Below are 245,510 nucleotides of genomic sequence, written 5' to 3'. Positions count from 1 at the left end.
TCACGCCGAGAGTGAAACGTCAGTTCGGCCGTGTGTCGGGAAGCACAATCTCGGCAATGTTGCGAATCAGAACGAGATGGGGCGAACACATTCCCTCTCTTTCTCTCTTTCGCTTGGCTCGTCAAAACAAGTCGAGCGTAGGATAGGGACCTCAGACGGATAGACGGGAGCAGTTTCTCTGTGTGTGTGTGCCGACTACATTCTTACATAGAAAGGTACGGCAATTGAAAATGTTTAAACATATACCCTGAGATTCTATCTGTAGCGTATGACACGTGTGTGTGTGTGTGTGTGTGTGTGAGTGCGTTTATGCACACGTACGTCACGCATACTTTCAATGCAACACGGATACAACTGCGCTAAAAAACGCCTGCCGGAGTATAAATAAATACTAACGTAACGCTGAAATATTTTGGAAAAATAATTTTGGGTACACACAAAATATTATCTTATTATCATATATTTATATATCGATTTAAATCGTATATAATCTTCATGATATTAATCATATGCAATCTCAATTCTTATTTTTTTTGTGCATGTTAACATGTTAATTCATGTTACAAATGCATAACAATGCGCGAGACCGTGCTTGTCAAGTACGCTATTATAGTTGTAGCACGGACATAAACCGCCTGAAAGTGGATGTAGCACGGACAGCCACCAGATGCAGGTTTTACCGTCGAGACCTTAAAGTGGATGTAGCATCGTAGTTCCGCTCTCAAAATGGATGCAGATAGCTCATTCCCAGTGCGAAAAATCGCCGAAAACGCCGTGTTGGCCGCTCTCAGCTTCCTGTCTGCTACAATCTCACCAGAGAGAAGATTGAGAGCGGCCACCGGCCGTATTTCGGGGGTACGGCTAGGCGCATTTTAGATACGCCATCTGACCAAAATGCGCCTAAACTACGTCCGCTAGGCGCACTTTCGCGGTGATAAAAGTAAAATGCGCCTAGGTTCGTGTCCGTACTACTTCCATTCAATGGATAGTAGGTTAGAAAAAGACAGACGACAGACAATCGTTCCGTCTTTGTCTCACTACTGAGCGGCGCGCGGCAGTAAGCACGAGGCGAAGTAGCGGCGATCTTATCGCTAAGCGAACATCTCTCCGCTTTTCTTTCATCTTTCACGCTCCAGAGACGTCAAAAGACGCGGTAGCGTCTCGTGTCAAGGGAACGTGCGAAGCGAGGAATTATTTTTCACGCACGCGAGGTAGCATATGGGAGACTAGACGAGCGTCGACATATTATCTGTTTCTTTCTCGCTCGTCTAGCTTATTGACTGCGTGAGCCGCGAGATTTTTCTCGCTATTCCTATACCTCGCTCTTTTTCTCTCTCGCTCGTTCTTTCTCTCTCTCGCGCACTTGCTCGCTCTTCCTCTCTTCTCGTGTTCTTATGGCTTGATTAAATATATTAATTACATGACAATATATATATAAATAAATGACACATATATAGTGTATATGTATATAAAGAATATTTAGTATTAATGCCCAAATAAAGAAGAGAGAATTATAATGAGAGACGAAAAGTTAATAGAAATCCACTCTTAGCCAATATATACATCTTTTAAAAATGATTTGTTATTAAAGTATATGACAGAATAATTTATTTATGCTAATAAATTTAAATTAAAAATTAAATGAAATGTTATTTGTTTTGTAAAAGATATTCCATTGTTACATTTTTCTTTTCGTAGCAAAAATAAATTTAGTCTAGTAAAAGAAGAAATTAGTTTTATCATATTTCAATTACGACTTTATTATTTAATTTTACGAATAGATAACGTGCATATTGTTGCTCAACGGAAACCGCGAGAAAATGGTGATCTCCGTCAAATATAAATACAAACTTTTTAATAATATAATAATCTTTTTACGTAAGTGTTTGTTTTTATAGTATAACCTGTTGAATTTTATTAATTATTAATTCAGCATGTTATAGTATAAAAAATATATTTTAATATAAAAATTAATGTAATATTCATTGTTTGCATTTGCAAGAAATATGGATAGAACAGGATAGGTTGCAATGATATATAGGAAGAAAAAAGATAGATGGATAAATAGATAGATAGATAGATATAGAGATAGATATAGATGGATAAATAGATAGACAGATAGATAGATAGATAGATGGATAGATAGATATAGAGAAATAGATAGATAGATAGTTAGATAGTATAGAAAAAAAGATAAATAGAAATATAATTATCATTATTATTATTATTAATGTTTTCAGTTTCAAGAGAACATTCGCTTAAACGTAAGTCTTACTTAGGTCCAGTTTCACGACTTATATTATATTAACCGGAATATATTATACGACTTATATTATATTAATCGGAATATATTATACTATTTATATTATTTTAACCGGAATATAATTCGTTAATATTGGAAGTACCGAGCGGTTATTTCTGATCGTTTCTATTTTTTAGATTAATATCCTGTTTCTTTAAGATTACAGGATTTTTGTTTTGAGGGTTTGTTTAATGTGATGTTTGTAAAGAATGTATATAAATTTCTACATATAAGATTAAAAATATGAAAAATATTGCAGTGAAAGCAAGGAGGTTCCACGGTGCGCACGATATCTCAATAACTATTTGACCAATCGACTTGCAACTTGGCAGCATTATAAAATAGACTTCTCTTTACCATTTTAATTACAATTAACCAAATTCATTAATAATTATTATTTTTTATTAAACTTTACCGAGAGGCCAGAAATAGACGATTTTTGTTCTAAATGCTACCATTTTATTATTTGTGTTCCGATTGTAGTTCAGACGATAGCTATACTTATAGAAAATAAAAAGCTACTTAAAATAATTGTGAAAAATTAAATCACACACATTTAGAAATTCCTTGGAATCGTCTATTTGCAACCTCTTTGCTTTTACTGCAATATTTTATATATTTTTAACCTTACATACTTGTAGAAAAATGTATATATATTCTTTAAACATCATTAAGCAAACTGTCAAAACCCGTAATCTTTTAATCATGTGATCTTTTTCGCTTCCGCAAAAAAAATTAACGAAATATACGTATTTTTTGTCGGGTTGAATAAGACAACTCTTTAAAAGCCTATCTAAACGAAATTACATAATCGCATCATTGATATGCGCAAGAAAATCAACCTATCATAATCCATACAAGCGTGCCTTTTATATTAGACTTATTTTACATTTAATTAATCTGTTTCCTTCTCTAGAACAAGTAATCATCAAAGGTCAAGATAACGTCAAAATTATTTTGACTTAATTTTGACATCATCTTCACTTTTATATAATTATTAGTTCTACTTCAGTTATGCATATGAATACGACTATGCAAGTTTGTCTCAATAAGTCTTAAACTCCGGTTAAAATTAATTATGAAACTAAATCTTAGTGTTTTTGAATCATCGGCATCTTTCACGATGTTATGATTATAAATATTATCTATATAACCAATTGTAACCTACACAATGGAACGCTCTTCGATTGAACCGATTGAAATTGCTCATATCAATTATCAATGATATATGGCCTTTCATTACATTCTCTAAGTTTCAATTGTTAATTGAACAATTCCTTTCACAAGTCAAAGATTAACATGCTGATTTGAAACATAATGCAAAAAGCTCGAAAATAAATGCGAAGCAGAGAAGAGATTAACAATGAATGATTATTATTTAATATGCAACTTACATTAACATGGAATGTCTAATTGACTTAATGTCTCGAAGCTACTGAATATGAATTTCTGCTCAAATCTCTTCCTTTCTGTAGGAGGTTTTTGGCTGTTTCGGTTACTTTTCTTTATATTTATATTGATGAGTTGAAGCACTTGTTTCTACGAGATGTTTAAAATTCGGTTGACTTCACGAGTGTTCAATCGTGATTATCTGCTGGCTTTGAAACAACAGAAGCGCGACGCTCAACGTTCTCTCCCCTCGGAGAGGTATTTTGACACGAGCGGCGTGGCAATCTATCGGCGACAGTCATCAGTACTCGCGGCGAGCTTTACGACTGCACTTCGTAATCCATATTCTAACGATTCTCGTTCTTGTGCGAATTTTCAGTGTTTCTTATCTTAGCGAGTCAACGAGATTTCACAACACTTATTTTTTTCATATTTCTTTTCCTTAACGCGATTATATATAAACATCACGTGTGCTTACGCGTGTGTTGAATCGCGTCTATTCTTCTTCTTTTTTTTCTTTTTCTTGTCACGTGTTGTGATTTCTTTTTTTTCATATTTTTTTTTCATACAGTGTATAACACTGTATATATTCTAAATTAATATACAATGTCAAATCAGTTCCGTGCAGTTCGCTGTTCAAATACCTGTGTGTACAAAAATTGCAGTAATGGGAAATGTAATGGAAAGCGCCTATTCAGGTTTCCCATGCAAAACGACGCAAGATATCATTAATGGATATACAATACAGGTATATCTTTATCTCAACGAAGAATGACTTGTCGAATTGACGTCCATTTAACTGTAAGTTGCATATTAAATAATAATCATTCATTGTTAATCTCTTCTCTGCTTCGCATTTATTTTCGAGCTTTTCGCATTATGTTTCAAATCAGCATGTTAATATTTGACTTGTGAAAGGAATCGTTAAATTAACAATTGAAACTTAGAGAATGTAATGAAAGGCCATATATCATTGATAATTGATAATTGAGCAACCATCTAACTGACGTCGTTCCTAGACAGCACGCGATCACAAGAACGTCCGAAAGACGTCTAGAGGATGTTTTACGTCCTAAGAACGTCCGAAAGAAATCTGAAGATTTCCAAACGTCTTCCAAACTTCGTAAAGTCTCTAGCATATTCCTTGATCTTATGTTATGTGGCTTTCGATGTCGATCGACGAATCATTCCTCGCAGGGATCTTACTGTTTCATATATTAACGTCCTTTTTTTTAAAGAAAGGCAGATTCGTATATGTATTCTTTTAAATCAGTAAAAATGTTTTTTATTGTATCAGTAAAAGGAATATTTCACCGTTTTTTGCTATTTCAATTTTGAAATGGTAAAAAAATTTGATACCTTGTAATTGCAACTGTTCGGCTTATTATCATTCTAATATTACATATTATTTTAACAACGTTGCATTCTAAATCTCAGTACCACAAAATTCTCACAATCCGCGCGATACTCTTTAAAATATAATCAGTGCATTTTTTATTGAAACATTATAGTTGTAATAGAAGCTTTTGCTCTAAATATAGCACTGCAAAACATTTCGCTAAAAGAATCAGTGAATAACAGCGATTGTTCATGTTATTGATGCAGTTTGCAAATACTGACTGTGTCACTGCACACAAATCTCTTTCTTTTGTTCCATTTATATTTTATTATTTCTCATCAGTGGAAGCAAGATTTCACTGAAATTTTATTTCAGATAAAACTTATTTTAGATTTTTTGACAATGGATTGAATGTTGAGGTTTTATATCTTGGCCTTGAGGTTTTATATCACAATTACTCGATCTAACATCTATGGATTTCTTTGTGTGGGGGGCTAAGCTAAGAAATCGAATCGTGGCTGCTGTGCATCAAATATCATAAGATTAGTGTTTGGCTGCAATACAAGCTGTCAATAATAGATGCAATGTTTGCATTGCTGCAAAAGGTCAACATTTTGAACAATCTATTTACTAAGTAAAGCAATAAATAAGTGTAAACAAATTAAAAAAAGAATAAGTGTAAATATTAAATAAACACTTTTTTGTTTTTTTGTGATTTTCTTCACAAGGAAGTTAAAACGAGCAAATCTGTAAAGGACTTTTTTCTTACTTTATCGATCCTCTACACGCTTTTGAAGTTTTGACATTTAATTTCGGGACACCCTGTACAGTACTTATAATTTTTCAGTAAAAAATTAAGTTGGTTTTTAAAAATAATGTAATAAAACGTTAATAAATACAAAGATTATTGAAATATTTATATAACATTCACCTATAACTCTTTTTCTTATTTTATTAAAGTTATTTCATAATTTCCCAATTGCAATTTTTTTGTCTGAAAATGCTCTAAATATTGAAAAATGTGATTGTTGCTTTGTAGTATGAAAAACTGACACTTATGATTTCATTATTAATATAAATATAATATAAATATTAAATGCTTTATTATTAATTATTAAATATAAAAATAATTGATATAATGATGTCCAAAGAAAAACTAAAAATCCTAAATTAGAAATGTGTAATATTTAGAACAAATATTATTTTCAAATTATATTTAGACGAAACCATGACTTGATGCCAAATATCTTAGTGCAAACATCACAAAATTCTTCATTTCATGATGCTTACTGTATAATACACAATTATTCTATTGGAATACATATACAAATCTCTTGCTACGGAAGTCAGAAATAAACGCGTAATCGCTTGTTTTTTTATTTTTTGTTACAGGAAATACTAAGTTGGAGACATGGTCTCCGAATACCCTTCGAGCTGCGGGATTGTGCGAAGATCATTTTGTTGTGACGTCCTTTAAAAACCCACAAAAAATAAAATTGCGTAGAGATGCCGTACCAATTCCGTACGACAAAGATGCCTCTTCTGCATATAAAGATAATATAGAAATAAGAGAGGTACAAAGGGACGTTGCAGAATTATCTTTACCCAATCACCAAAATATTATATTAGAAAAAGAAGAACTTCAACAGTCTGCAGTACGAACATATGGATCTGGAACTGTACTTTTCGACATTACTGCAGAAGAGGAAGATGTCATGGAATGGATGCATTTGGAACCAGAACCACACACACGTGAGAATGTGAAACGTAAGGAAAAATGCATGCAAAGTGAAGAAAATCCAGATAACAATCCAGATTTAATTATCAAGGCTTTAAGAATAGAAAATCTTAATTTACGAAAAAAAATTAAACGTTTAAATTATCAGTTGCGATATATGAGCATACAAGCGCGTGAGAAATGTAAAAATCAAAAGTCGGAAAAACAAATATTAAAGAATTTGATAAATAAACAAAAACTTAATCCTGTTGCAAAAAGTATGATACATTTGCAACTGCATATTCCGCGCACACAATATACAGAGGAAGAAAAAATGCTTTCTAAGCAATTATATTATTATTCAGCGTCAGCATTTTGTCGCTTAAAGAAAGCAGGTTGCAATTTTCTCGGACAGCGAACAGTTAGAAGATGGTTAGAAGAGTATGATATAAAACCGGGATTTTGCGATTTTTTATTTAAAAAATTAAAAGAAAAAATATCGCAAATACCTGAGGAAGAACGAGTGTGTGCCTTAAAATGGGATGAAATGTATATAAAAATTCTTTTCGATCCGACATTTTATGCAGGATTGTTTTATTAAACAACCAGAATAAGGTGAGACATACTGTTATATATGTTTATGTAAGGTGTTTTCATGTTTATAATGAGTTTTATTCGACTGTTAATTGAACGTTTATCCGATAAGAACAGGTATATTGTATCCACGTGGAATCTATATGGTTGACGTAAATGTATTGTCGTTTAATGCTCTGCAAAAAATGTTGGATTGAGAAGAATTAACAAGTATTGATATTTTTTAATACTTCTAATTTCTGCTTTCTGATCCGAACAGAAATATTGAAAAGTATTGATTCGCATTAAACTTCATCACGCTGAATGCGAGATGGTAGTGATAAATGCTTTGCATAAAATGTTTATAAATTTTTACTTTCTTATCATAAAGAACCATTTGTTCTTTGTAATTATAAATTAGACTAAAAAACATTTGTCTACAAAATGGTATTGTCAAACAGTAAAGTATATTTTATTTCGCCCTTATGCATTGAAAAGTATTCGAATTTTCTTTCAGAGTGGTAAAATTAAAACAAATACGAACTTTCGTTTAAAAAAAAATTCACTTAGCTTAAGACATTCCTTGCATTCAATCACAGTAGATAGAATTCAAGTTAATGCGAACTCTCGCATTGAAAAAGATTCACTTCTTCTGCTAATTGTTTTCGGATTCAAAGGCAAGATTTTCACGTTCTATTCCCTGTATTATAATGAATACATATACTGAAAAGTATTGGTCCGCGATTCAACCCGAGATTGTTGTAAAGCAGAATTCACTACAAAATCGTGTCTAAAAAGTTGCAAAATAGTTGTTAACATATATTTTACATATTATTATATTAAGTATAAATTCAAACCTATATTTTATATATAATTACGAGTAAAGGCATTTTAAACGCCATTGTCGTTGTCTGTACCGTGCTGCAGTACAATCTGTTTTATAGAACGCGCGCCCGTACGCGCGATCGTAAAAAATCGGCAACTATGCGCCTAGCGTACGCGCACGTTTTCTAATTAGTCGGTGTCTGGCACTGCAACGAGAGATGTCGGCGAATGATTCTGTGAGTATATATTTAATCGTTAAATATTAATTATATATATATATATATATATTATATGCAACAAATATGTTTTATGAATTTTTCCAAAACGAGCTGAACGCGGTGATGACGACGTCCACGACGGCGGCGTCTGCGGGGGCTGCAACAGCCACGACGGCCACGACGGCCACGACGGTCACGACGGCCACGACGGCTACGTCGGCTACAACGGCTACGACGGCCACGACGGCGACCGAGCCAATTATATTAACTGTAAGTATGAAAATCTGTATATGTCTATGCTGATCTATATATTATATTAAATTATAATATATTATATTAAATTGTAAGTTGTTATTTAACGCTTTGTCTCATATTTTAAAATTAACTTATTGTTATAGCCTAAAACACTGCAAAATATTATTCAAGCAGCTGTCGTGACTGCAGTAGGAAGAGGAAGAGGGAGAGGGAGAGAAAGAGGCAGAAGCAGCGGCGAAGACAGAGGAAGAGGCAGAGATGGTAGAAGGGGAAGAGGCAGAGGTGAATGGAGAGGAAGAGGCAGAGGTGAAAGAAGGGGAAGAGGCAGATACGATACATTTGGTATCAACATTTTTCTATATTAACACACACACACATATGTATAAATATTAAAAAATATATATATATTGTAAAAAAGAAAATTCCACAAATTTTATATTTATTCATTGTCAATTTCCGAAGTTTCCAAATCATTTCCTTTCTTAATTACGCGAAACGCAGTATGTGAAAGATGAAAGATAAGATCGCCGCTACCTCGCCTCGTGTTTACTGCCGCGCGCCGCTCACTAGTGAGACAAAGACGGAACGATTATTTGTCGTCTGTCTTTTTCTAACCTACTATCCATTGCATGGAAGTAGTACGGACACGAACCTAGGCGCATTTTACTTTTATCACCGCGAAAGTGCGCCTAGCGGACGTAGTTTAGGCGTATTTTGGTCAGATGGCGTATCTAAAATGCGCCTAGCCGTACCCCCGAAATACGGCCGGTGGCCGCTCTCATTCTTCTCTCTGGTGCCAGCAAACAGCGCACATAACTTCACATCCCATGACATTCGTGATGTAATTTGTCTCCCCCCAGAGACACGTGAGGGCGCAGTGGGGTTATGGGCGGCGCACCACACCACCCGGAGCGGCCAATTGCGCGGTCAAGCTGCCATGACGTCACCGGCACGCAATGTCTCGTAGACGTAGTTTATACGCCGGTGCTTTGTAAGAGATGACTGTGTGTGTATCTTTCTTGACGTGCCACCTTCTCCTTCCTCCTCCTTCCGTGCCCGCGGAGCGACCCTGGGATCTAATCGGTGAGAACAGCTGTTGCTCGCAGCAGTTCCTTCGATCAGTCAGATCACGACTGGCCGTCGTAGTACGTGCATCGCGTATACAGTGAGTACACTAGATAGTTCGCACACGCATTCGCGTACGCACATCGTTTGACAGCGTTGTGCACCGATCGCACTAACGAACGTTTAACATACTTAACGTTTGCTTCATCTCGCGCGGGCCATCTTCCGCAACTGCCGGCAGACAATCAAAAGTCGCGAATTGCTCCGGTGACGCCTGACATCTTCTAACGCACTCGGCACTTCAATTTTCGTTCTGTGTTTACATCGCGTGACGCGTCGTGTCGCAACGTCCGCGGTATATCGCTCGATATTTGCAGGAATATCAGTTGGAATTCCAAGACGAAAAACGCGGCTGAAGGAGGAAGTGATAAAAGGTAGATAGATAGAGAGAGAGAGAGAGAGAGAGAGAGAGAGAGAGAGAGAGAGAGAGAGAGAGAGAGAGAGAGAGGAAGAAAAAGAAGTCACCAAGGACTTCACACCTACGTAGCACACTACGTGTTAACAAACGACGAACTTCAAACAACAAAGAAGACACGAGAGATTCAGCGTAACGCAACAGCGATATGAATCTATCGTTCGCTGGTTGTGGCTTCCTCGGCATCTACCACGTCGGCGTGGCGGTATGCTTGAAGAAGTACGCACCGCAGTTGCTGCTAAACAAAATCAGTGGAGCGTCCGCTGGCGCTATCGCCGCATGTTGCTTACTCTGCGATCTGCCTCTTGGTAAGTGATTGAATAAATGTTGCTTGCTGCATTCATCTCGAGCCATTGACCACAGATCACATTGGCCACGTTAAAATGATGATATTGCAATCTCAAAAGTAAGACAGGCAATGGCCAATCGTGACGTAGGCGAATGCAATTCCGCCGGTAAATATCTGTTTTCCATCCTTTGCTGTTCTATCCTTTATTCTTTCAAAAAAAGCCTGTGGCGGTATCTTTCTGTAACAACGGTCCTGTAACAGGAAGATATCCCGTTTCCTCTCCTTTCGTTGGAAGAATCGTGCTTAAATTCGGAAATTTGAGAGGGTACTATTGGTCGCTTGCCATTTATGGAAATATATAGGATCGTTGAAAATAAAAAAAAGGCAAAAGGTTCACAGGCAAATTCACGAATGCGATTCTTGAAACAAAAGACAGATCTGAAGGAACAAAGCAAAAAGAATGTGAACTGAACAATGAAATCAAAAGTAGCTATAAATTTGAAAGTGGTTTAACACAGTCTTCATAAATTTAAGTTTCATAAATTTAAGTTTCATTGCTCAAGTTTGCACGTATGTCGTCGGACCTTGGTCTCGTAAGCAAGTAGATTATATCATACTTAATTAAGTCCGAACGTATATTCAGTTACGCAAATGTATTAAAAAAGAGAGCATAATATTCTTAATTGCAATGCAGAGAGAGAGAGAGAGAGAGAGAGAGAGAGAAATTATGGCAAAATGCACGAGGAATTTTTTATTCCACCAATAATTCATACCGCGTCAGTAGTGCGATAACGAGAGCAACCGCAGACTAATTAGCATGTAAGCTTATAACGTGCTTGTCCTTTCCCGTATCTGTCGTTCCTTCATTACGCACGCGATACGCGCATGTGTCAATTCTATGTTAAATATATAATGCGAGAGTGAGGAATTTGTACGACATTCTCAAGATGTTGTTGACCTGTTTGTTGGGATAACGATGTAATTACTGTTAGGTTCATAAATATAGAAAGTAAATCGTATCAGCGCGGGGAGAAAGAAAATAAGATATCATAAGAATATTGTTTCCAAATATTGCGTCTTTTCCGAGTTTGAATTCTTTCTGCGTAGGATAACCAGATTCGATATAGCTCCGAATTTAATAATTCGCTACGTGGTCGTATATTTTATAACGAAAACGCTGCAAATAATTTTTCGAAGGAGCTTCCTCCCAGCTCCGAGTCCACTTTATTTATCGAAACGTAGGATTGTCATTCAAGGCTGTATATGGAGAGCCATTACATTTTTTCTTGGCGAGAATATAAATGTTACGAGGAATAACGAAAGAGTTGGTAAGATTTTTAATGTATAAAGTGAGACGCTTTTTCTCACTTTCTTTCCAGCAAAATTTAAAGAAATTCATAAGTCTAGGAGTTCCTTGAGCAAACGAAAGTCTCAATCATGGTCATGATTGCGCGAAATAAAACGAACGGTGCTAAACGCGATCTGACGCTAATAACACTCAATAATTGAACGTATTTCGGTTTGAACGGATGTCGGAGCTTTGAACGCGCGCAAAACATACTATGTTATCTCGGCTAAAGTCGCAATATATTACGATAGATGGCAATTATAATGTCACGACGATAGTCGCGCTGTACGCAAACTACTCCCATTTAGAGGTTCAACCGCGTGCGAGGCTTATCTCTGACACAGGAAGGTTGGTTCCTAAAATAATTGTATAAAGTATGCGTCAACTTCATCATTCTACGGCAAGTCGAATTAAATAGGTCGCGCCTAGTTCAGGCAACGGCATCCGAGGCTCAGCTGTTTGTTGCTGCTTCAAAACAAACGTGAAGATTTATCGGATGTTTTGTTTCCTCCCACGAAGTTAAACGGCTTGTCTCTTCGTGCTGTTATCATGAGAAGCGGAACAAACACATGCGCGCGTGCAGTGATCTCATACTTCATACCGTCGCTCTGCATTATGTTGTCGACGGATGTAACGTGAGCGACCGCTGTTGACATCACGCGTACAATCATTTAGGAAAGTATCCGGGCAAGCCGCGAGAACGCGAAAACGCACGCTTCACTGTGACATCGGTGTCTTTTTCGTATTTGCACCTTAACATGAGATATGACAAATCGCGATGCCATTTACGCAAGTTATCGCAAAACCGAATTGAAATTACACCAAAAAGTTATTCGTGCTCTTCACGATTCGCCCGGATACTTTTGTGAACGATTGTAACTCGATGATTCGAGGTCTCGTGACTTTTTAAGATAGAGTTAAAGTTTAAAATACACGGGGTTACGTGTGTATGTTACCTGTGAAAGGGAAATCCAAGAACAACATTGTAATATCAACAGGTACGAATTTGAGAAGATATCGAGACGAATTTCTCTCGACTTTTGACTTTGTCCTGGCGGCGATTCATCGATTAATACAAATCGATACCATCGATTCAACGGGATTGGTCGATTGATCGCGCTTAATTGAAATCATCCGGGGGCAAAGTGCCGTGTTATATTTTTGGCGCGCGCGCAATTTAGCGATCTTATGAATCATCATTGTTGATGCGCAATTAATCTAACGAAGAAGAGAGAAGAGGTTAAGCATCGTTGCACTTCGTCGTCTTGCGTAAGTCCTAATTGCAGACATGAGTTCCGTATAGAAGAAAGGCGTAATAGATTGAGCGCAATTTTACTCACTGGTCGACGATGACGTGTACGCATCTACTTAACATCTAATAGTAGACTTTATACGCGTGAAAAAACACGAAGTTGCTTCGCTCCTTTGTTTTTTCAATAGTCTCGATTTCCACGAGTCGAACTTGACCTTTGCTACACGTAAAAGTATGGAAAACTTTTTTAGATGGGTCAAACTCTAAGCACGATTGCACAGTTATATCTTATATTTATATATTCTCCCCACTTTTCTTCTTTGTTTTTACAAGATTATTATGGATTATTAGAATATCGTGACTCAAACATATAAATTTACTTTCGAAGAAGATTATAAATTATGATTACATTTATGCATTAAATGAACTCTTAGAGTTTTCTTACTCAACGCGATCTTCAAAACCCAGCTTAATTATAAACACGAGTTAATTACAAAAAAATAATAACTTAAATAAAACGCTTTTTGGGGGAAAATATTTATAATGGATACTTGTGTGCGTATATATAAAACACGCAAATATACAAATTAAATTTTTTGTAGAAATCGTGTAGAAATACTTAAAAATAACCTGAATTATTAAAAGACCTAACATTTCGCGCGAAGAATGTGAATTCTGAGATTGTGTAGAATCGACGGAAAGGTTTTTCGGGTCAACGGGCAATTTAGCAATTAAACGGTTAAATTACTTCAATTCATAACAACAACTTTCTTATCTACGTATATGCTCGTATTCCCACGTATAATTTAGTCACGCGTTTCCGATTGCGACGCGTATAAACAAGGTCATAAGCAGTCTACGAGTCTAAGATCTTAGCACGACCACGGCGAACTGTGCTTCGTATATCACTGAAAGAAATGCAAATGTCGTCGTTCCCCGCGACAAAACATGTTTTCCGTCCTTAGACGCAGTTCAAAATCATGGTCAGGCCGGACAGACGGAGAATAGTCACTGGGAAAAAGGACCTGACGCTATCTCCCGCCGACTCTGTCGCCTAGATATACATATGTGCATCGGTGTCAGTGGAACTAGGTTACAACTGCACGTTTATTGAGAGAAATAATAGGAATGTGCGCCGGCCGATAATAGCCCTCCGACTTTTCTTCATGCTGCGTATCTGCGAATGTTGCTAATGCACTGAAAGTAGCGCGCGCAAGTCGATTCTTTGGTCGAGTAAAATATCCCTCCCCTCGATCTCGCAGATTTGATCCGCTCCAAACGCAGATTGAGATAAAGCTAAAAATATAATCAGCCTCGACAAACATTCTCCTTCCGGCGATTAACATAATTCAATGGACTATGAGAGGTCGTGACGCGTCTCCGTTCATTCGCGTGTCGCCTCACGCTGCACAACATAATAATCAAAATAAAATGTCACGGACGTAACGCACCAGGCTGAGAATTTGACGAAGCGATGTTTTATCCGGAAGCAAAGAGACCGGAGAAAAATGTGTATTGCACGCGTATCTGACATTATTAATGCGAAAGAGTCCTTTGAACGTATCTTATCAGACGAACCTCTCTCTCGGTAACTTATTCACTCTAAATCATTGCGCGTTAAGATAAACGACGGAAGATAAATGCGGAAAATACAGCGCAAGATACATCGAGATTGACGTTGTTTCATCGGTACACATTGTTCCGGAAATGTATAATATGTACACCCGAGACTCGTTCGCAAATATCGCGCATCGATAATCATTGGCGAATTGTCCAGATGCTCGATTTTTAAATTTGCCGCTCGAATTATATCATTACACCAGAATATTTGCTCGCTATTAATTACAATTCGTCGAGAAGAGTGAAAAAGAAAAAGAGAGAGGCATTCTGCCTGAGATTGCTCATTTAATGAAGCGAAGATGATTCAATGAAATAAAAATGACATGAGGACGTACGTTAACAAGTTTCAACTCGTCGTCGTGCAAAACAAGAAACACGCTCGACATATGTCAAATCGAAGAAAACACGAGTTTCTTACGCGTATAATCTCATTGACGTACTATCAAATGGTGGAATGGACGTGGAATCGAAGTTGGCTAATGCCAACGGTGCAAAAACGATAGAAATGTCTTCTCAGCGCGTTTCTGGTTTAATTAGCGCGGGATTACAGTAATATGAAGAAGAAAAAGAGACTATATTTCGAATTACGCTCATCAATCGCTATTTACTATTTTATTTGTTTTGTTGTATTTTATACACATCAATGTAGCGTTTCTTCCGGATAGAATGTCAGATCACGAGTCCATGCGAAGATACATGGACTAATAAAGAAAGAAAAATTATACTTTTTATTTCAAAATAATGATGATGGCTACCTCGATATTGACATCATTGCGTTAATGGTTTGAAAAAAAAGTAGTCAAAAATGCATGAGAGATTGGATGTGAAGCGACCTATAATTATGCGATTATCGTGAACCATGTTTTTCCATAATTTGAAATATTAGTATGTATCACAACAAACGCAAAGTGTGCAAGCTCGTGATTCGCAATGTCCACATAGACTCGTCTATATTTTTATTCAAATTGTTTTCGTGCAAAAACCAAAGTACACGCAATTTCTGATAATTCTAACGTCGGAGTTTCGTCCTCTCGATTCTTTATCTGGACGGTAAAACGTAAAAGGACCTTGAGAATCAGAGCGACTTTGCCTTTTTCTTATTTTTATGTCTCCGTTGAAGAGTTTAACAATGCAGCTACTGGGCTTATTAAAGCGACTTATTAAAGAAATTAATTTACGATTCTCCCTGAAATTTTTCCCTTATGTTCCACATTTTTTTTTCTACGACGTACTCTACGTCTAGAGTCTATATTGTTTCACTCTGCGTTTAGACCGTGAGAGATAACTATCGAGCGATTGAAAACTTTTTAATTATGCGACAATGTCGACACAAATTGTTGGCAATTCGTCTTTTCTCCTCACATATTGATCGCGTACATATTGTCATTGTTCATCTGCCTGATAAATTTTATCATTTTCTTTGTGCGATGTTTATCAGAAAGACTAATGTTTAAAGTCCAAAAGCTATTATCTTCATAATTCGTGCAAATAGATCGCGTGCGCACGCGCACTCTAACGTGGTATGCAATTATCGCGTTCAGGTGTGATGACGAAGTTCACGCATGCATTCAATATCTCACACGATTTTGATTGCAATCTCCGATCGACGAGAACACGGACTGTGGACGTATTTAATTTTAAATCTGTCCTCAGATACTTAATATCAGATTTATATCTATCGGTATCCTTCGATCGGTTGAACAATGTTGCGCAAATATGCATTTCTTCGTTGATTTGGAAAAATAATTCCGATCTTACTTAAGATCGGACAGATGTACGCAATAGCTATTTCGAGAATTTTCAAATTATATTTTAAATTATATTTTCAAATTATATTTAAATTATATTTATTTAAATTATATTTTCAAATTATATTTTAGTTTCGACTATCAAACCGTTACAGATTATTTCACAAAGACATTATCGGGTAAAAATAATAAATATGTATCTTTATAGTTCAAAGTTCAAACATATCGATTAGATTAGACGAAGCGATTAGATTACACGATCGATGCTGGAGGTTTCAACTATGATGATAAAGTAAGCTAACACTCATATGTAAGAAAGAAACTCTTTCTTTATCTTATTGAGAATTCGATACTTCATTGAAGAAAGCCCGAAATTCGAATTCCATGTCAAAGTGTCGGGCTCAGGATTTCAATGATGAGTTGCGATCTTATGATTTCTCTCTCTCTCTCTCTCTCTCTCTCTCTCTCTCTCTCTCTCTCTCTCTCTCTCTCTCTCTGGTAACATAAGCGTAGATATATTAAACTAGCAAGGAAATGACTATTCACTATAAAATAACGGTCTCTTGGTGGGTCGACACTGAATAAGTATCATAGGTCGAGTGCGGTGACTTCCGTTGCACAATTAAATTCCCACAATCTTTTGTCGAGTTTCGGAACAACTGACTGACAACATTCACTCGATCAAAATACGAAACTCCAAGAATGTTACATAGGACGATCTGCACACTCGATGTTATCATCCTGTGCGCATGCTAGAGAAGGGAAGAAAAATCCGACGTGATTAACACGTTTCAGCGGGAATGATTGATTGAACTGCGCGTGATATCGCGGTGCGCGAAACTTTCAACGATCTTCCGTGTATGAAAGGCGTAATTCCATCACGAATAATAAGAAATTACTAACACGACGAGTGATGTGAATAATCATACCTTGTGATAAATCACAGAGTGATAAATCACAAATACAATTTTATCACGAACTCTCTCGCTATTATTATTATTTTTTCCGGATATACGCATCAGAGAAATGCACGTGGTTATAAATAAACTTGGGAAAGAACTGGCATTTCTTTTTTTATAACGATATTACGAATTATTCTTTCGAAGATGTTGCCCCTTTTCGTTTACTCTCTCCCCTTTCTCTCTCTCTCTCTCTCTCTCTCTCTCTCTCTCTCTCTCTCTCTCTCTCAGGAAGAGATTACCGAATGAAAGGCATTATTCCTCCTTGATCTTTTCGTGCTCGGCGCAAAATGCCAACGCAAGCAGATCTCATTCCGACACGTGATGTCAGCATTCGTCTCAGTATCTCTCGTACAGCCAGTCGGCCGTACAAAAGATACGGCGAACAAAGCGATGCTGTTTCTATCAGCCCACAACGATAGCTGACGTACATACTCGTCTCTCCCGATCTACGCAGTTTTCGTCGTCATTCGCACATCATCTGATAACCCCGTATAACTATTTCGCCCCGCTTGCTCTCTTCTCTCGCTTGTTATTTCTTCCTCATATCTCGCAGCGATGCTGATCGGAAATTGAGAAGTTCGAACCAGTTTTGCTCGATTTCGTCCCTGGTCGAGCGAGTGTTCTTTTTTATCATTTTTCTCATTTCGGCACATAGGTCCAGCGCACTTGCGGCGCTTCGCGAGCAGAAGTATAAATATTGCACAATCGCGAGCGCGTGCATTATCGCGTAGCAAGATTTGCGGCGTACGTACCTCGTATACAACACGTACGGATAGCCTGAATCGGAGAAAAGACGCAAAGTTCGAACTCGCGAAAGTTCGAACTCGGAAAGCGCGACATGCGACTTCAATCGTTAATCATTCCCTTCATCGGTGACGCTCCTCTCATCGACAGAAGAAACAGAAAACGTGCGTAGTTTAAGCAGTTTTAAACTTTCTCGTAATAACTAATTAATTATAATTTACACACTTTTGTTGTCCAATAATGTTATGTGTAATTCGAATTAATTGATGCAGACTGTTTATTCCAACTGCTCATTCCAACATTGCGCGCGTTACTCCTTTCTATAGATATGTATGTATGTTGTAATAATTTTGTTTTTCCCGAGAGAAGTGATCAAAGAACCGCAAAGTTCTAGTTTTCGCGGGCATCACTGAGAGGTGAGACCTAACGTGATATTTCATCACTTTTACCGCGTAAATTTCTTTGGTAGGCTCACAGAGATTGCATAACGTTGTTGAACGCAGAATGTCATGTCGTACGATCATAAGATCTGCGCACGATACCGATATCGTTTGTTTCTTCCCTTTTTTTTCTTCTTTGCGATTGACGTCGAACGGCTTCTAAGTATACATATCCAGATCAAATGTCAAACAGATAGAAAAAGAGATAGCGTTATCGTAAGGTTGTACGAATTTAATTTGAATGTTCTCTTATTTATCAATTTATCGGGATGAGTATCTCGCGATATCGCGGTGCTGTTTTGTTAATCTGAGATACGTATTACTTCCATATCTCGCGTAAATACGATGCTCCGAAAAATCATGCACTTCAAAATATTTTGGAAAAGCAGCATTTGTCAGAATTGTGTGTTAGATGTACGCACATTCGTCGATTGACGAGTGATATCGTCGCAGATAGATTAATGTCTTATGAATCTTAATTAGCACTGCGTTATGATCAGATAGTTTGTTTTTTTTATTTATTACTTTATTTATTACGTTATAATATTGACTAACTCGTTACTTTATTGCGTTCGCCGATGAATTTATCGTCTGGCGAACAGACCTGACAGTTTGGCACTTTGCGAATTTCTTATTATATCAATTAGTTCCGCTTGGATAATTAATCGTTTTCTTTTTCTTTCGTTTTAGGAGAAATCACGAGTCATGTATTGCGTGTAGCACGTGAAGCGCGACAGCGCACGCTCGGACCGTTCAGTCCATCTTTCAATGTGCATCAAATTATGCTGGAGAATCTACAAAAGGTGAGCAGAACGATTGTGGACTTGAAAAATGATCGTGATGTATCGCATCGCATTACCTCGAAAATTGAGTTTCTCCTCTGTCCATTGTTTATATATCCACTGTTTATATATCCACTGTTTCTGTTTCCAGTTTCTGTTATTTACTTTCCTTCTGTTACCTTACTTTTTGAAGAAGCAAAATTTTAATTTTTCTTTTTGTATTCAGGAATAAAGTTCTCAGAATGCAATATGCTATTCGATCAGTTTGATCGTCCGATCTAATTCATACTATGCCATTGTGACAGCACAAAGTAAAACAGATACTTATTGTACTTTTCATTTCAGTTTTTACCGGACGATGCTCATATCCGTGTAAGCGGCAAATTACATATCTCTCTGACCAGAGTATACGATGGGAAGAACGTGATTGTCTCACAATTCAGTTCGAGAGAAGATCTACTGCAAGTAAGTAAAATCAGCTATGTTTCCGTCATTCGTCTTGTAATATGCAATATTGTATTCCAAACGTAAGAAGCACGTTATCTTTGTTGAAAAACGTTGAAATAGAATACTTCCAAACTGGTCATTAGAGAGTCCGATAATAATTTCTATTAATTAAAATAGAATATGGCCTTGTGTATAAAGACTGAACAAAATATGTCACAAGATGTTATTTAACGGAACGACTACAACATCGATATACATTGTGGTGCTCTATATTTCTCATGCAAGATAAAGTATGCACGCGATTTTGAGGTTTTTCTATCTAAAATTGGAAACGATCGGATTATTAATTCGACGCAAAGATTCATACGCAAGTCTTTATACACAAAAAAAATATATCGAGGCCAATATTGGCCTCAATATGTTTCTTTTTATTGTTGTATGTATGTTTATTTTATGTTTAAGGAAATTCAGTTTTTTGATAAATAGTCAAATTAATAATTTTTATTAAAATGGAATTCATCGTAAAAAATGATGAATCTTTGCGTCGAATTAATAATCCGATCGTTTTCAATTTTAGATAGAAAAACCTCAAAATCGCGTGCATACTTTATCTTGCATGAGAAATATAGAGCACCACAATGTATATCGATGTTGTAGTCGCTCCGTTAAATAACATCTTGTGACATATTTTGTTCAGTGTTTATACACAATATGGCAAACGTGCGTAACGTTGTGACGTAACGATTAAGAACGCACGATGTAGATAAGTTGTATTGACGTTGCATTTAACAACACAGTCACTAAACATTACATTTACTTGATTGATTATACTTACATGATTTTACACATCAATCTTACGATATACAGAATAAAACTAAGTTACAAAAATAAATGCATATATGTCGTTTAATATAGGAAATTTGAAGTGACTCATGCATGTCTTATTATTATGTATACATTAACTCATGTTTATAACACAATAAATTTTACTAAACTGATGTTGATTACGATATTTTGAATCCATAATAGCGTAATAAAAAAGGCTATGTAAAAATTTCTATCTGTTTTTTGCAAATGATCTTTATTTAAAAGCTCTTTCTATTCAAATCTCTATTGTACTAATGCAGAATGTCTTTCTTCGGGCAGGCTCTGATGGCTACTTCGTTCGTACCGCTATTCAGCGGTCTGTTACCGCCGCGATATCACGGGGTTAGATGTATGGACGGTGCCTTTAGCGATAATTTACCTACGCTCGACGAGAACACCATTACCGTTAGTCCGTTTTGTGGAGAGAGCGATATTTGCCCGAGGGACATTTCGTCTCAACTTTTTCATGTATGTAAATATATACACTCGTCGCTCCGATGTATACTAACTTAATTACTTATTTGATAAATTATTTGGCGACGTAGTTAAAATAATAATAGTAGTTAAAACGAATAAACGTAGTTAAAACGAATAATTAACGAATTTATAACGGTTGTCTTGACAATTGAGATTATTGCATCTGATTACCATTATATATTGCAGGTCAATCTTGCTAATACAAGCATAGAACTTTCCAAACAAAACATATATAGATTTACAAGGATACTCTTTCCGCCTAAGATCGAGGTATGAAATATGAATACAATATCGTGCAGTATAAGATAATATTTGATTTTGTAATTTACACAAATTTGTAATTTACTGCAAATATTTTGAGTTTATATAAGTTTAATTTTGAAAATGATTCTTTCTATACAGACGAACATTATTTAAGATTACACAAATTCTCCAGATGTAATAGATATAATTTTAACATGCTTTTTTTGTTAAAGGTTCTTTCGAATATGTGTAAGCAAGGATTTGATGATACATTAAGATTTTTACATCGTAATAATATGTTAACTTGCACGCGGTGTCTTGCGGTACAGTCAACATTTGTCGTGTCGGAAACTCTTGATGAAAGTATGGAATATGATCCAGAATGTTTGGAATGCAAGCTGCATAGGCAGGTGAGAAACTTTCGATATAAGAACATAAATATCTTTAATATATGTATATGTATAATATTTTTAATATATGTACAATTTTATATCATACGGTTTAAACTTTAATTTAAACTTGATTTAAAGTTTATAAATTTCTCTTATGATTAAATCTCTATTCATTTAATAACTCTTACCTTACGAAAATGTCTACTTTTAATTGCAATCTGTATTTCTTAGCAGTTTAATATTATTAATATTAATTTATTAATTATTGACCTTTGAATTGTTCACAATTTTTTGATATATTCAATATGTTGTGTTCGTAGGAAGCATTGGTGTCAAAATTGCCAGAGACTGTTTTGACCATATTCCAAGATGCTATAGATTCTGCTAATAAGGGATTCATTAATTGGCTATTTAAACACCGTAGTATGAAATTGTTGTCGTTGTTGAGTTTACCTTGCACGATACCAGCAGATATAATGTATGCAACCATCACAAAGTAAGTAATTATTGAAATTATATATGAATACACGCTACGTACACATGTGCATACATCCGCATATATATACATATGCACCTTTTACTGCATTCTTACTGCATGAGCAATTGCATGTTGTTGGTCACAAATTCAGCCGACAGAGTGCAACTTCACCATCATGATTATTCATTATATCATCGGATATAGAGCTGGCACAACGATCGAGTGGCAATTTATCAGAAAATCGATTTGATTTCACAACTTTAAAATTTTATCTAATATAAGAAGCAATTGTTATTCGATAACGTTGCGAACGTTGTGCTTGCATACATTCATTTAACCACATTCGTTATTATGTTTAACGTCATGCATGTCGTTGATAGTCTGATTGGTAACAAGATAGAAACACGCTCTTTGGAATACAAAGTAGTCGGGAATGTTCTGCGTATGCCACAACAGACGTTTTCTTGCTCTAAGCACCTAACACCTCCTGGGTAAGCATCCCAAGGCTTTCTCGATTTCATGATGCACAAGCGTGTGTCTACGAAATTATCAGTTAGCTTATTACCTAATATAATATAATCATTAATTGTAAATGTGCCTTAACGCATTGTTGCTATTAACACTGACACTCTACTTTCTCAAAAATGTCAGCTTTTCTTAAATTATTTATAATTTTATGCTATTTTACAAATACACCTATCACATAGTGGCGCGAAGGATCGTAGATATAAATATTTTTATATATAGAGGAAAACTTTGAAAAGGTGTGATGCAATTGTTTACAAGATATTTATTTTTCACAAAAAAAATATATATTTATTATAAAAATATAAATTTTATATATAAATATAAATTTTTATATATTTTTATAATGGCAAACACACACACGCACATACTCGTACATATTATCCTATGTACATATATATATACATATATATATATGTATATATATTTTTTTATTTCAGAATCATTACTTTCAGTGTTCCAAAGTTACGACATAACTTAGACGAATTAAGGAAATTCATCTTCGAAGTATTGACTGTACTCTTCCCGAAAATCCACGTCTATTTGCAGCCATTGCCTCCACTTATTAACTGTCAATTTAATATCACGGAATATGGCATGAGTGAGTACACTTGTTTATTGATTTTTATAGTATAAATTCTCAATTGTAGACAGAAAATTGTCTATCCGATTTTGCATTAAACAATCCGCAGAAAGTATCCTGGATGGAACAAATTTCTAACATTTATCTAGAAATAATTAGTTTTCATAAAATATATTGACAATAATTCTCGTATTCTTCTAAAGACTTCCAGGAAGATATTCAAACTGGAGATGACGCAGATACTGTGTATAAGAAACAAAAAAATCTGAATTTAACTCTCCAATATAATGACCAGTGAGTAATCAATCGAGATAGTTAACGTTGTATACAGTTATTTACATCGATAAAATTTTGATTTGACGTTATCACCGTTAATATGTTATCAATTCACAGCCAAACATGGAATGAATCCAGAAAATCAAGTTGTGTAATTAATATGGGCGACCTCACAACAGTGGATGACACTTTCGAAAGTATCCTTCAAGTAAGTAATCGAACTCTAATGAAATATTCAAAATTGAATATAAAATACAAAAGAGCGAAATTGACTGATATTTACTCCTTATTCTATTCATTAGGCAACTTCCGATCAAGAAGCTGTAATAGCTTATTATTATATGGATGACAATAACAAAGTGCAAATGACGGAAATCTTTGACGTAACCGATTCGGAATCGCATGCCATGCTCTCCATGGACGAAGTAGATACTAATGGTAAACTTGAATTTGATGATTGGGATGAGCATACGTATTTATCTCAGCGTACAATTAATGATGGTACGTGGCATATTGTCGATTGAAAAAATTCTTTTGATTTCTTCCTTAATTCTGATGATAGATTCATAATCAGTATATCAACATGATTTATAAAATCATTTTAATCACTTTAATAGGATTTCTTATTTGAAATCGTTCATAAATTTTATATGACATATATTTATTATTGCACAGTGAATACAGAGTCTCTTTACACCGATGGAAATCTACAGTCGAGCAATGCATCAGTTGCATCCTTAGATGACATATTAGATAGTCCAAACATGTTCTCCGATCCGGAAAGTGAATGGGAAGCGGAAGAAGGTCAGCAGAAAGTGCAAACTTCTAAATCTCCGGATAGTTGGCCAGAGGTAGATCAACCGTCTACGAAAAGTTTACAGAAACAATAGTTTAGTTAGTTTATTCATTTAGGTTCTCAATTCTGGAAAACAAAAAGTTTTATAAGAATAAGTTTTATAAAGAATAGCAGAATTGAGAATTCGAATCATCATATTATTCTTGAATTTAGCTAATAAATCAGGAAAAAATCACAAAAGTGAATACTATTTTAATTTGAATTAATATTTCTAGTACTGCCCTTATCACTCTCTTGTATTTTTATTCACGATACATAAATTATACGCAAAATGTTCCTGAAGCTATCTTTTGGAGAAATATCTTTTGCCACTGTTTGTAGCTAATCGTATCTAAATGGAAAATCAAATCAATGAATATTTAATAATAATAATGTATAGTTGTGTCACAAATTTAAACATTTAGACATATTTCTGCCGATTATCTATATTTTCGAATTTTATTCAATAAGATCTCCGTATTGTATGTAAAAACAATCGTACCAATATGTTTTTATGAAATATAATTAAGATGAATCGTTGATGCGCATATACAAATGCAACACGCAACACATTTACGTGAAGATAAATATGTGCCAGTAATGCTATATATATAAGTGTATATTTAAGTGTTTGTAACGAGACATATATACAGTATTGTATGGTAATTCAATTTTGCTAATGAAAATTTAACTTTAGCGATAATTTATGTGAGCTTATAGATCTCACACAAAGAGACTGACATATTGGTAATCGAAAGGCATATGACCAGATAGTTTCAAAACTGCCGGATATACATTTTGCTGTAGATTCTTTGGTTCGATCGAAGTCTATTTTTATTCAACGAGAATATCGCGTCACTTATAGTGTCTAACAGAAATTAGCTTTATTGGAAAATAGAATTTTCTGGAATATTATACTTTAGATGCCAGAACAAGAAAGTAATATCTTTTTTGAATTTGGACAGAAATATAATTGCAGAAATATATAATATTGAAGATTGAGAATATATCAAGCGATAATTTCTTTCGACAATAGATGACGATTATTCCCGATTGAAAAAAAATCATCTACGAATTGATACTAAAGGGTGGGAAGTTAAAAATTAAAAGTACATTCGACGGTACACCATATACACAGAGTATGCGAAAAAAAATTTCTATCAAACTTTGATAGCACAGAGAGAGAGAGAGAGAGAGAGAGAGAGAGAGAGAGAGAGAGAGAGAGAGAGAGAGAAAGTGAGAGATTTTTTGCGTATTCTGTGCGATTTATAATGCAATAAAATTTCTTTGTTACCGTAATTTTACTGTTGTCCACAAAGTTATAAAAATATGCCAAATCTGGGTTGTGAAGGTATAATTAAAAAAGAATATATATACATATATCGTTTAAAAATGTTTAAAGAACTTAATGTATAAATAAGATAAGAAGTTTTAGAGTAATTTCTGTACTTTTACCCAATTATTGTGATGTTCCTTCGATTAACTAATGTCAAAACTAATTGTGGTAAACCAATTTTATTGTTTTACTTGAAGTATATTAAACTTAAGAAATTTATAAAAACAATATATTGAAATTCAAAATTGTAAATTGATAGAAAAATTTATTATTATTATTATTTATAATAGATGATAGAATACTTATAATAGATGATACAATAGATGATAAAATACGTTTTGTGATTGCATACAGCTGGGTCTGAGTGCTAAAGATCAAACAAGATAATTTATATTATATTATTTGTTATGTAGATTAACTTATTAATTATTGATCATGACTAGAGAGAATTTAGATTAGCAATGGTTTTGTATCAATAAGCTTTTATGCATATGTTAAAGATACTTAAGTCGCTAGAGTACTATATTTATGTAGCTTTATTTACGTTCCACTTTATACAAGTATATCGGAAATGTACATTGACAAATGAAGTGTATGCGCATCTTGCTTTTTATGAGGTAATTTTAGATAAAAAGAAAATATTACTACAAACAGAGAGTGATATTATTTTTTCTTTTACATATGTGCTAGAGTATTAAACACATATACATTGCACTTTGTCTCAATAAATTAAATATGTGATGTGCGCAAATACTTCTATTTTATTTTTTATGAATTTATAAAACGCAGAGTATATAAATAACAGATTAATTTGTTAGAATCCTGTTTGTGGACTAGGTTTTACTTAATTATAGTCTTCCTGATTTCACGATTTATGAGTGATTCTTGTCTTTAGATTAGATATATGAAAAATTTATTTAAAAATCAAGATTCTTTTTTTTAAAGAATAACTGTAAATTTTTTTTATATTTTTCATAAACGATAAGTACAATGATGATTATAAATGGTTATGCTTATATTGATGTATATTTTATCCGAGTAAAATATCATATTGACAAACTTGAATCAAATCGACAATCGAAATAATCTTACTGTTTTATAACCGAAATATAAAAATTATCGGCCATTAATATTATTTAGCATTAGTTAGCTAACTAAATATCATTAGTTAAATTTATTTAGATAACTAAATACTATTAGTTACATTTAGTTAGCTAACTAAGCACCATTAGTTAGCGTAGATATGTAGAAAATATTTTGTTAAGTATAAATTCCCCGGACAAAAAAAACATGAGAAACATTTACTTTAATAAACATAAATTAAGATACTAACATTATGTGATAAGTATTAACGAAATATTTATTTTTCTGATATTTTTCAGATATTGTTATCTACATTTTTATACTTCGCGAGATGTCAGATATTTATACATATGTAGATAATCTATTTTGTTATACATGATTAAAAACGCTAACACATTACGTGCCACATTAATGCGTGATATTCAATAAATAAAGGAACTTTTGTTACATATCATTTTTGTAATTTTGTTCTTCGGAAAACGCATGCATCGTAATTACATAAAGTTTGGAAAACTTCGCAGTATTCATTTATACGATGTATGATATATATATATATATATAAGTAGAATTGATCACACATAATATACCAAATAATTAAAAAGAGATCCTCAAAGTAACTTGGCACTTAATGCGTTAATTTCTAAAAGGGTAAGTATATGTACTTTTTTTTAACAAACTTTTTAGTTTCACGCAGAGACGTTTCTTTAGTCTGCATTTATACAAAGTTAAAGTACAAAAAATTTGTACTATCTATTATACATTTAATATATACTTTTTTTTATATGACATGTTGCAAATAAAACTGTGCACACATGTACATATGAAAATATCCAAATATAGGTTAATATCAATTAATACCGATCTATTATATTAATAATAAATTGGAGCGAACAATAGAAAACAAAGCAAGATCATATTTATATATGCAAATTCTGTTGTGATGCAAATACAAATTGGAGAATAAATTTATACCGTGATATATGAGAATTTCATAATTAGAATATGAACATTATATAAATTGCATTGTAAAGACGTAAAAGAGAATATAAATGTAACTAAATATACTATAAATGTAACTAAAAACCAAAAAATAAAATATTGAAATATCGATATTGTTTTCAAGAACAGATTCAAAATATAGATTTTATATTATAGAATATCATATAGAATATGAAATTCTAATTGCACGGTATGAAAAAGGGGTAAAGATCAATAAAAATTGGAATATTTATTATACTTTTAATATAAAACAAATCGTATTGTATGTGTATAAGTTATATATACAATAATTGAAACCTCCCCTAAAGTAACATTTTAAGGCGGAAATTTATGTAGCAAAAATGACTTTATTGCACATGATCATGATAAATATTATATACCATACTGTTTCTTCTTTAAAATATGTTCCTCCTATTAATATATGGAGAACAGAGTTCCGTAAGAATTGAAATATCCTTGTAATTTAGTGTAGTGCAGAGACGATCTATATTTAAAATTTCCGCATGCAAAAACATAAAGTTTTGAATCCAATCTTAACACAATGTACAAATGCCTCATTATATTGCTTTTAGGCGGGCTCCAATTATTTTGCCATAGCATGATCGTTAACATTATCATCGTTTTGAACATATTCAGGCGGGATCCTCTCCGGGAGCAGACGTGGAATTTCTCTGAGCTTCAATGTGAGTCCTACTTTGAGAACTTCCTGTCGCAACGGCGACCTTATGCTGCGCAGCCAGACATTGTTGTAACTGTTGGAGCTGTGTAAAATTGAAATAAAAATTAGGAAAAGGAAATTAATTCAAGAATTAAGTATAATAAAATCAATAATAATAATAATTTGTAGACAAAGGCAATATTTCTTATATAAGTAGAAAAATACGTTTCAGCAAGAATATGATAAGCAAAGCAATTTGGCAATATATTTTGGATTTTATCTTTTTTTCAAGTCATTCAGTAAGAGAAATATTATTCAATAAAAAAATCTATTCACAGATCTCTCAATTGAATCTTAATAAAATAATGTATACGTACTTGTTGTTGCGACAGAGTAGTTACTCCGAGACTTTGCGTCTGCTGATTACATTGGCCAGTAGAAGTCCTAGCGTGCAAGGATTTCGTCAATAGAGTTTGTTTATTAACAGGTACTACTTGGGAAGAAGGCGTCGTTTGTGACGCCATAAGCACAGGCTTCGTCGCGGCTACAAGACATACATACAAGTTTACTCGTATAATGTTAAATCTTCTTTCTTCGGAATATATTTTCATTATAAATTTGACTAGATATGAGATAAAAACTTACCCATTATGGGAGCTAATACTTGTTTGTTACCAGACAATATCAGCTGACTTGCAGTTACTGTCTTAGCAACCGTCACCAACTGATTCGATAAAACAGCTGACTTAACTTGATTCGATTGTACTTGACGAGGCATATTATTAAGTCGCGGCCTTTGAGATCCAATAAGTTGGATTGCTTGTCCTCCCTGAAAAAATGTAACATTATTGTTATGGTTGCATCTTGCAAATTTACATTTGAAAATAATGAATAATATAAGACAATTTTATGTACAATTTTACATATATTCTATGAACACTATATGTGATGCAATATCTCACGTAATGTAATAATAGATAAAAAAATTTATAACATTCAAAGAATTAGAAAGAAATACCTGCGCAAGAGTCACTGCATTATTATTCCTTATATTCTGTTGTGATAGTCCTTTTACGCCAGATGCTATTATTTGGGCGTGGGCTGAAACATACACAATATATTTTATGAAATATTTAAATATACTTTACCTATAACAACAAACTAAACAGAAAGATATTACAACATATATTACACATTGAAGAATTAAAAAGAAAATCCAATTCTTAGTGAAGAATATAAAAGTGCATCATTAGAAAAAGATTAAATTTCTTATATGAGAAAAAGTATTATAAAATGTTTACTAGAACTTTAAAAGAAACAAATTTATTATTTGATATCAAGTTATTTCCTTTGATAACACTTTGTATTTCTTGGTACCATTTGTTTTCTTTCTCTCAGTTAAAATTATTTTATTACAAAACTAAAATTAGTTATTATGCAAAAGTATTAAACGTTTCCGTACCTATTTCGGATATCTTACCAATCGGTAAAGATAAATGAGCATTGGCAGGATTGGCGATTACTACTGTTGGCGTGCTTCCAGCGATGGCCGTTGTCACGACAGTAGCAGGAACCATCTGAAATAGAATGAAGTTTCAACGATATCTCATAAGATAAAATACAATAGAGTAACTAGCTCCTGAAAGTTAAAATATCAAGGTATTATTATTCAATAAAGTTTACTATAATTATATAAAATATCAAATTAATCAAACCTAAATTAATCTGATTGAATTTGTCATTTAAGAGTTATTTATATATGTCGATAGTGTGTAATACCAACACTTGAAACTGTCGTGCAGGTATTCGTAGCGGACGATATAGGCAGGGAGACGATAACTCCGGTGGGCGTAACGCTGCCACCGGTCGTCGCCGATACGTTTAACGACATCGTGATGGGCTGTGACAAGCCAGGGAACGACACCTGTCATACAAGATGCATCATATTATGTCTCAGTCTTTTTTGCAGAGTCGTCTAACTAGATGAAAGCGAGCGATTATTTCGATTAGATTGCTTTTTTATATCATTTATATCATCTTATGAGCACATATATGTTTATAACGTTAATACAAAAATTAGACAACTCTGCTCTATTGCTCTATTGCTCTATTGCTCTAATTATTCAAATATAAATGTCTATGGACCTGAACGTTTTGCAGACCGTTGATAGAGTTCGGCAGACTAGTGAGGTTTACGCCCTGCAGATTCACGTTACCCGTTGGTGACGGACTAGTCATCGGACTCGCTGGTTGACTGCTCTGACTTGAAGAAGCGGTGAGTCGTTCGAGCAACGACGAAGCGGGATTCATCCCGGGTATCGGATTGTCCGCCGATGGTGTACCTTACATTTTAAGGAATCACACATGTGAGATTCGAGTTATGGTACATATAATATGGATTCTTTTTCTCTTAATTATTTTTTTTAACTATACCAGCAAGCAAAGCCGAGAGTCCCGGCATTGATAAGCCAAGCGTCGACGTGGGTACATCCTGGACTCGTGCGAGTCTCACTGCAGTCGCTTTCACATGTTGCTGCTTGGAACTTAGCTGACCTGACAAAGCGGAACTTAGGCTCACTCGTACCTACAACGACAATCGAGCAAACGATTAATTTAGACAAATTTTACCAGACAGATTTTAATCCTATCTAAAAGGATCTTAAATAAGTTAACCAAGTAGAATTTATCAATGTATTAACTCTTAACTTGATAATACTAATATAAAGTTTTGTCGAATAAAATTTTTATTTCTTTTATCTATTTTATAGGATACATATTTAAATCAAGGTATTGAATGTATTTTGTTCACTGTACGTACTTGGCCAGTAGTGTTGGGCACATTAATCACATTGCCATGACTAATAACTCGAGGTGGGATGGAAGTATTGAGAGAGATCCTTCGGGGTTGAAGCTTCTGCGGAGTTATGTTCGCAGGAGTGCTATTTAATAGACTAAGAATCGCAGCATTATTAGACTTGTTCGAAGTTTGCGCATTATTGTTATTCATAGCTGCAGCTGCGGCGTTAGCTGTAAAATAGAGTAATATATAAAATATTAATTATGAAGTTATGAACGTGCATTTAAAATTGCAAATAAAAACAAGATAAGAATTTGCGTTTGCTTAAACTGCATAGTACGAAAATAATTCTAATTTGAAAAGGTAAAAATACCTTAACTGGTTGCATATAAATATGAGTATAATATTTATTTCGACATCAATTATACGATTATAGTTTGTAAAAATAAAAAATGCATGTATATTTCATGTTTGTGTGTGAAACCAAATGAAATATTTCTACCCTCTTATCATACAAATTTTACATTGTAAAATGGTTCGCAAACCTGCAGCTTGTTGCTGGAACTGTTGCGCGGAATTCATAAGGGAAGTAACGAGAGCGCTTATCGCCGGATTATTTGTATGCTTCTTGAATGGCGGCTCATTTTGGTTCTGGTTGGCGGTTTCATTTATACAATTTTGTGTTCCCGCTTGCAATTGTGCCTGCTGCAAATTTTTAAAGGATTAATATACTTTTAAGTGAACAGTTAGTGTCTAAAATTAGTCAGCATCTATCGTGAAATACAAAGAAAACTTACTAAGACTGGAACACTATTGGGTGTTGCATTATTAATAGTATTGGATGACTTTTGAAAGACCAAGAAACCAGGGCCGTTGCAGGTGTTATCTGCTACCGCCAATGAAGAATTATCAATTTGCACGGAGGTCGACGCGTTTGGCCCACCATTGGTGAGGGATTGTCCCGAGCTCAAAGTGGTAACGTCGTTCTGAGAAGTGATTTGCGGCATATTCGTAGTGTCCACGTATGGCAAGTTGTTTTGTACAGAAGTGGTAGCTTCTGTCATAGCTTTCGATGCTACTTGGCCTGCTAAAGTGTTTAATTGCCCTTGAGCCCGCGACAGAATCTGAAAAAATGTGTGAAAAAACTTACTAGTCGTTCATACGAGCCATTCGTAATCGATTCACATTGTTCTCAGTTTATACTCTCAAATTCAACAAAGATATTTGAGTGTTTTGTTTTAAATCGAAACTCGTTCTGTACAATTTGCAAAAGCAACAAACTGATAAGTCAACTAACCTGCTGTGCTACATGTTGGGATTGAGTTTGCTGTAACTGTTGAGCCACCAATTGCGCCGCTTTTGCCTGTTGCACCTAAGAAAATACAGCCAAATAAAATGGAATAAGATAAATAATAAGATAAAGAGGTATAGAGAAAAATGGACCACACACCTGTTGATGTACCCGTTGCATAACCGGAGTACATGTACGTGGTACTTGCCCAGGTACAAGATGCTTTATTACCACATTTTTTCTACCTTCTTCCGTAAATATTTCTTTAAACTGTTGATAATAATGATTGGCCACAGCTCTGGTACCTAAGGTAAACCTAGATAGAAAAACGAGATTACTGTTAAAACAATCATTCCACTAAAGATATAAATATAAATATTACTAATTATATTATTCAGTCATAACAACATTAATAATATTCTAATTAATAACTGAATGCTCACCGACAAGAAGAACCATTCTTCTCTCCTTCCCGATGATTCTTATCCATATAAAGCTCTCCCAGGTACTCAGAAGTAGAAGGTCTCTGCAGAATTGAGAGCTTTATATGATCCAGTTCACCTTGACTCCCTGGAGCCTCTAATATATATTCTTCTATAACTTGTGGCGAACAGTCTTTTGTTTCTCGTGGCCGCTCGTATGCTTTCGCCAATCTAATTGATCCATTATTGATTAGTAACGTAACTAAATCTTAGTAACATAATTATTATAGAAATTAAAGAGATAGTTTACAAGATACAAAATATGTTCTGGTAAAAACCTTAAAACATCGACTGGTGTATTCGGTGGAAGCAGAGGAGGGTTTGTAATAGAAGGCGCTACACAGGCAGTGCTTGTCATTCCTCTTTTCGCACGTATTTTCTGCATGAAGTCCTGTATCGTCGGTCCTTCTGATTGTATCATCTGCTCCAATTTTCTTTTTCGATTCACCGTAACCTGATATCAAACAGCAAAGAGTTCCTTATGATATTTATTATCGTTGTTGCGCAAATTAGACGTGACGCATAGCAAGCAGTGCAACAATGTATACATATTGACGAAATGAAATTTCTGAAATTGCTGCGACCGAAAGCCTAGCAACAAACAAAGATATATACCTTTTTTCAAGAAAAAACAGTAGTTATTTTGAGAGAAAATTATATATATATATAGAATATTTATATTATTTAAAATATTGCTTGCAGCTAGACTTTTCATTTTATTGCGATCGTTTCTGAAATACTATAGACAGCATTAATGAAATATATAAATAATTAAGTCTAATTTTAATGAAGTAAGTGTCTTGAATTAAAAGTTTTACCTGAGAAAACTTTTTGGCTTGTCGTATAAGTTGAGGATCTGTAAACAATGATTTAGACTGTTTAACTCTTGTACTAGCTAAGGTAGGAATAGGATTTGGATCCAAACATAGAGGTCCTTGGGTAGCTGCCAGCAGATGTGACTCCAGTATTAATCGTTCCTCATGGCTCCAATCTCCATCACTTGTAAGTGTTGACACGTCCGAAAGTATACTCTGCATAATTGATAATTTTCAATATTTAACTTAAATCACTCATATTAAATAATGTATATGTAAACAAAGATTGATTCTTAAAAAAACACAATAAATAATAACACAATGTTGCAGAATAAACTATAAATAAGATAAAGGTAACTATAAATAAGATACATATAAGTATTATATAAAACTTTGAAGTCAATATAAAAAATATATCTTCATCTATTTCAAATGAATTTTACATGAAATTATTAAACTAATTTTCCTAAAACAGAAATTGAAAAATTGTCACTGAATGAAAAAATATATCGATACAACAGTGTCTTTGTGTTCAAATTTATTTAACAAGTACATTTCACGAGAGAGATTCTTACTTTTATTTCTCCCACTAAAATCTCACGGAATCTCACCTGTGTTGTTGGTTTAAGAAGTACATGATGAATTTCAGCTCTGTTATGATATACCTCAGCTTTATGATGAACATCAGCTTTATTATAAGAACACGCCTTTCGATAATCTCGGACTTCGGCTACTATGCAGCCGTCATAAAATAAATGTGAATGATTGGATTCCAGTTGTTCTGCTAACATAGCTGGCAACTGGCCATTATCTATGCATGAAAGCAGTTCACCCTGTTCGTAACCCATGAGCTGAGTCTCTGCTAGTGAATTTTTATCGTATTGGTTCCCCTTATCGCTATCGAGAAGAAAAAGTATTATTAATCTCTTCATTTATAACAAAATTTTACCCCAAAAATAGAATTGATTATTAATGGATTAACATATAAAATGCAAATCTCTTATTTCTAGTGCTCTAACATAAATATTAAACATTTTAAACCAAGTTTAATATTCAATGTTTCACAAATCTAGTACTAAGCAGCATATTATATTTCTTCAACATAAAGATATTTATATTATAATGTTTATATTAAATAATAGGTTATCACTAAACAAAAAGTTTAAATCTTTAATATAGCTCTTATTACAAAATTTTTGCTAACTTAATTATAACTTAACTAATTGTCACGATAGTTCATTATTAACACCAGGTTTAAAGTGTTAAGTACTATTTAACATATACAAATATTTCAGAAATATAACAGAAAGATATCTAAAAACAAATAAATTCTTACCTATTTCTTACAGCTAATGAGTATCCTTTATTACCAGCATAGAGATTAACGATTAACGTGTGTAACCCTTCTCTCCGCACTAACAGCCCCAAAAGATCGCACTCATTTTCAAGATTATTCTGTATAGCATTTAAAGTAAAATTTTAATATAACAACAGCTCTTGTGCACAGATATGCATGGTATATTGACCAAACATTTCTTCTCAAAAAAAAAAAAAAAATACAAATGTTCAATGACATTAAATTATTCTTAAAATTATTCTTGAAAAATAGACCTACCAAAACTGAATCTGGAGTTGCATGAGGAACCTTAGCAAGCTCTTCAAAATAGAGTCTCGTAAGTTTGGCATGAATACTATGTCTAGAGTGACTCTGTTCCTTTTTTTGAGAGGATAGAGACTTGTCGGGTGTTAAGGCCAATGAATTCTGACCCTGAACATTCTTCAGCCAATATCTGGGTGCTTGGTTAATCATATCCTGTGTGAATGATACAACAGATAGGTATTTCATGAATATTCGTAAGAATAAAATTCTGGTAATACCGACATCATGTTGCAACTCATAAAAAAATATTCTTCTACGCACCTGAGCCTGCTGGTACGCATCTTCCAAACAAATGGTTAAACCACTCATTGTAGTTTCTGATTACTGGTACCAATTAATGTCATATCTGATGCGGTAATAATCGTTCATATTCTGAAATATATCCCTTCATATTTACTATCTATTTGAGTAAACAATATATTGTTGATAACAACATATAATGTTAAATTGTTTAATAACTATTTGTAATCATTAAATTATGTTGAGAAAAGAATAGATTCATATCAATTTTTATATTATGTTTACAACTAATGAGAATCATGTGATTACGATTGTATATTATCAATAAATCATCAAATTAGCAAGAAAGGCAAATGTATATCTATAAAAATGCTTCATTAGTAATGAGATCTATTTGTTTTAGTTAGATTTTCTATGTTTAAAACGCTTCTATGTTTAAAACGTTTAAAAGAAAATATATATCCTGACATACTCCTAAAAGAAAAAGAGACTAAATAAATATATCTAAAACAAATCTATAATTTTACATGAGATATGTATATACCTACAGATTCTTTCATATATATCAACCAAACTTTACTTTTGTTTAAATCAAAATTTCAATATATCAACTTAACATATCAACTATTTGCATTTTATTTTTGCAACCAATATTTTTCATTACCACAAATTTGTGAAATATAGATTAAGCTATTTATAGGCATTTGCACTCTAAATTTGTGAAAATGGTATATACATTTACAATATTTATAATAAGCATTTTGATTATAGTATTAATTAAACCACAAACTCAAACATCTTTCAAAACTGTTCTTATACATCACAATTGAAAACAGTGTTAAAAATAATGTGAAATGTCAAAGTTAAGTTTTCTATTAAACTGCACCATATTATGCCACATTTTTCCCAATAATTGTTGTGCTGTTATACGATGCACACATCACCAACCCTTCCATCAAGCAGTTTCTTTCCACACATTCTAAAATATGCCAAGAAACAACGAGAAAAATATTTCATTCAAAATGATTTATTGTATCTTCAAGACAAACAGGCAATTAAATAATAACAACTACTAACAATTGATTCACAATCATACTATATTAACGCATCATTGAATCTCTATCGTCGCAATCACCTACACTTCTTATACGAACATTTGTGACAAAAGGAAAGCCGAATGGAATTCCGCCGTGCTCGATGAGGCTAATTAATTGCGTATCTCATCTACAATCGACGTGTTCCGGGAAATACATCGGCGGGAAGAAGTGATAAACAAGCAAGACGCAACCACCACGATCCTACAATCAAATGGTATCCACACGGCGGCACGCATCGCCGGTTTGCATAGGGAATGTAGGGAAACACAAAAGTATGACGAAAGAAAGAGAAAGAGAAAAAGACCCGAAAATACCTGTGTATAAGTCGCAGGCAGGTTGCAGACAAAACAAGCACGAGGGACAACAACGCAACCGAGTGACAGCGGGCGAGAAGAAAGAGGTTAGGGTACGCGAGGCCCACGGGAACGTGCGGCGGCGGTGGCGACGACGGCGTCGCGGTCTTGGGACGCGTGCGAGGTAGCGCCACGTCGATGCCGATCACGGACTGGCAGTTGCGATTTACCTTCGCTGCGCCGGAAGAACGACGGTCCGACGGTAAACATCAGGTGCGCGATGCGCGAGAGAGCTACACAACACGTCGCGACCTCAACTCGACTCACTTGTCATAACCTCAATCACCGCGCGCTCGGTCGCGCGGCGCGTGGGACACGACGATTTCGCTGCTGCGCGCGACTGAATTAACAACGGACTACGTAGTGGACTCACGTGCGGATCATTCGCGATGTCTCGGGGATTGCCAACAGGTCGGGGCCGCAACGGCTCTCGTTACTCGTTCGCGCGCGAGCGATATTTACAAGCGACAAAACGTCATTTCGCCCGAGAGAGCGCAACGTAACCTACTACACAAACATCGCACACGACGACACACACGACCACAGATTGAAGGAAACTGGCCGCACTTCTCTAGATAGTGGCGCCGAGTGGACGTTTCATCAGCTAATAGAAGCGTTCACCTGCACTTTCTGTACTAGTTCGCGGAGTGCAAGATCGCTAACGAAGTTCCTCGATCGATGCATAAGATGGCATTTTAATCGCATTGCTGATACCTGCGTGAAACAGCATCCATGTCGACAAATCTACGTCGGATTAACATCTTTCACCTTTGACGGCTAACCATTAATTGGCACCACGTTCAAAACACAGTTCACTGTTGCGGATTAAAAAATTGTCCGATACTTTGATAAATTGACAAGTGATCAGTTAATCTGATTACAGCCGCACTAATCTGTCAGACCTGATCGATCAATTTGCGGCTGAAGACCTACGTAGAACGATCCAGACAATCGATAGACCGTCGATCGTTTTTACAGGACGTTGTTGGTTTCACGTGATTATTTTCTACGATCGTTTGCAATTTCTGTTAAATTACGCAGTTATCTCGACTTCGAAGTTACCAAACTTGAGATTATGATTACTCTTCAATCTCACAATCAGGTTTGTACTTACGACATCTTGCAATTGCATCAGTAACCTTTGTTATTCATATCTCGTATATATTTTAAACAATATGCATATATTTTATTGTCCTTGAAAAAGCATAAAAATATTTCAGCTCCTAATCATCATGTACACTTTACATTTGCTCTATTTCTTACTTTCTCTAAACTGAGAGGAAATCATCCGTATAACTTGATGATTTAAGTACTTAACTGACTTTGGACTTTTAGGTGTTATACCATCTAACACAGCTGACATTGGCAATAACTCCTAGAACATCATACTCGACCCAAGTTAAGAAACAAGATGAACATAAAACTATGGATAATATTTGTCCAGATAGCCTGGAAGAGGTATAATTTCTAAAATAAATTTTTTTCTAAATTATATTTCTTAATTCGATAAAATATAAAAATTATAATGAGGATTAGAGAAATATTTTGTGTATAAATGGAGTTTCAGCTAAAGTGCAATCTGCAATGTTTGTTGGCCTTGTGTGGAAAATTTATTATGTATTGAATTGTTTTAAAATTAAGAATTGAGAATTTTTGAACATATTAAAAAGCCTAAAGAAGAAAAAATATATTAGGAAATAATAATTTTTTACTATTAATTATTTTAATATATTATTTTATATATAATTTTTTTTTACAAATATAACATCAACCTGTATTTCAAATTGATTCTTATTTCAGTGTATCTAAACTGCTCTTATAATTAATTTTAGGCAACAAGGAGTTGTTCACAGATGCTAGAAGTAGTTCCATTAACTACTTTAACTTCGTTGAAAATAAAAGGAAATAGGATGTGCATAATGCTGGATAATGTAGCCCTTAATTTATTTAGAAGACCTTTGGAAGAAAATAATAAATGGAAAATGTCTTATTTATCTGGCCTAAGCTTTACTGCAAACAAACAAGGCTTTCCAAATCATTCATTGCAAAAACCCATTATCTTATCTGTCACTCACTTAGCATCAAAGCAACGTAGACTGTTACATACGTGGTATGCCAAAACACCACATAATAATACGCAAATTCGGACCTTCAAGTCCCAACGTAGCATAAAAATGGAACTAGAACAAAATCCGACATTTATAAGCAGGATAAAGAAGTGGCTTGGTCTGACTAATATTCAACTGGTATAACATATATTTTATTCTAATAATTTGTAAACTCACGTAAAAGTACAATAAGAATCAATATTTTATTGGAATGTTGCGATCGTAGAAAATCTTTGAGATAAATTTTATGCTAATAGATTTTATGTTGTAGAATTTGATGCACGAGTCGAAAAATTCGGATTATGAAAAACTGAAACAGGTCTTCAACAATACTGAGGCAACAGTGGACGAACAGAAAAGGATAAAAGTTGCCTTTGTAGAAGGCTACGAATCCGGACTGCAGCGTCAGATGCGAGGTCGAACAATGTGGTTGAAAGTTTTGCAAAATATATTAATTTTCTCCACAGTTATCTTTTTACTCTGGATTTATCGTACGTATAAAGATTACTGTATAAAGCATATGCTATGTTGGAAACTTCACATAAATCGTTTTATTATTTGTATTTATGTGTATTATTTATATTATAGTTTCCTATCCAGGAAGTGGGATATTCAAGCTTCCTATGAGTCACAGAATCGAAATCGACCCCGAAGACATCCATGTTACTTTTAACGATGTTAAAGGGGTAAATAATAAAATGTTACTCTTCACACATTTTTTGTTTAGCTAGATTATTTGTGAAACAATTATCTCCTATATGGTTGATGATACATAAAAATACATGTGGAAGTAATAATAAACAAGCCAATAAATATTACAGGTGGACGAAGCGAAACAAGAGCTCTTGAATGTGGTGGAATTTTTGAAGAATCCTGGAAAATTTTCCGCCTTAGGTGGAAAATTGCCAAAAGGAGTATTGTTAGTCGGTCCACCGGGAACAGGAAAAACATTATTGGCGCGCGCAGTCGCTGGAGAAGCTGGTGTACCGTTTTTCCATGTGGCAGGTCCTGAATTTGATGAGATCCTGGTTGGTCAAGGTGCTCGACGTGTTCGAGATTTGTTTAGTGAGTAACAAGTATAATCATCTTTACTGGCAAAGTTATGAAATATCGTGAAATCGTGCGAGATTTTTCTTTTCAAATAATTTACGACCGCGCAGTTATCCCGAATCACCTCAATATCGTATTCTGTACACAGGAGCGGCAAAGGAAAAAACGCCATGTGTTGTGTTCATCGATGAGATTGACTCCGTGGGTGCGAAGAGAACAAATTCCGTCCTTCACCCTTACGCAAATCAGACGATCAATCAATTGCTTTCTGAAATGGATGGGTAAGAGAGTTTATATATATATTTTTATCAATTTTACAATTGTTATTTATGATAATTTACTATTTACAACCGTTATTTGAATATATTTAGTTAAAAGTTTTCTTTTTGTAATTTTCCTTTTATAAGTTTCCGCCAAAACGAAGGTGTCATAGTTCTCGGTGCCACGAATAGACGTAAGGATCTTGATAAGGCGCTGATGCGCCCTGGTCGCTTTGACGTTGAAATTTACGTCAACAAACCTGATTACTCTGGCCGCAAGGAGATACTGGACCTTTATCTGGCCAAGATATTAACACACGACGTTGATACCGTTTATCTAGCACGATGCACCACGGGTTTCACGGGAGCTGATCTTGAAAATATGGTAAGAAATACTACGTTATCTTGTATAATGCTGTCTTGATAAAGTTCATAATAAATGTCATATATAGTATATGAATATATTATAGATAAATCAAGCTGCGTTACGCGCAGCAATTGATGAGGCGGAATATGTAACTATGAAACATCTGGAATATGCTAGAGATAAAGTTTTAATGGGTCCTGAAGGCAAACTAAAATTGCGCGACGAAGAAGTTAATCGTATTACGGCGTATCACGAAGCAGGACATGCTCTAGTAGCATTTTTCACAAAAGATGCTACGCCGCTTCATAAAGTTACTATCGTGCCACGAGGACCGTCATTAGGTCACGTATGTAGCTAATTACAATTTAGTTATAATTATTTGTTACATTAGTACTATTGATTTGCTTTGTATATACAATTGTACTTATATATCTTATAGAATTATTTTTAATTTCTTTTTCTATTATATAATTGAGTTTGGTTGTTTTTGTGTAAGTTGTACTTAATTTCATGATTTTTAATTTACGAATTTTATTCTTATCTGTCTTAGACTTCTTACATGCATGAGAAGGACGTTTATCATGTTACAAAGTCCCAGTTGCTAGCTAATATGGACGCGATGATGGGCGGTAGAGCAGCAGAAGAGATAATATTCGGACCAGAGAAAGTAACAACCGGAGCTTCTTCTGATTTGGCTGTACGTTTTTCGTCTTTGAATTCTATTTCATAATATAGTTTCAGTTTTATTGTATTATCTTTTACAAGAGTTTTGATAAAAATATTTAAATTACGTGAACAAATTTTTTTCCAGGAGGCGACGAAAATCGCGGAAACTATGGTGAAGAATTACGGAATGTCAGAGAAAGTTGGATTTAGATCAATATTAGAAAATAAGAAGTTGTTTAGTAATGAAAATACGTACGCGCCCAGTACGAATGAGACTATTGACAACGAAGTGAAACAGCTTTTGCAGGTAAATTTATCGTTTCTACGTTAAAAATCAGATATAATTTTCACGAAGGACTTCTTTCTGTTTTAGTTTCATATAAATCAATTGAGAACATATTGAGTATTTATACTCTTTTTCTCTTATAGTCTTTCTTCTAAATCAGATGTTTATTAATTGCATTTTACTGAATTTATCGGTTAATTTTGCTACAATTAATCGACTTGTCTTTTAATCACCTTCTTCTTAGGAATCATATGAGCGAGCGAAAGCGATTTTGAAAGCTCACGCGAAGGAGCACAAACAACTAGCGGAAGCCTTATTACAATACGAAACGTTGAATGCAGATGATGTGGCTGCTATAGCGAATGGTGAGTAAGAGGCATACGTACATGCAATGTTGAAGATAAAACGCAACATGTAATACAATCGAAATTAACATTTTGTTCTTGTTTCAGAAATCGGGCTCAACAAACGAGAATCATCTAAAGATCCTAAGAAAGTAACACGAAGATCTTAATCCAAGTGTGATTACTTGGATAAAACATTAAGGAGGGTAAGATATAAAGTTGAAATTCGTGATGTTGGCTAATCACTTGTATTTTATGCGAGGTCTATATATATAGTCTACAAGAGCTTTTGAAGTACATACTAAGAGTTTACGACTGACGGAATACAAATCATGATATACGAAAGTCTTTTTCTTCTTGGATTTCATTTGAAATAACCAATTTTTTAGAAGTTTAATACAAATACAAGTTACATTACGGTTAACTATTCAAATATTCAAAAATAAATACTGTTGCTATCCATATCTTTATATATAAGATTTAAGATATTAAAAAAAGTAGATATTTGCAAGCTGATACTTTAAATTAAGGATTTAATGTTTAATATGGAGCTTCTTGTTATATAAAAATCTTGTCACAATTAACCTACATATGATTTTAAAACAGCTTAAACATTTTTTTCTCTGTGTAATTTGAAATAAGACCGATGATTGAGAAAAAAAAATGTTTAAATCATTCGGAAACAAAATATATATTTTAAGTTATTAAATCTTTATTAATTTATTTTTTTAGTATTGTTTGTTACATATATATTCTTTTTTTTTCTAATTATGCATTTGATGTACATTTTATTGTTTCAGGTTTTAGTTGATAAATTTTCGACATCAACGATTTGTGTTACATAATTTCATTTTAATTAATTTTTGGAATACACTTTGTACAACCTTATATGTATTTCATATATCAGTCTTTTTCGAATGTAAATATGAAGGCAATAGCAAAATTTGTAAATCATATTAAAAAGAAATTATATAATCTGGTGTATTGGTTCTAGTAAAAAATTTATTGTGACAAGTTAAACTTATTAATTCTGAAATGTACAAAATTTTAACAAAAGATATTTCATGCATATAAATATAAAAAATCTAATACTTAATTATTATACATGTAAGTAAGAGTTAATAGTATGCATGAAAATAGAATATTATTGTTTATACATAAATAAGACTTTGTTTTTAAATTCATAGTCATTCATGTTTGATACAGCAATACCTGTTTTCCCATAGAATGTTTGTTATTGAATTAGAGGATTGTTATTAAATTAGAGAATTTCTTATTGAGGCAATAATTTCGTCCATTTAATATTAATTGTCACACTTTTAAAAAATTTAAATATTAATACATTACGAAAAAAATATCTGTTGAAATATTAAAAAAATGTAGAATCAATGGAATCAACTTGTTTGATTAGAAAAATCAAATTTTTCGTAAAAATTTGCCGTCCTCTTCTAATTTTCTTTTTTTAGTTAATGTTTAACAAAATAAATTAAACAATGACTACGATATTTCTCTTATCTTAAAATTATGGAATTTCTCTTAGAATTATGGAAGCAAAGATAGAATTGTTAATTATGGATATTTCCATTTTTCTTTTGACTCCTTTTCGAATCCCCATAAGTTTGAGAAATTTCAAAATATTAGATCAATGCATAAGTTTTTATCAATATTTTATAATATTCTTTTATTGAAATAAAACGATATAACACAAATCAAAGTTTTCTTTCGTTCTCTACGATTTTTTTTCCATCCTTTTAGTAATATACGAATATCACATTGAAAAGAGTAATTTTTTAAGGCGATCCATTCATCGATCTATTTTTACACATCCGCGATATTTTTCGAGAAGTTTTAATCAAACAAGCCCTACCGTATCGATCTGAATAAATGATAATCAGAAAAGGCAATACCTGGTAAGTAATATATAAATTTTCATATATATGTTTCAATGTTTTTTAAAAGTTTATAATTTTTTTCTACAAGTGATTTTCTTTTGCGAGTAATTTAAATTTATCTTGGAATAGAGAAATGAAACAAACATGATTCGTAATTATATCTAACAAATTAATAATTATATCTAACAAATAATTATATCTAACAAATTAATAATTGTAAGTGCATTACGTACATCGACAAATTGGACATAAAGTTTAAAAATAAATGACTATTAAATTAATAAAAAAATAATTTTGAACTTTTTTATCAAACTTATATAATAATTATATCTGCTCATTTTGTTTGTATTATCTTGCACTTCTTGCAATCTTGACGGAAAAAAACTAGTGTTTTATTGGCTTTATTATCTACAACATCTTAGATAATTCTTAGCTCATAAAATCTTTTTGGGTAACAGCATTTCTCGCAGGAAAATGGCCCGAATTTGCTATAAGTTAGTTCAAGGCTTACCAACTTTATAACTAGAACCAAAATTTCCGGAACAAATATGGCTCTTGCCATAGGTTGTGTTCCGATATTCACTGGCTGCGTTCCGATATTTACTGTTAGCATTGAAAATCTATAATATACGTGACACAAAATATATTTTCTATATATTTTCAGTACTGGCAGTGAATATCGGAACGCAGCCACTGTCAACACTGAAAATCTATAGTATATGTGACACAAACTATATATTTTGAGTATTAGCAGTGAATATAGGAACGCAGCCTGTTGGTCTGTTCGTTTTAGCTGCACTACTGAACTGTTGCAATAAGTTAAAGTGAGAAAAAATATAGTTGTCTCATTCTAACTTATTGCACTAGTTCCTCAGTGCAGCTAAAAAGAACAGACCACATATGTACTTTCACAATTACTACCACCGGTACGTTAATTAAAACAAGGATATAGTTGCGCATGGTTTATTACTGATTAGTCACGTGCAGATTCATACGTTTTTATATGTACTCAGTCGTTGTAAGATAAACGGAAGACTTAATTGTTACTAAATTATACTTATTTAGACGATTATCGTTATAGTACCATTATTTCCTCCCAACCTTCAAAATACTAACCTAGTGAGTTAACCTATAAAGATCTTATTTTTATACATAAATACCTCAAGAAGTGAGCTTCTTTCTATCTTTTGCAATTGCCATCTGTATACTTTTAAATAACATGTATATTCTCTATATTAAATGTTTATAGTATTGTTTCCAATACTACATATCAATATGTTAACATAAGGCTTTGTATATTCCCAGCAAACATGGTGCTGTCATGTCGATTTTACAAAGAGAAGTATCCAGAAGTAGAAGATGTAGTAATGGTAAATGTACGCAGTATAGCTGAAATGGGTGCTTATGTACATCTATTGGAATATAACAACATTGAGGGCATGATATTGCTTTCTGAATTGTCTAGGAGACGTATTAGATCTATCAATAAACTTATTAGAGTAGGCAAAACTGAACCAGTTGTAGTTATTCGAGTAGATAAAGAAAAAGGTAATATATAAATGGATCTATATAATTCAACTTGCTTGTATATAATTTGTTTATATGTAAATTATGAATTTCAGGTTACATTGATCTGAGTAAACGTCGTGTATCTGCTGAGGATGTGGAGAAGTGCACAGAAAGATATGCTAAAGCTAAAGCTGTTAACTCAATTTTGAGACATGTGGCAGAATTGCTACACTATGATAGTGATGATCAATTAGAAGAACTGTATCAGAAAACAGCGTGGTACTTTGAGGAGAAATACAAAAAACAAAAAGCATCCGCTTATGATTTCTTCAAACAATCAGTATTGTAAGGGAAATTAAAAATTGCATGATATAAAGTGGTCAGAACATTTAGAAATAATTATATTAATTAAATATATCTGTGTATGTGAACGTATATACAATAACATTTCTGAATCTGTCAAATTTTAGGGATCCTTCCATTTTAGCAGAATGTGGTCTTGATGAGCATACAAAGGAAGTGTTATTAAATAATATTAAACGGAAACTTACCTCCCAAGCAGTGAAAATCAGAGCTGATGTAGAAGTAGCATGTTATGGTTATGAAGGAATTGATGCTGTTAAAGCTGCATTGAAATCTGGCTTGGCTCTCTCTACTGAAGAACTTCCTATCAAAATTAACTTAATTGCTCCACCCTTATATGGTATATATATATATATATATATATATGTACAAATTTTATTTCTCATATATTTTATTCAAAATTACAATATTCTATTGTATCATATTTTAGTTATGACGACATCGACCCCGGAAAAACAAGATGGCCTGAAAGCATTAAATGACGCGATCGAAGTAATCCGAGATAAGATTACGTCGCTCGGAGGTGTATTCAACATTCAAATGGCAGTAAGTATCATGAATAAATATGTCTGTCTGCTTTGTATGCCAAATGGTAATTTATTTTTCTTTTAATATTTTAGCCAAAAGTAGTCACTGCTACAGATGAAGCAGAATTGGCGCGACAAATGGAACGAGCTGAACTAGAAAATGCAGAAGTTGCTGGTGATGATGATGAAGAAGAAGTGGAAGGAATAGATGGTGATTTTAGTGGTGGCGAAGGAGCTGAACAGAATGACAAATTCAGAGACGTGTCACAAGAAGAAAATTGAAAATTTATAAATATATATATATATATACACATATATATATATATATACACAAATAAAATATAAATTTAATTGACAGCCAGATATTTACACGGTTTTATTCATTAACAGTTACTTTAATGAATCTCGTCATCACATATATTCAGTCTAATATAAGATATTAAAAATTTAATTTAAAAAATTAAAGATTTATTGTAATTTCCATAGATTCGGAATTTTTTACCAATTTAATGTGTAATAAACAAGGACATTCTTATGCTCTTAATATAAGATACTTCAAATGCTGTTTTAAATTATTTTATATCCAATATTGCTTTTGTGGTATTCTGATAAAAAAATACTTATAGTTCTTTTACATTTTTATTAAAACATCTTTACAGTTTCAATAAAAATTATCTATTCGTTAGCAATCGTCACCTCTACCTCTACACCAGGCTCAATGGAAATGCTCGTGATTTGTTTCACAATCTCTGATGGTGAATACAAATCAATAACTCTTTTGTGAATTCGCATCTGGAACCGATCCCATGTCTTCGAACCTTCACCACAAGGTGTTTTACGAGTTGTTATTCTCAAAACTTTAGTAGGCATGCGAACGGGTCCTTTAACCTTCAGTTTCTGCTTCTTGGCCCCATTGATCAATTCCGAGCATACTGAAATAGGAAAAGAAAATATTAAGATCTTTATTACGTTAAACCTTTCACTAAAATTGGAACAAGTTTTAGTTTGTGAACGAGTTTTGTCTTAATATCTAATAAAGATGATTATTTTTCAAATCCATATTACCTTTCTCGAGGGAACGAACATTACGCGACGTAAGCGTAATTCTAATTCGATGAATCGGGGCGACTTCCTGACCTGGTTTTTCAGGATTATCAACCTTGGTACTCGCCTATGGAATACGAAAAGCATTAAACCACATTACCATAATATTCATATGGAAAATTTCAATTGAAACTGAGAGCATCCTGATGTGACAATATCTAACCTAATCTAGTATTCAAGGTGATTTCTCCAATATATTGCAAATATATTATTACTACTACTAAAGAAAAATAAATTCTCAAAATGTCTTCTAATGTTAAATTATCTATTTACCATGATAAATTGTTGTCCTGGTCGAGATGATCAATTTATATCAAGCAAAACTGACCAGCGCTGAACCAGTTCGTACAACGACGTTCCACGTGCAAACCTAAGGGAGGTAAGATATATCCAACAACGGTATATTTCCGGTTAAAGTAGCCTGTACTTTATGTCGCATTTTCTGTACTCAAAGTACAAGAAAATAGGGAGTTTTTGTAAAGCCAGCGGCACACGATGCTTGTTTTCGTGTTGGATTGCTTGCTGGATGAAAATATTGCGTTGTGATTGGTACATTTCCGAAGATGGATGGAAATTCACCAATCAGAACGCAGTATTTTTATCCAGCAAGCTATTCAGCACGAAAACAAACACCGTGTGCCGCTGGCTTAATAGAGAGTTTTTGCAATACCGTCCCTCAGATACGGTAAACGTAAATCGTGAATGTTATTCGCTCAGAAATACCGTCGCAATGTGCACGATCAATAGCATTCATGATTTACGTTTACCGTATCTGAGAGACTGTATTGCAAAAACTCCCCAATATCGGAACACATCCCTTATTAGGGTGCATCCCGATGGAGTACGAAACGGGGTACCTATCATGGAACTCGTCGGAATCGATTCCGATCGGAATAATTCCGTTTCCCTTAGAAAAGACAATAGAAATCTAGGAAATAACAGAATAAATTCGATCGGAATCGATTTCGACGAATTCCATAATAGATACCCGGAACAGTTACGAAAAAGAGATATGGTGGAAGGTAGCCAATCAGAGTAACTCCGCTTTAATTTCGTTCCGGTTTTGATGGGTTAGTTCCCCAAAGCACGGAACTAAAACGGAACGGAAGCAAAACGGAAAAATTTCTAATCCTCAAGAATCCTTTCTCCTAACAAAAAAAGTTTGCAATCGTTTCATCAGATATTTTGCAGTACAAAGAATTGCAAAGAAGTATGAATTATATTGCTTATTATATGCAATTTATATTAGTGAATGAATAATTTATATATTTCTTTGTTGCAGAGAGGAAGAGGATTGATTTAGATGAATACGAAGCTAATAATAACGAATGTGATAACATGTCGGAATTTTCTACATATGTTTTGTTTAAAGCCCGTACCAGACTACGGATTGGGATTGAGTATTGGATTGAAATTTAATCAATCAGGGCTAAGTTTTTTATTTGAGATTATTTTCTCTTTTCCAATTGGTCAAATTTCAATCCAATCTCAATCTCAATCCAAAATCTGATACAGGCTTTAAGCCAGCAGCACACGATGCTTGTTTTCGTGTTGGATTGCTTGTTGGATGAAAATACTGCGTTTCGATTGGTACATTTTCGAAGATGGATGAAAATGCACCAATCAGAACGCGATATTTTCATCTAGCAAGCAATCCAGCATGAAAATAAGCACCGTGTGCAGCTGGCTTAAGCACGACACCGACATATAATATCCGATTTCTAATTCAAAATTTACTTTCTAATTCTAGTTTGCAATATTTTTGTCTCGAAAAATCTAATTCTGCTATTGAATATTAGATGTCATATGTTAAATGTCGGATGAATTCTACAATGTATGAATTTTACAATAAAATAGATGTGTGAGAAAAAAATAAAACAGAGCCCGTATTCTTGACAAATGTCGCATATGATATTTCATGAATGTCACTAGATATCACGATTCTCAGCCAATTAAATTGTGAAGTGAAAAATTGTGAGAATCGTGATATCTAGTGACATTCGTGAAATATCGTATGCGACATTTGTCAAGAACATGGACCAATGTAAGAAAATAGCAAACGATATAGTCTTTAGAAACACATATCTACAAATATTCTAATTTAACGCGAAATATGTGTTAAAAAATATTTCGTTGTTCGAGCGACGACAACATGGCGATTCATGAGAATACATAATAAAAACTTCGATTTCGAGATGACTTTAGGAGGAATAGTGATGAACTTCATGGTATACGACGCTATACAACACGACGTGGCGTCCACCAATCAAATTTGTCGCGTCGCATCGCCATAGTCGTCGCGGTACGCGGGTAACTTCAGGCGATCGGATTGCGCTGTCGCGTCCTTTGACACGCTTAACCGCTTACGAGGGACTATTTCACCACCGTTTCATCGTTGACGTCCAAGTCGTCTTACCATGCCAAGTGTTTACAGAAAATCACGCAAATTACGTCGTAGGCGATACGCGCGCACTTAGTATATCACGAAATTGAAAGCTGGGGGCTGGTCGCCCGTGTGTATCTCGAAAGAAACGACTTACAGTGTTGTGCACTCTCATCGGATATATTTGCTTTATTGATATTTTGAGTGCCACGGGCCCTGCGGTGCTTATGCATATCTCGAGGTAATGTTCGAGCACGATAATACAGCTCGTTCCTTGTCCCGGCGCGACATTTTCGTCCCCAAAAGTCTCTCATGAACATCGTTACGCGTGAATTTTGTTTACGTCGTGGCTTGTATACGTGCACGGCGAATGCACATAACCTCGAAGCTGTGGGATCAACGGTCGTACGGTCCCCTAATAATTAGTACACCTGTTAACACATTGGTATGACATTCAATTGAATTCAGCGTTTTATTTCGTTAGTATGCCGCTTGAGTATTCACAAAATGAAATGTATGCTTATTTTAATATCTTATGCAAAATATGTTGGATGTGTTGAAGAGATTTTTCTATTCTGCAGAAAAGTCATAGCTTTTTTTGTCAGATATCGTCTGCTTTAGTGTTTATGTTATTGCCACATTGATGTTTTTCTTCTAAAATATATTAAATCATAATCTATATATTTACCAACTTCTATTTCTAAGAAACATAATGAGAATTGCCTTACCTTAACTTTTATTGTTACAAAAGATGTGACTTTCTGTATTGAATATGTTGTATAATTTATGACTTGTTATATGTTTTATAGCAATTTAAAATATATGTAATATATCAATCTTATAATCTTATATAAATTTATACATACTATATATTTTTTGTAAATATATAACTTGTCTGAAATAAGATTGTTTTTAGAAATTGTATGTATATGGGATAACATATCATTGATTCATTACTTGATATAGATTTTATTAACTACTTATAAAGTAAATACTACTGAGAAAAATCAATCATGCATGATAAAAATGTTTTTCTTTACACAATAGTATAATACAAAACTATACTATACAATACTATACAAAATTATATGTGTTAATAGATATTCTCATGTTGCAGAATTTGGACTGTGTTTTAGAATATATTAAGGATAAAATATTTGTTACATTTGGTTGGTTAACATAGCCGCCACTATGTCGGAAATTGTATACCCACAAGGGTGTAGATCAGTTACTGAAGATTTAGGTCCAGATGAATTGATCAGAAGACTTAAGGTATAATAAAAGCATGTTATTCATATATAGTAAATATATGTATTATGTGCAAAATACAATAAAATGTAATAAATATCCAGACACTAGCACATACACTACAAGCTATGGGACAAGATGAGGGAATGTACCAGCAATACATTCCACTTGCGTTACATTTGGCAGAGGAACACTTCCTTATGCATCAGAGCAAAGATGTGCAACTGCTTATTGCCTGCTGCATCGCGGATGTTTTAAGAGTATATGCTCCAGAAGCTCCTTACAAAGATGCCGATCAGGTAATAATTTGAATTATAATTACAGTTGAAACGATTTATTATTTATAGATGAATCTAGTAAGAATTATTATTTGGTTTGATCAATTTAATATTAACACTCTTGATACGATATTTTTAGGTCAAAACAATATTTCTATTTCTTATTAAACAACTAGCGGGTTTGAAAGACCCGAAAGATCCTGCTTTCAAGAGGTATTTCTATCTGCTTGAGAATTTAGCTTATGTAAAATCATTCAACATGTGTTTTGAGTTAGAAGATTGCCAAGAGATCTTCTGTGCACTGTTTTCCCTCATGTTTAGAATAGTCAAGTGAGTATAATTTAAGAATAAAGAAGAACAATATATATTATATTGTATATATATTATATATTATTACTAAGATTTAACATTATATATTATTACTAAGATTTTCACAATACTACATAATTATTATTATATATCTAGCGATGAACATTCTGGCAAAGTTAAAAGCTTCATGTTGGACGTTTTATGTCCACTGATTACCGAATCGGACATTGTCAGTAATGAACTTTTAGATATCATATTAATGAACATTGTAGAGCCAAATAAGACACAGAAGAAGAATGCGTATTTGCTCGCTAAAGAGCTGGTAATCAAGTGTAGTGATACATTAGAACCATATATACAAGCGGTGAGTAGTTAGAGAGTATCAAAGATTCTTCTAAAGAAGCTAAGGAACGTACTAAAAATACGAATTTTTGATTCTGATATCTGATGTCATTCTTTACATTTTATAGTTTTTCAATCATGTCTTGATTCTGGGCAAGGAAGAGAAGAATTTGCAAATTTGCAAGAAGGTATACGACCTGATTTACGAGTTGAATCACATATGTCCGAGTGTCTTGCTGTCCGTCCTGCCACAGCTAGAATGTAAACTGAAATCTTCTTCCGAGACTGAGAGATTAGGCGCTGTGGCATTACTTGCGAGAATGTTCTCTGAGAAAGGTTCGCAATTAGCAGTACAGTACACTCAGTTGTGGAGGGCGTTTCTGGGACGATTCAACGATATCAGCGTATCCATACGTATTAAGTGCGTACAGTATTCGATGCATTTCTTACTAAATCATCCTGAATTGAGGAAGGATATCACGGAAACTCTGAAGATGAGGCAGCACGATGCCGATGAGAGCGTCCGCTATGAAGTAGTTATGGCTATAGTGACAACTGCCAGGAAAGATTTTGAAGTTGTCTCCGACAGTGAGGATTTGCTTGAATTTGTTAAGGAAAGGACTCTAGATAAAAAGGTAGAACATTGAGCCTCATCGGTCATTCATTTAATTACATAATATCAATATGTTTATCAACTATTATACGTATATACATATATTTTTTTAGTTCAAAATACGAAAAGAAGCAATGTCTGGTCTGGCAATGATATACAAGAAACATCTGAACGATGCGGATGTACCGCAAGCCACGAAGAAGGCGGTAACCTGGATAAAAGATAAAATATTGCATGGCTATTATATGGCAGGCATGGAAGACAGACTATTAGTAGAGAGACTGCTGAACACATGTCTAGTACCTTATCAGCTTCCAGCTGAAGAGAGAATGAAAAAATTATACCATCTCTTAGGTACAATCGATGATCACGCTTCTAAAGCTTTCGTGGAACTTCAGAAGCATCAGCTTGCGTATGTGTTTGCATATATCTCTTTTCTTACGGTTATCATAAAGGTTTTTTGTTATAATCATCAAATTGTTATTTATCATCGTGTATACTTTAGTGTACGAAGAGCAGTGGTCGAGTGGTTAGATATTGTGAAGAAATCGGATATTACGAACGAGCTGGTAACGAAGGTTCATCAAATATCGCGCTTCTTGCCAGACCCCACGAAGGTGCAAGAATTCCTTCAGAAGTTTAGCATTCACATGAGGAAGGACACCATTTTGTTGCAAGGGATGGAAACAATCGTGCAACCGAACGTTTCTTGCAAGGAATGCGCCGACACAATAAGTATGGTGCTTAAAAAGTTGGGACAGCCCGTTATGACTAATTTGTACTACAATACGATTAAAATGCTGCTCGAGAGAGTAAGTTCCGTCATGATTGACGAAGAAGCGATTCGAGTAAGTATTTTATTTTAAGAAACAGTTTCAAGAACAGTTTTATGTGCATCATTTGCGAAGTAATGTTTATTAATGTTCATATGTATATGATCGAATTAGGTTTTGATCGGGTACGTCTTGGACTGTTTGAAAGGAGGCAACGTGATAGAAGAGGTTGGTCTCAATCCGAACAATGCTGGGGAAAAGGGACTAAGATTACTTGTGGTAAGTCACATTCGTATTCCAAAGCTAAATGTTAAGGCAAATTCATCACTAAGACCAATTGTAAACTTATTGAAAACAATTAGCATTTAACTGCAGGAGAAGCTTAGATACTCTAACCGAAATATTTCAGATGCTTTCATTTGTATTTGGCCCGCATTTCCTGCACAACGATATACTCATGCAACTAGTCCATCTGCTCGAGTTAGAAGACGAGATGGTGGGACCGTTGGTTCTCTCCATTTTCACGTTCCTGGGCAAATACAAACCTTTATGCGACGTAGCACCGGACATCATGAATCTCATGGTGCCGATATGCAAAACCTTCGCTGAAACGGGCACGCCGAAGCAGGCGAAGCAGGCTGTGCGATGTTTGTTCGTTAACATGACCAACATACACGACACAATTTTCCCTGAGATCATCGAGAGAATTAAGAACACTCTGACGCCAACGTCGGAGTACTATCGAACGTCTATAGTCACGTTAGGTCACATAGCGTATAATTTGCCAGAGAAATATCAAGTACAAATAAAGAATATGGTCTCCAGAAAAGTAAGTACACAATAATACACTCTATATATATTCTCCTTAATATTTTCGGCATATTGTCATTGCGCTTAGCACATTTTCACGATGAATTTCTCCCGCAGATAGTTAAAGAGTTACTAGTGAAGGAGAGCAGCGAACAAAACGCCGTCGCTATCGATGGAGATTGGTGCAGGGAGGATCAATTGCCCGAGGAAACACGATGCAGATTGGAAGGGTTGAAGTGCATGGCGCGCTGGTTGCTAGGACTGAAAACTGACGTGCTATCAGCGCAAAAGACGTTTAGAATGCTGAATGCCTTCGTGGTGAACAAGGGAGATCTGCTGCAGCAGGGACGTCTCAGCAAGGCTGAAATGAGTTGGCTGCGATTGCAAGCGGGTTGTTCGATGTTGAAGATATGCGAGCAGAAAGGCGTCGGCGATCAGTTCACCGCGGAACAATTTTATAATCTTTCACAACTTATGGTGGTATGTTAAAGATAGTATTTTTTTCTTTGTCATATGCGATATAATAATTTTAATATGTTCATGTACGAGGATTAAATATTGGCTTGGTAATTTCAGGATGAAGTTTCCCAAGTTAGGGAAGCTTTCGGCAGCAAATTGCACAAAGGCCTTGGAAGAGGAATTCCGAACAAATGCCTGCCACTAGATTTCATGGGATATTACGCCTTAGCTGGCAAGGAACAGGATAAAAGATTAAAGTGTGTATTGAAAACTTATATGCAAACAGACATAAACAAAAGAAGGGATTATGTGAAAACACTCTCCTTGGGTACCGTTGAACGGGCCATGGGTAAATAAATCAATAATAAAAAATAAAAAATAATTAAGACACAAACAATACTTTCATAATTGCAAATTGAGAATTCATTTCGTTGCTTCGTTATTTTGCAGGTCAATTGCCCCATATTTTGCCAGATTATATGCTGGTTTTTGCGGTACCTATCCTTGCACATGACCCCGAATTCACGAGTCACACTATGGTGAGCCAGTTAAAGATCATTCAACAATGTCTTTGGTTCATACTAGAACCTCTTATCACGAAAAACGAGTATTATTGCTACGGATTTTACAAAAATCTCGTGGAACGTATGAAGAGTCACAAAGACGCATTGAAACCCGAGGACAACGACATGAACTACGTAATTATCAGAAATTAAATAGCTTCGACTATTCGCGAGCGATTATTTGCGTCAATGACTTTCGTTTTTATTGTACAGAAATTGTGGGCCGTCTGTGATTTGGCCATGAACGTAATATATACGAAGACCACCAATTTCGACATGAAGGAGTTTCCTAGTGAGACGCGAATTCCCACGATGTACTTCAAACGTACGGCGGACGAGATGCTGAGCAACACCAAAAATTACTTACCCACGGAACTACAAGTGAACATGACGACTGCAAAGGGGAAGGGATCATTCCACAATACACATTCAGTCAGCGACAGACCACAACGCAGGACCAAGTCCAAACAACAGAAGGAAGTAGGGATCGGACCTAACGAAACAGATGCAAGGGTAAGTTGATGTTCGGAACAATATTATTATGATCCTTGGGTAATTCATTGAGTTTATTTCTTATTTATATTAATATCACTAAAATTATTATTTAAGTAATATCGATATTATTTAATTCTTCGCGTGTATATAACTATGATTTCAAGCTACAAGTTGGAGAAGTGGAATGTATCGATGCACAGGTAACATCTCTTTAATGTAGTGTTAGAATATAATGTTACACGCGTCTTTAAAAGATTTTCCTTTTAAACATGCTATTATTGGAGTGCACAAATGCATAAAATATGTTGGTTGGTTCATTCAGTTAAATATATATTTGCAGCCTGCTGAAGCATCAGAAACCAGAATTCAGCTACCTGGCTTGGAAGAAGAGGTAGATTAATCTCCTAACTTCTAAATTTTCTCAGTAATACGACTGCAATGTTTCTAATTTTTCGCCTCTTCGCATTTCAGATCGAGGAACCACCGGCAAAAAGGGCATTAAGAGAGTCGGACAAAGTAAATAAATAATTCAGTGATTGAAATATTATACGCTGGGGATAATGGGATAGGGAAAGACATAAAAAGTGCGAAGATGAGAAAAATTAAAGAATCTAAAAGATACTTTACAAATTAGAAAACAGAATATTTTGGTTATGTACAATTAATAAACCTAAGTCGTTCGTGTATTTCTAGAGTATAAGATGTTAAGATTATGACAGTAATGTCAGATGATAATTAATGCGTGTAGGCTTACAATCCAGAAAGTCCAACGGACTTGCAACTTGTGGGTAAAACGGAAAAACGCAAAGAAAAAGGACAAAGAGTCTGTTAATTTCTCGCTGAGAACATATGGACCTGCGAATGCGTTTATTTCGTTATATCAAAATTGAAATATACGAATGCGTATATTTCCTATTATTTCTATGAATTATACGACGCATCACATAACTAATGACGAATTTTTTCGGATAGTCGTGTAGTCGGAGTGGACATTTTTTACAAAGTACATATATGGATTCCTTGAATTGGAACTCTTATTCGAGTGGCATTTGATCATTATATTGTTCACTTTTACACTATATAAAATGGATAAAAGGATCTTTTTTATGTCTTCACTTCGCAAATTTCTGATGAATGCTGTCGCGTCGTTGTTTTGCTAATAAAAAAAATAGCATTCAGTTTAGAGACAGCAAGCATATATATATATATATAAATAAATAAATATATATATACATAACAATATTGTCAACATACTTCATTGACAAATGAATAAAGCAAATCCATTTTTTTTCTTCAAGAGAAATATATCCAGATGTATCGAATATATCGTCACTTTATAAACTGCAAAGGATACTAGTTTTGTTGCGTGAACGATACATATTAGATTAAAAATTGTGTGACTGTCACATTTATGATCCGAGATGGTTGATTTTTAATAATATGAGTATTATCATTATCACCATAGTCTTTAGCCGTGATTATTACCAGAATTTATATGGACACAGTCACTTTGTCAAGAGAAACGTATTTATAAATTTGACGATAAGACCATAACTTCCAACTGAATGATGTAATTTCTGCAAGTATTTACTTAAAGTTATGTTTTGTTTCATTTTCTAGCGAATTTAACGTAGATTTGATTGATTCGCATTGAATGATTTTTTTTTTGCACAAAAATTTTAATAGACAATAATTTTAATAGACAGTCTCTCTTCTTATACATAAGAAATGCATCGTCACGGAATCGATATTAAATCAAACTGGTGTTCTATAAAAATTAATCGAAGTCTGAATGCTTGAAATAACTTTTCTTTTCCACGCACGTTGCCGTTAATATCTTCTATCTCAATTTACACTGACTCACTATTCTCTTATCGTAAGATTGTATAATTGTTTGATTCGAATTTGTATCCAAAATTCTTCTATACCTGCAATTAATTAATGAAATATTGTCCCTACAGAATCTTAACAAGATATGATCGGCTGAAATACTTTGGTGTATTTTTATTACGCTCGCCTAATCAGAGATTAAGTGTGTGTGTTGTGTGTCTAAATTTATAAAATATATAAGAATTTTTCGAAATCAATCATTGGTCACACATGAGAACAGCTTTAATGTTCCCGTGTACTTTATATATGAATATATTGATGTTACATTATAACGGTAATAAGCAATTTTCGTTTATAAATAAGTAATATTTATACATACTGTCGCTACTTCATCACGTTGATTTCTCATTGCAAATCGAATAGGATCTGTGTGTAACGATAGAAACGAAAATTGCGATAATTTGCGGAAACCATCGACACTTTTGTATTTATAAATAAACATAAAATTAAAATTGTATGTCGTCTGCAAGAGATCATTGTGTAACACCTCAATTTATATTGATAAATATGTGTAATTCTTACAACCTTTTTACACAGAAACACGTTATTTGACTTTTATTTATTAAGAATGTAAACATATACTATATAAGCATAACGTATGATAACCGAAAAAGGTAGAAGAGACTTTTGGGTACGAATTTGAACAGAGTTTTAAATAATTAAAATATGGGCCTAGGTTCTAAAGTTGATTTCTCGATTTTCAGCATTAAGATTATTAAACTTATACATTCAACTATATTAAATTCGAAGAGATGTGAATGAAGATTGAGCATGAATTCATGAATGATGATGGATGAGTGAAATTACGTAAATATTATTATAGAATTAACATATACCTGTTACCTCTTCATAGAAATTACAGTACAATGCACGTTGAAACTTTGCATAATTTTTTTTTCTAAATTTAATACACACACACACACACATACATATACACATGTATGTATGTATGTATTTAATAATTTCCTGCCCATTATCATTAGATATATGATTAATTTAATAATATATCGTATTATTTAACTTATATATACTATTTATCAAGTATTAAGTTTCTTTCATTAGCATTGATACTGTTAAAGTGATATTTTTGCGAATGTATACGATCTCGGCATGGTACTGCAATTTTCTCAAACAGGTCATAGACTATGAAAAGTATACATAATCTGATTAAACAATCAATTAATCAGTGCTATTCATCTGTCAATCTGTGAGACGTATGGCGTATTGTAATGGTTCTATAATAAAAAAAGAAAACACAAATTAAGTAATCTGTCTTACATGTATTCATAACAATATATAATTAAGTTATATTACAAAGTTAACGTCTTTTAAGTGATTTTTTGTTGGCCTTTCCCCTTGTGGGCTTATTTTTACGTTGCGCATTTTTATTCCTAGTGTTTGCTCTGTAATAAGAAAAAACGGAAATTATATTATACCATATCTTTCACAGGTTTATTAAAAGATAGTCTCTAGAAGTACATACATATTTGAGTATACTTACTCATAACGCATTCTTTTAACATTTTTCTTGCTCGTGTCGGTTAAATCGTCGACGAAAGATGATCTCGATCGTTTCAGTGATCCTGAAATAACATAAATCGTATTGGAATTAGCAGTTCTTTCGATGTCATTAAACAATACGAAAAGCTATACCTTTCCTAGAGAAATCACGGTTACTCTCATCCATAATTGTTTTAATCTTCTTTGGCTTGTTTTTCCTCTTAGCCAAACGCGCTTGATAAGCGGCAATCTTGTCTAATTCTCTTTTGGCTCTATCTTCAGCTGTATCTTTTTTAGGTTCATTTTGTGCCTTCTTCTTTTTATCTTCCACTATATTAATAGGTTCTTTTTCGCGGTCTTTTTTCTTATTAGTCGGTCTCTCGGTTAATCGAAGATTTTCTGTAGATGCACAAGATCATTGGTCAATTCACAATTGCACATTACTGTACTATGGAAGTGTGTAATATTATATCATAATAAAAACGTTACAACACATCACCTTTCTCCATCCTTCTTTCCTTCTTAGATTGGAACCAACTTCGATGATTCCTCTCCTCTACATCTTTGAGTAGATTCTCAGCACGATTCGCCTGATTCTCAATTTTGGCTAGTTCTCTCTCGCTCTTTTCCTCTTGCAATATCTTTTCCACGTCTATCTCCAGAGATTGTAACTTTTTATTATATTTTTCTATTATATCCGGTGGTATTATCCTATTCTTCACTGGATTCTTTGCTCGTTTGATAACTTCCTTCACTAATGAACGTTCCTGTTCGCCGGCTAACGATACAGAAACACCCACACGTCCTGCTCTCGCAGTTCTCCCGACTCTAATATAATAACAGATATAAATATTCTTTATAAGCTCCAATATGTACATGAGAATGCCTTGGTTAAAATTTTCAATGATTGTACCTATGTATATAATGTTGAAGAGTAGCAGGCATCACAAAGTTAATAACAGTCTTTACACCACTTATATCCAAACCTCTTGCAGCAACGTCGGTTGCTATCAAAATGTTGATTATTTCATCCTTAAATTCCTGCAGATTTTCTAATCGTTGTGGCTGCGTGAGATTGCCATGAAGCTCCCCAACCTTTAGAATATTAATAAAAACGAAATCAATGCAAATTGTCCCACTAATTATTAAATACATAAATTATTTAATACAGTACTGCCGACTATTATAAATACTACTTATAATAATTTACTTACTTTTACTCCCAATAGTCCTAATAAAATATGCAATCTGTGTGCTTGTTTTTTCGTTTGTACAAAAACCATAACGTGATCGTGAAAAGTTCGGCAGATTAAGGCCGCTAATATTGCCTCGCGATCTCCTTCTCTCTCTTTACGTATACTGCGAATATAATTTTCGTATAACGCGAGTTTCAGCAATGAAAGATAATAATCAACTTTTACTCACCGAATAAATTCCTGACGCAAGTTGAAAGCTACGTCTTGATTGCTATCTACAAATATCTTGATAGGTTTGTCGAGAGACACCGCAGCTAGATCTTTGACTTCTTCAGTCATAGTAGCAGAGAAAAGCATAGTCTGTCTACTTCTTGAGCATTGGTTCACAATATATTTCATTTGTTCAGCAAAGTATTCATCTAACATTCTTAAATCAAGAAAATATTGATGTTTTGTCAATATAATACATACATATTTTGTTATTATTGTGTTATATAATTCAAAATTTTTATTTTACCTATCAGCTTCATCCAAAATTAGTACTTCGATAATATCCAGTGAGAAAGTAGGTGTATTTCTTAGATGGTCGATCAATCTTCCAGGTGTTGCTATCACAATGTCTGGATTTCTTCTTAATATACTCTCCTGCAATAATATATTTGAGAAACATATAAAAAAACTGATATTACCTGGTTCTATATTCAACAACTTATAAAGTTTATAATAAACAATTACATACTTGTACTTTCACATCTAATCCACCAACAGATAAACCAGTTTCTACTGATGTAAATTGAGACAGTTGTTTTGTTACTTGATAAACTTGCACTCCTAACTCTCTGGTGGGTACAAGTACAAGAACTCGTGTGACAGCAGGCCCATCCAATGGCTTATACATTAATCTTTCCAAAGTTGGAAGCATATAAGCTGCAGTCTTGCCAGTTCCTGTTGCTGCACAACCACATATATCACGGCCCATTAAGGCTACTGGAATAGTAGCAGCTTGTATGGGAGTTGGAGTCAAAAAATTCATTGTTGTTATTGCCTGCAAATTCATAAATTTATTCAGTATTATACCATTATATAATTAGTATTTTGTTATATATTTATTTTTATCTCAATAGTTATTTTATAACAAAATATGATAATATATTATATGCTTATAATATATATTACATACTTTTAGTAAAGGCCTAGACAAGTTCATCTGATAGAATGTAGCATCAGTTTCAAAGTTTGTACATTCCTCAAAGTCAATAGTTTCCTCATCCTTCTTTTTAGTAGAATTTTTCCTTTTTCCTTTTTTTTCCTTTGTTTTAAAAGAATCTGCAATTGCATAACCAAAACATATAAATAAAATTAACATATAATGTTTTGTATGTAAATAAAAATTCATATTTCCATATAAAATTATATTTCATATAAAACTAGAAATTTCACAAATAAATTTGATTTATATTTATATAGATTTAATATACCTTTTTTAAGATCATCTTCAGATAACAGAACAGAATCATCATCCTGATCTACTTCTGTTTCAACTTTAATAAGATCATCTGTTCCAACCTAAAAGTTATTTAATAATAGATTGCTTTTAATTTATTATAGAAAAATAAACAATCAATATGATGTTAAATTTTTGCAAGCAATTAAAACACCTATGCAAAAGTAGCTATGCACATACCTGATTGTTGCTTTGCTCTCTAATTTTCTTTATTTTGTCATCTAGTTTTGTTGTTGCTTTCCGTTTAATATATTTTTTTAGATCATTCCAAGTATCTTGATTATATTCAGCAACATTATTTATAAATTGAAAATTACTATCAAAATCTTTACTTTCCTTCTTCTTTTGTTTTCGTGGTTGATACTAAAATAAAAATTTAGAGAACATTGTGGTTGAAGAAAAAAATAAAAATTTAGAGAACATCAACGCCTAAATTAAACTAAATCTAATCTGTATCTATCAACAAAGTATTATTATAAGAAATAAAAACGTTTAAAAATGGAAACGTTCACTTTAACTTACATCATCTTCTTCGTCCGATTTTTCTGAATAATCTGTTATCTCTTGATCATCCTCAATAGTTTTTATTAAATCACAATTATTTCTCATTTTGCTCTGAATAAACATATATTGGAATGAAAAGCATGTAATGCTTTTTATAGGTTAAGATCTACAACACGTGTATGTATCAAAAAATGAATCGATAATTATCCTTTTCGATTATTTTTTCTTTAAATTCGATTATCGGGTTATTTGTCGTATTGAAAATTAAAATAAAAAGAGAATTCATCTATATTCATCATACAAATAGAAATTTGAAAATAGACTTTTTAATTACTCGTTATACTGAGTTATAATAGTGAGAAATATTGGACGTTTGAAACATATTATGGCTTCTACACACAGGACGCGGTAACGCATCAACGCGGCAACGCGTTGACCAATCACAATCTTTCTTTTCCAGAGATATGAGTTATATAACTGTAAAAGAAAGACTGTGATTGGTCAACGCGTTGCCGTGTTGACGCGCTGCCGCATCCTATGTGTAGAAGTCATTAGCTATATAAAATATCGTCAAATTTTGAGGAGGATAATTCGTTTCAAAGTCTCCACTTTCAGATATTCTATAGCCAATGAAATAATTTGTACAGCATCTGAAAATAAACTTAAGACGGTCTTAAATATAGGCTGCGTTCCGATATCACTGTCAGCACTGAAATTCTATAATATACGTGACACAAACTATGTATTTTCAGTATTGGCGGTGAATTTCGGAACGCAGCCATAATACCGATTATGGACATGTTCCAAAATTCACTGCCAGTACTGAAAATATATAGTTTGTGTTACGCAAACTATAACTTTTCAGTGCTGGCAGTGAATTTTGGAACACGGCCTATGAATACCGGCCCTTATCGAAGATTTCGGATCGTAGTAGAAACCAATAACAAGTCAGACTCCTTTATCTTTTAAATGATGTTTTTTTAATTATTTTATTATCATCATTTTTATCGAAAAATTACAATTCTTATTGAATTTTACTTGACAATAAAATAGACGCCTTTTTATTTTCAAGTTTCATATTATACATGAAATTTCTCATCGTTTTATTCCATGCTACACAAATTGGCGGGAGAAAGCAAGTCGTCTGTTAGAAGATGTCTGCCGTGTGATGGGATATTTCTTACATACATAATAAACATTGAACTAATATGGGTATTTTAGGATTATCGAAGTTAATAGCAGATATAGCTCCAGAAGCTATAAAAGAGAGAGAATTGAAACATTATTTTGGTATGTATTTTTTATATTCCATATTTAATAATATACTGTTAGGAATAAATTAATAATTTATTTTTCATCAATATCCTTTCCAACATATTTTATACTATTAGATATATTTCATTATTAATGTTTAATATATCGAAATTTTTTATTTTGCACTTCAGGTCGCAAAATAGCTATTGATGCGTCCATGTGCTTATATCAGTTTCTCATAGCTGTACGTAGCGAAGGAGCTCAGCTGACTACTGTAGATGGTGAAACAACCAGGTATATTTCATGATTATACAATGATTTCTTGTTATAAATCTCAAATTGACGTTATAGAATAATCAAATACTAATGTCAAATGTTAATGTCAATGATTCATTTTTGTTGGGTAGTCATTTAATGGGCATATTTTATCGTACCATTCGCTTGGTAGAACAGGGAATAAAGCCTGTATATGTGTTTGATGGAAAACCTCCAAATCTAAAAGGTGGAGAATTAGCTAAGAGAGCTGAGAGAAGAGATGAAGCACAGAAACTTTTGCAAGCTGCAGAGGAAGATGGTAATAACTATTTACAATATATATGTTTTAATACCACTGTAATTATCTTTCAAATGATTTGAATTTACTATATTTCGCGAAGAAAATCGTAGAAGATTCTCATAGCTGATATTTCTGATTAAAGGAGATGCAGAAGCTATAGACAAATTTAATAGAAGATTAGTTAAAGTTACAAAAACACATGCTGAAGAAGCTAAACAATTACTTAAATTAATGGGGATACCTTATATTGATGTAAGCACTTAAGTGAGTTCAATCTTGGTTTCTTTATTATATTATAATCAATATCTTTCATACAGGCTCCTTGTGAGGCTGAAGCACAATGTGCTGCTTTAGTAAAAGCTGGTAAAGTCTTTGCTACTGCTACAGAGGATATGGACGCACTCACTTTTGGCTGTAATGTGTTGCTTCGCCGTTTGACTTTTAGTGAAGCTAGAAAATTGCCTGTGCAAGAAATTCATTTTGATAAAGTTCTTGGAGGTTTGGAGTTAAATCACAATGAGGTATGCATTCTTATTCAACAATAATGGCGTTTTTTCTCTCAATTGCTATGATGTGGCATATCATTTACAGTTCATTGATCTCTGCATTATGTTGGGTTGCGATTATACCGGCAGTATCAAAGGCGTCGGGCCGAAGAGGGCGATAGAATTAATAAAGAATCACAAATCTCTTGAGAAAATAATCGAAAATATAGATACTAAGAAGTTTCCTGTGCCAGAAGATTGGAATTACAAGGAGGCAAGATTATTATTTCAAGAGCCAGAAGTATCAAATGCTGATGACATTGTGGTAATTCAAATATCAAATGATTTCTCGTCTTCCTCTATACAAGGTGTTTGAAAGCTTATCATACAGACGAAAGTTGGAGATAAATTGGGTGTAGCTGAGAGGAAAAGTCATGTACCATAATGTCAAATTGGCAATAATTATCGAGTTGTTAATTGAAACATATGAGCCAATGAGCGCGTAGAAAACGCTGGGCGGCCGCGGTAAGCACGTAAACATTTGGTATAGGCGGAGTCAACGAGCGTCGATAGGCGTCGAGCGCGCGCGGCGAGAGGCAACCGTAAGCGACAAGAGACGAGCGCGCGCGACGAGGAGCGAGCGAGCGAGCGCAAGCGACAAAAGGCGGCCACCCAGCGCTCTCTACGCGCTCATTGGCTCACATGTTTCAATTAATAACTCGATAACTATTGCCAATTTGACATTATGGTACATGACTTTTCTTCTCGGCTACACCCAATCTATCTCCAACTTTCGTCTGTATAAGCTTTTAAACACCCTGTATAAATAATATGGCATTATCAAGTTCATAACATATTAAGTACTTTTTCACTTCGCAAGTTAAAGTGGTCCGAACCGGATGAGGAGGATTTGGTGAAATTTCTTTGCGGTGACAAGCAGTTCAACGAGGAGCGAGTTAGAAATGGCGCTAAAAAACTTCACAAAGCTCGGAACACGTCTACGCAAGGCAGACTTGATTCATTCTTTAAAATCTTACCAAATCCTACTCCAACGAAGCGAAAGGTAAATCACTTATCGAACATATCGTGCGTGTATATATATATATATATACAGGGTGCACGATTTATCTGAAGACATTGAAATATCTCGAGAACTATGCATTGGATAAAAAAAAGGGGTTAATGAAAGTTGTTAGTCTCGAAGGGGGTCATCCAATGATACCAAATTCGACCTCCCACCCCACCCCCTGGGGGTGGGGGTTAGGGGCAACTTTGAAATCTTAAATGGAAACTCCCATTTTTTATTGCAGATACGGATTCTACGCCACAAAATACGTAAATTTTGTCCGAAACTTTTTTTTGATTCGTGATAGATGGCGCTGTAATCGCAAAAAATTATATTTTCCGCAATTCTCCAAAAATGATCATTGGATTGAGAAATAAAAAATATCTGTTCAATATTTTTAAAGAACATAATAAAAGTTATTCCCCCCCCATCCTCTCGGGGTAGGGTGGGTGATAACGTTCAAATCTCAAATGGGGACCCACATTTTTCATTGCAGAATTAGATTGTACGTGAAATTTTTATTGAAACAATTTGTTTCATTCGTGATAGATAGCGTTGAATTCTTCCGAGAAACTACTTTTAGCGTTACACAGGGACAACGACGAGGACGTAATAGTTTTATGTTCCCTTCGGGTGCTTTTTTAATGTGAGTCCCCTTGCCTCTCATAGATCGGGGTGCTTTTTTAATGTGAGTCCCCTTGCCTCTCACTGTTCAATTAATTAGAGTAAGTGTTCGAAATTTTTACCTTCAACTTCAATACATTTATTGATCCTTTTTTCAAATGACTGTACACAAGATAGAAGCATATCTGCGGGAGTTTCAGCGCAAGCGTTTCTTATGCGTTCTACCATGTTTTCACGAGTTGTTGGCACTTGTTGGTAAACCTTATCTTTTAGGTTAAGTTGATGAACCTTATCTTTTTAATAACTTTTATTATGTTCTTTAAAAATATTGAACAGGTATTTTTTATTTCTCAATCCAATGATCATTTCTGGAGAATTGCGGAAAATATAATTTTTTGCGATTACAGCGCCATCTATCACGAATCAAAAAAAAAGTTTCGGACAAAATTTACGTATTTTGTGGCGTAGAATCCGTATCTGCAATAAAAAATGGGGGTTTCCATTTAAGATTTCAAAGTTGCCCCCAACCCCCACCCCCAGGGGGTGGGGTGGGAGGTCGAGTTTGGTATCATTGGATGTCCCCCTTCGAGACTAACAACTTTCATTAACCACTTTTTTTATCCAATGCATAGTTCTCGAGCTATTTCAATGTCTTCAGATAAATCGTGCACCCTGTATATCGCTCGATTTATTTTCATATTTAAATGTTTCTATGTATTGTTATATAGACAGAAGAGAAAAAGACGTCAGCCAAAAAGGTTAAGGCATCCACTAATGTTAAATTCCGTGGTAAAGCGAAATGAAAACGTCATATAATTCAATGGGAATTCACTGCAGTTACTGCACCAATTTCGTAAATTTCGTAAATTAAAATTCGTAAGATGTATCTCTCACATTTATTTTTATAAATTCTTACGCCGAATTATATGAATCGGAAATGATAAACGTCGTACTTATAATTTCTTCTATTTATTTTGTAAAATATATAATGTGTAATATTCATATACAATGTATACTTCCTTACATGATATATTCCATCGTAATAAGCGACAAGAGTCAATTTGTCGCGCGTGTTTCTGTAAAAAAAATCTTCACAATATTGAATCCCCGCGTGTCATTTCCTATTATTTACTGTCACGTTTTATTGTCATGAACATTTCTTTGTTCTTAATAGCGCAATTATCGACAGTAATTTAGAAAAGGTCAGAGTATTCGTTCGCATTCAGTTTACTCGTTCACTGCATAATGTTTATCAGTCTTTGTTTCAGCACCAAGTGTCTCTTACCTACCTATTAATCTCTTCTGCTTTACCACCAGCGTTGTGAATGTCCGTTGATAATGTGGCAATAACACGGCAATATTATACACGCTATAGTATTATATCATACAGAAGAGTAGTCATGTCGTTAACTTCCTAATATTAACAACGAAATATCATTTAAATGTTATGATGGTACTACCGACTGAGTTCGAATCTAAAACGTGACGTAATGCCCGTTCGAAACCGTGTAGCGTGTACACACTGCCCACGACCGGTTGCAAGTGGCCTGTGTTGACCAAATTAGACAGGATTCGCAGGTACTCAACATTCAATTTTGCGCCTTCCTTCCACTGATGCATGTTGAATCCGAACATGTACTACAATTGAGAGCATGTTTCGGTGTGAGTAATCCGACTTGTTGGTGTAGTTCTATACTTAGACGAATTAGAACATACCTGAACCAACAATTTTATCCTGACGCATCCTGCAAATATACTTTCGCATATAAATCCCAACGAATCCGACGTTAACTGTTCGGGAACTGTAGAGACGTAGGAACCGTTAGGCTTCAAGTACTTTTTCAGAATGTGTTCTTCAAACGGCTGATTGTTATCGGTATAAAAAATCGCGTCAAATCTACGAAAAAGATGTGGCATTAATCAAAAAATGTCATATAATCTCGGTCCCTTAAATTCATAATCGTACTAGACTTTCATACCTCTTGTATAACTGCAAACGTTTTTCGATATCATCTTCGTCTGTAATTATAACGTCGTCAGCGCCTATTGTCTCCATCACAGGCACTGCCTTTTTTTTGCATGTGGTTATTACGTAACCACCCCATAATTTTATCAGTTGCGTCAGGATACAACCGATCGGACTACATCCGCCGTAAATGAAAACACTGTAATGAGACAGCATTAATGTCAACTAAGTGAAATGAGAATTTACCAAAAAGAAACAAGAAATATTAAGAGTATTACAGCTTTCCTTTGGCGTTGCCTTCCTTGATGACAGATCTATTGACTAAAGCATCCCATGCCAAGCAGCCATTGTATGGCAGACTAGCGCAGGATATAAAGCTACAAGATTTAGGCCGTTTCGCTACTTGCATCTCTGGGATGATTATATATTCCGCCATCGTGCCAGGAGCCCACGATGGGACGGCTAAAAAAACTTCGTCTTCGACGTTAAAGTTGATGATATCACGTCCGACACCTACTACTATCCCCGCGCAATCTCTTCCTAAAGTTACAGGTAGTCCTTTCTGTCTCTAAATACATATATCCATACGAATGTTATATGTTGCACATTGAACTTACGAAACAGCTTACTTACTCCTGAATTAAGTAGTCTCCTATAAATTCTAGAATAACCATAACATATCTTCGTATCGACAACGTTAACTGAAGTGGCATGAACTTGTATCAATAACTCATTTGGCTTTACAGCTGTTGGTACTTCAACGTCATCCATGATGATCACACTCTGTAATCATGATGGAAGATAATGTCTATGTACAAGAAATTTAAGAGATAAATTATATATGATATACCTCAAGACCATCATAACGATAGCAAGTTATAGTTTTTATATGCATATGACCATTGCAAGACAGACTCATATTGATTCCCACATAATAACCTACTACAGTGCCAACAGCTATACCTGTTATGCAAAACATTACATCTCTCTTCGATACTGGGCAGATGTAAATGTAAATTTGATTAGTAAAAGTTGCAAGAAAATATATTAAAAATAGCTTATAGCAGTTAATATACCTTTACTAGCACACATGACTCCAAGTTGGCGATAAAAATCTATTGTATACCATTGGGTATTATGAAACTGGATTTGAATATCCTGCCAATTACTTTGTATGGAAGTAGCTACACGCAGTGCAATATCCTTTGCATGCTGTGTGTGTTCTTCATTACACAGTTGTTGAATAAATTGACGGAATTGAGCCAGCCATAGCATACACCATTGTTGTCCTTCTTGAATTGCTACCGATGCTTGAAACTATATTAAATTTTTTGTAATATATTAAGATTTATACAAATAAATATATATTATACATATGTATGTATGTAGACATATAATTTTTACAAATTCTACAAATTCATAATTAGTGCAAATTATGAATAAAACATATAACGTCTGATGAATATATTGTTAAATTTAAGGTGAGAAAGCATTCTTATCTTATAAAATAGCAAACTTTTCAATTCGAAGATCTCATAAATAAAAATATTATATAAAATACAGTATTATGCGTGCAAAAAATATTCATACGAAAGAGTCAAATTACCTGCAACGATTCGATTTTATTAGAAACATGAAACCAAATTTCATCCATAACTCAGACAACACAAAGAGAAAACAATAAAATTTAACACGTTTCACGATGCACGTTGTATCGAGACTTCATAAACGGCGGCTGAAAAAGCGACACAGCGATGTTATAAATAAGCGATTAACGCATGGCGTGCAACTCGAAATAGATATCAAGTTCGTGCTGCTAGAGATGACGACAGATTGGTAGGTATCTTAGATGATGATGCATGTCAATGTCCTTTAATCGGATAAACAAATTGGAACATCAACATGTCACATTCGCGGGGTCAACTTATGCTTCAAATCGTCATCATCGACAAATGTAAGGTGCAGGTTAGTTCGCCGCGCCATGTAGCACAGTGGCACAAACTTGGAGTGCGTTCCGTTTCATGCATATGCGCGCATTTATGTATAGTTTATGTCACGTATACTATAAAAAATACGCGCATATGGGTGAAACGGAACGCACTGCAGATGACGTAACGGATGTGTTGTATAACTCAGAGTGCGGTCCATCAATCGCTACAAATGCTTCGAAGCGTTTTTACTTCTCTCTTCTTCTTCGCTTGCATCCAAGAAATAGAACGAGAAAGAGAAACGCTTCAAAGCATTTGTAGCGGTTGCAGGACCGCACTCTCAGACACGTGGAAGTGCATAAATTTCGCGCTGAATGCTCTGTTTGAATTCAACACAATTTTAAATAGATAGTTCTTGAGAAAAAGAGAGTACAAAGTTTTGTGACATTCATTTATATCATTATTATTTATTTCATGTTATATATCATAAAGTAGCATCAATGATTTTGCTAGTATAATAAAAAGGCGTATTTATATTGTTATTTTGATCATGTATATATTAGGATAATTCTATTGGGAAAGTCTTCTGGTAAATTTTTATAGATTCGATAAAATTTTTAATTCTTAATACATGCTTTGTTCTTCATTTTTTATTTCTTCTTATAGCGGTTTTAGTTGGAATCTTGCAGGGTGCTAAAAAAAATTAATTAACTGCAGTTTGGTAAAAGCACCGACGAGATACTAATGGCCTTTAAAGGCTCGTCTACATTAGCTGTAAGAATAAGGCTATGGCCGGTATTCATAGTCGGATCTTAAATTTAAGACCGTCTTAAGTTTATTTTCAGATGCTATACAAATCATTTCATTGGCTATGGGGTATCTGAAAATGAACTTAAGACGGTCTTAAATATAAGACCTGACTATGAATACCGGCCTATAAGGTTGCAAGACACGAAATGAAATATTTTCATTCGCTGACAGCTTACATTACAGCCTTACAGCCTTACTCTTACAGCTATTGTAGACGAGCCTTAAGGCCATCACACACAAACGAACTTAAGCAGTAAGACGTAAGCAGTAAGCAAATCGATCAATCACAATCGAAATTTAAGGACGCCATTTCAAAACTTACGAGAATAATTGATTGTGATTGGTCAGTTTCTTTACTGCTTACGTTCATTGTGTGTAATGGCCTTAAGGTCATTCTACAATACGTGTCATAAGTTATAAGCCATAAGAACTGACCAATTATAGCTAATTATTTTTGTAATAATCGACTATAATTCGCCAATTCTTAGGTCTCTTGCACAATGCTAGGCAACAAGCAATAAGAATAAAAATGGACCAATCACAATCGACTATTACAAGAATGGTGGTCAATTTGGTTATAATTTATGACTAATAGCTTAAATGGTCTGTTCTTTTTAGCTGCACTGCGGAACTAGTGCAATAAGTTAGAATGAGACAACTATATTTTTTCTCACTTTAACTTATTGCACCAGTTCAGTAGTGCAGTTAAAAAGAACAGACCAATTGTAGAAGACCTATAAGGCTTAAGGCCAGAGCACAAACTTCTGCATAACGCATAATACACAACGCATAAGAGAATCAACCAATCAGACTTCTTCATTTCTATCCTGAGGAGGGAAATGAAGAAAACTAATTGGTTGATTCTCTTATGCGTTATGTATTATGTGTTAGGCCCCTTGCACAATGCCAGGCAACAGGCAATAAGAATAAAAATAGACCAATCACAATCGACTATTACAAGAATAATCTATTGTGATTGGTCTATTTTTATTCTTATTGCCTGTTGCCTGGTATTGTGCAAGGGGCTGTATGCAGAAGTTTGTGCTCTGGCCCCAACCCTAGGCTCGGCTAAAAGCAGCCTATGACCCCTCTCCTTCTTCTCTTTGGTGACAGTATAATTTTGAAGTAGAGCAGGTTGAGTGAATCAATCTTTTATTAAAATGGTTCGTAAAAAAATAGATAATCGTATACGAGTTTTGATAGAAAATGGTGTTGCTGTGGGGCACAGAACAATGTTCATCGTTATCGGTGAGAAAGCAAGAGATCAAGTAAGTATTTGATTGAATCTTCTATAGTATACGTGCAGGATGTTAAAACACGTGTTTGTAAAATATTAAAGAGATTCGCAGTCATTTATTATTATTACTTAAGTATTATAAGAAAATATTGTTTCAGGTGGTATTATTGCATCATATGTTATCCAAAACTGTTGTAAAGGCTAGGCCTTCTGTATTATGGTGCTATAAAAAAGATCTAGGTTTTAGTAGTCACAGAAAGAAACGCATGAAGTCTTTACAGAAAAAAATTAAGTCAGGTAAATTGGATGTTAATGAGGATGACCCATTTGAATTGTTTGTTGTTTCAACCAACATTCGTTATTGCTATTACAATGAAACACATAAAATATTAGGTAATACTTATGGCATGTGTATATTACAGGTATGTATTTGTTTTACTCTTGTTAATGTACTTATGAATAATATCACAACAGGATATCCTAATTACAGGATTTTGAAGCAATTACACCAAATCTATTGGCACGTACTATTGAAACAGTAGAAGGTGGTGGAATAATTGTATTTTTGTTACAATCTATGAACTCTTTGAAGCAATTGTATACAATGAACATGGATGTCCATCAGAGGTTCCGCACAGAAGCTCATAAAGTATGAATATATTCTTTCCCAATATGTATCTGAGATTCTAAAATATAATGTAATATTTCCTTATTTATTTATTATTTTATTTTAGGATATCATATGTCGATTTAATGAAAGATTTCTATTATCACTGGCTTCTTGTAATCGGTGTTTAGTAGTTGATGACCAACTAAATGTATTGTCTATATCTTCTCACAATCTAAAAATTGAACCTGTGCATAAGTCTACTATATCAGAGGAGCAATCAAGTTTAGATGATTTAAAGGAGCATCTAAAAGATACTCAGCCTGTATCTGCATTAATTAATTGTTGTAAAACCACTGATCAGGTAAATTCATAGATAAATCATTAGAGAAATATTTTATGTAATATACATTGGTTGATAATTCATAATTATATAAAAACTATATTAGAAATAAGAGAAGAATTAGATATTTCCAGTAGTGCACATGTTTTTAATTATACATTTAAATATTTTTAGGCAAAAGCAGTTCTGAAGTTCATTGAATGTATCTCAGAAAAAACATTACGGTCTACTGTATCATTAACTGCAGCTAGGGGACGTGGAAAATCAGCTGCACTAGGACTCGCCATTGCTGGTGCTATTACTTTTGGATACTCCAACATATATATTTCAAGTCCTTCTCCAGAAAATTTGAACACACTTTTTGAATTTGTGTTCAAAGGTAAGTAAAGTTTTGTACGTCTATTAATTTAATTATTTCATATAAAACAATTGGCATAAAGTGAATAAAATTTATATTTGTTTATGTGTGTGTGTGTGTGTGTGTGTATTATATGTGTATATACATATGTATATATTTTTTTATAGGATTTGATGCTTTAGGATATCAGGAACATCTAGACTATGGTTTAGTACAGTCTACAAATCCTGAATTCAATAAAGCTACAGTGCGCGTAAATATATTTCGCGACCATCGTCAAACAATTCAAGTGTGTAAATCTGATCAGTCCGTTAAAAAATTAAGAATTTTTTGTATATTGATTATTCTAAAATGAAACTATTTTCAGAGATAAAACAATGACGAAATGTATAATAAATTGCTACAGTCATATATAATAAGAAATTATACTCGCAAGTGTATTACAAATTAATAACATTAATCTTTCGCTTTTTGTACAGTATATCCATCCAACGGACACACATAAGTTAAATCAAGCAGAATTACTTGTAATCGACGAAGCAGCAGCAATTCCTCTACCTTATGTCAAAACTATGCTTGGACCTTATCTGATATTTCTGGCATCGACTATAAATGGGTAAGATATTTCTATCATAGAAAAGGAATTTTTAAATAATTAAAATATCTCAAATTCATTACAATTTTTTTATAGATATGAAGGTACGGGCCGATCATTATCACTCAAACTGCTACAGCAATTACGGACACAGACCATCGGATCAAACAGTCATGGAAAGAATGAGGAGCAAAATGAGAAGACTCTTGTTGGGAGACAATTACATGAACTTACTCTTGACGAATCGATCCGTTACAAACCTAGTGATGCCGTGGAGCAGTGGTTATGTGATTTACTTTGTTTGAACGCTACGATATACGCACCTATTTTATCTGGATGTCCTCCTCCCGACACATGTCAATTGTATTACATAAACAGGTATTCTATGACACGTATAATGACTTATAAAACGTTGTACAATTATAATTTATGATTTAAAAAATTAATATACAGAAGATGAAGCATCTCAAATTATTATCTTGAAAATTCTAAAAGAATCTTTCTTTAGGGATACATTGTTCTCTTATCACAAGGCCTCTGAATTGTTCTTACAACGATTGGTTTCTCTATATGTCGCATCGCATTATAAAGTAAGCGTTATATAATTTTTAAGACAAAAAATATATATTACAAAATCTTACTAATTATTCATTAATATCTATTTTAGAACACACCTAACGACTTACAAATGATGTCTGACGCACCTGCACATCATTTATTTTGTCTGTTGGGACCTGTAGATCTCAATAAAAAGACTTTACCTGAAATACTAGTCGTTCTGCAAGTGAGTAACATTTTTCGCAACACACACATGTATTTAATTATGTTCTTAAACGAATTATTCTTGTGTTCTTAAACAAATAACATTTTTCATTTGTTTATGCACACATTACATGCCATATTATATGTATATTGCCGTAAAAAATATAGATTTTTTATACAAATTTATTTTAGATTTGCTTGGAAGGTGAAGTTAGCAAAACCAGTGTGAGTGAAGGCCTTTCACGAGGTCGTAGAGCATCCGGCGATTTAATACCATGGACAATCGCTCAGCAATATCAAGACGAAGATTTTCCACTATTGGCGGGTGCGCGCATTGTTCGTATTGCTACGCATCCAGATTATCACGGAGTACGTGTTTTTTTATTAATCATCATTTAATATGCACATGAAATTTATACTGTTCCATTAAAAAATGTTTAATTGTAGATGGGATACGGTAGTCGTGCATTGCTGCTATTAAAGCAATATTATGAAATGCAACTACCTAATATTAACGAAGACGTTGTGCAAGAACCGATAACGGAAATCAAGAATGTTCCTGATGAGGCAGTGGGTTTACTAGAGGAAACGATTGGTATAATTTTATAATATTACTCGTATTATTAATAATTTCTTCATAATGCTTATCTGTCCATTAACGCAATTTTTATTAAATGAAGTAACATTATTTTACTTATCTAATTATCTTCACAGAACCTCGCAGTTCGCTTCCGCCATTATTATTGAAATTAAGCGAGCGACCTCCAGAACAATTGGATTACATCGGTGTATCTTTCGGGATTACTGAACAACTGCTGAAGTTCTGGAAACGAGCCAATTTCGTACCCGTATATTTAAGGTATACATATAAATAACATATACATAACGTATACATATAAATATAAAAATGAAAAATTGTACTATTAGCGTTACTGTCAAATTAAGAATTGGACGATCTTAGATGTATAACGTAATCTTTCAGGCAAACTGCAAATGACATAACAGGAGAACACACGTGCATCATGCTCTACAGAACTCAAGGGGAACTAACTGCCTCTGAATGGTTGCGTGATTATTGGAGCGATTTCCGGCGGCGATTCTTGAGTCTGCTTTCTTATGCATTTAACACATATACAGCATCACTTGCATTGAGCATACTTGTTAACAAAACAATACAACTAGATTCTGTCAGTAAGTGTATTATGTCGTCATTAATTTGTTATAAATTCATTACTATTTATTACTAATTTATCATTAATCTATCATTAGTTTATCATAAATATATAATCACATTTAATATAAAATTAATTAATTTATTCTTCTATATTACAAAATCTGTTGCAATGAAAACTTTGATTAATTAATTAATTGATTAATTATAATAAAATCTTAATAAAAATAATTCAAATTTCAAAGGAAATATTCGTTTCAGCACTGAGCAAAGAAATGTTGGACGTTCACTTCACATCATACGATCTGAAGCGTTTACAAATGTATAGTAACAACATGACAGATTATCATTTAATTATGGATTTATTGCCGTCATTAGCTCGCCTACACTTCTTAAACATGATGAACGATACTCATTTCTCAGCAGCACAGTCAGTAAGTTGTTTCGAAGTGTCCCTAATACTTTCATTCTGCATAAAAAATTCTACGTTTTCTTATGCGATAACTGAGTATATGGAAATTTTTAGGCAATTCTGCTAGGCTTAGGTTTGCAACATAAAACCGTCGACAAGCTGGCAGAAGAGTTGAATTTACCGTCTTCACAGTTACTCGGACTATTCAACCGTGTTATACGTAAATCAACACAATATCTAAATAGCGTCGCAGAAGAACACATTGCAAGTGTTATAATGACCAAAGAATCGTCAGTGAACGGACAAATAAAAATGGATCCTTTGGGCGGACAGAATCTACACGAGGAGTTGGAGAGCGCAGCCAAGGTTAATAAAATTAATAGTTAATAAATAAACATAAAAGATTTAATATAAATAAATACATTTACACTTTCAAATATGAATTAACAAATCGGTTTTGTCATTCCATACATTTGCAAGTTACCGGAAAATTCATGTCTTATTTCGTACTTTATATTGGTTGACTCGAATAGATTTAACAACATTATTAAACTACGTACAGATAAATTACATCAGCAAGCATAAAATAGAATCCTTTATAAAATTGTCTTGATTACGACGTTCTTATGTTAGACAAATTAGCAGACAATTAAAAATCGTATTAAAGAACATAAGTTTGATTAAGACAATATTAAAATCTTGGACGAAGAAAAATCGTATATCGATGCATTTTTATTGTTTTTCATCATTGCTCTTCTTTTATTTATAAAATAGCAATCATATAGTTACGGTTTTGGCTCCAGTAAATTGTATAATTGCATAATCATGTTTTAAAAAAGTTGCAGCTACAATTATTATATGTCAAAGATGATCCTAATCTTAGGACCGAGGCGTATACGTTTAATTTGTTTTGTCTTATTGTATAATTGAATTTTGGTTTTATTATCAGCAGTATCAGTTCTTACTTGTTTTTTATTATATACATAATATAGTATATCTTGAGAATTTATATATAATTAATGTATAATGGAGCTAAGTTTGTACATTGCTCTTATTTGAATATTCTCATTTATAATTTATTTAAAACGCATTGAAAATAACAAAATATTGTAGGAGCTCAAGAGGAAGGAAAAACGAACACATTTAGAATGTGCAAAAGAGTAAGATAAGGATGTTAAGTAAGACATGTTAAGTTAGAGTCGGGCTTAACACGTATCCTTGTCTTACTCCTTTGCACACACACGCACACGCACACACACATTGTGTAAATATATATATATATTATGGAAAAAAGAATAGGTGGCGTAAAGTTAGGTAGAATTAGGGTATGGATACTGGCATATGCAGATGATATGGTCCTATTGGTAAAAAATAGAGAAACAATGTTAGATATGATGAACACATTAAAGAGATTCTTAAGGGGGGAATCTGGTTTAGAAGGCTAAAAAAGGGAGGTTTTTATGAATTTTTTTATTGACAATAATGCAGTTGAGGTTTCTAAAACTTTTACAATATTTAACTGCTTATTTGAAGATGAAAAAAATTTTTATATTGTAAAATAATTGCAAAATGACACCATGGTGTATTTCTAATCAGAGCGCCACGCCAACCGAGTTGCCAATCTGCGGGAAAAATGTAGCCCGCAATTTTTATCTGAAACAAAAAAACCAAAAAGATTATTAATTTTCATGTATTTTTATTCTATGTGAACCAGGAACATGGTTAAAAAACCATAAAATTTTTAGCACTTGAAAAAAAAATGACATTTTTGAGAGAAAATATCCTCCGTTTTATGCAATAACAATTATTTAAATTAATGTTTTTACCAATGTTTGAGGTTCACATAAAATGGTTGTTCATTCTCTAGCTAACACTTTTGAATCAAATCGATTGATCAATTAGTTTTTTCTCTATCATTCCTGCAGATTTTAAAAAAGTATGAAAATGATATTTCGAGAAAAAGACATTTAAAGTTTGCGGTACAAAAAAATATCATTTATTGGTGACTTACTGCAATCTTATGTTAATCAGCTATACCAGGGCCATACTGCAAGCCTTCAGTTTCTTCATAAAACTCGTTTCGCTGCATTTGCTCCAGTCTACGAGCTGTGCTTGCTGCTTCAGCGCCGCTCCCTTCTCGTAACTCGCTGCGCATCGTAATTATCAGCAAACATTTTGCACTCCTAGCCGATATTGATTTCTAATAACTGCATCGTTAATAAAATGGCAGTGTAGTCTTCGTTAAAGATGCCAGTAGCCAAATATGCAGCGATTTGAACAATTTTAAAGCCCGAATTGAGGTGTTTGCGAGCGATATGCCACATAGTCGAATTGAAGGATTTGTTGGAATTTTGTATATGCGCGCCTAGTGAAAAGATCTTCATTGGAAAGATCTTCATAGATCGAAGTAAGGTGTTTCTCAATATCAGACTTTATAACTTTCATTCTTGGAATGCTGGTTGCTATGAAATCTTCTTTCGGCGATTTCGAAATGCGCTGCGAAGTACCTCTTGAGCCTTTTGGATACATATTTAAAACTGTCAATCTTTGTTAAATAGAAGCTTTTTTCTCGTCGAGAATCGGAACAAGACTGACCGTTGAAATAAACGCCTCAAAACCAAAACACATAGGGCAAAAGCACAGGCTTTTGCATAACACATAATACATAACGCATAAGAGAATAAACCAATTAGTTTTCTTCATTTCCCTCCTCAGGACAGGGACATATATTCTTAAATAGTTTAACTATAGATTAAGCAAAAAAAAATTCGAAAATCTTGACCCTATAAACCAGGTTCCCTTAAGGATAGAAGCTTCAAGTTGACTATTGAGAAAACAAAGATATTAGTATTTAATAGGGAAAGAAAAAAAAAGATGGAAATGGGAAAATAAAGAATTAGAAGAAGTACAGAGCTTTAAATACCTAGGATTTAAGTTTAACAGTAAGGGCGAATATGTGGGACATATAAGAAAATGAGCAAAAAAGACAAAATTGTAGCAAATAAGGTATAAGGGCTAGGAGGGAAAATCTGAAAATATAAAAATGATTTCACGAAAAGATGGATATTGCTTAAGTATCTAGTAAAAAATGTAATGTCTTACGAAGTAGAGATGGGGGAGAGAGAAAAAGAAATTGGAAAAAATACAAATAGTAGAGATGGGGGAGAGAGAAAAAGAAATTGGAAAAAATACAAATTGATTACATTAAATGGGTGTTTAGGTTAGACTTTTGCACACAAAAATTACAAAAATTACAAAAAAATAATAGTAGAAGGTAGAGATCCGAAATACTTCGGAAGGTTGAGGTAAAGCTTTTTATAAACCAAATCCCTTTCTTTACTATATGTTGAAGTAAAAATAAACTGATTGATTGATTGATTGTAGGAATTCAAGATCAAACAAAAAGAAGAATTGAAGAAATTAAGGAAAGAAAACCTGGACCAATATGTTATTAAAGGCTTGGAAGCGGAATGGACTAATGCGTTATCCGGCAAACATAATAAAAATCTTATTTCTGTGAAGACTGGTGAAAAACGACCGACCGAGAGTGATCATGCGGAAGAAAAACAGAAAAAACTTAAGAAAAAGAAAAAATTTCTTTCAAAAACATAACTCCTTATATAAATTAGTGGGAGGATATTTAGATATATAATACTGAAAATTTATTTTTACATGTAAATAACGAAAAATATATTATACATTTATAAATATTCTTGTCAATTTTCCTTCTTATAATCGTTTATACTTGAAAATTGTCTTGAAGAAAAAGAATAAATATAAAAACTAGTTAAAAAAGGAAATAAATCTCAATCCAGATTAAATCTTATTTTCTGCTTTATATAATTATTATCAATAGCACCAAATAGTGAATTATATATTTTTTAAAGTTTAGTCAATTTACTATAACTTATTTAGATAGTACTATTTCTAATAGTTACTATATTCAAGATTTTGGCGACTCGAAGAAATTATCATCTACGATATATTTTAAGCATTGGGATATTAAATTTCTTTCGTGTTGTATAGAACGCGAGAGTAACATTTGTAATAATTTGTTATGGTGCCTATTTGAAACTTTCTCTTGTCTTTTATCTTCCACTATTTGATGAGTGTTATGCTTAGGTTTATCTTTATATTTAATGCTGGGATGTTGGGATTTATCATCAGCTATTATCTGGTAATTCAATTTACTCTCACTTGCATCTGTGCAAGATTGCGCATCATTGTAAGTTTCTTCATGAACTGTGTTTTCTGCTGTCTTATGATCCTGAAGATTCTCTGTTTGCACTTTTTCTATTGGTATTTCTTCAGAAGCAGCATCTAAAATTACAATTAGCTTTAGATTCCCTATTGGGAGAAAATTCATTTAAATGGAGAATACTAATCAGTATAAATAATTATATAAGTTTTGAAATATTCTCACATATAAGAAAATTAATAATGAGAAAGTAATATATTCTGTTATATTAGAAATTATTTTACTTACCCTCTTCTTCAGTTTCATAATTTGCTACTAAAGAAAATATAGATAAATTAGCAGGTTTAGATTTAGCAAATGTTTGTGGTATATCATCATCTTCGTCTGAAATATTATCAATTATTTCTTTATGGAAAACTGTTTGTTCAATTTGTTCATTGAGAGACGTTTCATTCAAACTTTCTTCTTCTTGCAAAATATCTGTAACATCAATAGTGTTTATAGCGGAAAATAAATTATATTAGATATCTTGTGCAAAAGAAACTGAATTAAAATTTAATGTAAATCAAACTTTATATAAATTATGTATATAAAACAAAAGTATTTCTGCATAATTATATAACTTACTTATTCCAGGAAATGGACGTAAACCTCTGTATGTTTCATCTATATGAGAATTATTAGTTTTGTGTGCTAATTGCCTGCGTGGTTTACGCTTTTTCCTACGCATATTCGTCGTTTTCATCGTTTTGAAAACACTCTGATTTTGCTGAATTGTTTCTCCTCTTTGTAATTTCTCTAGATTCTCCGCTTCACGTAACATAATGTTACTTTTAGTAGGAAATCTCCTGTTTTAGCATCAATACAATACAATTATATATTAACACTACGAATAATTAACATGAAGATTAAATATGTAATAAAAGTAATATATGAATAAGAGTAATGTATGAAAAGTAAATATATATAATAGGTGAATAAATAATTAAATACTGGTAAATAACAGAATGTTAAAAATGAAACTAAATATACAAGAATACAGATCTATTCACACAAAATTGTCATATTTGTATTAAAATAGCAACATCTTGAAAAAGCATAAATATTTATTATTTTAACATAAATATTATTAATATTAATTTATTAATATTAATAAATATTATAAATATTATTAATATTAATTTATTAATATTAATAAATATTATAAATATTATTAATATTAACACGACTTACTTTTTCCTTTCTTCTACCCATTTTTTCGCATCTTCTATTGAATATTCCATCTTCGCATTTTGTTCGACACGCACAAGCAGCAAAATTCTGTCACCATCAACGTGAGTGTAAGGCCCCTTGCACAATGCCAGGCAACAAGCAATAAGAATAAAATAGACCAATCACAATCGACTATTACAAGAATAATCTATTGTGATTGGTCTATTTTTATTCTTATTGCCTGTTACCTGGCATTGTGCAAGAGGCTTAACGCTGCGTAGTATCAGAGAGAAGGAGAGATGCCATGGGCCGCTTTTAGCCGAGCCCAGTGTGAGGCGCCCTCTGTACAACCGTGCACATGAACTACGATGCCAATGTCCACGACTCTTTCCTGATTTCACCCACCACGCACGCACCATAGCCGGCTCAGTCTATCCGTGTGGACCACGCGCTTGACAATCGTCGGCGCGCCGAGCGACAGAAAAATATCATTCCCTCCTTCTCACTCTCGTGTTCGCTCAGCGACGCAAGTGAGAATATCTTTCACACTTTCTTGTTCTCGTTCTCGCTCAGCGACCATAGTTGCTAGATGCAATATATTGCGACGCTATAGCGCATGCGTGAGATGACGTAAGCTCTACGAAAGCATATGCCAATAACGGCAAGCACATCGCAGGGTCCATGGAGGGGCCCGCACTATCCGATCAGCTATCTTCCCGCATAGTTTTCCCGCGTTTTTTACGCGAGTGCCTTATTCCAGGTTATGTTATCCAGTGGATACTAAGTAACAGTTACGTTACATTAACATTATAATTTCTCATTCGACTATGTAACAATAACATTGTTAAGTGAAAAATTGTAATGTAGATTTTGTAATGTAGAAAAATTGTAATGTAATTGTAATTGAGAATTACTATCGAACCAATTAAAATAACCACGATTTAAATTATCTAATTTACTCAATTGCAATTCTCAATGCATAGTATAATACGGGCGCTATACCTTAAAAGAGATACGATACTGAGACTTTTATTCAAGCAGCGTGCTCTACGTCATCTCGTGCATGCGCTGTAACGTCGTAATATATTGCATCTAGCAACTCTGTCAATGACGCGAGCAAGGCTAATTCTTTCTGGACTATAATCTGACAAGGACTGCTGCTAAACTTGGGGTCGCTGATTTTGACGAGCTTTGGCAGAAATTTAGTATAAGTCCAGCAAAAGCTACTATTAACCGGAGACGATGCAACATTCAAGCATTTGGGAGAAATTACAAATTGAAATTTCGCGATTTTAAGTATGGTCCGTTATTCTAACATTTGCAGAGTTACTTCCAAGCGACGATGTAGCGCAGCAGACTGAGCGCGGTGCTAGTACTCGCCAAGTTGCGTGTTCGCGCCTTGTGTTGTGCCTTATTCTTTTTTAATTTGTTTCTTACTCTTACGAATAAAAATATATATATTACAGAAGAATAGGAAGATAAATTTATTATACAAACAGCCTTTTCTATGGCAACCATTACGCCAAAAGCATTTTCTGCACAACGACGAGCTCTAGATAATCTATAACACATAAAGAAAGGAATACTTTGACATTATTGTAATTTTTGATAATTTGAAAAGATATAAACATTTTACATACCTATAATTAAATATTCTTCTGTCTATTCTCCTACTACATTGAGGCCCTGGATAAGGTATTAATAGTTTCTGTGATAATAGGAAACCTTCAGCTCCGATTATCATAAAAGGAAAATCTTCCTCTGAACCTGGCAATGGAGCAGGAGGAAGGATATGCAGAGTATTGTTATTGAAGTGCTTTTTCAAGGAATAATTATTCCAAACAACGGAATCACTCACTCTGCTGTTAGTTTCCACATCAACATAAATGAAACGTAAATTAGCATCTATTAAAGCTAATAATAAGACGACATTATAATTTCCTTTATAATTGTAAAACATTGACCCAGAGCATAAAGGGGGGTCAATAACAATGTTTTCCATCCATTGCCTCTATCACATGATGGAAATCCCATCGCTCTCCAAAATGATTGGCAATTACACACCATTCGTCTTCAGTATTAGGAAAACGAAGAAACTTTTCTTTCAAAACTGTAAGTATTGCTCTTAATACTTCCTTTATAATTCCTGATATGGTACTTGTATCAAGTCTAAATGTAAGAGATAACGATTCTTGATTTTCTCCTATAAAATAGCATATATAACAGTAATTTAGTAATATAACAAAATTTTGGCATACTACTGTCAATTAAAATTCTATTGTCTCTCACCTGTTGCTAAATGCCGTAAAGTAACTGACAGTCTCTCATCAAATGGAATGTTTTCCCGCAACTGAGTATTTTGCTTTTGTATTAAAGGAGTTACTTCATTCAGAAGATGTTCAAAAATTCATTCTGAGACATCTACGTTCATTCTGAGACATCTAAATTAAAAAAATTCCTTATATTGATAAAGATTCCTTCAGTTTTAAATTATATTATATAAGTGTAGCAACAAACCTTTTGAAACGATTAGGATCTTCTAATGAAAGTTCCATAAAAAGGTTATAATGTAATCCTTTCTTTTTTCTTCTTGCTATCCATTTTTGCACCCACATTATGCGCTCAGATGTACATAAATCATGTTGAATCATGATTAGGAACAAAAGACATGCACTCAATTTCTTCTTTTTCATGTTTCGTTTAAATAATACTTTTTTGCTATAGATATATTGTCACACATTACAAGCAGCAAACAGCGACCACATTGCAAATCGAATTCGTAGTATGAACAAGAAGCTCAGATTCAATGATTCGCAATCTGAATCCAATCCGTATCCATAATACGTAATGTGACACGGGCTTTTGGCGCGTAGTATAGAGTCGAACCACCGCAATATACAACTCTGCTGAGTTGAAGGCGGCGCCGATATATCCTGCTGGGTTGAGGCTTATGGTTCGATTCTACTTTGTTCAGCTTTGAGTTCTCTGCGTTGCCACGAATCAGGAGCGGACTTGGCCGCCTCCGTGTGAACTCTCTTTCTCCAAGCATCTATCGAGGACCTTGGCTGTCAGGAGCGGCGTGGCCGCTCCTTTGGAGTTTGTGAACTCTCTCTTCCCAAGTATCCGTCGAGGATTTTGTCAATTTCAAGAGCGACATGATCGCTTCTTTGAGAACTCTGAGCTCTCGTTCCAAGCGTCCGCAGGATCTTGGCCAGTCGCCCAGGAGCGACTCGATCGTCTCCAACGTGACAGAGCTCAGCGCTTTCATATGCTTTTTCACAGTTCTCAGGACCGTGGCATATTGCTGGCTGTTGAGTCCAGAAAGGCAGGCCTTCCGAAACGATGGAGGTCGTTTCACCTTCGTGCTCGTAGACGAATTTGTTACGAGTGCTGCTCGGGTTTCTCGGTTTGGATTTACGACCCGAAAAGGCCACATGAGATCCGAATTTACTACCATGTCTAACTCCGATCCTTCTGATAAGGATGTTCCGGCATCCCCGCATCACTGCCTCTAAACAATCTGGCGCGGCAATACATTTGAACTTATGTTACATGTAGCATGTTGCATACTAATGTTTTTCGACAAGCAAAGGATGCGCCGCAAACGTACAACCATCAATACCACAAAGTTTGTGTGTACTTCTATGCTCAGTAAAAGCATTCTCGGATGAAAAATCTTTGTCGCATACCTCATAGTATGAATTATCATCTTCGGAGCCAACATCAATTTCATCTTCTTGATCGTCTGATTTTTCATCATCTGGATATAGATGAGCCTAAAAATCGTTACTTAAAATATTTTGTACACGCTATGAGTCTGATTTTTTGGAAACATTTGCTATTTTGTTTAGAATGTCAACTATCATTTACACAAATCTTAATGTATTCTACTATTTTAACTTTACCTTACACTTCAATGTATATATGGATACATCTACTGAGTAAGTTTAGTTAATACATCATCTGCAGTTGTATCATTATTTTGTTATATACATATTGTGCATCCAATAAAAGCATGATAAATTATATTAATGTAAAATTTCTAAAACTATAGCCAGGGTATTCAGAAATTCAATCTTCTCCAATTTTTTTACATATGAGAAGTACATATCTACATTTTAATTTCGTTTTCCTTCCTATACCTATCCTTTCTCTCTCCTTGGATTCAGGTGTGTATAAATTTACGAATATTTTGTCAAAACACTGCTTAATTACTTTTTCAAAGCATATTAGCAATATAATAAACATATATTCACACGAGATGTTTAATAGTGAAATATTTTGAACTATATAATTATAAAATAAAACGTTTAATACATGTATAATCAATTTTTTCTTCATGCTATATATATATATATAGCATCCACACACACACACACACACACACATATATATATGTATATATACATGTATATATGAGAATTATTAGTTTCGTGTGTTAATTGCCTATATATAAATATTAACGCATTTTATTTCTGGTCCCATTTATACTATACGTTGTATAGTGTATGCAACTTAATTAACGTGTACGAAAATATTGCATAGTTAAAGTATTGTGTAGTCATTAATTCAAATGTAAATTGTTAAATATTATATATCATATCTGATTATATATGTCATATGAATATCATATATGATTATTTTCATATTTCAGAACGATTATTTCGACACACGAGGATAATTTCTCCTTGGTGGTTCAGAATGATAAAATGATGGAAAAAACACCAGAATTAGAAATATGATTTATTCTTACAATATGCATTTTAGTTACAAATTTGGTTTTTGTCTTGCTCAATATATTCTGGAAGTTATTTGTGGACTATATTGTGGAATAATATGGAATATATTACACGTATCGCCATAATTATTTATAAAAGTTATACTATTAATCTATCAGTGCCACAAGCTATATTTCAGACTTTCTTCTTACATATTAAATACACTTACATATTAAATTACATATTAAAATGTATGTGAAGAATATATAATTGTTTATTTGTACGTCAGTTTTATGGTTAATTACCATATACTATTATTATATTCCTTAACATTATAGCTTGCAGCACTAAATACTGGCCATAAATATGGAAAAAAAATTTCTTAAGAAAATTTACCCACAAACGACCAGCTTTTACATGCCTGGCGACAAGTGGCAATAAGTTATGACTAATATGTTCAAATGTTTACATACGAAACTATATCAGTTACACAGGAATATGCTACGTAAAAAAAATGATTCAAATAAATCACTAATTCTCTTACATGAGTCACCTAGAATTCTAAATTATAATTATTCCACCTAGTAAACATGCTAACCTCATGAGAGTATTTTTATCAAGATTTAAATAGAGCATGTATATATATTTATGATATAGATGATACAAAAAAGGAAAAAAATGATCTTGATGTCTGTCATATGAATATTACATTGTGAAAATAATGTAAAAAAGGGAGATGAAAGATAGCATTTGTACATGAAGATCATTCAGACTCAACTTATAACAAGACTTATAACAGGATAATGTAATGAATTTGCTAAATGATATCAAAACTTAGAGATCAAATCGTTCTGAAGTTTGAAAACAGAATACTTATACGTGATTTCAATTATACAATTTACATAGGAGGAGTAGCCTGAAGCTTAAGACTGTGCCTGTTCGCTGGAAGGCTGCGTCTCCTCCCTTTGCTCCATTTGTTCTGATTGTTCAGTTGAATTCTCAGTTTTCTGAATGGATTCAATTGTATTGTTATCATCTGTTTTCTGACCACCCTGTAAAATCAAAGTAATCCATCAACAGCAAATGATATAAGCTGCATTTAATCGCAGAATGACTGCTAGAATAACATTTTTTTTTCTAGAATTATCATAATATTGTATATGTTGTTATTATTTCACTTGTGTTTTATCTATTAATTCACAATTAGACATTTAACTAGATAAAATACATATAAGATTTGTGTTCTGTTAAACATATCTGGTATAGAGATGCACAATAAAAATCTTAAAATTACTTCTGAAACAATCATGATTTGATAAAATTTTAGAAATTTTACTTTATCTTACTTTAAATACAATTTTTTTTAACATTAAATCTGTAAGATATTTTATTATTTTCTATTTTTCCCTGCTTTCTCTCCTTCATGCATTTCATATTTGTACTGAATTAATTTTATACAGTATCAGAAAAATCACTCATATTATAACTTGCCATTATATGAATTAGCATTAATAATATATCTTTTTAATCTTAAATTGAAACAAACCCAACATATCATATTAATTTTTTATAACTGGAAATAGATATTTGTTAATAGAGAATTTCCTTGCTCATAAAATCTAGCATATTTTGCATATCTTTTTTCATTTATTCAATTATTTATGAATTAAAACATATATATTTGCATATATACATGCATATCTCTCAATCACATCTATTTTTGTAATAGTAAATAATAAATAAAATTATAAGGACAGAAATAGAAAATAAAAAAGCAAAAATATTAAGCAACATAACAAATATAAGTTGTAAAACATATAAAATGAGTAAGTTAGAGGAAGACTAACAGCAAAATAAAATTATCTATTGTTATATCATAGGATCAAATAAAAATAAAGAAAAAGAAATGCTATAATATATAGTATAATACAATGTAAAAAATATAAAAATATTTGCAGTAGAGACCAAAAATATACCTGTCCAGGATGCTTTGCAAGGTATTCATTTTTTGCATCTCTTATCATCCGGGTTACTTTATTTCGTAGGTCCTTAAATTCGTCCCATTCTACTGCATCTTTATTCTTTTTTGCTTTAGCGTACAGTTTATTTTTCTTTTGTATCTCAGTACGAATTTCATCCGTCATCCATGGCTTCTTTAATTCTAATTCCTAAATAATCATATTTGTAAATGAAGATATTTATTAGTACCAGGATGAAAATTTCTAAGTTTTATTAACAATTTATCCTTTACAATTGTTTGCCAATCTCATCATAAGAAAGATATCACAGTCCTTTCCATGAGAATTTATATTCTCCAAATACAGAAATAAATACGATCAAATCAATAAGAACAAATGTTAAGTTCTCAATTCTAATTCAAGATCACTTACAACTAGGAGGTACTATTATATATAATTCAAGGACGAAGGAAGCAAATTTTATTTAGTTAATAAACAACAAGCCACATACACGTGCGTGCATGAGTGAGTAAATGTGAATACATACTTCGAGCTTGTTGACCTTTTTTGTGTTGTTCATTGCTTTGCCCTTGATGTTACCATTGCCCACTGGAAATCTGGGCCTCATGGATGGCATCTGCAGCGGTGGCGGCGGTATCCTTCTGTACCAATGTCGCATCGGATTACGTGGTCCAATGCCTCGTGGTCCCATCGGTGGTATGATACCGGGTACCATGCCACGTGCTCTAAATCCTGGAAAGAGCGGTAACAAGCCATTGGGTCGCGAGACGCCAGCTGGTCGCGGTGGTAAAAATAATCTTTGTCTCATCGGACCAGGACCGCCAAACACTGGATTCATCGACATTGACATCGACATCGGCATCGGCATTGGCATCGGCATCCTCGGCGGCATTCCATGCGACACCAGTCTACTGCAGTCTACAACTGAATCTAGGCAGTGATGTCAGATGCAATATATTGCGATGCTACAGCGCATGCGTGAGAAGACATAGAGCTCGCTGCTTGAATAAAAACCCCAGTATCGTATCTTTTTTAAGGTATTATAGCGCCCGTATTATACTATGTATTGAAAATTGCAATCGAGTAAATTAGATAATCTAAATCGTGATTATTTTAATTGGTCCGATAGTAATTCTCAATCTATAGTCTAATATGAGTCTAATACAAATATTATGTAACAATTACATAGTTGAGTGAAAAATTATAATGTTAATGTAACGTAACTGTTATTTAGTATTCACTGGAATTATAATGTTAATGTAACTGATATTTAGTATTCATTGAACAATATAACCTAAGATAAGGCATTCGCGCAAGAAACACGGGAAAACTACGCTGGAGCTTGAAAGACAGCTGATCGGATAGCGCGAGCCTCTTCATGGACCCTGCGATGCGCTTTATTGCCGTCATTGACATAGAGTACGTCATCTCACACATGCGCCGTAACGTCGCAATATATTGCATCTGACATCACTGAATCCAGATGGTGTGCCATATCGAACGTCTATCGAACGTTTATCGAACGTCTCTCGAACGTCTATCGAACGTTTCTCGAACGTCTCTCGAACCTCTATCGAACGTCTCTCGAACATCTAATAAGCATCATACCGCAAATAAAGAACTGTATTTTTTTATTAAACACAATTATCATATAAAATCCTAAGAGGTGAAAGGGCATAAGCGTGTTGAAAGAAACATCTGTACATTTGAAATAATGTTTTTATTAAGCATCATACAATTTTTTTCGAGACCAATTGAAAACCGCCAATTGAAAAACTACCAATTGAAAATTTTTAGTACACTCTGTAAAGGCTCGTCTACATTAGCTGTAAGAGTAAGGCTGTAAGGTTGCAAGACACGAAATGAAATATTTTCATTCGCTGACAGCTTACGTTACAGCCTTACAGCCTTACTCTTACAGCTATTGTAGACGAGCCTTAAGGGATCGTCTACAATAGAAGTCGTAGAGTCGTAAGTCGTAGAAATTGACCAATCATAGTCCGATAAGAGAAAAATAATCGACCGCGATTGGTCAATTTGTACGACTTACGACTCTATGACTTCTATTGTAGACGAGGTATAAGGCACAATTTTTCATATGATTATTACATCGAAAAGTATAATTCAATTTTTGCAGAGAAGGCATGTCATCGTAATCGGTATCTATATGATCTTAATGATCACATTACTTCTCACATTAGTTGTGTTCCGATATTCACTGCCAGCACTGAAAATCTATAGTATACGTAACACAAACGATGTATTTTTAGTACTGGCAGTGAATATCGGAACGCAACCATTGTCATCCAGAAGGTTTTATACAGAGAACGATAAGAGAGATATATATGTCGTTGTAAATAAATTTTACAAGCATAAAGAAATAAGAAATTATCCTGTACTATTCTGTAAGACCATAATCAACTCGAGAGTTATCATAATTGGTTTAATATCAATTTCAATTGAGACTCGTAAACGCTTAATTTCTCTTTCATTAGCTGCGTTCAGCAGACCAAAGTGATCAGTGAGCGCTTAGTGTCTGCGATTATTGTCTGTGATTGAAGCATTCTTTTAGATTCTTCATAGACCCAAAAGTATTTACCAATCAGGAGCGAGAATCACTAAGCGCTCACTGATAATTTTGTTCTTCTTAACGCAGCCATTTTTCCTGCACTCACAATTTGTTAGCATTAAACGTTAACGTTAATCCTAAACATCGCTAATGCAAAAATAATACGCTTTTATTCAATCGATCCATCTTAAACCATTCCAGCGGATATTAGTCGCACAGGAATATTATTTGTTGTGATTTTCTTTTCAAATATCTTTTCAAATAGTAGGAAGGCCAACTTCAGCACTTTTAGCGGGAAGGGGAAAATGCCTAGGCGAACGAGCGCTTGGCAGGCTGGTTAGGATTGGTTAGCGTGTTTCCCACGACTTATCGCCATCTGTTATTGGCTGATTTCGCGAGATACCTCGTAACGTCTCACCAGCTGTTGGAGCTGCGTTTGTTTGAATCAAACGGCAACTGAAGTTCGCTGTATGCCGTGAGCGTCCCGTGTCCTCGCTTGCCATGCTTTAAAGTACGCTCGAAACGCTCGGGTTCTTTAAGGGTTCGTGGCGGCGGGACGTTATAACGGGGCGTATTAGTCGACTCGTCAGATTCGTCGTTTTTCTCCCTTTTCGGTATTGTCTCGGTGGCGGGAGAGGCTAAGTAATCTCGCCTACGTTAATTATCTATATCACGTACGTATTGCGCAAATACCTAACCATAGCTAGTGAAACAATTACTTCGTTGAGGAGCAAAAAGATCTTGTGAGAACCGAGCAGAGATATGGCCACAATAAGGGTACACGAAGACCAGGAAAATCGCATCGCCGCCGACCTGCGTGGTCGCGGCAAGAATATCAATGACACTATGGCACAGACACAATCACAATATCAGAACAAACGCGCAGTTCTGGGCGTCCTGCAGAATAATTGTGTAGGAAATATACCTAAAACCGTACGTATATCTAACAATTCATTAAGCACGATCTCTGTTTTGTTTTTTCGCTACATTATGCCATATATCTTGTTTCCTTAAAGTAACGATAGATGATACAGATACCTTGTCATGAATTGTTAAACCTTTTCACATATCATTCATGCCTTTAATGGATTTCCTAGAAAATATCTATGTCTAAGTACAAGTTTTAACCATGTTAGAATGAAATTTTCTTGCATGATTGTTAATTTTGTTGTTTGTACTTAGTATGCACTGATATTGTGTTATACAACTTATATGTCTTGAAGCTAGATATTGGGATCTTTATGACGCAATATATGTTGATATTTGATGATAAATCCACACATAGAAGTTAAAGCTATCCCTACTGTTAATTTATTTTTTAGCAGGAGGTTTGTAAGGATGATAAATATATCAAGATGAAACCAGTCATACCAACGCAATATGAACCTTTTAAAATTTATGAAGACAAGAAAGATGAGCCAGTTTTTAAAATTTATGAGGACAAATTAGAAGAAGAAACTTCTGTTGTACTTAGGGATTCAAAGGAGAAAAAAGAAATAAAAACTAAACAGCAACCAGAAATACAGAAATTGGATAGAGAAGTACCAAGAGTGGAAGAGAAAACTAGTGTTCCGTATAGTTCAGTGTTTCATGATGGCATAGATATCAGTCAGAAAAAAAATCAAGATGATAAACTCTATTTATCAGATAGTCCTATGTCACTGGAGAAATTTAGATACAGTATTTCCCCTAAAACAGAAGAACGTTTAAGCCGAAGAGACTCTAGAGGAAGTGATTTCTTTGACATAGATGAATACAGATCTGACATATACAGTTATTTACGTGAGGCAGAGGTACATTTATTTATGTGCAACATTATATTTTTATATGTGAATTGAAGCAATAGCAACTAAAATTATCAATATTGCAACTTGAACTGTACTTTATATGAAAGTATAAATTTTTGAATTAGGTATTTTGTTTCAGACTATACATAAACCCAAGCCTGGTTATATGAAGAAACAACCTGATATAACATATGCTATGAGATCTATCTTAGTGGAATGGCTTGTGGAGGTGGTAGAAGAATATCGATTACAGAACGAAACACTATACTTAGCTGTTTCATATATAGATCGTTTCCTATCATATATGAGTGTTGTGAGAGCAAAGTTGCAACTTGTTGGAGCTGCTGCTATGTTTATTGCAGCGTAAGTTTATTTCATCCAAATTATATTAATTTCACAATGGAACATTCCAGATTGTTTGTTGCATATATGATTTAATTATTTAAAGGAGTACATATAATAAATAATAAATATATAATAATAAGTAATAATAAATAAGTAATAAATAATAAGAAATAAATAAATAAATATATAAAAAATAATAGATATTTAAGAAATATTGTTTTACAATTGCATATAATTTATTAATAGGAAATATGAGGAAATTTATGCTCCTGATGTAGGAGAATTTGTATATATCACAGATGATACATATACGAAAAAGCAGGTGTTGCGTATGGAAAATCTGATACTGAGAGTGCTGGCTTTTGATCTGAGTGTACCGACACCTCTTACCTTCCTCATGGATTACTGTATCAGTAACAATTTATCAGACAAAATTAAATTTTTGGCAATGGTAAGTACACTACAATAAATACGAATATCTAGTTTTTAAATCAATTTTAAAAATACGAGACAATGAGAACCAATGCGCTTTAGTTCTCAAATATCTTAAACTTTTCGATCTATTTTCGTCGTATTTCGCCCATTTTTTCTTCTGTATCTTTTATAAATTTATATTTTGCCCTATTGTGTTAGTACTTGTGTGAACTGTCATTGCTCGAGGCGGATCCATATCTCCAATACTTACCCAGCCACTTAGCAGCTTCTGCACTGGCGCTCTCACGACATACGTTGCAAGAAGAGGTCTGGCCACACGAGTTGGAACTATCGACCGGATATGATTTGAAAACTCTTGGAGAATGTATCAACAACTTGAATAGAACCTTTTGTAATGCTCCTAACATACAACAGCAGGCGATACAAGAAAAATATAGAAGTAACAAGTGAGCATAGAAAAATTATAGTAATAATAGAATTATATAATTTTTGTGTGTAACAATATGTTCATATAATAAACATGGAGATTAATGTGAGATAACAGGGAATAATATTAGTCATATGATAACAGAGTATCAAATTAATAAACAAATTTTATTTTTTTAGGTATGGCCATGTGTCTCTGTTGTTGCCTCGTAGTACCGAGGTGGTATGCGAGGATGCAAGTGAGGAAGACGAGGAGGGAAACCCTTAGTAAAATCCGTCAGACAAAATGCAGGATTGAAACGTTAAAAAACAATTAAGCCTCGTATTCAATTGGTGATTAACGAAGCTACCGTGAAGGTCTTAAAAGTCATTAAAGTTATAAAAAAAGTCAGGAAAAATATTGAAAGAAAGAAAAAGAGGGATTAGGGCAAGACTGACCTATCGAAGTAATACGAACGAAGAGCATATCATTTTATCCTTTAGCCTTTCTAAGCTTAATTAGTTGGTATGTTGTGCAAGAGCGACCGTACTAGCTCTGCAAGTATATATTTTTCTTATTTTTTTACTATAGTATTTTACATATATATCCTTGACTGTATACATCTTATGATGCCAAATTTTATCAAACTTTTAAAAATTTCATTATTACATCGAATGAAACTTGGGTGACGTTGTCATGGAATTGCATTTATATGTTTTTTTTTTTACTTAAGGATTTTCATACCGACTCTAAAATGTCAGAGTGACATGCAACTAATTTTGATTTTCATTAAGCTCTACTCATTCCTAAAGAATAATAAGTCTAGGCAAAGTGAAACAAATTCTATTTATTATATTGTTTTACGGTTGAATATGGGCCACCAACCATAAACGACATTTTATACGAGATGTTATCCCATGAATTTTTATCGTTTTGATCAATTCTCTTCAGTTAATTCCTTGTACAGTTATTTATTTATGACATTCTAGGTACCATGATTAGCATCAAATACTTAGTTTGCTTTATTGGAGATACTATGTCCTCTTATATATCCCCTGTACTGTACTGCGTTGTACAAGAACACTTATAGACTCTATACACTGCGAAATTGTGCTGTTATAGTTTCGAGCAAAATTATTTATCGGTAATGTTCTAGGAGATACATGTATCATCCCCTCTACGTCCATTTATGATGCATGGACATTAATTTTAAATTGCAGTAATTATATAAATAATACATTTGCGACTATACGCACATATGGTCGTATCATTGCACAATATGATTGCTCGTATTTTTAATATGTAACGAAAGACATACATGTTCAAGTCGATATGCATGAAAGAAGTATGTTCATACGAATGAAAATGTAGATATATAAAAAAAATGGTACGAAATCATATACATGATGTCGAAATCGTTACATGATTACATATTTTCAATTCTGCATTGTAAATTATGTTGTCTGTACACAGTCTTTCCAATCGTCATAAAGGAAAAAAGAAAAAAAAAGGAAAAAGATTTAAATTTCCCGAGGAACATATTAACGTTAAGAAAAATATATAAATTGGTTTTTTCAAGTACGCGCTCACGGAGTAAGAGAAGCTGGGCTAAATCTCCTCACGTTAGGGGATTAAGAATAATGTAAACAGATACAAAACTCTAAAGTGGTCCTTTTTGAAACCTTTTCGGTTTTTATGACGCCGACGTCTTTTTCGCAGCAAGATTAAAAACATGAATGTATTACGCGAATGTTTTTTATATTATATTTTCATAGGTCTGACTTAGTGCATATTGTACCACATTATAAAATATAATTACGAGCCATGGTATATAAGAGTGACGACTCAATCACGCTGCTACCAATGGGCGAGAATCCGTTTAAAAAATTTCTTGTGTAGAAACTTTTAAGAATCCTAATTGTATTCGCGCTGCTGGCTACAGCGCGACTGAGAATCACTCTTGTCACATAACTTTAAAACATCATTCGGAGCAGTTTCAACATAACATTGCGAAATTGTTAATTGTTGCCAAATGTTTCCGAACGAATGCATATTAATCGACGAAAATATAAATATACAATTGTAAATACAAAAAAAAGAGAAAAAGAACTTGTTCTCTCTATGAACGCTTTGGAAGATTTTCAAAGGAATAAAGGAAGAAGAATATAAAACGAGTTTCTTTCTTTTTCACTTTTGTATTAAAAATGCTTTAACAGTACCCAAAAATTTGTCCATAGAGCAACGTGCGTTTCGAAAAAGAATTCAAACAACCTCTGTCTGCGTATATAAACGTAACAATAGTATAAAAGGAAGCAATTAAAAATGACAATAATCGGTGTGTTCGAGAGCGGAGCAGATTTGATATACTTATGACATTAGACCTTAGCAGGTAATGAGACGTATATTCTACTCATCGTCAACGGCGAGTAAGGGGGGAAGTGTGGTACGCGTAATTTCTTTCATGTTTTGTTTTTTGTATCACCGGTATGTTGAAGAATCTAGGCTTGATCTGGAATACGAGATATATGATTAGATGGTTGATACAAACAGGGATTATATTGGGGCCGTAAGGTGCAGGATTATCTAGGCAGTTATCGGAATCAAATATTTGTTAGTGTGTTGCTGTTTGCACGTATGCAATGTGTATAAATGATGGATCCTCCATTACATCGTAACTCGTTAAATTGTTATTCTACTGTGGTTTACACTCATTGATATCATCGCCTTGTTTCCCACCTGAAGGCGCATTAGTAGGAGAGGACGCCTCTTCTTCATCATCTTCGTCCTCGTCTTCATCATCGTCGTCATCGTCATCACCTTCTTCCTCCTCGTAATCTTCATCTTCATCTTCCAAGCCTTCACCTGGAATCAATCACAAGGAAATTATTTACCAAATTACATTCTGTTCTAATATATTTTTAATTTAAAATACTTTTGTCACAGTTGTGTGTGTGTGTGTGTGTGTATATACTCCGCTCGGTAAGTAAGAGCCTGTATATTCTTATAAAAATCACCTGTATAATAGAGCACGGCTCTAGGAACTATACGTTCTCTAATGTAATGACCTATTTCAAAGTCGCTGGTCAATAAAGCTTGTGTTTCATCATCTAAATCAGCATCCGCATCATCTGGCACTGAAACAAATGTTTGTCAGAATTAAATGGGATGAATGCAAGTTGAACGCAAAGGGAAAACGTGTAAGATTTATACTTACCAACTGGTGGAGTAAAGAAATTAAAAAAGGAATCATTTCGCACAACTTTGGTCACGGTACGCATAGATCCTCGAGATTTATGCTTCTGGTTCTTTTTGATAGTTTTTATTGTAATGTTCTTGCCTTTCTTCCAGTCAATTGTGCAGCCCTATAAAAGAGATATTCACTCTTAGCAATAAATCTCGTTTGGCAATTAGTCAAATTAAATAGAACGTACCTTGCATTTATAGATCTCAGGTCCTTCGAAACTGAAAGGATCGTTCTGTTCAGGAGCACACTTCATAATGTATTCTTTAATGAGTACTGTATTCGAGAAGTATTCATTGGGCGTAAAATAGAACTCGAGAATAAATCCCTAAGAGAATATTAATTTTACTTCAGCTCTTTCCTTTAAATATTAACAAGTATTATTGTATTTCTATCGCATTATGACTCACCATCGGACTTGATTTCAAGAAATTCACTTTAATATCAGTTAGATGTTTCAAAATTGGCTCATCGTGTTCTTGAACCATTTCGGCTAATGTACCTACGTTCTTAAATATTGTTAGCCAAAAATCTGGGATACCCTTAATATCAACCTCGTTATCCGTTCTGAAGTCATTCAGCAAGAATTAGGTAATTTGTATCGATTAATCTTATACACAAATGAATGGAGATTTTGGTTTGTAAATATTCTCAAAAATTAATATATTATTTATTTTAAGAACATACTCATCCTTCTTCTCTTGATTATCCTCGATCTTTGCCTTGGTTTTCAAGTCGTTGCTCAGACCTTCCTCTTCTTCATCGCTCTCCCAAGCACATTGTTCATCCGTTGGTTCATAAATACCAGATATTATCTCACTTCGTTTCTCATATAAGGGTGCGCACATTTTATAGTATTCGCACTCTAGACTATGAACTTCCTCATAGAATTTGGCCTCGATATTAGTAGTGACAAGTTGTAATTGTTTCAGTGCTTTGATTCTACGTTTAACGACAGCAGGGAGAGACTGCATTTGCTAAAAATTTAATTGAAAAAGTTTAAACTCATGTCTATACAATCATTGAATCAAATAAACATAAATATAACTAAATATCCTATAATAATTTGAAATACTCTATAATTATTTGATATTTTATGTTGTGTCTTACTATGAGAGATATCCAATTTATGAAAACGATTATTTTGATATGTTTCACTCTTCAGTTAAAACAATGATTGGTCAATTATCAAAGCAAAAAATACAAGACAATTTTTTCTAATTATTCTATGTGTGTTAATAATAATAATGAAATGTGTGTTAATAACAAAATAATCATTTGATTAGATTTAATTCAACAATGTCCACAATTAAATAAAAAATTGAATGGAAAATTTGAAAATATAAAAAAGAAAAAGGAAACGTGGCAAAAATAAAAACTCATTAAACAACATTTTGCTGTAACTTATTAGCTAAGTAAGATATAAAATAGGAATGAACAAGCATTAAGAAGCATGCGATTAGAGAAAGATATTTGCAATATTGTTGCATAATGCACATTTTGGAAATTATATATGATGTATATAAATGTAAGAAATCGTAATTTGTCGTATTTTTATATGACACAAAAAAATATTGTAATACCTCTAATTCCAATCCATGTGCAGACAAATGTCGAAGAGCACCTAACACCGGATCGTCAGTACTACGTAAAACTGCGGACGTCCTGACTGGACGTCCGGACAAATTCATCTTGAACCCCACGTCGTTGTTACTATCTTCACCTTCAACGGAATCCATATCGCTTACATTGGCAGCGCGTTCCGGATCAGTTGTCATTTTACTATAAATTCAAATAGATTCCTATATCAAAGCTCTATATAGGATAATAAAAATAAAAAATCATGAAAGTTTAAGATATTCCTTTAAAAAAATTGCTTTTTTTCTTTGAAAGTCCTGAATTTGTCTTACTGAAATCTTTCTCAACTACAATTTTGTGTAGATTAGATAGAATTTTACGTAGACTGAGAACTGTACGTATATCATATGTACAATATGCAGTTGTTCCAATTTTAGTCACTAAAGCGGTGCTAAACTGCAAAAGACTGTACATTGCTGAGTTTACATAAAAAATTAAAAAAAGGCAATTGGAAAAAGAACAAGCAATTAAGTTAGCAGATATGTATTCGATATTTCATTTCTTCAATGTAATATGAATAGGAGGGATACATTGATATAAGTAGTTCAATCACACATATATAATTTATGCTGAAAGAAAACCACTTTTTGCGTATCATTTTTAGCGACACAATTAAATGCTGCGCGAGCGTACAGTTCAACTAGAAACGGAAAAAAAAAAGAAATAAAATAAAATCTCGTTCTCTTTTAAAATCGTCATGTTATGTGAACACGGTGAACAGCTACATGAAGTAAATCGCCTCGAATTGCAAAACTTTGCCGACCTCTCCAAACGAACACGCGACGGAAGTGCGCGAAGTATCGCATAGCAACGTTGCTTACGGAACACGCTGAAGCTACTACATGATCAAAGTTCTCGAATTTACATGAAGGCTGAAACGGCGAAGGGAATCGCACAGTCTCATCGGGGAACGCGAAGAAAGCTATGGCAGTATATGACTTACGCGAGTTTGCTAGACAATGCCTCTTGAAGTAGGATCGTGCGCGGGACTGACGTTTCGCAACGCAGCGTGTTCGCGAAAGGTTATTTCGGCGCGATCGCAAGGGCGAGGGTGACGGTGAGGAGAGCGCTGTCTGCGGTAAATATAATGCAAAACTTCGTCAGCGAAAAGGCGCACGAGGAGCAGCCGACGAGACGATTGCTCAGGGCAGGTGCCGTTCGCGGCATCAAAGCGAAAAATTCAGTCGGGGAGTCTCGACCGCGGCGACATGAAGGAACGCGCACATGGTGACGGGAACGCGAAACGCCTACAATGTAGAAGGCGAAACGAGAGAAAAAGAATAGCGGGACAATGATGTAGTATAAGGGACCAGCAGGGTGAAACAACAATGAAACAACAGTGTAGCACGCCGGTGAACGTGCGTGAATAAATGCGTACGTGTGAGCGGTGGATGGCGAGTAAGGCCCAGTTCCACAACTTGCTTTAAACGGAGTTTAAAGCTAAACCGATGGTTAAAAGCAACATTATATGCGCATATATTATTGCTTTTAACCATCGGTCTAGCTTTAAACTTCGTTTAAAGTAAGTTGTGGAACTGGGCCTAAGCGAGTAAGCGAGTGAGTGAGCGAGCGAGTGAGCGAGCGAGCGAGCGAGCGAGCATAAGTGAGCGCGTGCATGCGTATGTATGTGCGTGTATGCGACGCGACGAGAAACGAGATTCGTCAGCGACGAGCGAGGTGACAATTCGCCACCGCGTGTTCGTACGTACCTCCGTAGCACGTAGACGTCTCACGGGAGAACACCGAACCGAGACAAACCAAAGTGAGGAATGAACAACGGACTACGGCAACCGGTACCAATGATGCCAGGTGGAGGAAACTTTTCCCACCACTCGACCGTCCCTATATGCAGCTGTCCACGTGACGGCAAACCCGTGCACGAACGCGACGTAGGGGGCACTGTACAGGGGGTGTCTTTTCTTCAGAATGCCTTGTCACCGTTCGTACTTACATGTACTTTCACGTTCAAGGTCGCCACGAACACGAAAGTCAATAAATTTTCTCGCGTTCGTCCGTGGATTATGTTGTTCGATCGACGAAGATCACACGATCCTCCTTTGACGTTTTGTGCTTCTTTCTGTGTGTGACAGCCTAACCGTACCTTGTTTCCAATAATACACGTACGCTACTGAGGCTCATCTGTCGCTTACGTTGCTGCGCATGCGCGAGAAATCCCTCCGGCCAGCATCACCGACCGTGAGTTACGGGTTACTTCTAGCGACGGTTGATCACGGTTCAAAAGAAGCGATATGCGAGTGCCAAACTCCTTCAAGGATCGCAATCTCTCTGGAATTTCAGCGACCTCTTGCGTTGTCGATGACAGAACTTGAAGAGTTGGTTGATTCTCCAATGAGAAGGGTCGCGGCCCGAGAGAATGTTGAATTTTTTTCAGATTCAGTTTAAATTTATCATCTGGTACGACGTCTATAATTAATTTCGAGAGTATGTACACCATGATGGTGAACACTAACCAGAGAGTGGCGTTGGAGCGGCAACCCACACGCCCAGAGCCATCTATTGAATTGAATTGAATATGTACACCATGACATTAGCAAGCTAGCCGAAAATATCGAGGTTCCTGCTTTCGCGTATACATACCGCGGTTATGTTCGTGATGAGATTGGGCTGACAGCTTTGATTTTTTTTCTGCCAATTATATAGCGCGTATGTGCAGCTTGTCGCCGTCACCGTCATCGTCATCGTTGTCGTGCGGTCGCGTTTGGCGTACGAAACTCCTTTCCTTCGGAGTTATTCTTCGTGCACGAGTTTGAGATAAGCATTCCTTAAACAGTGAAATATGTGTCTGCGCATATATTCAATTCAATAATATCCGCCGTCGCAAAATATGTCAGGGGACACGACGGATCCGAAGGAGATAGCATGCACAGAATACACCCATGATGGATGTCTCGTCAACGAGTTCGATCGCATCGACCTGTCGCACTTGGAGCTGGATGATAATGATGATTGGTATTTCCTGCATGTTGCTTTGTTTTTTCTTGTACATAGTTTTTCCGGTATGAATTATGCCTTTATCTTATATTAATTTCTAATTGATATCTTTACTTTTATTTATTGGTGCAAGTTTATGAAAAGATTGTATGATCATATAAAAATAACCGAATTAATATGGGTTGTTATCTTTTTTAGGTTGTACATACCACCGCAATGCTCAATGGAATCTACAATTCAGGATCTATACACCTGGCTGAAAACAGAACCAGAATTGAATATTCGAAGTATAAAACATGATGATATTGTACTTAATTGCTTGCCAAATGATCCTAATTTTATTTATACACCTATATCTTGGAAGCTATTTATTATTTATCATTAATATTAAATCTAATTTATATCTAGGTAACAAAAAATATATTGATACAAGAACATTTACAAGACCTAAAAAACGAACATCACGTATGAGTTTTGAATCAATTTTTGAAGGATTGCCACGTTGTGTCACAAACATATGGAAGCCACAAAATTTAGATAACACACACATTGAAAATGTAAGTTATTTATTAATGTTACAATTTATATTTTTAAGTATAGATATGAATATTTTATCATTGTATTTTTATGGTAGGTAGAGAAATTTGCATCCATATCAATGGAAGACAAGGAATCAGTACCACCGATGCTCAAACCATCTATCAAAACAGTTATAAATACACTGTCTGATGAAAACTTAACAAAATCAGGACAAGAGAGTATGGAAGCCTTCTTGAACATGTCACAATCTAAAGGAATTGATTCATTTATAAATTTAGGTGAACCTGAATTCAGTGATCCACTGATGAACATGTCGCAGCCCTCTGTTTTATATACATCTATTATCGGTCCCGTTAACGAATCCACGTTTACTGAATGTAATATAACATCAGTCACACATAAGGATACTACTGGTCAACAAGTTGCTCATCGATACAGCAATATACAAGAAAAATCAACTTCTGGTAGCGCTAACATGACGTTTGTGATGCAAAGTGATAATCCAATTTCACCAAACGAAACGTATCAAGTAAATGCTCTAAACGACACCTTTTGTAAGGATTTCTCTCCACTGAATATAGGCTTGAATGAAACTTACGATGCTATAGCTTCTGATAAAGCATTAACACAGTTATCAAATCTGCATAAGGACGAAGCGGACGCGGCCACTTTGTCTTCCACCTTCACAACCGAGCCTGTTATTGACAGTAATTCCGTACAATTGCAAAAGAAGATGAATAACAATATTAAAGCATTGGACATTATATATCCATCGTCAACTAAATCGACTGAGAGGCAAGATATGACGGCGTCGATCAAAAGCGATGTATATAAACCCATAACGCATGCAAATAAGACGAACCTCGATGTAACGTGCAACGTTTCAAGCAACGGAACTAGATCTGCTATGCTTGAGTCACAAGACACAGAGGACGTTTTGGATGTGTCCTTCAGGATGCCTGTCGGCAGCCAATCTACACCTATAAATCCGTATGTATTGAATTCAAATTCGAAACTCGCTTTGAAACAGTCGGAGCAACCCGGAGCACAACGAGCAAATCTATATTCCACGCTGAAAGCGTCCACGTCGTTGAGGAAGGAATTGTTGGCGGAGATTCGCCGAAACGACGAGCGCAAGCTCGACGTTACGTATAATCACGTTATCAGTGATAAGTCTGACTCAAAGGACATCAAGGAGGACGTTCACGTAGCCCGCGAAGACGCTAAGACCAATATGAGCGTCTCTCCATCGGAAAATCGATATTACACGTACAGAAAATCAGCGTTAACGGTGACAGCAACAACGACGGCGGCGACGGCAACGATGACGACGACGATAAAGAATCAATACAGAGGCCAGTACAGCGAACGTGATACAACCTTGACCGCACCTCAGAGAGACTTGACCACAAATCGTAAGTTCTATACCTTCACAAAGAAGAATAATAACTTGGCCGAGAAGAACAACAGTCCTACTGAGAACACCATCGAGAGGAACGCTGAAGTAGCGCGTCCGAATATGGACAGCACGTTCTGCAAGCCGCTGCCTAAAATGCTGCCGAAAAGAAACGCGCCTAGAATGTTATCGAAGTTACCACAGTTTTTGCAGAAGTCCAATCCGAATCTCGTCTCAAGCTCATTGAGGACTACCATCAGCTTGCCCGGCAGTACAAATCTATTTAGTACTGGATACATCAAGGGCTCGCAGCCCAATATCATGCAAAACGTAGAAAAATCAAATCTGCCGAGCAAATTGCATCCGTTTGGCAAGCTGAAGAGTGGCTCCGAGCAACGACTCGTCGAGGTGAACGTGAAGAATGTGAGCGAATTTCCGGCGAAGGGTGCGACTGGTTCAACGGAGAGCATAGAGAGCACACAGAGCGCCCACAGTGCTCCCGATCTGGACGACAGGCTTAGCACGTGCTCCGACAGCAGTCACAATTCATGTAACAAACGCACGATGAATATAGAGCAGTTGCATCAACTAGTGCGAATGCAGGAAGAGAGTAAGCATTGAACACAACTCGTTTTCTCGTCGAGAGTCTCGCAAGTTGCGCAATTCAACGTTGACTCACGTTCTTTTAGGTTTGAAGCAAGACTCGGCGCCTAAGCCGCATAAACAAATTCTGGAGAACACTTGGGTCGAGACGAAGACCGATTTGCCATCGCCAATTCTGAAAAACGGCATAGAATATGGCGAGGCCGACACGCATTCGTTGAATGCCGACGTGAATATGAAATGCAGCTCTCCGTTACTAAGTCCCACTGGGTCTAGTCATGCCTTAAATAACGACGGTAATTATGTAATTTTAGATAAATTTCAGTAACGTATTTTTCTTTTATATTTGATCCCTGTAGGTAGGGAAAGATAATGTGAGAATGAAATTGTAATTGCAATTAATTTAATGTGTGATTTATTGTTCGATAGAAGCGATTGTCAATAAATAAATAAAATATGTCTTTAAAGGAAACCCTGAAAGTAACACTGGGAAGACCAAGGATGAAATTGTAGTAGCTGGGAAGACAGAGGTACGTTCAAAAGTTATTTTTGTGTGGTCTTATTTGAGTAATATAAAATTAAAATTCTCTGGTGTATGTTTCGTGAATCAATAGTTTGCCAAGCTTGTTTTGGCTCGTTGGTGCGTGAATATATGTATGCGCGCGCGCGTGTGTGTGCGTGTGTGTGTGTGTGTGTGTATTCAGACTCTCGTTTGATTTCTATAAATATGTTAACTTACAGGATTCGAATCAAACAGTGCCTAAAATTGAAAATAAGACTCGATTAAGACAGCCAACTAATTGGGGTACCGGTAGCAAGCCATCTGCTGTGATAAGTGGAATTCCTAGACCTGCATCGCGTATACCGGCTCTCAGATTTGCCAGACCGAATAATACAAAAATTAATCAAGCCGATCTGAGAAAGGGATGCACGTGAGATTCCATTTGGTACAAACGTGTAGAAAGGCGAGAGAGAGAGACTTTTACGCACGAATATTTAATTGAGTCGTTATCAGTGCGGTGATTAGTAGCTGATTATATATTTTTAGTTCCATTACATAATAACAATGAAGTTTCTTCTCAAAACCAATAAAAATTCAGTATTATTGAGCTTCCAAGTCGATAAAACGCGATGGGATATTACTATTAATATAATGTTTGCATGTTGTTTGCTTTTATTTGTATTCCATTTGTAAAAAATTAATATCGTGAGATATTGCGTGTCATCCTTGTATAATGCGTAGATGCATCCTTTTTTTATGATTTTTTTTACGATTCGAAGCGTAATTTCTTTACTGATACGCAATGAGAGAGTATCGAGCCCTGTGTTATTTATACATTCTTGTAAAATATACTCTGGAAGTTTGTTAAGCGTAAAGTTAAACGAAAAAAAAAAAACAAAAAAACGAGAAATGTCAATCTGTCCCGCGAATTAAATTATTTAAGTTATAAATTATCGTTGCCAAAAACCAAATTTCCAAGATGTAAACAATATTGATGTTGTTTGTAATTTCTATAAGATGTAGGAATTGATATTTGTATTCGGTATTTTGCACGAGAAACCGAAAGAGAGACGTCTGTTGCACGATAGTTAGTACAAACAACAGCAATAAATTTGAAGTATTTGTATATAAAAACGATATATAGTGTTGTAGAAATCGTTTTTAGTGTTTTCTGTTAGAATACCGAATGACAAATCGGCCGGAGATTAAAAAATATACAGGGTGTTTGATAGCTGATCATGCAGACGAAAGTTGGAGATCGATTGGATGTAGCCGAGAAGAAAAGTCATGTACCATAATGTCAAATTGGCAATAGTTATCGAGTTATTAATTAAAACATGTGAGCCAACGAGCGCGTAGAGAGCGGAGGGCGGCCGCAGTAAGCACGTAGACATTTGATACAGGCGGAGTCAGTGAGTGACGGTAGGCAAGCGCGCGCGGCGAGGGGCAACGTAAGCGACAAGAGGCGATCGCGCGTGACGAGGAGCGAGCGAGCTTTTTCTTTATAGGTTTTTCCTTATAGCTCACTCGCTCCTCGTCGTTCGCGCTCGCTCGCTCCACGTCGCGCGCGTTCGCCTCTTGTTGTTTACGTTGCCCCTCGCCGCGCGCGCTCGCCTACCGTTACTCGCTGACTCCGCCTGTATCAAATGTCTATGTGCTTACTGCGGTCGCCCTCCGCTCTCTACGCGCTCGTTGGCTCACATGTTTTAATTAATAACTCGATAACTATTGCCAATTTGACATAATGGTACATGACTTTTCTTCTCGGCTACACCCAATCTATCTCCAACTTTCGTCTGCATGATCAGCTATCAAACACCCTGTATATATAGCGAAAGACTGAATGTAAACCGATACAATCATTATACGCGAAATTCAATTTAACTCCCATTTCCGTCCTATTTGGCTGTATAAATCCTCTCTTCTTGATGGACCTGCTTTGTTACGATGTTTCGCCGAATCACCTGAGACATATCATCGCGTTTACAAGTTCACAAATAAATTGCAAAAGTTTGATATATGTAGTGTAAGGCTCTGTTCGATCTGCGTCGTGTATATCGTTTGTTCGGCCCGTGAACAAATCGAGCATTGAAAACTAATGAAAATAAAATACATACGTTCGATATTTTCAGCAGAGAACACAAATCGTAAAAAGATATTTTGTGATCTTACATGTTGTAACAGCCGCATGTAGATACGTATATACATTTTGTAAGAGTAAGAATTTTCACTTTTATACATTGATAATTATTAAAAATGCAATCAGAGAAAGTTGTGTCTCGATTTGTTATAGACTCCTTCTTGTGGCGGCACTATATAAACAGATAACAATATGTTCGTACGTTTTCTATTCTTTATTCACACCGAGAGTAAACGCTAAGCAAACTTCTAAGTTAATTCGAATATTCTAAAAGAATTGTCAATTACAATTTATTATCTTATATATTTATAGCGAAGATGATATTAATATAAGAAAGAAAACTAACATTTTTCTATTATGAGAATTATATAGTAAGATTCTATATCGCGAACGGTTGCTATCTTACAATCAAAGTGCAAAGATATTTAGCTGCATTCTTATGTTGTTGACGTTTATTTTAGCGGGAAGCGTGTGATGTGTAAACCTGTATAAGCTATTAATTTTAACCGCGAACCAGAATGAAATACTACTGTATGCTCATTGTAAATAATAAACCGAAAAGTGATCGTCGTATCGTGTAATCCTCATTTATGTTAATATAGAAGTGCTAGACCTTAAGTGCCTTTATTGTATTAATCAAGATACAAACGGTTTTTTCTACATAAAAAATACAAAATATTAAGAAAACGCGCTCATTAATCTAACGAGTTTTACTGCCCACGTAACACTGGGAATATTTAATGTTACCTTCTTTTATAAATCTTGTAATAATAAATAATATATGTTATTACACATTTCTTCATGTTTTTTTACACCGTCAGAATCATTGGCGATGCATTCGTTTTTAACAAGCGAGACAACTTAAAGGGAAAGAAAAAACATTCTTTTATTTAAATGTACGTATGAGATAGCTAAGATTATTACTTCTTTGATAAAAGATAGTAAAAGATGAACTAATGCATCGCTCTAAGAGAAGCATATGGACTTTATTGTAGTTTTTTCTCATTTTCCATACTTAGCTGTGAGGACAATGAACAACTTATCATACTAAATAACGTACCAAGTATATCATTAGTACATAATAAAAGACTAGATTTACTCTTCGATTACGATTAGATAAACATATAATATTGTTTCATACTGAGAATATAAAATGTCTTTGTCCTCCGAACATTTGGTGATTAATTACACAAATAGAGATACAAATACGTTTTAGTAATGATACCATATAGAATGCACAAATAATACATACAGAACCTAACAGTGACAATGAATGCATGTTTCGTTGAAAAGAACCAGTGGAATTCATATATACATACACGTATACACACGCGCGCGCACGCATATACACACACACACATGATGTAAAAATTATATATGTTTTATAATAATTACGAGAAATAGAATGTGAAAAAATTCGTAATATAAATACAACAGTACAGTGAGATTACAGATACAGATTAGGAAATTAGCGTCCGCTAATATAATACAAATATCTACATAAGATATTATTGCGACGGTTATATTCTAATAAATTGCCAAACATTGTTGTTGCATATTAAAAACTATCACTATAATCAATATTCGGATCATCGGATGTTGTCCAATCATCTGACAATATATTTAAATCACCGTCATATGTTGTGCTTACAAAAGATCGTGTGAAAAATTCGGTAAAAATACTTTGGTCGTTTCCTTATATACCGATATTTAACATGTAATATATAATAATATAATGCAGATAATAAGATAAGCAATTATTTTCAATTAACTTCAGCTGCCATCTTAAATTACTTTTTAAATGTCACGTCAAGTTTATGATGTAATGTAAGAGAACAACTGTTGATTACATAAATAATACATAAATAATATTAACATATGTTACATATGCAAGGTGCTTTTCTCCTTATCTCGGATGTTCATACAAGCCTATCTGTTAAAAATATGAAACACTTTGTATAATATAAATACTTAATGCATAAATATATATGAATGTGTAATGAATATGAGTATACATTATTATTACGTGTGCAAATAATATGAAACATTAAATAATTGATATAACATGATGATATCAGCATCATTTTCATAATACTGATCAGTGATACTTTCACTGTTAGTAAAAAGTGTCAATCCTCATAATATAATACTGAATGGATTTGTCATCAAAGAGAATAAGATTTAAGATGTATATTCTTATTGATGCTGTACTGTGCTTAAATGCTTAAATATTTTTAAAATGTTTTAGCAATTGCGAAAAATTGCACATTTCCTCGTTATTATAATGATAAAAAATCGATGATGTATAAACTCTTACATATAATTTCATTATGATCAGTGGAAATTTTAGCTAATTGTTACATCAAATATTGTATACATCAAAAATTAAAATATAAACATGAGATGTATCTCGTATAAGGAAACTTGTGAATTTTTATATCAGTTAACATTTTGCAATTTCAAGTACTAAATATTTTAATTTTGCAATTTTAAATATCAAATATTAATTCATTTAAATGTCGCTTTATTTTTTATATTGTTTTCATTATCGATCAACGATGATATCGTTTCCTTTTGTAAAACTTATATTACATACTGTTTCTGTATCGCAAATAGCTTCGCTATTTATAAATATAAACGGTAACAAAAAGATTCATAGATATGATTTCTTTAAATATGCAGTGAACATCATGTGAAGGCACTGTAAAATCATATCAGTACTTATGGCTTATCATTTACAAACATTTTACGCCTGAATTATCATTCATGAAGACATATCGAATGTTCAACAAAAATATATACCACATTGCAGTTTTTGAACTATATCAACCAAAAAGTTCAGGCTTTATTGGCCATGAAATGAGGTGCGCGCGTAATAAATCATTTTAATAATTACACATAAATAAATCGATCGATAAATTTTAAATAATGAAAAAGAAATGACCAGAACATAATGTGCAATACTGGAAAAGATACACATGCCAATATTTTCAAGCATATTTAACGCTTTCATAACAATATATCATGGACAATGTCGAAGTCGCCATGTCAGTCGGCATTATACATTTCGAGAATAGAAATAGATCCTTCATACGCGAAATACGAAAAAGTGAACACACATCCAGAATGATTCTCACGCTTGCCGTAACGGAGTTCTTCTAAAACAGTTCGGTACACTATATGTCATTCACACTTGTACTGTAATATCTAATGATTGTCCATTAAAAAGCTATCGAATCGATTTAGAATGATGTAGTAACTTGTGGGAAAGTAGTATACTTAGAACTGACGGTTTACGTGCAACCGTATGTGTCGAACTACGTCGTTATTCACATGCCAATTTACTGTCGAAACTACTTAAAGCGATGGCGAATGCTTGAACAGTGCAAAGAGGAAATCTGTAATCCATCGTGAAAACGTCTTCCGCGACACGCCCGAACTGCATTACAACGTAATCCACTGAAATCAATTAAAACCTACATCAATGTATCAATGTATTCGTATTACTATAAATATAAAATTAAAAAAAATATGTATACATATTATCGCATAATTAGGTGTGAATATAGGTACAATGTATTAATAGAAATTATTTTATCTAAACGTTTCGTGTAAATTATAGAAATTATATCAAGTTTCGTCTCACCGTCACTGTCGTGAACAACTTGGAAATTTTTTACGGATGCTTGAGTCACTCGTCCGTGAAAGTTCAGTACGTAAGACTGCGTGTCGTCATTCCATACGGGAGTTTTGTTGTGTAACTCTATCAAATTGTCCATATGTTTCAATTTCCAGCGTTCTTAAATGATAAAATTCATTATACAACACTACGCACTTAATTTCTTAATATTAACGTATCACCTCCTGGTTTATTTAATATAGATCGCCATTAAATAAACCGACACAGTACTGTCACTCTTTTTTTTTTAATAAACTTATAACTACCAATTAAGGTGTCCGGTTCTTCCCGTGGACATATCTGCACTCGCTTTTGGTCAGGTGTCATACCCGGTATAATAACAGTCATTTTGCGCGGTCCTTTGAAACCCAGAACATTCGTGTCGTACACCACCGCGGCCAATTCCTGTCGCGGATTGTAACGTTCGTCGCGCTTGTCGTCCTTCATCAACGAATAGCCATTGTCATATACCGCGAATTGTGTCCCCAATAGATTTGATCGGAGTTTACCAACATAAGACTCTCCACCTCTTGAGAGATCCGTCGGATCAGTTGATATTAAATAATTGCTCGTTGCACTTTTTTTCCGTTTGCGACCAGCTAATAAGAAGATCTGCAATGTATGTATATATCAATGTATAGAGGGCCGACTGAAGGACTAAACAAATGCATGCAAACATACTTTTTTTCCGTAATCACGTTCTAGATGCAAGAAGTAAGTCGGGTAAAGACCACGGTCCATTCCCTTCCTGTCGCGCGTTATTCGGCACTTATAATGCATCTTTTTATTGGCTGGTTGTAATACAAATTGTTCAATATTTCCTTCTACGTTTCCTTCTAATTCTGGACTCTGTACATGCAAAATATCAAGCAATTGTTATTCTTGTATGAAATATATACATATATATAAAATATCTGTACATTATAAATGAATAACATACCGAGGAATTATTATCTCTATTAATAAGAGTGTTGGATCCCTCTGATGGTGCTACTCGAAGCGGCGAGGAACATGGTAGAGTTTCTGAAGGTGAATGCAAATCTACAGGTGATGATTCCTCATCAGCACAATCAGCACTTTGCGAACTTTCATATAGACTTCTCTCATTGGCTACTGCTAAAAAGCATTAATATTTAATCCTGAATACAATTGAATAAAATGTCTAGATGTCCATATAAGTATAATTATTTTTTTATCATTGTGCAGGTTTTTTATAATTCTTTGCAAACAGATAAATAAGAATAGATTTTGTTGTATTTGTTTTTTCATCAATATATTAATAAATAAGTAGATTTTAATTTTTCATGATGTATATATTTACCATTAATTGTCCCTTCACTATTTTTGCATTCTGTATAAGGTCCTATGTCTGTATTTACTTGTGTCATGGTATACTGAAGTGGACCATCATAAGCTGCAAACATATTAATAATATTTTAGTAGATATATATCACATAATTACAAATAACATTCATATTCATAATAGTTACAATCAATATACAATATTTTATTCATACCATGAAGTTCTTTATTTGGATTCATCCACCTAGTAGAATGGCTTGTAAGTTGTGCACTAGATACATTAGATGCCTGAACCATTCCACTAGCACCAGTCTGTCTTTTTTGCTTCATCTTTTGTGCAATTAGCTGCCTCTATAATTAACACACAATAAAACAGTAAATTGATAAATAAATCAGATCACAAGATCCATAAATATTATACATCCATACAAATTTATTAATACAATCAATAAATATTTCATATATAAAAAAATATACATATATATAATCAATCAATCAATATTTATTTATATTAAATTAAATCATATAAATTACTAATAATAAACTAACAATGAAAATAAAATACCACGAACAGAAAATAATTCAAACAACAAAACTTATTACCACTCATTTACTGCTTATTATGACTCAGAGACAGAGCATTTGTTAATTATTCAACAAGTGTTTAAAGTATAACTTAAGTTTCAAGGCTTTCAATCATTCGAATATATACGCGACAATATTATCAATAACCGAATTTTCTCAGATATTTGAAGCATCGAGTTTCTTTGTTGAATATATGTAACATTTCTCAAGTTAAATAGGTCGTTGCACCGTACGAGAGCAAGGTTACACATTCACGAGAGTTCACATATTCACACGTAAAAATCGCGATTTATTACGTTTGGCTTATATACCTGCTGCTCCAGTTTCTGTTGCCTCAAATCGAGCGACGTCATCTTACCAGACAGGTACGAAATTCGCTGTCAAACGATTGACGTTGGAAACGTGTATCTATATGACAAACTAGTTTTGTTTACGACAAACACATTTGTTCGCTTGCGGTACCTAGGCAACCGTCAAACCCTGAACTGATGGCTTCCTGATATTCATGGCGGGTTCGCAAACAGAACAGCTAGGTTATATTTGTGTTGTGGAAATACTATGTATATAATGACCTAAATATTCATGATAATAGAATGATAACAATATTGAATAATAATAGCAAAAATAACAGCGAAATGGTTCAAAAAACACTTTATAATTTGACGTTTCAAGTCGATACAACTTGATTAAAAAGGATATTAATATTATAAAGGATATTAATATTATGCAACATATCTGAAGACTAAAAACTTTGAACTTTAAAATATTTTTCAAATCATTTTATTACCATTATTTTTATTGAAGTTGCAGCTTATTGAATTTTGCCTGTTTTATAATGAAAATTTTTCGTCCGATTTACCATTGAATTGTTCTACTTGAAAAAGTAAAATAGACATATTTTACACTTCTACATATCAATAGAGTTTATCTACTTTCTATGAGGTTTTATTACTTGTTTGTAATTTGCAGGAAAAATTTATCTTCGATAGAAAAGATAACAGTGAAGAATAATATAAAATTTATAAATACTTGTTTACTTTTAGGATTGTTATATTCGTCCGAAATTAATTGAAATTAATAGAAAAATCAATATATAATATAAGGAGTTTTTGCAATACCGTCTCTCAGATACGGTAAACGTAAATCGTGAACGTTCGCTCAGAATAACGTCGCAATGGCCGTGTTCCAAAATTCACTGCCGGTATTGAAAATATATAGTTTGTGTCACGCAAACTATAACTCTTCAGCGCTGGCAGTGAATTTTGGAACACGGCCAATATACGCGACCAATAGCACTCACGATCAACGTTTATCATATTTGCGTATCTGAGAGACGGTATTGCAAAAACTCCCTAGTGTCTCGTTGGTGAATACACTATTAGTTTCAGTGTCCGCTACGAGACACTATTATTTTTTATTTTCTCGAATAGAGTCGGTATTGTGATATAGTTGAGTTGAATTTCACTGCGTGCAACGGTGTGATAAATATCGAGTTTCGTGGATTGTTATTGAAAATATCTACCTATTAAGTATGGATGACGAAGACGAGACATACAAGTTGTGGCGCATTCGAAAAACAATAATGCAATTGTGTCACGATCGTGGATATCTCGTGACGCAAGACGAATTGGATCAAACTATTGAGCAATTTAAAGAACATTATGGAGACAAACCCAGCGAAAAAAGACCAGCTAGAAGTGAGCTTATTGTTCTCGTGGCACACAATGATGATCCCACAGATCAGTTATTTGTCTTTTTTCCCGACGAGCCAAAAATTGGTATCAAAACCATCAAGACTTATTGTCAGCGTATGCAGGAAGAAAAAATCCACAGGTTGATTTAATACAACAGTATTATATTATCATATTTTTCATAATTACTTTATATTACGTCAAATAAATGATTGTTATTTTATATTGTATTATACATATATATACATACACATATATATATATATATATATATATGAAATACAGTACAGTGTTATATATCGTGTTTGCATAAGGATATTAACATTGCTTCATAAGAAAAGATTCAACATAATGCTTATATTATTATTAATTATATTATGAGAAAAAACATATTTTTAGATATTCAATCAATATAAACATAGATCAACAATTTACATCATTTAATTTGTTCTCAATGTTTATAAAAAAAGTTATAAAATAATGTTAATGATTCATTACAGAGCAATTATTGTAGTCCAGCAAGGCATGACCCCATCAGCCAAACAATCGCTGACTGATATGGCACCAAAATATATATTAGAACAATTTCTGGAATCAGAGCTATTAATCAACATTACTGAACATGAACTGGTACCTGAACACATTGTGCTAACCCCAGATGAAAAAGAAGAATTATTAACAAGATATAAATTGAAAGAGAACCAACTTATGCGAATACAAGCTGGTGATCCAGTAGCACGATACTTTGGTCTGAAAAGAGGACAAGTGGTAAAAATCATTAGGCCATCAGAAACTGCTGGTAGATACATATCCTACAGGCTAGTCTGTTGATAAGAAAATAAAGAAAAATGATGTTAAAAATAGATCACAGTTTCATTAAAAAAAAAGAGAAAAATAAAAGACATTTTAATTCAAAATTGTTGTCATTTATTGTACCAGCATGTTTTATATAGTAATAATCGTCAAAACCAATGTTGTACCATTATGCTACACTATAGATTGCATTACAATGTTACTTCTACATTAGAAACTATCTGGCACCGGATATTAAATGTTGCGTGATCAGCAGTTTGTAAATAATAATTCTTGTTTTGGTACACATTCTGTATATTTTTCACTTCCAGTAATTTTCGTACCATAAATGCACTTGTATAGCGAAACACACCCACATGGGTGTATTTTATTCGCGTATTTTGACTCACGTACTTACACGTTCGATTAAGATATAACTTAAGTTTACAGAAACGGCGATCGTATAAAAGATCGCGACTCGCGATCATCTGTCTTGGGTGAAAACATTCATTTTGTTATTTTTTATTATTATTAGTATCATTATTATTATATATTGCTTGGTCCAAAAGTATCATGCTATATAATGTTTTGAAGTAAAGATGTGTTGGTAGCAGAATTTTTTTTCGAAGTAATTTGATCGATTCATCAATTGTTAATTATTCGTTAAGTCTCGGAAAATAATTCCATTGATAACATAGAGATATACATATCTTTTTGTAATTTCATTTGTTTGTGAAATACATTTTCAAATTATACATTGCGAAGTAGTCTTTCTTCTTTTTTACCCATTTATTTTTTGTTTTTTTAATACTGTTCAATTTGCACGCGAGAGAAAGTTCAATCGAAGGCATGATTAGACCATTGCAGTCTATCAACGTGATTAAATGAGCAACAGTCGCAAAACAAGTCCTTCGACTTCAAAGGTACAAGCAATCCTTACATTTGTAGATACTTAGATCATTATGATACTTAAACGTTCTCGAGAGAAAGAGAAAAGAGGAAAGTCCCTCTCTCGAGTTTCAATCCTACTACACAATTAGATATCCGAATCTAATATTTATCATAGTGTTTCGATCCTAATGTGTATAGGGAAAAAACGTCGAATATCGTTAGCAAGCCGGCGAAACGACAAGAAATATCGATCGTGAGACGAGTTTTCTCTACATCGAAATAGGACTTTCCGCGTCACCGCATTTATCGCGGTCGGTTGATAAAGCTAGAAGCGTACATTAGCAGGAAGTCTCTCGAATACGACTATCGGCAACGTGTATAAATGAGCGACAACACTGACCGGTATCGCTCGTTATTCGATGAGATAAAACCGCTGCTAGAACACGTTATCCTGCGACGCTATATAGAGGAGTTATCGTCGTTGGGCGCAAGTAAACAAAGCACGAAGCAGCTATATATAATTAATATAATATATTGTTATTAATAAAATGTAACATAACGCATTAATAATCATAATAACCATAAAAGATAATATTAATAATTACACAATAATATGCTACTAAGGACTTCTGTGATTGACGCAGTAAGTAAAAAGTAGAATTCGTCGAAAAGAATGATTAAAAAAACAGAGAGAGAGAGAGAGAGAGAGACAAGGAAAATAAAATATAATATACATTCGGTTATTCTCAAACGCGACTCCGAGGTTCGATTCGAGAATCGCGCGAGAGACCCTTAGATCCCTGGGGGTATCTGTAAAATCTTAGATAAATCTAGATAAAGGATCATTATAGATTGTTAAAGTTCTATAAATGCTTGAATCCTTAGATCCTTTAGGCATCTTTTAGGCATCCTTAGATCCCATAGACATTCGTAACATTCATAGATCCTTGGACCCTTGCAGATAACGTTAAGAGATCCTTGGATCTTCAGATATCGTCAGACATCTTCGGATCACATAGACGTCCTTAAAATCTCAAAATGTCGTCATTAATATCTTCATTAATCGTTCTCGGATGTTTCGATGTGATGTCGATGACAGTGTTGAGACTTTTTTTTCTTTCCCTCGTCTAGATAAACGCGATATTTATCCTTCTTAATATCGGAGGATCTTGGTCTTGGAATATGAACAATTCGCATGTTTACTCCACTGTTTACTTGTAGAAGACTTTTCGGCGAGACCACCAGTACACTCTGGTAGCCCATTCGATGGGTGAGGTTTGTAAAATATTGTTTATGAAGTCCGCGGCGATTCGGATCTTGTAGATGATAGTGGTGGGATAAGCCGGCCGCTGTTCCCAACAACTACCTCTGTCCTTTGAGGCCTGCAACATCATATTAATAATTGAATGAAAGAATAATATATGCGAGTGATCGAGTATAAAGAAAAGTTAAAATGAAGGGCAAGCAAAAGCGGAAATAATTCAATACATAAAGTAATTATCAGATGCATTTAGTTTTTGTATACCTAGGAGTGATATGGCATCACATATGTAGATGGGAACAGTCCTCGTCTATTTCCGATTTCTCCGTTCCACCAGTGCTGATCTGAGCGATCTGTGACAGTGATGACGTCTCCTCGTCGAAATTCTAACTCACCGGCTTCTTGTGGTGTGAAATCGTACAATGCTTGTACCAAACACTGAAAACAATAAAAGTAATTTTTATCAATAAAAAATACATAAAATATACTAATGAAATATATTATTTCAGCACACTCGCAAAAATATATTATAATTGATTCTCACCTCCTCTGGAACCATATCACGTAGCTTAACATCCTGTGAGCGAGAAACAGATGCTGAACGGTGATACTCTACCAATTCGTTGAGGCTGTTGAACTTAACAACCCATAGGAAGAACTTGCCTTGTGCGTCTCGTAATACTTTAAAATGCTGCACACCATCGGAGCATCTACCAATATTTAATTGAATTACTTTATATTCCTTTAACAACCATTTCTTAATATTCAACTATTGTTTATAAAATATAAATTAATATAATGAGACATTTTATATCTAATTAACATATTAATATTGTTAATTTTGTTTCTTAAAATTTTCTTCAAACTTCACAATCTCCATAAATGATATTTTATTGCGATAATCTTTTCTTGAAGACCCTAAAAATAGTATATTGATACCACAGAGATATTCACCAAAATTGTCTACATATACTATTTATGCATTCATCAGCAAATTTAATTTGGACTACTTATATATATTTATGTATCGTTATGTGTTTTATGTACCGTTATGTGTGTTATATGGTTATATATGTATCAATACATGTTTTTTGACCTATTCTATTGTTGATAATTCTTTATCTACTAATGATTTTGGCTGAGGATGACTATAAAAATCTGGCTTTTAATAAAAGAAAATCTTACTATCATGCAAATAAAATACTCACTTTACAGATAAGGAAAAATCACCAGGAGAGGTTTCACTAATTCTGATCAAAAAGGCGCCTTCATGCTTGTTCAACAACAATCTTTCAGCATCAGCTCTGGTTATCCTTCCATAATACCAACTATAATAAGCAATAAAAAGTATAAAACAAAGATTTTGTACAAGAAATATATATATATATATATATACATGTATAAGTGTATTTTATTTAAGAAAATTTAGAGAAAACAGCTATATATATATATATATAAAAGACATTTCTATCTGTGTTTCTGTGTTATCAAAGATCTGTGTTATCAAAGATTATAATATGACATATCTCTTATTCAAGTATGTTAGTACATAACATATAATATATACATACTCATGACTCTTCATCTCAATATAATTACTTGGTATAAGCCCTTCTTTGGAATCTAGTTCAGCTTTATACCAATTCATGTCATCTTCCATATTCAAGATCTGAAAAATTATATATTGTAGATATAGGGAATATGAAATTATACAAGGAATATACACATATAGATTTATAAGAATAACATTTTATAAATAGTATTCTTATTCTTTCTAAACTTGAACTTAACAATCTTAATAATATTTATAAAGCATTCATTTATTTAAAAGTAATTATGAATATATAAATATCTAAATAAGATAAATACTCAATATAATTTCAAATTGAAAATTAAATTGCACATATATATTATTTTTAACTTATTATTTCTCGAAAAACTGATTATATCTCCAGATTATTCTTTTTCTACTTTCTAGCTCTAAGGTCTATGAAAATGCTATTCATGTCCATTTCATTTTATATACAGGAAACATATTTGAGATACAAACAATGTAAGTACAACCGAAAGCAACAAAGGACTCGACTATGGCGTTATTTCGCGATAATTTTGTGCAATAAAATACATAAACACACATCTCGTACGTCGCGTCATATGCAACAGCTAGCTCTCTGTCATAGCGCAAAGCGGCGATCAACGATAACGTGTATACGCGTCTATGTATAAGATACGAGTTAACAGTACGCTTCTAACAGTAGTGAGTGCATCGTTCGTTGCTTGGCGTCTAACTGCGATAAGTGGATGGAATACGATAGAAGTTTCGGGATCGGCCGAGGTCCCGTGATCGCGAAACGACGCGACGCGACGCGACGCGACGCGATACGACACGACGCGACGCGATGCAACGTAACGCGCTTCGCCGTTGGCCGAGTGTGCGAGTCATTCAGCTAGCTCCCTGAGGATCAGGTGGCTCCTTACAATTTACCAACCTTCAGGATCTGACATCTACGGAAGCTGAGCTCGTCCTCGGCGGTCGCCGTGAAATCGTGTTTCGCTATCGCCTCCATTCTTCTCCGACACGTCCGAGACGTCGGGAAAGAGATAGACGATGAGCAGCCGCTGCTAGAGGTGAGAGTGAGAGGGCGCTCGCTTATACGTTCCGCACGAAACGGAGTACTGTCCCGGTACGAGACGGAGACAGCGGTAGATAAATAGATAGATAGATAGATAGATAGATAGATAGATAGATAGATAGATAGATAGATAGATAGATAGATAGATAGATAGGTAGATAGGTAGGTAGGTAGGTAGGTAGGTAGGTAGGTAGGTAGGTAGGTAGGTAGGTTGGTAGGTAGGTGAGGAAGGTACAGCAGTTTTTTTGGAAGAGATGGAGAAGGGGAGAGAGAAGGACGAGGATAAAGGAAAAGAGAAAAACAGAGAATGCACTCGCTATGTGCCACACGTACGCAAAGCAATGGGTTGTAGGATCGAGGTGCTATATGAAATACGTTGAAAAGAGAGGAGCGATACAAAAGCGCCTCGTTAAAGGGAACGAAAGAGCGATATGAAACTTGTTAGATGGAGCGGGAGGGCCACGTACAAAGCACAGGAAGGGGAGCGACGCTATAGCGTGTATATGAGATGCACGATGCGCTATATTAAGTGCGTATGAGAGAGAATGAGACGGATAGAGTGAGAGAGAGAGAAATAGAACAGGAGCGAGGAACGATGTTGTTCTCTTGAGTCACGGTAACGCACAGGAATCGAGAAACGTGCTGTATCGCGTGCTCTTCCCCTGGCAGCACACTTTGATCACAGTCTCTTATCCTGACGTCGGACGGCTGGTATCGACCGAAGGACGACACAGGATATTGTAATCTGCGTGTATTATAGTATACGTGTACACAGGATACTGATCCTGGACACGTGAGCACCGATGCGCGCACACACGCACTTCACACAGAGCTCTCGATATTCTTCTATGCGCGATCTAACTGCAATCAACACAGCCTCAATATCATATTTCGTTTTTTCCCCTCGCGGATTACGCGCGAAATTTACACGGCGAGCTGTCAAAGGCGATCGCACGTAGCCTCATACAAGTCCATCACTAGCTTATCACACTTACCCTTGCCGTTCGGAATGTTTCGGCTCTATTCGCCAATGGTCGGCCGCCATTCGCCACCTGCGTAATCGACCATCGCGCATAGTGTGACGTCATGCTACGTCGCCGATGACTATGATTAGGTGACGTGAGGTGTAGTGAGGTGTAGCAGTTAGGAAACACCATACGCCGATGAACGCTGTGGCCTATTTATCTCTCACTTTTTCGAAATGCATTCCTTTTCATGTTAATGCGCTTTTAGCTATAGTGTGTGTGTGTGTGTGTGACATAATCGTAGACAAATGCGCGTACATGCATAAGAAAAGGAACACATCTCGGAAGAGAAAGATATTGCCTCGAGCTGTTGAGTATCTGACGTCAGACGCAAAGTAAATTCTCCGCTATTGCTCGAAGAACGATCACGCTTCTTTCTGGCTAATGGACGATTAAGAAATTGATATCAGGTCAGAGATAAAGTTTACTCAGCATTAATTATCGGGCGAAAATCGGAGTGCATCTCTACGCTGCGAGGAGTTTAGCCGCGAAGGAAGAAAAAATCCGTAATATTTCATCGACGCAACGTCGTTTGAAGTTGCCGCGGGTCCCTCGTCATTCAGCTGGTAAGTGAGCAAGAGCACGTCGCGCGGTGTGCGCGATAAGTAGCGCCTCTCTTCGGCGGGTAGCCGAAGCGACGTTGCGGCGAGCGCACGCTCGGGGCGCTCGCGCCGCAGAACGACGTCAGACGATCAGCTGTACGCATCGCGGCTACGTTTGTTTCTCGCGCGCGCGAGTGAAGTGTGTGGTGTCACAACAGAGCGTATTGTTGCTCGTAATCGCGCGCGAGTCCACACGGGGTCATTGGCGATATTGTCGCGTCGCGTTGTGTCGTGTCGCACAGACGAGCAGCGCTCTCGACGATCGTCGTCGAGCGCGGAGCCGATCACGCGGCGGACGAGCAGGGACGCGAATCAGCCGCTGCAGTGTATTTCGACGGGCAGCGGGGCATGACGGGAACAGGTGACAATAGAGCCGCGCCATGTTAGATTTCACGAGATCGCGAAACGCGCGCCGCTGCCGCCGCCGCTGCTGCTGCCGCCGCCGCCGCTGCCGCCGCTGCTGCTGCTGCTGCTGTTGCTGCCGCCGCTGCTGCTGCTGCTGCTACTATTACCGCTAACTACTACCGTGCTGGCCAGTACCGTGTGGAAAGAGAAAGGGAAGGAGAGGAGATTTACACTTTGTTTTCTCGGCTCTCGCGCGCACAGCTTTCCTCCTCACGACGGTGATCCATCCGAAAATCATCCAAGCTGGATAGGTTACCCGAGTATCTCCGCGATACCGTGGACTGGTTTATGGGGTAAGTCCTCTTTCACTGTTATACCAAGAGAATCGCGGCGGCTCGTGTACGCCTGTACCTACCTACCTACCTACCTACTTACCTACCACCTAGTGATCGGGCGCGTGTTGTCGCGACGTTCGCGATACCGCTCGCGAGTTCCATGTCCGTCCTCTGAGCTGTTCTCTCCGGCGTCGGAGAGAGATTAACCTCTCCGATGCTTGAACCTGTGCTCTCGCGGCCGAGCGCACCGCGCGTCCTCTCGTCTTCGTCCTGCTCGCTCACCCGCGCGCCGGAGCTCGTCTTTTCACCGTGGAGAAAGTAACCGCGGCACCGAGAGACTCGCCGCCGACCGAGCATCTCCGCCGGATTTTCAGAGCACCGCGAACGTCTTCGTCATCGTCGGCCGCGAAGTGACGCGTGCACCAACACAGCGTTGAAAAAGCCACATGTACAGGCGCGCGACGTTTACCTGTGGGGGCACACCGGTGGTGTCGGTCTAAAGTCGATCTTACCTGAACGAACATTCGATCGGACGCGTTACGTCGTTCTGCGTCTGAATTTTTTTTACGCGCTTCACGCTCGTCTTTGACAACTTGGCGACCAGACGCTCGTGTGATAATCACGAACGAACGACGCGTACGATGCTGGTTCACGAGTTGTTTATTTTCAACCGAAGGTCTTCACAGATTTTGTTTGCAAGAAGAAAAGTCCCCTTGACGTTTTTCAGTGCTTCGCGACGTCAACGCGGCGTGCGCGCGCGCGCGCGCGCGTGTGTGTGTGTGTGTGTGTGTGTGTGTGCGTGATTTTTTCAACTCTCGCGTAGTGTTAACGCATAGTGTTTTTGTTTATTCCTTCTCAGCCTCGATCGCGTTGCTCGTCTTTCCAACGAGTCACCTTAAGGTCTGACGTGAGCAGACAGGCACAGGTTGAAATAAGTCCGACCAGCGATTCTCTTTTTCTCTTCCCTCGTCACACTCGGGTGTCTCATCGGAGAAACGATTTAAACGACGGATTCGCTTCGGTGGCTTTCCTCGGCGAGAGAGTCGCAATAACGACGATGACATCGTCGTCGTCGTCGTCGTTATCATCGTTGTCGTTACCGACATTCAATCCTCGTGCGCGAAGAATCGTCGTTAATTCAGCTTCGGCAGTGTGAATGATAAAATGTGACTTCTCTTTGATTCATCTCGCTCGGGGCGGAATTTTAATTTTAGATGCGATGTAAATTAAAGCGGAGAAAAACCGTGACGGAGAAGAGTAACGCTCTCGACTCGATTTCTTTCAAAGAAAAGAGGAGGAAGAAAAATTGCAAATTCCCCGATGAATGTCGTTGTTGATCGCGTCGGCGTGGCGAAGAATCCAAGTGCGACAGTGACACAACAGATCGATTATTTATTTTAGGTTATAACAAGTAAAATGGATTTATACAAAGATTTTCCATCAGACACGTCTCACAAAGGGATGATTGCCGACGCCGGGAACTATTCTATTTTCATGCACTGCGCCGCGTATATAGGGTAGCCCAATAAATGAGTTCCGTCACGCTGACGCGTCGTCGATCGAACGTTTTCCGGTAACGGTGAGACACCCTCCGTGGACCCGTTTGTAATGTAGAAAAAGATAGAGAAAGAGACAGTGTGTATTTAATCGTCATATCTATAGCATTTATAATTGAGGTTATATAGTTTGTGCTTAGGATCGAGATCGCATGTGTACAATCTTGGCTCACTACTTTAGAGCGGTTCCTCTTTGCCCCCTCCCCCCCCCGTTAAGGGGGATATCCGTGTGCACGACACGGATTTCCCCCTTAACGATACGAGCGAGACTCGGAATTAATATTAAGATTACTAATCGTCAGTGGAAAATTGGCGAATGCGGCTTCGACCGCTCTCGACTCGGTGTGGTGTATGAATTCGCTTACGTAAAGCATACAACATACATACACACCGTTCGACGTGGTTGAATCGAAAAGGGCCAAGCCATAATTATACCCAGGGTTCCTTAAAAATTGCGCAGCACGTAGCTTCGATGTGTGTCGTGTGACCTTCGCTAGATATTGACGTTTACATTGTATCCGTAGATACATTTGTCACACGCGATTATATTACGATTAGATTAGACGTATCAACATTCGTCGGTGACCGATATTTTTTTCGCCGAGAGTGTCGCTCAAAGTCTTCACGGCGGTAGTCCTCTAAGTAGAGAGAGGAAAGGTAGCTAGAAATAGAAAATTCAATTAGAGAGGAGAGTAGCGTAATTTTGTCTTTTTTTAGAAGAAAGACGAATCGCATTCCGCGACCGAGAGAAGTGAGATGTCTCTCGGCGTAGACGTGTGTTACGTAAAATTATTGTGGATGTTTATACATAACCGTGTGCGAGGACGATCGATTACGGGCACTGCGATCTTTGAAGTAAACGAACGATATAAATATTCGCAAACTGGGAAGTCTCGGCGTTGACTTGGGTCTCTCACGATTGACGGACGTTTTTGACGAAGAAACGACCGGTCGATCAACGTAAATCTCATCGAGTGAAAATATTATTTTTTTCGATGTGTCTCTCTCTCTCTCTCTTTCTCTCTCTCTCTCTCTCTCTCTCTCTCTCCCCCTCCCTTTCTCTTCTTCACGGGGTCAAACGTATATATCGTATATTTAACGATAATAAAAGTGACATCAAGCGTGTACGGCGGAATCGCACTTATCGGACCTAATTTGCGGGACACGCGAACCGCTCGTATAATGGGAAAAATTCGATTCGTTGCGATTACAATCGAATTTTTGTAAAACGATGAATGATCTTACCGCGTCCCGCATGGGATTCTCCGCCGGTTATCGTCCGATGATGGAGTTCCGCGAACCTGGCTTTTTGCGGGGAAATTTATGGACGAAGTTTCCCTGCGAGAAAAAGAGAGGAGAAGAGACAGGCTATTTTTATACCGCGAGATTTACACGTCAGATTCGTTCATTTTACCGCGACGCGAAATATGACACGGCGAATGATTATGGATTATTCTGCTTTCACCGGATTCTAAATCACAGCCGCAGAAAGTCGAATTTCTCTGACTGCTGTACAAACACGCTCGCAGGAACTGTTTTTCCCTTTCGATCAATCGGCGTGTACGATTTATTCGAGTACAAAGAATGTCCCGTTTCTATTGTATCGTCTCTTAACGGCGGATTCTACATAGATAACGCGAAAAAAATCGTCGATTCGTGTTCTTCGAACAGAATGTCGAAAACGTTTTATAGCTTTCTGTAAATCGAGGACTAGAAATAAAGGATTTCCCGTTGAATATTAAATTCCACTAATTCCGGTGGAATTTCAAGTTTTATCCTCGGTTGAACTTCAAGTTTTATTCTTCCTCTTTAAATCTTCAATTATAATTGAAATTTAATTTCGACTACTACTTTGCTCGAATATAATTTTACTTTTGAAGTTTCATTACGAAGATATACAATGTACTATTTGTGCAGATGCGAAATGTATTCTAAATAATAATTTCCCCCTTTCTCCACGCGAGTAGAGTCTTTTCTGATCAAAATCCGTAAATCATTACTGTGCACAGTTAAACTCGCGAGAAAAACACGCATCGATCAGAGTCGAAAAAGCGACTGACGATTCGTACTTTACGCACAATTCCTTTCGGCGATGATGTCACTTTAAAGGCCACCGGCTACTAGTCGACCGCGCGTTTTCCTTTTGGCCGATGATTTAATTAGCGGTATCTGTCGGTGACATTAAACGGACGAGGCGTAAAAATACATTGTCAAGTCGTGCGTGAACCGCTATCGGTATCATCGATTCGCCGAAGGTCAGGAAGCGCCAAGTGCACACCGCAAGAAACGTCGTTCTCGATAATTGAAACCGCGAAACGCGGAAACATTCGTTCGCTCGCCACTTGTGTAGTGTTCTGAGGTTGGTTTTTTTCAAAAATTGTTCCTGGTTGTAGTGTTGCTCGGAAAAATAGTGTCGATGAGATAACTGGCGACGCGCCAATTGGTTGAGCTGGAAATTGGCGGAAGGTATCCGTTTCGCATGCTCGTCATCGTCATCGTCGTCACCGTCGTTTGAAACCGGTGTCTTTTTTCTTGTATTTTGGAAAGGTTGAAAATATCGCTGGTATAAACGAGTCTCGATAATTTCTTATGTTTCGCATTGATTTACTCGGCCGAAGATGGCGGTTCGAGTATGTCTCTGGTGAACAAAGTCTTGGCTGGCTCGAAACCGAACGGAGTGATGACTCATTTCGATTTTTAGCAGTGCAATTGGTTTCCTCGGCTGATTCGTGCACAGTCGCACGTTCATCGAAACGTTTGTGACAACGCGATGACCTATCGCAATTCTTTTAGGTCCCGGAGGACTTTTGAGAAAGTATCGAGAGGATGAAGTTGTCAGTGTATTTTTGCGGTTTTTACTCTGCGAAACGAGAGGATAAAATTCAACATAAAAATTGATATAAATTTATTATATTGTTTCATAAATATATTACAATTTAAATAAAAATTTCACATATAAAGATTAAAAATATAAAGGAATATATAGACAAAACCTACTTGCAAGGTATATGTCGTTAAAATACGCGTCTACTTTTTATTCACCTGAACTCGCAATCGCTTGAGTATCATGGAAGAAAACGTCTTTATGTCTTCCAAACATAGATTATCGATATGTCCTGGCCGGTTCAAATGAATAAACGTCCTTCGAAGTCTCTCGAACTCTTATCTCTTAAAAGAGGTCGCGTTTTTTCTTTTTAGAATAATAGGAACTTTCGGTCGCAGTCGTAATGTCATTCTCGACTCCGCGATTTTCTTAAATTCAACGTTTGCGAATCATTTTGGAGCAACGTTCGCTTCCGAATTATTAAACAGACGCGAACAACGATGGTCTTTTATTTGAATCGCTCTTTCGTAGCCGCGATAAGGACAATTTTATCGCTATTTTTTTTGGTGATAACGTCAGCTAACCACCGACCGGTGGATCGCTCGTGATCGCACGTAAGCATTTCTCGCCCGTTTTTCCGGGCAAACAGAGTTATCGCGTTTATCGTAAAATATCGTCGTTACGTGCTATTATCGCCGGTATTGGGAGCTTCGGTTACGCGAGTGGAATACAAGTCCATGAAAGCGTCTGAAAAATTGAGCTGGAACTCTCCGTAGCTTATCATTGGTCGAAAAAGTCAAAGTTGCTCTCGACTTTTCCCAAAATACTTCACGACATTCTCAGATCGATGAATTAGAAAAGGTTAGTTTGGCACAGGAATGAATCGACGCGTAAATCTCTCTCTCTCCCTCTCTCCCTCCCTCCCTCCCTCCCCTCCCTCCCTCCCTCCCTCCCTCTCTCTCTCTCTCTCTCTCTCTCTCTCTCTTTCTCTCGCTTTCCCTGAACGAATTTTGAACCTGAACATTATGATCTTCTCGATAATGATAAATGTCAAAAGCTATGAATCTGAATATTTATTTTCCTGTGCGGTTCAAGTGGCCATTTTAACGAAAAACATACGATGCGTAATTTTCGAGTGTTGTCCTATATTAAGCGCGTTACGGAAAAAGACAAGTAAACACTGTTGAAGATCGATGATAAATCGCTGAACCCACGACACGGTCGAATCGAGCTGTTGTTTTTCTTCGTTTCTCTCTCTCTCTCTCTCTCTTTTTCTCTGGCCTCCCACAGTATAATTATATTAGTATATACTCGTGTTGCCGATTACAAGGGCCGTGTTGTTGGTTTATCGTGACATACGTTCGCTCTTATCCTAGCGTCTCAAAGGACTCCCGAAGGGGGTGCTAGTCCACCGCTCCAGCTCCGTAAACGTCCAGGTCGACGTCACATTTACTTGACATTCATCCGCACCCTCTTCGTTATATCCGCGCTCATTTTTCACGATAATGTCGTCCGACGTCTTCCGTTGGCAGGCATATTCGTGAATGGGGAGATGTCGGATGATTCACGAGCGAGCGGGCAGAAATAATCGCGCCTCGCGGAATATGTCTCCCCTCTTCGCTTCGACGAATATCAACGACTGCTCGTTATCAGTGGTCGATATCACCAGCGCGTTGTTCAAATATCAAGATATATATATATATAGAGAGAGAGGGGAGGGGGGGGGGGAGGGAGGAAGGGAGAGAGGGAGGGAGAGATTAAAATAAGCGTATTTTATCGACTGCTATCATTGTTGATTATCAAGTCGAAATTTGGATTTCATGTTAACCTTACGTGTTCCGTCGAACTAGAAGGACTAATGGAGAATCTCGAGATGTAACATTATACAGGCTATTTTCTTACTTTGGTGTTATACGTCGACTTCGCGTCGGACGCGAAAAAAATCTAAGATTTGCGAGAACACCAAACCAATTAGCAAGAGAAGCAAAGTCATCCCCTTGTCTAGTAATTCTTCTTGACTTTTAAGGTATTTTGTTTAACCAACGTCTTTTTTCCCCTCTGTTTAGTCTTGTTTTTGTATAAAATTCACATTTAAATATTTGGATGCATAAATGAGCATACACACACAACGCTGTTACAGTAATCATCTTTGCTTTTGCTTATCTTAAAAAAAATCATGAAAAGATTATGAGAAATTCGTGTTTTACGGTTAGCCGATTCCTATGCATTAAAAATCGTTCGCAAGAGAAACCTTTGAAAAGATACCTCGAATTCACATTTTTCCTCACCAACAGCTTACCTGTACGCAGCATTGTTAATAATAACTATGTAAACAACACGATGAAATTTTAGGGCAATGTGAAACAGGTACGATTTCTCATCAAGCGTCACAAACGCGGTGTTTCCTTGTTAGATCATCGTTGGAATTATCCAGAACGTCTCTGACTTATCAGCAAACTGTTTTCGATTCTCCGATGATTTGATAAAAATGTATCGCGTGTTGGCGACGCTTGGTGGCAGATTCAATATTAGTTATATAGCACATATATATATATATATATATAAATTTGTCTCATACAATACGTATATCCGAAACACTGATCGATAACAGTATCGATAGTGAATCGCGAATTTAAGCGTCGCTCGTGTCGCCGCTTATTTCCCAATCTAACGCGCGCTAATAATAGTCTCCTCGTGGCGTTCGCTTGCAATTGACGGCGGTATATCGGGCAATACGAGTCGGCCATGCAGTATATCTCGATATCTATTTAATCTATCGACATAATTAGCGCCAATATTCCTCTCTTGACTGACGGAGACCGGCTATGGTATGACGACTGTCTTCGTTCTTGGCAGCGTTCCGTTTTTCCGCTGTCCCGACCATTCAGATTGCGGCGCGGTCTCGTCGTCAATGTCGGAGTCAATGTCGGATTGTCTTCCTATAATTCGTTCCTGATAGTATTTTCCATCGATAACCAATACGTCCCGACCGAATGTACGTACCACCGCGCGCATCATCGCGCGTTTCCGCATCGTCCGAACGCTCGCATCTTCGTGAACACGATTAATTTTCACTAACGGACGCGGAGAAATCGAGGCTTAGAGAGGAGGGAGGATGAACGGGGAATTTTGACTTGAATTTACGTTGAAATCAGAATTTCAATGGTCGGTCGATGGAAGAACGATAACGGACGATGGAAGTTTCTCGTCTCGGACAATCTCATTCGGAGATAATCGTCTTTGAACTCGCCGACGATTTCGCCGTTCGAGTTCGCTTGAAATGAGACACTCGGTAGACACTAAGCAGACCCATTGTGCGTAAGAAAGATCGATATTCGTCGGGGACTAGAAGTCCTAGAAGACCCAGACCCGGTGTCAGGGTATTACGTTACACGCATTGAGAACGGCCTTCACCTTTCACATTCGCAACACGAAGCCCGTGAACCAGTATATCGCGCATTTATTCGTGCAGATGGAATACATTAAGTACTCGATGCTGCTGCGATATGTATATCCGTTGCTTGCATTTCGCGCTCGCGGTGTATCGTAGTCGTCTGTTATTTTAAAGAACTGAGACCGACACCGACGTAACTGGGAATCGGCCAGCTCGATTTCCGTCCGTGCGAATTCGCGATTGTCGCCTTTCGTTTATCCGCGAATCGACACACATCCGGGCATCTAAGCTCGGCGAAGCACATACATCTTCAACTACCTTCGCGATCGGGACGAGAAACATATTCGGCATACTTTTCATTGATGGATTCACGTTGCTGATGTCGAGTTGTCTTTGACCAACAAAGAGAAGCGAAAAGCTGTTTGTACAGAAATCGCAACCCATGCGAGATTATTTGATGCGAGATTGTCGGTAGCTTATACGAAATCTTCACGTGCACAAACCGCTCTTTTTCTTCCTCTCACGTTTTCGCTCGTCTGAAAATATCCAATATTTGCTCGTATACAGCGAACGAACGTATTGACATGAAGGCAACGAGTCCGAAGAAGCAAATCCCGCCGGCAACTCATCGGTGATTAAACTTTTATGTATTTTATTGATTAACCCTCAGACGGCGGAAATCGGGTCAAAACTGACCAGTTGTTTCATATTTTCTGACATATATGTGTGTCAGCTGTGTTCGGTAATTCCAATATCTGAGTGTTCCGGCAAGTAATAACAAATTCCAGCTTAATTTAATATCAACTTTGCCCGGAAAATTACATTATCTCATACAAACACAAATCACACATTCGACCATTTCGGTATACGGAATAATCGGTTTAATCGGAATAATCAGTTTCCATCTTAACGCATGAATTTTTCGGGAAATTAAACAGACAATAAAACTTCGTACATAAAGGACGCAATATTGGATTCATCGAGAGTTTATTGATTGAAAAATATGATGCCGCGCATTGTTTATCGCTGAAACTTCCTCTAGGAATCTTCTATTTTTAATCACCCATTAATTATTTGAGAGGCGCAGTATCGTCGGGAAAAGAAATCGAGCTCGGAGCGAGGAAGCCGTAGCGAGGAAACATCTGACGTTTTCAAGGCGAGTACATTCGCAGGACAATAGCCTCTCCTCCTCGTCCATCGCGCTGTATCGTTCGCGCTTTCGCTGTTCGGTTCGCTCGAACAACTCGATTCTCTCCGTGTCACCAGGAAGACAACTTCGTCAGAGAAGGTACGCACTCTGGCGAGCCCGAAAAGCGTCGTCGTCGTCGTCGTCGTCGTCGTCGTCGTCGTCGTCAAGCGATCTTCATGTTGCGCAGCAACGCTTTAATAGGCGGAGAACTTGTTCGGCTTCGTTTCGGTCAGGTCGTTATTGCATTATGACGAGGGCGACTCGGCGAGGACGAGGACGTGAGCGAGAGGAGAGAAAAGGTGAAAGAAACGGCTACACACTATTAGAGAAGGAAAGAGCGACTCGCGGCTAAACCCTGCCTCTGTAAAAGAAGCCCCTGCTGCTCTCTCCGTTTCCCTCTCTTCCTTCTCCTTGTCCTCCACCTTTCTACCTCTCTCTTTCTCTCTTTCTTTCTTTCTCTTTCTCTTTCTCTAGATTTCCTCCGCTCGCGGCAGTTTCCTTCTGCGTTCCTCCCGAACACAGCGGAGGGTCCTCTTGTCCCCCTTCTCCCGCCTCCTGACGATATATCCGCGTCTTTCCCTCTCTCTTCCGCTTTTTCCCTATCTACTCGCGACGCGGCGAGGAGAGGACGACGTTGTGGATGATCGCGCGGTGGTGGTACCTGGCCTGGCGAACGGTGGCTGCCTGCCTGCGTGCCTCTGCCTGCCTGCCTGCCTGCCTGGCTGCCTGGCCTGCCAGCTTGTCTGCCTGCCTGATGGAGAACACGGCTATGTCAGTCTGCGCTCCGTTGCTGGCCTGGCGGCGGCTGGCCGAGTGGTAGGTCCGATCAGCCGTGGAACAGAGTGTGTCTTTCTCTTTTTCTCTCGCTCACTTTCTCCCTCGCTCTGTCTTTCTCTTTCCTCGTTTCACTTCCCTTTCCTCGCACGTCGTTTGTCTCTCCTCTCTCTCTCTCTCTCCTCTCTCCTCTCTCTCTCCTGCCGTCGACGTTCTTTTATGCCCCCGGCGGATCACCTGCCCACGTCCCCCTGGTACCACCGCGCATTCATCCTGATGTTCGGTCTGGGCAGCAGGAAGGTCCTCAAGTACTCCGCCATCGAGCCGTCACTCCCCATCGACGTCGAGGACACCGTCACGTGCTTCTGCAGGTCAGTTTGTCGCGTTTGTCCCGCCACGACGCGACGACACCGACGTCGCGCGAACCTAGTCTCTCTCTCTCTCTCTCTCTCTTCGTGTACGTGTCCGACGGCGATGTCGGTGCTCCGATGTGCGCGTAGCGTTCCTCTCGTTCCCAGCAAGAAACGACGCCAGGCGTCTCGACAATTTCGCCGTGCGCTGGCCCGAAGAAGAAGACGTTCACGTGTTCGCACGCGATGCACACACAGTGATTCGCGTGATCGAGAGCGGTCGCTCGGTGACACATGGTGCTGTTGCTGTTGAAATTGTCGTCCGGGCGACTCGAATCAGCACGACCAATGAGTGTCCTTGTTGCTTTTAAAAATACGCGTCGTTTTTTTTTCTCGGAAATGTTGTCAAGGATGTAGTTGTGCAATTCTCAGGGACGGCTATATTGATAAAAAGATGACGCCTCGAGCGAGAAATTTGCTCGCTGGCGTTATTTCCCAGAACTCGACGTTATCGGAATATCTTTTATTTTATGTCCTCGAATATTTGGAACGTATCTTCATGGCGACGCATTCTCCTTCCGTGGGTGTATCGCGATACCGAGATCATCACGCGGTCGATTTTCGATTGTGCGAGCCACTGTGCGTTACGAAAGAACACGCGTAGCACCTTCTCGAGAGCGCATCATTGTTCTACGACGCAGGTCTTAAGTAAGCCGTCGTTATCTTCGGTAGAGATACGCCACTTCATTGTTATCGTCGACAGGCGATAGTCTTTTCGTGTCAAAACGACCCGACAATATCGCGAAATCGCTGGCGAGGTGACGCACGAACGATTATAGAGAAACCGCGATATCCGAGACTCTCATCCTTCAGCAATTTATCCGGCCTTACGTCACATTGCGAATTAATAATGCCATTTGCAACAGTCCGTTAATTGCCGCAGAGAGGCAAACGCGATTTCCTTTTTTCACATGATTACGAAACCCGCGCGCACGAAGGCCACCTTTAACTTTAATTGCACGATATCTATGCGTTACCGATACCTTGCGATAACGAGCGGTGTATTCTAATCGCATACTTCGAAAAAAACTCTCGAAGGCCGAGGAATAGTGCGCGTTTTTGGTCGTTTGGTGAGGTGAGGTCTTTCCAGGTGAGCAATACGGCGAGGAACGCAAATGGAACACACGCACGAGAAGCCTACTTCACGAGGGAGGAGACGACTCGGTATCCATGAAAATACCGGAAATCGTTTTATCGGCCGACGGAACCGCTTCCGTGAGAGGAGAACTGACTCACTGGTCAGGACCTCTCACCGTTCTCTTCGACGGGATTCGGATACGAAATATTCATCGCGAGGCAATGAATACGGGAAATTGAGACGATGCGAGGTAGAGCAACGAAAGCGACGGTCTCCGTCGCGATTTCACGGAGAGTAAATCTCGGGGAGAGATATCTCGATTGCAAAAGAGAGGGGAGTGGGAAGGGGAGTATGTACATACGTGCACGAATACGACTCCACACAATAAGACTCTTTATCAGACGACTGTTTCCCGCGGCGCGGCGGTCTCTCGAGTTTACACAGCTTGCTACCCGCGGTCGCTAACCACAGCGATGACGACGATGTTGCGACGGTATTTAACGCGAGCAATCTCAACGTATTACCTTCGCGAGCGACGCTACGCGCGGTCTTATTACGACTTTGAGTGTCACCGGGGGCGAGTCGCCTCTCTCGAGTCGATTCGGTATCTTCAGCGCTAAAAATCGAACTCACGCACTTATCGCACAACGAGACTCGATCTATTTGAAACGAGATAATCTTACGACACGGGAAAGTACGCGGTTATGTTCCGTGTGCCGACCACAAGCAGAATATTTCTGTCCTCCTTCTTCTCCCCCTCCTGCCGGCCGGGGCAAGTTTTTCATGCTGTCGTACGTTCCAAGGATGCACTCTCTAGGCTCTCGTAGTCACCGTCGTCGCTGTGTCGTGCTTTGCTCGCGTATCCGTGTGACGTAATTACGTTGCGGACACGTGTGCGCCGCGCGACGTGTTGTGCAGCACGTGCCTACGGTCGCGCAGCTCGACGACGTGGTTAAGGGGCCGCGGTACAACGTCGTAGCTTTCGAAATTCATCAAGGGTGCTCGTAGCACTCGGTTTTTCATTTCGTCAACGCCGCAGCTACGAGACACACACATACACACACACACACACCGTCTTCTTAACGCGGATACGCGCAATTTTAACGCGCCGCGACGATGCGTTATTTGTTTAATCCGGCGGTCGTAACGCGCGTGAAAATGAGGATAACACCTCAACAGGTAATCGCGTTTTATACACCGCGCCGGTGAGGAATGTCGCTGCGGATAATTGATGTCGAGATGCAAAATTATGCTCCACGCACGCCTGTGCTAAAGTAATCGCGAATACAATTATTCTCTCATGAGTGCATGAATCTTGATGAATTTTTTTCTCGAACCTGGCTCCGCGGACTCCGCGTTATACCAAATTTACGGCGCCCTCCGACGATGAGAAAGAAACACATTGCGTGCGTACTCACTCGTCCACAATTACACGTCGATTTCGATCTTGACGGGAGTCAAATTAAAACGTTAATGTTTGATTAACGAGAAAACGAGGAGGAAAGAGAGAAAGAGTTAAAATACGTGCCTTATGTAAAACGATCAAACATCGGTGACGCCGCGGTGCGGCGGTTAATTAGTCATTCTTTGCGCGTTATGTCGTACGTTCACTTGTCCACATGTAGTGAACCTTATCTCACGGGCAATTTCCACCTCGAAACCTCGAAGCAAGCTATCGACAGCTTAATTAGCCGCCGGTGTATTTAAGTTTCAAGGCGGCCTAAAATCGAAAAGTCTCGGCGAATTAAGATTCAGACGCGTCAATATCTGATAAAATCCGGTTCCCATCGACTCGTATATACTGCGTACATATATATATATATATATATATATATATATATATTATATTATATATGTATGCGCGCGTCCGCGTCTCATCCTGAACTTTGATGGCACGGCATACAATTAAGGTTGAGTCAATATTTGCGTCCGACGAGGTGCTATTGGATGGGCAAGCTTCACGCCTCGGTGCGACTAGATCGAAGCCAGAATTAAGACGATGCACGACGACGATGATGACTCGGCCACGATTTTTAATGACATTCGCGCACTCGATCGAGCCACGCCGCAAATCACGAACCATGTTGCGCGGTTTGTGTGCTCGAGAGGACGCTTGCACGAAAAATCGCAAGTGTCAGTCTGCGATCAATGAAGGGAAAAGCAAGCAGCGCCTGCCTGCAGCCTGCAGGATTCCCCGAGTCAGACGTTCGACCGGGACGATCGAGGCAAATTCGATCGCGCGAAATTGTCCACCTGATGAACGGGTGTGTATCTCTTCCCCCCTCTCTCCGCTCGCTCCTCCTCCTCCTTTCGTTGTTAAAGGTGCGGTGATAAAACAACGAGAGCTAAAATTAAACGCCCACCGTCACGGGGGAGATCAATTTGCACCGCGCTTTTAGCGCCGGTGTTTTAATAGGCGCTGCACGACAGAAGACGGACACGAACGCCGTCGGGATTTATTACGATCCGCGTCGCTGGATGACGCAGTCACACGGCGCGTCACACGCGGTAATAGCACGGCGTCCGCTTCCCAAAAGCCGAACGGCCGTTGATGGTTAATTCACGCGTTCTGAAGCGAAATAAAATGTAACGGCACGGGGTATTTCGCTTGCCCGCACGTTCGCCCGCGCGAGAATGCATGCCGCCGCTCTCTGTCGCGTGCGCGCACGCGTCTTCATTAGGTTGATTAACGCGGCGATATTGACACCACGCGACAAATGTCACGACGGCGCGGGCGGTAACGCTACCCCTCATCGCCCCTCCGTTTTCGTTCGTCCATCGCTGGTTCGCGCTGTCGTAGTTAATTTAACCTCCGTTTAACCTCCTGACCTTTGCCTTGAGATCCGCGCGGGATCGATTATCCCGGAAAAAGTCACTAATTCAGTTCACGCGGTTCACGATACACGTGTTGTGCTTTCTTTTTGCGGCGTGATTGCACGCGCGCGCGAACGTGTCGCTCCGTTAAAAATTCACCCCGTGTTGGCACGGGGTGCCGAGGGCCGTCAGACACCGGCGACACTCGATTCATCCCGAACTCACGGCCTCGTAGGAAGAGGGTTGCTTTCGCGAGAACCGTGAAACGCGATCTGATTAATGGACTTCCGGCGGGAAGACGCGACGAGACGAGAGGAGGACCCGGTTTTGCGGGAGCCGCGAACTGACCGCAAACCATACAATCGGTTGACAGACGCACCACAGACAGGGAAAATCCGCTCTCCGTGCGGAAATGGTTCGCACACGAGCCGATCGTATACCTAATCCGGGAGAACAAAAATAACCCATTTGGTTGCGTGCGACTGCAGGTACTGATCTATATATGCACATTTCATAATTATTTCACGAGCACCTCTCGCATATTTCCGGGAAGAAGAATTAATAAGGATCGTATAAATTCTACCGGAGCAAAATTAATTATCCTTAATGTTAAGTTATCGCCTGCAGCTGATAAATCTATATTTCTCCGTCGCTGTGGAAAATACCGTATTTTCATACCCTTCATGTTCGATATCTTACTCGCACATAGAGCAAATATTTTCTCAATTTTCTACGCGTTTTCTGCGCAAGCATAGGGAAAATTCTCTCTCTCTCTCTCTCTCTCTCTCTCTCTCTCTCTCTCTCTCTCTCTCTGTCTCTCTGGAGGCGTCCCTCTGTCTTCAGCTTGAACTTTAGCTCCGCGTGAAGCGAGTAATTCCACGCGAGAGGAAAATAAAGCGGTGAACTAATAGTCGCTGATAGGGAAGAAATAGAAGCGAAAACGTCAATGCGTCGTAAATTATGCCGGAAGATCGTGTTCGGGGCGTCGTCGTCGTCGACAGAGATCGGAGTCCGAGAGTTCCTTGGTGAACCGCCCTCTCGAGGGTGGTGGCGTACGATGGCAGGTAAACAAATGCGAGAGAAATGTTTGTCGATGGGGTGCGCGCCATGACGTCACGGGGTGGCGCCTTCGAGGCGCCATTCGTCCATCGATCCGCATCCTTCGGATGTAATCCTAGAGAAGAGAGCATCCCGGCACCAGCCGGCGTCCGACGGGGTCTGGCGCCAACCCCCGATGGCGAGCAAGCCGCCCTCTTCTTCCGCCATTCTTCAGCCCTTCGTTACTCTTCTCTCATTCTCTCGCTGTTTCTCCCTCTCTCTCTTTCCTGGTCGTCGTTTGTCCTGATAATTACTCCAGCAGGAGCGATCTCCCGGGTATCCTGCCGCGTGATCACGATCTCGGTTAAATTCTGCCCACGCGAGATCAAGCTCAAGCGTTTTCCCGCCCGAAAGTCTCGGTTTTAACTGTTACTTTGCCGACATCCAGTCCGCGGAGGACTTAAGGGAACTGCAGGGTCAGATTGCTGAAAAATCGTGCTTGTTTCTGACAATATTTTGCGATGAACTGAATAAATGTGCAAGAATGAAAATTTTTGGTATATTTATACAACATGTGAAGAGTAGAAAAATTTCGTTTGTTAACAAATACTCATAGATATATAGCTAAAATATATTCTCCTTCTTTTTTCAAATTTTCGTTTTTGCAGTAATATCTCGGCTCTCGATGGTCCGATCAGAGCGAATTTTAGCTAGAAATCTTGAGGAGGCTTATCATTATGCGGTGAACCACTACAAAAAGGAAATCGAACAAAATTAACAAAATGACAGCTATTATTAGGAAAAAATCCAAATTTTTCAGTTCTTTTACAATAAAAAAATTAATATCTCGAAATGAAATATTTTGACGTAATTGTCCATGGTTCATCTGAGAGCCAGATGAACAAATATTATTGCTTTAAAATTTCAAATCGATACGAAGCTCAGTCTCGGAGAAATCATTGCAAAGAGTTGAACAATAAAATTTCGAGAAAAACGCGCTTGAAATTTAAGTGGACGTATATTTATATGAGTATTTGATAATAAAGAAAATTTTTCTACTCTTCATATGTTTATATCTAAATATATCTAAAATTTTCATTCTTGCACACTTATTCAATTCGTCACAAAATATTATCAAAAACAAGCACGATTTTTCATTAATCTGACCCTCCAGTCCCCTTAAAAAGCCTTGTTGGATCCGCCACGTGTGTTCTAATCTCGGACAACCTCGTTTTATTTCCCACGACAACGTGGTCCAACGTGGATTATCCAGGTGTCTCTTATCACTCTTATTCAGCCGTTCTCCGGATGATGTAATGGCCGCTCTTGGTAACATATAGTTCTCTTCCTTTGTAGCGACGTATACATTCACGAAAACGTTAAGGGCAACGTGCGCCTTCTTGTGAATCCTCGGTCAGCGAGTTTCGCCGGGAACTCGATTTACTCGCAACGGGAGAAATGTGAAACAGCAAAAGCCGTGTGGCGTGACTCCCGTCATCGAACGTAAGACGCGTGTAACTCGCGCTCCGTCGTTTCTCAAAGTTGAAGACACAACCGGATTTATCCGTCTTAAAATTGATAGCGGACCGCTGCGCATCCGAGCGGAACTGTCGCGTACTTCCGCAGTGACAAATTGCTCGATAAAATATACAAGCGTGCCACGTCAAGTTGCTCGCGATACTGACTCGGAAAAATCCAGCTCGGAGACATTCCTAAGTACCTCATGGGACCCCCCCTGACATCGGTGGGAAACTCGGGGAGGAGACAGATCGCCACGGTGTACCATCGATAATCCCGTCGTACTGAAGGGACATCGTGACCCATAACTCACTTCCACTTCGGGAACAGAACGGGTCGACTGAGCTTAACCCTTTTTCTTCTTAAAGATAAAAGCTCGAGAGAGAGAGAGAGAGAGAGAGAGAGAGAGAGAGAGAGAGAGAGAGAGAGAGAGAGAGAGAGAAAAAGAGCAAAGGGAACACAAGAGAGCACCCTCGACGGCCTAAAGTGGAATATCATCCCCAGTTTTTAAATTAACCCCCAATGAATAAATAGAAACGCTCAATTCGGCACTTCATTTCGGACCTAATTAACAGAACCCTTCGACGTCGATATATCCGAATTTGATTTTTACTGCCGGAGATGTTAGATTGATGAAGATGAGGGAGTGTGTGCATGCGACGCGCACGCGAAGCGTCTCTCTCTCTCTCTCTCTCTCATTCTCTCTCTCGAAGGGGAGAGGTTGCGGGAACGGAGCGGGATATTGATTGTCGCAGAGTCGGAGCACCGTGTTCCGTTTCCTCCCCGCTGGTAAGTGCCGCGGGTCCGCTTGTCGGTCCGTCCGTCCGTCTGTCCGTCCAACCGACCGACCGACCGACCGACAGTCAGCTGACTCGAGTTACCCGACTCACAGCTGATCCGACGCACGCCGCTGTGTTGGCGCAACCACCGTCGCATTGCCGCCCTCCCTGATGCTCACCCCTTCTCTGTTCTCTTCGTCTTCTACTCTCTCTCTCTCTCTCTCTCTCTCGCGCGCGCGCGCGCGCCCTTCGGAGTAGAACCTTTATGTTGCGTATACCTATGCGCATTGGGGCTCCTATTCGCTTCAGCCGCGCCTTTCACGCTTCTTCTTGACCAAAAGCGGAACGCACTTTGCACCTCACACGTGCATCTTGCTTGCGCGTAAGATAAAATGTCGAGAGGAAGGCGACGGAGAACGCGTTGCGCTTTTGAAGCTTTGCTCAACACGCTTCGGTTGTTGCGGAAGCGAGACACATTCGGGAGAAATCGCATCGGCGTCGTCGCTGGCTCGCCGGGCAGCCGCTACTCACAAGTAAAAACCTCGGGGAAAATTTAAAAAATTAATTTAAGCTAAAAATGATAACAGATTTCTTCATATTTTGATATAAAAGATAACTATAAAAAATTGGAAACAAATCGGCGTCTGACGTTCCCCGAGATTTACTTGTCAGTGTCGCGAATCGGTCCGGGTATTTTTGGTTGCCGCGTGAATCGATCGATTATAGCTGCTCGCTATAAATAATTTGTTCATTGAGGAAAACTAGCCGCCACTCGGGCGTGCTGTAATTGCGAGAGAAAAAAAGGGACGCTGCGTACGGTTAGCTTTAAGTGACGACGCGCATACGTGCAAAATGCAACGTTTCTACTTTAGGCCGTCGATACTTCTAAATATAGCGACTCCAAACCCGACGATGGTGCCGTTCTATTTTTACACCAACTCGCCGAGCATCCCGCATAAATATAGCGCATAGTCACCTTTTTACACCGTGAGAAATTCACGTCGCGGCGAATCGGCACCGAGGTCACATGCGAATGCGAGCCCTTCCATCAGCTCTTACGACCTCGGAGACGTCACATCTCCGATCAACGTGCGTCCATAAGTTTGCGCTTGTATTAATACTCCACGACTTCGTGGCCCCTCACGAAAACGGCTCTCGGTATAAATGACCACCGGGTAGGAACGTACATGCGCTACTAGTGCATTGTGCAGCTTGGCCGTGTGCATGTAGTCGAATAATTGAACAAGCGGCAACGAGGAGAAAAGTGTACGTCCCATGTGTACGCGAGAGAGAGAGAGAGAGAGAGAGAGAGAGAGAGAGAGAGAGAGAGAGAGAGAGAGAGAGAGAGAGAGAGTCGATGCACAAAATCGCGCGGGTCAAGTTGCGACCCGTCGTGCGTGCTCGATTCTTAAAGTCGCGCGTTATAGCCTCTGGCATTTCATCTGCAATTCGAACTTAGCGCGATTAGTACACACGTTTGAGTCCGTCTCCGAGGACCTTATTAAATGAATAATTACACAGAAACGCAACGTGTACATCTGAAGAAAAAAAGCGCAAGTGGAAGGTCGTAGGATGACCGCCACGTGTCTTCGTTTTCCGGACGAAAGTTTCGATTCGAGAGAGGTTGAGGGTCAATTGGGATGCGCGGTCCGATACGAGCTCAATTTGTGCTACATTTTGGCACATCCCAACGACGACGACGACGACGACGACGACGACGACGACGGCGGCGGCGGCGATGGCGACTGGTCGGCCGCCTCGCGACGACCTCCGACGACGGCGTTGGCGGCGATGGCCGCAAGATCTCGCAGTCGCGTCCGTGCGCTCGACGACGGCGCGTCGTGGGTCGAGTGTCGCGCAGGTCATCTGGTTTGGTCTGTCCGCACGCGAAGCAAGCAGGAGGAGAAGCAGACGACGAAGAGGAAGCAGAAGAGGGGTCATAGGTCGACTCGCGACCGCGAAATGCGCGAGAAACCGCGGGCGGCTCGCGAACTCACAGGAAATCACGACAGCTACTACCTCGGTACTTGGGAGCGGCGCGTTTAGAAAGTTCGCGAAACGGCGAACCGACATCGCTGCCCGCGTCTCGTCTCTTCCCGCCGTCTCTTCCTCGTCATCTCTCTTCCGTTCGTGCTTTTTCCGCGTTCTCGTGAGCGGCGAAGCCGCTCGCCGCGAAGGAGAAAGCTTCTCTTTCCCCGCTCTCGTTGCTCGTTCCTTTCATATGGTCACGAGGACGATGACGACGACGACTGATGATTTGACGGTCCACGACTCGACTCTATGCAGCGCGGTCCGTTCCGTCCTGCGTCTGTGATTAGATTAAGGGATGGAAGTGCCGCAGCGTCGGCTACAGTACGATGCGGCACGGGAGAAGGGTAAACACATAGGTAGAGCGAGCGAGGGAGAGAGAGAGAGAGAGAGAGAGAGAGAGAGAGAGAGAGAGAGAGAAAGAGAGAGAGAGAAAGAAAGAAAGAAAGAAAGAATGAATCGCATCCTTCGTGAAGGATACTGCGCCTGCGGGCGCAATGATCTCGCGAGGAAACACTCGCAGCTTTGTCTTCCCCTTTGTAGTCTCGATGAGACGCGGACACGCCGCGGATTAGTTTCAAATGAGAGACGCATATAACTAAATTTTCGTAAAGCATTGATAATTAATTTATGAAATACTCTTGCGAGGGCGCTCGATGAATGTACGTAGCGACGAATCGATTCGTTGGATGATAATTTTATAGCGATTGTAGCTTTGTCGAATCGATCTTTATTCAAGTAATATATAATTTCGTTGGTACGCGATAACAAGCTGAAATGAAAAGACGAGTCGAGTAACATTGAAAATGGCCGATATCACTAAGAGTGATTTTTCAACACAAAACTGAAAAATATCAAATTTCCGACTGGCGTCGAGTTACTAAAATGGCTCAAATGGCTCTGTTCACGTGTATGTCACGCAAGAGTTTTCACACCATGCGTTACCTATGATATATCTCTCTTCATACTGATAGTCGATTTCGATGGAAATTTGTTACAGAACAAAATTACTAGACGATATGTTAGCGGAACAGTTAAAAATAATAGTTCTGTAACCCCTTCCGGTCAAATTACAGCTGCAAGATCAATGTGATAATTGCCTTAGGGAAAGAACGATAATCATTACTTGCAGGTAATTCTATACGTCTGATTGGATTCTTCTCAGCGAAATGTAAGATCCGATTAAATTACTATTTTATACACGCGAATGAATAAGAGAAATGAATAAGAATAGTGCAAAGAGAAAGGGGAGAATGCGAGAATTATTGAAGCGTCGAGAATCGCAGATTGAATTGAATATTATTATATAAGCGATAGATGAATAAGAAAAAAGGGAGGGATAATAGATGAGGATAATCTCGAAAGACGTCAGGAAGCAAAAGTCACATAGAGCGAAACGCGCGGCGCAGCTGCATCTTTCGCGCCTGAATTCTTCGGGAATTTTCCGAAGAAATACCAGGTTGTCGAGTACGTCTTGGAAATAAGAAGAGGGGGGGTGGCAGTCTCTTATTTACCCGCGCGATCCTTCGGGATTCACGTCGAGGGGCTGACTGTAACGAATTTGACCTGTCAGACCCGAGAGAACGGAGAGCGGCTGAATTTTACCCTCGGCAGGTATCGCGACGGAGTCGCTTAGATCACAACGAATAAAAATGAACGTCACCGTGTACTACGAGATGTTCCCGAAATAGATCGCCGAGCGTTCCCAACGCGCGTTCCATTCGCCCTAAGACTGAAGATAACTCGTATGTATACGATCGTTCCAGCCGCGTTATAAACACTCGATCCAATTAGTACTCAGATCCAATTAGTAGAGATCCATGAGGCTGGCGGTAACCGTCGAGGGTTAAATTTGTATCCTGCTCTTCCCCGACCTGAATAGCACCTCCGATTGCGCTCTCACGTCCTTACCTTCAACCTGGAGTTGCGGAAAAACGCGTTCCCGCGCGACTCACGCGCCGTCACGCGGCTCTTCTTGCACGCGATCGAATGATTCCTTCACGAATTGAATCGAGAAGAAATTGTCTCGCGCGGACGAGAATCATTATTTTTCGCAGTTAGTCTTCGACTTCTCTCGAAGACGATCGAGAGGATGTGATACAATGTATGCGTTCTCGACGGCGAGGAAAATTGTCGCGACTCGAAGGGAGAAAATCGTTATTTGCCATCTCGCTCCTCCGCCCACCAGCCATTACACGCTTTTGGCCTGCGCTCTCTTAGACGCGATCTCAATTTTGGACGAAAACCGACGTGACCTCGTCCGGGTCACGATCAAGGACGCACATGTCACGGCGCTCCGTATGGTCGGTGCTACTTGGCTCCATTTCGTTTACTTCACAATGCACCGACACTCGAATTCACGCTCGACCGGATAACTAGGTCGATAGCTCGTCCACTAGTGCGTCCACTGCCCCATCATCGTAATTCTCGTTGTTGCTGTTGTTGCTATTGCTATTGTTACTATAATTCCGGCTCCATTATCATCGTAATCTCTTGGAGCGGCCGCGATTATGAGTTATTAAGAGGGGAAAAGCGAACTTCGAGCACCGCGACCCATTTCTTCCTCAGTCGAGCGGACCAGAATCCGCGAGGTAAAATTTCTGACATACAACTTTGCTCCGTTTTTGCTCCGTCGCTTGCGTTCATGAACGCGTCAAACCTAGAGAAACGTCTCTTCTTACGGTCTACTTTGCGTCGCCGGAAACCGCAGATTATCGAGCAGATGCGGAAGACGAAACAGAACGGATGTATCGTTTTAATTTCGAAAGACGGGAGCTGCTTCGTTTTTTTACCCTTCTACGTAGTTAACTCTCCGCTCTCTTTCTCTCTCTCTCTCTCTCTCTCTCTCTCTCTCTCTCTCTCTCTCTCTCCCCCTCTCTCTCTACGTGAGGCGACAATAAAAATTTTCCCTCGCGTCCCTATCGCGTATCTCTCCCGTGCGATTTTCGAAGACAGAAAAATTCGGATGAACGCTCGCGAGAGCTCCTGGCGCGCCGCCAGATTTTCCCGAGCTGTCGCGTCGCGAGTTTGTCGCCTCGATATCTTTCGGGAACTGGGTTATCGCGTACATGTGCGTTCGTGAACGCAACGAGGAAAGTATATAGGCGAGTGAGGTGAATCAGAGATTTCGGTCGGCCAAAATAGAATCGATCGGGGCACCTTGTAACAAACGACGTGTCTCGAGATAGAGCTTATGCAACGGCACGCTCGACTCGAGACACCCTGTATACTAAGTGATTAAATGACACGATGCGAAAATGCGACAGTGGAGCGACTGTTAAAGATGCTGCATAGATGTATGTATGTGCACTACCATTATATAAGATTCGATGAATGTACATAGAGAAGACCGTGACATTTGCGCGCGCGTGTGCATTCTCGACTCGCGGCGGAACTCGCTCGTTTTCGCAAGTCACCGGTAATCGCAACGTGTACGCTCTCGACTTTTGCTCCAGATCGACGGCGACCGTTCTCTCGCGCTCGTTCTCGTAAACAAGACCGATTGTCCTCCGAGGAGTGTCTTCCGCAGCCTCGCCCGTCTTCCCGCAAGCCGATTAAATCGAACGTCTCATCGTGCCGCTCACGCATTTCCAGACCTGATAAGAGACGATGAGCACGTAGCAAGCCGCGCGGGCTCGCAATTAGTTGAGCTTTTAATTGTAGAGAACCGTTCCCGCCGAGGACAGCCTCTGTCGGAAGAATATTCGAATCGAATTACAGAGGTGGGGAGGAATATACAGATGCGCGACCGAGGAGGTGTATGGTTATTAAGCGACGACCGATTGTCCTGCGCTGCTACGGCACCGAGTAAGAGATCTTATGATTGTCAGGAGACTCAAGATGCATGAGCAGTCGAATTGTCCACGCGAGCTGAACGAATGTCAGTCCCGTTAAGCGCTCGACCGACCGTGCGTTCTCCGTTCGCACAAGTCACCCTTCGTACAAGTCCGTCGAAGACCAGAAGAACGGTCATCGTGACTGTTCTCCATCCGCTCGCTAACAACCGGAGGACCGCAAGGAGCGATCCTCGAGGTGCGTGAAAGCAATCCCGACGCGCTATCTCGGGACGAGAATTCCGTCCTCCAAGAGTCGAAGGAAGAGTCGCTCCCCACGTCGAGGTCGAGGTCGAAGTCGAGGTCGAGAGAAAGAGAGAAGATTCGCGCGGGCGTTTTCGCGCGTAGATCGACGAGTCCCGGACGAACGTCGTCCCGGCGTCCTCGGCTGGCCCGGCGTTCGATGACAACTGAACAAGATTTGGTGCTTACCCAGCGTGCGTGAGCGGATCCTCGGGCACGAGGGCGGTGCGCCGAGGAGATCGTCCTCAACCACGACGATCACAACGTCGACGACGACGACGATGCTGCGCTCACCGGCGCGCGGCGCCGTCACCGTCCTCCGGGAGCCCTTGTCCGCTTCCGCGTCCGCATCCGCCGCCGCCGCGGCGGCCGCGGCGGCCGCGGTGGCCTCTTCGGCCACGACCGTCTCGGCGCCGCCGACGCCGGTTCATCACGGCGCCGCCGATGCCGGCGCCGGCAGCTCGAGCGCTTCCTCCTCGCGCCTCTCCCTGCTCGACACCTGCCACAGGAAGATCAGGCTCTTCGGCGAACTAGTCGCGTGAGTTCCCACTTCCCCGCCAGAACGATCGTGTAGATGATTATGTATATTATAGTGCTCTCGGGAGTCTCGGCTCTCGCTTTGGTCGAACGACTCGAACAGTTCGGACTCGACGGGCCAGGTCGAGGTCGCGGCGGATGTCCTCCTGCGGGCGGGTGTGTGTGCGTCCGAGCAGTTGGAATTGTTCGCGAGAAACTGTTAAGCGAGCCGATGACGAAAAGGATCCGTGAAGAAGGAATGGACGAGCGCTGTTTGTCCTAGGTTGTCGAGAAGAATATCTTGCCCCAAGATCCGTTTCGAACGTTCCCCGCGAAGGATCACCCGCGGGGATCTCGGATCGCGATCGCGGTGGCTCGATCGATTTCTTTCGTCGAACTGTTCGAGCAATTCGATCACTTACATAGTTTATTCGAGTCTTTTGTATGAGCCCTGGTATGTTATGTACGTTGTATCACTACAACGCGCGCTGCGAAAGTCGCCCGCCGCGATGTAACAGGGACGCGAGAGAATATTCCACCTGGTTGTACATAATAAATATTCGGCATTCTCTCTCTCTTTCTCTCTCTCTCTCTTTCTCTCTCTCTCGGGAGAGGATAAATTCGTTTCAACTCGCATTAGTCGCTATTCCGGACGGCAGTCCGCGACGGCGCGGTCGAGAGTGATGATGACGTTGTTCAATGTAAATTGGTGCCGTGGAACACCGGCTAGTCGAAATTTGATAAATATTAATGGTACCTGTTGATAGTTAAATATGTGCCAATATCCTTGGATTGTTAAGATGGAAGCGCACAGTACGCTCTAAAGTAACGATCACACACGAAACTGCCGCGGACAAAGTCTCTCTCGTGACTGGAAAGCCGAGCGTGTTCGGAAATTGCAGAAAATATATATATACATTTATGTATATCGAAGGAACACCACTTCTCTCGTCCTACACACAGCAGTGGGGCCATATTCGTAGCGAAATGGCCGAGGAACGCGCGACGTACCGAACAGGAGGGTGATGACGATTTTCGGGGATTATCACCGCTCGTGTTTATCCTGTTTCGTTTACGTGACGTGGCTTCTCGGACCGAGCCGCTACGATATGTATGCGTGTTTCGGAAGAAGCAAAATGCCGCGCGGCGGCATTTTGCGCGCGGCATTTTGCTGCATTTTGACGTATTTTCGCTCGGGACGCGGCTGAGGATCGCGGCAGAATCAAATATTTGGCATATACACCGTGTGAAAAATTGCACCTGAGGAATATCGCGCAGCGCTCGCGAATTCACGATTATCATTGTTATGACGTGCGGATCAAGAGAGCGTGCGGGATTATAAGCGACGTGAATCTGCACGTACTCGTCTGACCGTCTTGTGCCAATTTTTCTACGTATACATACATATATATGCGGAGATGTGCAGCTTCTTTCCAGGAGCATGTGCTTTCTAGAGGAAGTTTTAAGCGCTTTGGATCGTGTAGACATGGCTGAACGTCGCTGCTATCGTTATTGCATGTAATTGCATTTTTCACTGGCAGGAAGCTAAATGTGCGACGCCGGCTGCTACATATTAAACGAGCTCGATGCGAAAAGTGTATCTCTCTTACGTTTTGTTTTCTCCCTCCCTCCCTCTCTCTCTCTCTTTCTCTCTCTCTCTCTCTCTCTCTCTCTCTCTCTCTCTTACACACACACACACATACAAGAAAACAAAGCAGCAGACTGGAATACTTTTTCTCTGTGAATTATATATGTTAGCATTCGTTCGGTTTACACGATTGCGACTTGTCAGTTTGTTTTCTTGATGTTTGATATTGTTACGTATGATCCTGTCGTATTTGCAACTGTTCGCATTTATTATGGATCCACTGACGATTACGCTTTGTCGAATCTGTTGAAATTGTATTGATTTCTGTATCTTCAAGGATTACAGTTCCCTCCCACGACTCAGTTGTGTTGAGTCGCGTTTAGACCATTATTTGTTTCGACCGAACCTCCGCGTTTTCAATAATTTTGGCACACTTCGAGCTGCAATGAAAGGATATTTAAATTGTTAGATCATCATCCGAAACATTCGGTGTTTATTTGCGCACGAGGAGCCGATCTATCTCCATCAAGAACACGGCGCTCGGCTCGTGATAGATTAAAGGCAAATTGAAGTCGGAGTCGGTGATCGTACAATTCCGATAATTCGCTAATCTAATTAATGACGCAGTGTTGGTCGCATTTAATGACGAAACTCTCTGTTCGATCAGTTCCGGTCGATCTGGAGACCGCGGATTAGCGTGCTCCACAATGTATTTTGCGAAAAGCTTCTCGGAAGTTTCACCGACAACTTGCTTCAAAGACTTCCTCTTGACGATTACAATTCGATAGCATCGTCTCTAAATCTAACTTACACAGCACACGACAAGATTGAGCGAGCGATCTTCGCGTAAACTCATTGCTCACCATCATTTTGTCAGTTTTATGTAATCTTTAGATCTCTCTTCTGCTTGATCATACGGTAAAAGCGATCTCTTCGCCCTTTCTTTTTCTTTTTTTTATCAAATGTGATATACAGGATGTTATTCGCGATTAACCGAACGCGCGTGAAAGTAATCGGCGTAGTCGATCGAGAAGCGTCGAGGAGAAACTGGAATCTTCGACGTGAATTAACCGATATATGCGCGAATACATTGAAACGAGATATTTATTGTACATTTAACTGTTCATTTCGTTACAAGGAAATCCCCATTTTACGACAATGAGTTTTTAGCGATGAATTTGATTTTTCGCACAACGTACCTACTGAACTTACGCAAGGCTGTGGCTATGTTTTTTATGCGTACATATATATATATATATATACATACATATATAAACAAACTTTTAGACGCGTGATACTCGTGATTTTGCTTGATTGGCTTAAGCGTTTACGAGGATCATCGTCGTGAGCCTCGAGTTGAGTTTCTCGCTAATTGCGCGATTGTTTCGTCATTGCAGAAAAGCCAGACGAAAGGAGAAGGATGCGGGAACCACGGAGGATCCGAAACTGTACCTGGAGGAGGCAGCCCTCGAGAGGCAGCTGCCGGAGTTGGACCTGAGGATGCTCGTGGATCTACCACCCGGCCTGGATTACAACGAGTGGCTGGCATCGCACACCCTCGCACTGTTTGACCACATTAATCTCGTCTACGGCACGATATCCGAGTTCTGCACCATGACAGGTTGCCCCGACATGACTGGTCCCGGCTTAAGGTACGCACTTCCTCTTCTTCTACTTCGGAATATACCGATAGGTATAAAGTTTCTATATTAGCTGTTGGTTTCTTCCATCTTCGAGATCGTTACTACCTACATCAATGGAATGGTTTATCTTAAGCCTGATTTAAAAGCGTAACGCGACACGAAAGAATCGAGGAATTTGAGATTTGAAGATTTAAACGTAGCACATTGATTGATGAAGTTTTAAAGATTGAACCAAACTATTTACCGTCGTACAACCGCTGCTGTGGTTTCGCACTAGAAACGGCCGATTGATCAGTCACAACAACAACTGACAACTGATTTATCATTTCAGAACGTATCTGTGGTTCGACGAGAAGGGAAAAAAGACGAGGGTGGCGGCACCACAATATATAGACTACGTTATGACATTTACGCAACGCACTGTTAGCGATGAAACTATATTCCCTACAAAATACGGTAAGAATTATTAAACTTCCCGATACTATGCATGCTCTTTTAAATATGTCAAGTTTGTTGAAAAAATTAATGCTGATGACACAATCAATCATAATTAATCTAAAATTTATTCTACTCGGGTCAATTGAAGTGTAATTAAGCGCCGAGAGCAATAACAATTAATGTGTCGCGATATTTTCCAGCGAATGAGTTTCCAAGCTCATTTGAGTCCATAGTGCGTAAGATCCTGCGGCTACTGTACCACGTGGTGGCACACATTTACCACTGCCACTTCAGGGAGGTGGCGCTCTTGGGGTTGCACGCTCACCTCAATTGTGTTTTCGCCCACCTCACGCTCCTCAATCAACGCTTCAACCTTATAGATCCCAAGGAAACGGAAATCCTGGGGGATTTAGAGGCCGCTCTCTTGGGTAAGTTTTACGCCACCGGCGGCGGTATTGATCGATGCCGGTTACGCAATATGCTCGGCATCGGGAGATCCTGGGAGAGCTAGTCGCGTTTAGGAACGAAAGAATGTTTTTATTCGTGCGATCGATCGCGAGCTATGCGTTCGTCCTACGCAAGAGGAGGGAACCTTCTCATCGTTATTAAGTCAGCTCAGTTAAACTTGCGGTTTGCGTGCGGCTCGTAATACTCTCCGGTGAGGCCTACCGCACTCGGGAAGGTTCTCTCTGGTGGAATCAATCGCGCGATTAAGGAGCGAAACCGATTACATGCATTAGGCGTATATTTAGGCTACATTTATCCGCCTCTCGCCGTGGAGAGATAATAAAAATATTCGATTTTATATTATCGATTCTTTCCTGCTTACAGGTGACTCGACATCCGCGCCTTCGCAGACCTTAGCCATCCAGGAGACTCCGACCACAACTACCACTACCACCACCACCACTACCACCACCTAGATCGCGATGCGTCGTAGCGAGCGAGCAGAGGTTGCAGTTCCTGAGACTAGGTGACGATAGGCGATTCGTTCGTTTGTTCGTTCGGTTTTCTTTCTCCTCTTTTCCTTTTTATAGATACTACGCGTAAAAGAAAGAATACAGATTGTGATGCCGTCAGCATGTTTGGCAGGATCGAGGATAGCTGGAGAGAGAGAGAGAGAGAGAGAGAGAGAGAGAGAGAGAGAGAGCGGCGATTCTATAAAAAAAAAGAAAAAAAAACAAGGAAAACGATACCAGTAGTACCTGTATATAGCGAAGTGTGAACAATTACATGATGTAATTAGGTTCCTCCGTTTGTTGTTTGTGAGATTGTACATAATTTATTAAATAGTAAGATATATACGCGAGAGAGAGGGAGAGAATGTGCGAGAGAAAGAGAGAGAGAGAAAGTGCGACAAAGAACGAGTATTGATTATTATTGACAAAGTTAGTTGCTATAAGAGATAATTTGTTCTGTAAAAAATGAAACAATAATATTGTAAAGTTAAAATAATACCAAATATATACCTGGTGTTAAGGCATGTGTTATTGGTGACAAGTCGCAAGTGAGGATACGAATTTTTTTCGCTCAAGATTCGACGACTCCACGCAGCGTAGAGAGTCGCGGTCTTCCTCGGAGACGAATCACCTTTTCTGTCCGTTAATGACACTTTATTGCAAGTCTTAAGCTCTTAATCTGACTTTCAGCGATATTCGAGTCAAAATGAAATAATCACTCCAAATGATTATTTACTTACCTCTCGTTAGATATTTGTAACAACTCTCGAGATATTTTGTAGTACATCACTATCCACTGCTACCTACAAGTTCAAGTGCTAGCAACGGTCGGTGTATGAACGTGCTTCACTTCCACGAGTCTGATCGCGGCGCAAAGATTCGCTATCTCCCTGAGAAAGAGACCGAGTGCTTCGGCTATCGGTTGGCAAAGATCCCTCAGCGACATAGCGATGTTGTAAAATAATATCAGTATCGGCTGTATGAGAGCGTTGAACACGATGGACAGTAGAGGTTTCACGAAGTAATCCGCTATCAGCTGCAATATGCCCACTGTCAGGGGCCGGATCACACTGTAGAGCAGGAATCGAAGAAGCTGCAGGATGAAAGCCATGATGAATGCGGTGCCGATGTGAATTGTGCCGAAGATCTCCGCCCAGAAGCGAGTCGCCGCTTGGTCTGTCTTTTCGGCGCACTTGTCCGTAGTTAACACAGGATGACAATCGGTTGTTTGATAATATCTGCAAGGAATATCGCGTTTTAATTGCGTTATACAATGTGATAGACTTTTACGATACGGTAATATCGATAAATAAGGTGAGAACTATTCTTACAAAATTTATTATGAAATTAATATTTGCCAAAAGTATTGCAAGAGATCTTCACAGAAATATTGTTAGTCAGATTTGGGATCGTTCTGTGTGTGTGCAAGTATTGAATTGAAACAATTATTATTACACTCACGCGGAGTTCCCATGGTCGAAGTAGTAAATCTCGATCTTTTCCACGGCTTCTTCCTTCTTGGGTCTCGTTTTCATTTGATGCTTGGGCAGTTTCGATTTGTCGAGAAGATCGTAGGACTTGTCGTTCTTACTCGGTATCCCGTCTGATATGTCGCAACAGACAAAAGACTGAAATTCACGGGTCGGATCGGGTTGCTGTTTACACGCGCTGCTCGCTCGCACTTTGGCGTAGTGAGAACATTGAGTTTGTTTCAGCTTTATCTCGTACATTTTATTCTCCTTGCCGCAATACACATTCTTTGGCTGTTTCCACTTGAAACGGCTCCAGAACGGTCTCGATTGCGGTTGTTCTAGGAAAAACGTATATTTTACATCCGGTATGTGCTACAGCAAAATTAAGTAACACATCGTTACAAAGGTACAATCGTTATTGTACATACCTTCCTGGAGTTTCACCGGCAAAACATAGCCGTTGCTGAAACGACAAATCTATTTTAAGAAATATATCTCGGTCAACGTAACAGAGAGACAGACATTTACATTTTGTGAGTGTGACAGAGGCACGGAAAACTCGGTGGGAATTGTAAAGTAGTAGTCGTCGGGTGCGGATTCTTCGAACTGTTCTGCTGCGATTGACGATCCGATTTCGTTGGAAGCGATTTTGCCACCTCAGTCGCATGATAATTCGTGCCTGGCGACGCATTAGGAGAATGTTTGTGCTTATCTGCACAGGGAGCATTTTTATAAAAAAAAAAAATTGCAAATATTAAACATAGAAATGAGTAACAACTATGATTACATGATCTTTTAGGCCTTCGTGATGTGGAGAAATCTTCGACCTGGCTTTCGGGTTGCATGACGAAACGTCAGAAACAAATTCATGAAGGACAAATTCCGGCATTAACCCGGAAGTCAGACGAAGCATTAGATTGCGATTAGATTTTTGTTAAAAAATCTGTAGAAAAAGAATATCCGGTTGTCGGATAGCCTGATAATTTAAAAGATGTGCACCTTTCGATTCCTCGACGACGTCATTTCCTTTGTCTGTCGCTTTTCTGCAAAGATTCGCATCAGGGTTCCTGGCTGACGTAACATCATCCGAACGCAAAGACGTTACATTGGATGGTTCTGTGCTGTCGGTGCAAGAACAATCGCCTTCTGTAACCATGTTAAATGCATTTCCTTGCGATAGAACGCATTGAACGAAAAATTAAAATAACAACCAACATCAAGCAACGAAAACTGAACTATCGGAACAATGACGATGACAAAAGCGATTTGCACTCTTATGTGCATACGCATGTGGCGCGTATTCAAGTCGTATCGTATTCAATCAGACGTCCCCGTTTGTCGGTGGAATCTTGTTAAGATTAAAATTAGGATGTTACACGAGCACGTTTCGTTTGTATTACATACACTTATATTTCAGTTCTAGTTAAATCAAATGCTGTCAAAAGAAGCCGCCAATAAAACAGGTTTGCCATTGCAGAATCCCATCGATAATAATGCGCATGTCTGCGAGAGTGGCGCGCTCCTCGTCCAATCATTTTGACAAGTCCCTGTGCGCGCGGTGTACGCCATCTTGGTTGCGATTTAATATGCTTTCCGGTAACGGTCGTTGAAACGCGTAACTGCGTCCTTGTTATTCTTCATCTAGCAAGATGACGTGAGTTCATAATTTTGTTGAGTATTCATAAGATATTAATCTCTTTCCATCGTTTCATATCTCGTAAATAATAATAGTCGTCAAGCGGAAAGAGAATAAAGTCTTTATTTGATGAGGGCAACCCAGACAGCATTTATGCTGTCCGAGAACGTAAATTGTAACATTTGCATTTCAACCTGTGGCGATACCCGCATCTCAAAATAATTTGACCTAATAGTTTTTATATTTATTTATTTATTTATTTATATATCTAAGTTCTTTCAGCATATAGAAATTTCTTAAAAAATTATTAAAAAAGAAACTGAAAAATGTGAATGGATATCTGTTTTTTGGAAAATGTTCCTTTTTTTTAATGATTAATCTTTTCTACAAAAATCCAGAAATCATTGTGTATCTTATGAATAACAATGGCTATTAGAGAAGAAATCGTTAATCAAATAGATTTCCTATTTGTTTGTTTTTGATTATAACAAGACTGGAAAAAATTTCCCAGGTTGTTGTTATCCCACCAATAGTCAATGGTTGATAAAATTGTTGGTAGCCTTGACTTGGTCCAGGCCACCAATGAATTTTAAATGAAAGTATATAGTGTAATCAGATATATGACTATTTTTTTCCGTAACAACAAGTGTAATAATATTTTTATTGTCATATTCCACAAGTTTCTGTCAATGGTATTCAGATAAATTGAAATAATGCTTGACGAAAAACAACGATTGATATAAAGCAAACATATCTCAATATGGTTTCTCTACTGAAGAAATACTGGTAAAATATATGTTTGCCGCATATCAAATTGTCCATAGGATTATCGTAGTGACTATACTAAGCTATGCTCAACACATATGCTAGCGTACACCTGCTGCAATAAAAATAGAAAAAAAAACAAGAATCCAATGATTCGTATCGTATTTCGTGCCGACGATAAAACTCTTAATGTCGTACTACTATGATATCAAGTTTAGTAAATTCTGAAAGTAGGATAAGAAGTATTTATGTAATCACGTTATATTGTGGATATGCGATAATGTAAAGCAGTCACTTGGGTAAAATTCCCACAGATAAAAAGGTACAGAGTTATCTGCAGTTTCTCTTAAAGAGTATTTGTACTTATATATACTTGCGTCACCTGTAAATTGTAGAGTGAATCGGTAAAATTTATATTTTTGTCGAGCATGTTACATTTTTTATTTATTTTCTATAAAATTAAAATAAATTTAATTAAATTAAATTAAACTAAAGTTTAAATTAATTTAGACATTTTTTATTTATTTATTTTCTGTAAAATTTAAATTAAACGAAATGGTATATAAATAAATATATCAATATTTTTCGAGAGAGCATCACTAATTATTTTTATATTTCATAAGTCGATGCAAGGTGATAATACAAATATATCTAAAGCGGCTGTTTGAATTTTCTTTTAATTAGAAGAAATTTCATGCATAATTATATATAATTAATCGGAGATACGGAGATACCAATTAGTAGCTACGTATCTTACGATTACAATCTTACGATTACAAATCTTACGATTCGATACGTTTTGAGTGTATATTCGAGAGATCCTTGCTACTCGCTTTCTGTTAAGGTCTCTTATCCATCCAGTTACCTGTTTACCCAAACCCTCCAGTAAGACATAGATGAAATACTACATGTTCGACGCTAATGCAACGAGCGATAAAGGAAGGGAGCTGGGCCCAGAATCCTGCTTATGGGGCACTTCTTTGGAGACTGCGCCCGCACGTAGGTAGATATACCTGTTTGCGCGTGTGTATGTGGATCCTACAGGGCACACCATGGCCAAGTTATTTCCAAACGATCTTTGTGGGGGCAGTACGGCGGCGGTCGCTGCGCTTTGAAGGAGCACATGGTTTCAAGTTCCGCTTCGTAAGCAGATGCTAGCGAAGCCGAGGACCCGCGTTTAACGTTTCGCTTCCTCTTTTCGCATTTTTATGCGTGCAAGCCTCGCGGAACTATCTCACTGTGTGCATATGTTCGTCAACTTTTGGGAGATCTCTTTGGGATTTGTGGAGAATAATCTATTCTTCCCTGCTACCTCCTTGGGATTTTCGAACATCAATGGAGTAAGATATTCGTGTAAGTTCAGCAAGTTCATTTCAAATTTGTTTCAGAGATGGATACACAATGACGGATGAATCCGAGTAAAAATTTCGAGAACATGATTTTTTTTTCATATTTATTTATATCTCCAAATATATAAATTGTATACCAATTAGTGCAGAATGATCTGCAGTTAAATCACGAAATTTTATTATATATTTCGAACAAATCTCAGAGAAAATTTCTTGTAAATATTGAGAAATCAATATTTTTTCTTTTCAATAATAAATAATTAAAAATGTAAGATCTCTTTCCGTGTGTGTGTGTGTGTGTGTGTGTGTGTGTGTGTGTGTGTGTGTGTGTATGTTTGTTAGTAAATTCAACTGGAAGGAAAGGATAATGAAACTGTTCATTTAATTTTATTAGTGAATTTTAGGGCATAATAGTAACACATTTTTATTCTAGAGTTTTGAAACAATTATTTTTGCGCTGCATACAGCGATAACAAAAGAGACAATAATGTCTGCATGAAAGAGGACGAATGTAATTGATAAACGCGAATAAAACCATTATCGCACTTGACAGAGTGTGATTTTCTGATACGACGACCTGATTTTTATTTCCGATAAAATTGTCGCTTTTCGTAAATCGTGATTATCTCGGGCACCGCTGATATGTATTTACATACTTTTGATGACCAATGCAAAAATAACCACTGATAGCGTTATCAAATTATAAACCGCAGAAAAATCACCGGTCAGTCGCAAAAAAAACTCGGTAAGGAGCATAAACTTGACTTGATTTATACATACATAAAAATCTCCCCCAATGAAGTGACGGTCGACAGAGAATGCGAAATCAAGTTCTACTGCACTTTGCCAATTTGGTCTAAAGGTCCACAGAGATCGAGATAATTTTCCGCAGTATTATCAACGGTATATACAACCGGTGTACATAATACCGGAGTCCAGGTTCAGGCTCCTCCTCATTCCACCACGCGGAAGGTAGTGGAAAATGCGAAAAATCGCATATGCGCGGACTATCGAATAGCCAGTGGCGCTTGTATTTGTTTAATAAAGTGACCACGAAGAGTGCACTCTCCGGGCGAGTGGACTCTAGCTCGTTATCAGCGATATAGCAGAACGGAGACGACCAAACAGGCGGAAGGCTGTTAACGAGCCGCGCGGTTGGGCAATGATTATCGAAAGCACCGACAACGACAACGGCACGATGACGACGACGACGATGAGTTACTGACGCTCCTCTCCACCTTTTTCAAACAGTCGTGGAGAAACCCGCGGACCGATGCTATTGTGAGCGCGGATTATCTGTTTGACAATCGCGCGGAACCGATAACGCCAAAACCGACCGAACGAGTGAGTGAATCAGTGCCGTTTCTTTTTATTTCGAGCTACGAAAGAAGAAAAATAGAAAAAAAAAGATAATAATACTGCTGCCGATCGACACGATTCGAAAGAATGCGGTGCTTAGCGAAACTCCGACGGTAAATATCCAAAGTCAAGAGATTAACTGTGTATCTCAATATGCGCAATAAAATGTATAATGTATAAACATGAATATACGCGAGCTTGATTTTCTGCCGCATTGTGGAGACTATATTTTATTATTATTGGCAATTAATGCTACTTCATACTAATTTTATTAATTTTTTGCCAGTTACATACGAGTCTGTGTGCATTCTTATTTACACGCGAATGTTACGCGTCATGTCGTAACAACACCTGTCGACGAACTGTGTAGAGAGAGAGAGAGAGAGAGAAGAAATTATATTTTAATTTTAAAATTAAGAAAATTAGATTTTGCGGGAGACTCTTCTTGTTAAAAGTAACTTTTTAGCGTTCTCGCTTTTGGAAAGATTATCAGTGCGAATGTGTGCGAAATATAAGGGAAACGTGTAGCAAAGTTTACGAAAGCTGAACATATCCTTGAGTGATTGCGCATGCAATCCTTTGAATGGGCGTGAAAGGAAACAGATATGACCGCTAGAAATCATCAGCTTCCAAATCATTTCCGCCCTGCATTGTATGAACAGACAGAACCGCGCTACATTTTCTTTTAACAAATACATTTATGTTTTTATATATCTCCGAGAAAAATAGTTTCGAATATTGAATTGCAATTCGTTAGAAAAAAGATAATATAGTACATACATGAAATTACGCGTAAAAAATTCAAGACTATCCAATAATGACAATTTAATGTTTTATTTTCACACACACACACACACACACAGAGACAATATATGTAATGAGCATGTATAAATTTTTTTCTAGTTTTGTTTCTAGTTTCTCGTTTGTTTCTAGTTTTCTTCACAAGTAACACGAACACACAATGATAATGTGCCTTTGTTTGTCAACGTAACAAAATCGTTGATTCTGTTTGATCTAAAATTTATCGGTTTCTTTGCCCAAGTGACGCGAATAAAACATTTCCCAACCGATTGAGACATGAACAATTAACAACTGACTCTTCTCTGTTTGCAGCACGTTCTAGAACATGATTCTTGAAAAACACTTGGTGCTGCTCATTCACGCTCTTTATTTTCTCTGCGCACGTTGCGACGATGATGCATTCACGTCGCGAGAGACCACGATCGTTACGTCGATGGAGCTAAGTCACGATCTTGGATCTACGGAAAGTCTCATGTGCTGTGATTCTACGACCATGTCGGGTCTCACGAGCCAAGATCCTGGATCTACAAGCAGTCTCGACGGTTCCACGATCTACGAACATTCAACTACAATAATGTACGAGTCAAGCACTGACAATCAGGATAAATACTTAAAGACTGATATTCAGGCAGATTCTAACACCGATGAAACGTCAACTTCTTCGACCTCGTTCTTGTCAACTGTCGATGAAACGTTCCTCCCCTCGACCTTACCGTTCTCGTCGACCGTCGCTGAAACGCCCTCTTCGACCTCGTCGTACTTGTCAACTGTCGATGAAACGTTGTTGTCTTCGACCTCACCGTTCTCGTCGACCGTCACTAAAACGTTCTCTTCGACCTCGTCATCCTCGTCAACCATCGATGAAACGTCATCCTCTTCGACCGTCGATTTTTCCACGCAGACTGCGAAGACCACCGATGTACCCGACAATGTGACTTCTTCGAGCACGGTGGATCCTACTTGCGATTCTTCGTGGCCAATAAACGCAACAGGTGATCAAAACGATTTTCACTAGAGATTCGTGACGCATATATTTGTGAATTATGAATTAGTAGAATCTCGATTTAACGTTCTTATTTATTCTATATATTGATATATTCGTGTTTTTTTCACAGATTACATGAGAGAAGTGGTTGACTTGAAGAGGGACGAAATAGGCACTGAATGGGTCGTTTTGTCGTGGGATCCTCCGTGCATAGTCACAACGAACGTCTCAATAAAATACTCGGTCGAAAGATGCGACCACGAGCAGAACTGCAACCAGACGATAGGATACGAGACATCGCACAATGTAACCGATCTCGATGCATGCACGCAATACACGTTCGTTGTGAAAATTATCACGAATTTTTGGACGTCCAATGGAGTCAAGTTGCAAGCAGCGACAGACAATGCCAGTAAGTACATTCATACCTAATTTATATAGATTAATAAGATAAAAATTTAATTGAAGCTAATCTATTCAAAAGAGATACTTTATACTCGCAGTACACACTCGAGCAAATACTAAAAATATGTGTGTAACATACAAGTGTGTATTTATATCTTCGTTAATAAAATAATATTTTAATAACTAGAAAGTAATATTTTAATAAAGATAAAATAATATTTTAACAACTATCTTCATCGATAAAATATATATCTCTTCCAGTTCCCGAAATCGGCGAGGTACGCTCCCTGAGCGTGGGCGCCTTCGACGTCAACACCGTCCAATTAACTTGGCTGGCGCCCGAGAAACATGCCAACTGCGTATCGAATTACTCGATCCTGCAGTGCATCGGGCAATCATGCAATGCGACCACGGTCTCCGCCGTAAATTACACCGCCAACAATCTCGAGATGTGTACGCAATATAACTTCACTGTTAAAACACTGACGCTAACCGTGGAATCTGCCGGTGTGAATACAAGCGCAACAACGGCTTCGCCGAGTGAGTATAAATTAAGTGTCTCGAAATTAGCGGAAAGTGAACGCAATGGATCCATAGCGCGTCGAGTCCACTTTCTGTCGATTCTAGTCGAACAGTCTGTGCGTCGTTTAACACTTGCGCAAATTCACTCCCGATTTGCCAATTTGCAGTACCGTCGGAGCTACAGTCCATGATAATAATATCAAGTAATTTCTCCTTGGCTGTCCAATGGGAACCGCCGCAGTCTGGCTTGACCTGTCTGAAGCATTATCGCGTGGTAGTGGCTCCTGTAAACATTAGCTTCACTACTGTAGAAACGAACGTAACAATCTCAAATTTATACGCTTGCGTCTCGTATTCCGTGTCCGTCAACGCTGTAAACAAGGATAATCAAGATGGACCCGTAACGTGCAAAACCAAAGAGACGAGTCAAACTAGTAAGTGCGTTGCTTTTGTTTTACTTATTATTTTGGTTCGTTCACTTCACCTTCGTAAACTTCGCTTATATCTATCGTAATCTATAATAACGGCTAATAGATAACGGCTAATTTTTGCACTCCAGGGACAAATCCGCCGACATTGCACACAGGGGATTTGGTCACCGTGGACAGTATATCGATAATCGTGAGTATCCAGAGAGACAACAATCGTTGTCTGCTCAACACCCTAGTAGCCACGTGCAATTATACATCAACGAATGGGACCGGGTTCGAGCTCATGAACGGCGTAGCCACAGAGAATATAGACCCGAAGAGCGCTGAAGGCTCTTTCATCTTTATGAACATGACGGTGAAGAAATTGAGTCCTTTCACGGAGTATATTTGCAAAGCGTACGTCATTAACATGGGCGGACAGAGCGATAACAGCAACGGAGTTACCGCTCAGACAATGGAAGACGGTGAGCATGCGTTATCGTCGTGACAATATATAGTTTTAACGAATAGTTCGCAGTTTGATTGATTTGTCGACTTAGCAGCATTAAGTTAAGCAATTAATTAAATTCGTCAAGCGCTTAACGTCAAGCGTTATAACGTTTCGATTTTGTTGTCGACCTCAGTGCCGTCACCGCCTTCGTTTCTCGTCATGAACATCACGGAATCGCAGTTCTCTTTAACTTGGAACCGACCGGAATATTTAGCCGGTAACGTGGAAGATTACGAGATCGCGCTCGCTTGGATGCCGCTCTTTCCGGTTCCAGCTTGGTGCACCCCAGAAGTACCCAACAGCGATGAGATTATGAAACTTAACGATACACAATCTTACGATTATCACAAAGCGAAAGCTTACAGGCAATACAAGATAAGGATGAGAGCAAAAACGGGCGCAGGATGGGGAAGTTTTGGTGCTCTTCAAACGATTCAAAGCAATGCGGCAAGTATGTTTTGCCTTCTGTTCTTTTCTTTCTATTTTATCGTTATAATGTGAAATCGCGCGCTGTTAACCTCTCTCTCTCTCTCTCTCTCTCTCTCTCTCTCTCTCTCTCTCTCTCTCTCTCTCTCTCTCTCTCTCTCTCTCTCAAGTGCTAAACTATCTCCGCGTATTATTTCACTATTTTACGTTTATCTTATCGCAAAAAGGAAAAAAGGAATATTCATCCAATTATTGTTTATTAATAGATACTAAACATTTTCTACTTTGCTTTATTGTTCTAACATTATGTGTGGTTATTCAGTTTCAGATGTAGTCTCGAAATTCGAATATAAAATCGAAGCGAATCCGAAAGATACAAACACATTGGACACGATTTTAACATGGGGTATACCGTGTTCTTTAAACGGTAAGCTCGATGTTTTCAATGTGTCGGTTCACGGAACCAGAGACGGATACGAGAATCATACCTTCTCCATATTAGAGGAATGCATCGATTACGTTGACAATGATTACATATGCTTGGTGAATCTCAAGGAGCTGAAAGGAGAATATAATTACACTTTCTCGGTGTACCCTAAAATTTTGCAAGTCGACACACCTGGACCAATGACGAGTCAGGCTGGTATATTATATCCTGCCGGCAGTAAGCATCAATTCATAAACATAAATTCACCGATAATCCGTCGCCCAGCTTGAAAGTCTCCAAAAGGATCTGATATCTGATGATTTTGATTTTAATAAGGATCCAATGAACGTTCTATTCAATTTAGTTTCCATCACGCATTCAGTCATCTGTGTCTGTGACAGAGATACTTAACATTCGAATGTAATTTGTTCAAAGTTCAATATCGCGTCCTTTTGCAGTCACATGGAGATTTGCATAAAGATTTGTAAGATTATTCTTTATCGTAGTACCGCCGCTGCCGGATGACGAATACGTGAAGTGGATCACAATAGACCCCTTCAAGGCGATTAAATCCACAACGACGGCTACTGTTTTGTTGCCCTTGTTTTACGATACAAACGGCAACATCAAATACTACGCCATCATGGTATCGGAACTCGGATACAACAAGCCGACGAGCACGAGGTTCAATCTGAAGGAAAAGTCGTGGCCTAATGTGTCCTCCTGGAAGGAAGCCATGATGAGCGACTTTTCAATAACGTATCAGGCGACGCGTCCAAAGTGGAATCCTTATCGTAGGTGATATGTCCGTGCAGACACAGGACGGCTGTTTACGAAGCGTACGAACCCGAGCGTCGCATGCACGCATGCATGATTAATTACCCGACGACTCCTTTTTTCAGCGTCCAACATCGCCGATTACGGTCGCATGAAAGCCGTCAAGTTTGTAATCGGCGCCGACACCGTCTGCAAGGATATCTCGTCTAATGATGCTAACGCGCGAAGCCCGGTCTACTGCAATGGACCGCTCAAGCCGGACACGTGGTACCACGTTAGAATACGGGCATTCACTGAGGGTGGTTATGCCGATTCTCAGATATTCGTGGTGAAGACCAGTGAGTAATCTAGTTGTAACGCGCAGTCGACATAAATGTACGTGAATGCTCTATGAACAAGTTATGTAACGAGAGCGCAAATATAGGTGTCACTTAATTTGTTCTCTTTTCCGTAACGCGCGTTATCAGACGCAGAACTGAATGTCGCTATCGTCATCGGGGTCGTCTTCGGCATCCTATTTCTGGGAATATTGACAACGATGATGTTGCTCGTGCGAAAATGCTCGCCGTACGTGTAAGTTATATAACTATTATTTTTGTAAGACAAAAGAAAAAAAGATCGACAGGAAAGAAGCGGATGCAGAACGCGCGGCAAGACAATGTGAGAGCGAATGCGTCTCGTGGATCGCGGATCGTGCCGGAAGAAAATCATCATTTCCGAGTGAAAACCGAGTGACTTTCGCGACTCTATCTCGCGTATCTCGCAACTGCACTGCTTATCGCTCAACTTATTCTATCTGTCGCATATACGATGAGATGGAGAGCGAGATAAGATAAAACGTCTCTAGAGTCGCTCGCAAATTTTGTGCAAAAGAAGCGCAAAATAGAATAAATTCGTATCGAGCGTTAATAAGAATGATCGATCGGTCTAGCGCGTCGCTTTGCGTGACCGCGCTAGACCGATATTGAAAATCCCGACGCGATGACGCGGCCGTACGCGGCCCGACACGCACGGAGCGTTCCAGGTAGACGCGTTTATGAACAATGATCAATATTTATTCTATGACTCAGAAGAGGAGAGACTATAGCTAGAGCGTTAGCAAGGTCATTCGGTACACGCGTCTATCATACACAGCAGTTAAGATATACAGCACATTACTCGGGCTTGGCGTTGAATGAGGTGTCAGTTTGGTCGTCGCTGCGCTATCGCGAGAACACACCACCGAATCGGGTATTTTTATCATGGATATTTTTGTACATGAGTGAGACAATGGTGAATAACGATAGAGACAGTGTCGTTGTAACGTCCGCTATATCGGCCTCGCCGGGAATTCGGTTATGACTGGCAACTTCCGGAGGAGCAATTCGCTGTTTTCGTTTCTAGCTAAGTGCGTACGTTGCGTTGCGTAAGCTTTTATTGTTTCGCGCGCGCCGCCGTTCGCGACCGAGTCACTCGCAGTGCCGACGAGGAGAAAGAAAAAAAAAATACATGCACATGCACGAAGCAGCAAATGCTACTGCGCAAATCTGCGTGATCTCTCCTTGGCGATTACCACGATAATCGTCGTCAAGCGCGCTACTTTTATTCGCTCGTTAGCTTCTCTTTGTATTTTGCGTGTCAAAATTACGGTTCTCTCTTTCTCTCGCTCTCGCGCATTTGTTTTTGTCTTGCGTGTCCCGCTAATAAGATGAAAACGGGAAAACGAATTCTTGGTGAATCCAACATCACTGAGGATCGGTTGCTCCAACTTCTTGGTAAGTTAACTAATTGTTAAATCATACATTTGTCTTTGTTTTTCCTTTAATTTAAACGAAGACAGACATATGATTTAACTATCAATTAACTTACCAAGGAATCGGAGCAATCTGCCCTACATATATTGTATCTTGTGATTGATCGCGTATTGCGTATGATGATTGACTTACCTCTCTCAGAGGAATTCGGGTTCTAATCATACGTTAATTATTCTTCCAGAGTGCTACGAAGATTTTTACATTCCGACATGCCCGGCTCACCAGTACCAGCGCCGTTCACCAGAAAGAAATTTATAGCGCATTGTCAACAATTGGTCGACAATCCCGGGAAACTCAGCAATGAGTTTCGGCTGCTGCAGACTCTCAGCGTCGATTTGCAGATGCCGACGAACAGCGCCTGTTTGCAGGCTAATCGAAAGAAGAATCGCTACTCCGATATTTTGCCCTGTATGAAATGAGTCTCGCGATGTATTTTTTTCCAGTCTCCCACGCGACTCGCGTGAGAGATGTTACTTATATATGTGATTCACGCTTTCAGATGATTTCTCAAGAGTAAAACTGGAGGTGATAGACAATGATCCTAATACCGATTACATCAATGCATCATTCATAAGAGTGAGTATTACGCGCGGTGCTCGATAAGCATAGCGGTGCACGTAATATCGCTTCTGTCGGCAAGTGATTTTTCTGTGACGGGAATGTCGATAGATAATTATTAAACTATGATCAGCTAAGAGAGCGAAGAGCGAAGTATTTTTTTGATGATTTATGCTTTCCAAGTGTAAAGAGATAACGATTAGATAAGTGATTTTCTTGTAACAATAATGTCGCCACATATTAGTAATTATTGGACTATGATCGGCTGAGAGGCAGAAAGAGAGAGAGAAGGGTATGTATTTTGGTGATTTATACTTTTACAATGCAGAGAGATAATGACGATAAAAATGAGTCTTTTGTGATGAAATCGTGATTTAAGGTATTAGTTTTGAAATTTGGAGAATTTAATATTTCCGTAAAAAAAAAAAAAAAAGGAAGAATGATGTTTGTTCGCTCCTCGAACTCGATTTATCGAAGACTTTGCATAAGCATGATTTAGCAGACACCATAAATCGATCTCCCACGAAATACATCGCTATATTTCAGGGGTACACAGGTGAAGACGAATATATAGCTTGCCAAGGTCCGAAGGAAGAAACCACTTACGATTTTTGGAGAATGGTCGATCAATACAACATTAATATTATAGTTATGTTGACCCAGTTGGTCGAGAAAGGCAAAGTAAGTTCCGCTTGTCGGTATCAATCATTTTAGATGATACGAAGATGCACGTTTTTGCACGTTGATTCTTTTTCTTCAGGAGAAATGTCACCAGTATTATCCAACGATTAGGGAAACCTTTCGATATGAGAACATGACGATACGTTGTACGAGTGAATTAGATTTCAGAACATATACTCAAAGAACGCTTGTGCTACAAAAGGTTTGTGATGAAAACAGAAAAAAACATCGTGCATAGGTGAAGAAAAATAATAATGTGACAAACGTATTTATATCGATGATAATAATTACAGGAAAATAAAAAAAGAAGCATCATTCAATTACACTTCAAAGACTGGCCCGATCACGACGTTCCGGAAGATTTCGACCCGATGATCAATTTCTGCCAAATAATGCGTCGCAATATTAGCGCGAGTAAAGGTTTCGTCGTCGTTCATTGCAGGTGCGAATAAACTGCGATTAAACTGTAAAAACACGCACTAAACTTAAACTCATAATTTATAATTATGAGTTATAATTATTGAATAACGAAGAACCTTACTCTGTTTTCCTACAGTGCAGGGATTGGCAGGACAGGAACATTAATTGCGATAGATATTCTTCTACAGCATCTCAGAGATAATAGAAAATTAGATATTTTCGGAACAGTGTATAGATTGCGACATCATAGAATAAATATGGTGCAGAGAGAAGTAAATATATCACAGACATATTTTTCTATATATCGATATTTCTACAAATGTTCATATAATGCAGAAAGTAAAATAAATCCCTTTTATATTTCCAGAGCCAATACGCTTATATATATAATTGTATCAAACAAGTACTCAAGAATCCTTATTTCTTAAAAACTTGTAAGTAATTTTTATAGATTATGTTTAGTATTTTCTTTTTAAAATAGAGAGTAGTGACACAAATGCACTCTTGCAGATAAGCCTCCACCAGTTGATCCGGTGTATGAAAATATCTCAAAGAAAGCCAAAGACACAGCGAGTACAGATCAAAATCTAGTCAACAGTCTTGAAATACGTATGTAATATATATATATATATATCTTACTCTACGGTTTTTTAAGCAACTCTTACTCTTATGGTATTATTAATGGTATTGAGAGAAAAAGCACGGTAGAAATAACATTAATTTATTTTGTACTACAGAATGAGAGTCTCCGTCTATAATTTAACACATGATGAGGTAGGAACAAATGCTTGGATCCTGTCTTCTGTTTTCGGTTTGCTGTCCTCTCTTGCCGCTTCTTGTTCTTACTTTACTTAATCCACTCATTTTCTTCATCTTATCTAATGATGTGTTCCAACTTAAGTACATACTCACACATCTTGCATTGTCTTTCTGCATAAGCTTGGTGAATAAATTTTCTTTCTGGGATATACATCTGCTTTGGGTGTTTATTTTGTTACGAATAAAACGTTGTTATGCAATGTAGAAGGAATAAACCATTATTTGATTTAATCTTGCATTGAGATTCATATATACAAATTTCATCATATAATTTAACAAAATCTACAATAGTATATTTTTAAAAGACGTAATCTTATTGAACGACATTCCATCGTAGAAATTATGTTTAGAACTGAATTTGAAGATATATCCGAACGTTTACGAAATATCAAAGTTACAAAAGAAGTAAGTTCAAAAATTATTTTTATAAAAAGAATAGAAGAAATAAATAAAGTTATTGTATTCTTCCGAAAAACTAGTAGTCAAGAGATTTAGCATTCGCAGTCGGTTACATATTGCATAACTACGTCTAATTATTGTGTTTCTTAATTTTCTCACTGCATAGTTACATATCATTTCAGTAAAAAGATACAATAGCTCCGTATCTATGGAGTCTCTGGAAACAATCCACAATTTTTTTCCTTGGTCATATGCAGAACAACAAAGAAGCGCGGTAAACAGTGGTAAGAGTGGAACGCAATCTCATGAAAGTAAATTAAAAAGCACAAAGGGGAGAAATAATTTTATTAAATATATGATCCATTGATTGCATTCAGCAGAACGATGCGCTTAGTATGTGACTTCTGAATTTAATTAGTATATACTTTTGAATCTAGTTAGAATAGCTGAGACTGCTGAACGCAACATGTTTGTTTGTATCATACGATAGATTTAATTTCACGTAATTCTGATTCAAGGTTTAAGACAATACAAATCAATGGATGGCATAGATAAAAAGACTCGTCACAACATTATGCGTGAGTGAAGATTTTTTTCAAACAATTATATCTTTATTGTAAGAATTATATTAACAAATGTTTCCTTTTCTTTCCTCAGAGAAAGCTCGAACCTTGGAAAGTGTTATTCATAAATCACTAAATTTAAAGGATTCAATGAACAAAAAGTTAAATAGTCAAAACTTAACACAAGAAAGTTATCCTTTGATAACTTGTTCAAACTCAGCTGATGTATTCGGCGACAGCTCACAATATGCAACAGACAGTAAGTTTCATATTTCTCTTTGTTAAAACATTAAATTTTTCTTTTTTACCGTAAAAATCTATTCTTTCTCTTTTACAGACATGTGAAAAAAATAATCGAGTTATACAATTCTCATGTGTCAGAGACATAGATCAAGACAATTTGTAATTATATGTAAATATGAAGTCCTGTGACAAAATCCAGGAACTCTTAGGATAGGAATCGATACATTCTGTTGTAATACACATACTTCTTTGTATAAATAATCATAATTCTGCATGAGCATTCCCATGTATGAGCATATATGACACTAGATAATCAGATACAGATGATGTTATTGTGTGATATTGATAAGTATAATATTTACATCAGCGCTGTTACCTGACATATGCCTTAAATAATCTAGTCCAATTAGAATTGGATAAGATTTTAAAAAAAGAAAAAAAAAGGAAGGCAGAGATTGTCATTAAAAGAAATTATGAATATATTTGTTTTAATTTAAATATTAAATAAGAAATTGTAAAGTTAGTTAATATAAATTGTAAATATACTTATATAAATTATTCATGCATATCCTTATATTTATTAATTATATAGTATTAATTAGAATTGAACATGGCTTACTCAACTGAATTCATTGGATTCGTTCAACTTAACAGGTTTTAATATAAAACAAAAATATAGTATTAATACTTTTTTAATATTAAAGTTGGATATAGTTTTTGTAAATGAATTAATATCGATACTTAGTTGAATAATCTTTTGGTGATACAACTAAACCTCGACCTTTCCTTGCGCCTCTGTAAACTGTTTCAATAATATCAATCATTTCCTGCTTGTCCTCCAAAGTCCAATTTATTTTATTGTTATTTCCTGTGCCTAAATCAATCATTATGTGCTTGTTCCTGAAGAAGAACATTACTGTACATGGGTCATATAATTCATACCTAAAAATTTATATATAATTAGTTTATATTGATATTAATTAATAAGATACATGGTATTGTAGTTATTAGTATAAAACTATTAAATAAACCAAGCTTCAATAATAGTAATTAATTTAATCTTGCTTTTATTCCTTTTTATCTCTCTGAGAATTATTTAATTTATTTCATTAGGTAGAATCACTAATATAATGTAGATGTTACTATATATATAAGTATAAGTATCTACGTACATTTTGTTAAAATCAGGTACTTTTGTGATATCAACCAAATAAATAACAGCAAAATTCTTAACCTTTTCTGCAATATTATAAAGAACTTCATCCATTTTCATGCACATTGGATCCCAGTCATGACCAAAGCGAATAACCTGGTAAAATGTTACATACAAATAGTTAATATACTGATTACTGAGATTGACAATTAATCCTCTATTACCCTATGTAATATTTGTTGAATCATTATATGATTTCATTACAAATATTACATTATCTCCTTTCAGTGTTATCTTTTGATTCATCAAAATTAATATATTTATATAAAGTTATAATATAAAAATACATATATAGATTCTGTATCTTCAGAAACATAAATCAATTATTTATTTTATTCAATATATTTCTACAAGTTTAAGTTTTCACAGAGCCTTAATAAATTATTCTGTTAATAAAGGATTATCTTTACATACATCCTAGATGGCAACAAGATTAGAGGTTAAGTATAAACATTCGAGAACTTACCACTACTCTGTCTTCTTCTGATAAAATAGCTTGATCGACTTGAAAGCCGTTTTCCAAATGTGACAGCATATAAGACATTTTGTAGTATATAAAATTCAAAAATTATTACGTTTAAAAAATTATCCTATCTTTTCGGCGTAAAGAGGCAGTGCCAACTTGTAATAATGTGGTAATGCTTTACGAAAATTTTTTACAAAGAACTTCCTGAACTGACGCACATTGAAGCAATAAGTTAAAATGAAATAAAATATACTTGTCTCTCAATTTAGCACCAGTGTTCATCAATTAACAATGCTCTTCAAGAAAGAACAAACTTTATGATAGTCCATTCAACGGGTTATTCATGGAGTTATTAAAAAACAAAAAATTCGTCGACTATTTGAAAGCCAGTCATTTGACTTTTGTTTCTTACTATTTATAAATAAATAACGTTATTTTACTTGTGCAGACGTACAGTTCAATTCAATTCAATTCAATAGATGGCTCTGGGTGTATAAAGCCAGCGGCACACGGTGCTTGTTTTCGTGCTGGATTGCTTGCTGGATGAAAATATTGCGTTGTGATTGGTACATTTCCGAAGATGGATGGAAATGCACCAATCAGAACGCAGTATTTTCATCCAGCAAGCAATCCAGCACGAAAACAAGCACCGTGTGCCGCTGGCTTTATTTGATTCAATGGCCGCATTCAGTAGAACAAAGTGATCAGAGAGCGCTTAGTGATTATTGTCTGTGATTGGAGCATTCTTTTAGATTCTTCAGAGACCCAGAAGTATTTACCAATCAGGAGCGAGATTCAGTGGAAAATCTAGTAATGTTGTCCAACTGTTGAGTCTGCTGAATGCAGCCAATGGCTGCGTTCAGTAGAACAAAATGATCAGTGAGCGCTTAGTGATTATTATCTATGATTGGAGCATTCTTTTAGATTCTTCATAGACCCAGAAGTATTTACCAATCAAGAGCGAGAATCGCTAAGCGCTCACTGATCACTTTGTTCTGCTGAACGCAGCCATAGGGTGCATTCAGTACTACAACCGCTCACTGAGCGCTCAATGAGCTTTTACATTTGATTGGTATATCCCTTTAGATTTAAAAATATACACCAATCAGATGCAAGAGCTCACCTAGCGCTCAGTGAGCGGTAGTACTGGCTGCGTTCAGAAAACACAACGGTTACACAACGGTTGAGTAATTCGTCAACGTTATTGGTCTGAATGTAAGGATCTAACAGTAAGGACCAATAGTTACTAAGCGCTCAGTGAGCGCTTTGTTTTCTGAACGCAACCACTGAATGCACCCAATTTGAGCTATATTAGTTGAAAGTCTGTCTGACTTGTCGTTGAATCATACTACCTCCGACTTATCATTTCGGATGCTAGCGGCTCGTAGCGGAGATTTCAGAACTAATAAAAGTAACGGGTCTAAATAAAGGCTATGCTGGCGGGTTTAAAGATCATTGGGTCAAATAGAGTAAAAATTGCATGTCATTTAGTTACAATTCTAAAGTCTTCGCTAGAAGTCGCCACCATCTACATTGGTAATTTATCGTGGTATAACTCAACGGCAAGTTAGACATATTTTCAGTATTCAAATTTTACATCGTAACAGTAAATAAATTTTTTATTTATAAATAGTACGACTTAACTTAATAACAGATCAAATAATTTTTGTTTAGGAGTTTTATAATTCAATAGCAAATCGAAAGATCTTTTTATCATCCAGTAGTATCTTCCTAGACAACACGGAGCTTCCAAAAAACATCTTAAGAATATCCTGGAGATGTCCTGAGAATATAAAATATCCTAAGAATATCCCAAGGACGATCATAAAACATCCCTTTGATGTATACTTCTGAGTTCTTAAACGAAGTCTACAATAGAAGTCGTAAAATCCTAAAGTCGTAAAAGAAATTGATTGAGCAGTCACAATTGATTATACTTCGACTTCAAAGAGAATAATTGACTGTGACTGATCAATTTTCTTACAATCTTGCGGCTAAAGGTCATTCTACGATACGTGTCGTGAGTTGTAGCCGTAAGAATTGACGAATCACAGTCGATTATTACAAAAATAATCGGCTATAATTGGTCAGTTGTTACGGCTTACAACTTACGACATGTATTGTAGACCAGGCCTACGCCTTATCTAGTAGTATGACTCAACGACTAACAAAAGAATATTAACTTGAAACGCTTGGTGACGCGTTCGAATTGGTGGATTCGACTCGTACGATTAGCAATGCGATGGGCATTTTCTCCGTAGCAGCCGAAGAAGAAGGAGGAGGTGAAAGAGGAGGACACGACACTCTATGGGCCGCGTGCAGCAGTGACGACGTGTGTCGAACGTGGGCGAATGTTGAGCTTTCTCAGCGTACGAAGAAGATGCGCGTGTCAGGAGACCGCGGGGAAATGAGTAACGAAGAGTCGGCCGGAAAGCGGGTCATGAATCGTTCAAAATGAGGAGAACTTGTAACGCCGTGGTAGAGGCCCGGACAACGGATAGCCTCGAAGCCACAAGACGTCTGCACAGGTAACAATCAATCTTCCGTGGAGTTCTGCGGAGATTCAGCTTTTGCGTAATTTTATGCAGTATCGCTAATGCGATCATGGTTAATGGGGACAAGGTAACTTCGATGAACGTACACCTAACCGCTTTATCCACTTTTTTTATCGCTTGTTTCCTTTCTTTTTGTTCATGTTGAGCCTCGAACCACGTTGAATTTATTGAGCGCGTTTGAACAAAACATTTAATTAATACGTTTAGATTTTTCCAATATTGCATAATAGTAGACATGTTTGCTGTAAAAAAAATTTACGGGCAAGTACGTTACATATTGTTCACGATGACCTTCATGTAACATAAACACGTATTACTTTTACCCCCTCCCTCCCAAACATTTATATATTTTATTTGTAAGGAGCGTGACGGAGATCGTAAAAAGATTAGATGAACAAAAAAATCGTGCCCTCACGGTATGTGATATATTTATCCCATCTGTGGAAGTTCTTCGTGTAAAACTTAAGGATTATTGCGAGAGATTGATACTGAAAGATCCTGTTGGAAATGCGCGTAAAACGGAGGAATTGTTATGGAGAAAGGCGTTCTACGATGTTGTTTATGCAGCTAAAAAATTGCGCAAGGTAGTAAATCAGTTCGATGAGTTATAAAATAAAGTTAAACGGTAATATTATGAAAATAATGAAAGCATAGCATTTTATATAAGATTTTGTTTTTAATTTAATGTTATATTTTAGACCAATCAGTGGAATGAATCTGAGAAGGCATTACTGTCCGTACATTTGGCAGTGGGTGTGGGATATTATCATCATCTGATATTAAGACTGCAATCCGAATATGATCTGGATCTTGTTGGTGTTATCGACTTTGCATTCACTCGCTTTGAGAGCATTTCGTCATACGTAAGTATGACTCCGTATGTAAGTACTCTTGCAGAAACTTTTTTTTTTAATTTATTTATCAATGCTTGATGCAATTAAATGAAGAACTTAGGTTATAAGAATTTATTTCATTGAATTGATATTTTAGGCAAGATGGATGGCTAAAATGGAGCAACCTAAATTAACTCACACCAAGGAAGTCAAACAGTGCGTCATGCGCTTAATCCATCGAAGCCTGGTGTGCCTTGGAGACCTGACCAGGTACAAATTAGAATTAGATTCAGATTGGGATCCAATGATAGCAAACAGATATTACAAGATGGCTATAGCCATTGATCCAAACATCGGAATGCCTCATAACCAACTTGGTACTATTGCGGGTGGGAAAAATTATGGTCTGGATGCAGTTTATCATTATATGAGATGGTTAGTATCACTAACATACCGGCAGTATTAATACTCTTAATAGCAAATTTATCTTGTAATAAGCATTAGTAATAACAACAGTGAAATATTACTACAATTATTATTGCTTTATAGTGTTTTGTGTCCCGAGTTGTTTGAAGGAGCAGAAGGAAATTTGAAGAGATCTATAATAACCAATTCCACCTGTACAGATGAAAACAATTTGGTTCATCATTGTGTATCGCGATTATTTTCCCTGTTACGTTTGTGGGATTACGACAACCCGAATTCGGATAAGATAAATCAAGAATGTCAGGTACATGAATAGTATATATTATATTTTACTATAACGATAAAAAGCAATGTATAATTTTATATAAAATTCTTAATTTTGAATATTGGTTGTGATAACGATTGATTTCTTTTTCTTGATAGGATCTTTTGACTGATATTGAGAATTGTTTGATAATAGAGCAATCTGAGACGAATAACACGAGTTCTCTTGAAAATGCGGATAATATAGAGACATATCTACAAAATTGCAAGAGCAGACCAGCGCTATACCTAACGGACGACATGGTATTTAAAATCGTGACAATATGCTTAATGTCAATTTCTAGATTAAAAAGCAGAGAGTCTAGCGAGGTGCAGGGTGTCGTTGCTATTACTTTAGCAATATTGTCTCAATTACTACAATTTACAATAACCAAACTGCAAGCATTGGTCATGGAAACGGCAGTACCGGACGTCGAGGTGAATGCAAATTCTTATTCCTCAAAGCTTAAAAATGCACTGAAAAAGGAGGCGCCGCGTGACGAAAGGGAAGACAGTGTAGACCATGTGCCGAAAGAGAATTCCGTTTCGAATCAAGACAATAATACATCGAATTTAAATAAGAAGGAGCAGTCGCATGCTATCGAAGGCGCGAAATCGCTGGACAATGGAGTTACGAACAATGAGACGTCCAAGAAGACTCGCGAGAAATCCAAGAGTCTCTTGAGCAAGCTACGCAGGCGAAAGAGACGAACAAGTTCCGACTCGGACGCGAGCGACACGGAGCAGCCTGTACTAGTATCATCCAGCGATGAGATGCACTCCGAGACAGAGGAGGATGACGCGCTGAGCGAAGAGAACGACGCTCTATCGGAGGATGCTCTTTCGGACGATAATACGGATGACGAAGAGTTATTGTCCTTGCGAAATAAAAAGCAATCCGACGAGAATGCGACGAAGAAAGAGATAAACGGTCATGCGGACGTTGCCGACTGTAAAACAGAGGACAGCGTCAACAAGGACGACAACAGTCAGTTGGTCAATGGCGAACAACGAGTGGCGGACGAGCAAGCGGAGCCGAAGCCTATCAGCGATCAGGATTCTGTGACGAATTCAGCCGGCAGTGCTGTGACCATCACGACGAACCCCGACTCTACCAGCAGCGCTTTTGAAGAAAGCAGTAACAGCAACTCGAGCAACACCGTCACCTGCATGGCGCAGTCGAAGAAGCAGAGCTTGAAATCGAACAGCGTCTTGAACTTATTGATCGGTAAAGAGATCCTAGCGTCCATTAAAGTTTGCTTCGACTGGTTGCGAAGCAGTCCCGACATTGTAAGAATATGCGCCAAGAGTTCGCGGATATTGCTGAAACGCGTGACGATTCTGCTGAATCTTATCAACGTGGACGGCGAAGCTTTCCTGCCTAAGAACGAGGACTCCGCGATCCTGGCGAGTGCGGAAAGACTGCGGGAGTGCGTGAGAACGTTGCCGCTGCCGGAGGACAACGATCTTAAGGGTCTGACTCTGTTGGAGGAAGCGCATCGGTCCCTCAACTGGTGCATATTGCACAAGCACAAAATGAGCAAGAGAGAGGAGACATTACTGAGGATGTTGAAGCTGGTTGAGTTCGGGCGTCACCTCAGCGCCATCGAGGAGTCGGGCGTGCAATATGACCCAGTCGAACGGCTGTTCGTCGCGAGCGACTACAGCCCATCAAACGCCCCGAAACCAGTGGGCTTGGACGAGAAGAAGTTCAATATGGAACATCCGAGAAACAAGCTTATGAGGCACATGGGTAAGCTTTGGTTGAAGGCGGAAGTGCGTGCCTTGGAAAGCCAATTGCACTTCCGACTGATGTCACCGTACCTTGTGCCCGACCACGAAGCCTTGGCCAAGTATACACCGACCCTTAAGCGCTTGGTGTACGCCAAGATATTCGTAGTAGTGATTCCCGCGGCTGGTGAGTAAAATGTGTCACTGTAATCGCAAGCACTATAATAGAGCTTCCTTTATACTACGTTAGTTTAGAATCGTGCACCACCGTGTGTGTGATCGTTTGGCGATTATGATTATTTTACACCTACAACAGGCAATAACGCCAATTTCGTTTTCGACAGTCGTCTCAGCGTTGGACGAGGTGAAGCGTATTAGCGGCCAAGCGAGAGAGGCGACACGATGGCTGGAGATTCAACTGAGACGTGGCACGAGATTTCTACGAGCGCAGAGACCTCATGAGCGTCTAGCGTTGCCACTGATTAAAGGACCAAGACCGAAGGATAAAGAGGCCTGGTTGTTCTTTCAAATCATAGAATGTTGCCATTATCTCACTCAGCAGGCAAAGGCCGGTTTCACCGGTGACGGGGAAGCGCCGGTCGTGACTCTCTTGACCGGCTGTAATCCGGACGAGAGGAAGGCTCTGACTTTCAGTCCTGATGGATTAGCGAAAAGTGCAGGTGATTATTCTCTACGTTTCTCGCTTTTCCTCCAACTCGTCATAAGACGCTAATGTGAAGTAATTAACATTCAATATTAAGGATTTCGCGTTAAAGTTGACAATTTATCGTTGGGTTTCGTGTGCGGTAAAGATGTAAATGAAAGCGAGTCGACCGGTTTAACATTATAATAGTAGCCAATTTTGTTGCTAATGGCTAGCTTTGTTTCATCGACCGATGACTTTCGTCTAGGTGTTAATCTGGAGCACATCGAATCGTTTCAAACCAAGTGGAAATCGTCGAGCAAGAGTCACGGTTGAGCGAGGAACGCTTCTGCGTGATCATTCACTGCTGTTCTCACCTTGGAAGTCGCCGACGACTTAGAGCGAGGTCATATCGGAACTTGTTCGGCTAGACACACCCGGACTCGATCGACAACAGGAAGAGACAGATAAAGAGAGAGAGAGAGAAGAAGGGGTTGGAAACCCGTGAAAGGGAAGATCAATCGATTGAGTTTTGTGAGCACGGCGAAATCGGTGCCGATGGGACGTCCTTTCCCGCAGCGCATACAGAAGAATTTTAAGTAACGAAATTACATTTTTCCTCTCTTTCTAACTATTCATATTGCCATTTATGTTTGAAAGAATTGTATTTTTAAGTAAACAATTTTTTAAATAATCACAACAATGTTTTCACCAGCCACATGAAAATCCCGGCGAAGTCTCGAGCTCAGAGCGATTGTCCGTAGGCGCAAATGATCGTCTTGTCGAAAAATAAAAAAGAAATAAAGCGCATAATGCAAACGGCCGGAGCGTATCGTCTATGTCAATCGAGACAATCGAAACGTCTAAAAAGGTCTAAAGGTTAGGAAACGTTCATCGTTTAATACATATTAATTACGTAGGCACGAGAAATATTACGCACGACTCGCCGTACGATAAATCTCACCGATTCCCATCGTTTGTAGACTTGTCTCGTGTTTATCGCGACTTTATCTCGTATATATGCGTATATGTGCGTTCGACGATTATATTTTACTACGTGTACAAAGAATGTGTGTGTGTGTGTGTGTGTAAACCAAACGGCACTGTGCGTACGGAATGTTTCGAATTGACCTTGAGAAATATTAACGTTTATATTCTCAATTTGTAATATCCGAACGCCGGTATTTAGTCTTCGGTTCGTAAAATATTTCTCGTCGCGCAGAAGACCCTCTCCCCCCCGCATTAAACTCGCACGGGAATTCCTGAGTAATATATTCGTTAATTTCTCAACACCTTATTTTCCGGACTATGCCCGGCCGCGCGTGTATCAAGTACGTGGGTGTTGCGTATCGGTGGTGCGAGCGGTGCTTTGCATCTGCCTGTGTGTGTGCGACACGATTATTCCGACGAAAGCGAACGCGCATGCGCGGCAGTGCTTTTGCGTTGCGGTAGTGGCAGCGTGACATAACCTAGCGGCGGTTTGTCGTCGTGTTTGCCTGTGTATCGTCGTTGGTTTACGTGTCGGCGGAGGAACGGCCGTGGTCGGGTGGTCCTCGCAACGCGCACCACGCTCGCACAATCAGTCGGCAGACGTGGACGCGTATCACGCGATCTCTCGCGCGGCGCGGTTATCGTGATGGCCGAGCCTGAAACGCCGAGCATCGTGCATGTTGGTCATCGTTATACGTCCATCGCACAGTCTCTCTAGTTCCGCGTACTGGAGTTGTCGGTGAACGAGTCCGAGACGTAGTGTTGCTTGTTGCGTTGCGTTCGAACATTCGAAGCGTGAGCGTGCGAAGGAGCGAGGGAGTGTCGTCGTCGGACGGCTGTGTCGTAGTTTTTTTACACGATAGCACGCAATACCGCGGTCGAGTACGACCACGGTGAGTGAGAAAAGGAGAGGCGGCGAGGAAGAGAGAGAGAGAGAGAGAGAAAGAAAGAGAGAGAGAGAGAGAGATAGAGTGAGAAAGAGAGCGAGCGAGCGAGCGAGGATCGCGCGAGCGTCGAAAGTAACGAGTCATCTACCGATCCAAGATGGCAGAACGTCAGGAGGGTGGTCCGAAGAAGATCACCATCAACGTGAAGACGCCGAAGGAGAAGCAGAGTGTGGAGATCGAGGAGAATGCGACTATAAAGGACGTGAGTATGATAACGATGGCAACCGTTGTCTTTTAGCAGCAATATTCGCTGCTCCGTATTGTCGCTATGTTTGGCGCATCGCCAACCGTCAGCTGTCAAACGGAATCGCGTCAACTTGGTGTTCCTAATTTATTTGTTTTTCTTCCTCCCCCTTCCCCGCTTTGACACGCCGGCAGTTTAAGGAGGTAGTCTCGAAGAAGTTCAATGCACAGGCCGATCAGCTGTGTCTGATCTTTGCCGGTAAAATCATGAAGGATCACGAGACCCTCAGCACGCACAACATCAAGGACGGCCTGGCGGTACACTTGGTGATCAAGGCACCGCGCTCGGCCACTACGTCGAATCAAGAGTCCACCTCGACTCCGAGACCTCAAGGTATGAGTGAACTATTTGGTCACTATGTGTCTTAAATGCTGGGCATTGCGGTAGAATTATTAGAGCACGGTGTTGTATGGTCCAAGTATCTGGAAATTTTGGCAAATTGGTAAATGGATGGTAGGAGCATGTGTACAGTATTCTATTAAAGTTCTAATGTAATTAATATTATATTGAAACATTGTATAATATAATTAATATATTCATTTAATATTCTTATATATAAAATGGGCCTATCATGTTTTGATGTATATTTCTAAGAAAGCAAATACTTTATTTTGTTAGGAAAAAATATTTAATTTCTTATATCTTATATCTTATAAATTCTTATATCGATCAAACAATGGATAAAATACACTATTAAAGAGGCAGACTTATACAGAAAAAAAATACTCATGTCTCATCTGTGACTGCAAGGTGTATCAAGTATTGTTGCTTCATAAAAATTCATTAAGAATCTTGAATGAATTAATATACCTTGACCTATTGCACTTAGCTAATTAATATTCTTATCGATGCTTTTCAATCGTCATTCCGTTTCATATACTTTCATTTTCCTTAAATTTATATTGGAATATATGTTTGCAAATATATAGTTTCCTATATGGGCAGATTAATATTTACAACAATATTACTGATATCTGCAAATGTATTTATCAATTACAGCTGATGTGAATGCTAGTCCATTTGGTCTGGGCAGCTTAGGTGGATTAATGGGATTGGAATATCTTGGCTTGGGATCTGCTAATTTCATAGACTTGCAGCAAAGAATGCAACGGGAGTTATTGTCGAATCCAGAAACGATGCGCCAAGTGCTTGATAATCCTTTGGTCCAGAATCTAATGAACGATCCGGAAAATATGCGTAATCTGGTCACCGCCAACCCTCAGATGCAAGAGTTGATGCAACGAAACCCTGAAATCAGTCACATGCTGAACAACCCTGAACTGTTACGGTAATTATTATTGTGTCATTGAATTGGAATCGACGTCTAGTTATAGAGCTAATTTAAATACAATACCAGTTGTATTTTTCATTTATTCATTTTCCCGTTCACTTTATGTTTTCGATTATCCTTACCTACTAGTTACATTCGATATTTTAACATCTAAATCGAGACTGATTTATTTAATTTCACTCGATATTGCGCAATATTGCATGCAAAATTTTATTTACAGCCAAACCATGGAACTAGCTCGTAATCCGTCGATGCTGCAGGAATTAATGCGATCGCACGACCGAGCTTTATCCAATTTGGAGAGCATACCCGGCGGTTACAGCGCCCTGCGTCGCATGTATCGCGATATTCAGGAACCAATGCTGGCGGCTGCAACGATCGGTCGTAACCCTTTCTCCGCTCTGGTGGAGAACAGCAACTCGTCCAATCAGGACATACAGAATCCGCAACAAGGTCAAGAGAATCGTGACCCTTTGCCGAACCCGTGGAATCCGAATCAGAGTGAAACAACTAACAATAGCGCGGGACAGCAGAATCAGAGCAGGGGTTTGTTGGATTCACCGGGAATGCAGAGTCTCACCGCTCAGATGATGGAGAATCCACAGCTGATGCGAAACATGTTAAACGCTCCTTACACGCGATCCATGCTGGAGGCGATGGCAGCTGATCCAGCGATGGCGAACCGTGTGATCGCTGCGAATCCATTCCTGCGTGGTAATCCGCAGATGCAGGAACAGATGCGTGCCATGATGCCCGCTTTCATACAGCAGATGCAGAATCCTCAGATACAGAGTGTCGTTACCAATCCGGACGCACTGGCCGCCATCATGCAGATACAGCAGGGTATGGAGCAGCTACGTACCGTCGCTCCTGACCTTGTGGAGAAGTAAATTCTTTCGTTCTCGTTACATCAAAGCAATTCACGGAATTTCATGTGACTTAGTGTGTGCGTATGTTTCAGTATGGGTCTTACAGTCCCACCACCGGTCACCACTACGACGTCTAATACCGGTGGCACGAACTCCAGTACACCGACCACCACCCAATCGTCAGACACCAACCAACAGGATGCGTTCTCCCAATTCATGGCACGTATGGTAAGAATCTCTCTTGTTTAATTCCTAGACTGCACAATTTAATTACATAACGGCATCTCACAGTGATGCGGACGCTTTGAGTTGAAATTGCCTAAAATGTATATTAGTAGAAGAGTTCTCAAAGTCTCAAAGAATTTGGAACTTAAAAGTTGTAGAGAATATTAGGTACTTTATCGATATTCTTGGCGTAACATTGGACAGATCTGTATATCAAATCATATTTTATTGATGTGTGTTAGGTCTCTGCGATGGCATTAAACCAAGGTGTAGAAGTCGACGGCCAACCTGTACCTCCGCCAGAAGAACGTTATAGAGCACAGTTAGAGCAACTTACGGCTATGGGTTTCCTTAATAGAGATGCTAATTTACAAGGTTAGAACTTCGATACGCTATTATTTAGATTTTCCTTATATATTTGATATGTTTGATTAATATCTCAGCATCTAAATATCATTTTCTTACTTTCCAGCATTAATTGCCACATTTGGAGACATAAATGCTGCTGTTGAGAGACTACTCTCCAATGGGCAAGTGTCTATGAGCTAACCACCAATCAGCAATACCGTTATTCCATTATTATCTTTAATTTTCTCTTTATTTACCTCGTGCGGCAGACGCGGTGAGAGATTTTTGAGATAACTGGCTGTCGAAGAAAAAAAAATATAAAATTATGCCCCCTCTTCTTCGTCCTCGTTCTATCCGTTTCTCAGTCTTGACGCAATACACGCTACCGACATGTTCAAAATTTGCATCTTTTTTCCCCATTTGAATTCAGATTTGTCTGTGTTTAGACGTTAGAGAAAACGGCATAGATATTGATAACTACGTTCCGGTTATTCACTCTTTGAATCTCCGTTCTCGGTTTGTCTCTGTCCCGTATTCTCTTCGATGTGCTCTAAAACTAAGTAGCTCTGTTGGTGTCATTATTCTGTGTAAATTTCTTTATAAAGCAGTCCTGTGCGGTAGTCGCTGCGACACAATCATATTCACGGCAGTTCTTTACGGCGTATGTCCTTGTAATCTTTCTTATAGAAACACAAACTGAAACCTGCATGGAAAATCTAGATTGCCACTATTAAGGAGCTAGCTTCTCGGCTTCATCGGTCAAGTTGATTCGCAGTACTCAATCATCCTTTTGCTTTCCTTTGATTATTCCGATATATTTATAGTCGCTCGTAGCGAGATATGTTGTTTGTATACGTTTCGAATAAACAAGGAGAAAAAAGAACAAGTAAGAAGAAAACAAAATCAGCATGGAATGAGTAATGCTTTGACACGGATTTCTCGATCGTTTCCTCGTAACGAGAATACACCTTTGGTATATATATGTGTGTGTGTGCGTGTGTGTGTGTATATATATACATAAGGATATATATAAATACACATATATTAGTGGAATTTACACATTACACTCGGAGGGCACGACTCGATGATCCGTACTATAATAAGTTTTCCATGTGAGTTTTATAGAGATACCAAACGTATGAGACGACAACTGCTTTCTTTGAATTGCATACTAGCGTGCACAATCTCTTTGTTGGTTTAATTTGATCGTAGCGTAAAACTATTATCATTAAGCGTTATACATATATATAAATATATATATGTATGTATGTATATATATGTGTGTATATATATATATATATATGTGTGTGTCATATACAGCTATTCTAGCTTTGTATTACAAGACATATATATATAGATATATATATATATATATGTGTCTTGTAATACAAAGCTAGAAATTTGTAGCGTGATTATTGAGAAACATGACATAGATTGTTTATAGAGGAATGTGTGCGCGCGGTATGGGTCGACTTTACGCACGATCACGTCCACGCGCAAAAAAAAATGCGTGAATTCAAAGGAACACCTAATCGTCGGTTAGCTATAAAGCGTAAGGATAAAAAGAAAATGTATGTTGTAAATTATCTTTTTTCGAAGAGAAGCAGCTATATGATTTTAATATTTTTGATTGATGTACGATTACATAAGTATCCATGCGCATTATATTATCTTTTATGTGTATTCAGTATACATCACTGGATGAGACATTCTGCTGTAAAAGCGATTATATTACAAAATAAAGTTACGGTTGATTCATATTCCTCGATCGACTATTGCCGAACGGACTTTTCAGCGTATCGACTAGAACTTGTCTCTGGATTGCTTTTACTCTAACACTAATACATCGAGTGAAATTGTAGATTTGTAATTAGAAAAATTATTTGTTCATATACTCAGAAAAGGAATTGAACAGATATATTCCACTTTCTTGGTATTTACCTTTCTGAACTAACTAACTGCTACGTTTAACTGCATCATTTTATATACTAATTTCATCTCGTGTCTTCTCTTTCGCAAACGAATATTTCCTTTCTGCACTCGCGACAATGATCCAATAAGGCCAGCACGTAAGGAAAAAAATTCGGAGGATCTGTTATTTTAATAATTCGATAATTCATTTCAAATGGTTTTTTTTTCCCACACAAGTCCATGTGTCGATATTTTGGAGATACGCGGATACGCGACTATAGCGCGGTTCGCATGTCCGTCACAACGCGACGCGGCGCGCTGCTCCTCGCTCTATCGAGCCGGGCCAGTCAGTCAGTTGTGTCAGTCGCTCGGCCGGTTCAGTCAGTGAACGCACGCACGGTGGAACGGTGCACCAGCCATAAACGCCGGCTCGAGGCGCAGCAGCTGCTGCTCGGCAGTGTCGGTTGACGTTTCGCCGCCGTGAGAAACTCGTTGGCGAGTTTGCGCGCGCGCGTGTGCAGTCGGCGCGGGTATGCGGGCAGCCTCGTTGGCTGGCTGGCTGGATGGCTGGCTGGCTGGTTGGTTGGTCGGTTGGTTAGTTAGTTCGAGCATCTCTCACGTGCGTGCGTACGCGCGCGCGCCTCCGTGCGTACGGGCTACGTGTGTGTATGTGTGTGCCATACGTGTGCAGTAGGTTTGAAAATTTGAAAAGCGGCGTGCGCGAGTGTCGCGGGGCAGCTCCCGCGCGGTGCAGGTGTATCGGTACGAAAAAGAGGAAAAAAACAAGAGGAGGAGGAGGAGTGCCATCGTCGCGTTTTCCGTTCGCTTCTTGTGGAAGAGGATTCACGTGGCTGGAAGAACGTGATCTACCGTTGATCGTCATCGTCCTCGTTGTCGTCGCTTCGTCGTCGTCGTCGTCGTCGTCGTCGTCGTCGCCGTCGTCGTCGTCGTCGTCGTCGTCGTCGTCGTCGTCGTCGTCGTCGTCGTCGTCGTCGTCGTCGTCGTCGTCGGTCGCCGTCGCCGTCGTCGTCGTCGTCGTCGTCGGTCGTCGTCGTCGTCGTCGTCGTCGTCGTCGTCGTCCGTCGTCGTCGTCGTCGTCGTCGTCGTCGTCGTCGTCGTCGTCGTCGTCGTCGTCGTCGTCGTCGTCGTCGCCGTCGCCGTCGTCGTCGTCGTCGTCGTCGTCGTCGCCGTCGTCGTCGCCGTCGCCGTCGTCGTCGTCGTCGTCGTCGTCGTCGTCGTCGTCGTCGACGTCGTCCTCGTCGTCGTCGCGTCGTCGTCGTCGAGAACGTCGGGGCAGTACAGCCCAGCGGAATGTGGCACGAGGTGAGTTAGCAGCCTGCCCGGTTTTCGCTTACCCGACCAGGAATGGACCTCGACAGTGGGCCCTTTTGCTACGTCTTTCTCTTTCTCCTTTTCTGTCTGCTCCGAGTATCTTACTCCAACTTGAGAGAGCTCTTTTCTCGATTCCTTTCGCCAAATTACGGCGGTTACAGCGTCGGCGGTTAGACGCGGAGCGTCGGTTGCGTGGAAATTTGCTCTCTTCCTCTCTCTTCTCTCTCCCCCCCCCTCTCTCTCTCTCGTTCTTGCATTCTCGCAGCGCGTCTCGAGCTCTTCTCGGTCGGGTACTGAGAAACCGGTATAATTTCGATGGGTCCAGATTTCCCTGCGGTGGGCGCGCGAAAATGAGCTTTACGAGTACGTAAGGCTCATTTCGGTCGTAATTTGTTAACGCTTGCTGCATCTATCAGATTGACGCAATAAATTCATTGTCCCTGTCGAAGGAAACTTCGAATAAGAAGTCAACAACTTCGAACATTAGTCAATCACGAAGAAATTTTTCTTGATCATTCGCGGTATTTCCATGATCAATCGAAACATGTCTGCGTTATCCGTAGCGAAAAATCGCAACGATCGAGAAGCACGGACAATCATTGGGCCCGCTCGTTCGTACATATATGCACAGTTGCGTTCCGAACATATCGAATTTCTTACGTCGCCATTTTTTGCTGATTAATCTGAAATTGCGCCAACAGGATACATCGCGAGTGAACGGACGACAAACGTTGATAATGTAAGTTTTTACATTAATTACGTTCGCGAGAGAGAGAGAGAGAGAGAGACATACCGTGTATCATTCGCTTTCTCTCTCTCTTTGAGGATCGATCTAACAATTTGAATGAATCCTCATTTTACTCTCACACGCTATTGATATTTATGTGCGCACCACATCACGGCAACGTAACCTATTTCGCGCGCGATTAGAAGCAAAACAAAAAGTGAATATCGCCGTCCGATCGCGCTCGGTTAATAATGTATGAGTTTTCGCTCGTGATTCGTGATACGATCGATAGGTACGTTGGGCTAGCGCGAGCGAGCAAGTTTGAAAGAAGTCACGTGTCAAAAATGCCGCTCATCCGCGCGAGAGGTGATAAAAATGTTCCGTTAGCGCGTGCGAACGTGTGACACGCGTCTTGCGTGTCAGCGCGACGCGTGCATTTACGTGGGCGCAGCCGAGGCGGAATGATTTTTCACGTCGAGAGTGTACACACACGCGCGTACATGTGTGTGTGTGTGTGTGTGTGTGTGCGCGCGCGTATGATTGAGGGAATTTGTAAGGGGCATTCCGACGCATGTACGTTTCGCATACACGGGTGCACACACAATCACCCTTATTCGGTTACATTAACGTCGAAATTGAAAACCACTCGATTACGGTTTTCGCGGTTTGCGCATAGCCTCGCGCGTTCAGTGAAAGTGAGATCGAACAAAATTAAATCGATGGCCCAATTCGAGCGGATGCCGATCGAAGTATCCTCGTTTATTATTCTCCGGCTGATTCTCCCTTATAGATCCACCGTCCGCGCGGAAAACTTGGACCGGCGCGACGACGTTACGTCTCGGGGTGCGATTTTATGTAGCTCGCTTTTCACGTACACAGTCGTAGCCGCATTCGAGTCGATAATTACGTAAGAGTCTCTCCCGCGCCCGCGAATAATTTAGGACGCGCCGAAATTGTTACCCTTTCCCTCCCGCCCCTCCCTCCCTCCCTCCCTCCCAACGACAGAGCTCGCGATTCAAGCTGAGAAAAGAAAGATCGCTCGCCCGAGGCGATCGCTAGGTGTCGATAATGCGAAAGTTACAAAAACGAGTGTCCAGTCATTGTGATGCAGCTATAAATCTTTAGCAACATCTAGCCGAGCCGCGCCATTCAGCCGAGTCGCTCGACTTGTTGTCGTTTCAGTTCGCGATGCAGAAAACGCGCGCGATACATCGCGATCCTTGAACCTCGAGTCGCCGTCACAAAATCAACACGGATAACGTCCCGTATAATAAAGCTAAAGGAAAAAGCGCGGTAAATCGGGTCACGCACGAGATTAGCCCGTGGCCTTACGTCACCGCCGCCTTGGGAAGTTCGCGCGGCGGGGTTTCTGGTGTTTTCTTCGTCCGTGTACATTCACGCCAGCCACAGCCAACAGCCGGCAGTTGGCGCGACCTATTTTTTCGCGATCGGGCGGCCGGCCGGCCGGCAGGCGGACGCGCGTGTCACCGGCGCGGCGTGACGATCAATTAGATAGATAAGCAAGCAAACAAACGGCGGTTCATAGTACCGTCTTTTATTCGAGAAACGCGAGCTGCGACGAAACGATATTACGCGCGCGCGCGCGCGTCCTCTTTCGAGCCGCTATTTCTTGCCGGTGCACCGATCCGACCCCGACCGCGCGCGCGCGCGCGCGCGGAGTATGTTCCATCGGCTCGTGAAGCAGATCCCACTCGTAAAATCGATTTCAAGGCAAAAGTGACGTTGCCCGTTGCGACGGGACGGGACGGCCGGGTGTACATGTCGGAGGACGGACATTCCGCGGATTCCTCGCGGTTGATACTCTCCTGAACGCGTCCGATCCTAGACAGGGACCGCGAATCGACCTGTGCGCGCAGATCGGCCCACCCGGGCCTGGCTTCGATGACGAAGGTGTATTAACGCGAAGGTTGCGCTGTGGCAAAGGCACTCCTTCTCTTCTGGCTCAAGGTCGGACTGTTAAGAGGCCTAAAAGCATACGGACGGGTTTGCGGTCGTACGTCTCCGTTCGTTAGATCGGACGAGCGTTTTGCCCCGGCAAATCGTCAGGATGTCAGGTCTCGGGAGGAAACGGCGGAAAACGAAGCGCGAGGTGGCGAGGAGGAGCGACGACGAGTCGTCGTTGAGCGGCGGTACCGCGACGAGAACCTTCTCCGAAAATCACGTGTAGTCCCATAACAGGCGCGACTTAACGATGTGCAAGCAGCTGCGGCGGCGTTATCGGGCAAACAGCGCGGAGCGCGGAAGATTCGCGAAGGACAGAAAGTTGGCCGGGGTAGTTCGCCTTCGCGCAGACGGTTTGCAGAAAACTTGACGAACTCGGTTCCCCTCGCACAGCGAGCGACATCGCGACTGTGTGCGGCGGCGGCGGCGGTGTTGTAACACGATATTTCATTCTAAACTCCGTCAGTCACTCGGCGACGATATCCTGCGACAGGGAGGCACACTCGCGCGTATCCTGTTTTATCGCGATCCGATTTGCGGGCGCCCTCGGCTCTCTTCTTTTTAGCCTCCTCGCTCGGAAATCCGAGACGCGCGCGCCCGCGCGTTTTGGCTTTAATACCCACCGTCGTGGTCGTCGTCTTTCTTCCTCCTCCGGAACGTCGCGCTGTCTTTCTCATTCTCCCCGTGATTTGCCCCGCAAAGTGGCAGCGTGTGGCATCGTATTCACGCGTTGACCGCAACGACCCGTTTCCCCGTCTCTCTCTCTCTCTCTCTCTCTCTCTCTCTCTCTCTTTCTCTCTCCTCTCTCTCTCTCTCTCTCTCTCTCTCTCTCTTTCTTTCTCTCTCTCTCTTTCACTCTTGACCGGTATCGACGGCGGTCACGGCGACGGCAATAATTCTATCTTCCCGTGTAAATCACATATTAACACTTCGCAAGTATAGAATTGCGTGCTGGCCTGCGTACGCGCGCACGTGTGTGAAAGGAGGGACAAGAATCGCGTGTAATGCTGACAATTACAGCGACGCTTTGTGCGAGCTCCAAAGAAATCTTTGTCGAGAGTGGTATCGAAAGAGAGAGACAAAAAACAGAGAGAGAGAGAGGGAGAATTAAGGCGAATAGACAAATGCAGATTTGCCTCGGACGAATAAACACGCGAGACGCTACAACTGCAGTGTGAATTTGTAGATATCGACCAGTGGTGCGAGAGAGAGAGAGGGGGGGGAGGGAGGAAGGGGGGAGGGAGAGACTAAAACGGATCGTGTGTCAGGTATATACTTCCGCTCTAAATGTATCACGGAATATATTTACCCTGAAGGTTTTTCCAAATAGTTCTCTTATCCGTGTCAATTCTTCGCGAGTCTCTTCGTGAAGTGTCGTAAGGATTAGAAATCAAGATCGATTCGTGTTTCAAGCTGTGCGAGCGATTGAAAACGGCAATTCACCCCGAGGCTCGCGGACACGAATAGATAAGAGGAAATCTTTCGCGCGTCCGACGCGAAGAGAATCGTAGAGCCACATCGAGGAACTACGACATTTTACCGTAAGGATTCTCCTCCGGTCCAGGACACAAACGGGCAAGTTCGCCTCTTAAACGCTTCCTAGCTCCCCGGTGCGGAATAGACACTCGCCGCGCCGTAGTACATACATCGTTACTTTGTGTTTATCGGAATTCGCCGGGCGAATTCCGCGCTCGCCGCAATTTTTTAACGACAGCCGCAGGAGTATTTGCTCGCCGTAACGCGTTTTAAACGCTGGCATGAGGCCAAATTGCGCGGCTTTAAGCCGCACCGTGGAATTATCCCCTCGGCGTGTGCGGTCGCGCCGCGTGTCGTTTTGCAATTTTCTCTCCTTTCCCACAATTCTTCCTCGGCGTTCGCTCTTCACCTTCCTCCGGTACCCGCGATCCTTGGACCGGAGCTCTCGTCCTCGATCTCTCTCTCTCTCTCTCTCTCTCTCGCTCAGTCACTCACTCTCACACATATACACACTCTCTCTCTCTCTCTCTCTCTCTCTCTCTCTCTCTCGGTACTTTCTCATCTCCCCGAAGCGGCCGCATTGTTCGAGCGCGGACCCACAATCTTCCAGCGTGATTCCTCTCACAAAGTAGCGATAGATTCGACTCTACACGGACGTGATAGAGCTAAGCTTTACGACTGCGGTTAACCAAATTGTTCGTCATCGCTCGGCTGTACCGTAGGCCGATGTCACGGAGTACGGAGGACGAGAAGAAGAGAAGGAGAAGAACGAGGATCAGGTTCCTGCCTGATGGAGTAGTGCTGAAGCGACAGCGCGCTAATATCTAAACCGCGCGCGGCGTGCGACCTTGCGCGCCGAAATTCCTCGGCGGTTTCCGTCTCTCGCTCTTTCGCGCTCCGCCGCGGAGTCTAGCGGAGGAGGCTGCGAGCCTCCGTGTGTCCTGAGCCTCCTCTCCACCTGTTCTCTCGAGAATATCTCTCACGGCGGCAGGTAGTAGCAAATCCGGGCTGCTCCTCGTACAGTACACGATTCCGCGAAACCGACGGATAAAACAAAACCGAACGTCGCCGGTCGACGTAAACAGAAAGAGAGAGAGAGAGAGAGAGAGAGAGAGAGGGAGAGGGAGGGAGAGAGAAGGCGAAGGGGAGGGAGGAGGGAGAGAAAGAGAGAACTAGCGGAGAATCTCGTCATCGCGAAATGACGCTCCGTAAATGATTGAGAGCACCGCTCGTTGCGTTTCTTATGCCATAAAGCAAGCGAGAGCGATCGCGCGGCCATCATCGGGCGGCCCGAAGAGGAGAGAAGCGCGCAGAGAGCCGAGACCATAGACAGGCACAAGACAGAGAAAGTCAAGGAGACGGAGAAACGGCGGCGCGGCGCGCATCGCTACGAAGGGCAGGCCGGGCAAGCGAGAGGGGCGTGAGAGCGGCAGGGAGGGTGTGTAGGGCCCTGACTGCGTCCATTCAGCAGGCACCTGCCACGTTAAATTCAGCGGACCCCGGGTCGGTCGGTCGGTCGGTCGGTCGGCTGACTGGCTGTGTATAAGGCCCCACTCTCTACCGGGTCGGTTCAGGACGCCAAGAGAGAGAGAGAGAGCAAGAGGGATTCGAAGACGCGCAAGACGGAAGGGTACGAGAGAGAAAGAGAGACAGAGAGAGGGTATATAGTAATGACAGGGATAAGGGGGAGAAGTTTGAACTTACGACCGTGGCGATATTGTGGAGATGCTTGGAGGGAGGGAGAAAAAGAAGAAGACGAGAAGAAGGCGAAGAGGGGCCTCATGTAGCGTAGGTACGTCTCTCTTACATCACTGCGCTCTCGCGCGTTGTTCCCCTAACCGTAGCAGCGGCCCAATGCAAAAAAGGAGAGATATCACGCCGATAGCATAACCATTTCAGAGCCCCCCCCCCCTCCTCTCTCTCTCTCTCTCACTCTCGTTTCTCTCTTTTTCTCCTCTTGTTCTCCTCTTGTTCTCTTTCTTTCTCTCGTTTCGTTGGTCCCTTATAGGGCTCTATCGTGCTCGTTACTCGAACGCTCTCCTTCGTGGCCCATGAGGCCTCTCGTCTCCCTTGCTTTTTCCCTCTCTCCTCACCTCTCTCTCTCTCTCTCTCTCTCTCTCTCTTCCTCGTCCTCTGGCTACATCGCCCTTTCTCTCTGCCTCTCTTCTCCCCCGAAGTTGCAGGCATGCGAACCAACTGTACCTTGCAACTGTTATCTAGGCAACGACCTTGCCGCCTCTCTCTCTCTCTCTCTCTCTCTCTCTTTCTATCCTCATCACCCTCTCCCTCTGTCTCTCTTTCTTGCCCTCTCGCAGCCGTGTCGGGGCCCCGACTCCGCGACCGGACCGCGCTGTTCGTACTTACTTACGTATATACACCGGCGCGAGGCGCAAGTTCATCGGTCCGCTCGGAAAATCATTGACCTTGCCGCGGATCTAGCCGGTGGATGATCTCTCCCCGGTGCCCATTTACGCTGACCGCCCGTTACGTGGAAACGGAAACGGCCACGAGCTCCTGCTCCTGCTCCTGCTCCTGCCGGCTACGTCGGTTCACCCGCGGTGTTTCTCGAGTTGTTGAGCTCGAGTCGCGTCTCGAAAATACACGCGTCGTTCGAGCATCGCGACTCGAAGCAGCGTATCTCACGGTTTGACCAGACACACTTCCCGCGCCGAGAAGATCCACCCTAATCTCGCCGAGGGATCCGTCGTTTACAAAAGAATAGGGTGGAGGGTAGAGGAAAGCTGTAGGGTATACGAGAGCGATACATTGTTAGAAACGCCCAGAAGGTGACGCATAACTAAACTACCGACTATCTCCGTCTTCTGAGGGTCCCTCTTCGATCGTCTACTTAGGAGCCCCGAAAAGGACCTTTTCCGACGATAATTCGGCTGCAATAGCCGGGCCACCCTTAAAACCTCGCGATAATTCGGCTCGAATGGCCAACCCACCACCCTTAGAGGGCAACAGAGGATAAATCTCCGGAAGAGGATGAAACGTTACGGGCGCATTCGGCGGTGACCCACCAAGACGGAATTCCCTCGCGCGTCGCTAAGTTAAGCGCTCTCGGCCCGCACGAGATACATCGTCATTAGGTGTTCCGAAAGGGTCGGGATTCCATCGGTTCTCCGATCATAAATATCAGACATGACGCGACGTCGCACCGCGGATCGCCTTTGCGCCGTGACGTTATAGCGATGCATCTTCCGGGAAATCACACCGCTATGCGGCTACGGCCGGGATTATTAACGCGACTTCTTCGCGAGTCTCGCGGCGTGCGCGCGGCGACATGGAAATGCATTCCGTGCTCGAAGAGTGCATCTCTCTCCCGCGAGCCACGCTCGACCCGCTGTTGTACCCGCGAAGTCGTGCACCGTGCGATGACGAGTATAGATTACAGCGAGATTCCGAAGATCTGTCTCGCCGCCGGTAATTGACGCTCGTTAACGATGCAGGAATAAGATCGTGTACTCTTGAAATTTCTTCGAGTAAAACCCCAGCGAAGAAGTACAGGCTGACTGGCAGAGTGGAATTCCCCATTCGGAATCGTTGACTGAATACTTTTAGATTCGACATCGAGTCGAACTTCTTCCACCGTTGCGAGGACAAATTCACTCCGGTCAATTAAGACGTTCATCGCATGGATGAAGAATCCGCTCTGAACATACTTTTGAGAAACACTTCACTTTCTCTCGTCATTTCGAGCGACGGTGCCTTCTTCTCGCTCCGGGCGAATTTTCGCTCGTCTCGTGCGGAACTTGGCTCGAAGAAATTCAGGGAGCGGAATACGAAGCGGTACGAGCAAGTAGATGGAACGGGATAGATACATTCTACGTCGACTTACAGACAGTCGGGGATCTTAATTGGCGTCGAATTGAAACGTTAGAACGATTTATACCGAGCGCGGACTAATTCGCGAACGGAGCTCTCGGGAGAAATAATCATCACACACACACACACACACATACACACCGGATTGAATGAGTCGCGATTGTATCGGGGCAGCGCGGCCGCTCTCGCGCGCGGTAGTTGGAACGCGCGCAATAAATGGGGTAGGAGTGCGCGAATATTCGCCCTCGGGGTTATCAATTTACCTCGTAAATATCGACGTAACGCGAACAGATGTCGGGAGTGCGCGCGGGAGCGAATTTGAATCATGCGAGGCAATCAATGACAGAAGCCGGGAAATAATCTACGAGTGCGGTATAAGTCGAGCTACGCGCGTGTGTGTACACGCGGATGCGGCACGATAGTTCGCGAGTAAGTGGGATAGGAGTACGTCGCGCGCGCGCGTATTTACTCCTCTGAGGGATCTATTTATCTCATAAATATCGATTGCCAGCCGTGATAATACGACGACGGACTCGGTATACGCGAGAGGGAAAAGAGAGAGAGAGAGAGAGAGCAAGAGAAAAGGAGAAAGGGAGAGAGGAGTGGGGGGGGGGGAGAAGCAGCCGGTCGTCGGCCGCGAAGGCGAACTCGTAGGCGAACGCCAACGGGAAATCAAACGGGGGAAGAAAACGAAGCCGCGACCGCAATGGGAGACGGCGACGACGAGCGAGTCTCGAAATTGGATAAGCGCGCCCGGATGGCGCGGTAGGACTTCGCTCGTTTCATCCGGGGAAACCTTACACACGCGCGCAATCCCATAATCATTCGGGTCGACTCGACGTGTCGTATAAGCTACGTGTGGAAACAATATTTCACGGAGTCGGGAAAAATACCGGTCTCACCGCGTGAGGACGGATGATCCACGGAAGAAGCGTAGCGATTACAAAACGTACGTGTGTGTGTGTGTGTGTTTCCTTTTTTTTCCTTATAATTAAATCAAGCGCGGCGGAATGTGCTTCGACGAAGAAGACTCATAGCGGCGACGCCGGATCGTTGCAAATTGAAAGAGTAATCCGTAACCGATAGCGCGGAATAATGAACCCGCGGAGTAATCAACGTGCGGCAACGTCATTCCGACCCGGGGATTCTCACTGCGAGCGAGCGCAACGATGAGAACGACGATAATGATGTCAATGGCATCGTGCCGATAATATCGTAGTCACCGCTAATAAGCGACTTCCTCAAACCGCGAGAGAGAGAGAGAGAGAGAGAGAGAGAGAGAGAGAGAGAGAGAGAGAGAGAGAGAGAGAGAGAGCGAGCTTCTCTCTGTTTTCATGCAAATGCACGCGGCCGTAAACGCGCAGCGCATGTGTGACGGCGGCCGAGAAAACTTAAATACACCCCGCTGAATGGAGGAGGCGAGCGCGCAGCGACTCGCATGCATCATGTTCACTTTATAATCGCGAACAATGAGCGTCCCCGGCGATTATATCGACTTGTCGTTTAATTCCTCGGCCGGATGATTAATTCACCGCGCGTACCGAGAGCGCCGATCGATATTAATCACCGTCGACGCGCGAAGACGCGAAGACGCCGTTCGTTGTTGTTCGGATATATTCAGTCGCCGAGAGAGGCGAGACGCGCATCTTCCTGTTGCTGTTTCAATGCTGTCTCGATGTGTGATAACAATTATTTTATTATCCTGCTCTCTCGCTTCAGCTTGGTGTCAGCTCTTCTTTATTCGACGCGACTCTGACTCGTACTCGAGAGTACGTACTCTCTGCGGAACAAGTTTTCCCGATCGATGTCAGTTTGCGTCATTGTTGCGCGCATCTCGAGCGTTTAACGCGGTCGGAACTCGAGCGACGCGCGACTAAAGGCGGAGACGCGCCCAAGTTTATTGGATTTTATACAGTTTATTGGATTCCATGCAGAGCGCTCTACATAAAAATCCGCTCTCTTCGAGCTGCGGAATCGAGCAGCGTGCGGGGGGGATTATTGGCGTTCGCTGTTGCGACGCTGCTCGCGTTGGATAAATCCCGGAGGATCGCCAAGTATCCCTTCGCGAACACTTTACGTTCCTCCGATTTACCGCAATTCTACTCATTACGCGAGTCCATTAGAAGCGCGAGCGAATATCGCGCGGCGGAGATGCGCTTTCCGCCGTGAGCGGCAAGCTGGACGTCCGGAATGCGAGCGGAACCCGTTTCTATGAGTCAAGCCCGACTATTGACAACAGAGGGAAGGAGAACAAGAGGGAGAGAAAGAAAGAGATAGATTGCGAGAGAACGAGAGAAGGAGAAAGAAAGAGAGAGAGAGAGAGAGCCGCCTGCGGCCCACGATAGCCGATCTTGCGGTTCTGGATCGTAGCACGCGATCCGATGTATCGTGCAACAGCAACAGCAACGCCGGAGAAAGAGAATATGAGAGAGAGAGAGAGAGAGAGAGAGAGGGATTGAGAAGGGGTAAGGTGGATGCGGGAGAGAACAGAGGGAGAAGAGGAATTTGCGGGATCGAATCGTGTTACGCCGCGAAGATCGACTTCGATCGGGACGCAAGGCAGCGTGACGAGGTGCACGTAGGATCGCATTTAACGTGTAATTGGTTCATGGACGATGAATAACGCGGATTTTATACAGAAGGGCAAGAGAGAGAGAGAGAGAGAGAGAGAGATTCTAGTACGGGACTGGGAACTAGCGCGCACGGGTTCTTCTAGCTTCCGTAAGCCGGAGTCCGAATTGATCGATCTTTCTGTCCGTGTTGCTGCGGTCACAATAACGACGGAAACTCCCGATTGCGCTCCTCATTGCGCGAAACGCCGTTGCGAGCGGCAAAGTTACGGCGCGGTAATCTTGTAACTTCCTACCCCGTACAACGTCGGCTCATTTTTTTATCTTTTTTTTTTCTTTTATCATTAATAATAAACCCGCGCGCGTTCCGGTCTTCGAGCCGCTTCGGTTCTCGACTCTCGGGACCGCTCGGCCTGCGAGGGAATTTTTGACGAGGCCGAAGGAGGAGCGCGGAGGAGAGCGGTGCCGAATGAACGCGTGATTTCCAACGGAAGTCCCGTAATACGATCGGCGCGCGGTTGTAAATTTCTCGATTGGAAAATAACGTCGATTTATCGGCGCGAATGACCGAAACGCGACGCAAGCGAAGTCGAGCATCGCACGAAGGGGAAGGCCGTAAACGGAAGTAACGGTACCGCGACGAGAGATACACGAGCGAGCAAGAATCGATCGTGCTTCCGAGCCAACGAGTGAAGAGAGAGAAAGAGAGAGAGAGAGAGAGAGACCAAGAATGATAGGCGACTCTAGGCCGATAATTAATGAGCCGAGCGATCGAAGTCCTCGCAAAAACCTTGATGTAATGACCATGAGTCACTTAGATACGAAAACATTTTTCCGCACGGTCGACAGGAACAAGTTTTTCAGCTGCGCGACACGTAGGTGTCACGGCGCGATCGCAATCGAGTTCATCGATCCGTAATGACAGACTCTCCTCGTGGCTCACGCTTACGGCATGCTTCATCCAACACGTATCTATCGTTCATTTAGCTACGTTGAAATTTCTTTCTCGCCGGTCGAACCTTGAAAATTGACATTGCGAAAGCATGAAGTTCGAAAAATGGTCTTACCTTTTCAATTGAATGAAGATCGCGTTTTCCACTCGGTCGCTCGCAGCATGGAAAGTATGCGTATTCTTTACCGCGATGTTGCAATTAAGCGTTCGCGCGCGTGAGAGAGAGAGAGAGAGAGAGAGAGAGAGAGAGAGAGAGAGAGAGAGAGAGAGAGGGACCCGCAACAGATTTATAATCGCGGTGGAAAAGGCAGAGAGAGTTTCGGGTGACCCTATATGCGTTCCCCGTTAGATAAGCTAGGTAGGCGTGTTGCCGCAGATATGCGAGCTCGCGTGACCCGCTCGTGCCGAGTGAGAGGAAACGTATGAACAACGAGCCCCCGGGAGAGAGAGGCTGTATGCGGTCATAGAAAGTGATAATAATGCGAGCATACGGTAATGAAGTATCGCCCCGCTCACGATCGTCCCGCTCACAGGACGACCGCCGCCGCTGGGTCGCCTCCAGCGGCTCGATACATCTGGGACCGCGTGCGTGTAAAAATCGAATTAATTATACGACGCTGGCACGACGCTGGTCGTAGCTTTCTGCCGTTAATAACGGCGGCCATGCCAACGCGTAATTAACGATAGAAAATGATCCAAACTCGACGATTTAATAATCTTCGAGAAATCTTACGATCTTGAAGGAAATTCTTAAGAAATGAGAGAGAGAGAGAGAGAGAGAGAGAGGACGGGAGGGAGCGGGTTCTTCTCTCCTCCGGGACGTTGAGTATTGTGGGAAATTAATTTTAATTATCCTGAGAGTGTAATTTTAACTTTAATCAATTAATTATTCATTCGTTGATCAGTAGATAGTATTAAATTAAAGACGCTCATCCTACTAAAGCTGTATTTTCCTCTTGTCGAGTGATTATCACCGACATGTGCGCGCGCGCGCGCGCGTAAGTAAAGAGTGAATTCTTTAATACGAATACTTCCGGCAGGCGCCGGAGCTCAAAGGCGAGGAGCAGAGGAAGCGGCGGAGACGAGATTAGAAATTCGAATGTCGCGAGTGCGCACGGCCGTCGGATCATCGCGATTGTCTCGGCGTTTGAAACGCCGACCGGATCGCCCAGTTTTCCCGGCGCGACTCCGCTTATCTCGCGCGGCCGGCAATTTGTCTTGGGATTCTTCGCGTCGCGATCAGATACATAACATGCGCCGCGACTTTTCTGCGAGCGAGCGCGTGTTCGCCGAGCGCTAAAGGTCATCGTCTGCCCGCTAAGTGTTACGCGAACTACCGCGCGCGATCTTTCTAATTACGCCGCCGCGCGTTCTCGGCCACGCGGCTTTTAACCCCGCCGGTACGCTTCGTCCCCCCGGTCTGCCGTGCACTTACGACGAGAGGTCACGACACGCTACCCGCCGATTCTTCTCGTCCTTTGCGAACGCGAGCCTGTAGTTGAATCGCGCGATTAAATGTATAAACAAGACGGCGCGCTCCGTTCGCGCAGAGTATCACGTGGATATTCGAGCGCAACGCTCAGAAGTAAGTAACGAGCGCGATAATGAGCACGAATGTGAAATGCGTATTTGCACGATAAGATAAATCCTGAGACTCCTCACGCGCGATAGACCTCTCGCTCTCTTTCGCTCTCGCTCTCGCTCCTTTTTCTTTTCTTTTCTTTTTTTTTTCTTTTTCTCTCCTCTAACACGATTATTTCCGTTTGATTGATACTCGTGTACCACTAGTATACAGTCTATAAAGTAAGAGCGTGTACGGGTTAATGTGTAGAAAAATTTATTTTTAATGATTTTTAAGTACATGGATTTGTTGTACTCCATGAGAAGAAAAATGCTATACCATTAATAATGAGTCCAGTCACACCACCGGCATTCATAATTGCCTGGCATCTCCGAGGCATACTTTCCACTAAGTTGACTGCGTATTCGTTCGGTAAAGACCTCCAAATGAGACGAATTTGTCGTATCAGCTGCTTCAAAGTGTACACTCTTTTTCCTCGAAGCTTGTGCTTGAGATATGCCCACACATTTTCAATGGGATTTGCATCTGGCGACTGCGATGGCCAATCAAGTGTGACGATGCCAGACTGCTCTTTCCACTCGGTGCAAAGCTTACTCCGGTGTTTTGGCTCGTTGTCTTCCTGTAAGATCCAGTCCTCGTTTCTTTTTTATGAAGCATCGTTCAGCAGTCGGCAACAAACACTTCTCATAAATTTTAAGCATTAAGGTCGGGTTCCGCTTAAACAAATTCACAATTTTTTTTTTCCATATTCGGCGTTACTTTGCCTATCGAGCCACGTTCTGGCAAGTCATCGACATTTTTTATCTTTTTATATTGCTGAACCCACTTAGCGACGAACGATTTTGACTTTCCCATTTTAGCATTTTCCCATTATTTAGCAGCCACTGCATATGACATTTTTGGTCCTTTGGGGTGGGAACAAAGGAACACAGCCTCGTAGCGCGATGCGTATGCGGCATTCATGACGGTTAACGTGTTTCTCAGGTTAGAGTTCGACGCCAACTGAATCTTTTGTGACAAAGCATTCACGACAAAGATTTCATCTATCGGCTCACAAAAAAACTAGGACGATATTTGAAGCCGACTGCCATTTATGCCGTACACGCTCTTACTCTACAGACTGTAAATGTTAATTTCGCACTTTCCGCGGATAGAATAGATTCTCCGAGAGAGAAAATCCGAGAGAGATTACTCATCACACACAACCCCCTCGCATACCCTAACTGGCGCGCTTTTTCATCGCGAGAGATAATAACAATCGCGTTGCGATCTCAGCGCGTCGCGCGTTCTCGCGCAATCTGATCGGATTCGTCGCGGAGGATCTTTCTCGCGCGGATCTTCAATCTCTCCGAGGCTCTCCGCGCCTTTTCCCCGTGCGCGACACGAGCGCGTGTTAACGCGGCGAATCGGATCGCATCGCACCACGCTGAAACACGAAAGCGGCTACGGAACGAGATAAACTATTTACACGTTCCGCTCGAAATAACACGTTGCCCCGCTAGTGGGTTTCGCGGCATTTTCGAGGTCGTACATTCGCGCGTCTCAAGTGCGATTCGGTGAGCGTCGATGCGGATTATCCTCGGTTTACGACGGCGGAATCTTGTTGCTGCTCACCAAGTTTCGCCGCGTGACGAAACCGTAGCCGCTCTCGCGAAAATCAACCGATCGCGCTTCGTTTTCCATCCGTGCCGTCGCCGCACCGGATAGCTCGTATCCCCTCTCTCCCCCCCTCCCCCTCCCCCGTATCTATCGTTCGTTTTTTACGGACGGCCTCTATTCCGACGCGAGAGAGGCGAACGGTCCATTAATTATTTCCACCGACCTGTTCCAGAGGCACCGCCGGCATCATCTCGGAAGCCATGCTGGCTGACGAGCTCGCACGCACCCGCCGAGGAGACGGTGGTAGAAAGCTGAGCTTGCAACCGCCTTAACGCTCGTACGTACGCACGCACGCACGCACGAATCGAACGAACGAACGAACGAACGAACGACCGTTCGCATTGTCGTCGTTGAGAAGGAAAGAGACGGGAAAGGAGGAGGAACCGAGAAAGAGAGAGAGAGAGAGTGCGAGCCTCCTCGCAGGCCTGATCATGTCGCGGAAGACCGTTCCTGCCTTTGATCTTGAGACTCTTCGACGCGCCTCTCACACAACGTAACAGCGGCTCCCAGCGGCTCCGTCCGTCCCAAGGCGTGCCTGGTCGGCGCATAGTTCCGCGTTGCGAGCCGCCGGCTCCATGTGGACGCCGTCGCCATGGTGGAACTAGTGTGCAGCAATTCGTTGAGCCCGGGAACAACGTAGCCTTGGTTCACACGCGGACGCCTTTCCACCACGCCACCGGGACCCACGAGTGTGGCTGACACGACGATCGAGGAGAGAGTAAGAGAGAGAGAGAGAGAGAGAGAGAGAGAGAGAGAGAGAGAGAGAGAGAGATCCTCGGCCCGGGAGAGCCGCTCGCGCGCGACGAATGACGTGCCTTTACGCGGATTCAGGCGCGAAGAAGACCGCGCTGCGACGTCGGCACGACCGCGACGGTGAATTCGACGCTCGTCGACGGACTCGAAGAGTGATCTGTTTTGCTACGTTTTGCGACGTTTCCTCAAGCGCGCGCGCGCGCGACGGCAGGAAGTGATGTGCTCTTCGGTACGATGAGGCCGGCTCGCGGGTCGAACTTGATGTTCCACGATACTCGCGGCTGCGGACTCGGAAGCTCGGCGGCGAGCTTCTCTTGACTTCCCCGACGGCGTCGAGTCACCGCGGCGTGATGAGGAGAGAAGTGAGACGGTCTCGATGAACGCCGCGAATTTAGCCTGACGACGGACGGATAGACGGCGAGAGGTTGAACGAGCCGCCCGCGCGTGGTGCTATGACACGACGGACTCGGCGCGACTCGGTAGTCCCTTCCGTCGCGTGGCCGCCATGTGAGGAGCAGCGCGTCCAGACGCTAGAGAAGAGGCCTCACCCCGCGTGACACCAGCGTGTCGAGTAATGCTGAAGCACATCCTGACGGGGCAGCCGTCGTCAACGGGCTCCAGGCATCACCACAATGACTATCAGACGAGCTCGGGCTCGTTGCACGGTGGCGGGCACCATCATCACCATCACTTGCACAACAACTCCCTGCACCAGGAGCAGCAGCAGCCGCAGCCGCAGCAGCCTCAGTCGCAGTCGCAGCACCACCAACATTATACCGGGAGCAGCGGGACACGCGGTGGCAGCGGCGGCGGCGGCGGAGGCGGTGGTGGTGGTGGTGGAGGAGGAGGAGGAGGAGGAGGAGGAGGAGGAGTACATCGCAGCAACGGCGTCGACGTGTACGACTCCGTGGTACAGAGATCAACGGCGACGTCGAACGTTCACGGTCAATCGGCCACGACGCCGTCATCGACGCACCGGCATCCCCTCAACCATTCCCAATTGAGCGTCAACAATCTGTCGCAACGGTTGAACCACTCGCACGCGCTCAACCTGTCGACCCTGTCGACTTCCAAGCACTCGGTCAACAGCGTCAGCCCGATCGCCGGTGGCAACGGTAACGGCAATAATAACAATAATAATCATCACAACAACAACAACAACAACGTCTCGGCGAGTCAGCTGGGACACACGCTGATCTCGCAGACGACGTTGCATCAGGACAGACCGAAGGCGAACGGCGGTTTCGACATCTCCAGGCTGTCGCGGCTGCCGAGTCAAACCACCCCTTCGCCCGCACCTGCGACCGCACCTGTCGTGGCCGGCCAAGTAACCGGTGGGCCAACGGTGATACCCCTGAACGCTTCTTGGTCATCGTCCCTGTCCCGCAATCATCATCGCAGCCAAGAGGCCGGTGTGAAGGAGATACTCACGAGCCTCGGCCTGCTGTGCCTGGTGTCCCTGCTGTTGGCCCTGCTCTCGGTCATCTTCCTGCTGAAGATCTCGCCGCTCACGGTCACGTCCAACAGCCTCATCAGCCCGGAGGAGTTTGTGATCGTGTACGAGGTCACGCTGGCGCTCTGCGCCCTCGCCCTGTCGCTGAACCTGTGCTGCTTGCTGGTCTGCGCCATACAGTTCCTCTTCGCCGTGAAGCTCGTCAAGACGTCGTACCAGGGTCACCGGTAAGTCGCAGCTCGGCTCGAGATCACACCTCCCTTCGATGCACTAGTTCTCCTCTGCAAAAGCTGAAACCTAGGTCATTCATGTCTTGACCCGCGTTGGCACGATTTCACTTCTTCATCAAGTTCCATTGATCCGAGCTTTACGATAATCTCAATTTGATCCCTGCGATCGCGGCGAACGAAGGTAAAATCGTAGAGCAACATCGAGAGATACATTCTCCTTCTTGTTGTTTTATCGCGTCTATACGAGAAAGAGGATTCCCTCTCGCCGGGGCGGGAAATAAGCGAGCCACTCGCGAAAGTGATACGCCGGAGCAATAAAAGATCTTTAGACCCTAATAGGAGGCTTAAGAAGATTCCGGCTGTTGACGCGGGCTTATCGCGGCGACGCGACGGCGGCCGATGACTAATGAACGAAATGAAAAGGGCAGGCGCGCACACGGGTAGGACCGCGATCGGGGGGGACGGTGCGAGGTGCGCTTGCTTGTGCGCGTGCTTTGACACGCTGGAATCCAGTTCGATTATTTTTCAGCTCTAATGGGGGGCCCGCCGTGCCGCCGCGCGCGACTCTCGCGGCGGACCGAGATCCGCAATTAATTAACGCGGTAAGAAGGCGATATTCTCCGCGCGTTCGGCCGATTCGGAACGATCGGCGCGCAATAAGGCTCCGCCGCCAGCGTCGTCTCTGACCTCTGGGACCGCGCGGGACGGGTACGAAAGTGTTTAAGGGCCGGCTCACACCTGTGCCGCGTACATGATGCAGTTTTACACGAGGTTACGATCAAACAATAAAGTTTCGCCTTTGTGTTTTTACAAGTAATCCTTGATCTTCGCGAGAAATAATTGTAACATTTCGGAGGACTCGTTTAGTGTATCATATTTTTACTTCTGTTGGGTGGAGATGATTTCAGGCTCTTCCCTCTTGCTCTCTCTCTCTCAAAGCGAACCTCGAGACAATTCGCCTGGAGCCTGTGCATCGGCCCTCAAAGAGTGTCGACATCCGCTCGGGCTTTAATCGGACGCGCGTCGCGCGGAAAACTTCCAACGCGAAATTCCACTCGTGTTGGATCGGGTTCCCGCTTGAGACACGCGGCATAAGCGGTTCACGAGCGGCGGGTATCGGGTAGCGGCGAGATATCGTAGCTAATAACCGCGCGGTGTCAACGAGGAAAGAAAAACGTCCGGGGGCCCTTTTCGCCGGCCGGCCGAGACGTTATTTTCGGCGTTCCGGTTGAGAATTATGCAAACGCGCGGCGCGGCGGCGCGATATCGCTCCGGTGGCTTCGCTCTCGCCGCCGAGCGTCCTCGAGCCGTGCAGTCGAGGACGTCGACAATTAGCACGCCGCGAGTCCCAGGATACGCGAGGATACTCGGGCGTCGTAAAGTCATACACGTCCCGAGACGAGTCCGGCGCATTCAATCAATCCAAGCCTAAATTGCATACGCGCGCGCACCAAAGTGCCGGTTGCTTAAGCACTCGCCGCGCCGCGCCGCGCCGGGGAAAAACGAGGCTTGCGCCGCGCTCGCGGTCGCGCAAGTACACGAAGAAGCTCGAACCTCAGCCTCTCTCAACGGCCTCGCGAAGCCTCGCGCGATACGCGCGTAAGAGCGATTAGATAATTACACAGGAAGCGATGAGACTCTCGCGCAGAGCGCTGCCAGGATATCTAATAGGATAGGCCGCGGCCGGCGCTCGTTCGAGGAGAGAGCTCTTCCCGCGGAATCGGAGGAAGCGATTTGCGCGGCGCAGAGGAAGGCGTCCCGCTCTTGTTCTCCACCTCGTGCGATCTCACGTCGCCGTCGCCGTCGACGCCGCCGTCGACGTCGTTGCCGCACCTACGACGTCCGCAATCAAGATCATCCTCGCGAGCCGCGATGTGTGGGATGCGTTCCCAGTCATCCATGCGTGCATGCGTCCGTGCGCGTCGTACTCGAATATACCGCTGGATCTCGTATCCAGCACGGTGGATCGGCGGGACGAAGGAGGCGTGAGGAGGGGGGAGGATCGGTGCTCCGAGACACGATATATCAGCGTGTCTTATACCGGGCCGTGCGTTTCTTCTCACGGCGCGCGGCTGCTAAACGTAAAAATGCACGTCTTGCGCGCGCGCGCGCGTGTGTGTGTGTGTGTGTGTATACATGCGCGAATTGCGCGCACCGTACGCACGCACGCACGCACGTACGCACGCACGCACGCACGCACGCACGCACGCACACACGCACGCACGCACGCACGCACACTCGCGTGCCGTCCGGTCCGAGTAGAATCGGAGCGAGACGCAGGTGCGTAGATCATGATGTCGCGCTGCCCTCCCCCCGAAATTACCCTCGTTAAAAGACGCGCGATGCGATCGCTCGGGTGTCTCGCGAAGCGTGACTTCTTTTTCCGGGGCACGATATTGGGCGGTCCGAGTCTTACTACGCGTGTGTACCTGCCGGGGGCCTCTCGTAGCGAGGGGATTTCGCGAAGGAGGCCGAAGAGTACGAGAGAGAGAGGAGAGAGAGAGAGAGAGAGAGAGAGAGAGAGAGAGAGAGAGAGAGAGAGAGAGAGAGAGAGAGAGAGAGAGAGAGAGAGAGAGAGAGAGAGAGAGAGAGAGAGAGACGTGAGACTTACAAACCTGCAGAGCGGGCGACTTTTGTTTCTCTCGTTTCTTTTTCTGTCTCAAGAAGAAGACTGAGGGGAAATATCTCCGAGTGCTGACAGTAGAATGATACGTTTGAAGAAAATATCTTTTTATCGCTTCGTGAGTGCACTGATAAGAGAGACCGCTAGATGTGAGAAGCGAGCGAGCGAGTTCGCGACGGATTCGGAAATTTTGCACGAATTGATCGAGATGAGAACTTGAGACTGCAAATTTTAATTCTGGTTTTTTTATTTTTTTTTATTTATTTTTTTTTTCCAAAGGAAGGAGTTTGGAACTGTTAATGTGTCTGCACGATGCCGCAGTGATAATATAATGCTCGATATTTCCAATAAAGTATTTCTTTATATATGTATACTTAGTGAGTTTTTGCTTGTGTGACAAAAGAGATCGGTATGTGTGTGTGGAGGGTGAGCGGATTCGCGGCAGACTCTGCAATTTCACGCGAATCCGTCGAGACGATAGGCCGCGTTCTCGTCGAAGAAGCACACGTATGCTTGTAATCACGCTGGTCCTTGAAACGGACTCCGCGTTTCTTCGCGCGACGACTCGCGAGCGTGCGAGTCTGGGCGTTCTCTTGTTTCGTGTATCTTATCGCGCGAATAGCGGATGCCCCCCATTTTATCCTCTTTTGCCATCATCGAGGAGTCACTCGGCTCGTCGACGGAGGCCATCCTCAGACNTCTCTCTCTCTTCTCTCCTCTTCTCTTCTCTCTCTCTCTCTCTCTCTCTCTCTCTCTCTCTCTCTCTCTCTTTCTCCTCTCTCTCTCTCTCTCTTCTCTCTCTCTCTCTCTCTCTCTCTCTCCTCTCTCTCTCTCTCTCTCTCTCTCTCTCTCTCTCTCTCTCTCTCTCTCTCTCTCTCTCTCTTCTCTCTCTCTCTCTCTCTCTCTCTTCTCTCTCTCTCTCTCTCTCTCTCTCTCTCTCTCTCTCTCTTCTCTCTCTCTCTCTCCTCTCTCTCTCTCTCTCTCTCTCTCTCTCTTCTCTCTCTCTCTCTCTCTCTCTCTCTCTCTCTCTCTCTCTCTCTCTCTCTCTCTCTCTCTCTCTCTCTCTCTCTCTCTCTCTCTCTCTCTCTCTCTCTCTCTCTCTCTTCTCCTCTCTCTCTCTCTCTCTCTCTCTCTCTCTCTCTCCTCTCTCTCTCTCTCTCTCTCTCTCTCTCTCTCTCTCTCTCTCTCTCTCTCTCTCTCTCTCTCTCTCTCTCTCTCTCTCTCTCTCTCTCTCTCTCTCTCTCTCTCTCTCTCTCTCTCTCTCTCTCTCTCTCTCTCTCTCTCTCTCTCTCTCTCTCTCTCTCTCTCTCTCTCTTCTCTTCTCTCTCTTCTCTCTCTCTCTCTCTCTCTCTCTTCTCTCTTCTCTCTCTCTCTCTCTCTCTCTCTCTCTCTCTCTCTCTCTGTAAGTTGCTAACAGAGTCCGCAACAAACATTGTACAAAAACTGCTCTTGTTTGGCTATCTAGAAAATGATTGATTTTCAATTTTCGTGGATATATGTTCAACTTTGTCATTTAACATAATATTGTTATTGGCATTCTTATAAATACTGGTAAATGTTTAACTGGTTAATAAATCATATTAATGATAATAAAACAAGAGACATTGTTTCTATTAACTGCAATTATAATGTAATATAGATTCAATAAATTGAATATCAAACGATAACCTCAATCATATAAGAAAATATCTTCATTTTATAATAGATATTAACATAATGGACAACATTATATGTTATATTTTTATTGGAAAATACAGACCTACAATGGAAACTTACTATGTAATATATTCGTATTATAAAATTGATAGAAAATATAATTTAGACATCTACAAAATATTGCCAAATTTCTGTTATATAAAATAGAAATTATTATTAATCTTAAAATTGTAGAAATTTGATAGGAATTAAAAATCATTTCATATTATATATATATATATATGTGTGTGTATGTGTGCATGAAATCAACATAATCAGCCAGTAGTTTTTTTATTCTTCCGTGATGTTTTATATAAAGAGGATAGTTCACTTTTCAATTGAGCTGCTTCTTCCTTTATCATGTTAATTTTTGTATTTACACCATACATCTGTAGAGCGTTTTCATAACATTATCATTAAATAATAATATATAAAAAATATTAAACAATTATTCTGATAATCATGCATAGGAGATGCACCTTCAATAACTTTAACATATGTTATCAAGGTCATCACTCTGAGCAATGTGCAAAAGGTTTAGGTGATGTTCATTGTTTGTTAAAAAGTTATTAACAAAAAATTATTAACAAAAACAGTTTCATTAATCGAACATAATTTTTCAACACTGTATATGGTAAACTTTACATATATGTGAGTAGAGAAGAGGCTTACATAATTATCAAAAGTTATTACCATATCTAAAAATTTTTCATATATTCTTAAATCTTTCATTTAAGCAGCATAACATACGATCATGTTGACAAGAATTATAAAAATATACATTTTGCATATATTTTGTCGTATAAATTTATTATATGATTATAATTATTAAAAATATAAAACAAATTTCATAAATGCTACTATTCTTTTCAGAATCTGTTATTTTAGCATATCATAGACTCATTAATTATTCATTAAGGCAAAAAATTTAATTGCCATTCCGAAATCTGTAATTTTAGTATATACTAGACTTATTTAGAAAGACGAAAAATTTATTTGCCAAACTTTATGTAGGGATCTTTGTTAATCATCTCAGAATCTACAATTTTAGTATACAATAGACTTGTCCATTTAGAAAAGCAAAAGATTTAAGTGCCAAAACTTATGTATATAAAGACAAATGTATTGATAATTCATTTTGATAGTTCTGAGTACTATTTAAAAAGTTTAAATTGGTGGTCATTGTTTATTACAAATGGTAATTACAAATTATATTCTTTTGTTGAATTTCTTTTGCTGATGATTTTTTAATAAACAAGGAATGCCATCTAATCTTTTGCATATTATTCAAGATGATGATCTTAATAACATATGTCAAGGTTAAAGTCATTGAAGATGTATCTCCTACACATGATTACTCAAATTCTTATTATAAGAATTAGTAAATATCAAATTATACTTACATATTCTTTTATTTTGAATTTTTTATATAAGTCATATAAGTCATCCACTGTCCAATCTTTTTCATCTTGTTTATTTAATTTGATAAATGAACAATTTGATTGATGTTTTAAATGTTCATTCCTATAAATTGCAACAAAAGTCTACAATATATTACATACAATAATATAAATTACTTCAATAATACAAATTACTTCAATATTATAAATTACTTCAATAATACAAATAAAATGATTTACCATGGATCATCATCAGGCTCCCAACCATCCAGTTGTTTGCCACAGATAAAACATTCTACTAAATCTGGTTCATCACTATTTCCAATAGTATAGAAACCAGCAGAAGCCATGCATTCTGAGTTACACTTGTCAGATATTTTAAAAGGCCAATTATCAAATGTCTTTATCCTACCTTGTTTCCAAAAAAAAGAAGTAGCTTCTCTGAAAAAGCAAAGTATTTTATTTTAAATATTTAAATATTTAAAAGCAGTATTCTATTGAATTTATTGAATCTATTGAATTTAATTTTTATTAAATCTATTAAATCTATTGAATCGACTGTAAATTTACATAACTTGATACTGATAAATCGATTTATACTTATACTTTTATTATATATATATAAGGAATATATATATATTCCTTATATATATATATATAAGGAATTTAATATATAGATATGCAATATATCAGTTTAGTTTATTGTAATTATGAATATTACTTACTCTAAGCTATACTTACGGTATCTTCATGACCATATCGTTAATATATACTTCTAAAATAAAATAATCAGTATAATATTAATTTACAAATAAATTTAAAATCTATAAGAAAAATTGTTAATATTCCAAAGACACAAAGGCTATGTCCCAAAATTCACTGCCAGTACTGAAAATATATAGTTTATGTCACGTATATTATAGATTTTCAGTGCTGGCAGTGAATATTGGAACACAACTTTAGTTTCCTTGATTACATTTGATATCCGACATACAACAATTAAAAGTTTCAGTTACTAAAGTTCACGTTTCGATATTCATTGCTAGCAGAGAGAAACTTAAGAGCGGCTACTGGACCAGTTACGCCGAGACGCTTTTTCCGACGCGCCCTCTGAGAAAATGTATGCACACTATATCCTGACCGTAACGGTAAAGCGTGCACGGTTCTTGTTTATTCTACATCCTTAATCCCTTGATTGTGGATGACGTGAATAGGCGCATGAAAAAGTCGTGTCACCAGTGTGGATGATGTGTATACACGCATCGAAGAAAAAAATAGTAAAACTATTGTTTTTTGCATACACGTGGGTATCTATATGTTTTTGGAGTCGCTGAATCCGAATTTGATATCATAATTTCGAAATTCAAAATGGCGGATCCAACATGGCGAGTCAAAATTATAAAGATAATTGGATTTTTATGAAAGTGGGTATCTATATGTTTTTGGGGTCGCTAAATTCGAATTTGATATCAAAATTTCGAAATTCAAAATGGCGGATCCAACATAGCGAGTCAAATTATAAAAATCATGAAAATCTGATTTTCAAAATTTAGATCCGCCATTTTTAATCTTAAAATTTTGATATCAAATTTGGATTCAGCGACCCCAAAAACATATAAATACCGACTTTCATTAAAATCTGATTTTCATAACTTTGACACACCATGGTCGATCTGCCATTTTGAATTTTGAAATTTCGATATCAGATTCGGATTCAGCGAGCCCAAAAACATATAGATATCCACTTTCATAGATATCCGATTATTTTCATAATTTTGACCCACCATATTGGATTCGCCATTTTGAATGTCAGAATTTTAATATCAAATTTGGATTCAGCGACCCCAAAAACCCTTATTATAAAAATATCATAAAGAAAATTCGACATTTTTTCCAACACAAAAATGGCACGACTAATACATTTCTGCCTCCACAGTCAAGGGGTTTAAAAGATAGTAAGTTAGAAAAGCACAAGCGATCAATCGTTCTCTGTCTTTATCTTACCACCGATGAGCGGACTCCGCAGCAGGAGTCAGTAACTACGTTTACACGATGAGGTTAATCCGGATTAATAACAACCGTAATTAGTGAATTCTTTGATTCGATTAGTATATTCTTTTAGATTTAAAAATATACTCTAATTGGATTCGAGACTGCACTAACTACGATAGTTACTATGGCTACGTTCCGATATTCACTGTCAGCACTGAAATTCTATAGTATACGTGACATAACCTATGTATTTTCAGTACTGGCAGTGAATTTCGGAATGTAGCCTAATACCTCGTCTACAATAGAAGTCATAAGGCTCGTCTACATTAACTGTAAGAGTAAGGCTGTAAGGTTGCAAGATACGAAATGAAATATTTTCATTCGCTGACAGCTTACGTTACAGCCTTACAGCCTTACTCTTACAGCTATTGTAGACGAGCCTATAGAGTCGTAAGTCGTACAAATTGACCAATCATGGTCGATTATTTTTCTCTTACCGGACTATGATTGGTCAATTTCTACGACTTACGACTCTACGACTTCTGTTGTAGACGAAGTATAAAGGTCATTCTACAATACGTGTCGTAAGTTGTAAGCCGTAAGAATTAGCGAATCACAGTCGATTATTACAAAAATAATCGGCTATAATTGGTTAGTTCTTACGGCTTACAACTTACGACACGTATTGTAGAATGACCTTAAGTCGAAGTTAAAAGCCGTGTAAACGTAGTCATTGACTATAGAATACATAGACGGAGGCTATAACGAGGGGGTAGTAACATTGACTATAGAATACATGGACGGAGCCTAAAGTGCTGTTTTAGACGAGAGGAGCGATGATAATAGTGGTAAGGGGATCACTATATTGGCTGCGTTCAGCAGAACAAAGTGATCAGTGAGCGCTTAATAATTCTTGCTCCTGATTGGTAAATACTTCTGGGTCTATGAAGAATCTAAAAGAATGCTCCAATCACAGACAATAATCACTAAGCGCTCACTGATCAATGGCCGCATTCAGTAGAACAAAGTGATCAGAGAGCGCTTAGTGATTATTGTCTGTGATTGAAGCATTCTTTTAGATTCTTCATAGACCTAGAAGTATTTACCAATCAGGAGCGAGAATCACTAAGCGCTCACTGATCACTTTGTTCTGCTGAATGCAGCCATTTTGTTCTACTGAACGCAGCCTTTGTTCATAGGCCCAGTTTCACAATTTGCTTTAAACTCCGTTTCAAGCAAGTTGTGGAACTGGGCCATGGTGATATTTGATCGCTCAGAAGTTTCCTGCATGTACATTAAAAACGGTATCATGTAATATTGACGAATGTCACTGAATCCAATACAAAAACAAGCTGCGTGTATCGTCAGTTTTAAGCCAGCGGCACGGTGCTTGTTTTCGTGCTGGATTGCTTGCTGGATGAAAATACTGCGTTGTGATTGGTATATTTTCGAAGATGGATGAAAATGCACCAATCAGAACGCAGTATTTTCATCCAGCAAGCAATCCAGCACGAAAACAAGCATCGTGTGCCGCTGGCTTAAGATATATTTTAAACCATCTTTTGTCTATTTAAAAAGTAGACTTTTTCTATAATTGGAAAGACATCTTTTACATATCTTTTTACCTTATCGAAAAGATGACTACAAAAATATGTCTTTTCGTCAACCAAAAATAGTAGGAATGTTTGAATAGTCGGAAAGACGTCTTTTAAACATCTTTTTGTCTAGTCAAAAAGGCGACTATAAAGATATCTTTTCGGCATCTTTTAATTTTATGTGCTGACTGGGTATGTACGTGTAGTATTATAGTTTAATTATGTGAGTGAATAGAGTAATCAAAACATAGTTTAAGATGTAATCAGAAGTAATCGAAACATTTAAATACATTCCAAAATACCAATGAGAATTTTCAGAAGAAAAATAGGTAATTATTTAGAAGACGGGCCTCACCTTGGATTTCGCTTAAACTCACTTATCTTGTGTATTTTGACGTGTAGAAGCCGAATCTGCAAGTAAAAATGGTCGCTCGGTTCTAGTTAGCAAGAAATAAATAGTTAAAAAGTGACATATGCGAGGTTAGGAAACCTGTCATGTCGATAATACAGAGACTTATGGTCTGTTCTTTTTAGTCGAAAAGTGTAAAATAATACATGTTGAGGAGGGGCGAAGCCCTCTTCCCAAAGACATTTTCATATATTAAACATATGAATTTTTAGCTTATGTATCAGTGGTTATTACACAACAAAAATAACCACTGATATATGAGCTAAAAATTCATATGTTTAATATATGAAAATGTCTCAAACATATGTATACATACAGTACCACATATGTACACACATACACACACACACACACGGAGGTGCAAGGGGGCCTTCGGCCCCCCTCCCGCACCCTCCCCGTCCTCGTTGCATGTGGAAAGTTGCTATAACTTTCAATCACTTGTGTGTGTGTGTGTGTGTGTACATATGTTGGTACTGTATGTATATACATGTTTGCGACTTTCATTGTTACATACCCCCTCCCGCACCCTCCCCGTTCTCGTTGCGCATTGAAAGTTATATCCAAAGTCTCTGTATTACCGACATGACAAATTTCCTAACCTCGCGTGTGTCACTTTTTAACTATTTATTTTTCGCAAACTAGAGCCGAGCGATCATTTTTACTTGCAGATTCGGCTTCTACACGTCAAAATACACAAGATAGGTGAGTTTGAGCGAAATCCAAGGTGAGGCCCGTCATCTAAATAATTACCATAATTTACTTTTTAAAAACTTTAATAATAATATTGTTATACGTATAATGTTCAGGAATCGATTAATCTAAAAAAAGAAAGAATGACATCGAAACATCTTTAAAACATATATATATTAAAAAAAATCTATTATTTATTTTTATTATATTTCCGGAAAAAATCCATTTATATGTTCAAATGGGTCACCTCAACAATCAGGTTAGATAACTACTGCAATTGCCCATACGCCACTTGTATCTTTTTTCCGCCTTTCGTTGTCGCCCAATATTAACCGCTGCTACTGTAAGAGCCAATTGTGCAGTCAACCATTTTTCATGTAATCACATTGATTTGCCGAGTCTTTTTCGTTAATAACTCAAAATTTTGATTGTTTGTACAATAGTAGTGGTTCATTGCTCAAGTTGATGAAATTTTACATATACATGAACGTCGGTACAGATTGCTGTTAGTATGGATTATTGTTCGCATAAGGGAACATCAAAATGACTTCAGACGAACTGCTCACTATCTTCTCACACGAGTTGCAAAGTGCATTGATGTATAGTCGGTGCTGTAATTAAATTTATTGAAGATTATAATAATCAATATTTCTGTACTAAATACTTGTATATACAGGATGTATAACAAAATATACCAACAAGCTATATCAACGCTCTTACACAGTCTGTTTCAGATCCAATGAGACTGGTCTAAAAAAAATACAAAGCGTTTATTATTTTGATTTTTTATTTTTGTTTATTCAAAATAGTCTCCTTCTGAGTCAATATAGCGTTGGAAACGTTCAACAAATTTTTCGAAACATTTTTTATACTCATCGGCTGGAATGGCCTTTATGGCGGTCGAAGTCTTTTGGATGACCGGGATGGTATCGAAACGATTTCCTTTCATCGCCAATTTCAGTTTGGGAAATAGCCAGAAGTCGCACGGAGCCAAATCAGGTGAATACGGTGGATGATCGATAACAATGATGTCTTTGCAATGATGAACTCTCCAATCTTTTTGGTCGTCTGTCAGAGTGTGTGGCACGAAGCGCGCACAGACCTTCCGTTTGCCCAAATTTTCGGTCAAAATTCGATAGACTGTGCTTTTCGGTATCCCAGTTTCCTCTTCGATGAGTCTCGTAGACACATAGCGGTCGCTTCGAAGAATTTCTTTGACTTTCTCGATGTTTTCTTCATTGTGAGTGGTTTTTGGCGGCGGTGCTCGGTCATCGTCTGCAAGGTCCTCACGACCGTCACGGAATCGGCCAAACCAACGGAAAACCTGTGCATGGGACATGCATTCATCCTCGTACACATTTTTAGCGTTTCGTACGTTTCTGCACCACTTTTACCCAATTTAAAACAGAATTTAATATTCGCTCCATGTTGGTTTTCGATCGACGTACACAAAGTGACTTTACATAAAATGTCAAACCACAGTAAAATATCAACCGAATTCGCTCAAATTTTGAGGTTAAGTAGATGAAGGGTAGAACATTCACCTACCATCATTCACTCATAAATGTCGCTGCGCTAAGAACTTTGATGGAACCAGTCTCATTATATCTGGGACAGACTGTGTATATTAGGTTGGTAGGAAAATAATATCGGTTTTTAACTTCTAACTTTAAACGCATATATCTCAGCTCAGAGTAAAGTATATTAATCAAAATAAAAACCATTACAATCATCAAATTTTTGCCAACGAGAAACAAATTTATTTATTCCGGTAACATAGAATTCCAACGTCGTAGAATCGATAAATTCTCGAAAGGCATTTTCAACAGCGCCGTGGTTGTTGAAAACTTTCTCTTGCAGGAAGTGGTCGAGGTACTTGAAAAAATGGTAGTCGATTGGCGAGAGATCTGGTGAGTATAATGGGTGAACCAGAGTTTCATAGCCTAATTTATTCAGTTTTTGCAGCGTCGGTTGTGCGACGTGTGGTCGTGAAGAAAAATGGGATCTTTTCTATTGACCAATGTCGAGCGCAGACGTTGCAGTCTGCGGTGCATTTCATCGACTTCTTGACAATACTTCTCTACCGTGATGGTTTCACCTAGATTCAGGAAATTGTAATGGATCAGACCGGCTGACGACCACCAAACCATCACTATAGTTTTTCTTTGGTGCAGTTTCAGCTTTGGAAAGTGTTGTGGAACTTCGCGGCGGTCCAATCACTATGCTGAGCAGTTGTATAGAATCCATTTTTCATCGCATGTCACAATGCAATCGAGGAATGGATCGTTGTTGTTGCGCAAAAGATACACAAAGCACACTTCATAACGACGATTTTTTTTACTTTCATTCAATTCATGCGGCACCCATTTGTCGAGCATTTTTGATTTTCCAAGTTGCCTAAGATGGTCCAGAACTATTGGATGATTTACGTTTAACTTTACAGCAAGGTCTCGAATCGTGCACGGATCTGCCTCGATCAACACCTTCAATTCGTCATTGTTAACTACCGATGGACGCCCACGACCTTCTTCATCTTCAAAGCTCTCATCCCCATTCTGAAATTTTTGAAACCAATGTTGCGTCATAGGTTCGTTTGCGGTTCCCTAGCCGAATGTACTGTTGATGTTACGAGTCACCTCTGCTGCTTTATAGTTTGAACCTAGTTTGGCCTAGTGTGAACTCGTATAAGAATATCGCTCGCAATTGCTTCTTTTCCATCATGAATTCTATGAATAATAATGAACACAAAATAATAGTAAAAATAAAACCAGTAGCAGAGAAATATAGAGCGAAATCTGCATTTTAAAATGGTATATAACATGAATATATTAAAAGAAATATTTATTCCAAAAACAAATAACAAAGTCAAATAATATATAAAGCTGGCATTATTTTCTTACCAATCTAATACATATATGCAGGATACATCAAACTGGAATAATAAGGTTGCTACCATTTTGCAATCGATCACGTAAAATTTTCAATTATTAACGAAAGAGAATTGAGAAATCAGCACGCACAATGCGGTAAGGTGAACTATGTTGGTATAATTACAAGCTAATGGCTAATCGTGCGATTGTTTCATAAGAAGAGAGCCAGAAATGGCCCCCTCTGATTTCGATGAGCTTGACATATGTTATAGTATTACTCTCCGATTAATGAAGGGGTAAAGCCACTGGATGCAATGCATTCGCGAGAAAAATGAATTTAAAGTTTAAAGTTAAAAATGAATTTAAAATTTTCGGTGTTCCGTATGTACTGAATAATAAAAACAGGGTGCCACTGAACAGCAGTAACCAAGGTCGTAAAGCGACAGACAGTACGCTGTAGCGCTGCACGTCACAAGTTTGAGTCTCGCTTTTTTTTTCATTTTTACTCGAGTAGAGCAACAACTAGCGTTCGCAGTATATTGTGAATAGTGAAGAAAATAGAAAATCCAACGATGCAAAATACTTTAAATTTTTTATTTATTAACCTTATCTTTATCTTATATTTCCTGTACATGTTCTTATACTTTCCTACATTTGCTTCAATAAAACAATAAAATAAATGGAAATATAAAATATATATAAAAATATATACATACAGCGAATAAATGCGCAAAAAGAATATTTTTCTTAAAAATGTTGTACAATTATATATATGTACATTCATGTAAATGAAAATGAAAAAAGGAATTAAGAAAAAAGCGAGATTTGTGATGCGCAGACCTACAGCGTACTAGTCCGTCACCTTACGACCTCGACAACTTGTTTTTACTACTCGGTACATAAAGAACACCGAAAATTTGAAACTCATTTTTCTCGCGGATGCTTGAGCGTTGCATCGAGTGGCTTTATCCTTCATTAGTGGAGGGTAGTACTATAACATATGTCAAGCTTGTCGAAATTGGAGGAGGCCATTTCTGGTCTTCTCCTTGTCAGTAATGATAACAAAAGATGAAAAAAATTTGCAAGCGGTACGTGGTCAATTGTGGTTATTTGTGTAGTCGCCCCATCGTATTATGCGCACTCATTCACTAATTTTCTTTAATAAATATCTCAATAATTATCGTTATTTGCAAAACAATACAAGACGTATTCATTTAATTTGATGAGCTCTGCACACAAGTGGAAATATATAAGCACCTGCACACAAGTGGAAACATACAAATTGCATAAGAAATATCCTGTATACATAAGACGTACCGAAAATCGTAATACAAAATCGTAATACTACAAAAAGAAAATAATTTCTCATATAGAAGTTAAACAGAGAATTAGATTGAAAATTTGTATACCAATTTTTATTTTCATATGAATTTTGTTAAAAAGAAAATTAAACTTAAAAATTCATTGGGCACGTATGGACTTAACTAACAATATCATTTGACTTGTGTAAACGTTACACCGTTCTTTAGAATTTAATTTTCTAGAAAACGAAACATGATGTAAAAAATTTCCATCTATATTTTCGATTTACTTTGTATCAGAATCACCTAGTTCTCCTGATATGAAAAATTATTTAGTTTTCAATTATATTACCGAACTTAATTTCCGACTTTTTCTGCTTAAAGACCACATTCATTTTAATGACAAAATGAATGAATACATTAATCAAAATATTTTCCATTATTTTCTATGATCTTTTTCCATTTCATTGGCAAAAGTTAAATTCCGCGTCGATAGAACTTGTCTTTTAAAGCAATCTAATCATTGACCCATTTTTGCACATTTTGGAAATTAAAGAAATTAGAGAAGTATCCTCAAGGGCACATTACATCGATCGAAACAAGTTTAATAATAGGGATAATTCTGATAGGGCCAAGTCTGGAAAATAGACTGCGTGCGGGAAAACCTTCCATTCGAGCTCTATCAGTATTAGACGGTTCTTGCAACATATAGCCGAGCATTGTCATATAAAAGAATGACTTTTTATCGATCACTGGCAATTGATTTTTTGTATTATAATTCTTCGTTTGAACGTTCCAATTGTTGTTGGTAACGGTTGGTTGTGACTGTTTCATTTGGTTTCAGTAAAGCATAGTACATTATATCTTCCTGATCCCACCAAATATATAGCATTACCTCGTGACCATAAATATTCCGTTTGGGCATCGAAGTTGATGGTTGGCCCAGGTCTGTCCATGACTTTTTGCGTTTATCATAATGGATTATCATAATATAAATCCATTTTTCGTCGCCAGTCACAATACGTCACAAAAAACTCTTTGTTATGATTTGCGAGTAGAAAACTAGCGATGGATTTAACTCTTTACTGCATAGTAGTCCTCCCAAAGTGCCACCAATCATCTTTTATTTTTTCATACTTTTTTCATATTTCTACTGGTTTGAGGATGGGCTTTAATGGGTTAATAAGCATATACTGAACAAAACCGTCGTTTTGTTCAGCAGAGAGAATAAATTCGTTTGCATGAAATGTTAAGTAATAATGTATACTTTCAAATCGTATACTAACGTATACTTCAAAATCATGATCTGGAGGTTTTTGAGGTTGCTGAATACAAATCCGATGTGAAAAGTACAAAATTCAAAATGACGGGTCTCATATGGCGAACATAATTATAGAAATGAAACATTTCAATTTCAAAATGGCTATTGATTGAGTTTTTTATATCATAGATATTCTATCATAGATCCCACGATTTCAAATTTTCAATAACAAATTTGTAATTAACAATCTCGAAAACCCTTAAATAACAAAAGAGGATGTTAAAAAAGACCAATTTTTCGACTACAGATAGAACCTAAAAACTGAATATCATGGGTATCGATGAATATAAATAAAATGTGGAAATGACGGCCCTTTTAGCGGAAGATCTGTAGAAAGAGCCGTAAATCCATCAAAACTAGTGAAAAATGCGTCATTTTATCGATCCAGAGACAACTATTCGGCCACATTGCCAAAGCAGCTTCTGGTTAGATAATTATCCAATAGTTTTTTAAATAGATAGCTAATAATGATAGAATAATAGATAGATAATAATTCAATATCGAGATCCGACATTCATGATGGCGGATCCAATATGACAGTCCAGAATTGAGGAAAATATATATACTGATATATTTTATGTAAAGTCCACTCAACATCGGGCATTCTATTGGATACGCCATAGTTACGAGTGTTTCTGCTATTCGGTGTTTTCAAACTTTTTTAGTGGACCTGATCGTTTGTTTTTCATGTTAAAATCACCACTTTTAAATCGTTGAAACCATTTTTTGCAAGCTATTTTTAATGGAGCAACATCATCATAACTTTCATTGAGTAATCAATGAACTTCAGTTAGATTTTTCTTCAAATGAAAGTAGTGAAGACGCACATGTCGAAAAAACTCTTTATCACGTTCCATTTTCTACCGAATAAAATGGGTCATTGTGTATTGAATTTTATTGAGAAATGTTAAGCTTTCTTTTCAGCTGTCAGTCATAACGTTCGTTGCTTATGCCATTAATTTTTGAGAATTGGTAATTAAGTTCGGTACCTAATATTACTATTTTCGATATAGTTTTTATACACAAGATGTTTGATGCAAAACACGCAATAACCATGGCTGCGTTCCATTATTGACAGCCAATGATGGCAGTACTGCTAATACCGTTTCAAAATACGCTGCAGTAAACTTTCGACGAGCTCGTGAAAACATATGACGTCATAAATTTTGTCGTCACTTCCTGCTTTTGTTACTGCGACTCGCGAGATAAGACATTCTCAGTAGAAAAGTGGCGACAACCATGAAAGTGGCTGCGTTCACTGTCAGTATTGAAAATATATAGTTTGTCATATATACATAGGCTGCTGGAAAAATTTCTGCAATTTAGTACTTGCAATGGCACCACCGTTCTGCTACTATCATATCCGTAAAATTAGACGTTTCTAACTTATAATTCAATTGACAGTTTGTACCTAGTCAATTAGCTTCATTTGCACAATTTTAAAAGAAGTTATTTTGTGAGAAAATGGAAATTTCGCGCGAGAAAATGAAAATTTTCGGGCAATGATTTTTTACGATTACAAATGTAGTCTAACTCCGAAACAATGCCGATCGACTTCATTTGGCTTTTGGGGATGAAGCACCATCCAATAGAACTGTTTATAATTGATTTGCCGAATTTCAGCGCGGACGCACCTTTCTTAGTGACGAGTTTTGTGAATATCGTCCATCCACGTCTGTTATTGCTACTAATGTTGATGCTGTGCGTGAAATGATTGAGCGAGATCAGCATGTGACACACCGTGAGATTCAGGCATCTTTGGGCATTGACATGAAAGCAATACACATGATTTTACATGATCACTTGAACGTACGGAAACTTTGCAGTCCCTTTGGATCTCACACAATTCGACCGAAGCTCAAAAACAGGCTCGTGTGAAATGGTACAAAGAAATGTTCAAGAAATTCAACCGAGGTCAGTCAAATTTGGTCTACAATATCGTTACTGGAGACGAAACATGGATCTAGTCGTACGAGCCCGAAAGTAAACAACAATCCACTGTTCGGCTCGTTCAAAATGAGCCGAAACCAACAAAAGTCGTTCGTTCATGCAGTGTTGCCAAGCAAATGATTACTTGCTTCTTCGGTTATACCGGACATGTGACAACCGGGGCTTTAGAGGATCGAAAGACTATAAATGCTGATTGATATACAACAATTTGTTTGCATGAAGTCATCAATGAATTGTGTAGAACAAACCGAAATTGTTGCATCATTCTTCATCATGACAACGCCAACTGTCTTTCAGCACGTCAAACCGTTAATTTTTTATTCAGTAAAAATGTCAAATTGATGACTCATTGTCAATATTCACCTGATTTATCACCTAATGACTTCTTCTTGTTCTCAAACATCAAACATAAGATGCGTGGTGAATGATTTGTATCGCCTGAAGCAGCTGTTGAAGCATTCCGAACACTGGTTTCTGAGGTTACAGTCTCAGTGAAAAAAATGTTTCGAAAATTGGTTCGAGCGTATAGAGAAGTGCATCGATCATAAAGGCAAATACTTTGAAAAACAAATAAAGCCATTTACCGAATTTTATATGCTTTTTTTTTTCATATCGTTTGCAGAAACTTTTCCAGCAGCCTACGTATTATAGAATTTCAATACTAACAATGAATATCGGAATGTAGCCAGCAAGTCACACAGTTCTGTTTTAAGTTTTAGGTTATATTGTAGTATGTTTGCAGTATTGCATATCCGTTCCGTTATTAATTGCATTACACGCTGAAAAACAGCATCAACAATTGCAGAACACTTTAGCAGTTTGACTTTATGATGTCACACTGTCAGTATTGCAAGTGAATAACGGAACGCAGCCCATATAGGTTTGTAAGATAACAGGAATCCTCATAATCAGAATGACATGCTCTATCGTTCTATGTAATTATTGCATGTCTTGCGTCAAACACCTGCATAATGTAAAAGATAAGTAAATCAGATACTATTTATAAATAAAAATATTAACCTTGACTTAGCCCCAGGCTTGACTTTTACAATAATGAATGATCAATTTTCCATCCGTACCATAACAATCATATAAATTTTTAACTGTCTGGTCAGGAGAAGGTGCAAATGTTTGATTAACATAGAGAAACTGAAAAATAAATAGATAGATAGATATATATATATATATATATATCAATATCAATATATATATATATATATATATATATATTGAGTCTATGCATAATTCCGTAGCGAAATTCCGACAGATGTTCGCAACTGTGTGAAGTTGGCCCCCTAACCACCAAGAATTTAATTTTGACCATTGCCATTCGTTTGGTGGTCGTTTGGTAGCGTTTGGTAATCTATTCCCAACGTTTGGTAGTCAAAAGTGCAATAGTTTTCGCAAAAAATAAAAATTGTATGTGAAGTTGGCCCCCTCATCTCGAAAATCGGTTTCCACGATGTTCTGGATAATTTTGACTATTATTGATCGTTTGGTGGTCATTTGGTAGCGTTTGGTAGTCCATTCCCAACGTTTGGTAGTCAAAATTGTTTTCATTATTAGTGAAAGTCGAGTTTGCATTTGTGAAGCTGGCTTTCTAAGTTTAAAAAATGTTACGCGACATTCCCTTGTCGCGATATTCTATGTAACTTTCATTGTGACAAAATTTTTGGTGGCCGTATTTTTACGGTTGGTAGTTAGTTTGGTGACGTTTGATAGAAAATAGTAGTAATTATTAATGAAAATCGAATTTGCGAATGTTAAGTTGGCTTGCCAAGTTTAAAAAAGCACTTCCCGCGGCATCCTTTCATAATATACATAATTTTCATTATAATCATTTGTTTAATGCAAAGTTACTAAACTATAAAGATTTGCTTATTGACGAATTTCTGGGCAGAAGACGCATCGACAAGAAGAGATATTGACACCGTGAATCCCAGTGGTGTCTATTTAGCGGCTTCAAGTGGTTTTCATTGACAATATGTGATATGTCAAATCGAATTTAACTGTCAGTTTGATTATAAACACCAATTATCGAGATAAATATTAACCCTTTGCGGTTGATGCCGCCACAGTGGTGGCATTCGCAAGTTATCGTAGAAGTCGGTGCCGCCAGGCTGGCATTCGTGATCGCCTGGCGCGCGGCACGGTGAACGAGGCTAGCGATAATGAAAGAAAACTATCCTGCCGATGCTAGATTCAAATGTTTAGATCAACTTACAGATATCAATGTTTATCAATCTCTTCGAAATCTGCCGACCGCAAAAGGTTAAACATAACTTATGTAAAAAAATATTTTCTTTGAAACTAACAAACTAAAATGCCGCTAGCACGATCATACAGGGTCTGCTAAAAGTTCTGGAACAGCTAATTATTAAAAAAAATAATGATTGTTTAAAACAATGTGTAAAACAAAAGTTGTAGAGCTTAAAAAAAGCTATCAGATATTGAAAATTGTTTGACCTTGGATTGACCTTGAGAAACGATATCAAGGTCGACATAAAAATCTCAAGTGGAAACTCTAATTTTTTATTATACCGTCTTTTTCCACCAATTAATTTGAACAACTTTTGTTTGAAACATTTTTTTATTTGCCTAATATTTTTTGAGATATTTAAGGATTAAAAAATTGGAGTTTCCATTTAACATTTTTGTCGACCTAGATAACGTTTCTCAAGGTCATTCCAAGGTCAAACAATTATCAATATCTGATAGCTTCTTTTAAGCCCTACAACTTTTGTTTCAAACATTGTTTTAAACAATTATTATTTTTTGAAATAATTAGCCGTTCCGGAACTTTTGCCAGACTCTATAATATAATAACCATTACTACGTTAAGTGCGTTAGGATTCTGTATGACGTAACGAAAGAGTGGGGATGAGTAAACCTCTATAGTTTAGTAATTTTGGTTTAATGGAAGCTATTTTATGTTTATTTCATTATGAACGATAATCGAAATTGTAGTCGTAAGGAAAATAGAGGTTTTAATGAAAATTACAAAAGTTGGTGACAAAAAATTTATTTTTACTCATAAAACAGTTAAACCAAATGATTAGTAATGGTCAAAATTATCCAAGATGTCGTGGAAACCGATTTTCGAGCCGAGTGGGCCAACTTCACATTATAATTTTTTGCGAGAACTATTACAGTTTTGACTACCAAACGTTGGGAATGGACTACCAAACGCTACTGAACGACCACCAAACGATTGGTAATGGTCAAAATTATCCAGGACACTGTGGAAACCGATTTTTGAGAGAGGGGGGCAACTTCACATACAATTTTTATTTTTTGCGAGAACCATTACACTTTTGACTACCAAACGTTTGGAATGGACTACCAAATGCTACCAAACGACCACCAAACGAATGGCAATGGTCAAAATTAAATTCTTGGTGGTCAGGGGGCCAACTTCACACAGCTGTCTTTCGCAGTTGTTTTTCTGCTCGCACATGTATCAAACATATGAAGTGCCGTACATTAAGTGAAAACTGAAATTTGTGCCGACATTTTAAGAAAGTATTCATCGAGATCCATGACGTATACGAAGTTTAATTATATTTTGAACATGGAAGGAAAAAACGTGTATTTTCAATGCATTTTGCTTTTTTATTTCCGAAAACTCACAAAAAGATATGCGCTGTGTAGGGAGAGAATGCCGTAAACGAAAGTGTGTGTCAGAAGTGGTTTGCGAAATTTCGTTGCGGAGATTTTAACCTCCAAGATGCTCCTCGCTCTGGTCGGCCAGTCACTATTGAAAATGATCAAATCAAGGCTTTAATTGACTCCGACCGGCATTTGACGACTACAGAGATCGGACATAACCTCAACATTGACCAATCAACTATTTCGAGACATTTACGGAAGCTTGGGATGGTAAACAAGCTTGATGTTTGGGTGCTGCACGAACTGAGCGAAAAGAATTTAATGGACCGAATTTCAGCCTGTGATTTGTTGCTCAAACGCCATCAAAACGAACTATTTTTAAAGCGGATGATCACTGGCGATGAAAAATGGATCGTCTACAACAATGTCAGTCGAAAAAGATCATGGTCGAAGCGCGAAGAGGCTGCTCAGACGGCCGCGTAGGTTGTGTTACACCCGAAGAAGGTCATGCTATGTATCTGGTGGGATTGGAAAGAAATCGTCTATTATGAGCTGCTGTCACCCAACAAAACGATTGATTCGACCAAGTACTGCTCACAACTGGCCAAATTAAAGCGAGCAATCGATCAGAAGCGGCCCGAATTGGCGAACATAAAAGACGTTGTGTTTCACCAGAACAACGCTAGATCACACGTTTTTCTGATGACCCAGCAAAAGTTATTGCGGCTTGGATGGGATGATTTGGTACATCCACTGTATAGTTCGGATCTTGCATCTTCAGACTATCATTTGTTCCGGACGCTACAGAACAATTTGAATAATAAAACCTTTAGTTCCCTAAACATCCTCAAAAACCACTTGAATGACTTCTTTGCCCAAAGATCTCAGGACTTCTATGAAAGAAGGATAATGAAGCTCGTAGAGAGATAGCAGAAAGTCATTGAACAGAATGGAACATATTTAGTTGATTAAAATCGCTTTTCTTACTAAATATTTTGCATTTGAAATTTATTCGATTTTCGCTACGGAATTATGCATAGACTCAATATATATATATATATACATAAACATAAATATCATTATTACTATTTTACTGTATTATTACTAAGAAAATTTGAAAAAGAAAATGGTTTAACTTACCAATCTCTCATTAGGATCTAATTTGAGATATTTTTTTATAAATTCCGAAATCCGTCCAATAGGATTGTCTTGGCAAACTGACCATTTTTTTTGCTTCATTATCGGTGCATTAGCAGTTGCTTTTAATAGTATATCAACTAGAAAGTTTAAAAAATGTATATATGTTAAACAGACATACACATATACGCATGCATAATAAAGTACTCTTTCTATGATATTTGAAATTTTGCCTTTTTTTATTTTTCAATGAAAAAATAATATCTCGTAAACTATTCACTTTTCGATCTTGTCTTAATATTTCTAAATGTAGAATAACAAAAGCAATCAATCAGTTATACTCATTTTTGCACTATAGTGCAATAAATATGCAAAACATAATAGTATTTTATTTAAGGTATTTCTTTTTATAACAATCGATTTTATCCGTCATTCTACGTACAAAAGTATGAAAGTAAATTTGCCAAAAAATAAATAATGAATACGAAATATTCCACATTTTACATTATATTTAAAAATATTAAAATATAATAAAATACTTCAGAAACTATGAATTTTGATAATTTTACTCCAATACTTTTATATATAGGAGGACTAGAAGAATATATATTGATTTGTGTTTAAGAAACATATAGTTCCATATATGTAAAAATATATAGTATTAAAAAAATTAAAAATAATACTTATATGACATTAACAAGGTTATTGAAAATCATGTAAGTAACTTTGTCATACATCCCTCTTGATATCGTAAAACTTTTATCTGAAACATTTCCATATTTTCCTTGATTTTTCTTAATTTTCGAAATATTCAAAATAACAACAGTCATTGATTCACCTTATGCATGCATGTATACGTGTTTATCTTAAAAAATCAAAGTTTTTTGTTTAGTATAAAGAGTATAAAGAATATAAGAAGATACTTAATTGAACCGCTATTTTGTTAATGTTTAACTTTTTATTTTGAAATTAGGTTCATCCCTTTACAAAATTACAAAGTTTTGAAATATTTTTTGTTTCGTATTTTCGACCTTTTGTTTAATTGCAATTTTGCAGTCCTGCAACTTTCATATGTCTCACTAGGTCACGTAACATCGAAAGATACAGTAGTATCTCGTATCAAGTAAGTGAATGAAACGAGTAACAAGCGCAGGATTAGCCATGCACATTTACATATCTCCAATCGAGTACAAGATTCATTATTTCATTATAATGAAATTATGATGGAATTATGATAGGAGTCCTATGACATTTGAAAGTCATTTTAAAGCTAAATATGTATTTTTTATCAGTACTTTCAAACAACTTGTAACGTAAAGGAGGTACTAAAATATGTTTTCAACAAAACTGGTAGAGGTTAAAGGAAGTCGCCCACTGACTTTGATTTCGACCTTCAGATCAAATTTTAAGGTCACTTCAAGATCTACGTGATTTTTTCAAGTGAAAACCTCCAATTTTGATATCAGAAATGGTGACTGCGGAAACTTACTAATACATTATTTTCCTGATACATTGAAATAGTAATAGAAAATTGCAGACAAGTTTTTTCAAATAATAGCTAATTATCGTCTGAATGAGATTGTTGATATGATTCAAATTTTAGGAGAATGTAATGTAAATTACGTAGCAGCTGCAAGACTTTACGCACAACATTATCCAAATAGACGTCATCCCAATAATACCACGATACGAAATCTTACTGCAAAGGCTCGTAATGGAGATCTAGTTTGTGAACGTCCTTGTCATGATTACGGTGAAAATGACGCGCGCGTTCTTACAGTATTTGTGATTATCCATTCAAATCTTCACATCAGCAGCCGCCAAATACAAAGGCAAACGGGTATACCTGGAACGGTATTGCAAATTTTAAGAACAAGGCAGTATCACGCTTATCATATCACACTTACGCAAGCGTTAACACCGGATGATTTGAGAATGCGCCTTCGGAGGATAATCAGCCATTATTTGAAAAAAAAATACGTATTTGGCTTTAAACTGACTTTTAAATGTCATGGAACTCCTATCATAATTTATCTATCTGAATGTTAAATTTTCCGCTCTTTTCATTTCTGGAGTCAAAAATAGTGGTTCTTATTTGAAAAATCAAAGTTGACTTTCAGATAACCTTGAAAACTGACTTCAAGGTCAAAGTCAAAGTCATCAGTGTGTGTCCCCCATTGATCCCTACAACTTCACTACATTTCTATTTGAAACATTTTTCATGATCTGGCTTACCTGACGAAATATTTCCGATTATCAATTAAAATGGACCACACTGTATATAAGTTCGTCCTAATAGATCATTCGATGGTTCATTATAAAGTCATTACAAAATCGCACAGATATTACGATCGAGTAGAATTTTCTGAACATTACAGGTTTCGTTTTAAATGTTTCCCGTAAAACTAATTTGTAAAATTATTTTAAAAATAACTGGCTCTTTCCAGACTTTTTAAACACTCGGTAACTGTTAGAATTATCAAGGAAAGTAAGGTTTATTTTTAATAAAATGAGAAAATAGTGAGAAAACGTTTAAAAAAGTGAATGAAAAGTGAGTTTTCCAGATAATTTATTTGTAAAATTAACCAAATAAACAATTAGACCGCGGATATTTATAACAAGAACAAAATTATTATAATTGGAGTTATTTATGTGGATATTTATGACAAAAAATTATAATTACAAATATTTATGACAGAAATAAAATTATATAAGCCTGTTTTAATATTATTAAATATCATAAACTTTTAATATGTAACTGAAAATAAATATATTTTAAATATTATTAAACAAATACCAAATTATTAATATGTAACTAAAAAGATAAATTCGTTAACATACAAATAATTCTTTAACATATAAATGATATCCAAAATAAAATTAAATTTATTATTTAAAGTTTGCAAATATTACGAATAAAAAAATATATAAATTCTATTTCGTGATTTCTAGTTCCTCTCCATGGAACTCTTGATTGATGACATCAGAAGCAAGGAAATCCATGTTAAAAATTCCTATGGATTACGATGAAATAAATAACATAAAATGACACTTGCCGTAAATTCAATACACTTATAAAATGTTCTGAAAGTTATCAGTTTTCTTTGACAGTCAATAAACAGCTATAACATGAGTGTAATATGAAATCTGGTTGCACGAATAATTACGCAGGATTAGACATTCTTATCATAGTCATTCTACAACTGTTGATTAACTATTAAGGCAAAAGAATAACTTTTAGAATATTCTAAAAGTGTGTTTAATCGACTGCAAATGTGATTTTATTTGGATGTATTAGATCGTTAATATGTAATGTCCGATTTCCTTAAGTACGAAATTCAACAATCGATATCTCTGACACTTCACTTCTACAGTTCTTGGTTTTTTTTTTGTTGTGAAGGTACATCATCGCTCTTTCAAACGCATGTTCTGGTTTGTGATTATCTTTCGAGTTGTCTTTATTATAGCAATTTTTGTGTAACCATCTGTAAGTCAAAAGTTCGCGTTATTTTCGAATATAAGTTCCGTCATGGAACCAATACAGCGTAGACAATTCAAAATATCAACGAAATGTTTGATGAAGATGTGGCTAATGAACGCACAGTATGTCGATGATTTGAGAAGTTTCGTTCTGATGATTTTAATCTTGAAAATAAACCACGTGGTCGACCCGAGACCAAAGTGGATAATGATGAGCTGAAAGTTGTAGTGGAAGCGGATACATCTCAAACTATGCATGAATTAGCAGCAAGGTTTAACGTTACTATCCCAACAATATCAGAGCATCTGAAATAAATCGGCAAGGTAAAGAAACTAGATAAGTGGGTTCCGCATGAATTAAACGAGCGTCAGAAGAACAATTATCTCGAAGCTTGCCTTTCTTGACTCTTACGACGTAAAGGCGAACCATTTTTACATCGTATTGTTACGTGTGATGAAAAATGGATTCTTTTCAACAATCGCAAGTGTTCGGCATAATGGTTGGATAAAAGTGAAGTGCCGAAACACAGTTCTAAACCGAATATTCACTAAAAAAAATTATTGGTGTGTGTGTTTAGTGATCCAGCACTGGTATTATCCACTACAGCTTCATGAAACCTGGTCAATCGATTACAGCGAGTGTCTACTGTAACCAACTGGACGAAATGATGAGAATGCTTGCGATTAAGCAGCCGAGATTGGTCAATAGAGGCAGGCTAATCCTCTTGCAAGACAACGCTCCATCATATGTTGCACAAACAACGTTGCTCAAATTACAGGAGCAGGACTTGGAAACTCTACGTCACCTACTGTATTCACTAGACCTTGCACCAACTGACTATCACTTCTTCCAGGCACTGGACCACTTCTTGCAAGGAAAAATATTCAATTCTCAACAAGCTATCGGAAACGCCTTCCGCGATTTCATCATTACCCGCCGTTCAGACTTATTCACTGCTGACATAAGTTATCATTAAGATGGCAGAACTGTGTCAATAGTTTAGGCGCATACTTTGATCGAAATATACTATTTCTAGTTTGAGATATAATAAACTAAAATTTTGATTCGAAATCGGATATTTCATACTTAATGACCTAATTTGTAGCAATCTTCAACATAGATTTTCTCGCTTCTGATGTCATAATCCAAAGTAGCCACGGCGAAGGTGAAGGTCAAGATAGCGTGAAAGAGTTGCGCCTGAGGTGCTGAAAAAAAGTCAGAAATTAATTGCTTTGATTTTTAAAAAACTAATTATTAAGTGATTTTTCGTGACTAAATATATATATATATATATTTTTTTTTAAGAGACTCAACTTCAGACGATTTTAACTATTCCCTAATTGACATTGTGCCTTCAAATATTTCATATGCTTAATTCCTTATAAATCTTTACTATCTAATGCACCGGTGTGAATTTGGCAAGCAACTTAATCAGTGAATTGATTGGCAAGCAACAAACGGATACAAACGATACTCTTTTGAATGGTTTTAGCCGAGTTGCAATATTTCAAAAATTGACGAAAATATCTCTTGGACAATTATTTTTGAATTCTGAGAAGCTTGTACTTCCAATTCCTTTAAGGTACAAACGACTTGGAAGGAAGTACAAACGGATACAAACGATGTTCTTTCGGATGACTATTTGCGTTGACTGTTTTCGTATATCTTATACTTGTTTGCTGGCTATTCCCTCTTCCTTCCTTTATCTTTTTATTCTTTGAAATATAAACAAAACAAAATGAGATACAAACGAAATACGGACATATTGCAATTTCTTTTTATGAAGTTGTTTGCCAAGTTCATCCCTTACCAAAAAAACATTTAAATATTGAGCATTTACACTCGATTTTGAGAGTTTATTCTCAAATTTGAGTATATACACTTATATTTTAAGTATCTATACTGAACATTGAGTATTCATACTGAACATGGAGTATTCATACTGAACATGGAGTATTACACTCTAACATTGAGTACACCTTAAAAGATGAAGTATACAGGGTGATTCAAAACAATCAGTTGTCCTTAATATGCCATATTCTTGAGCAAATTCTAAGACCATTTTTCCTCTTGCAAAATGTTATCTGCTGTTTAGTTACTGAATTATTAAGATAAATAGTTTGTCTATTACGAATTGGATATAGTAGACAGGCAGAGATGGAACAATTAACCGTTGGGGCATGCGCTGCCTAGGCGCTTGGTACGATGTGCTAACGCATGTGATAACATTCATTCATATTATTTTTAGAACTTAAAAATTTTAACGCGGGTATAATAGCAAATATAATATAAATTAATAATAAATTAATAGGATATTAATTGTTCCGTCTCTGCCTGCCTTCTGTACCCGATCCATAATAGACGAACTATTTATCTTAATAACTCAGTAGCTAAGCATCGGATAATATTTTTGCAAGAGGAAAAATAGTCTTAGAATTTACTCAAGAATATATCATATTAAAGACATCTAAGGATTGCTATGAATCATTCTGTATACACTCAATAACTGAGTATTCGCATTCCAGTTTGAGTGTAAACACTGCATATTTAAAAGTTTACTCTGAACATTTGAGTATGACACTGAATAGATAAGTGTAAACCCTAAACTTTAGAGTGTTATTCTCTACATTAAATATTCTCAACAGTCACCAGATGTCCACTCTTTCTAATGATTTTGTATTAACGCCGAAATGTTAAGCGCAAATGCCCGTAAATTTAAAAACTGCTTAAACATGATTGTTTAAATTGTATAAGTAAATGCAACCAACTTAAAATATTATGATTGCAATTTATATAATAAATAATAAATTTATAATAGATTTATATAATAAATTTTTTTATACAATAAATTTTTTAATATAATATATAGTAAATATTGTTTTTTGATATACAGGGTGCTAAATTCCAAACATAACAGGTAAAAAATTTCGAAAACTATGAAAGATATTAAAAAAAACTAAAACATGTGTTTCATGATTTCGAAGGGGAAAGAGAATGGCATTATTAGTTTTTTATTTGGAGGATATTTTCAAGGTCAGTTGAAGGTCAACTTAATTTTAAAAATAGAAAGTCCAATTTTTTATTATATCTTCTTTTTCTACCAATTAATTTTAACAACTTTTGTCTGAAACATTTTTTTATTTACCTAATATTTTTTAAAATATTTAAGGAAAGCTTGGTAACTTTTTCAACATTTACCTTACGATATCTCGTTAACTATTCGGCATCGAAAAAAAAAATAGTTTGACTTTTTTACTTTATTTATTATCAAGAATATACTACTATAATAGTGCCTTAACTTTTATTAATTTAATAATTTTGAAATTTCCGAAGGTCGATAAGTTAATAAAAGTTAGGGCATTATTATAGTAATATATTCTTGATAGTGAATAAAGTAAAAAAGTTTAATACTATTTTTTCTTACAACTAATAGTTAATGAGATATCATAAAGTAAATGTTGGAAAAGTTACCAAGTTTTCCTTAAATATCTCAAAATATATTAAGCAAATAAAAAAATGTTTCAGATAAAAGTTGTTTAAATTAGTTGGTAGAAAGAGAAGATATAATAAAAACTTGAGCTTTCTATTTAAAAAAATAAGTTAACCTCCAACTGACCTTGAAAATGCCCTTCAAGGTCAAAGTCAAGGTCACCATCACCCCTACAAACTCTATAACTTTTCTTTTGGACATTTTTCGATATTTCCATAATCTTTGAAATTATCAGTGTGGATAAATTAAAATGGCCCATGCTGTACATTTATATGCATATGTGCATATGTGTGTGCGCGTGCATACATGTGTGCACATATATACATAATAATATAATACAATATAACAATATAACAAATAAAACAATATACCATTTTATTTAAATAATTAAATACAAAATAGTCAATTTCCGGAAATTACACAGGTTTTAGAAGAAAATGTTTCTTATCAAAATTTTATGACTTTGAGAGGGACATAAAATAATAGCATCCCAGAAAACACAGAATACAACTGTTATATAACATAGAAGTAACATGTAATATAACATATGTTATACTCTAGTTATATTGATGTTATATAATTTGGTTTCATAATTGTAATTGTGTTATGTATCTGTTACATTGTTTTGTTAATAAGCTGGAAATAACGTTACAATAGTTACAATAACAGTAATGTAACACATTATATAACAGTAATTATGTAATAATTATTCATATTACATTGCTGTTATATAACACAATTATTCATGTAATCCATTAAAAGTGAAAAATAACAACTTCATGTCACAAAAAACACAAGCAGTTTGAATATTTGCTTGCACAAGTTAATTTTTCTTTTTATTTTTATATTATTATTAATAAAAGTTACATTTAATACATTAAATTTGTCATAAAATCCTCTATATATGTAAAAAAGATTATGTAAAAAAAGATTGCATGATACCATTTACAAAATTCCAGATGATCTTGACTTTTTATAAAAAAATTTTTTTCAAACTCTTATTTATTAAAATATTAATTTCAATAATTAATTTACAATTTATTAAAATATTTAATTTTTCAAATTTTCTTATCATACAGATAACATAGCCTTGTTACTGTATGAAACGAATAAATGTTCACCTTACAATCTTTTCTTTAAACTATCAGAAATGTCTAAAAAGTCATGTGGACATTACACTGAACAACCTGTATATATATTTTACAAGATTACTTTTTGCTTTGTCCTTTGACATTGTTTGAGTTCCATTTCGTATTGCAGTTCCTTCAGGGGAGGTTTCTAAGCTGGTTGGTACATCCTCAGTTGTCGCATTATCTAGTATTTCTTCAGTCTTTGTTTCAGTTGTCAGATTATTTCCTTCCTCTTTAGTAGTCATAGTATGATGTATCCTATTATCCACATAATATTTATAGATTATAAATATAGAAAAATATCCTACCTAGATACCAAATCTGCGAAAGCAGATTCTGTATAATATCTGCTGCAGATTTCATCAGCAGCTTGCTGGCAGAAATATAAAACTTAATGATAAATTATAATAAACTGACAACAAAAACTAAGCAAGACTTGTTCTAATATATTTAAATTGAACATACTGCAGACCCTATTCACTTTCTGCTGCCAATCTGCTGTTAGATTCTCACAGCAGATTCTATCCACACAACATAAGCTTAATATAAATACCAGATGTCTATGAATCTATCTATGGATCCTGATAAAACTTGTCGCTAATTTATTAGTAGGCTGCTAAAAGATTGTTTATTAGATATATATTTTGATAAAAAAGCACCTTTTTGAATAAGTTGAAAACTAAAAGCAAATATTTTAGTAAATGCTTAATTTCAAATTTCACTTCAAATTAAAAAAAAATATACTGAAATATTTTATTTATGAACATATAAGATTTTGAAAATCAAAATCGTCCACTAGAACTACATAATTTCTAACAATAGTAATTATTAATAAGCAAAGAAATAATTATATGTGGAGGTTAGAACATTGTCATACCAATAAGATAAAACGTTAAACATATATGCTTAATTGTAATTCTAATTTAAAAATTTATGCATAATATTACATAAATTTCATAATTTTCTATGTAAAATTTAGCACATATTGCCTGATGTTTTTTGCACAAAATCCGGTTCATAATTTTTGATGACATTGTATAAGACGCAAATTTCTGATATAACTATGGATCTAATTCTACACAAACAAATATGTAAACTAGACCTCCTTTGTACAAGTAAATAATTCCTCTTTTCAAAAACTTTTGCAGACAAGAACTAACTTTTAATATCATTTACAAAAAAAACCGTCGTTAAAAATTATGTCTATTTTTATCACAAACTAAGAAACATATTTACTGGTACTTTATATGCTGTGTAATACGTAATGTAAAATTCACTAACCTCTATTGATTAAAGATAACTTTTTCTCTCTCTGATACCAATCTCTCTCCCTCTCTCAAAATATTAGCTCCGCCAGAAAGGAACTTGAAATTAGCCAACAACGTTTTCGATGACATCGATTTTCCGGACTAAGGACCTTTAAAGAGAGCTGGACCATAGACAGAGTTCAATTCAATTCAATAGATGGCTCTGGGTGAGTAAGCCACTGCTCCGACGCTACTCTCTAACCATAGACATAGTATATCCAGAGAGCGGCCAACACGGCGTTTTCGGCGACACCGACTTTCCGCAGTGTGAAAAGCCGCCATCTGCATCCATTTGAGAGGGGAACTACGATGCTACATCTACTTTTAGATTTCGGCGGTAAAACCTACATGTACTGGCAGTCCGAAAATGGATGTACTACATCCAGAGAGAAGAATGAGAGCGGCCACCGGCCGTATTTCGGGAGATACGGCTAGGCGTATTTTAGATACGCCATCTGACCAAAATGCGCCTAAACTACGTCCGCTAGGCGCACTTTATGCCAGTCTATGGCCGGTGGTCTAAAAAGAGCGGGGGAGAGGGGGGGAGGAGCAGAAAAAATAAAAGTACGTATTAAATGCTAAATCTTCGAATATATATTGCCGTATCAAAGTCTCTTCTACAATAAGCAATTTGACATGTATGGAGACGCATGATGTATCGTTGTCCGCGTCCCGTTCACTTCGTCTTGTTTTTTAATTCAGCATCCCGTCCGCTCTGGACATTCGCTCGTGGCACTGACAGTGGCCGTCGGTGAGCATTCGATCCGCTCGGAGGAGCACGTGTTATTCACGTAATTAACGTGACGAGACTCCGATTATAAATATCCCGCGAGTCGACGAAATATTTGAACTTTTAAAAAAAGCATCAAAGAAAATCACGTTAATGTTGTCATGGGTAAAATCTCACCCCGGTATATATTTTCTTATTTTCGAAATAAAAAAAGCCAAACGAATGCAATTAAATGTTATTTATCATCATTGAATATTAAATGAAAAGTAGAAGAGTTATTGTCCGCAGCGGATAATCTCCCTGTATAAAATGTCGAACTGAAACATATTAAAAAGTATTGACATTTTGAATACGTCTGAATTCTGCTTTCTGATCCGAAGAAAGGGAAAATAAAAAGTATTAGTTCCCATTAAATTTCACCGCGCTAAATGCGAGATGGCAGTAGTGAATGCTTCGCATTAACAAGGATTCAATTCGTTTCAAATATGCCTTGTATTCAATCGCAATCGATAATTTTTAAATGCGAACTTTCGTATTGAAAAATATTCGCTTCTTCTCCTAATCGTTTTCGGATTCAGAGGCATACAAGATTTTCACGTTCTATTCCCCGTCGCATTAAAAAGTATTCACCCGCGATCCAATTTGAGAGCAGAATTCACGACAAAATCTCGTGAATGCGAAACAATACTTTTAAATACGACATTTTATACAGGACTAATATTTAATAAGAGCGCGACTAAATTCGCATAGGATGAAATTCCATTCTTTAACGCTACCATGACCTTTAATTATTCTCTGAAAACGGCGTCACAACAACTTACACTCTGTACAATTAATTGCTAACACATTTTCTAATCGTATACATTCCTCTTTAATTAACATAAAGCTAACAAATGTCCGATGCTTCAACAGAGTAATTTTCTTTATTTTCAGTAATCAATAAATAGAGTGCATCAATGTCGCGTACAGTTGAAAGGCCTCCTCGCATTCCCCTCGTCGTTCCCAAACCTTCGAGAAAACAAGAGACGCTCAAAGGCAAGTCTCTCTTGCTTCAACCGCCGTCAAGGCCCGCAATGTTTACATCGCGCCGATTGTGTTGATCGGCTCGCGAGCGACGATACTTTTTGCCCTTCGTATTATAATACTCGCGCACCTCATGTATTCGACCTCATTCCATCAGCAGTAGCCGTGCGCGACGCTCTCGTCACTTCCGTCTCGTGTAATTAAAAGAAATATATCTCGTCGGTCTTCGAGATACTCAATCGGCATCGCGTCGACATCTCATTCATTAACTGCACGGTCGAATCGCGAGTATCAGCATTAGAAGCGGAAGCGTGAGCGAGTGAAATCCGGAGGACTTCAGCAGTCGAGAAGCAGAACGCCGGCAGCGATATGTCACGTTTCCAGGTATGTGGAATCATTTATTACGCGGGAGGTCTCCGATAACGAGAGCGTACGTTTGACGAATTTTCCGGGAATAAGAAGTCGGAATTTCGCGCTCGGTATTCACAATCCGTCATCATCCGACTAGTAATGATCACTTTATGAATTTGCAATTACTCTCGTCAATCTCTGCCTGTCTATCTATTTATTGCGTTGTTGTATACAAAAGATATTGATCCAGACAGAGACGGATAACGGTCCATGGACGTGGATCTCGAATTCATCATGTTCTCAATCAAACATTCTGAATCATTCCCAATTCCTGTGTGAGAATATTGGTCTTGTGTAGAATATTCAACGTCATATCGCTTCTTAGACTGCGACCTTTTTTGTTTTCGGTCAGCGCTTCTTTCAAGTTTGTTTACTATTGTTACGGGATCTGAATTTAAATGTCCATCCGTAAAAGAATATTTTCGAGAGCACACAACTGTTGTCTCCGCTTCTTATTGTCATTTTCTTTCGTCAGCTCTTTCAAGAGCTCCTATCTAGACATTCAATGTCAATAAAGAAAAAAAATCGTAGCGAATATTCTCCACTCATCCCGACCAACCATTTTTTCTCTACCGCAGCTTACCAACCAAGAACGCTAAATTTTTGTTCCAGATGTTGCGGGAAGCAAGTCCGGCGGACGCGGATGCCGCACCGGAGGATTCGGTTCGGGCAGAGCAGGGTCGGCCGGAAGGTAAAGTTTACAAGTTTCCTACACATCTGTGTTCAACTCTTTACGATCTTTGCCTTTGTAACTTGTTCCTCATCAGCTCTCTTGAAAGCTTCAAGTCCCATTTAAATTTTCAATGTTGGAACAAAAATATAAAGATAAAAATTCCGTATCAAAATTTATCCGTATTTTCGATTGGTCCTGATCAAAGATATTCTCTCTCTACCGCAGGTTATCAACCGGGAAAATTATTTTTCTGTTTCAGTTGTTGCGGAAAGCAACAGCAATCCGGTGGACGCGGATGCCGCACCGGAGGATCCGGTTCGGGCGAAGCAGAGTCGGCTTGAAGGTAAGTTTACAAGTTTACTATAGTACTCTGTTTGACCCTTAGCGATCTAGAGCTGGGATATAATTTCCGGCTCGACTTGAATTACGATCGCAGAGGGTAAACTACTCTTTTACTCACCCGCACTCGTTGGTCAAATCTAATGAGCAAATGTGAATTTTTTGTTACAGAGTTGAAGCGGAACGTGGCCGGCTCTGACTGCAAGTCGTTTCGGTGAGTCAAAATGAAAAGAGAAACAAAATTCTGCATGACGGATGTGGGACTAAAAAATTCGTTCGAGTCAATGCGAATTACAAATAGATACTTGCATGTGTGTATTTGTGACGTTGAATAAAATACATTGCTCGAAACAATCAGGGGATTACTTGATCGATAGCCTGCATTACATACAAGATTTAAAATACTGAATGATTCTCTTTTGATGTTCAGTCATCTGAATAAGAGAATATTCATATGTACAAACGCGACACCGACATCAGCTGCTTTATTTTTATTTTTCAAGCGAGCCGCAGAATTACTTAACGATTTAATTATTTGACAATATTCAATTGTCCGTATAAAATATATTCATACCTAAATGCCGATATCGTTAGCTACTTTTTTTTATTTGCAAAACAGGCTGTAGAATTATTTGGCATTATTGTCCATTCATCACAATCCCTATTGTCTCGAGTAGCGTATAATGCGCGTAGAAATTGTGCCAGCGCACGCCGAGCTTGAGGTATCCTCGCTCGCGTGCCTTTGAATATCGCGTCGCGGTTGTCAATATACGCGTTTTTACTCGCATTGCTAACAAAGAAAACTTAAATTCTTATTTCGCCAAAGTATCGCGAACGTAAGCTTCGTCGTGACAGAGCTATAATGCGTGAAAACTTTGCCCCGCTCCTCTCTCTTTGCGCTCCCTAAGGGGGACCGGTTTCTGATTGTCTAATCTTTCCTCGCGTGCATTCGCGTCGCGAATATTTCACTCGTAGATATCGATAATCCCACATTTTCGCGACTTTTCAGACGCAATCGCGAAAAGCACCGTAAAAATCCGTTGGACGAGTCAATAAATTTTCACACGGTTCTTACTCCTCGCCGATCGAGTTTATAGAGTCCGTTTCGCAGCGCGCAAAAAGTTTCCACCGATGGCGAGTAAAACGTTCGTTAATTGATGTAAATATCGCCGTTCTAATACCGCGTATCAACCGCGTCGCGGAAGTGTGATGAAAGTGTAGCGATCACCGTGGGACGAGCTGCAAGATGGATGTTGCGCGATATGGAGAGCGGCAGCGGACATGGGCGGCCATTGGTGGATCTGGTTGGATGCAACAGGATATCATCAATATCATCATTGGTGAGTGTCTGACTCAAAGCTCGCAGAAAGAACTTTTATTATTACTTTATTATTACTTTTATTATTACATTGTGCATGCCGCAAATTTGCATTGACTCTTGTAACGAAAAATATATTCCATGAATTATTGTCTTATATTATTGCCATACATTGTTGCCACATATTGTTGCCATATATTGTTGCTATATATTGTTGCCATATATTGTTGCCGTATATTATTACCATATATTATTCCCATATATTGCCATGTATTCTCGCCATATATTATGGCCACATCAAATCGCGCGAGCAATCAAGAAAACTGAATTTATCGGTAATCGCAAAGGCGTGGCAGACGTCACAAATGGATGTTAGCAGCCGGTCTCAAGGTTGACCGATAACAATATTGTTGCTGCAATTTAACCTTAAACAACAGCGGCCTCAGATCGCAAGAAACATTTTATCGCGGACTAACATTTCGAACGGAATATTCCCGAGAAGCTCTTGAGATAAATGGAAGTTATAAGCGAACATCATCGATAGCATATTTAACCATCGATATCTCCCAAAGGTCTCACGACACAGGAACGCTCTGTTGCAATATAGTTCTATATCAACCCTACTTTGACCATAAAGCTCAACTTTCAATTCACAGTAGAAACGGAGATAATAACATTAAAAGTTAAACATTTTAACTAACTATACCTCCTAAACGTTTCAAGATGCAGGAACGCGTTCTTGCCACAATGTAGTCCTATACCAACTCTAATCTTACCATAAACTTCCACTCTCAATTCCTAGTAGAAGCGGAGATATCAACGGAGAAAGGTTGAAAAAATTTAATCTTCGATATCTCCTAAACGGTTAGAGATACAGGCCTCAGTCTGGCACCAAATTAAAGTCCTCTCAAAAGCCTACATTTTCGACTACATGGCAAACTCTCTACTCCCAGTAGAAGCGGAGATATCGACGGAGGAAGGCTGGATATCGACGGAGAAATGCTGGAAAATTTTAACCTTCGATATCTCCTGAACGGTTGGAGATACAGGCCTGGCTCTGGTACCAAATTAAAGTCCTCTCATAACCCTACATTTTGCCGTAAGTGACGACTCTCTACTCCCAGTAGAAGCGGAGATATCAAAGGAGAAAGCTTGGAAAACTTTAACCTTCGATATCTCCTAAACGGTTAGAGATACAGGCTTCGGACAGGTACCAAATTAAAGCCCTTTCAAAACCCTACATTTTGCACTACATGGACGACTCTCTACTCGCAGTAGAAGCGGAGATATCGACGGATGAAGACTGGATATCGACGGAGAAATGTTGGAAAACTTTAACCTTCGATATCTCCTAAACGGTTAGAGATACAGGCTTCGGACAGGTACCAAATTAAAGCCCTTTCAAAACCCTACATTTTGCACTACATGGACGACTCTCTACTCCCAGTAGAAGCTGAGATGTCGACGGAGAAAGGTTGGAAAACTTTAACCTTCGATATCTCCTAAACGGTTAGAGATACAGGCTTCGGACAGGTACCAAATTAAAGCCCTTTCAAAACCCTACATTTTGCACTACATGGACGACTCTCTACTCCCAGTAGAAGCGGAGATATCGACGGAGAAAGGTTGGAAAACTTTAACTTTCGATATCTCCTAAACGGTTAGAGATACAGGCTTCGGACAGGTACCAAATTAAAGCCCTTTCAAAACCCTACATTTTGCACTACATGGACGACTCTCTACTCCCAGTAGAAGCGGAGATATCGACGGATGAAGGCTGGATATCGATGGAGAAAGGCTGGAAAACTTTAACCTTCGATATCTCCTAAACGGTTAGAGATACAGGCTTCGGACAGGTACCAAATTAAAGCCCTTTCAAAACCCTACATTTTGGACTACATGGACGACTCTCTACTCCCAGTAGAAGCGGAGATATCGACGGATGAAGGCTGGATATCGACGGAGAAAAGTTGGAAAACTTTAAACTTCGATATCTCCTAAACGGTTAGAGATACAGACTTCGGACTGGTACCAAATTAAAGCCCTTTCAAAACCCTACATTTTGGACTACATGGACGACTCTCTACTCCCAGTAGAAGCGGAGATATCGACGGAGAAAGGTTGGAAAATTTTAACCTTCAATATCTCCTAAACGGTTAGAGATACAGGCTTCGGACAGGTACCAAATTAAAGCCCTTTCAAAACCCTACATTTTGGACTACATGGACGACTCTCTACTCCCAGTAGAAGCGGAGATATCGACGGATGAAGGCTGGATATCGACGGAGAAAGGTTAGAAAATTTTAACCTTCGATATCTCCTAAACGGTTAGAGATACAGGCTTCGGACAGGTACCAAATTAAAGACCTTTCAAAATCCTACATTTTGGACTACATGGACGACTCTCTACTCCCAGTAGAAGCGGAGATATCGACGGATGAAGGCTGTATATCGATGGAGAAAGGCTGGAAAACTTTAACCTTCGATATCTCCTAAACGGTTAGAGATACAGGCTTCGGACAGGTACCAAATTAAAGCCCTTTCAAAACCCTACATTTTGGACTACATGTACGATTCTCTACTCCCAGTAGAAGCGGAGATATCGACGGATGAATGCTGGATATCGACGGAGAAAGGTTGGAAAACTTTAACCTTCGATATCTCCTAAACGGTTAGAGATACAGGCTTTGGACAGGTACCAAATTAAAGCCCTTTCAAAACCCTACATTTTGGGCTACATGGACGACTCTCTACTCCCAGTAGAAGCGGAGATATCGACGGATGAAGGCTGGATATTGACGGAGAAAAGTTGGAAAACATTAAACTTCGATATCTCCTAAACGGTTAGAGATACAGGCTTCGGACTGGTATCAAATTAAAGCCCTTTCAAAACTCTACATTTTGGACTACATGGACGACTCTCTACTCCCAGTAGAAGCGGAGATATCGACGGATGAAGGCTGGATATCGATGGAGAAAGGCTGGAAAACTTTAACCTTCGATATCTCCTAAACGGTTAGAGATACAGGCTTCGGACAGGTACCAAATTAAAGCCCTTTCAAAACCCTACATTTTGGACAACATGGACGACTCTCTACTCCCAGTAGAAGCGGAGATATCGACGGATGAATGCTGGATATCGACGGAGAATGGTTGGAAAATTTTAACTTTCGATATCTCCTAAACGGTTAGAGATACAGGCTTCGGACAGGTACCAAATTAAAGCCCTTTCAAAACCCTACATTTTGGACTACATGGACGACTCTCTACTCCCAGTAGAAGCGGAGATATCGACGGAGAAAGGTTGGAAAACTTTAACCTTCGATATCTCCTAAACGGTTAGAGATACAGGTTCGGACAGGTACCAAATTGAAGCCCTTTCAAAACCCTACATTTTGTACTACATGGACGACTCTCTACTCCCAGTAGAAGCGGAGATATCGACGGATGAAGGCTGGATATCGACGGAGAAAGGTTAGAAATCTTTAACCTTCGATATCTCCTAAACGGTTAGAGATACAGGCTTCGGACAGGTACCAAATTAAAGCCCTTTCAAAATCCTACATTTTGGACTACATGGACGACTCTCTACTCAAAGTAGAAGCGGAGATATCGACGGATGAATGTTGGATATCGATGGAGAAAGGCTGGAAAACTTTAACCTTCGATATCTCCTAAACGGTTAGAGATACAGGCTTCGGACAGGTACCAAATTAAAGCCCTTTCAAAACCCTACATTTTGGACTACATGGACGACTCTCTACTCCCAGTAGAAGCGGAGATATCGACGGATGAATGCTGGATATCGACGGAGAAAGGTTGGAAAACTTTAACCTTCGATATCTCCTAAACGGTTAGAGATACAGGCTTCGAACAGGTACCAAATTAAAGCCCTTTCAAAACCCTACATTTTGGACTACATGAACGACTCTCTACTCCCAGTAGAAGCGGAGATATCGACGGATGAAGGCTGGATATCGACGGAGAAAGGTTGGAAAACTTTAACCTTCGATATCTCCTAAACGGTTAGAGATACAGGCTTCGGACTGGTACCAAATTAAAGCCCTTTCAAAACCCTACATTTTGGACTACATGGACGACTCTCTACTCCCAGTAGAAGCGGAGATATCGACGGATGAAGGCTGGATATCGATGGAGAAAGGCTGGAAAACTTTAACCTTCGATATCTCCTAAACGGTTAGAGATACAGGCTTCGGACAGGTACCAAATTAAAGCCCTTTCAAAACCCTACATTTTGGACTACATGGACGACTCTCTACTCCCAGTAGAAGCGGAGATATCGACGGAGAAAGGTTGGAAAACTTTAACCTTCGATATCTCCTAAACGGTTAGAGATACAGGCTTCGGACAGGTACCAAATTAAAGCCCTTTCAAAACCCTACATTTTGGACTACATGGATGACTCTCTACTCCCAGTAGAAGCGGAGATATCGACGAAGAAAGGTTGGAAAATTTTAACCTTCGATATCTCCTAAACGGTTAGAGATACAGGCTTCGGACAGGTACCAAATTAAAGCCCTTTCAAAACCCTACATTTTGGACTACATGGACGACTCTCTACTCCCAGTAGAAGCGGAGATATCGACGGATGAAGGCTGGATATCGACGGAGAAAGGTTAGAAAACTTTAACCTTCGATATCTCCTAAACGGTTAGAGATACAGGCTTCGGACAGGTACCAAATTAAAGCCCTTTCAAAACCCTACATTTTGGACTACATGAACGACTCTCTACTCCCAGTAGAAGCGGAGATATCGACGGATGAACGCTGGATATCGACGGAGAAAAGTTGGAAAACTTTAAACTTCGATATCTCCTAAACGGTTAGAGATACAGGCTTCGGACTGGTACCAAATTAAAGCCCTTTCAAAACCCTACATTTTGGACTACATGGACGACTCTCTACTCCCAGTAGAAGCGGAGATATCGACGGAGAAAGGTTGGAAAACTTTAACCTTCGATATCTCCTAAACGATTAGAGATACAGGCCTGGTTCTGGCACCAAATTAAAGTCCTCTCAAAACCCTACATTTTGCCGTAAGTGACGACTCTCTACTCCCAGTAGAAGCGGAGATATCGACGGGAAAGCTTGGAAAACTTTAACGTTCGATATCTCCTAAACGGTTAGAGATACAGGCTGGTTCGGCACCAAATTAAAGCCTTCAAAACCCTACATTTTGCCTAATGACGACTCTCTACTCCCAGTAGAAGCGGAGATATCAACGGAGAAAGCTTGGAAAACTTTAACCTTCGATATCTCCTAAACGGTTAGAGATACAGGCCTGGTTCTGGCACCAAATTAAAGCCCTTTCAAAACCCTACATTTTGGACTACAATGACGACTCTCTACTCCCAGTAGAAGCGGAGATATCGACGGAGAAAGGCTTGGAAAACTTTAACCTTCGATATCTCCTAAACGGTTAGAGATACAGGCCTGGTTCTGGCACCAAATTAAAGTCCTCTCAAAACCCTACATTTTGCCGTAAGTGACGACTCTCTACTCCCAGTAGAAGCGGAGATATCGACGGAGAAAGCTTGGAAAACTTTAACCTTCGATATCTCCTAAACGGTTAGAGATACAGGCCTGGTTCTGGCACCAAATTAAATCCTCTCAAACCCTACATTTTGCCGTAAGTGACGACTCTCTACTCCCAGTAGAAGCGGAGATATCAACGGAGAAAGCTTGGAAAACTTTAACCTTCGATATCTCCTAAACGGTTAGAGATACAGGCCTGGTTCTGGCACCAAATTAAAGTCCTCTCAAAACCCTACATTTTGCCGTAAGTGACGAATCTCACTCCCCGATAGAAGCGGAGATATCGACGGAGAAAGCTTGGAAAACTTTAACCTTCGATATCTCCTAAACGGTTAGAGATACAGGCCTGGTTCTGGCACCAAATTAAAGTCCTCTCAAAACCCTACATTTTGCCGTAAGTGACGACTCTCTACTCCCAGTAGAAGCGGAGATATCAAAGGAGAAAGCTTGGGAAAACTTTAACCTTCGATATCTCCTAAACGGTTAGAGATACAGGCCTGGTTCTGGCACCAAATTAAAGTCCTCTCAAAACCCTACATTTTGCCGTAAGTGACGATTCTCTACTCCCAGTAGAAGCGGAGATATCAATGCAGAAATCTTGGAAACTTTAATCTTCGATATCTCCTGAATGGTTAGAGATACAGGCCTGTTTCTGGCACCAAAATAATGTCCTTTCAAAACCCTACATTTCCCGTAAATGACGACTCTCTACTCCCAGTAGAAGCGGTAAGATATCAACGGAGAAAGGTGGGAAAACTTTAACCTTCGATATCTCCTCATTGGCTAGAGATACAGGCCTGTTTCTGGCACCAAATTAAAGTCCTCTCAAAACCCTACATTTTGCCGTAAGTGACGACTCTCTACTCCCAGTAGAAGCGGAGATATCAACGGAGAAAGTTGGAAACTTTAACCTTCGATATCTCCTAAACGGTTAGAGATACAGGCCTGGCTCTGGCACCAAATTAAAGTCCTTTCAAAACCCTACATTTTGGACTACATGTCAAACTCTCTACTCTCAGTAAAGCGGAGATAACGGAGGAAGATATCAACGGAGAAATGCTGGAAAACTTTAACCTTCGATATCTCCTAAACGGTTAGAGATACAGGCCTGGCTCATACCAAATTAAAGTCCTCTCAAACCCTACATTGCCGTAATGGACGACTCTCTACTCCCAGTAGAAGCGGAGATATCAACGGAGAAATGTGGGAAAACTTTAACCTTCGATATCTCCTAAACGGTTAGAATACAGGCCTGTTCTGGCACCAAAATAAAGTCCAAAATAAAAGTTTAGTCGAAATCGATTGCTATTGATCATCTCGTTGGATTCACGCCGAGAGTGAAACGTCAGTTTCGGCCGTGTGTCGGGAAGCACAATCTCGGCAACGTTGCGAATCAGAACGA

General features: G+C 38.5%; 28 protein-coding genes and 1 long non-coding RNA gene across 66 annotated transcripts; 15 read left to right on the top strand and 14 right to left on the bottom strand.

Moving 5' to 3' along the window:
- Window positions 1-8,193: 8,193 nt before the first annotated feature.
- On the top strand, window positions 8,194-8,980 carry LOC112588899 (required for respiratory growth protein 9, mitochondrial-like). Its single transcript, XM_025300229.1, has 3 exons — window positions 8,194-8,381; window positions 8,469-8,633; window positions 8,790-8,980. Exons 1-3 carry the CDS (start codon window positions 8,364-8,366, stop codon window positions 8,799-8,801), a joined length of 195 nt encoding a protein of 64 aa, XP_025156014.1. The 5' UTR covers window positions 8,194-8,363; the 3' UTR covers window positions 8,802-8,980.
- Window positions 8,981-9,388: 408 nt separating this feature from the next.
- On the top strand, window positions 9,389-25,835 carry bmm (brummer). 5 transcript variants are annotated; one of them, XM_011138696.3, is made up of 14 exons: window positions 9,389-9,783; window positions 10,061-10,466; window positions 19,252-19,364; window positions 19,689-19,808; window positions 20,937-21,125; window positions 21,321-21,404; window positions 21,611-21,787; window positions 22,090-22,265; window positions 22,628-22,738; window positions 23,228-23,373; window positions 23,559-23,649; window positions 23,749-23,839; window positions 23,934-24,132; window positions 24,307-25,835. In XM_011138696.3, the coding sequence occupies exons 2-14, from the start codon at window positions 10,307-10,309 to the stop codon at window positions 24,519-24,521; spliced, it is 1,872 nt and encodes a 623-aa protein (XP_011136998.1). In that variant the 5' UTR covers window positions 9,389-9,783; window positions 10,061-10,306; the 3' UTR covers window positions 24,522-25,835. The 5 variants fall into 5 exon arrangements, with proteins under 5 accessions (XP_011136998.1, XP_025156012.1, XP_019696165.1 ...); XM_025300227.1 differs by having other exon boundaries at window positions 23,213-23,373; XM_019840606.2 differs by lacking the exon at window positions 22,628-22,738 and having other exon boundaries at window positions 9,391-9,783.
- Window positions 25,836-28,483: 2,648 nt separating this feature from the next.
- On the bottom strand, window positions 28,484-38,072 carry LOC105181674 (transcription factor SPT20 homolog). Of its 3 annotated transcripts, none has more exons than XM_011138609.3 (21): window positions 37,239-38,072; window positions 35,849-35,959; window positions 35,543-35,740; window positions 35,264-35,382; window positions 34,539-34,824; window positions 33,931-34,143; window positions 33,391-33,566; window positions 33,074-33,283; window positions 32,790-32,946; window positions 32,637-32,711; window positions 32,137-32,463; window positions 31,885-32,044; window positions 31,361-31,569; window positions 30,976-31,126; window positions 30,688-30,884; window positions 30,326-30,466; window positions 30,005-30,119; window positions 29,561-29,643; window positions 29,188-29,371; window positions 28,920-29,086; window positions 28,484-28,645 (listed from the first exon to the last, which is right to left on the bottom strand). In XM_011138609.3, exons 2-21 carry the CDS (start codon window positions 35,894-35,896, stop codon window positions 28,517-28,519), a joined length of 3,345 nt encoding a protein of 1,114 aa, XP_011136911.1. In that variant the 5' UTR covers window positions 35,897-35,959; window positions 37,239-38,072; the 3' UTR covers window positions 28,484-28,516. The 3 variants fall into 3 exon arrangements, with proteins under 3 accessions (XP_011136911.1, XP_011136897.1, XP_011136900.1); XM_011138595.3 differs by having other exon boundaries at window positions 37,448-38,072; XM_011138598.3 differs by having other exon boundaries at window positions 37,651-38,072.
- A 280-nt stretch (window positions 38,073-38,352) lies between these two features.
- YME1L (ATP-dependent zinc metalloprotease YME1L) lies at window positions 38,353-43,333 on the top strand. The gene is made up of 14 exons (XM_011138583.3): window positions 38,353-38,379; window positions 38,613-38,735; window positions 39,110-39,523; window positions 39,657-39,876; window positions 39,974-40,071; window positions 40,207-40,450; window positions 40,584-40,716; window positions 40,843-41,080; window positions 41,166-41,408; window positions 41,613-41,759; window positions 41,874-42,035; window positions 42,259-42,379; window positions 42,467-42,564; window positions 43,159-43,333. The coding sequence occupies exons 1-13, from the start codon at window positions 38,353-38,355 to the stop codon at window positions 42,526-42,528; spliced, it is 2,232 nt and encodes a 743-aa protein (XP_011136885.1). The 3' UTR covers window positions 42,529-42,564; window positions 43,159-43,333.
- Window positions 43,334-45,071: 1,738 nt separating this feature from the next.
- Window positions 45,072-47,209, top strand: eIF2alpha (eukaryotic translation initiation factor 2 subunit alpha). 2 transcript variants are annotated; one of them, XM_011138570.3, is made up of 6 exons: window positions 45,072-45,176; window positions 45,556-45,798; window positions 45,873-46,104; window positions 46,230-46,462; window positions 46,553-46,668; window positions 46,743-47,209. In XM_011138570.3, exons 2-6 carry the CDS (start codon window positions 45,561-45,563, stop codon window positions 46,929-46,931), a joined length of 1,008 nt encoding a protein of 335 aa, XP_011136872.1. In that variant the 5' UTR covers window positions 45,072-45,176; window positions 45,556-45,560; the 3' UTR covers window positions 46,932-47,209. The 2 variants fall into 2 exon arrangements, with proteins under 2 accessions (XP_011136872.1, XP_011136864.1); XM_011138562.3 differs by lacking the exon at window positions 45,072-45,176 and adding an exon at window positions 45,186-45,369.
- Window positions 47,210-47,274: 65 nt separating this feature from the next.
- On the bottom strand, window positions 47,275-48,192 carry RpS20 (ribosomal protein S20). The gene is made up of 3 exons (XM_011138548.3): window positions 48,027-48,192; window positions 47,715-47,820; window positions 47,275-47,581 (listed from the first exon to the last, which is right to left on the bottom strand). The coding sequence occupies exons 1-3, from the start codon at window positions 48,027-48,029 to the stop codon at window positions 47,325-47,327; spliced, it is 366 nt and encodes a 121-aa protein (XP_011136850.1). The 5' UTR covers window positions 48,030-48,192; the 3' UTR covers window positions 47,275-47,324.
- A 1,851-nt stretch (window positions 48,193-50,043) lies between these two features.
- pds5 (cohesin associated factor B pds5) lies at window positions 50,044-58,694 on the top strand. Of its 3 annotated transcripts, none has more exons than XM_011138532.3 (17): window positions 50,044-50,581; window positions 51,254-51,408; window positions 51,489-51,683; window positions 51,802-51,992; window positions 52,128-52,335; window positions 52,442-52,948; window positions 53,040-53,338; window positions 53,432-53,774; window positions 53,874-53,978; window positions 54,109-54,528; window positions 54,627-54,989; window positions 55,086-55,317; window positions 55,419-55,666; window positions 55,745-56,044; window positions 56,191-56,226; window positions 56,367-56,417; window positions 56,498-58,694. In XM_011138532.3, the coding sequence occupies exons 2-17, from the start codon at window positions 51,328-51,330 to the stop codon at window positions 56,552-56,554; spliced, it is 3,636 nt and encodes a 1,211-aa protein (XP_011136834.1). In that variant the 5' UTR covers window positions 50,044-50,581; window positions 51,254-51,327; the 3' UTR covers window positions 56,555-58,694. The 3 variants fall into 3 exon arrangements, with proteins under 3 accessions (XP_011136834.1, XP_011136828.1, XP_025156007.1); XM_011138526.3 differs by having other exon boundaries at window positions 50,045-50,377; XM_025300222.1 differs by lacking the exons at window positions 50,044-50,581; window positions 56,191-56,226 and having other exon boundaries at window positions 51,328-51,408.
- Window positions 58,695-58,988: 294 nt separating this feature from the next.
- On the bottom strand, window positions 58,989-62,843 carry Rs1 (Dead-box helicase Rs1). Of its 2 annotated transcripts, XM_011138515.3 has the most exons (14): window positions 62,639-62,843; window positions 62,297-62,479; window positions 62,091-62,178; window positions 61,793-61,938; window positions 61,352-61,657; window positions 61,130-61,257; window positions 60,842-61,039; window positions 60,631-60,775; window positions 60,330-60,511; window positions 59,916-60,244; window positions 59,570-59,815; window positions 59,418-59,499; window positions 59,231-59,319; window positions 58,989-59,151 (listed from the first exon to the last, which is right to left on the bottom strand). In XM_011138515.3, the coding sequence occupies exons 1-13, from the start codon at window positions 62,741-62,743 to the stop codon at window positions 59,235-59,237; spliced, it is 2,223 nt and encodes a 740-aa protein (XP_011136817.1). In that variant the 5' UTR covers window positions 62,744-62,843; the 3' UTR covers window positions 58,989-59,151; window positions 59,231-59,234. The 2 variants fall into 2 exon arrangements, with proteins under 2 accessions (XP_011136817.1, XP_025156008.1); XM_025300223.1 differs by having other exon boundaries at window positions 59,147-59,319.
- Window positions 62,844-63,738: 895 nt separating this feature from the next.
- Window positions 63,739-67,630, top strand: Fen1 (Flap structure-specific endonuclease 1). 2 transcript variants are annotated; one of them, XM_011138494.3, is made up of 8 exons: window positions 63,739-63,910; window positions 64,066-64,168; window positions 64,282-64,448; window positions 64,573-64,682; window positions 64,748-64,951; window positions 65,022-65,240; window positions 65,796-65,978; window positions 67,334-67,630. In XM_011138494.3, the coding sequence occupies exons 1-8, from the start codon at window positions 63,829-63,831 to the stop codon at window positions 67,406-67,408; spliced, it is 1,143 nt and encodes a 380-aa protein (XP_011136796.1). In that variant the 5' UTR covers window positions 63,739-63,828; the 3' UTR covers window positions 67,409-67,630. The 2 variants fall into 2 exon arrangements, with proteins under 2 accessions (XP_011136796.1, XP_025156011.1); XM_025300226.1 differs by having other exon boundaries at window positions 63,742-63,910; window positions 64,323-64,448.
- A 160-nt stretch (window positions 67,631-67,790) lies between these two features.
- LOC105181604 (reticulon-4-interacting protein 1 homolog, mitochondrial) lies at window positions 67,791-70,587 on the bottom strand. The gene is made up of 8 exons (XM_011138486.3): window positions 70,178-70,587; window positions 69,648-69,888; window positions 69,422-69,567; window positions 69,205-69,354; window positions 68,850-69,139; window positions 68,585-68,770; window positions 68,322-68,502; window positions 67,791-68,243 (listed from the first exon to the last, which is right to left on the bottom strand). The coding sequence occupies exons 1-8, from the start codon at window positions 70,223-70,225 to the stop codon at window positions 68,040-68,042; spliced, it is 1,446 nt and encodes a 481-aa protein (XP_011136788.1). The 5' UTR covers window positions 70,226-70,587; the 3' UTR covers window positions 67,791-68,039.
- A 1,718-nt stretch (window positions 70,588-72,305) lies between these two features.
- Window positions 72,306-80,486, top strand: l(1)G0020 (RNA cytidine acetyltransferase l(1)G0020). Its single transcript, XM_011138475.3, has 17 exons — window positions 72,306-72,577; window positions 72,705-72,968; window positions 73,037-73,195; window positions 73,281-73,517; window positions 73,671-73,875; window positions 74,022-74,143; window positions 74,334-74,470; window positions 74,546-74,827; window positions 74,958-75,039; window positions 75,117-75,233; window positions 75,404-75,580; window positions 75,659-75,806; window positions 75,926-76,070; window positions 76,194-76,402; window positions 76,644-76,816; window positions 76,909-77,160; window positions 80,179-80,486. The coding sequence occupies exons 1-17, from the start codon at window positions 72,470-72,472 to the stop codon at window positions 80,404-80,406; spliced, it is 3,045 nt and encodes a 1,014-aa protein (XP_011136777.1). The 5' UTR covers window positions 72,306-72,469; the 3' UTR covers window positions 80,407-80,486.
- Window positions 80,487-80,586: 100 nt separating this feature from the next.
- On the bottom strand, window positions 80,587-89,851 carry LOC105181719 (uncharacterized). The gene is made up of 13 exons (XM_025300232.1): window positions 89,428-89,851; window positions 88,899-89,090; window positions 85,775-85,980; window positions 85,265-85,512; window positions 84,494-84,586; window positions 84,195-84,407; window positions 83,845-84,118; window positions 83,702-83,765; window positions 82,453-82,635; window positions 82,226-82,341; window positions 81,620-81,840; window positions 81,281-81,472; window positions 80,587-81,114 (listed from the first exon to the last, which is right to left on the bottom strand). The coding sequence occupies exons 1-13, from the start codon at window positions 89,791-89,793 to the stop codon at window positions 80,738-80,740; spliced, it is 2,745 nt and encodes a 914-aa protein (XP_025156017.1). The 5' UTR covers window positions 89,794-89,851; the 3' UTR covers window positions 80,587-80,737.
- Window positions 83,522-84,242, bottom strand: LOC105181588 (uncharacterized). The gene is made up of 2 exons (XM_011138462.3): window positions 83,845-84,242; window positions 83,522-83,765 (listed from the first exon to the last, which is right to left on the bottom strand). The coding sequence occupies exons 1-2, from the start codon at window positions 84,204-84,206 to the stop codon at window positions 83,531-83,533; spliced, it is 597 nt and encodes a 198-aa protein (XP_011136764.2). The 5' UTR covers window positions 84,207-84,242; the 3' UTR covers window positions 83,522-83,530.
- A 2,017-nt stretch (window positions 89,852-91,868) lies between the features above and the next one.
- CycA (cyclin A) lies at window positions 91,869-96,471 on the top strand. Of its 2 annotated transcripts, none has more exons than XM_011138408.3 (6): window positions 91,869-92,403; window positions 92,796-93,263; window positions 93,397-93,620; window positions 93,849-94,053; window positions 94,236-94,483; window positions 94,644-96,471. In XM_011138408.3, the coding sequence occupies exons 1-6, from the start codon at window positions 92,233-92,235 to the stop codon at window positions 94,729-94,731; spliced, it is 1,404 nt and encodes a 467-aa protein (XP_011136710.1). In that variant the 5' UTR covers window positions 91,869-92,232; the 3' UTR covers window positions 94,732-96,471. The 2 variants fall into 2 exon arrangements, with proteins under 2 accessions (XP_011136710.1, XP_011136701.1); XM_011138399.3 differs by having other exon boundaries at window positions 91,870-92,403; window positions 92,793-93,263.
- Window positions 96,472-96,852: 381 nt separating this feature from the next.
- Nap1 (Nucleosome assembly protein 1) lies at window positions 96,853-101,469 on the bottom strand. Of its 5 annotated transcripts, XM_011138442.3 has the most exons (9): window positions 101,032-101,227; window positions 99,268-99,466; window positions 98,372-98,661; window positions 98,095-98,251; window positions 97,875-98,012; window positions 97,658-97,805; window positions 97,458-97,577; window positions 97,180-97,305; window positions 96,853-96,952 (listed from the first exon to the last, which is right to left on the bottom strand). In XM_011138442.3, exons 2-9 carry the CDS (start codon window positions 99,460-99,462, stop codon window positions 96,942-96,944), a joined length of 1,185 nt encoding a protein of 394 aa, XP_011136744.1. In that variant the 5' UTR covers window positions 99,463-99,466; window positions 101,032-101,227; the 3' UTR covers window positions 96,853-96,941. The 5 variants fall into 5 exon arrangements, with proteins under 5 accessions (XP_011136744.1, XP_011136738.1, XP_011136723.1 ...); XM_011138436.3 differs by lacking the exon at window positions 101,032-101,227 and adding an exon at window positions 101,274-101,469 and having other exon boundaries at window positions 96,853-97,305; XM_011138421.3 differs by having other exon boundaries at window positions 96,853-97,305.
- A 317-nt stretch (window positions 101,470-101,786) lies between these two features.
- Window positions 101,787-106,586, top strand: LOC105181542 (uncharacterized). Its single transcript, XM_011138385.3, has 7 exons — window positions 101,787-102,292; window positions 102,473-102,561; window positions 102,683-102,831; window positions 102,909-104,820; window positions 104,900-105,109; window positions 105,282-105,343; window positions 105,555-106,586. Exons 1-7 carry the CDS (start codon window positions 102,168-102,170, stop codon window positions 105,747-105,749), a joined length of 2,742 nt encoding a protein of 913 aa, XP_011136687.1. The 5' UTR covers window positions 101,787-102,167; the 3' UTR covers window positions 105,750-106,586.
- Window positions 106,587-109,978: 3,392 nt separating this feature from the next.
- Window positions 109,979-113,547, bottom strand: ktub (Tub domain-containing protein ktub). 3 transcript variants are annotated; one of them, XM_011138373.3, is made up of 8 exons: window positions 113,333-113,544; window positions 112,652-112,787; window positions 112,456-112,548; window positions 112,075-112,247; window positions 111,816-111,983; window positions 111,401-111,746; window positions 111,102-111,254; window positions 109,979-110,914 (listed from the first exon to the last, which is right to left on the bottom strand). In XM_011138373.3, exons 1-8 carry the CDS (start codon window positions 113,372-113,374, stop codon window positions 110,781-110,783), a joined length of 1,245 nt encoding a protein of 414 aa, XP_011136675.1. In that variant the 5' UTR covers window positions 113,375-113,544; the 3' UTR covers window positions 109,979-110,780. The 3 variants fall into 3 exon arrangements, with proteins under 3 accessions (XP_011136675.1, XP_011136666.1, XP_025156013.1); XM_011138364.3 differs by having other exon boundaries at window positions 112,075-112,250; window positions 113,333-113,543; XM_025300228.1 differs by having other exon boundaries at window positions 110,873-110,931; window positions 112,075-112,250; window positions 113,333-113,547.
- An 864-nt stretch (window positions 113,548-114,411) lies between these two features.
- On the top strand, window positions 114,412-115,601 carry Rpb5 (DNA-directed RNA polymerases I, II, and III subunit Rpb5). Its single transcript, XM_011138352.3, has 2 exons — window positions 114,412-114,854; window positions 115,213-115,601. Exons 1-2 carry the CDS (start codon window positions 114,553-114,555, stop codon window positions 115,541-115,543), a joined length of 633 nt encoding a protein of 210 aa, XP_011136654.1. The 5' UTR covers window positions 114,412-114,552; the 3' UTR covers window positions 115,544-115,601.
- A 612-nt stretch (window positions 115,602-116,213) lies between these two features.
- On the bottom strand, window positions 116,214-120,293 carry drk (growth factor receptor-bound protein 2 drk). Of its 2 annotated transcripts, none has more exons than XM_011138320.3 (6): window positions 120,146-120,293; window positions 119,228-119,325; window positions 118,865-118,984; window positions 118,201-118,366; window positions 117,921-118,094; window positions 116,214-117,777 (listed from the first exon to the last, which is right to left on the bottom strand). In XM_011138320.3, the coding sequence occupies exons 1-5, from the start codon at window positions 120,221-120,223 to the stop codon at window positions 117,921-117,923; spliced, it is 636 nt and encodes a 211-aa protein (XP_011136622.1). In that variant the 5' UTR covers window positions 120,224-120,293; the 3' UTR covers window positions 116,214-117,777. The 2 variants fall into 2 exon arrangements, with proteins under 2 accessions (XP_011136622.1, XP_011136630.1); XM_011138328.3 differs by lacking the exon at window positions 120,146-120,293 and adding an exon at window positions 119,801-119,861.
- A 1,520-nt stretch (window positions 120,294-121,813) lies between these two features.
- On the top strand, window positions 121,814-151,738 carry Mob2 (MOB kinase activator 2). Of its 6 annotated transcripts, none has more exons than XM_025300233.1 (6): window positions 121,814-122,614; window positions 145,829-146,612; window positions 149,576-149,830; window positions 150,153-150,277; window positions 150,460-150,687; window positions 151,091-151,738. In XM_025300233.1, exons 2-6 carry the CDS (start codon window positions 146,356-146,358, stop codon window positions 151,180-151,182), a joined length of 957 nt encoding a protein of 318 aa, XP_025156018.1. In that variant the 5' UTR covers window positions 121,814-122,614; window positions 145,829-146,355; the 3' UTR covers window positions 151,183-151,738. The 6 variants fall into 6 exon arrangements, with proteins under 6 accessions (XP_025156018.1, XP_019696053.1, XP_025156020.1 ...); XM_025300235.1 differs by lacking the exons at window positions 121,814-122,614; window positions 145,829-146,612 and adding exons at window positions 132,057-132,375; window positions 132,627-132,704; XM_025300236.1 differs by lacking the exons at window positions 121,814-122,614; window positions 145,829-146,612 and adding exons at window positions 132,260-132,375; window positions 132,630-132,704.
- A 69-nt stretch (window positions 151,739-151,807) lies between these two features.
- On the bottom strand, window positions 151,808-154,531 carry LOC105181454 (uncharacterized). Its single transcript, XM_011138219.3, has 5 exons — window positions 153,690-154,531; window positions 153,219-153,402; window positions 153,119-153,153; window positions 152,680-153,028; window positions 151,808-152,456 (listed from the first exon to the last, which is right to left on the bottom strand). Exons 1-5 carry the CDS (start codon window positions 153,844-153,846, stop codon window positions 152,030-152,032), a joined length of 1,152 nt encoding a protein of 383 aa, XP_011136521.2. The 5' UTR covers window positions 153,847-154,531; the 3' UTR covers window positions 151,808-152,029.
- A 1,741-nt stretch (window positions 154,532-156,272) lies between these two features.
- LOC105181473 (Protein tyrosine phosphatase 52F) lies at window positions 156,273-168,987 on the top strand. 6 transcript variants are annotated; one of them, XM_011138262.3, is made up of 23 exons: window positions 156,273-156,444; window positions 158,913-159,592; window positions 159,716-159,997; window positions 160,252-160,530; window positions 160,680-160,946; window positions 161,072-161,407; window positions 161,567-161,884; window positions 162,182-162,523; window positions 162,793-163,080; window positions 163,189-163,401; window positions 163,531-163,636; window positions 165,038-165,264; window positions 165,356-165,432; window positions 165,961-166,095; window positions 166,175-166,297; window positions 166,389-166,537; window positions 166,652-166,787; window positions 166,883-166,949; window positions 167,026-167,124; window positions 167,916-168,017; window positions 168,252-168,311; window positions 168,391-168,555; window positions 168,634-168,987. In XM_011138262.3, exons 2-23 carry the CDS (start codon window positions 158,926-158,928, stop codon window positions 168,639-168,641), a joined length of 4,446 nt encoding a protein of 1,481 aa, XP_011136564.1. In that variant the 5' UTR covers window positions 156,273-156,444; window positions 158,913-158,925; the 3' UTR covers window positions 168,642-168,987. The 6 variants fall into 6 exon arrangements, with proteins under 6 accessions (XP_011136564.1, XP_011136607.1, XP_011136579.1 ...); XM_011138277.3 differs by lacking the exon at window positions 156,273-156,444 and adding an exon at window positions 157,553-157,912 and having other exon boundaries at window positions 163,531-163,630; XM_025300224.1 differs by lacking the exon at window positions 156,273-156,444 and adding an exon at window positions 157,554-157,784.
- A 189-nt stretch (window positions 168,988-169,176) lies between these two features.
- Dim1 (thioredoxin-like protein Dim1) lies at window positions 169,177-170,683 on the bottom strand. 2 transcript variants are annotated; one of them, XM_011138206.3, is made up of 3 exons: window positions 170,219-170,296; window positions 169,712-169,848; window positions 169,177-169,481 (listed from the first exon to the last, which is right to left on the bottom strand). In XM_011138206.3, the coding sequence occupies exons 1-3, from the start codon at window positions 170,294-170,296 to the stop codon at window positions 169,268-169,270; spliced, it is 429 nt and encodes a 142-aa protein (XP_011136508.1). In that variant the 3' UTR covers window positions 169,177-169,267. The 2 variants fall into 2 exon arrangements, with proteins under 2 accessions (XP_011136508.1, XP_025156016.1); XM_025300231.1 differs by having other exon boundaries at window positions 169,256-169,439; window positions 170,219-170,683.
- Window positions 170,684-172,405: 1,722 nt separating this feature from the next.
- Smg5 (Smg5 nonsense mediated mRNA decay factor) lies at window positions 172,406-178,520 on the top strand. 2 transcript variants are annotated; one of them, XM_011138191.3, is made up of 8 exons: window positions 172,406-172,746; window positions 173,135-173,357; window positions 173,472-173,654; window positions 173,764-174,041; window positions 174,156-174,336; window positions 174,456-176,253; window positions 176,411-176,746; window positions 176,978-178,520. In XM_011138191.3, the coding sequence occupies exons 1-8, from the start codon at window positions 172,673-172,675 to the stop codon at window positions 177,043-177,045; spliced, it is 3,141 nt and encodes a 1,046-aa protein (XP_011136493.1). In that variant the 5' UTR covers window positions 172,406-172,672; the 3' UTR covers window positions 177,046-178,520. The 2 variants fall into 2 exon arrangements, with proteins under 2 accessions (XP_011136493.1, XP_011136500.1); XM_011138198.3 differs by having other exon boundaries at window positions 172,407-172,746; window positions 173,472-173,636.
- Window positions 178,216-182,350, top strand: Ubqn (ubiquilin). The gene is made up of 7 exons (XM_011138179.3): window positions 178,216-178,848; window positions 179,025-179,223; window positions 179,890-180,178; window positions 180,402-181,067; window positions 181,143-181,278; window positions 181,518-181,650; window positions 181,748-182,350. The coding sequence occupies exons 1-7, from the start codon at window positions 178,744-178,746 to the stop codon at window positions 181,822-181,824; spliced, it is 1,605 nt and encodes a 534-aa protein (XP_011136481.1). The 5' UTR covers window positions 178,216-178,743; the 3' UTR covers window positions 181,825-182,350.
- Window positions 182,351-184,674: 2,324 nt separating this feature from the next.
- Window positions 184,675-202,978, top strand: LOC112588898 (probable serine/threonine-protein kinase DDB_G0282963). Its single transcript, XM_025300225.1, has 3 exons — window positions 184,675-184,857; window positions 199,795-201,193; window positions 201,227-202,978. The coding sequence occupies exons 2-3, from the start codon at window positions 200,950-200,952 to the stop codon at window positions 202,057-202,059; spliced, it is 1,077 nt and encodes a 358-aa protein (XP_025156010.1). The 5' UTR covers window positions 184,675-184,857; window positions 199,795-200,949; the 3' UTR covers window positions 202,060-202,978.
- A 3,453-nt stretch (window positions 202,979-206,431) lies between these two features.
- Det (baculoviral IAP repeat containing deterin) lies at window positions 206,432-208,855 on the bottom strand. Of its 3 annotated transcripts, none has more exons than XM_011153978.3 (5): window positions 208,771-208,855; window positions 208,518-208,551; window positions 208,017-208,217; window positions 207,780-207,900; window positions 206,432-206,765 (listed from the first exon to the last, which is right to left on the bottom strand). In XM_011153978.3, the coding sequence occupies exons 2-5, from the start codon at window positions 208,532-208,534 to the stop codon at window positions 206,652-206,654; spliced, it is 453 nt and encodes a 150-aa protein (XP_011152280.1). In that variant the 5' UTR covers window positions 208,535-208,551; window positions 208,771-208,855; the 3' UTR covers window positions 206,432-206,651. The 3 variants fall into 3 exon arrangements, with proteins under 3 accessions (XP_011152280.1, XP_011152279.1, XP_011152281.1); XM_011153977.3 differs by having other exon boundaries at window positions 208,753-208,849; XM_011153979.3 differs by having other exon boundaries at window positions 208,735-208,838.
- A 3,779-nt stretch (window positions 208,856-212,634) lies between these two features.
- Window positions 212,635-213,259, bottom strand: LOC112588897 (uncharacterized). The gene is made up of 2 exons (XR_003113112.1): window positions 213,162-213,259; window positions 212,635-213,073 (listed from the first exon to the last, which is right to left on the bottom strand). It is a non-coding gene; the product is annotated as an uncharacterized LOC112588897 (long non-coding RNA).
- Window positions 213,260-214,144: 885 nt separating this feature from the next.
- On the bottom strand, window positions 214,145-234,223 carry LOC105190938 (histone-lysine N-methyltransferase SETMAR). Of its 5 annotated transcripts, none has more exons than XM_011153966.3 (5): window positions 234,033-234,220; window positions 232,834-233,009; window positions 229,226-229,336; window positions 224,654-224,790; window positions 214,145-215,017 (listed from the first exon to the last, which is right to left on the bottom strand). In XM_011153966.3, the coding sequence occupies exons 2-5, from the start codon at window positions 232,994-232,996 to the stop codon at window positions 214,682-214,684; spliced, it is 747 nt and encodes a 248-aa protein (XP_011152268.1). In that variant the 5' UTR covers window positions 232,997-233,009; window positions 234,033-234,220; the 3' UTR covers window positions 214,145-214,681. The 5 variants fall into 5 exon arrangements, with proteins under 5 accessions (XP_011152268.1, XP_025156006.1, XP_011152269.1 ...); XM_025300221.1 differs by lacking the exon at window positions 234,033-234,220 and adding an exon at window positions 233,217-233,346; XM_011153976.2 differs by having other exon boundaries at window positions 214,935-215,188; window positions 234,033-234,222.
- Window positions 234,224-245,510: the final 11,287 nt, after the last annotated feature.

Source organism: Harpegnathos saltator, unplaced genomic scaffold (genome assembly GCF_003227715.2).
Source record: "Harpegnathos saltator strain DR-91 unplaced genomic scaffold, Hsal_v8.6 scaffold337, whole genome shotgun sequence".
In the NCBI taxonomy this organism is placed as follows: Eukaryota; Metazoa; Arthropoda; class Insecta; order Hymenoptera; family Formicidae; genus Harpegnathos; species Harpegnathos saltator.
This window is presented reverse-complemented; position numbering and strand designations above follow the sequence as displayed.

Coding starts and splice junctions, on each gene's coding strand:
- bmm (XM_025300227.1), top strand. CDS start 10,307: ATGAATCTATCGTTCGCTGGTTGTGGCTTCCTCGGCATCTACCACGTC. Junction 19,365..19,688: donor TGCTGGAGAATCTACAAAAG/GTGAGCAGAACG, acceptor TTTTCATTTCAG/TTTTTACCGGACGATGCTCA. Junction 21,126..21,320: donor TTTCGTCTCAACTTTTTCAT/GTATGTAAATAT, acceptor TATATATTGCAG/GTCAATCTTGCTAATACAAG.
- LOC105181674 (XM_011138609.3), bottom strand. CDS start 35,896: ATGAGTGGTTTAACCATTTGTTTGGAAGATGCGTACCAGCAGGCTCAG. Junction 34,144..34,538: donor TTCTTAAACCAACAACACAG/GTGAGATTCCGT, acceptor TCAATTATGCAG/AGTATACTTTCGGACGTGTC. Junction 32,712..32,789: donor TGCAACGGGTACATCAACAG/GTGTGTGGTCCA, acceptor GTATTTTCTTAG/GTGCAACAGGCAAAAGCGGC.
- YME1L (XM_011138583.3), top strand. CDS start 38,353: ATGATTACTCTTCAATCTCACAATCAG. Junction 41,409..41,612: donor GAGGACCGTCATTAGGTCAC/GTATGTAGCTAA, acceptor TATCTGTCTTAG/ACTTCTTACATGCATGAGAA. Junction 42,380..42,466: donor TGTGGCTGCTATAGCGAATG/GTGAGTAAGAGG, acceptor TTCTTGTTTCAG/AAATCGGGCTCAACAAACGA.
- eIF2alpha (XM_011138570.3), top strand. CDS start 45,561: ATGGTGCTGTCATGTCGATTTTACAAAGAGAAGTATCCAGAAGTAGAA. Junction 46,105..46,229: donor TTCTTCAAACAATCAGTATT/GTAAGGGAAATT, acceptor GTCAAATTTTAG/GGATCCTTCCATTTTAGCAG. Junction 46,669..46,742: donor TATTCAACATTCAAATGGCA/GTAAGTATCATG, acceptor TTAATATTTTAG/CCAAAAGTAGTCACTGCTAC.
- RpS20 (XM_011138548.3), bottom strand. Junction 47,582..47,714: donor TGTTCGTTCCCTCGAGAAAG/GTAATATGGATT, acceptor TTCCTATTTCAG/TATGCTCGGAATTGATCAAT.
- pds5 (XM_011138532.3), top strand. CDS start 51,328: ATGTCGGAAATTGTATACCCACAAGGGTGTAGATCAGTTACTGAAGAT. Junction 51,409..51,488: donor AATTGATCAGAAGACTTAAG/GTATAATAAAAG, acceptor ATAAATATCCAG/ACACTAGCACATACACTACA. Junction 53,775..53,873: donor TTGACGAAGAAGCGATTCGA/GTAAGTATTTTA, acceptor TGATCGAATTAG/GTTTTGATCGGGTACGTCTT.
- Rs1 (XM_011138515.3), bottom strand. CDS start 62,743: ATGTTTATTCAGAGCAAAATGAGAAATAATTGTGATTTAATAAAAACT. Junction 62,179..62,296: donor GAGAGCAAAGCAACAATCAG/GTATGTGCATAG, acceptor AATAACTTTTAG/GTTGGAACAGATGATCTTAT. Junction 60,512..60,630: donor TAGGACTATTGGGAGTAAAA/GTAAGTAAATTA, acceptor AATATTCTAAAG/GTTGGGGAGCTTCATGGCAA.
- Fen1 (XM_011138494.3), top strand. CDS start 63,829: ATGGGTATTTTAGGATTATCGAAGTTAATAGCAGATATAGCTCCAGAA. Junction 64,169..64,281: donor GTAGATGGTGAAACAACCAG/GTATATTTCATG, acceptor TTTGTTGGGTAG/TCATTTAATGGGCATATTTT. Junction 65,979..67,333: donor CTACTCCAACGAAGCGAAAG/GTAAATCACTTA, acceptor ATTGTTATATAG/ACAGAAGAGAAAAAGACGTC.
- LOC105181604 (XM_011138486.3), bottom strand. CDS start 70,225: ATGGATGAAATTTGGTTTCATGTTTCTAATAAAATCGAATCGTTGCAG. Junction 69,140..69,204: donor GGAGACTACTTAATTCAGGA/GTAAGTAAGCTG, acceptor ATATGTATTTAG/AGACAGAAAGGACTACCTGT. Junction 68,503..68,584: donor CGTTTGCAGTTATACAAGAG/GTATGAAAGTCT, acceptor TCTTTTTCGTAG/ATTTGACGCGATTTTTTATA.
- LOC105181588 (XM_011138462.3), bottom strand. CDS start 84,206: ATGGAAAACATTGTTATTGACCCCCCTTTATGCTCTGGGTCAATGTTT. Junction 83,766..83,844: donor AGAAGAATATTTAATTATAG/GTATGTAAAATG, acceptor TATGTGTTATAG/ATTATCTAGAGCTCGTCGTT.
- LOC105181719 (XM_025300232.1), bottom strand. CDS start 89,793: ATGCCGCCGAGGATGCCGATGCCAATGCCGATGCCGATGTCGATGTCA. Junction 84,119..84,194: donor GGCAATGGATGGAAAACATT/GTTATTGACCCC, acceptor TCTTATTATTAG/CTTTAATAGATGCTAATTTA. Junction 82,342..82,452: donor AGCCTCTTGCACAATGCCAG/GTAACAGGCAAT, acceptor GCATTGTGCAAG/GGGCCTTACACTCACGTTGA.
- CycA (XM_011138399.3), top strand. CDS start 92,233: ATGGCCACAATAAGGGTACACGAAGACCAGGAAAATCGCATCGCCGCC. Junction 93,621..93,848: donor GCTGCTATGTTTATTGCAGC/GTAAGTTTATTT, acceptor ATTTATTAATAG/GAAATATGAGGAAATTTATG. Junction 94,484..94,643: donor GAAAAATATAGAAGTAACAA/GTGAGCATAGAA, acceptor TTATTTTTTTAG/GTATGGCCATGTGTCTCTGT.
- Nap1 (XM_011138436.3), bottom strand. CDS start 99,462: ATGACAACTGATCCGGAACGCGCTGCCAATGTAAGCGATATGGATTCC. Junction 97,806..97,874: donor CTGAGATCTATAAATGCAAG/GTACGTTCTATT, acceptor TCTCTTTTATAG/GGCTGCACAATTGACTGGAA. Junction 97,306..97,457: donor AGCCGTGCTCTATTATACAG/GTGATTTTTATA, acceptor GATTGATTCCAG/GTGAAGGCTTGGAAGATGAA.
- LOC105181542 (XM_011138385.3), top strand. CDS start 102,168: ATGTCAGGGGACACGACGGATCCGAAGGAGATAGCATGCACAGAATAC. Junction 102,562..102,682: donor ACCAGAATTGAATATTCGAA/GTATAAAACATG, acceptor ATTTATATCTAG/GTAACAAAAAATATATTGAT. Junction 102,832..102,908: donor ATAACACACACATTGAAAAT/GTAAGTTATTTA, acceptor TTTTTATGGTAG/GTAGAGAAATTTGCATCCAT.
- ktub (XM_011138364.3), bottom strand. CDS start 113,374: ATGACGTCGCTCGATTTGAGGCAACAGAAACTGGAGCAGCAG. Junction 112,788..113,332: donor AACAGAAACTGGAGCAGCAG/GTATATAAGCCA, acceptor TGTTAATTATAG/AGGCAGCTAATTGCACAAAA. Junction 110,915..111,101: donor AGTTGTTCACGACAGTGACG/GTGAGACGAAAC, acceptor AATTGATTTCAG/TGGATTACGTTGTAATGCAG.
- Rpb5 (XM_011138352.3), top strand. CDS start 114,553: ATGGATGACGAAGACGAGACATACAAGTTGTGGCGCATTCGAAAAACA. Junction 114,855..115,212: donor CAGGAAGAAAAAATCCACAG/GTTGATTTAATA, acceptor GATTCATTACAG/AGCAATTATTGTAGTCCAGC.
- drk (XM_011138320.3), bottom strand. CDS start 120,223: ATGGAGGCGATAGCGAAACACGATTTCACGGCGACCGCCGAGGACGAG. Junction 119,326..120,145: donor GTAGATGTCAGATCCTGAAG/GTTGGTAAATTG, acceptor ATAATTTTTCAG/ATCTTGAATATGGAAGATGA. Junction 118,367..118,864: donor GATTTTTCCTTATCTGTAAA/GTGAGTATTTTA, acceptor AAATATTGGTAG/ATGCTCCGATGGTGTGCAGC.
- Mob2 (XM_025300233.1), top strand. CDS start 146,356: ATGCTGCGCTCACCGGCGCGCGGCGCCGTCACCGTCCTCCGGGAGCCC. Junction 146,613..149,575: donor CTCTTCGGCGAACTAGTCGC/GTGAGTTCCCAC, acceptor TCGTCATTGCAG/AAAAGCCAGACGAAAGGAGA. Junction 150,278..150,459: donor TATATTCCCTACAAAATACG/GTAAGAATTATT, acceptor GATATTTTCCAG/CGAATGAGTTTCCAAGCTCA.
- LOC105181454 (XM_011138219.3), bottom strand. CDS start 153,846: ATGGTTACAGAAGGCGATTGTTCTTGCACCGACAGCACAGAACCATCC. Junction 153,403..153,689: donor CGTCGTCGAGGAATCGAAAG/GTGCACATCTTT, acceptor CTCCCTGTGCAG/ATAAGCACAAACATTCTCCT. Junction 153,029..153,118: donor GCCGGTGAAACTCCAGGAAG/GTATGTACAATA, acceptor CGTTTTTCCTAG/AACAACCGCAATCGAGACCG.
- LOC105181473 (XM_011138262.3), top strand. CDS start 158,926: ATGATTCTTGAAAAACACTTGGTGCTGCTCATTCACGCTCTTTATTTT. Junction 162,524..162,792: donor TATATTATATCCTGCCGGCA/GTAAGCATCAAT, acceptor TCTTTATCGTAG/TACCGCCGCTGCCGGATGAC. Junction 166,538..166,651: donor TTCGTCGTCGTTCATTGCAG/GTGCGAATAAAC, acceptor GTTTTCCTACAG/TGCAGGGATTGGCAGGACAG.
- Dim1 (XM_011138206.3), bottom strand. CDS start 170,296: ATGTCTTATATGCTGTCACATTTGGAAAACGGCTTTCAAGTCGATCAA. Junction 169,849..170,218: donor CAGAAGAAGACAGAGTAGTG/GTAAGTTCTCGA, acceptor ACATTTTACCAG/GTTATTCGCTTTGGTCATGA. Junction 169,482..169,711: donor GTACCTGATTTTAACAAAAT/GTACGTAGATAC, acceptor ATAAATTTTTAG/GTATGAATTATATGACCCAT.
- Smg5 (XM_011138191.3), top strand. CDS start 172,673: ATGAGGAGAACTTGTAACGCCGTGGTAGAGGCCCGGACAACGGATAGC. Junction 173,655..173,763: donor ACGTAAGTATGACTCCGTAT/GTAAGTACTCTT, acceptor TTGATATTTTAG/GCAAGATGGATGGCTAAAAT. Junction 176,747..176,977: donor TGGATTAGCGAAAAGTGCAG/GTGATTATTCTC, acceptor ACTTTCGTCTAG/GTGTTAATCTGGAGCACATC.
- Ubqn (XM_011138179.3), top strand. CDS start 178,744: ATGGCAGAACGTCAGGAGGGTGGTCCGAAGAAGATCACCATCAACGTG. Junction 180,179..180,401: donor AACAACCCTGAACTGTTACG/GTAATTATTATT, acceptor TTTTATTTACAG/CCAAACCATGGAACTAGCTC. Junction 181,068..181,142: donor GCTCCTGACCTTGTGGAGAA/GTAAATTCTTTC, acceptor CGTATGTTTCAG/TATGGGTCTTACAGTCCCAC.
- LOC112588898 (XM_025300225.1), top strand. CDS start 200,950: ATGCTGAAGCACATCCTGACGGGGCAGCCGTCGTCAACGGGCTCCAGG. Junction 201,194..201,226: donor TGGCAGCGGCGGCGGCGGCG/GAGGCGGTGGTG, acceptor GAGGAGGAGGAG/GAGGAGGAGGAGGAGGAGGA.
- Det (XM_011153978.3), bottom strand. Junction 207,901..208,016: donor GAGCCTGATGATGATCCATG/GTAAATCATTTT, acceptor TGCAATTTATAG/GAATGAACATTTAAAACATC. Junction 206,766..207,779: donor AATTCAAAATAAAAGAATAT/GTAAGTATAATT, acceptor AACGCTCTACAG/ATGTATGGTGTAAATACAAA.
- LOC105190938 (XM_011153966.3), bottom strand. CDS start 232,996: ATGACTACTAAAGAGGAAGGAAATAATCTGACAACTGAAACAAAGACT. Junction 229,337..232,833: donor GTCAAAGGACAAAGCAAAAA/GTAATCTTGTAA, acceptor ACTTTTTTTCAG/CACCTCAGGCGCAACTCTTT. Junction 215,018..224,653: donor TAGATCCTAATGAGAGATTG/GTAAGTTAAACC, acceptor CAAAAATTTCAG/AATGGGGATGAGAGCTTTGA.